The 243,793-nt window shown below is 46.0% G+C and overlaps 2 protein-coding genes across 3 annotated transcripts; one reads left to right on the top strand and one right to left on the bottom strand.

Moving 5' to 3' along the window:
* Window positions 1-66,585: 66,585 nt before the first annotated feature.
* Window positions 66,586-82,015, bottom strand: LOC115089409 (melanin-concentrating hormone receptor 1-like). The gene is made up of 2 exons (XM_029597501.1): window positions 81,943-82,015; window positions 66,586-67,619 (listed from the first exon to the last, which is right to left on the bottom strand). Exons 1-2 carry the CDS (start codon window positions 82,013-82,015, stop codon window positions 66,586-66,588), a joined length of 1,107 nt encoding a protein of 368 aa, XP_029453361.1.
* Window positions 82,016-116,628: 34,613 nt separating this feature from the next.
* CASKIN2 (CASK interacting protein 2) lies at window positions 116,629-243,589 on the top strand. 2 transcript variants are annotated; one of them, XM_029600522.1, is made up of 21 exons: window positions 116,629-116,844; window positions 120,602-121,442; window positions 172,378-172,429; window positions 177,311-177,408; window positions 178,497-178,642; window positions 179,585-179,680; window positions 181,019-181,149; window positions 182,295-182,403; window positions 182,978-183,086; window positions 183,481-183,575; window positions 183,762-183,879; window positions 187,399-187,584; window positions 195,752-195,873; window positions 196,744-196,825; window positions 198,630-198,721; window positions 199,409-199,519; window positions 200,061-200,162; window positions 205,661-205,799; window positions 223,583-225,847; window positions 237,737-238,085; window positions 239,965-243,589. In XM_029600522.1, the coding sequence occupies exons 2-21, from the start codon at window positions 121,349-121,351 to the stop codon at window positions 240,056-240,058; spliced, it is 4,590 nt and encodes a 1,529-aa protein (XP_029456382.1). In that variant the 5' UTR covers window positions 116,629-116,844; window positions 120,602-121,348; the 3' UTR covers window positions 240,059-243,589. The 2 variants fall into 2 exon arrangements, with proteins under 2 accessions (XP_029456382.1, XP_029456381.1); XM_029600521.1 differs by having other exon boundaries at window positions 116,630-116,844; window positions 237,734-238,085.
* Window positions 243,590-243,793: the final 204 nt, after the last annotated feature.

Here is a 243,793-nt window from a genome sequence, read left to right on the forward strand (position 1 = left end):
CTTAAGGAAGTTCTGTTTTCAATGGCCTGGTTGAGTGACTCAGGCTCTTAATACCTGAATGAGAAGGATCTGGGGATAGGGATGCTGCAACTGCTGCTGGGCTGTTTTTTTTGCCAAAGCCCTATTCATTCCTTAATTGGAGCTCTTTTTTTTTTTAACTTTTTTTGATCCGATTTTTAATAAAACGGACTATGGGAAATGTTTTACTTTCCCAGTCCCCCTACTCACAACAGAATTTCAATTTCACCAGGCATAGGAGAGACTGCTGCTTTAAATTAGATCTAAACCTCCATAACACCAGCCCCCCCTCCCTCCCCTGCACATCAGAAAAATAACAGCCCCTTAATACCCTCACTTTCTCTTATAAACTCCAAATTAATTACAAGCCAGCAGTGCGATTTACCTAAAGTAAATTGGGCATTCAGTCTGATCTGACACAGGCAACTCGGGTTTTCGCTACAGCTAACACTGGAAAGAAGCGATGGGATATGAAAGGTAGGAGTTTCTCCCCAACATGCAGGGAAAATAATTTCATTCTGATTAAAAGAAACAGTGCAATGAGAGGCACTGCTGGCAAAACCTTTCATCATCAATTGCAAGTGTCTTTTTTTTTTTTTTTTTAAATCTCAGGAAAGCAATGGTGCTGAACCAGAAATACGGACATGGACATTTAAGTTAACAGGAAGCAGGATGGCACAGAGCCCTACCAGATACCGCGCTGCAGCTGTGCCAGCACATATCACAGAGGACCACACACACACACACCACATATCCTGTTACCCACATGAAGGGATCACATTCATGCTCTTCTATTAATGCGGTGCCTATCATCCAATGCAGAACACGTGAATGTTATGGTTTGTGGGTATGTGGACCCTTGGCCCGGGGTGCGAGTTGTTACAGCCTGTGGGGAGGAGCCCCACAGGTCCGCACCGTCAGGAGGCGAGGGACCAGCACAGCGGGGAGCTCTGGGCACAGTGGTGGAGAGGCCCCCAGGGACCAGGAGGTAACCCCCGCAGGGTGGTAGGCAGTAGGTGGTTCTTGGAGTGAGACCCTGGAGAGAGAGGTGCCAGGCGAACGCGGTAGGCGCAGGAATAGTCGTGCAGAAGGTTCTCCGGGAGGACAGCCCTGAGGGGGCGGAGCTGCAGTGTAGTGGGCGTAGATAGGAGACACAGGCCACCCACGGTGTAGGAGAGCCCGGTCCCGATCCCGGCTGCTGAAGTAGGCAGGAACCCGGAGAGCGGAGGAATGCTAGCAGTGTAGCAGAGGAGCTGGCCCGAGGAGCGGGACAGCTGACAGTAGATGAATAAGCTGGAGAACAGCCCCATGGAGCAAGGCGGCTCTAGGTAGTCTCTTGAATAGAAGCGCGGCCCGAGGAGAGAGTGAGCGCAGACAGTCTTTGCAAGAAGACAGGCGCAACCCCAAGGAGCGGGGGAGGCCCGGCAAGGAACTCACAGGTTGTCGCAGTGTTCCAACACTGAACCCCGAGGAGTGGGTGCCAGACAGGGTCCAGGAGCAAGGCACGTAGCGACGTCTCAGGAACACAAGGCAGGAGTTCAGAAATCTAATGGAACTTGTTGCCAAGTCGGCTAGCTGGGGGCGAAAGTGGAGCTTAAATATGGGAGTCCGATGACACCATCAAACAGGGACGCCCCTGAGGTTCCTACCAAAGAGGCTTCAAAGGCGGGGCCTGTGATGCACACGCATGGCTAGGAAGGCCCGACGTCAGAGTAGGAAGTAGCGGCGTCCATGCCGCCGAGAGGAATCTCGAGGAACGCGGCGATGTAGGCAGGCCCGTGCAGCAACGAGCAGCCCCGGGGAGGGCAGGAGAGCGGTGCAAGAAGTGAGTACTCACGGTCGCAGCCGTCTGCGACCGACAGGCATAACAGTGAAGAGGGATGAGACATCATACCTGAAAAAAAAATGCTGTAAACCACCCTGGGCTACAAATGGAAAGGCAGTCTAGAATTACAAAATAAATATTATGATTGCGTCGGTAAAATGGGTCAGAAGGTGAAGACCACAATAAACCTTCACAGGAACAAGTTAGCGTATCACAGAGAGAACAGCAAGGTAAGACTCCTGTGTGGGAATAGTTTTTCCAGGCAGACCATTGCATTAATGACCTTACAGTCAGGAATGGAAAATGGAGCCTCAAAACTACTCAAGATCATAAAGAATCTGAAATTAAAATGATCAATCAGCTTGAATCAAACACAAAGAGACTTACTGGGTTCATTGGTTTCTTTTCCTATTGCCAGACGTAGTCCTGCAGCTATAAATGTTGCTGTTTGTCTTCCTCACCCTTCTGCAAAAATATCAAGAATCCCCCAGCACACACCTAGACAACTTTAATGGTACAATTCTTTGTTATTGTTTTTCCTATCCTCTTTGAACCCATTTCTGGGTGCCAAGGCTTAAACCAATGCATTTCAATATATTTATAAATAGTCTGGAAAGGAGAATAATGAGTGGGGTGATCACATTTGCAGATGACACAAAATTATTCAGAGTAGTTAAATCACAAGCAGATTGTGATAAATTGCAGGAGGACCTTGCAAGACTGGAAGATTGGGCATCCAAATGGCAGATGAAATTTAATGTGGACAAGTGCAAGCTGATGCATGTAGAGAAAAATAACCCTTGTTGTAGCTACATAATATTAGGTTCCATTTTAGGAGTTACCACCCAGGAAAAAGATCTACCGTATTTTCGCGTGTATAGGCCGCACACGAGTATAAGCCGCACCCATGTATACGCCGCGGAAATCCGGTGTCTATGTCAGCAAGTTGTTGTATAGGCCGCACCCATACATTGGCCGCACCCTTGTATACCGTACTATGCCTAAGCGTCATTCATACACGGCAGATTTTAAACTGGCAGCAATAGAATACGCAAAAACACACGGAAATCGAGAAGCGGGTCATCAATTTTCTGTGGACGAAAAGTGTATTCGAAGGTGGAGAAAAGAAGAAGCCGAACTGGAAAAGATGAATCCAAAGAAGTGTGCCCGTCGAGGTATGCCTGCCAAATGGCCAGTTCTTGAAGCCAATATAAGAGAATGGGTGCTTGCACAGAGGGATAGCAACAGGGTAGTTTCTACCATTAGCATTAAACATAAGGCTGCTGAACTGAAAATTGGTGATTTCTCTGGAGGAGTGAATTGGGTGTACAAATTAATGTGTAGGAACGAGTTGTCAGTAAGGTCTAGGACCACTGTAGGTCAAAAGCTGTCCGAGAACTGGCAAGAACTAAGTACAAGTTTTCGTGATTTTGTGCGGAAAGAGTGTATTGAGGGTAATTTAGGGCCCAGTAATATAGTAAACATGGATGAGATACCGATGTGGTTTGATATTCCTGCTACTCGAACGGTTGCTCCACGTGGCACTAAAACAGTACCCATTACAACGACAGGACATGAACACACCAGTTTCACTGTGGTTTTGGCGTGCACTGCCGATGGCAAGAAATTAAAGCCAATGGTTATTTTTAAGCGCATAACTATGCCGTGGGAAAAATTTGCTAAGGGTCTAAGCGTCATATGCAATAAAAAGGGCTGGATGAATGAAGACGTTATGATGCAGTGGACAGAGCAGTGCTTTCGCGCACGGCCTGGCGCATTCTTTTCACCCAAATCTCTTTTGATCTTTGACGCAATGGCTGCCCATAAGCAGGAATCTGTTCAGAAAGCACTAAATAAAGCAGGCGCTCATAATGCAGTAATTCCGGGAGGTTTAACTTGCAAATTACAACCTTTGGATATTGCGGTTAATTACCCTTTTAAGTGCCTGGTGCGGAAGGAATGGGAGAAGTGGATGTCAGATGGGGTGCACTCATTCCTCCTTCGGGGAAGCAGCGGCGAGCTACCTATTCAGAAGTGTGCTTATGGGTTCTGAGGTCTTGGGAGGGTGTAAAGTCAACGACAATAATTAATCGCTTCAAGAAGGCAGGCTTACTGGAGAGCACAGATGGTGCTAATTCATCGGCTTCGGAATCAGCTTCAGATGATGACTACGAATTTAATGACGACGAAGCAGAAGCCTTTGCAGCTGAACACTTTGCTGATTCTGATTGCTTGACAGACTTTGAGGGATTTTCATCATATGACGAGGTATGGTGTAAATATCATAAAACATTAAAATCTTATACATCTTCCGTACTTTAATTTTGGACTCTCTTCCGGAAAATATTTTTTCCTTGTTAATAAATAAATGTTTTTCTTCTTTCTAGGGACCAAATGAGCAAAACTGCTCTACAACTGTAAATACCGGTACTCCGGAATCGCCAAACTGGATATGACAAAATATTTGGCAACGAATCATTGTCTGGCAGTACCGTATATTGACTTATTGTTTTGGCTAACTGAGATTACACTGCTGCCTATAACAAACTGAGATTCTTATTTCCTCATTAATATATAGATTGAAGTTTACATGTTTTTGCCAAATTCTTTATGTGTTTTATGTGTAACTGGTTCCAAATGGAAATACAGTACTTGGAAATATTTGTATGCTTTTGTGCTCTAAATTTTCATATGTGACAATTCGAAATTACTGGTAAATTAAAGGTACTGTACCGATATATACACTTAATTAAAATAACATCTCAATCTGGTTTTGAATTGTCTGCAGTGCATTCTTCTTTAATAACAATACTGTTATATACGGTAATTTGAAGTGTGCTCGTTATTGCTCCTACTTTCAGTGGTAAACATTCCGGTATTACTTTCCACATGCAAACTAAAAAAATATATAAAGAATACCGGTAGGTATTATATAGATTATCCTAGTCTATCCTATGTAAATACAGATTTAGATAAGCCGCACCCTTGTATAGGCCGCACCCCTCTCTTCAAAAATGTAAATCCGTGTATAAGCCGCGGCCTATACACGCGAAAATACGGTAGTTGTCATAGTGGATACATTGAAATCATTTGCTCAGCAGCAGTCAAAAAAGCAAACAGAATCTTAGGAATTAGGAAGGGAAAAGCAAATAAAATGAAGGATTTCATAATGCCTCTGTATCACTCAATGGTTAGACCGCACCTTGAGTACTGTGTGGAATTCTGGTCACCGCATCTCAAAAAAGATATAGATGCACTGGAGAAGGTACAAAGAAGAGAGACCAAAATGATATGAGGAAAAGCTAAAGAGATTAGCTTGAAGAGACGGCTGAGAGGAGATATGATGGAGGATATGAGAGGATTAGAATGGATAACTGTGAATCAGTTGTTTACTGTTTCAGATAACAAAAGGACTAGTGGGCACTCCATGAAGTTAGCAAGTAGCACATTTAAAACAAATTGGAGAAAAGTCTTTTTCACTCAATGCATAATTAAGCTCTGGAGTTTATTGCCAGAGGATGTGGTTGAGGCAGTTAGATTAGCTGGACTTAAAAAAGGTTTGGACAAGTTCTTGAAGGAGAAGTCCATAAAAGGCTATTAGCCAACATGACTTAAGAAATAGCCACTGCTTATTACCAGAATTAGTAGCATGCAATCTGTTTAAAGTATCCTGGATTAGCCGCACAGTATGACCAAGTATGGCAAATTCTTATGTTCTTATGGCCCCCACCATGGTTCCTGTTACCCTTTCTTAGCAGAGTACTGTAGAGGATTGCCATTTGTTAAGTTCCATATTAGGAGCTACCATCCAGGAAAGAAATCTAGGCATCATAGTGGATAATACATTGAAATCTCAGCTCAGTGTGTTGCAGCAGTCAAAAAAGCAAATATAATGTTAGGAATTATTAAGAAAGAATGGTGAATAAAATGGAAAATATCATAATGCCTCTGTATCGCTCCATGGTGAGACCGCACCTTGAATACTGTGTACAATTCTGGTCGCCACATCTCAAAAAAGATATAGTTGCGATGGAGAAGGTACAGAGAAGGACGACCAAAATGATAAAGGGGATGGAACAGCTCCCCTATGAGGAAAGACTAAAGAGGTTAGGACTTTTCAGCTTGGAGAAGAGACGGCTGAGGGGGGATATGATAGAGGTGTTTAAAATCATGAACAATAGAAGGACTAGGAGTCACTCCATGAAGTCAGCATGTAACACATTTAAAACTAATCAGAGAAAATTCGTTTTCACTCAACGCACAATTAAACTCTGGAATTTGTTGCCAGGGATATGGTTAGTGTAGTTAGTGAGCTGGGTTTAAAAAAGGTTTGGATAAGTTCTTGGAGAAGTCCATTACCTGCTATTAATCAAGTTGATTTAGAAAATAGCCACTGCTATTACTAGCATCACTAATATGGGATATACTTAGTTTTTGGGTACTTGCCAGGTACTTGTAGCCTGGATTGGCCACTGTTGGAAACAGGATGCTGGGCTTGATGGACCCTTGGTCTGACCCAGTATGGCATGTTCTTATGTTCTTATGCTTCTGCACCCCACGGCACCCAGTCTGCACTGCTGGTTCCTTATTAGGTTTGCATATATTAAATGAGAGAGATAACATGATCACACAATACAAATATAATATAAATAATAATAAATATATTTTATTACAAAAAACATATAATGGTACCAAAAAGTATACAATATTCAAAATCTGAAAAATACTTGTATCATAGACAGATATCCAACCAACAAATATTATTCATAACAATTCTTGTCACATTTAAAGACACACAATATACCAATATACAACCACTCTTAAAATATTCACTCATAGATGCATCCACTCTTAAAATAGTAACTCATACCCACACATCCAACAACGCATCCGCTATAACCCACCAAACTTAATAAAAATTACAAAATAGTAATTTTAGTAACTTTATTAGTATGCCTGATTTTATAACTTGCACTTGCAAGTTATAAAATCAGGGGTCAGCGTGTGCAAGGGGATGCACAATTGTGCACCTTGCGCGCGCTGAGCCACGCAGCCTTCCCCCATTCCCTTCCCCCTAACCTGGCCTTCCCACCCCTTCCCCTAACCTTTCCCTCCCCTAGCCCTACTCTAACCCCCCAAAATTTTTATCTTACCTTTTGCGCCTGCCTCCAGGCAGGCGCAAGTTGCGCGCGCCAGCAGCCTGCCAGCATGCGATCCTTCAACACAGTGGCAATGACCACTGTGTTGGAGGCCCTGGCCCCGCCCACAGACTGCCCTGCCCCACCCCCGCCCCACCCCCATCCTACCCCTTTAGTAAAGCCCTGGGACTTACACGCGTCCCGGGGCTTTACGCCCGTCGCCGGGCCTTTTTAAAATAGGCCCGGCGTGCGTAAGGCCATTTACGTGAGTAACCTTTTGAAAATCCGGCCCTTATTGTTTGTGCGCTTTTTCTGCTAAAAGTATTCATTTGTGATCTTTGTGATTTGAACACTGTTGAGTAAGACAACGTTTTCTATACTATAAATAATTCTATTTGATAACGTACAATCCCATTTGATCACATTCTGGGTATATTTTATTTCATAATTTTTATTTATTAAGTTTGGTGGGTTGTAGCGGATGTGTTGATGGCTGTGTGGATATGAGTGACTATTTTAAGAGTGGATGCATCTATGAGTGAATATTTTAAGAGTGGTCGTATACTGGTATATTGTTTGTCTTTAAATGTGACAAGTGTTAGGAATAATACTTGTTGGTTGGATATCTATCTATGATACAAGTATTTTTCAGATTTCGAATATTTAATAACCTTCTCTACATCAGCTTACCCCAAAGCTTTATGTCTCTCATATTAAATATATGCGCCCAATAATAAAATATGCGTTTTCTCCCCTTATTATGCTCCAAGTTTTTTCCCCATGTATTCTGATCCAAGTTTTTTGCCATGTTCTATGTAATTTGCATTCTCACATGCCTATTTTTCAGTTACAATGTAAACCGAGATGATATGTAAAATTTTACATGAATCCCAGTATTAAAAAAAATGTTAAATAAATAAATAAATATTGTATACTTTTTAACACCATTATATGTTTTTTGTAATAAAATATATTTGATATTATTTGTATTATATTTCTATTGTGTTAACATATTCTCTCTCTCATTTAGTATGTGTATATTGATGTAATGAGATATCTGTTTTCACCACTACATCAGTTGTTATTCTCTATCAGATTTGCCATCTTGCTCCATTTCTCTGGTCACGTTGAGCCAGTTTTGGTCTTACCCCACCACATACATGGACTTGTGGTTCATGCAGCAGTCAGGACTACTCGCAGTGATCTATGGCCAGTTATGGATCAATATTGGTCAATAGAAATGGAGTCAGTAGGCCAACATACCCACCATCGAGCTACTAACCAGGCCTGACCTTGCTTAGATTCTAACCTCTAACAAATTCAGGCTCTCCAGGCCAGCATTGCTGGATTTTGCAAATCATTACAGCTTTGAAAGCCAGCACCACCATAGCACCATTCTAAAATCAGCCTGTGGTTTACAGTACATGGAGCAAAGTTTAATATTTAAAGATATGGGGATGGCTTTCAATGCGTACATTGTGGGTACTTTGCACCAGGTCTCAAAGGGGGAAGCACAACCATACTTTCCCTTTGAACCGTGCCTAATTTGAAAAATCCCTTTTGCCTGGTTCAATCAGTATTTACATATTAATGGCTTTCAAAAATGAGCCTGTCCAGTTCTGTGGTTTTATATGCTCTGGGAGAGGTGGTGGTACTCTCATCATGATTGTTGCATTGAAGAATCAAAATCTCAGGGTGGTGGTGGGGGGGGGGGGGGGGGGTTGTAAGCTTGAACATTAATTGGGGGAGGAGAAGGTAAAGTTGAAGGTTTGCTCAAGTCCCTAATACCCTTGCACCGGCCTGGATAACCCCAATTGTTGGATAGGCATAGGCAGAAATGCTTTGACATGATTGTCACCATTTTATCTTCTTTGGGGTCCCGCTACTGTTAGTAATTGTTGAGTGATGCTTGTTGAGGGCTGTAGGTTTCCTTACATTACAGTGGATCATAATTGTTGTAAGCAGGATCACTTTATGTATGTAGAGCTATGCGACAGGACTCACGGATGATGCATAGGTTATCAGGATACGTGACCCTGGATTTAGTGGTGTTGCAGCTCATTCTCTAGTAAGTCGCAGTGCCTCTTCTTGGAGGAACACAAGGGTCAGATGGCAATGTCTTCTCCCATAAAAAGGCCTTGTTCTAAAAAGGCTTTAACCCAATCTGTGCCCATGGACAAAATCATTATTGAATAAGGCAGGGTACATTCTATCCTGCCTTACCAAGTTGGATAGATATTTGTAATTCGGCAAAAGGTAAATTTCCTTATCATTGCTTCAGTACAAGAAACTGAATGACTTTCTGGTAGATGCCTCCAGGGAAATTCTGTTCCATTCCTGCTGCTCTAGGCTCTCGAAAGCAACCCTTTTCATGTGGAATGTTAAGAAGGAATGCAGATCCAGAAGCTAAAGGACATTGATGGGGCATCTTTAACACAATGCGCTTGAGTGTGGAATAACCAAATGTGAGATTTGTGAGGCAAGATATGATAATCAGTGGGGAAATTGTCCGCCCTGCTCTCAAGAAGTGGGTCAAGTCACCTTTTGTGCCCGTGCTGAGCATTAGTCCACAGAAAGAGAACAAGAAAACTGTCGAGACAGGTTTAATATCTTATTTTAATGTTGTCATGAGAAAGCACGCAAAGATGTGAAGAAAACAGTACACAGCAAACCAAAATAACAGTAAACCAGATGTCAGCATGAAAGCACGGTAGGCATGGCTGAGGGACGGCAGGTATTGAAGTGCCCTGTTATTGCCGTCGTCACTATGTCTGGCAGTATTGACTTCAGTGGATCAAGGCTCAGTGGTAAAACTATAAAAATAACCAATGGGGGAGAGAGAGAGAGGGAACAATATCAAACTGCAACAATCACCGCGGCCCTAGCCTGGCTCTGTGGCATGATGTCTGCAATAGTGCCAGCAGGTATAGGAAGGTTTTAGGCCGGATGATAGCAGGCGTGAGTAAGAAATAGTCATCAGCAGAGAAGTCTTGAGTGTCGCCCAGGCTCCCTGAGCAATGAACGAGAAGCCACTTTCCCTCCTCTTTCCTCCTATAGCTCTTGGGCGGGACAATGGAAGGTGCTTTATCATGGTTTCTGAGATTTGTCTTCCAGCCTAGACTGATGGCAGTTTGGATTCTCCTTTTACTAGACAGAACATTTCAAATTCTACCGGGGAGAAGCGCAGTTTGTTTTTTTTCAAAATGTTTTTGTGAGCAAGACATGCAGAGCCTCTGTGTGTGTGTATGTGAACAAGTGTAAGATTTTGTTTTCTTGTGTGTGAGAGAAAGAGGTTGATTTGGTGAGCGTGTATGTGTGTGACAGAGATGCAAGAGTTGAGGGTGGTTCCTTGTGCCAGAGGGAGGCTTTGTGCATTTGAGAAAGAGGGACGTTTGTGTGTGTGTGTGTGTGTGTGTGTGTGAGAGAGAGAAATTGAAACCTTGTGTGGGTGCATTTGAGATGGCTTGAATGTGTTTGCGGATATGTGCGTTTATGTGTGCTGACCGACAGGCTGTCGTTCTTTGTGTGGGTATTCTTGTGTGTGTCTGAATTAGAAGATGTGTGTGTGTGCTTGTGTGTGTGTGCACTGTGGCACCCAGTATATATGAATGAGCCAAGGAAGTTTGAGAAATGGAATATGTACCATGCTTGTTGATTTCCGCCCAGACGGATAGACTCCTACCCCATTGTGCGATATATAAAAACTTTAAATAAATAAATAAATAAATGCTCTCTTTTTTTTAACTTATATACATGTAGCTTTATGGTGCTGGCCAATTTATTTGCAGAATTTCTGTGACATTGTAAAAATGGACAATTATGTGAACTTGAGAAAATGGATACCATTGTGTTGCATCTGATATAGCTGGCATGCACATCCTTTTATTTTTTTCTGACGCCATGTAAATTATACATGTAATTTCACTGTTAATGGAAAGCTACACATGTAAGTTGAAAAAAAAAGTATGGATGAAAATTAGCATAGACCACTAAGGTTTTCTCCAGAATTTCCTATAAGGGACACCTAAAAACTGTGTAATAAAAGGTATGTGTCCAGAATTCAAAGCAGTTCTGCAGGTGAGTATTGCAGTGTCTGTCCTAGGCTTTAGACCACTGCTTTCCAAACCAGTCCTGGAAGCACACCAAAACAGTCTGCTTTTCAGGATAACAAGATTATGAATCTGGTATTGCTGTTGATAAATAATTAAAAAAAAAAAAAGAAAAAGAAATTTGAGCACACTGGGTCTCCATGTATCTCATACATATTCATTACAAATATCCTGAAAACTAGACAGGAATACCTCCAGGACAGGGATGGAAACCACAGCCTTAGACTGCCTGTTGCTGTTTCCATAGGGAGATATCCCATGTTTAACCACTGAAAGCACCCAATATGAGACATAATAACCAAGAAGAATGCTGACCAGTATACTGACAGGCCAAAACACTGTTACAGCTAAAGAAAAGAAACTTTGCCTAGATGGGAACTTTAAACCAGAACTGAAGGATACTTATCAAGTTCTGACTGTTTGTAAGCTCCTGTATAAATAAAACCAAGGCAGAGGGACAATGTAGCAACTTAAGCTCACAAGCAGAAGTCACGGATTGGCAAAGGGAAGTCTAGAGGTCAGAGGGACCCCCACTCTTGGATGAAGGGGGAGCATTCTGAAAAGGAGAAAATGCTGATGCTGGTATACAGCTTGGCATAAAGGCTTGATCCAGATGTGGCAGGAACCCCCCCTGAAGAAAAGGGGAGGGGGAAAAGACCTGCAATGTGGCAAACACTCTCCACCCACTACATGATTATGCACAAGCTTATGCATATTTATCTGCTGGAAAGATTAAGACGGGGGGGGGGGCAAATAAGGTGAGGGAGTAGACCCAAAGCAACCCTGCTCCCCTTGCTATTGAGGGGGGAGAAGACTACGTATAGCCAGGAGACCGGAGAGAGGGGATGCCTTGCCTGTTATGCTCGCCGCCCGTGGCAGCCCCGTAGCGTGGCCCTCTCACCTATCTGCGAAGTCTCCGGGCTCCAGTTCTCCTTCGCTGGTGGCAGTGGGCCGCCAGCCCCGACCTCGGACCTCCACCAGTACCTCTGGCTCTGTGCCGCATCGTGGGACCTCAAGCCGGATGCCTCTGTTCTCCGGGCCTCTCAGGATGGGTCGCAGAGAGACACCATCAGCAGCGCTGCGCCTTTCCCTAGGTACACACGAACACCACCAAGAGTCATTTAAAGGGCTTGTGGTGGGAAATTGGCCATGGACCTGGATGTTGACATCAGTTCCCTCAACATATAAAAACCCAGGCAGCACGCCTCAGCATTGCCTTTGCAACAGGTCTCCTTGGTCTCCTGTTCTGGTTTCCGAGTTCTAGTTGCCTTGCGCTTGTCTTGTTCCTGTGATTCCTGTTTCCTGTTTCCTGTGTTCGTCTCGTCTGTCTACTGGATCGACTACCTGATTCTGACCTCTGCTACGCCTGACCTCGCCTGCCTTCTCCAAGCCCGACCTCTTCTACACCTGACCTCGCTTGCCTTCTCCAAGCCTGACTATTGCTACGCCTGACCTTGCCTGCCTTCTCCATGCCTTGACCATTGCTATGTCTGACTATGCCTGCCTTCTTCGTGCCTTGACCATGGCTACGTCTGACCACACCTACCTTCTCCATGCCTTGACCATTGCCACGTCTGACCATGCCTGCCTTCTCCGTGCCTTGACCATTGCTACATCTGACCATGCCTGCCTTCTCCGTGCCTTGCCATTGCTACGAATGACTACCCTACAGACTCATTAAATTCCAGAGATCCACATTGCTCGCTACACCTTTTAAGTGCCGCCAGCCTCCAGTCAAACTTCACAGTGACGTCTCGGTTGCTACCCTCTGGACATGGACTATTAAGGCTTCAGCCTTCCTTTGCTCAGGCACCTCTAGTCTCTCATTGTTCCTTGGTGCTTGAGTTCCTGATCTGCAACCTGTCCAGGGTAGTTCTACGCCACCTGCTGGCTGATGTCTCTGGGCTGAACCATCTATGACCAGTACCTAACCTTGAGGCCCGGCTAAGTCCTGCCGGCCCAGGCACCCAAAGGCTCAAACTGAGGAACGTGGGCTGGTACAGGTGAAGCTCCAGTGGCCTCTAGCTTCAGCCCATTCCGCCTGCTGACAGTGGGGATCCATAGGCCCTTGCCTACGGGTTGTGTCAACCCCACCTCAACCCAAGAATCCACCTCCAGCGCAACAGATTGCAAAGGCCATGGATTCAGTGGAGCCATGTGCCCTCCAGGCCATTCCAGGCCTGGTTTCCAAGGTGCATGAACAGCAGCAATTCCTTAAGGCACTGGCCTCTTCCATGGACCATCTTCACGCCTGGGTCGATGACTTCCTTAGCGATCCAGCTCCTCCTCCTCCACAGCCGCCTCCATCATTGCCATGAGCCTTGTTGGCTCTTCTAGCGCCTCCACGCTTCAACGGTGACTCCAAGCTCTGCAGAGGGTTTATAAACCAGTGCTATATGCAATTCACTCTGCAACCCTCCATCTTCCAGGATGATTTAACAAAAGTCATGTTTATCCTATCTTGCCTTGAAGGGAAAGCCCTGGCCTGGGCTTCACCCCTATGGGAATGCTCAGACTCCCTGTTGAGGGAGCTGGTTCAATTTGTGGCTGTCTTCAAATGGACCTTTGACAATCCAGGGCGGCATGTTGTAGCAAGCACCAGTCTACTCCACCTTCGTCAGGGACAACAAAGTCTCTTTGATTATACCATAGAGTTTCAGACTTTGGCTTCTGAGCTCGCTTGGCAAGAGGATTGCCTTTGAGCCATTTACCTTGATGGTCTCTCCTCACAGTTAAAAGACAAGTTGGCTGCTCGGGAGCTCCCTTCCTCTTTGGAGGACCTTATAGACTTGATGGGCCGAATAGATCACCATCTTCAAGAGCATCTCCGGTAGAATTGGATGCCTAATAGACCCTCGTAGATTCGTTCCCGCTCACCACCCATCACGAACACCACATCCAATGACACTAGAGTGGTCAAGGCGAAGGAACCCATGCACTTAGGTCATGGGCGACTGACACTGGAAGAACGCCTCTGGCGAAGACAAAACGGCTTGTGTCTGTATTGCGGAGCACCAGGCCACCATCTACAGAACTGTCCTATCCATCCGGGAAACTCCAGGGACTGAGTTCAGTAGGGGCCCTGAACTTGGGTGCAACTTCTCCGGCCCCCCGACTCTCAGTTCCAGTTACCTTAATTTGGGATTCTCGATCTTTGCCGGTCCTTGCTCTGGTAGATTCCGGAGCAGGAGGTAATTTTATTCTCAAAGATCTTGTGCAACTTTTGGGTATAAAAACCCATTTGCTTGACCCTTCCTTGTGTATCGCCTCTTTCTACGGAGAGCCTCTTCCTGGCCGTATCTCCTTGACAATGGAACCAGTCCAGTTACGTACAGGGGTCTTACATCTTGAGAAACTCGAGTTGCTAGTATTGGATAAATCAATCCATCCCATAGTGCTTGGACTCCCCTAGTTACAAAAACACTCTCCTCAGGTGAAGCTCCAGTGGCCTCTAGCTTCAGCCCACTCCGCCTTCTGATGGTAGGGACCCATAGGCCCTAGCCTACGGGTTGCGTCAACCCCACCTCAGCCCAAGAATCCACCTCCTACGCAACATTGCCTGGTGTCGGACAGTGATGCAGAGTCAGAGGCGGTGAAGCTGACAGCTCTTCCAGTACCAGACCCAGAAGCAAGACCCCAGACAGCCTGGCAATTCTACCAGTACCAGACCCGGAAGCAAGCCTCCTTCCCAGATGGTTCTCCAAACCTCCAGCCAGAGCCTGCTTCAGAGGTAAACGGAGGGAAATCACCTGAAGTTGGGACCAGTGGTAAGTAAGTTAGCCAAAAGTATTAATATATTGGGCAGGCTAAGGTTTATGGCATGTTTGAAACCACCCATGGTATAGAACTTTCTTTAGTGTAAAGTGGTGCTTAGTGTCAGGATGTTAGAGACAGAAATTGTTGTTATCTTCTAAATGTTAAATCCTGACAAATCTGATAAATAAAAGTTTAATTCTGAGGAGAACACATTGTTTTTTCCTGAACTTAGGATTGGGACGTGAAGTGGGAGGGGAACTAAAAGTGTCCTGTAGAAGACAGGTACCTGCATTCCTAAACTTACTTACAATTCCTTTTCATGCAATTTGAAATCCTCTTGGTGGGAGACAGGGTTGCCACTATTCAGGTTGAGCCAGCTTTTGTCCCGTTGCATGTATGGAGTTGTAGTTTTGCTTTCCCTTATGCAATGGAGCAAAACCAGATTAGCCTGTTCAGGTTTAACTGGGTAAAGTGGCAAGCCTAGTGGGAGAAGTTAGGAGGTGGAGGAGATATGGAGAATTAAGAGTGTATTCTGGTCACTACATCTCAAAAAAGATATAGTTGCACTGGAGAAAGTACAGAGAAGGGCGATCAAAATGATAAAGGGCTTGGAACGGCTCCCCTATGAGGAAAGGCTAAAGAGGTTAGGGCTGTTCAGCTTGGAGAAGAGACGGCTGAGGAGGGATATGATAGAGATCTACAAAATCATAAAAGGACGTAAACAGGTAAATGTGAATCGGTTATTTCCTCTTTCAGATAATACAGTACAAGGACTAGTGGACATTCATTGCCAGAGGTTGTGGTTAGGGCAGCTAATGTAGCTGGGTTTAAAAAAAGGTGTGGATAAGTTCTTGGAGAAAAAGTCCATAAACTGTTATCAATCAATAGGGAATAGTCAAGGCTTGTTGACAGCATTAGTAGCATGAGATCTAGTTAACATTTGGATACATTCTTAATACTGGTACCCCACTGCGTGATCACATTTCCCTGATTCTAGCGAGTTTGCGTTGGCTACCTATTAGCTGGCATGTGAAGCTTAAACACTGATGTGGTTATTCAAGGCCCTTCATGAGTGAACTCCTTTTTTGCTTGGCCACGACCAATATCAGAAATATGGGCCGGCTTTTTGTCTTTGCTCTTCCTTGCGACACCTTGTAGAGATTTCATCTTTAAGTCAGGTACAACTTACAGAATCTAGAAAATGGATTTTCTGTAGAGCAGGCCCCACTCTATGGAACAATCTTCCAGAGAAGCTAAGATCTGAATCAGATTTGCTATGCTTTAGAAAGCTCCTCAAACAGTATTTATTCACCTTAGCTTTTGGAGAAGATCCAGCCTAGTCGGCTAGTCCAGAGGTTATCTCTCTGTTTTTCCTTTCCCCCTCTCCTGGATTGTCATTATGTAAAGTGTAGAGAAATTTTGTAGTTATGTCGTTAGTGGACTGTGTTTTAATAGGTGTGTTTGTTGTGATCTGCTGAGACCAGAGGATCAGCAGATTATTTAAAATAAATAAATAAATAAATACTTGCCAGATACTTGTGACCTGGATTGGCCACTGTTGGAGACAAGATACTGAGCTTGATGGACCATTGGTCTGACCCAGTTTTGTTTTTATGTTCCCCATGAACGTCTTCCAAGTTAAAATAAACTCTCTGCTTTTTTTATTTTGCTCTCTTTTCTTTGAAATAAGATCCATGTACAGTCAGGTCACCATCAACACTTTCACACTTCCACCTCAACAGAAATCTTTAATGCTGCCTTCCTGCAGAACTCATCAATACCAGGTGAATGAAGAGTAGCAAGGGATGAGCTTCACCCAGAGAATGCCTACACAGATCAGCAAAACTTCAAATGCCTGCCTTCTCGATATACATTCCCTAATGAAATGTATGATATAATGTGCCTGAAGGACTGACAGGAAGGAACAGGCTAGCTTCACAGGCAGGGTGTTTAATGCATTCAACAGCCTTTCACGGAAGGAAGTGGAGGCAAAAACAATAGAACTGAAAAAAAAAACAAAACTTGGGACAGGCACAGAGGATCTTTACTTGTGAAAAAGTGATGGGAAAATAGAGGTCAACTGGGAGCTATGGCTATGCACCAGGAAGGAAATTGGGCGGGCCTAATGATCCTTATCTGCCATCATATGCTATGTTTCCACAATTCTTTAAGTGTCGTAGTAGTATCTAGATTCCTGGAATTGTCTCTTCAGCTATTTGTGAGGTATTCATGTTTTGCCTTCATTGATGCCATGCTTACGTGGGTTTCGGATAACAACCAATGAAGCAGCATGGAAATAGAGAATATGAGGGCAGATAAGGACCATGAGTCCCAATTGGTCTGGCCAGTTTCATTCTTGGTGCAGCGTCATAGACCCAAGTTGATATTCTCCTCACTTCTTTGCAACTAGGGATCCTCTGTGCTTATCCCAGGTTTTCCTGATTTCTATTACTGTTTCTGTCCCCACCACCTCCCCTAGGAGGCCATTCCAGGCATCCATCACTCTTTCTATGAAGAAATATTTCCTGATGTTGCTCCTAAGCCTCATACCATGACCTAGAGCATTCGTTCCTCAGAAAAAAGGGGTGCCTCTTTTGCTTTATTTATACCTTTGAGGTATTTGAACGTCTCTGTAATATCTCCCTTTCTCTTTTCCCCCTCTAGGTTATACATATTTAGGTCCGTAAGCCATTGATGGGAGTGGTTCAACAGGAGGAGCTTCCAGAAATATTGAAAAGTAATATTTCATCAATAATAAATTCAAAATCAGAACAGGAATAAAACAAAAACTGAGTTGGCTAAGAAGTGAGGTCTTACAAGAGGTCAAGCTTCTACAACCAGCAGCTAGGATATAACCTTGCAGTGTGGGCAGGGATAACTGGGAAGACTGGATAGGCCAAGTGGACATTTTCTGCCATCATCTGCTATGTTACCATGTTACTATAGAGGAATCTTGATGGTTTTGTTTTTATTAAACTGATAATAGTGTTTTCTAGCTAACATTGCATGAGTGACTGCACTCACTGCCAAAATAATCAGGCACCACAGGTTTGGTTCAGGAGCTGTTTGTTGAATGTTGCAGGGGAGGACAGTTTTAGATTAAGTTATGGGGGCACCTAAGAAGGGACCCTCCATGGGTGGTTTAGGACATTTGGGACCCTGATGTAAGAGGCTACAAGATTTGGCAAACACATGCCCTCCAAGAGCTTTCCTAGCCCTGCTGGTGAATTTTGAGTAGTTTTGCTGAAAACCTGCTGATCTTTCCGGAGGCTCAGATATGTTTCAGGTGCTCATAATTCTGCAGATCACAGATTCTAGCAAAACACAAAACTATTCACAAATGGGATTTCCTATGCTGGATCCCAGTGCTTCATTTGTTGCAGATTCTGATTTGACTGTAAGCTGTTCTATCGCCTCTGTTCATTTAAATTTATTGTAATCCATCTTGAGACCAACTTTGGGGAATATCAAATGTCAGAAAGAAATACATATAGCAGGAGAAAAATATCAGAGGTGCCAGCAAAGTGCTGGACCCTGGGTGTAAGGGTAAAAAGGATCTATTGGGTCTTGAACCAGAAAGCTGTTGATTAAAAAAAATAGCATCTCTGCCTCCTGAGTCTCTGAACTGTGCTGGTAAAAATCAGATTAAGCAAGAAAAGAGACCGGTCATGAAGCTTGATGCAAGCACCAGGAGCTCCGCCCCTGAGGAACCAGGCTGGATCCTGGTGTCTAAAAAGGGATTTCTGGGAGCACCTCCTTCTTCCTGGCAACTTAAGAGCTGCTTGCCTCTGGTATACAAAACCTGGCTAAAAAGATCTGTGACCCCTGGAATGAGGCTGAAGTGAAGTAATAATTGGTGTGTGAACCTGCATGTGTATGTACATATGGAAATGAACCTGGATATCTTGACCTTAGGCTGGACCTGCTATGAGCACTGTGAACTGACTCTGTCTTGAAGTATTTGGACTTCTTACTCGGTTCTGTGGAGTCTCCTTGTCAAGTGAAGGTAATCTGTGTAGTGCTTCTGTTAACCCTGCCATTTAAAAAAAACAACAACTCTGCATTAAACTGAGGAGCGTTTTGGTTTAAGTAGCACAAGTTAGGAACCTGATATAGGGAGGGTAACTGTCAAAGAACTCCACGTAGCCCCATATATACGCGTAAATGACCATGTGAAGATCTACTACAGTATTTTATAACCTGCGCATATCCTTTCCTTGCAAAAATACGTGCTTGTCTACCCTTCAATATATGCACATATGTTTGATTATGCGCAAATATCAGCAATGCATTGAAAGCACTGACTTTTCCTACCTTTTTTATAAAAATATATATGTATATTTTATGTATGAAAAAAAAATATAACATACTCACATAAAACCCTGATTTATTCTCAGAAGTCAGCATATTTTAAAACATGCATGTAAATGAAATCACCAGTTTGCCGATACTTCCACCAGTCCAGTTCATCTCCAGTTCACTGAGACCCTCCCAGTACTTCACCCTGAACTCCTCCCCAATTCATCCAGACTTCCCATCCAACCAATAGCAGACAACAGACGAGTCTGATATCAATTGCGCCACCCTTCTCAGTCCCCTGCTGCTCCCCCTGCCCTGGCAAAATGGAACTCTTCCTCCGCCCCAGCTTAAAATGCTGATAACCTTGGTGGAACGTGGCAGGAGAGCTGGAATCAGCGGCACCAGCAGGGTCTCTTCTTCCTGCCCCCTGTGGCCCGGAAGAGGAAGTGGTATACAGCGGCCACGGGGGCAGGAAGAACAGACCATGCTATTTATTTTATTTATTTATAGAGTTTTATGTACCATCGTTTGGGGGTACCATCACAACGGTTTACATAATTAATAGAAATAAAATAAGATAACAATAATAAAAATATAAAATAGAGTTCGATCAGACAGTACAAGATTAAACAAAAAATTAAATAATAAATATACAATGAAAATAAAGTAAAAATCAAATTGATATCACATAAAAATTCTATTAAAAATAGGAAATAGAAGAAGAAAAACAATAAAAGAAAAGAATTGCTGGATCTTATATCAATCACGGTCTTGATAAGCTTTGCCAAATAGCCAGGTCTTTAGGTCTTTTAAAAATGTTTTTATATTTGGTTGCAGTCTTAATTTCATTGGTAAAGAATTCCAGAGTTTAGGACCTGCGAGTGAAATCTCTCTCTCTCTAACTTGACTTAAATGTGCTGAGTGCACCGAAGAGATGGTTAGTAAGCCTTTATATGCAGATCTTAAATTTCTTTGTGGTGTATGAAGGCGAATGGCAGCATTCAGCCAATCTATTTGTTCCCCATTAATGATTTTGTGTAAGATGCACATCGCTTTGTATTCAATATGATACTTAATTGGGAACCAGTGCAAAGATACCAATGTTGGAGGTTACATGATCACATTTCTTGGTTCCTGTCAGTATCCTAGTTGCTGCATTTTGTAAAACTTGCACTGGGCAAATTGTGGATAATGGGAGACCGAGCAGGAGAGAATTACAGTAGTCTGTACTTGAAAATATTAATGACTGTAATACTGTTCTAAAATCATATTGTGTTAATAGTGGTTTTAATTGTCTGAGGGTTAGAAGTTTGTTGTACTCTTAATTTATTTGAGATGTGTTTTTTTAAATTAAGTTCACAGTCGATGATGATTCCTAGGTCTCGGGCATTGTGTGCAGCATAGGCGTTGCGTGCAGCATAGGCCTGAAGAAGAGAGGCATAGCCTGAAGAAAATCGGTGTGACAAGGATTAAAAGAGGAGCGATGTCAGCCCCCGCGGCAGATGGGAGTCTTTTCTCGAGGCCGTGAGGGCTGGAAGTGGGGGGAGGCTGTTGCTGCCACTAAGGCAGGAATTGGAGGAAGCTGCTGCTGTCGCTAGTTCGGTGGGGGGAGTGAGTGAGCAAGCATATTTGTTTGAGATCGTGTGTGTGTGTGTGTATGTGTGTGTGTGTGTGTGAGAGAGAGAGACAGCGTGTATGTAAGTGAGTGACTGAAAACCTATTTGTGTGAGAGTATGTGTGTGTGATTGAGATCCTTTGTGTGTGAGATAGCATGAATGTAAGTGTATGATTCAGAACCTGTATGCGTGAGGGAGATCTTGTGTTTGTATGATTAAGAGCCAGTGTGTATAAGTAAGAAAGCATGTGTGTCTATGTGTGATTGAGAGCCGGTGTAGATGAGAGAGCATGTGAGTATATGATTGAGAGTGTATGTGTGAGAGAAAGAGAGAGCATGTGTGTAAGTGTGTGAATGCGAGTCTATGTGTGTGTGAGCGACAGCATGAATGTAAGTGTGTGATTGAATGCCTGTGTGTGTGTGAAAAGACAGAGAGTATATATATAAATGTGTGATTAAGTCTATATAAGTGAGAGAGAAAAAGCATGTGTTTATGTGCGTGATTGAGAGCCTATGTAAGTGAGAGAGAGAGAGATCATGTGTATATGTATGTGATTGAGAGCCAGTGAGAGAGAGCTTGTGTGTGACAGAGAGAGGAGAAAGTTGCAAGCAAGCCATCCCTCCGTCTGCAAATTCAAAACAATCTCAGGGCACCGGGATATCAAACATTCCCAGGTATGCAGAGCAAAGCATTTTTTTATCCTTATTTTTCATTATTGGGTCTTTGTGTCTACTATTTTGAAATATTTTATTGGTATCTAGAAATTTTTGATATGAGTTTTTAATTATTGGATATTCTGTTCATCAGCTGTTTTGAAAAAATCTGTTCTTTTTGTTAATATGGTTTTACTGCTATTGATTTTATATTTCTTGATTTGTTTTATGATGACTGGCGATGCTTCTCTTTTTCCTTTGTTAAACTGTATACAGTCTCTCTGGCTTGTTGTGGTTTCCAGTTCAGTTTTTGTCTGCATGTTTCTAGTTATGCTTTATGGTCTCTTTATTCTTTGTTAGGTGAGGGTCTGCACATGTGACTGAGGTGAGGTATTCTGCTGGCCTGTAGTTTCTGTGTAGGGCTCTATAGCAGTCTGGCTTGGTCCGTTTTCCTAATAGGAGGTGTATTGGTTTCTTAAGGCCTGATGTAGTATTTTCAGTGTTGCCTTTTCTTGGGTAAGGTGGTTACTGTTTGAGTGCTGGAAATTGGTGTTTTGGTATGGGATGTTTACTAATTATGCAATTTCTGTTCAGAGTACTTATCTTTCCCTTGTGTCATTTCTAACTAAAAATAAAACTGGACCTTTATTTTTTATTTCCGCCATGAATTGTAATGAGCAATGTGTCACACATGTGAGCGTGGTCTTTCAGGTGTGTCACGATGGGAAAAAGGTTGAGAACCACTGCGCTAGATAACCAGCAGGGGTATAACTGTGCAAATAAGTTGCCTAATGTATGTGCGCAACTTCTCTTATACAAAAGCAACTTACATGCATAGCTTTTGGCCCTGCCCAGGAATGGCCCGTTTTTCTGCGGATACATGTGCACATAAAACTGAAAATATGCATGTAGTTTTTTATGTTTAAAATAGCAGGTATACGAATGTGGCTCCCACTTTCAGGAATGTGGAGAGAAATAAAGTCATCCATGTCATGGACTGATGTGGTATCTTGAGTCATCTTGATTTTGTACAGTATCGGCTAATGATTCTTGAAGCTTGCCATAAGCTCCAGGATGTGAGGGGCAGCCTGTGCCAAATATTGCCTCTGTGGACTTGGATCTCTGAGAAAGACAGAACTGGAAGTCCACAGAAACAATGGGCCGGATTTTAAAAGCCCTGTGCGCGTAAATCCGGCTGGATTTACGCGCGCAGGGCACTCGCACGCCGGCGCACCTATTTTGCATAGGCCGCCGGCACGCGCACAGCCCCAGGATGCGCGCAAGTCCCGGGGCTTCGTAAAAGGGGCGGGAGGGGGTGTGTCCAGGGTCAGGGGGGCGGTTCGGGGCAGGACCGGGGGCATGGCGCCGGCCCAGGGGCGTGGTCGAGGCCTCTGGACCAGCCCCCGGGTCGGGTGATGGCGCGCCAGCAGCCCGCTGGTGCGCGCAGATTTACGCCTGCTTTCAGGCGTAAATCTGCCAACAAAGGTAGGGGGGGTTTAGATAGGGCCGAAGGGGTGGGTTAGGTAGGGGAAGGAAGGGGAAAGAAGGGGGGGGTGGAAAGAAAGTTCCCTCCGAGGCTGCTCCGATTTCGGAGCGGCCTTGGAGGGAATAGGCAGCGCGCGCCGGGCTCCGCGTGCGCAAGTTGCACAAATGTGCACCCCCTTGCTCGCGCCGACCCCAGATTTTATAAGATACGCGCGGCTATGCGCGTATCTTATAAAATCCAGTGTACTTTTGTTCGCACCTGGTGCGCGAACAAAAGTATGCGCTCACGCAAATTTATAAAATCTACCCCAATGTGGTTAAAAGCCAGGACTGGATCAGCCTGTCTCTTTTCACCTGGAGATTATTGGAAACCCTTGGTGAGATTTTTCTCACAACAGGAAAAGCTGAGAACCCCAGAGCTGGGCCAGCTTACTCGTGTGCTGTATACAAAGCATGTTCCTTCTCCTAACTTTCCCTCCCATCTCTCCCTCCCTCCCCCCACCCCCTCCCCTGCTGCCCTCTTGACAGGAAAATCAAAGGATTATTAAGTAGCCTGTAAAGACATAATTAATGCCACACTGAACTCACAGGGCCAGTGCCATGCCATGCATGAAGACATTCTAATTACCCACGATTAGAGAACTGAGAAGATGGTGCTAATTAAGATACTTTGCTTTCAATTTTATATTTTAAATAAGTAGATTAAAAGAAGCCATCTGCAGAAGGCCTCATGAGCCTTGTTTTCAATAAGAAGAAGAGAGGGGGGTTTTGGTACAGTAAAAGATGACAGAAGCCCCCTTCCCCTTCCTCCATGATGGATTTAGGAATTTGACTCCCCAGGCACTGTTCTTGCTGTCACTCCTCTCCACCCCTCCTTCCACAGGTTGGACAGCAGGGAGCAGGAGCTGTAGTTTCCTGTGGCAGCTCAGGGGTAGATTCTGTTGGAAATATTTAAACATTTCTGAAGCAAATTGGCCAACATGTCCATCTTTTATATTATAGCATTATAAAAATAAAGTAGTTTTACATTCTAATTATTAGTATCATTTTTTTTTTTTTTGCTTGGGTGAAGAAAAGTGGTCTCCGATATGAATACAGGGAGGAAACAGGGATGGAGAGAGTACGGGAGGAGAAAGGGGGAGGAGTGGGAGAAGGAAAGGGAGAGGGAGAGGGAGTTTTTTTGATTGAAGAAGGGGAGGTGGAGCTAGGAAAGGATCTGGGAAGAAGGGAGAGGTAGGAAGGGAGGTCGGGGGGGGGGGACGGGGACGACAGAATTAAAGATCACGGGAGGGAAGATGAGTGAGTGGGAAGGAGAGGAGGGAAATGTCCCTACCATGCTCTCGTCTTGCTCCTTCTTGCACCCCCTCTCTAACATCCCACCCAATAGGACACACAGACACACCAAACCCTTCTTTCTCACACTCATGAATACTGCCCCCTACCCTTGTTCCCCCGCTCTCACACACAGACATACACCCCCCTGCCGATCCCTCTTTCATCCCCCACCTTCTCTTCCCACCTTCCGGTGATCTCTGCTGAGCCCCTCCTAATCTCCCCAAACGGTTCCCCCTGAGCTCTGTCTGCTGCAGGCTTCTCCTGTTCCCTGAAGCTGCCTGGAGGGGAGGCGCAGGATCAGGAAGCAGAGGGCTGTTCTCTGCCGAGTGAGGTTCAGCACAGCTGAAAGGCAGCAAATCTTCAGCCAGCCCTGCTACCCCCCAGATTTCTGCTGCCCTAGGCACAGGCCTAGTGTGCCCCCCTCCCCCAAAGTATCATAATTAAATGATGACCAGAAAGAGGGGAGGGAAGGGGGTCATGAAGGCGATAGCAAGGAAAAGGAGAGAGCCAGAAGGGAACGGAAAAGAGAAGAGGAGATTGGAAAGCACCGATAGGACGGTTCTGATTAAAATTCTATAAGAACAATTCGCCAGTTATTTGTGACAGAACAATATGTGTTGACTACAGGTGCTGCAGAATAATTGCTGAATTTTAAGTAGATAGATATCTCATACACCATTAATTCAGCATTAGTGTCTCTTATTTCTTCACTTTGTTGTTTAACCCTTGGGTTCATGGAAGGAAACTTTCTAAGTGCAGAGACGCAGGCTGCGATGGCCAGTACTGGATTCAACACCCGGGAATCATCGAATAGTCTTATTCCCACTACAGGCAACTTGTCACAAGGGGGCTAGCACAGGGGTAGGTAGCTCTGGTCTTGGAGTGCAGCAAACAGGTCTGTTTTTCAGATTATCCACAATGAATATGTAAGAGGAATGTTTGCATGCACTGCCTCCATTGTATGCAAATATCACTCATGCATATTCATTGTGGATGTCCTGAAAACCAGGCCTGTGGTGACAATCCAGGATCGGAGTTGCCCACCCCTGGACTTGCAGAATGGCCAGTGGAAAATGAAGAAACTCTTCAACAGGAGTGGCCAACTCCAGTCCTTGAGAGCCACAAATAGGCCAGGTTTTCAGGATCTCCACAATGAACACGCATGAGATAGATTTGCATACAATGGAGGCAATGGGGCAGATTTTAAAAGCCCTTCGCACATAAATCCAGCTGGATTTACGCGTGTAGGAGGGTTATGTACACCGAGCCTATTTTGCAGGGGTCCCGGGACGCGCGTATGTCCCGGGGCTTGAAAAAAGGGGCGGGGCATGGGCGGTCTGGGGCGGGGCATGGCGTGGCCAGAGGCCTCCATAGGGCCTCTAGGCCGGGGGATCGCGCGACGGCACTCGGCCGTCATGCGCAACCTACACCTGCCCAGAGGCAGGAGCAACTTGCAAAACAAAGATATGGGGGGGGGAGTTCAGGTAGGGCTGGGGGGTGAGTTGGGTAGGGGAAGTGGAAGGAAAGTTCCCTCCGAGGCCGCTCCTAGGGCTCGGCGCATGCAAGGTGCACAAGTGTGCACCCCCTTGCACGCGCCGACCCCGGATTTTATAACATGCACGCAGCTGCGCACGCATGTTATAAAATCGGGTGTAGATTTGTGCGCGCCGGGTTGCGCGCACAAATCTACGCCCGCGCGGCGGTATTAAAATCTGCCTCAATGTGTGCAAATCTATCTCACGCATATTCATTGTGGTTATCCTGAAAACCAGGCCTGTTTGTGGCTCTCAAGGGCCGGAGTTGGCCACCCCGGTCTTAGAAGCAATGTCTTGTTAATCATGGATAAAATATTGACTCTTTTCAGTCTGTAATGTTTTTTAATTGGAATGGCATAAAAATTATCCAAAACATGTTATTGCAGATGAGTTTTCAAGACCACTGAGCTCTGAAGAAAGGACCTGTGCAGTCTCAGATGCTGGTATATGATAACTGTTGGGAGCAGGGATTCTCTTCACCCTGGGGGTCCACGCAGGCCTAGCCATGCCTTCACATTGGATGTTTGCAGCCACCTCTGTTTCTGCGGTGATGTGTTGTTTCATATTCCATGTTGTGGATTGTCTCACACATATCTCTATGCCAGGGATGGCCAACTCTGACCCTCAAGAGCCACAAACAGGCCAGGTTTTCAGGATATCTACAAGGAATATGCATGAGATAGATCTGCATGCCCTGTCACCACTGTATGCAAATCTATCTCATACATATTCATTGTGGATAAACTGAAAACCAGGCCGGTTTGTGGCTCTCCGGGACCAAAGTTGGCCATCCCTTCTCTATGCCAGTGTCGGGTTTTTCCCTACCTCTGATTGTTGATCCTCAACCTGTTCTAAACTATGTCAATGTTTAACAAGATAATGGAAAGAAACAGAGATAATGGCGACAAAGGGCAATCACACAGTAAAGATTACGCAAAAAAAAGAAATCATATTAAAATAATCTTTATAAAGACAGAATCAAGGGGTCACGTTTTCTCAATAGCGGAGTCAAGTTATCAGCTGAGAGTCCCAAATTAGCAGCCACCCCGATGCACCTTTTCAGTAACTAACTGGGTGCATTTGAAATTTTGCCCAGAGCAGGCATAGGAACCACAACCCTCGAAAGCTAAAGCCATAAACGTAATCAGCCATCACCTGCAACCTGTTTACTAACGTCAGGTTCTATGCACGCGAGTGGTAAGCACAGCGATCACATTACTTCGTTCCCGCGGTCCGCGGAACACCGAGAGGTGGCCCGGAGGTATTACTTGCGTCTTTCCCCTTTCCCATTTCCATTTGATTCTTGGCAGGGTGTGTGATGATGCCTTTCACTGGATCGACATCGGAATCCTCCAGAGAGGCACGTGAGCTTTCCACGCCATATGGATTCCCTGCCGCAGAGGCGGGGGATCAAGGATCGAGGGGGCTCTTTCAGCCTGACGCATCGTTTCTGCAGTGAGCCGGGGCGCCCAGGCCCTAGCCGGCTGCTTCCTGCCTTAGGCCTTAGCAGCCCATGAGGCCCCCTGGACGTGGCTTACGTGTTTACCGTAGTGCTGCCCCTCTTACGCATTTGGCGCAGCGGCGGCGGCGCGCTCTAAACCAGACACATTCCAAGCAGGAAGTCCTGCCCTTGGTGCCGGAGGAAAACTGCAGCAGCAGTACAAGCAAAGAGGGAGAGGTAAAGAGTGAGCAGAGAGCTCCAGGGAAATGTGGGACCAGTTATTGCTCGGATTTCACACACACACTGGCAAAATTATTTCCCTTTTTACCTTTCAGCTTTAATATTAAAGGTCATTTCATAAACCAGGAGCCCTTGATACTTCTGATTACTGTTATCACTTTGTAGTAAATCCAATATGCGCTTCAATATAGTTTTCTTTTCTTAGTGCCAAGGCTAACTCCGGCGAAATGCCAGACTGCCGGACGTGCAAAATGCAAATATTCACTATTACATCTGCCCTGAAACGCTTTCCCCAGAACAATTTACAGTCCATATCCATCAGTGAAGTATACATCTAGGAAGGCTTCCTCTGATTTCTGTTTCATTATTCTGATGAAAAGTATTTGAAAAGCCCCTGCAACCTAGTTCACTAGTTTTAATGAAAAGTAAGGTGCTGCTGTCCTGTTCAGCAGCCTAAACATGGGTCAGCGACATCCTAGACCTAGCCGAAGTTTGAACGCAGCGCGAACAGTAACTGAATAAGCTCAAAGATGGACATGGGGGCAATAATGATGAGCCCTTATTGTAAACAGGACCGGTAAAAGCTGTTTAATAAAATACTGCGCACACGGCAATTTCTGCTTAAGGCGGAGATTTCTGAGAGCTCGGGCGTTAAGGGTGCGGGCTGTTCCCTGGGCAAATATGCTTCTTCTATTCTGCCCCTTCCACTTCAAGGTGCTCTTCATGGGTGCCCATTGTTGACAGCCGAAGTTATACGTGTGCAGCTGATGAATCCCTGGTGCTGGGCTGTGTGGTGAAGTGGGCTGTCGTATTCTGCTTTGCTGTGCCACCGTGGTGGGGAAAAACAGTCGGCAGGGATGGTGTGCTGGGTTTCCTGTGCGGTGTCACTGTCCACCAGTGACACCGCACAGGAATCCCAGCGGGGCAGATAAGAGGACCGCTGTGCCGGGTTGAGCTTTGTTGTGCCTGGCAAAGAGGGGCAGGTCTGAGGGGCTGTTGCGTGGGTAACTGTGGCGGCCAGCAGGGATGCTGTACTGTGCTGAAATTCGCATTTTGCGTTCAGGTCTGGCAGCCTGCCTACTGCCGTACACTTTATCGCCTGTCATGTCTCATTCAGGGGGTAGATACGGGGTAGATTAGCTGTTCTAGCAAACACCAGACGTGAACCTACAGCAGATTTGCCGTTTACTCGCTGCATAATTACGGCAAATGATCAGGTTGCCTGCTGTCTCTCCATTTCTGCTCAATTATTCCATCAGCCCCCGGTCCCCAGGGGGTGCGCCTGATGCTGAGACATGGAAAGAGATTGAAGCAGCAGTTTTTAGCATTTTAGCATTTAGCAGATGTTGAAACAGCGACAATCCTGCATGCCACGGAGTCTCCCGCGATGTCTCCCTTGTTATTGAGTCCCCTAAGATGTCTCTCTGGTTATTGAATCCCCTGAGGTATCTCGCATTTTATTTAGTCTCTTGGGATGTCTCCCCGGTTATTGAATCACCTAAGATGTCTTGCTGGTTATTGAATCTGGGATCTGCCAAGATATCTCCCTGGTTATTGAGTCTCCCGGGATGTCTCCCTGGTTAAGAACATAAGAATTTGCCATACGTGATCAGACTATGGATCCATCGAGCCAGTATCTTGCTTTCAGCAGTGGCCATTGGTCTGAAGCAACTGACAAGATCCCAAACAGTAAATAGATCCCATGCTGTCACGCAGTAATATTAAGTACTGCTATTTCTCAAGTGTACTTGGTTAATAGCAGTTTGTTGACATCTCCAGGAACTTGTCCACATGTTTTTTAAACCCAGCTACATTAACTGCCTTAACCACATCCTCTGGTAATGAATTCCAGAGTTTAATTGTGAGTGACATTTTTTTTTCTCTGATTTGTTTTAATGTGCTATACTTACTAACTTCATGGAGTGGCTCCTAGTCTTTGTATTTTTTGAAAGAGTAAATAACTGAGTTTCTATTCCACTCATGATTTTATAGACTTCTATCATATCCCCCCTCAGCCGTCTCTTCTCCAAGCTGAACAGCCCCAATCTCTTTAGCCTTTCCTCACAGGGGAGCCGTTCCATCCCTTTTATCATTTTGGCAATCCTTCTCTGTACCTTTTCCAATGCAATTATATCTTTTCTGAGATGTGGTGACCAGAGCTATTCACAGTATTCTATTGACAGCCACCACACAAACTATTGCCCACTATGATGCCTAAGTCCTTTTCCTGGACAGTAACTCATAAACTATAATGTAGGTTACTTTTCCCTATGTGCATCACTTTTAACTTGTTCACATTAAATTTCATCTGCCACTTCAATGCCCAGTCTTCCAGTTTCACAAGGTCATCCTGCAATTTTTCACAATCCACTTGTGATTTAACAACTCTGAATAATTTTGTGTCATCTGCAAATTTGATCACTTCACTCATGTTTCCTCTTTCAAGATGATTTATAAATGTAGTAAAAAGCAGCTGTCCCAGTACAGTTCCCTGAGGCACTCCACTGTTTATCCTTCTCCAGTGAGAAAACTGACCATTTAGTCCTACTCTCTGTTTCCTATCTTTTAGCCAGTTTGCAGTTAACAATAGGACATTGCCTCCTATCACATGACTTTTTAATTTTCTCAAGAGCGTCTCATGGGGCACTTTATCAAATGTCTTCTGAAAATACAAATACACTATATCCACCAACTCACCATTATCCACATGTTTATTGGCCCCTTCAAAAAAATTGGTTGGTGAGACAAGATTTCCCTTATGTATATCCATGCTGGCTGTGTGCCATTAAACCATGTCTTTCTATTTGTTCTGTGATTTTGTTCATTAGAATAGTTTCCATGATTTTTCCAGCACTGAAATCACTCACTGGAGCCCTTTTTAAAGATCAAGGTTACATTGGCCACCCTCCAGTCTTCAGATACAATGGACAATCCCAACAATAGATTACAAATTACCAATAACATATCTGCAATTTCATTTTTTAGTTTTTTTAGAACTCTGGGGGTGCATAACACCTGGTCCAAGTGATTTGTTACTCTTTAGTTTGTCAATCTGCCTTATTACATCTTCCAGCTTCACAGCGATTTGTATCAAGTCTTCTGAATCATCACTATTGAATGCAGTTTCTGGCACAGGTAGTTATCCAACATCCTCTTTAGTAAACACCAAAGCATTGAATTCATTTAGTCTTTCTGCGATGGCCTTATCTTCCCTCTTTAACCCCTTTAACTCTTTAATGACTCCCTCACAGATTTCCTGCTTTGGATATATTTTTAAAACATTTTTATTATGAGTTTTTGCCTCTAAGGCCAGCTTCTTTTTAAATTCTCTTTTAGCCCACCTTATCAATCTTTTACGTCTAACTTGCCAGTATGGCTTTTCCTAGTTTCCTCAGATGGATCCTTTTACCAATTTTTGAAAGAAATTTTCTGTGGCTAAAATAGCCTCTTTCACCTCACTTTTTAACCATGCCGGCAGTATTTTGGTCTTTCTTCCACTTTTTTTTAATGTGTGGAATACATCTGGACTGGGTACTTCTAAGATGGTATTTTTAAACAATGTCACTTAAAGATAACTGGAGTAGGACTTAATCTTCTTTTTAGAAAAGTGTTGGGAGCAAACAATACACGTACTATAACCCAAAGCTTCTCACCCAATGTGAAACTCTTGCGACGCTGCACCAACAAAATACTTAAATAATGACCTTCATAATAGGCTTCCTCGTTTGGGCTTTCGCCTATACAACTCGGCCTTATATATAATCATCGGTCATGATGTTGACAATATTTTTCAGGAATTTTTCTTTTGCAAATTAAAATGATAAAGTCAATTACTATTTCCACTGCTGACTGACATTATTTCATGTATATAAAGCGTCATTCAAATGATTGAACTTATCTGACGGTGTTCACAGTGCTGACCCATTGAAAACCATGACAGAGTTCACGGTGCTGACCCGACACGAAAACGTGTTTCGGACTGCTTTCACCATCTCCCAGTCCTTCATCAAGGGTAATGGTTCTGCGTCGAAAACATTCATTAATCAACTATACTGACCAATCTCGCACATTCAGCCAAAATTTTCAGTGGACTTACAGTTATATCAGAGCGGACCGTATCCTGGAAAAGTACTTACATGGTTGTCAAACAAATCAAACATGGCGCTTCGGCGTTTTTTACCCATTTCCGGGGAAACCTCCCAAAGCCCTCGGATATGATGGAGAAATGACGTAATGTTGCTCCTCCCACCTATCAAACTTGCTGCGGGTTTACCGTATACCACATTATATCAGAGTATACCATTCTATAGAGGCATTAAGCCCTGCTGGAATCACAGTATTTAATCTAAATATCCACTGCTGTTCTTTCTTATTTAGAACTTTATTGATATCTCCTCCACGAGGATGATTCATAATTTTTTCTAAAATTCTCCAACGCAAGGAATCAAAAGAATGTTGAAACTCTTTACAATGCTGCACTATGGGAGCAGTCAATTTTTCCGTGGTGATGCAACTCCGATGTTCAACCAGACGTGTACGAATCATCCTTTTAGTTCTACCAACATAACAAAGTCTGCACGTTGGTTATGTTGGTAGAACTAAAAGGATGATTCGTACACGTCTGGTTGAACATCGGAGTTGCATCACCACGGAAAAATTGACTGCTCCCATAGTGCAGCATTGTAAAGAGTTTCAACATTCTTTTGATTCCTTGCGTTGGAGAATTTTAGAAAAAATTATGAATCATCCTCGTGGAGGAGATATCAATAAAGTTCTAAATAAGAAAGAACAGCAGTGGATATTTAGATTAAATACTGTGATTCCAGCAGGGCTTAATGCCTCTATAGAATGGTATACTCTGATATAATGTGGTATACGGTAAACCCGCAGCAAGTTTGATAGGTGGGAGGAGCAACATTACGTCATTTCTCCATCATATCCGAGGGCTTTGGGAGGTTTCCCCGGAAATGGGTAAAAAACGCCGAAGCGCCATGTTTGATTTGTTTGACAACCATGTAAGTACTTTTCCAGGATACGGTCCGCTCTGATATAACTGTAAGTCCACTGAAAATTTTGGCTGAATGTGCGAGATTGGTCAGTATAGTTGATTAATGAATGTTTTCGATGCAGAACCATTACCCTTGATGAAGGACTGGGAGATGGTGAAAGCAGTCCGAAACACGTTTTCGTGTCGGGTCAGCACCGTGAACTCTGTCATGGTTTTCAATGGGTCAGCACTGTGAACACCGTCAGATAAGTTCAATCATTTGAATGACGCTTTATATACATGAAATAATGTCAGTCAGCAGTGGAAATAGTAATTGACTTTATCATTTTAATTTGCAAAAGAAAAATTCCTGAAAAATATTGTCAACATCATGACCGATGATTATATATAAGGCCGAGTTGTATAGGCGAAAGCCCAAACGAGGAAGCCTATTATGAAGGTCATTATTTAAGTATTTTGTTGGTGCAGCGTCGCAAGAGTTTCACATTGGGTGAGAAGCTTTGGGTTATAGTACGTGTATTGTTTGCTCCCAACACTTTTCTAAAAAGAAGATTAAGTCCTACTCCAGTTATCTTTAAGTGACTTTGATAAAGTTTGGGGGGGCAGCAAAGGAACATACATTCAAGATGTGGACCAATGTGTACAGTTATTCGGAGCAGCAAATTGCTGCAGCGCTTGAGGGCACCTTGCTCCTTGATGAAAATACTGATGCTATAGAAACACACACTTGGGAACAACTTGTGGAATTAAAAAAACGAGTGATTAGATCAGAGTTGCATTCTGCTACATTGTTGCAATATATTAAGACCGAGAGAATTCCCCGAGGCCTGCGGATTAATTTAGAACCCTCAATATATCCAGACAATGAAGAGTTCGTACAGAGGTGGATTGCCATTTTAAATAAATGTGCATTAGATTTAATGTTACTCTTGATCGAATCGACTAATAAACTTGCTGATACGATACGACCTGAATGTGAAGTCGCACAAACTTATTTGCAACAACATTCGTCTTTGGAAGAGTATGATTCAAAGTTACACGAGTTCAATGCTTCTATCGATAAATTTAGAATAGAATTAAAAAACAGCAAAATCAGCAAGTTTAAACGAGACGAAAAAGATTACGCCACCGGGGGTATTTACCCCTGGCAACGACGCACTCCTACTAATCAACCGAGAAAAGTAGCTTTTGCCGGCTCTTCGGAAGACTCGTCTGGCTCCGAGGAGGAGGTTTCTCAAGGGGCTAGTACTGCACAGAATATGCGGGGTAGAGGCAATTACCGATCTTTTCGTCCTCAACAAAGACGGTTTTTTCGGTACACTCGTCAACCGACAGCCCCAGATTTAGAACAGAGACCAGTTACCAGATCGCAGAATCGGACTACAACATCATAAATTTGTCAGATACCCATTTGACAAGCGACCAATTGGCAGTTTTGCAAAAAGGTCTATCCTTTATCCCCTATCATCGGCATGATGCGTTCTATACTAGATTAGCATTATATAGATTTTTTCGTAAACTCCAACTTATGGTATTTTTTTCGCTTAATCCCCCTAAAGTAGATTGTTCTATTGTGCATCCACGTTCCAACTGGATGCCAGCTGGTCCAGTGGATCCATTCATCAAAACCTATATGGAATTAGTTTTGTTTGATGTTGCTCAAATTGAAGAAATCAACATTGCTCCTAAATTCAACCTTACAAAAGGGGAATTTCAAGCTATGAAATCTTTGACAGCTAATCAATCAATTATAATAAAAAAGGCCGATAAGGGGGGTTCAGTGGTAGTCCTTAGCAAAACTGCTTATGTTGCAAAAATATTACAGCATATACAAGATTCTACTAAGTATGAAATTCTGAGGGAAAATCCAACCTGTGAACTATATGCGCAGATTACGGCAATAGTTAATGAATATCTCAATCTGGGTTGTCTTACTCCGCGTGAAGCAAGATTTCTAGTTGTTGAACACCCTATGGCTCCCACAATTTATATGGTCCCTAAAGTGCATAAGGATATAGTGGACCCTCCTGGACGTCCAATTGTGACTACCATTGGTTCCCTCCTGGAGCCCTTATCTTCATTTGTTGACGTGGTGTTACAACCCTTTGTGTCAAAATCTAAATCCTTTTGTAAGGATACAAAACATATGCTTGTGAAGTTAGATGAGATGGACGATGTACAAAACACATTATTGGTTACGATGGATATCCAAGCATTATATACTAGTATTCCCCAGCGGGCAGCATTGAACATCATTGAGACTACCTTGAATAAACGTGTTCGGCCACATCGCATTCCTACCACGTTTTTGATGTCTTTAACAGAGATGGCGCTCTGTAATAATTTTTTTATGTTCCAACATACGTGGTACAAACAGATACACGGCACAGCGATGGGGGCCACTATGGCCCCCAGTCTGGCAAATCTTTATGTGGCAGAATTCGAGGAGTCATTTTTATATGATGCCATTGAATTTCAAAATGTTGGGCATTGGACCCGATATATCGATGATGTGTTCTTTCTGTGGCACGGTGATCAAGATATGCTAGCAGAGTTTCACAGTTGGATAAATACGTTAGATAGGAATTTACAATTTACAATGACATTTCATTCAGAGCAAATAGATTTTTTAGATTTACATATTTCAAAAAATGGAAATAAGTTAACTACTACTCTCTATCGAAAATCCTGTGAACGTAATACCTTGCTGCATTTTTCAAGTTTTCACCCCCATCATCTGTTAAAAAATCTACCTATTGGCCAGTTCCTGCGGTTGAAGCGTATCTGCAGTACTACAGGGCAGTTTCAGCTGCAAGCAGATCTTTTGGCTAAAAGACTCTTACAACGTGGTTACCCCATACGATATATTAAGTCAGCATGGAAAAGAGCTACAAATGCCCAACGATGTTGGTTATTATTAGACAAACAGAGTGATAATCCAATCGCCTTTAGTTTGCACGATCCCTTTTTCTGACAGGGCTGGATCCATTGCACGTTCAATCAAGCAACATTGGGCTGTTTTGCGCCCCCATAACACCTTGTTTGATGATTATCCCATTATTGCATATAGTAGAGGACGCAATATTGGAGACTTGGTGATGCATTCATTTCTGCAGGAACCTATTGAAGATGTGTTGCCACATGGTACTTGGCCGTGCACTGGTTGTTCAGTTTGCAAACAAATTATTACTGGTGAAACTTGGACTAATGCTAGAGGGTATAAACATACAGCATATCATTATACTGATTGCCGTTCCACACATGTCGTCTATCTCATCGAATGTCCGTGCAGACTTTGTTATGTTGGTAGAACTAAAAGGATGATTCGTACACGTCTGGTTGAACATCGGAGTTGCATCACCACGGAAAAATTGACTGCTCCCATAGTGCAGCATTGTAAAGAGTTTCAACATTCTTTTGATTCCTTGCGTTGGAGAATTTTAGAAAAAATTATGAATCATCCTCGTGGAGGAGATATCAATAAAGTTCTAAATAAGAAAGAACAGCAGTGGATATTTAGATTAAATACTGTGATTCCAGCAGGGCTTAATGCCTCTATAGAATGGTATACTCTGATATAATGTGGTATACGGTAAACCCGCAGCAAGTTTGATAGGTGGGAGGAGCAACATTACGTCATTTCTCCATCATATCCGAGGGCTTTGGGAGGTTTCCCCGGAAATGGGTAAAAAACGCCGAAGCGCCATGTTTGATTTGTTTGACAACCATGTAAGTACTTTTCCAGGATACGGTCCGCTCTGATATAACTGTAAGTCCACTGAAAATTTTGGCTGAATGTGCGAGATTGGTCAGTATAGTTGATTAATGAATGTTTTCGACGCAGAACCATTACCCTTGATGAAGGACTGGGAGATGGTGAAAGCAGTCCGAAACACGTTTTCGTGTCGGGTCAGCACCGTGAACTCTGTCATGGTTTTCAATGGGTCAGCACTGTGAACACCGTCAGATAAGTTCAATCATTTGAATGACGCTTTATATACATGAAATAATGTCAGTCAGCAGTGGAAATAGTAATTGACTTTATCATTTTAATTTGCAAAAGAAAAATTCCTGAAAAATATTGTCAACATCATGACCGATGATTATATATAAGGCCGAGTTGTATAGGCGAAAGCCCAAACGAGGAAGCCTATTATGAAGGTCATTATTTAAGTATTTTGTTGGTGCAGCATCGCAAGAGTTTCACATTGGGTGAGAAGCTTTGGGTTATAGTACGTGTATTTTTAAACAATGGCCATGCTGATGTAAACATTTAACCTTCGTAGCTGCACCTTTCAGTTTTTTTCTAACAATTTTCCTTATTTTTATCAGTTTCCCTTTTGAAAGTTTAATGCTAGAGCTGTAGATTTACTTAATGTCCTTCCAGTCATTAAGTCAAATTTGATCTACTATGATCATTGTTGCCGGGCAGTCCACCACTATTACCCCTCACATCAAATCCTGCGTTCCACTAAGAATTAGGTCTAAAAATGGCTCCCCCTCTTGTCAGTTCCCAGACCAACTGCTCCATGTAGCAGTCATTTGTTTAATCTAGAAACTTTACCTCTCTAGCATGTCCTGATATTACAGTATTGGGGTAATTGAAATTTCACATTATTACTGTGCTGCCAAATTTATTAGCTTCCCTATTTTCTGATAGCATTTCATCTTCCATCTGTTCATTTTGACCAGGTGGACAGTACTATACCCTCACTGCTATACTCTTCCCCATCACACATGGAATTTCCACTCATTAGGATTCAACTGTACACTTAGTCTCCTACAGGATCTTTATCCTGTTGGATTCTGTGCCATCCCAAACATAAAGCACCACCAACCCTCCACCAAGTTGATCCACCCTATCATTGTGATATAACTTGTTCCCTGATATAGTAGTGTCCCATTGGTTATCCTCCTTCTACCAGATCTCTGAGATGCCAATTGTGTCTATCTTTTCATTCAGTGATATCCATTCTAACTCTTCCATCTTAGGGGGTTATTTTCTAAACCTTATTGTGTGTGTTAGGGCCCTAACACACGTGATAAGGCCATATCACATGCGAAAAGGGCCTTTTCACCTGCGATATGATGCAAATTAGGGGGAGGTGAGAAGTCGGGGCGGGGAGGGGCGGAGTCAGCAGTGTTTTCGCTGCCGGCGATAATGTTTCTAACATTATTGTCGGCAGTAGCACGCCGAATAGCGCCACCTTTCATGGTGGCGCTATTCGGTGCAAAAGCCGGCAGCCAGCACACTGCAGTGGTGCGAAGGCTGCGGGCTTTCGCAGGATTCATCATTCTGCGTTGAATGATGAATCCTGGCCTTAATTTGTAAACTTCTGGCATTAGCATACATACATTTCAAAGTATGATTTTGTTGGTATTAACAATCTGCTCATCACAGGACAGAGGTATTTCAGAATCATTTAACTCAGGTGGTTCTTTACTTATATGCACATGGGCTACTATTGCTTTTATTAAAACCTCTCTATCAGAGCACCCTAACTCCACTATTATTTTAATATCCTTTGAAAATACTTCCCTCTGAACCATGTACTGTTGAGCATCTGTCAGCTGCTCTCTCTTTTTTGAAGGCTAGTGCCAGCAGTCTGGTTCTACCCTGTTTAAGGTGGAGCCCATCCCTTCAGAATAGAGTCCCCCTTCCCCAAAATATTGCCCAATTCTTAATAAAACTAAAGCCTTCTTCCCTGCACCATTGTCTCATCCACGCATTGAGACTCCAGAGCTCTGCCTGCCTCTGGATCCTGCGCATGGAACAGGGAGCATTTCAGAGAATGCTACCCTGGAGGTTCTGGATTTAAGCTTTCTACCTAAGAACCTAAATTTGGCTTCCAGAACCTCCCTCCCACACTGCCCTTTGTCATTAGCGCCCACATGTACCACCACAGCTTTCTCCTCCCCAGCACTGTCTAAAATCTTATTTATTTATTTATTTATTTATTTAGGGTTTTTATATACCGACATTCTCGATATACATATCAAATCAAGTCGGTTTCCATATAACAAAACTGTCGCCGGTAAGGCGTTACATTGAACAAAAGACAAAGTATTGAACAGAGAACGTGCAGCGTTACATTAAACGATCAACAGCTTATTTGAACAAAAGAACGTAAATCAATAAATATTAAGTGTAAAAAAGATATATAAAATAGACGACAAAAATTCGTCAAATAACATGAATAAATGATACGATAACTGCAAATAATTGGTGGTAAGGTTGGATTGTGCAGGTAGGGGTATACAGGTGCCAGTGTTCAATGTTGAAGGACATAAATATGGGAAGAAAGGTCCTGAGGGTATAAGGTCAGTAGTGTACTTTATATTGCACTATTTTGCTCTTTGACCTGTGTCGAAGTGTTCCTGCGATTCCGGAAAGGCTTGCCGGAAGAGCCATGTTTTAAGGTTTTTTTTGAAGGTTAGATGGCAGGTTTCAAGTCTAAGATCTGGCGGTAATGAGTTCCAAAGGGTGGGCCCGGCTGTGGAGAGTGCTCGTTTAGCTAGCGAAGTTTTAATCGGGGGCGTATATAAAGAACCTTTATAATTATATCTGATTGGTCTTTTTGATGTGTGAAGGCGGAGTGGCGAGGTAAGATTTAGGTGAGCGCTTCCCATAATATCCTTGTGGATCATAGATAATGTCTTGAAGGTGATTCTAGCTTTTATGGGAAGCCAGTGGAGGTATCGCAGAATTGGAGTGATGTGGGCTCTTTTGTTGGTGTTGGTGAGTAGCCTCGCCGCAGCGTTTTGTACCATCTGTAAGGGTTTTATGGATGATAGCGGAAGACCAAGCAGAAGAGAATTGCAGTAGTCTAACTTGGACAGAATTATAGACTGAACTACTAAACGGAAGTCACTGAAGTGAAGGAGTGGTTTCAGATTTTTTAGCACTTGGAGTTTGAAGTAACATTCTTTGGTTGTGTTGTGAATGAAAGATTTAAGGTTGAATTGATTGTCGATGCGCACCCCTAAGTCTCTGACTGAAGGTGCGTGGTTGATGGGTAGTATTGTGGATTGTGTTGAGCTTTGGACGTTGAAGAGTGTGTGGTTTTCGTCAGGCGAGATGATGAGGATTTCTGTTTTATTTGTGTTGAGTATAAGGTTGAGGCTGGATAACAAGGAATTGATGGATAGTAAGCAGTTGTTCCAATGAGCCCAGGTTTTATGGAGTGATTCTGTGATGGGAAGAAGTATCTGAATGTCATCAGCGAAAATATAGTGCTTTAGCTTAAGGCTGGAGAGTAGGTGGCAGAGCGGAAGCAGATAAATGTTAAAAAGGGTAGGGGAGAGCGATGAACCTTGAGGTACTCCTCTGATTGATTTGATAGGAGTTGATTCTACGTTATTTATCTTGACTTTGTAAGATCTATTTTCTAGGAATGATTGAAACCAACTATGAGCTTCTCCTTGGATTCCTATATCCGATAGCCGCTCGAGGAGGATGTCATGATTTACCATGTCGAATGCGGCGGATAAGTCGAGAAGAGCGAGGAGGTACGGTTGTTTTCTTTCGAGGTTGAGGAGGATGGTGTCGGATAGAGATGTTAGTAGAGCTTCTGTGTTTTGTGATTTCCTGAATCCAAACTGAAAGGGGGAGAGTATATTGTTCTCCTCCAGGTATTCGGACAGTTGCTTATTGACAAATCTCTCCATTACTCTTGCGATTAGGGGTAGGTTGGCTATCGGGCAGAAGTTGGCAGGGTCTGTTGTTGGCAAGTTAGGTTTTTTTAGTAGTGGTTTCAGAATGGCTATTTTCAGTTGTTCTGGGACCTTTCCTTGAGTTAAAGAGCAATTTATGATGTTTGCTAATGCTTTGGAGATGGTGTTGGGCGTAGATAGTAAAAGATTGGAGGGAATGGTGTCCAGTGGGTGAGAGGATGGTTTAAGTTTATTGAGGATGATTTCAATTTCCAGGGATGATGGGGTCTCGAATGATGATAAGCTGCATTTTTTTGTGTGTGTCGGAGTGCTGAGGGGTGTTGCTGTCAGAGGTTGAGTGGAGATAGAGATAGAGGTGCTATGGGGTGTTGTTGCTGTCAGCTGTTGGGTGGAGATTGGCTTGAGGAGGTTGGTGATCTTGTTATCGAAGTAAATTGCTAGTTCCAAAGCTTTGTCGGCTGCTTGTTCGTCCGGGATGATTGGTGGAGAGGGTTTTGTAAGGGATGATACAAATGAGAATAGGGCTTTGGAGTCGAATGCGAAGTTATGGATTTTTTTTGCAAAAAAGTCTTTTTTGGCCTTGAGGATAGCTAGTCTGTATGTGTTGAGGTGGGATTTGTAGATTAGAATCGTGGTGGTAGATGGGGATTTGCGCCAGATGTTTTCCTTTTTCCTAAGTTCTTGTGTAGGTGATGCGTGAGATCCGCCACCTTCACACTAGGCAGGCAGGTTTCAAAGCAATCCTCATGTCCAACAGCCACCCAGCTATCTACATTCCTAATAATCGAATCACCAACTATGATGACCGACCTAACCCTTCCCACCTGGGCACTAGCCCCTGGAGAGCCATTCGTTCTGAATGTGAGAGGTTAATGCATCACCTGGAGGGCAGGTCCTTCCTACAGGTTCACTTCCTGCTACACCAGGGTAGACTATCTGACCAGGTGACCTTGTTCCTCCAAAGCAGCACAGGGGGCTGCTGGACTGGAGTTGGAACTTAGCTACTATATCCCTGAAGGTCTCCTCTATATTCCTCTCCATTTGCCTCAGCTCCTCCAGCTTTGCCACTCCAGCCTTTAGAGATTGGACTCACTCGTTCTCTGACAGCCAGGAGCTATTTGAATCAGGCACAAACATACAACCTCTCACCAACTGGTAGGTAATCATACACTCGGTACAAAAGACTGGAAGGCTCCCATCATGCTACTGGACTGCAGTTTGCATCTTCATATTTTTTAGTTCCTAGTCAGTTTAGGTTGCTATGGGACTGGGCATGTATAAATCAGAGTCATTTAAATGTATCTGATATATTTAATGTTAATTTGGCAACGACCTGCAAAGGGACAATTAATCTAATTGATAAAGGCTAGATCTTGTTCTAGATAAATCCCGGATTGATTTGTGATGTGGAAATGATTCTTGTCCTCTTATATAGGATAAGAGTTTATAAATCAGAGAATGAGCTTAGGGATGAGTGGGAGGGAAGGAAAGAAACTAAAAGATTACTTAGCTCCCTAATTTTTATTTTTTTTTTAATTTCAAAAATAAATTACCTAGCTCCCTAGTCTTTTTTATAATTCAGGCACACATACAAAAACACACTGAAAAAAATATTTACCTTTCCTAGACATGAATGTGAATGTTGTGATGTTTTATTATTTTATGGATGTTAATTTTGTAACCCGCACTGAACTTATGTTAGGAAGTTGTGGGCTAGAAAATATTTTAAATAAATAAATAAATAAATAAATAAATAAATGTACCCCACAACTTCACCTTTCCCCAAACTTCTAAGTCCCAATATTACTCAGCAAGTAATACTTATCAATCCTGTTCAAAATCTCCTTCTCCTCTCAATACTCCCTCAGCAGTCCCCTGGTTATTGAGTCCCCTGAGATATTTCACTTGTTATTGAATCACTTGGGATGTCTCTCTGGTAAATGAATCTCCTGTGATATCTCACTGGTTATTGAGTCCCTTGAGATATCACATTTGTTGTTGCATCTCCTAAGTTGCCTGGCTGATTAGTGTCCCTGTGGACATGTTGTAAGCTGCAGTTTTAAATGTCTGAGGTTTTGTTATATTTTTTTCCCAGCACTTCTCTTTTCTCCTCCTTTAGGCTTCCAGCTCAATTGGAACCAGGCTCCCCCTTTTAACCTCCTTCCTCCTACCTCCTGTCTAGCCCTGCCATAGTAACACAGTCCTCAGCCAAGGACCATAGATCAGTGGTTCTCAAAACGGTTGTTGTGTTCCGCGGCCGTGGTAGGCCACGATCGCGGTCCCCTACCTTGCCCGCGATGGCGAACCGCCGCGGGAGTCCCAGGGGAAGGCCCTGACTCGAGGCCCGTCGCTCCGGCATGGGTCCCTGTGCTGTTCGCCGCAGGGGGAGCCGTCCCTGCTCCCCCCTTGCGGCGTCCCTTTAACTCGCGTCAGCTGTTCTCTATCAGCCAGAGCAGGGGAAGTATAAAGGGCGGCTTCCTCTGCTCATTCCTTGACTTGGCAACTTCCTTGGTTAGTCAGGTCTGCTTGCTTCGGTGAGTTCTTGTGCTTTGGATCCTTGTTCCTGTTTCGTCTGGTGTTCCTGGTTCCTGACTTCGGATCGGCTAGCGGTGATTCCTGGTTTTGACTTCGGAGTGGCAAGTGGTGATTCTCTGGTGTGTGACCTCGGACTGGCAAGTGGTGATCCATCCGTGTGTGACCTCGGACTGGTAAGCGACGATCCTCTGGCACTTGACTTTGGACTCCTCCTTGACTATCGTCTCCAAGGGCCCGCCTAAGTCCCAGCGGCCCGGGTCCCTACGGGCTCCTCCCGGGGGGACCGTGGGCTTCCAGGGGTGAAGCTCCAGTCAGCCCTTGCACCAAACCTCTTGACCTCTCAAAGGTCCACCTAAGTCCCAATGGTCCGGGTCCCTACGGGCTCCTCCTGGGGGGACTGCGGGCTTCCAGTGGCAAAGACACATTCTTCTATTCAATCGTCTTGACTCCTCGTCTGCCTCCACAGTCGCCTCTGTCTTCAGTGCCGAGGGTCAGCTGGTCACATCTTCTGCTCCTGCCTCGCCACCTGACGGGAGAACCTTCGGATCTTCCTCCTAAGGTATTCCATCCTCCCGTCGGCCCAAGGGTTCACAAGCCTGAGCATAACAACGATCCTGCAGAATCCCCAGCCAGTCCTGTTTTCTGAATATCAACAATGCATATGCATGAGATAAATTTGCATGCAGTGGAGGCAGTGCATGCAAATGTATTTCATGCATATGCATTATGGACTTCCTGAAAACCCTACTTGCTGGGGGTCCCTCAGTACAGGTTTGAGAACTACTACAATAGACCATGTCTCCCTCAAGAACTTGGTACTTGTGTATGCTATACCTGACCACTAGGTGGCACCATTGTGCAATGGCTAATATTTCTCCATCTCAGGCTGAGACACGGGGAAGCTAGGGTTTAAATTCTGCTAATACTCTATGTAAATTTGGGCAAGCCACTTTCGGGCCGATACAGTAAAATTCACGGGAGAGCCGGCACTCCGAGGCGAGTGCCTACTCTCCCAACACGCGCCCAGGCCACTCTCCTGGACGCGCGATCGAGTATGCAAATGAGGGCCCGCGGTAAAAGGAGCAGCGGCGCAGCGGGTTTGACAGCCGATGCTCAATTTTATCAGTGTCGGTTCTCAAACCTGCTGACAGCCACGGGTTCGGAAAACGGATGCCGGCATAATTGAGTGTCCATCTTCCGACCCGCGGGCCACCGGCCGATTTAAATTTTTTTTAAATTTTGGGGCTTCCGACTTAATATTGCTATGATATTAAGTCGGAGGGTGTACAGAAAAGCAGTGTACTGTATCGGCCTGTTTGCTCTCTATTGGTACTTTGAAACCTCAAGTTTTCTTAGCACTGGAAATTGTACTCCTAATCAGAGGTGAAGTAGTTTCCAGCGCTAGTGTTAATCTATGAGCAGAAGCAGGAGTTCAGGTGCTGGTTCCTGTAGACAGGATTCATGTGCAGAAAACACACTGTGCACACGCAAAACATGTTTTCTGCACATAAATATGATTTTTGTGTACAGAAATAATTTCTGCGCTGAAAGCATTTTTGTGTGCACATATTTTTATGTGCACAAAACAAGCATATTTTGGATGCATAAATCCTGTTCGAGAGAACCCCCCCCCCCCCTCCCTTCACCTGAGTTAAAATGAGCAATCAGCCCGTGCTGAGCACACATTTTAACTCAGGTTTGTGTGCACTTTGCACACATTTTTAACTACAGATGCATTAGCATGCCATTTGCTTACTGCAATGGGAGTTATTATTGTTATTATTTTTTTAATGTCTGCAGTAAGAATCTGCCTGCTGAATTTCAGTGCACAGGCTTAATGCAGGAGTTATTACATCCTCCTCGTAGATTGTAAGCCCTCTTAGTCAAGAACCCAACAACCGTACCTGGAGTTGCAGTTTTGCCTTGAGCTCAGATTTGGAAAGGCCGGTAATTAAATCCAAATCCACTGCAATCAGGCCAGCCCTGTAGCCTTGCTTTTTTTTTTTTTCTTGACTGCTGATGTTTTGCTTTGCAAGAACCTTGTGGAGAAAGGGAACATGCATCCAGACTGGGGATCTGTCAGCCTCAGTCAGGAGAGACCCTCAAGACCCAGGGAAGTGGTGCGTCACTTACTGACTTTGACCAATGAGCATTTCTCAAGCCTCAGGTGACCAGGTGTCAAATGAAACACACTGAGGAGGCCTCTCCATAGGTCAGAGCCTTCTTCACAATCTATATTCTTCTGCTTCAGTCGCCAGAGCCCCGAGATTCATTAGCCCCCCGAGGAACCTAAAACAACAACAACCCCCGCCCCTCCTCTCCCCACGCTCCCTGCAGTTTTTAAGTGAGAAAAGGCCAGGGAGGAAATCTAAGCCGCCAAGTCCGTGGTAGGACAGGGGTTCTCTTTCATGCAGGCCCCTTATTGGCTGTTGGGTTAATGGTTCTCAGCACACAAATCGTCATTTAGCGAGTGCCAGACAACAAGAAGAAACAGAGGAGCTGAAATACTGCTACCGTGAGCCCATTGGGCACTGCAAAAGGCATCTCCAACTCCTCTCTGCCCTTTATCTTCCGACATTTTATTATTTAAATCATACACTTTCGCTCCTTTTTAACTTCATTTCAGTAGAGGAGAGATCGTATTGAATGTCTGTACGTGTTGCGGTTTGTGTGGCTCCTCTCCTCCCTCCCCCTTATAACTTTGGAGGGGGAAGGTAGATGCAGGAGAAGGGCAAATCGGCACTTTTTTCTTTTCATTAGAAATGCAGTGGGGGAGAGTTTTGAACCAAGGCTTTCCAAAATGTCACATTTTCTACTGGTTTGCTCCACCTTAATCTATCGCCGTGTCTCTGTCAAGATATCCTGTGAGCCCCACGCACCTTGAAATCCGAATGCCAAACAAGAAGTCCTAGGTGCTTGCTTCTTGCCTCTTTTCTACTCTGTTTTGATCGGTTTTCCTTTTTATCTTCTTTTATTCTCTTTTATTATTATTTTTTATATTTTATGCTTTATTTTAAAAAGAAATATTTCAAAGTCAAATCTGTAACTGTATAGTATTTATATTGTTATAGTTAAATAGAGTTCTCATGATGATCAGCACGGCAGCACCTCAATTATAGTTAGGTAGAGTTCTCATGATGGCTCTGCAACACCTCAGTTATAGTTAGAGTTCTCATGATGATCAGCATGGCAGCACCTCAGTTACAGTTAGGAAGCGTTCTCATGATGATCAGCATGGCAGCACCTCAGTTATAGTTAGGAAGCGTTCTCATGATGATCAGCATGGCAGCACCTCAGTTACAGTTAGGAAGCGTTCTCATGATGATCAGCATGGCAGCACCTCAGTTACAGTTAGGAAGCGTTCTCATGATGATCAGCACGGCAGCACCTCAGTTATAGTTAGGAAGCGTTCTCATGATGATCAGCATGGCAGCACCTCAGTTATAGTTAGAGTTCTCATGATGATCAGCATGGCAGCACCTCAGTTACAGTTAGGAAGCGTTCTCATGATGATCAGCACGGCAGCACCTCAGTTATAGTTAGAGTTCTCATGATGATCAGCATGGCAGCACCTCAGTTATAGTTAGGAAGCGTTCTCATGATGATCAGCACGGCAGCACCTCAGTTATAGTTAGGAAGCGTTCTCATGATGATCAGCATGGCAGCACCTCAGTTACAGTTAGGAAGCGTTCTCATGATGATCAGCATGGCAGCACCTCAGTTATAGTTAGGAAGCGTTCTCATGATGATCAGCATGGCAGCACCTCAGTTACAGTTAGGAAGCGTTCTCATGATGATCAGCATGGCAGCACCTCAGTTATAGTTAGGAAGCGTTCTCATGATGATCAGCATGGCAGCACCTCAGTTACAGTTAGGAAGCGTTCTCATGATGATCAGCACGGCAGCACCTCAGTTACAGTTAGGAAGCGTTCTCATGATGATCAGCACGGCAGCACCTCAGTTACAGTTAGGAAGCGTTCTCATGATGATCAGCACGGCAGCACCTCAGTTATAGTTAGGAAGCGTTCTCATGATGATCAGCACGGCAGCACCTCAGTTACAGTTAGGAAGCGTTCTCATGATGATCAGCATGGCAGCACCTCAGTTACAGTTAGGAAGCGTTCTCATGATGATCAGCACGGCAGCACCTCAGTTATAGTTAGGTAGAGTTCTCATGATGGCTCCTCAGCAGCGGCGGATTCCTGATGAAGACCGGCCGGGGGATTCGCCGCCCAGGCCAGCCGAGGAGATACCACGTGGTCTCCCGAGTGCGGCTCTGTCACGGCCATGCTCGGCAGACCACGTGACAAGCGCGACCGGCCCACCGGGGGATGCCCGATCGCCTGATAGGCCAATCCGCCCCTGCTCCTCAGCACCTCAGTTATAGTTAGGTAGAGTTCTCAGGATGATCCGCATGGCAACCAGTTTCCTTCATTTCATAATGGTGCAAGTGGCCAAGTGAAAAAGGCTTTCAAAAACTTTAACCACTAGTATTTTCTCAGGAATGAACACCCAACGGGGAATCATTATGAGGTTTTGTTGGTTTTCCTTAAATTATTGTAGCGCTCCCTAGCTGCAATTGGTGGAAATGGCGACTCTCTCTCTCCTGCTATGGTGGCTCAAGGTTCTGAGTGGTACTGGAGTAGGTGGATGGTACTGGAGTCGAGTTGCAACTAAAGGGGCTCTCCACAGTGCCCTCTTCCCGACTGGGTAATTTAAAATAAATGGGAAATCCCATCCAGCCAGTAGTGCTCCTGGAGATGGAAGGGGAAGCAGGGAGTAAGAAAAGATTTTATGTAAGAAAAAATTGGTTGAAAATAAGAAAATCTTTATTTTTTGGAACAATTATTTTAAAAATTTATCCAGCTGGCAATGATGTTAAAAACCAGGTTCGGCAGTTATTGTTTATCAAGAGTAAATACAATTCACTTTAAATCTTTTGCAATTGAGATGGTAGAACAATTATTAGAACAACCTTTACAAACTTAGGGCCAGATTCATTAAGGCTTTTCTCCCATTTTGTTCTGTATATTTTTGTTCTGTATATACCTGTATATTGTTAATACAGCTAATTATTCTTGTTCTTCATATGTTATGTTCCTTAGCAATTTAATTTGGTTACTCTTTTCTTTCCCTTCCTACTCTCGCTCTTTCTCTCTCCCATATCCTTGTTCCGATCCCTTCCCCTCATCCTCGTTCATTGTAATTTCCTTTCTTCTAGTTAATTGTAAACCGGCTTGATGTGTCCTACGAATGCCAGTATATAAAAGTTCATAAATAAATAAATACATTTTGTGTCTATGGGAAAACCCCTTAGGGGTAGATTTTCAAAACTTACGCGCGAGCGTCCATGTGCGCGCGCTCCCCGGTGCGCACACATGGACACGCGATTTTATAACATGTGTGCGCTGGCGTGCACATATGTTATAAAATTTCATGTCGGCGCGTGCAAAAGGGGATATAGTTTAGCAAATATGCGCGGCGACGCATTGGGCCCTTCCCCAGTTCCCTCCCAGTCCACTCCAATTAAGGAGCGGACTGGGAGGGAACTTCCCAATCCCCTAGTCTAACCTCCCTTCCCCTATCCTGCCCTCCCCCTATCCTAACTAGCCCTAATTTTTCTATTTTACCTTTTGCTCAAACCAAGGAGCAGAAGCAAGCAGGCGCCCGATCCCCCGGCACAGCGGCAAATGGCCGCTGTGCCAGGCGCCTCTAGCCCCGCCCCTCGGACCACCCCACCCCCTCGGACCGCCCCTTTTTAAAGACCCGGGACTTACACACGGCCCGGGGTTTACATGCATGGCCAGGCCCATTTGAAAATGGGCCCGGCGCATGTAAGGCCTGGCCACACGCGTAAACCCTGGGATTCACGCGCACCGGGGTTTGAAAATCTACTCCTTAGTGAATAAGGTACTTACTGCCTGATTCACTAAGGCTTTTCTCCCATTCTGTGTTTATGGGAAAATACCTTGATGAATCAGGCCTTTAGTTATTATGGAATTAGCATTTTCTTCTAGGTCTCTCTCATAAAGAAGCAAGATGCATTAAAGACAGTTATTCAGGCAAGTAACAATATTGTCCACTCTTACTCTGTAGACTGTATTTTACTTAACACCAATGTATTCTCTGGAATTTATGCTTGTGGTGTTCTCTCTTTACAGTGCATTGATTGTCTTTACTTAGGTATCTCTGTTTATGTATTTCTCCTTTATATGAATGTCACTAGTGTCTGGCCAGACCTAGGCTGTTGTCTGGATGAAAACTTAGCTGTATGATGCGGAGTGCGTTGTCTCTGTTATGAATCAGCTCCCTTGGTGGGAGGAGTTCGCAATCTGTTATAATCTGCTATGCTGCTGGGAGGAGCAAGCAGATGGGAGTTAGCAATCTGTTGGGCTCAGCTCCTGAAGTGGGAGGAATGAGCAATCTGTTGTAAATCTGCTGCTGTTGGGGAAGGAGTCAGCAATCTGTTTTGAGTCACCGTGCAGCGTTAGCAATCAGTTAGGGACTGGCTCCCGTGGAAGGAGGAGTTTAGCAATCTGATATGCTCCGTAGGCGGAACTAGCAATCTTGTTATGATATAGACTGCTGAGTTGGCAATCTGTACCAGCGGAGTGCTAGAGAGGGTACTCAGCTGGAAAGGAATGTAAATAGGTGAATCCTTGGGCCAATGGCAGATTACAGCGCCCCCAGGAGGATATCCTGAGAAGGACCACCGGCTAGGCTTGGGTATGGAGACAGACACAGATAGTTCTTTTATTAGACAGGTTAGTAGAACCACCAGAGGTGGCAGTAGTGAGCTGATATGCCTGGCAGGGCTGAAGTCCCTCAGATACTGGAACTGCGATCCCAGGGTTGTTGAGCTGTAGAGAGAGACTATAGGTAGTGAGTAGACAGGGTATGCTGTATACATAGCCAGTAGTAGATGATAATCTCACATAGATTCTTAAAGAGTTAGGCCCTCGAGGAGCGAGTACCTGGTTCCAGGGAAAGCTCTGAGAGAGCGGTGGTAACTCACAAATGTCTGTATCTGTGATAGCTTCCAGGCAGTAGAGAATCTTCAGAGTCTTCAGGAACATAGGCCCTCGAGGAGCAAGTACCGATTCCTATCTGCAATCTGAAATAGAGAAAAGAGAGCGAGGCCCCCGAGGAGCGGGTACCTCTGGTAAGTCTGAGGAGGCAGAGTAGCTTGGAACGAATCCCATGCTAACTCAAATCGTAAGCGAAAGTGAAGACCTTTTATGTTGGAAGCGGATGACGTCAATACAGGGGGACGCCCCTGAGGTTTGCGCCCTTGCTGGTACATACTTCAGAGCCGCGCACATCCTACGTCATTAGGAACATGGCGGATCCGCAGCGTTGAGCCAGTCCGGGTACGCCGGGGAGAAGCGGCATGGAGACGCCACGGCAGCAAGCTGTCCATCAGACCCAGAAGGAGTCTCCACAGAGGTAGAGAGGGTAGAGTGAGGGCAAAGAGCAGCCACGAACGCAACAGTCTCTGATGCTCAAATAAGTGCTTGTAGCGATCTTTAGAAGCGCTGATTGAGAGCAATGCACTCCTGGCTTGGTTCCTCTGACCCTCTTCTCTTTGGTTCTTTCCAGGAACTACAGGAACAACCTAATGACCTGACTTTAATAAATCAAAAAGAGAAGCTCTGCCCCTCAACATATATCTTCCAAAAATCTACAATATAACCCTAGTATCAGGCCAATAAGTGTGCTCAGCTGAGAGCACTGTTTAACCCGCTGTTGGACACGTGTTTTTGACGCGTGTCCACTACCCCTTATACTGTAAGGGGACTAGCGGGTCGAAAATGCGCATCCAACCCCCGCCGAAACTAATAGTGCTCATCACATGCAAATGCATGTTAATGAAGCTATAAGTCATTTGCCTGGGATACCGAAAAAAAAATGTGCGGCCAATCCACACATTTTACTCTCTGAAATTAACGCCTGCCCAAGGGCAGGCGTTAATTTCTGAGCAGCTGGAAAAAGTGTACAGAAAAGCATAAAATACTGCTTTTCTGCACATCCTCCAACTTACAATCGTAGCGATATTAAGTTGGAGTAACCAAAAGGTAAAAAAAAAGATTTTAAAAAAATTGTAAAAAAGTTCCTGCGGGTCAGGTTAGGAAAACGGATACTCAATTTTACGAGCGTCCATTTTTCTAACTCGTGGCTGTCAGCGTGTTCGGAAAACAGACGCTCGTAAAAATTGAGCGTCGGTTTTCTGAATCCGACAGCCACCTATCCAGGATTTCCGCTCCTAAGGAGATGCTAGGGGCGTGCTATTGTTCCTAGCTCCTCCTTTTTAGTGTGACCCCTCATTTAACTACAGGATCGCGTGCCCAGGAGAGGTGGCTGGATGCGCGTTGGGACAGCGGGCGCTCAACACTGAGCACCCGGTTTCCCGTGCACTTTACAGAATTGGCTTGTATGTGTGCAGCAAGAACCTACCATGTACTGATATTCTAACTAATGAAATAAAAGAATAAGCAATTGTCCTTAACTACTGTTGCCTAATGCCTTTTCTCTTGTGTGAACATAAGATTTTTTTTGTTTTCTTCAGTCACTCTTTCAAAATGCCCCACTCCTTCCTGGGACAGGGAGGAGTTTGCCTAAATTTGGAATCTCCTTTAGAATTTTGGCTGTTTGCTAGGCTTGGTCAAAATATCAGTTAAATAGTCCAGTTTTAATGCCTTTGACTGTTCACCAAACAGTAGCACTGGCTCAAAACACTGTCTCTCAAATTTTTTCTTCAGTGGAATTGCATCACAGTTTACAGAAGGAAAACTGGGGTAAAGCCACTTCTCCACTGATTCAGTTCAGCTTTCCCCCTTTGTCCTACCTGGCAAGAAGTTTCACACGGTGTTGTAACTGATTTCAGAGCTGTGCCTCACTTATGAGACTGAATTCTCCCCTTCTACTTGAAACCTTGTCTTTACAGTTTTTCAGACACACTTTAAATTGTAAATCACTCCGGACTAGAACAGGTACATTCTGTGTCCCTGTTCAGTGAATTATCTTTAACTCTGTGTTCACTTCTTCCTTACCTTGGCAGTGTATTTTCGTATATTCAAAGTCTATGCAAATTGGCCTGTCGCAGGGGGGCCTATCGACATGCGGAACCTTGTGCTGCCAGATGCTTGTTTTCAGCTCCTTGACCTCCATAGACTTGTATTGGCTTAAATTGCTTCCTGTGAAATACCATCCAACTTTAGCTTCTAAAACTTTAAAAAAAAACACTTCATTTTGAAATAAAAATTATATGAGGGGATTTCTCAATGCTTCCTCTCATCTAGGCTGACATTGGTTTCAATAATTTTGTTCTGGCTTTCTCAGAATGATTAACATTACCGGAGATCTGTGCTGATGTCACTTCCTTTCTCCTTTCCCTGCAAGACCCGGCTGATTCAAAAGGGACATTAACAGTTCAGTTACAGCTTCAAACTTTTCCAGTGCTCTCTCTTGAGTTTTGGGTTTTTTTTGTTTTGTTTTTGTTTTTTTCTGGAGTCCTGTTTCCTCTTTAATAAAAGTTGCTGTATCCCCTCTACCCTAGCTTCTGATAAAGGCTGCAGCCTCTTTGGCTGTCTTTCAGAACCACAGGAGCTAATCAGGCAGAGGTGAGATAAGAAGAACAAGGGCTGCCTCTCTCAGCCTGTCTGGTTTTTTTTTTTTTTGTTTGTTTGTTTGTTTTTTAACCACTGCAGGCAGCATTTCTGAGTTTCCTTTAACCAGACATTCAGAATGTAATTATTTTCACTTATTTACATTATCTACAGACTTTTTCAGTTAGTATTGCTTCTTTTGCCAAGTGCTACTACCCTGGGAGAGCCCAAGTGCATCATATCATGGAAGCTAAACAGAGCCAGGCTTCACTTCTACGGGAGAACACCAGGGAAGACCAGATGCTGTTGGCAGTGGAAAGCAGTGATAAATTACTGAAGAATCCTCCTGTTACTTAACATTTCAAAAGAGGTAAATAGTGGAGTGCCTCAGGGATCCGAACTGTGACAGTTGCTGTTTAACTCAGTCGTTAATGATCTGGAACAGGAACAATGAATGAGATGATCAAAGCTGAAGATGACACAATAATATTCACGGTAGTTAAAACACAAGCAGACATTGAGGAACTGCAGAAGGGCCTTGCCAGGATCAGGAACTAGGCCTCTAAGTGGCAGGTGAAATTTAGTGTGGACAAGTGCAAAGTGGTTACAGTTAGGGAAAATTAATCCAAACTAAAGGCACAAGTTTCTGGGTTCCATTTTAGGAGTCATCACCCAGGACAATGATCCTGCTGTCATTGTGGACAATTAAAGAAAAGAGTGATCACAGCCTGCATTGTCCAAACCTTCAGTGGTTCAAACACAAGTTTTATTCAGTCTCAAAGATGGTCACAACATAGCATTTTATAATTGACATAAACGGTCCCCTGACAAGGATCGTGATTCAATTTAATTGTGTCGGGAGGGACCTCAGATCTGCATAATAAAAATATACAGAGCAAGACTTGAATTTGAGGTCAATAAAGGGCATCACAACACAAAACCATCATAATGGAAAACCTTTTACATACAAAATAGCTTACCAAGGTTTTGATGCCTACAGACAGATTTGAATGGCATATCAAAAGGAACTTCCGGTGAACAGGGTTAAATAGCTTTCAACAAAACCACGCCAAACAGAGAGTCATGTGATCAAGGTTGTCAATCAATGTAGATATCAAATATAGATTCTGTTTCCTAAACATTCAAGTAATAAACAGTTGTAATCATGAGGCTTACCAAAAGTACATATAGATATATAAATTACTAATACAGTCAGAAGAATAGCAAAACAGAAAACTAGGTCATCATAAGAATACAGACCAGTCAATGTTCACATTGAGACCATGGGGAACAATCGTATCAAGGGTGTAAAGCCATCTTTGTTGGTGTTGAATCAAAATACGGGAAAAATCACCACCACAAAGGGATGGAAAGCATGCCTCAGCGATACAGAAAGGGAGTTGTGATAAAGTAGGTTGTGCATCCCGCCAGTATTTCACTAAGGGGACATTATTAGGTCAAGCCGGATACAAAAGCATTGTTCATAAATGGCAGGTGCAAATACAACAAGAGGTTTTTCCCGCATACATGTGAGGACACGGACAGTGAATAATATAAATCACTGCCTTCCTGGAACAATCAGCGGTAAAGTATTATGGGAAGATTTGTGAAAACTGAAAGGGTGAAAGAGATCTCACAGGCTTTACATCGGCCACAGGGCAAGTGGTCATGGTAAATAGGTGGGGAAATAGAAGCCGTGTGAAATTCAGAGGATACTAAGAGATCACGTAGATTTCAACCACAGCAAAATGCAAATCAGAGGTGTTTGCGAAAAATAAGATGTGGAGTTAAAGCAGGCCAATGGTGCTGGATGATGGAACAAATATAGTGACTGGGTGGAGAGAAAGGCAAAACATGGATAATACCATCATCATCATCCGGAGGTGTCCTAAAAAAAACAATAAGACACGATTAATGTATAGTGCACATTTGAAGGTCCGTTTGATGACCTTGGGAAGGGGGGGGGGGGGGGGGAGGATAGCCACATTGGAGAAAATTGTTGAACATGTTGTGGGCCTGCATCAAAAAGTCATCACAGTTTGAAAAACTAACCAATGGGGATATTGTCATGAAAAGGGTGCGGATAACAGCTTGTGTACGACAACGTGTTCCTCCTATCTATAGGCTTTCTGAAAATCATAGTGAAGAAGAAGCCAACATGCACAGAGCTTGAGATATCCAGAAAGGATATTTGAAAGGGATGGATCACCGCTGAAAAACTGAGGTGCATGTTACATTAATTCAGACAAGCAAGAAACATGTAGAATTGAATCTCAGTTCCGTTCCATATGAGGAACACATTGTCAATGTAATGTAGCCATGTTATGAAAAATGACCAAAACCGTGATTTGTAGAGAAAATGAATCTCAAAATTGAACATATAAAGGCAGGCAATGTTAGGATCCATAATGGCCCCCATCGCCGTTCCTTTGATTTGTTGGTAGAAAGTGTCATTAAATAAGAAAAAAATCTGGGTAAGGGCAATACGGGTAAATTCAACTAAAAAAGGTACAAGGGCTTGCGGGATATCAGGGCAGTTCATTAAAGTGGTATGGACAATCTCAATAGCTTCTTGTAGGGGAATGTTGGAATATAGAGATTCTATATCCAAAGTAGCTAAGAGACAACCAGAAAAGGGTACCACTAGTTGGTTGATTATTGTAATAAAGTGACCGGAGTCATGCACATAAGAAGGAGCCAGAGGAATCGGAGGCTTCAGAAAATAATCCATGAAAAGAGAGAGGGGTTCGAGAAAGGATCCTTTGCTCAAAACAATAGGCCTGCCAGGTGGATTAGACAAGGATTTATGAACTTTTGGAAGGTTAGAAAAAACAGGTATATGAGGATGCACAACCTACTTTATAACACCTCCCTTTCTGTATCATTAAGGTATGCTCTCCGTCCCCTCATGGCAGTGATTTTGCCCATATTTGGATTTAACAAGAATAAAGATGGTTTTTCACCCTTGATAAGATTGTTCCTCATGGTCTCAATGTGAAAATTGACTGGTCTGTGTTCTTATGATGATCTAGTTTTCTATTTTGCTATTCTTCTGACTGTATCAGTAATTTACATATTTATATAGCTATATGTACTTTTGTAAGCCTCATTATTATAATTATTTATTACTTGAATGTTTAGGAAACAGTATCTGTATTTGATATCTACATTGATTGACAGCCTTGATCACATGACTCCGTTTGGCGCAGTTTTGTTGAACGTTCTTGAACTATGAACACCAGAAGTTCCTTTTGATGTGCCATTCAAATCTGTCTGTAGACATCAAAGCCTTGCTAAGTTATTTTGTATCAAGACGATTTTGTATTATATTGGTTTTGTGTTGTGATGTCCTTCATTGTCCTCAAATTCCAGTCTTGTTCTATATGTTTTTACAGATCTGAGGGCCCTCCTGACGAAGTTAAACTGAAACACGGTCCGTGTTGGGGGACCTTTCATGTGAATTATAAAATGCTGTGTTGTGGCACATCTTTGAGTTTTATTAAAACTTGTGTTTAAACCCTTGAAAGTTTGGACAGTACAACCTGTGACCATTCCTGTCTTTAACTGATGATGTTTTGATGGTCTGGTCTTCCACCGATTCTGTGTATTTCATTGTGGACAATACATTGAAATCTTCAGCTCCGTGTGCATCGGTGGTCAAAAAAGCAAATAGAATGTTAGGGATTATTCAAAAAGGAATGGAGAACAAAACTGAGACTATAATGCCTTAATGCTTTTGTATACATCTATGGTGTGACTGCAGCTTGAGTGTTGTGTTTAATTCTGGTTGCCTCATCTCAAAATGGAACAGCTCCCTTAGGAAGAAAGGCTAAACAAGTTAGGGCTCTTCATCTTGGAGTTGGGGTATGATAGAAGTTTATAAAATCATGAATGGAGTACAACTGATAATTAAGGAATGGTTAAGTAGTCTTTCAGATAATACAGGGATCAGTGGACACTCCATGAAACTAGCAGATAGATTTAAAACTAATTGGAGAAATTTTTTCACTTAGTGCACAGTTAAGCTATGGAATGTGTTGCCAGAGGATGTGGTGAAGGCATCTAAATATATGTAAATAAATAAATAAATCGGGCATAGCTGAGTTTGAAAAGGATTTATACAAATTCCTGGAGGAAAAGCCCATAAACAATTGTTAGCCAGGTAGACTTGGGAAAAGCCACCGCTTATCCCTGGGAGTGAGAATTTATCATTATGTGGTTAGTTCATGTATTCTGGATATTATTTATTGTTATTTTGTTTATTATATGTATAGGTTTATTGTACACCACCACAATGTCTTGACAAATGGCAGTATATTAAGTATTAAATTAAACTAACTAAGGAATGGATCTACTGTTTGGGATCTGCTGGGTACTTTCTAATGACCCGGATTGGCCACTGTCAGACATGAACCCTTGGCATGACCCAGCATGGCACCTTCATATGTTATTATTTCTATGGCACTACTAGGAGTATGCAATGTTGTGCAGAGACAGTCCCTGCTCCCTGGAGCTTACGTTCCAGTTGAGGCACACAAAAAGACAAATAATTCTCTGGTAATCACTTAACTAGTACAGCAAAAAAAAATAAAAATTGAATATAACAGGCCTAAATCAGGAAGAGTCAGGGTTTTAGGATTTAAAAGCAATCTGAGAGAGGTGAATTAGAGAACATCAGTACCACCATGGCTGGGGGCCATGATCACCTGTAGTGTGACAGGGTACTCACCACCACCACTGCTCTTTTAACACAATGTGCTGTGATGAGGATCTTGGGCTAAACTTTTATTCAATGACCCCACAAGAACATCCTGAAGTGTAAGATCCAGTGTACACAACAATTATAAGCTGCACATTACCAGAGGCTCTTTTCATTAGGGAAAGAACATGAAAGAGGAGTGATTGTTGGTGTGGCAGCCTGAGGGTTTGCTAAATGTTTTCCCTTTCATCATCTTTTGCTGCCTTTTCATCCAGTCATTCAAGTGCTCATTCATTCCTTGAACAAGCCTGCTAATGGCTTTATGCAATAAGCAGATGTTTATAAAAGGACCATGACAGTGAGAGCCTGGCTAGGTGTGCATGCACGCAGGTGTGCAGGGCATGAATGTGTGTCAGTGCACCTTTTGTTGCAGGGTCATCCCGGCAGAGGCACAGATGATATCCGCAGTTGCTTCTGTTTGAATGCCAGGTGTTCAAGACACAAAGGGAAAAGTGGGATAGAACACAGTCTTGTTTATCAGTGAGAACTGAGAGAAGGACACACGATGCCCTGGGGTTCAGCTAAAGCAGAAGAAGTTATAAGACAGAGAAACAACAGAGAATGTAAAACAGGAGGACCAGTGAAGAGAAAATGAGAGAAGAGGAGAAAAATGGGGGATAAGGAAGGCAGAGAGGCAGGAAGGAGGAGGAGAGCGAGAAAAATGAAAACAAGGGAAAGAGGTCAGGCTGACCCTAGAACGGTATAGAGCCTGGGGGCATTCGATCTATGTAGGGTGCCCGCTTTCACCTCCTTTCTGCTCCCCTTCCCCATTCATGCGTTCTTCAACCACCACCACATGCATGCACACACACACACACACACACACACACACACACACACGTGCATTCCTCTCTCCCCTCCACTCTGACACACATGAATGGGTTTCTTTCCTCCCTTCTCTCTGCCCCAGGCATGATTCACCTTCCCCGCCAGCCAGCAGGAGAAGTGCAGCACTTCTTACCTGCATCTGCCTCCTCCTCCTCCTCCTCCAGCTTCAGTCTGAAGTTCTGAGTAGGCAGAGCCGGTGAGTCCCGTGAGACCAGGGTGCTCAGCAAGGTTCAGACTCCAGAATGAAGCTGGTAGATGCAGGTAAGAAGTGCCGTTCTTATCCTCCTGGTGGGAGGAAGGTGGATTGTTTGGGGCAGGAATAATTGCCTAGGGCAATTATTGCAATGTGACCTCCTCTAGGGATGGCTCTGGAAGTCGTATAGCTTATTAGATTACCGAAGGCGGTACGTGTGTGTGTGTGTGGAATCAGGGTCACTACCCTAAGACCCAAACCTTGGGGGGGCACAACCATGGTAGCCCGATCCCCTCCTTTCAATGTGGCCCAGGTCCAAATAAAAACTGATGGCTGCTGCCTCTTCTCCTCTAGGGCAGCCCAGGCATGGCTGAAGACCCGCTGATCCTCGTGGCCCACTGGAATCGCAGAGGCAAGAGGCAGCGCTGCCCGCAGTCGATGGCCTGGCCTGCAAGGGAGCGGGGCCAGGGGTCAGGTGCTTCTCTCCTGCTTCTCCTGCCGCAGGCTCCTCTCCCTCCCACACCAGCTGAGGAAGGGGAGCTGATGGCAGCAACAAGGGCTAGGGACGGCCGATTGCTGGCCTTACATGCCTGCTCCCCGGCCTGTGTGGGGAGAGGGGACCTTGTGAGGTCGGCAGAGCAGATCTTCAAGCTGGGGGCTCAGGGATGTGAGGGAGAGTAGGAAGTGGGAAGATGAGGTGGGTGTGGCAGAGAGAGAGAGTGCAGACTAAGGGATGAGGCTGGAAAACAGGACTTGCTTTGGCAGTGGAGGGGAAGGTGTGAATCAGTGTGACCACCCTGACATCACATCTGGTGGGCTGGAAGCTGCCACAGACTTCATGTATGGAAAGGACCCCCCCCCCCCCCCCCCCCCAGTCTTCAGAGAGGATCCCCTGCTCCCCAATCCCTCTCTTTAACCTCACCTCAGGGGAAGGGTTCCGCTCTGCCCAATTTGCCCTGGTCCTTGACCCTCCTTAGGGTCAGTCTTGAAACTTTCCCGGGATAGGGTAAAGTAAGGGCAGAGTGAGAAGTAAATGGAAGGAATAATAAAAAGCATAAAAAGAAAGAGGAAATGCAAGAATTTGAAAGATGAAGAGACAGAGGAGGAATGAGACATGCGAGGAGGAGCTTGAGGAAAACTAGGAAAAAAGGAAGAAAGCCTCAGCCCGAGATAAGATGCACGGGAATAAGAGGTGGAGAAGAAGCGCAATGGTTTGAGACATGGACAGGAAGGAGAGGAGAATGAAAGGTGAGGACCCCTTCAAGATAGAGATAGGGACATGGGAGAGGGGGCACAACTGAATTTGTGAAAGAAGGATGGGGGGTGAGGTGGGTAAGGGAGGGATGGTGACAGTTTGCTACAAATGATTAATCTGGATTTCCAAATCATGCTCAGGACGGCTTTACAACATGTCCCTTCCCACATGAGCTGACCATTTAAGTGGGCTCCTGAGGGAAGGGGAGATAAAGTGCCTTGCCCAAGGTTACAGGGAGTGTCAATGAGGGAAATGGGATTTGAATCCATGTTTTTCCGGTACTCCACCCATTGCGGAAGAGGACAATAATGCAAAGGAAGGCTAGAGTTGAGGAAAAAAAGAGTGCAAATATTCAATAGGAGGATGAGGGATGAAAGTGTAAGAGTTTCCGATTCATTGCGGTGGATGGAAGCTGGACTGACTGAACAGTGAGGCAGGGCTCACAGGTCTTCAAGAGCCCGGCCCATGTAAGAGACACACAGACAGACACACCGGAAGCGGAAACACTAGGGTTGGCCCGGAAGGACGGGGTTTAACTTTTGTTTTATTTAGGCACAGAACAACATCATCAATACAACAGCCTGACGAAGCCCCAAGAGCAGTAACACAGGTCAACAGCGTGGAAAGAGATGCACAGAAGGGTCACAGACAGCGAGATCCGGGGGACAGTGTGGAATGCGCGCATCCTCTGCCCCTGCTCAGGATCGGAGGCTGCTGACAAGCATCCAGTACATGCTAAGCTAAGGGTTACTTAAACTGACCACGAGAGGGTGATAGCATTGCCTTGGAAACAAATTTTGTATGAAATAAAAACAAACAAACACAGACACATACTTTGAATCGGAACACACTTTGGCTACTTTTTTCTCATGCTCTTTCTGTCCCCCGTGCGGGGCACCTGTAGTTCTGATTTTTCTTGGGGAAATACAATGGGGGGGGGGGGGGGGGGGGGCGGGAATTCAGAAATACAAGTCCATATATGCGAGGAGGCACAACCAGTGGTGGATGCGCCTCTTTGGGTTCACCTGGCCTCCCTCACCACGGTAAACCCATAGTCCAGTCCGCCAACTCCATGTCTGGCATCGTTTGTTTTACTGATTTCAAAGGGACATCACCTCCCCCTTCCCGTAAAGCCCCTGAGTGAAATGCCCTGAACAGGATGAGAAGGAGCTCTCCCTACTGAGGCCAGGCGCGCGATCATCATGAAACCTCCGGGAACCGCGGGGCAATAAGACCTCCCGCGATCTGCCCGCCGGGAGAAAGCAGATTAGCACGGAGTGACACAGCTTCATTAACAGATTACATGAAAAGCATGTCATTGCTCATTCTGCCGGAGTCCTTCTAATGATAATGCTGCTAGTTATCCGGTTAAGCCTGTTCTCTGGGAGTAAAGCTTATCCTCTGCCGAGGCATGGATTGGCCACAGAGCCCGAGCCTGTCAGCTCTGCACCCGTCTCCCCGATTTACAGGTCGATACAGTAACGTGCAGTTAAAGATTGCCCGTCTGTAACGTGCTGGGAGCGCACAATACAGACGAGTAAGGCGATCCAGCGATACAGTCTCCAGCGTCCTTAGCGCTTCTTAAAATAGACTCATAACCCTTTCCGCACCCAGCATGTAAATGAACGAAAAAGCTGTATAATGAAGGAATTAGCTATTCCCCTCCGATACTGTAACGGGCGCTGATACTATCTCCTCAGTAACCCGCTGTTCTGCCGCGGCCTTAACCTGCTAGTTTACCGCCTCCCACTAGTAGGAGTTAGTGTAGTGTAGTGTAGTGTAAAAAACATTGCTTACCCGCCCTGGTCCCATCCGGTCTCCGGTCCAGCCCGTCCGGTCTCCGGTGTAGCCCCAGTCCGGTCTCCTGCAGCCCGTCCGGTCCCCTCCTCCCGAAGCAACAAAAAACGAAAAAGTAGCAAGGCTCGGGCCTGCTACGGCAGTCCCTTCTCCCTTCCTCCCGATTTCGCACGGCCATTCATCCAGGCAGAGGGAACCGGTGGCGAAAAGGCCCACCGGTTCCCTCTGCCTGGATGATATGCACGGGCCACCGGCAGTGAAGAATGGCCGTGCGATTTCAGCGCTGAAGGCAGTCACGGCATGTGACTGCCTTCAGCACTGAAATCGCACGGCCATTCATCCAGGCAGAGGGAACCGGTGGCGAAAACGGCCCACGGTTCCCTCTACCTGGATGAATGCATGACCACCTGGCTCCCTCCGCCTGAATTAATGCGCGCCTGTGCGACCCAGCCTCGTTTGAACACGCGCCCACCCGCCCCCCGGATCCCGCTTGCCGCGCCCCGCCCAATCGACACTCACGCGCCTACCCGCCCGTGGCATCGATCGAACACCCGGCTCCCGCCGCGGCCCGCCGGTCAGCCTGGACCCACGCCGATGCCTGGATGACCGCCTGAAAGTGACGGTATTTAAAAAAAATTTTTTTAACACTCAGGTTTTACATATTTTTGGGTTTTTTTTTTTTTTTTACACTTCCTGGTGCCTGTCATTTCAAATGTCATTTGAAATGACAGGTACCAGCGCACCCAGGTTACTGTATAGGCACTGTATTAAGCGCCTATACAGTAAAATGGGTTACGCGGACATAACCCTTCCCTAACGCTTTAAAGCTGCGGCATGCATTTGCATGCGATTAGAGGAGAGTATCGGGGAGTTAGTGAAGAGAACTGTGCGTGCGGGGAGGAAGGGTGCGCCTGACACTGCCGCACTGTTTCTACCGCGGCCTTACTGTATCGACCTGTTAGGGAGGCTCTAGCCCGGAGCCCCTCCACAATCCCGCTGCTTAATTTGTAATCTGACTTCCAGCCCCTTTCTGGCACATTTATCCTACTTATATCCCGTTTCTGGGGCACTGGGCGGATGTTAGGATTGGAGGGGGTGAGGGATATTAGAGAGATGCCCCCCCGTCTCCTGAGATAGCTCGGGGGGAGAGATCCTATGGCATGGCAAGGGTGGGAGAATTAGATGGCACATTCAGTGGCATGTTGGCGTTCGTTTGCATGTAGTTGTAGATACAGAAAAGCAAATTATCCTTGCAGGTCTATTCAGTTTTACAAACGTTTCTTTGAGATGAAACATTTCACCAACCCGATGTGTGTACGTTCGACTCCACTGTGTTTTCTTCATCTCTCTCGCTTTTCAGATTTTTAATTACATTTCATTCCGTCTTCTTTCTGCCATTTCTTTTCCTCTCTGCTTTCTCTCTGTACCCATTCACTCTCTCTCTCTCTCTCTCCAACCTATTTCTCTCCCTGTCAAAAGTGCCTGCGTGTCTCCTTCCCAGCCGCCTCTGTTCTCCAAGTCTCTCCTTTCAATCTCTTCTCGTGTTTGTCTCCACCACCTTCCGGGGCAGTGGTGGAGGCAGAAACAGGAACAGAATTCAGGAAAACCTGGGACAGGCACACAAAGGATCCCAAGATGCTAAGAAGCAGAGGGAAGCCAAATCAGCTGAGGACTGGGGCATTGCAGCAGTAACTACATTGGGAAGAGCAGGTGGCCCTTCCAGCCTTATCTGTCATCATATCCGGTGTCTCTATGTTTCCATTTCTCTTTTCTCTCTCCTTCCTCACCTTTCCCCTTCCTTATCTCCGCCCTTTAGTCTCTCCTTTTTTCCACCCCTCTCTGCCCCCTATATTCACCCAGCTGTCCCTTTCTTCTTCCCCACAGTCACCAGTCCATTCATTCCCTCTTTCCCGCTGTTACCCCCTTCCAACTCTCACCTCCCCATCCCTTCCCAATTCCCCATCCATTCCCCCTTCTCCACTCTTTGCACTATCACGTCCTTTCCCCCCCCCCCCCCCCCCACACACACACACATTTTCTCTTGCATTATTTCCCTCAGATGCCGCCTACTGATCTTTACCCTTTTGCTGTCTCCTGCCATTGTCCTTCCCATCTCCCTCCCCTTTGCTTTTCCCCAGAGCTGCCTCCTGAGTAGTCCCTTTGCCCAGTACCGATTCTGCATGTTTCCCTCCCCTCCCCCCCCCCCGTGCTGCCTTCCATGCTGCCCCTCTTAACCTGCACCCTTCAACCGCAGCCACTCCAACCCTGCCGTACCTGCAGGATGGGTTTGGTGGCTGGCAAGCCTTGCAGAGAGTTTGGTAGCTGGAGACAAACACAAGGACCGAGGTCGCCAAAGGCAGCAGAGAGGGCAGTGGATTGGCCACTGTTGGAAACAGGATGCTGGGCTTGATGGACCCTTGGTCTGACCCAGTATGGCAATTTCTTGTGTTCTTATGTTCTTATGCTTGGGCCAGTGGGGATGGAGTAGGAGTGGAGAGGTGAACTGGAGTATGGTGCAGCCAGGGGAGGAGATAAAGGGGAGTGCACGGGATGATGCTCTCAGCAAAGTGATAGGAGGGGCAAAGAGAGAGAATCAGTGACCTGGCTGGGTGGGGGTGGTGCTACCCAGGAGGTGTGGGAGGCAGAACGGTGCAGCCCAGCATGAAAAGGGTGTCTCAGCCTGGCCAGTGGAAGCGGTTAGCAGCTGGGGGAGCACCTTAGAGATGGCAAGAGGTAGTGGAGGGTCATGGACAGCAATGACTGCAGCAGAAGGGCCCTTAATGTCCCACGATTCCAAGGGGAAACAGTTTTCGTGGTGGTGGCTATGGAATCTTGGCCTGATTACAGAAGCTCTCTAGAGTGAGGCCTTGTAAGCCGCCCCAGCCCCGCAGAGGAAAGCATCTCATTGCCAAATAGTCTCGTCGAGAAAGTGAAGAGTTCTAGAATTAGTTCTGTCCTCTGAAGAAGGGGGCCTAAAGGAACTAAGATCTTCAGCTTTGGGTACTTCTTACACCGGGTCCACAAAAGGTGTCACAACCTACAGAGAATCCTGGTAACTCTAATTCACAAAGGAGCTCTGTGCCAGCTTTTTTTTTTTTTTCAGTAGAGAATAAATTGGAGCTGTCACTGGCCATCTCCAGTGATCTCTGCTGGCTTTCTGGTAAAATTAGCACCGTGATTCCTCGCCTGTGGTTTTTGCTAAGAATGGGTCTGTAAACACTTAGAGTGGAGCTTTCACCGCCGCCCACAGACAGAGCAGTCGGGATAGAACAGACTGACAAACAGCAGGAGGCATTTCTCTTCTTTGTTGGTTAGATGCTGTGTTTCCGTAGCAGTGGCTGGAGCCATCGGCCTCTCTGTCAGGTCGATCCAGTAAAGTGTGCTCCGTCGGAGCGCACTGTCAGCCTGCTCTGGACGCGTGTTTTCCCTTACCCCTTATTCAGTAAGGGGAGGAAAACACGCGGCCCACCCGCGGCACCTAATAGCGCCCTCAACATGCAAATGCATGTTGATGGCCCTATTAGGTATTCCCGAGCGATCCAGTAAGTAAAATGTGCAGCCAAGCCGCACATTTTACTCTAAGAAATTAGCGCCGCCCAAAGGTCGGCGCTAATTTCTTCCGGCGCCAGGGAAGTGCACAGAAAAGCAGTAAAAACTGCTTTTCTGTGCACCCTCCGACTTAATATCATAGCGATATTAAGTCGGAGGTCCCCAAAAGTAAAAAAAAGTAAAAAAAAAAAAAAAAAAAAATTTTGAATTCGGCCCGCGGCTGTCGGGCCGAAAACCGGACGCTCAATTTTGCCGGCGTCCGGTTTCCGAGCCCGTGGCTGTCAGCGGGCTCGAGAACCGACGCCGGCAAAATTGAGTGGCGGCTGTCAAACCCGCTGACAGCCGCCGCTCCAGGCCAAAAGGAGGCGCTAGGGACGCGCTAGAGGGCCACTTGGTCCACCCTGGCTGCCCAGGTGTCACTGGTCTTACTTGACCCTGTGTGTGTAATTTAATTCTGCACGTCCCTGTTTGCAATGCGGTTGTGGGTTGGTTGTGCTATATGGGTCTATATGTTTGTGCTGGGTGTGCCATGTGATTATTTGTGTTTGATTGTGCTGTTGTAGATCAGATCTGTTGCTCACAAAAATCATTAATTTCTCATCAAGTTATTTAACAAATCTGAAGGCTTTATGGCTTCTCTGCTTCCTGGGGCCTATTCACGAGCTTCCTGTGTCATCCATTATTACCCACCTCATTTCACCTTTTGTCCTGTTCCTAGCCTGTACAAACCTTGAGAAATGCTGCAAGATATTTTATCTCCCCCTCCCCTATCAATGCTGGGGAGTCATTCTCGGAGCCTTTGAGCAGATATCAAGGGGTAAAGGTGGTATCTGATCACTGTGATAGGGGGGGTAAGGAAATGTACAGACCCCTGAAGCATCACAGTTACACACAGCTAGCAGGCTCAAAACTCCTACCTAGGCCTCTGGAGTCTTTCCTCATTTGGTCTTACAGTTTATCATCTTGCCAGCATCAGTAATAACACTGCTGATAGTCTGCCAGGACCTAACTAGGCCTACAGCTTCCTGACAATACTTGTCTGCCAAGAACTTAACAAACCGGAGAAGCTGAGGGTGGATTAGGCTAGCACAGCTTGCCTTTCCTCAGGGGAGACTCACTTCAGCGGCTTCTGTAAGCCACTTGCCACTTTCTGCTTGTTCATGCTAGAAACCATGATGCTTCACTTCTTTATGTTAATGTGTTAAAATACTTAAGGGTCTCTGTACAAAACAAGGGCCCAGGAGTCAAGTACTTGTGGCGTTTATTGTTAAGTGAAAGTCTGCGCTTCCTTCACACTAGAGGGCCCTCTTAAGAGTACAGAAGTGCAAACCAGGAGCCCTCGACTCCATCACCCTGTACAAATCTACATCACTCACTATGGCAACCTTCAGCAAGTTACTTAACCTCCCTGTGCTGAAATGTAAATTGCAAGCTCTTCAGAAGAGAGACATTGTGACCGTGTCAATGATCTTGTATAGTGTCATGCACATTTCGAGCATTATATAAATACTATGCTATAATTATCATCCTCTTTCTATAAAGCTGGTCATGGAAACTGGCAAGTGTCAAGGGTCTTAGATATGTACAGTTGTGTCTTGAAATTCCTGGAACTTTACAGCAGAAAGGGCATTTTCACAGAAGCATTAATGGAGAGGACGTGTGCCCTGAAGTTTTCCCACTGTGTGAGACCTTTGGTCATTGAGCGCCAGTTAAGTCTTCTGGGGCCTTCACCAGCCTTTTCCCCAGTACATGCATGGAAGCCTTTAGTGACCAAACAGGTCTTGTTGTGAGCTCACACCAGGAGGCTTCCTTTTAGTCGATCCGTTGAGTTGTTTGCTTCTGGAAGTAACCAGAATTCACTTTCTCAAGGAGCTCTTGGTCCGGACCACAGCTCCACATGCACGAATTGCCATTCACCCCACCACCTTCTCCTTAATGAACTGCAACAGTCACAGGCAAAGAGCTGGGGGAAAAGTCTTCCAAAAAATGGGTCTGCTGGGTGGATTCAGGGGCGAGCTTCAGGCACACACTCGCCTCCGTGGTGCTGTTGTTGATCCGGAACTGTTCCTTGGCTGGGCGAATGGCCACCATGAACTGACGCTTGAATGTCTCACTCAGGGCAATGTAAAGAAAGGGGTTGATACAGCTGTTGGCATAGCCCAAGCTGATGGCAACATTGTAGGCATAGAAGAAGGTCACTGAAGGCTCATCAACACCCAGGTGAACCAGCTGAAGGATGTAATAAGGTGCCCAGCAGATGAAAAACGCAGAGCAGATAGCAACTGCCATACGGGTGACCTTCTTTGTTCTTACCCTGAGACTCCGCTGGGGTAAAGGTACCACCGTGGTTGCCATGTGCTGCAGGATCTTGAAATACACCACACAGATGATGATGAGCGGAACAGCAAAAGCCAGCAGGAACTGGTAAAGCGTGAACCAGTAAATATCAGTCTCTGGATTAGGAAGCAGTAGGGCACAGCGAACTGTGCCATCATCCAAAGGCATTAACCCTGCGTACATCCAGACAGGGATGATGGTCAAGAAGGAGAGAAGCCAGACCAAGCAGATGACAGAGGCAGCTACACAAGGTGTTCGGACATAGGTGGACTTGAGTGGATAGACAGTGGCTAGGTAACGATCCAATGTCATAACAGTCAAAATGTTGGTGCTGGTGATCTGGCTGTTGGTGTCAAGGGCAGTGATGAGGGTACACAGAGTGGCTCCAAAATGCCAGGAACCGTTTCCCAGGAGCTGGTGAATGAGGAACGGCATACCCAGGAGGAAAATGAGGTCCACAATGGACAGGTTGAAGATAAAGATGTCTGGCACAGTTTGCTTGCTGCGGAGTTTTTTCTTCTTCACAATAGTGTAGATGACGATGCAGTTCCCGATGATGCCCAAGAAACAGATGATGCCAAACAGGCTGGGCATGATGACGTTGGTGTAGGGGGTGGGTCTTTCAGCAGCTACCAGAACAAAGAAAGAAAGAAATCATCACAATCTACCATCTACATTACCTGCACATTCTAGGATTCAGTCAAAACATCCATGCATCTGAATCTGAGTGTGTAATCTTTCCCTGAGGTTTGTACTTCTAATATGTTAGCCTGAAGGCTATAAACAACTTTTTAGTGTTTACCATCTGCATGTTCATTATTTGTGTACAATCATAAGGTCTAATTGGAAAACAAGGAGATGTGTGTGAACATTTCATGGTCTCGTTTCCTTCTTCGGGTCCTGGCACGTGGTCAGGACTGGGCAGGGCTCTACCCAGATCATGGGGTGAATTTCAAAGAGCTGCGACTGAGCAACAGTCAGGGCAGAACAGAGTTGCAAGGAACAGCTAATCAGTAAGGCCCTTCTTAAATCGCCATTTTGCGGAAATTGTGGATCCCGTAATTTCAGGCCTTTACTGCAATTGAAGTAGGACCTTGGCTCCAACAAAGTTCATTATGTGAATTTTTGTGCAATAAGTGCATCATTAAACATTAGAGATTAATTTTCCCTGTAGAAAATAGGCAAGAAATGGAATCAGCGGGTGACTACAAGTACCATCCAATTTTAAGGTATCTGTACAAATATTCAGTGTCAACCAACAGCATGGCAGATTTAAAAATGCCTGATAGCATCACAGTGACCTCTCTGACATTTCAACTGAGCTGAACTGACTTGTTGCACCCATAGGAAATATAAAGGAGGTATCAGGGGCACATGAGAAGTGTGAGCCGGGGTCACTGAGCACTTGGCAGTCATTGACTTGAATGAAATTGGGTGAATGATTCAAAAATTATTAGCCAGATTCATGGGGGGGGGGGCAGACACAATGATCATATAAGGCCTATTCCCTGTAACAATGATATCACAGGATCCAGAGTGGGGAGGAGGGAGAGAGAGGGGTTTGGTTTCCATTAATCAAGCCATGAGGCCGTCAGTCATGTGATGCTGTGTTGCTGCCAGGCGGACGGGGTCAGGAAGCATAACCGCTGCCTTCAAAATTAAATGATGCCTTCTCTTCCTGTGTGGAGCGTATGCAGGCATCAGTGCATTAAGAGGAGAAAAAGGTGTCCTCCTGGAAAGACAGACTGTGCAGCTGCAGAGACGGAGTGTGCAAAGAAAAAAATATCTCAGCTCCACTTTGCTCCCTTTCATCTTTTATTTAGTTGCCTTTAGCAGGACTGTGAATTATTTGCATTTTTCATGGAAATGTACGAGTAATGAATCTCCAGAGACACCTCTCTTCCACCAAGCACAGTTCCTGCAATTATTGGTAACCCAGATGAGTTTTTTTTTTTGTTTTTTTTTTAAATCAGCTTCCCTTTAAACAATCCATTCTGTGCCTGATATCAACCCGTGGCTGGACGCTCTTTGATTTTCTGTAAGAAGCTGTTGCAGACAGGGTACTCAGTCTGTGACATACTTGTAATGATAAAGATTTAACATTTGACAGTTCCTCTTCTCTTCCTGACCATACACCATTTGGGTGCAAAAGTCAAACCCCTCTTTTTTTTTTTCTGACCTGGCAGTATCATCCTGCCTCTTTGAGCTACCAGCTCAATGGGAGCCAGGGTTGGGAGTCGGATACTACGAGCCTTCATTTGCAAATTAGCCAGGGATAGGTTTCCCCCCACTATTTTCTTTCACCTCCTAATATACCTTAGCCCAGTCATTGCAGAAACAGCTCTCGGCCAGGGGCAGTACGCCAGGGCTCCTTCCAGAACCCTGCAGTCAAGGGCCACTAGGTGTCGCCATTGCACAATAAGGTATCATATCTCATCCACTGGAAACTGTTGCAGACACTCGCATCACTGGATCAGATAAACACTGTGATCATGAATTGTAGAGAATGAAGAAAACGAGATCAACGGGGAGATTCCCATTCTCACTGATAAAACCTTGATGCCAGAAATTGGATGCAATAGTAAATAAGGCTATTTATTCTGCTGGTACTTGGTGGTACTTAGTGCTGGCACCATTTTTTCCCCTCTCTTTCAGGCCGATTCAGTACGGTGTGCTCAGGCTGAGCGCACTGTTAGCCCCCATTTGGATGCACGTTTTCGACGCACTATTATTACCCCTTATACAGGCACACATTTTACTCTCAGAAATGAACGCCTGCCCAAAGGCAGGCGTTCATTTCGACCAGCACCAGGAAAGTGTACAGAAAAGCAGAAAAAACTGCTTTTCTGTACACCCTCCGAATTAATATCATAGTGATATTAAGTCGGAGGCCCCAAAAATAGAAAAAAAAAAAAAATTCTGCCCGCAGCCCGCGGGTTGGAAAACAGACGCTCAATATTGCCGGCGTCCGTTTTCTGAACCCGTGGCTGTCAGCGGGTTCGACAACCGACACCGGTAAAATTGAGCGTCAGCTGTCAAACCCGCTGACAGCCGACGCTCTCATTTGCATACAGAATCGCACACCCAGGAGAGAGGCCTGGGCGCTCGTTGGGAGAGCGGGCACTCACCTCGGAGCGCCGGCTCTCCGGCACATTTTACTGAATCGGCCCGTTTATTAGCACCTGAGAAATGGCAGGAGGGAAGGGGCTGGATTAGGGAGCAGAGCAGCTCTTCTCTGCTTCACTCTTATTCCTCTGCTTCTGATCTCTGCAGGGTGCTGCCTGGTAGGGAAGGTGCTGGATGGAGCAGGCATGAGAAGGCTATTCTCTGCAGGATGCTGAACAATAGAGTTGGGGCACTAACTCTTTATGCGGTGACTAAGAACAATACAGAACAGCCCCAGAGCCTGGTAATTGTCTGTACTATTAACCATTCTGAGCCCTGTAATTTGAATGATTGTTATTAGAACTATTTTATGTATTTTTTCTTCTTTTTTCTCCTTTTAACCACTGTGGGCCTAATATTTAAAGCTGTACGAGTATGTAACTTAGCCGGATATAACTTATCCGGCTAAGTTACAAGGGATATTCAGCAACACGGCCATGACACTGAATATCCGTGTAAAAGTCGATACTTAGCAGGATAAGTTATATCCAGCTAAGTTAGGCCAGCTCTAACTTATCCTATTAACTAGATAAAAGTGAATATTGCTAAGTTAAGTGATCCGCCCACTGCCTGCCCTCATCTTAGCTGGATAGGTGACTTAACTGGCTAAGTGGCAGCCACTGAGCATAGCCGGATATTCAGCAACTGCCACTTATCCGGCCAAGAAGCGCTAAATGCGCTTTGAACATTGGCCTCAACATGTGTTACTATGGCATGGCAACACAGGTACAAATTTTGTCATGCCAATAAAGTTTTCTAAATCTAAATCTGAGCAAAGCAGCCCTGTTGGGGGGGGGGGGGGGAGAGAGAGAGGAAAGCACACCTGTTTCCTTTCCCTCTTACAACCTTTTTTCCCTAGTGCTGCTTTTCTCATGCCATGACAGTGGCAGAGGAGGCTCCAGCATGTAAAAGCGCTGCTCTTGGGAGGGGAGAGGATGGGAAGGGGGAAGGGTCATACTGTGATCGAAGTCTGCAGCCAGTTGCAGGGAGTAGAGCGGTTGCCCTGACTTCCCTCCAGGATGGCCCTGCATCTAAAAGTACCAGCACCTTTCCTTCTAGGAAAAAAAAAAAAAGCACTGGTGGTAAAGAAGAAAAAGATAAGAACAGGATTGCTAATAGAAGTGCCGGGGCCAAGCAATGCACGGAGAGGGAGAAGATCCTCAAGTACGTAGAACTGCAATCAGAGACCATGAAAATGTGGCAGAAAGATACAGAGATAGTCCCAGTCGCATGGGGTACCATTTGCTTGATTGAAAAGAGCTTCGAAGCACACTCTGATCTGATATCTGCACATATTACACTCTATGAGCTGCAGGAGGAAGCTCCCCGGCACAATGCAAGTACTGAGAAGAGCACTAGCAGTAGAGATTATTAAACCCAAATTCCCCTGGCTGCTGAGTGAGGTTCATTCTTCTCATGGTAGCGGAAAACTACATCCATTTGAAGACTAAGAGCCTTTTTTTTTCCCAGGCTGAGGGGGGAAAAGTTTAGCAAATCAGGACCTAAGAGGGATAAAGATGTACTCAGAAGAAATAATGAAAAGGGGAGATGGGATATAAACATTTAAATATCTGGCAGCCTTCAATAAAGGACCAGAAGGAAGCATTTCCCATAGAATGAAAAGCTCCAAAGGAATGTGAGAAGATACTTTCACTGAGTGGGTGGTGGTAGATGCCTGGAAAAGATGTTGTCTACGGGAGGTTGAAGGAGCCAAAACAGTGGCGGAATTCAAGCATGCATGGGATGGACACACAGGGACCTTAGTGGTGAGAGTGCTTCCAGGAAATGTGCTTTTTGTTTTCTCAAACACAGGTATATATATGTACACACACATGCCCACACACCTTTAGTTGAGCAACTATTTTAAATACATTTCCAGGAAAGCTTATATCAATGTCTTTATCAGTTTTCAGAGCTGTAAGCATTGTACTGGGGACGACGCCAGAGGACATGGGTTAAATTCCCAGCTCATGCCTTCCATTCCCTGGCCGGCTGGGGACGCAGAGGCAGCATTCACAGCCCCTGAGGGGAGGGCATCCCAATCATTGCACAACCATGACCCCTGGTGGTGGATGGAGTCAGGGCCCATAATTGCAGGGTTCTGGAAGCAGCCCTGGAGCATGGTTCTTCCCTCCCCCCCCCCCCCCCCCCCAGTTAAGGATTGTTGCTGCAATGCCTGAGCTAGGTAAGTTGGGAGGGGATAGAAAATAGGGAAAAATCCCTGGCTAGCTTGCAAATGAAGGCTTACCCTGCTGGATCCCTGCCCTGGTTCCCATTGAGCTAGAAGTGCAAAGGAGCAGAGGGAAACAGTGGGAGAGAAGAACTTTAATCATTTTGCTGGAAGCCGAATATGTAAGGGAATGATGACAGAGTCATCAGTGTCCATCCACCCACCCACCCCCCCCCCCCACCCCATGGTTGATAGCATCAGAAAGGGGAGGGGGCAAGAGGAGAATTAGGACAACAGGAGAGTGTGGAGGCAGGGAGGATCAGCAGAAGATGCTGCAGCTCCGCCAGTCGTCTCGTTTCCCAGACCTCACCATTCCTGTCTTCTCCCCCCCCCCCCCCCCCCGAATGATTATTTTTATTCCATTTCTTTCCAGCCGAGAGGCCAGCAACACCCGAGACTTCACTTTTGTTTCATTTTGGAAAAACTCAAACAAAGCCTGATATTATGATAAACCTCTCCTGGCTCTTCAGGTTCATTTGTTCTCCCTGTCTGGCAGGCACACTTAGAGTTGCGTAATTGAAATGAAAAGGCTGTTAATAATGAATATCTGCCTGGCGGTATAAATAAAAGATAGGTGTTTTTGCTGTAAGAGGCTGGTAGAGTGTTTAACATACAGATTACAGCTTAGTGGTTTGTAGTGGCTGGGCTGATCAAGCCCCACCGTTTTGTTGGCAGCATTACCTGGAAAGCAAATCAGGTGTTAATGTCTAACATCCCCCATCCGCTCCTCAATGAAAGTTTAATTCCATTGTGTCTTGTAGCAGGTAACTGTTTTCAGAAAGCAATGAGCAAGGCCTCCCAAGGGAAGCCAGAATCAGTCCCTTACATGGGACAATTACAGCAGAGACGATTTTCTCTGACTCTTGCATATCCCCCAAAGAAATCCAGCAGGAGTCATAGCCACAGATCCATGGCTGGCTGTAGACTAGCTGGCACACTGAGCAAAAAATGAAATTGGAGCCACCACCATCCCTCCCGCCAACTTTGCAGCAGATCCGGCAGAGCACTCTCTTCTTTGGCAGTGGCTCATAAGAACATAAGAAGTTGCCATACTGGGTCAGACCAAAGGTCCATCAAGCCCAGTATCCTGGTTCCAGCAGTGGCCAATCCAGGTCACAAGCCATTGGCAGGATCCCAAACAGTAAATAGATCCCACTCTGCTATTGAGCACCCTTCACCCTTTTCCTGTAAGAGAGAGTCTTTAATTAACAAATAAATTGTATACTTTCGTAGCTTTATGCATTCTGAAGACCAGGATGGCCAGGCAAATTGCAGGCCTCTCGCCTCCCAACACCGCAACATAGCGGATGAAGTACAGACTGAGATTTCTGGATTATTGTGCAAAAAGGACAAAGGGATAGAATTTTTTTTGCCCAGTTCTCATTGTGGCGGCTTGTACTGCTTGCCAGATGTGCAAAGTATGAGACATAACCAGACTATTTTCTATAAATGCGACCCATTCCATGCAAAGAAGCTTCGTAAGAGAAAAGACTGGCAATTTCCAGAGCTGCCACAAAGACCATGCCAATAGACTTCCAAAAGGATTGAAGTCTTGCTTGGGTTGAGCCAATATGTTATGCAAACCACTCTTCCAGTCTAATAATACCCTTGAAAATTAGGTAATGCCATGCTCCCATGGTCCTTCAATAGTCACAAACAACTAGCTTCAATGCATAAGAGTTTATTATTCTAAATGAAACTAGGTATAATTCTATTAATGTTCACAAAACTGCATTGGATATATTGCATACTAAGTACTGAAACAAATATGTTAACCATGGTAAAAAAAAAGTTCATTGTAATGATAATGACCCTTCCAGGCCAGGGAATAAAAAGACCTCACCGAGAGAGAGAGAGAGAGAGAGAGAGAGAGAGAGAGAGAGAGAGAGAGAGAGAGAGAGAGAGAGAGAGAGAGAGAGAGCAAGCCTTACTATAGTACTTATGCCCTACATAGGTATTTGAATCCCTATGGGAGGGCCACCTACTAACTCGGGGTGGGGATTAGGTATGAGCGTCGGGGGTTGGGGGCCACTTTCGCATTCCACATGAGACCTACGGACAGAACAGTGGTCTCTAGTGCAGATTTGCTGGCTGTCGGAGTGAGGATGCTCACTCCAAGAAGTGGTTTGGGCAACGTTCTCTCTACCTAGCTTGATGGACACTCTACCTGGGCAACAACATGCTAGGTGGAGAGAATGTTGCCCAAATCTCCTCTTGGAGTGAGCGTCCTCACTCCGACGGCCAGCAAATCTGCACTAGAGACCACTGTTCTGTCCGTAGGTCTCATGTGGAATGCGAAAGTGGCCCCCAACCCCCGACGCTCATACCTAATCCCCACCCCGAGTTAGTAGGTGGCCCTCCCATAGGGATTCAAATACCTATGTAGGGCATAGGCACTATAGTAAGGCTCTCTCCAAATTACTAATTTGCATTTGCAAATCACGTTAACAGCTGTTAACACAATTTGCAAATTTATCATGTAAAGTGCTTGGAAAATGAGGCCCAAAGCAAGCTAAGTACTTTATTTATTCATATTTGATATATGCTGAGTTGTATTTTGTATATGCTGTGTTTACATGTTTAAAAAAATCATTAGATATTTCAATGGAAGCTGAGTTACATAGGGATATGGGATTTCATCTATACTAATATTGTTTTTGGATTTAATGTTATCAAAAAGAATAAGCTTCTCTTAGGAGCATCTTTCTGGGCAATGATTAAAATCTTGTAGCTTGCACCTTAACAAGTGGTGTGTAGTCTTTGGTGATTCCAATCTGCACTTTGTGAATGCCCATTACTTTCTATATTGATTAATTCAGCAAGAGTTTGGAGGGTCCACGTATTTCCGTTTCCCTTTGTTCTAGATTTACAGATATTGTATTTTTACAATAGATTTGCAGGTTTTGTATTTTTACTAAATGGACATTTTGGGGTTTGCTTTTTTTTTTTTTAAATCTGATTTCGATTTGCATACACCGTTACAACATATCTCGTGCTGATGGAACTCATCTTGCAATGACTCACAGTTCACTGCACAAATTAGCGATGTGCATTCATTCAAAACAAAATGGGAAACTTTAACAAGATGTTCCTTTTAGTTAAAACTTGTTTTCAAAATGGAATGCAAGAAAAAATGAATGGAAATTTCATTCATTTTCATTTGTGTCTTTATAAAATTTCACACCTAAGGCAAAATAAAATCCTGCCCGGGCCTCCCCATATTTTTCCTTTCCTTCACAGGGCAGGCGCAATCTCCAGTCACTCCTCCCTCCCCAGAGGTATGTGTAGCAATGGCGCTGGCAGATCAAGGCTGGTGCCATTGTTAACCTCTTCCATACAAAAAGGCACTGGCCAGGTCTGGGCATCCCTCCTGCCCTGTGAAGAAAGAAAAATATGGCATGAGGGTTAGAGGGGTGGGGAGGATCATATTGGAGGCCAGGGAGGGGTTTTTGTTTTCACTGATGTAATCTGAAAGTTTGTTTTGTTTTCTTTTTCCTTTTGTTTTTTTCTTCAATTTATTTTGTTTGTTGTTTGTTGGGGGTTTTTTTTCCAGAAACAAAACAACAAACAAATGAAAAAAAAAAAATATATATATATAACAAGGAAACAAAAAAAAAACCAAACCACAATGTCAAAAATGCCTGTGCACGCCCCGGCACAACTCTAAGCATCAATAGCTTTGAAGTCCCTGCATTGTAAAGCTTGCTGTAGCTTCAGGCAATGCAGTGGCATACTAAGGGGGTGGGGGGTGCAGTCCGCCCCGGGTGACAGCCGGGAGGTTGGCGGCTGTGAGCAGAGCCCATCCCGCTCGCGGTAGAAGAAGAAGGAGGCCTCCGGGCTATGAGCAGTAGAAGCACTGGGCAGCCGCTTACAGCTCCACTAGTCTGCAGCCGGCGAATGCATGGCCTTTTCTTCTTCTTCCCGTCCCCCGCGGCTCGGAAGAGGAAGTGGTGGGTCCACGTGAGCGGGAAGAAGGAATGGCCATGCAGTCGCGGCCCGAAGCAGGAGGAAGAGCAACAGCGCTGCATCCCACCCTCCCCACTGCAGGTGCAAGACGTAGAGCCGCACCAGCCCCCCGTGCTGCCTCAAGAAAAATGAAGAGCCCCCCCATCTGTCACGGGGGCTAAAGGAGGAAACTGCTGCTGTGCTTCTGATGGGGAGCAGGGTAGGAAGTGAGAGAGAGTGTGTTTGTGTTGGTGTGTGTGTTAGAGTATGTCTGTGTGTGAGGGGGGGAGTGAGGGTGCATGTTTGCGTGTGAGTGAGGGAGCAGTGTGAAGGGTTTTGTATGTATGAGAGAAAGAAATGGAGGGATCCTGGGTGCAGGGGTGTGTGAAAGCGTGTGCAAGAGAGAGAGAGAGAGAGCATTTGTGCAGGAGAGGAGATCACTGGGCAGGGGGAGGAGGGATGGAGAAGTGAATGGGGGAGGAGGAACAGAGAAGTGAATGGGGGGGGTAGCAAAGGAAGTATCCAACCCAGGTGCCAAATTCTTTAGGTACACCACTAAGGCAATGTTTCATAATTTGCTTTTTTGTTCAATTTTGGTAACTGCGAATATTAAAGAGGAAGCCAAACATAGAACTAATTTGATGCATCTGTGTGCATCTGTCTTAAACTGTCTGTATTGCTGTGTTAAAGACTGCAAAATAAAAGTTCCTTTGAATTTTTCCTTGGAGAGCTCAGTGGGTTCATCATCTGCTTTATATGTGTGCTGCCTACTCCTTCTCTTAATATGACATGAATGTTATATTTGCATGCTCTACTGTGGTGCCAGTGAGAACAATTACTGAAAACTCTGGGAAAAAAAAACACTCTCAGAGCCTATATAGTAAATCTGCCATACCAAAACAGCACTAACTCTCAAGACTCAAACAGCAACAACCACACCTAGAAAAGGCCAGCATTGCAAATATTACAATGGACCTTAGAACACCATACTCCTCCAACTGGAAAAACAGAACAAGCTGGACTGCTATGTGTTGCGTCGGAGGTGGGGTTGATGCAACCCGTAGGTAAGGACCAATGGTCCTCACCATCGGCAGGTAGAGTGGGCTGATAAGCAGAGGCTGCTGGAGCTTCACCTATACCTATACCAGCCCTTGTTCCCATGGGTTGAGCCTTTGGGTGCTGGGGCCAGCAGGACTTAGGTGGGCCTCTGTATATAGTTGCTGTAGGAGATGGTTCAGCCCAGAGAAAGCAGATAAGAGATGGTACTGTCTTACTCCGGACTGGGTAATGTCCTGGAAACTCAAGCGCCAATGGAACAAAGGCAGACAAGGGGCGCTCAAGCAAAAGTAGGCCGAAGCCTGAAGAAACCATGCCCAGGGAGTAAGCAGAAGGGGCGTCCAATGGTAGGCTTGAGTCAGGGTTGGCAGTGATCCGAAGGCAGTGGCAAGCAAGGCTGAGGTCTGATCATGGAGATAGTCAAGAGAGTAGTCAAGCAAAGCTGAGGTCTGATCACGGAGATAGTCAAGAGCGAGGTCAAGCAAAACTGAGGTCTGATCACAGAGATAGTCAATAGCGTAGTCAGGCAAGGCAAAGTTCTGGGTCTGGAGATAAGTAGTAGCATAGTCAGGTGAAGCAGAGGTCTGGGTCTGGAGATAGACAGTAGCATGGTCAGGCGAAGCAGAGGTCTGGGTCTGGAGATAGGCAGTAACATAATCAGGCGAAGCGGAGGTCCGGGCTTGGAGATAGGCAGTAACGTAATCAGGCGAAGCAGAGGTCTGGGTCTGGAGATAGGCAGTAGCATAGTCAGGCGAAGCGGAGGTCTGGGTCTGGAGATAGGCAATGGCAACATCAGGCAAAGCAAAGTCAAAGTCCATGTAGTCAATCTGAAGCATAAGCAAGGTAGGAACGAAGAGACAGGAACCAGGAACAATGAGGAACAGGAACGCAGGGATGAGACAAATCTCTAGGAAGCAACGAGTACTCGACCAGCGAGGGGACCTGTTGCAAAGGCAACACTAGGGAGCGGAGCCTGAGCTTAAATACTATGGTTAAGTTGACATCATCATCCGGGGCCGCGGCTAGGTTCCCATTGCGGTCCCTACTTAAGAGTCAATGATGCAAGCATGCATGCCTGGGGAGGGGCGTGGCGCGAGTAGCAGCGTCTCTCTGCAGGCCACACAGAGAGGCCCGACGAGAAGTGGAAGCAGGACCGGGGACTGTGGCAGAGCTAGAGGCACCGGGGGAGGCCCTAGGGCGAAGGTGACAGCCTACCGCCGCCAGTGAGGAAGAACCAGAGGCTGGAGTCACTGTAGAAAGGTGAGGGGGCTGTGCCACGGGTCTGCCACGGACGGCACGCATAACACTATGGATACTTACACAGAAACAACACATTAGCAAAGTATTTCACCTCAGTGTCCTACACAGATCACACACATACCCTCATCAAATACAGAATAAGGACTTACAAATTAGAAATAGAAATGTACAGAAAAAACTGAACTGGAAACCCCAAGAAACTTGATCCTGTATGCAGTTCAACACAAGAGAAATAGAAATAGAAATGAACAGGCAAATGAACTTCAACACACAGTACAAAAGTCACCAGATACATATTTGCATATTTTATTATTTTCTCCTACTTAACTACTAAGATTAAAGAAATTCAGTATAAAGTACAATAATTGTATGGTTACCCTAGTAACCATATAAATGGACAAGATCCATGTCACTTACCATTTAACTTATATTATTATAAACATGTAAACGAAATGCTATTGGCACTTTGTTAGATATTTTTACTCAAACATGAATGTATGTGCCTCTCTGTAAACCGTTGTGATGGTACACGACTAAACGACAGTATAGAAAAGTTTTTAAATAAATAAATAAATAAAATTACTGCCCAACGCTGCTGCTTTTCCCTACCCTACCCTCTAGATACTAGGCCCAGATGAGAATCCAAGATGCTTCCGTCTCCCATACTGAAAGACACCCCAGCTATGCCCCCCCCTTCCTCCAAAGTCCCAACCAGTGCAAAGCCAACACTGCAGCTACCTTCTCCCTTTCGTCACTTCCCAGAATCCACCGCCTATCTTCAAACTATGGCCAAAGAAGAAGCCAGATGGCAAGCATCACTACGGCCATGTCCTCCTCCTGCCCCAGTTGTCACTCCCGGGCTAGTCCTGATTGGGTGGAAGAGGCTGTGGGATAAGGGGAGTTGATGCAGAAGGCATCGGGCCATCAGAAGGCTAGAAAAGAAGGAATACATGGCCCGCCTCATCTGACCAGCTGCTGTGTACTGCTGTGTTGCACTGCCCCTGCCTGGTCTGAGTTATGCTTCTAGGCGAGAATGGTGAGAACTGCTCCAAGGCACATTAAGCAATGCCAAGACCAGCTGTTTCTGTACCAGTTACAATTTTGGGGCCCTGTGCAAGCAATAGGATTGGGGGAGGACAAGACAGCTCAAAATCACCAGCACAAAACTACAGAGACCCTTCACCTTAAGGTTCCAGCACTCGTTCCAACTGAGCAGGAAGAAAACTGAGGAAGAGAAAAAATACAGGGGGAAAAAAAAGGAAGAAGAGGTTAGGAAGAAAGAATCTCAGCCAGGGCCATTTTGATATCAAAGGAAGGTGTGTTTTCTTTTTGGACAGCAGGACAACAAAAGGGCTGGGGTGCTGCAATTGGCTGATAATAAATGTGTGGTTCGCTGTGAAGCCTTTAAACAAGAACTTTCATCCAGAACTAATGGGACTTATTTTCCAGAACATGTGCACATCTGTGCTTTCAAGTGTATCGAGAACAAAAAAGCACGTACCAGGATCCTTTTGGACTCGCTGAGGTACTGAAAATTTGATGAGGATAGAACAACAAACACAAAACTTACACACACACACATGATCTCAGAAGCCTTTTTCCCTTAGGAAAGTAAACTAAAAATGAACAGAAAATGTGCAAAAATATTGCCTATATACAGGCACTTCATTGAATAAAAATTGTGCAATAATCTCATTAAACCTTTGCATGTGAAAATGTTAGCCACCACATCATCATATATTTTTTTTTATGGTGGTGGGAGTGGGGGAGGGGGGCACAGGTTAAATATTTGTAGACTCCACAATCCCCAATCCCCAAGGGTTCTGTGCATTTTTGCAACTGCTATCTGTTGCCATCTATTTACCTTGCAGTTCTCCTCTTGAAAATGTTAGCGCTGTAGTGTGCCACGCTGCACTATCAGACTTCTGTTTACAGCTGGAACAGCTAGGTTCCGACAGAAGGGAGAGCTCTACACATGCCCTGTTCCTCATACACCTCCTTGAAGCCCAGGCTCCCTGCTGCTGTCATAGACAGGAGACTGGGCTAGGTGAACCTTTCCTTTGTGATGTGTGGACTTCAGTCATTGTGGCAGATTGTCTCAGTTTAATGGGTTTTGGTAGATCACTAGATGAACCTTTGACAATTCTGCTACGATATTCAAATTGACACTACAGAGACTTTAGACCGTTGAGGTTTTTCAGAATATTTGGATGACTCAGTCCCGTTCAACCTGCTTACTTTGGCTGTTGCAAAAATTCCAAGTAGAGGGCAGCAATTTTCAATCCCACCCCCAGACCCTCCGCTCCCCTCCCCCGTCAGACTGTATCACTTTAACATTGGGAATTAACGCAAGATAATATTTGATAGTGGCTCTATGAGATTTGTTCCCCTGTAAACATGACTCTTTGGAAATAAATAAATAAATAAATAATCAATCCAGATACAGAACCAATGCTTGTGAAAGCTTCATTGCTTAGTAAAAGTGGTGATGGCTTGGGAAGCAGGCGGGGAAGGGATGCAGGGAGCCCTATTGTGGCCCGGGGAGTGTAGCGCGGGAGCTGTCCACCTCTTCTGGTGCTGAACGGGCACTGCTGACGTTCCTAACAAATAGTAATTATTAATAAATGACAGGAGATAAAAGACCAAGGAACCCATCCGGTCTGCCCGCTCTGGGTAGTTAAGTATATCATTTCCCATACCGAAACCAACACCATCTTCTCCGTCTGCAACCCCCCTGCCTTTTTTCCAACCTCTCAACCCTGCTCCTAATATTGCTCTGTGTATCTGTCCAAAGCATGTTTTAAATTCGTAACACTGCATCACCTCCAGTCGAAGGCTGCTCCAAGACTTGACTACTTCTTCTTTGGATCTTAGCAGACCCATACTTACTCCAACACCCGGGACCTCTCCCTTGGTTGGTACTTGCTGAGTTGTTAGGGGCACAGATCTTCAAAGTTTTGGGGTGTATATTTTACAAGTTTAGTATGTTTTAATAAATAACGTTTAGAACGGTATCACATCTAAATATTATTTTATTGCAATGAGAATATTTTGTTCAGTCAAATTAATATTTTCCTTTCAGATCAAGCTGCTTGATTTCCTTTTTCTACCGTATCAATTAAGACAAGATTCCTATCAGTATTACTCCTTCAGCAGAGAGTGATGAGTGAGCAAAAGTGGGATAAATGTCTTGAAACAAAATGCATTCTAAAATCAAAGCATTCTTATAAGCGCTTATAGCTAGGTTTATCCTGAGTATCTAATTGAATCAACTTTAAAAGGCTGACAAGACTCACCTGATCCATTTTTAGAAATCAACGTAGACGAATTTCTGGGGAAATAAGTAAAAGACGTGTTTTCTGAAGCCATATCTCTTATTTAGTTCGAGACGAGAAATAATTGAAAAAAAAAGACCAAAACAAAAAACACGTCGTTTTCAGTGTCCCCAGTTTCCGTGCTTTTTATCTTTATCTACTCTTTCTACTCGGAAAAAAAAAAAACCATCTCGTTAGGATCCATGAACCCTACTTCATCTGAAAAGTTTGACTTTATAAAGTTTAAAACAGCTTTGAAAAAGATCGGTTTCCCTTTGCAAAGTCTTTTTGATCAGAAGTTCTGGTTCAATGTTTAAAAAAAAAAAAATCGGCTGTTCTCAAGCCTTCCTCACTCGTTTACAGTTTCAGTTTGCTTTAAAGCAATATGAAATCCAGTATGAGGTGAAATAAAACTTTTTTCTGCTTTCCAGCCCCAGTCACCACTACTCAGAAGTCTTGGATGCTTCTGTCTCTCGCCGCTCTCAGGCCGTGGGGTTTGAGTCTGATTCGGTGTCCCGGGAAAGTGAAAGAAATCACAGCAGAGTCCTCCACCTCCTCTTTTCTCAGCCTGGCGTTGCTAGGCAGGTTCTGGGACTTCAGCTTTCTCAGTCAGATGGTTCTTCGAGCTCTGCTCTGTCCTGGAAAGGTCTCTTCCCATTTATTTTATTTTTTTTAAAGACGAGTCATGGTTTGGTTACCAGCAGGCAAAGTAGTCTGCAAGATGCAGAGAAACAGAGGCCGGGGGAGACTTTCAGAAGTTCTCCGAGGCAGGGAATGTAAATCTTGGCTCTGCTATGCCACCCAATGCCCGGACTGAAAAATGCACTGTAAACGCGAGTCTGAAAGCGGGCTGCTCAGAGCTGAGCAGTTTCCAAAGCAAAAGAGCCTTCTAAACGAAAGCTGTGCAGGCAAGGCAATTGGTCAGAGAAGGAGCCAAGCCTCACTCACCTTCTCCTCTTTGCTGAGAGCGAATTTGAACGATCCCCCCTTCCCCTTCTTTCGGTGACGTCACAGCCTGTTGCCATGGAGAAGACAATTCATGACATCAGCATGGTCAGGGAATTTTACTCCATTGGATGAGAAGCTCGGAGGAAAGGGACAGAACAGAACAATCACGCATACATAAAACCTTTTATGTTTCTCCTTCATAAAATCTCTAATCGCACCCAACTTTCCAAAGTCTGGAAGTCAGAAGGAGGCTGAAAGATGCACCGCCCAGTGCTCCTTGTCATCTTCCTTCTGACTTTCTATGGCTTTGTTGTAAACTCTTTCCGGATATTTATACCTCTTCTTGGGTTGGGTGTGACATGAAAAGCTGTCATCCATAATGAATTCGACATGCAGAAAAAGAAATTAAGTTGGAACATGAAAAGCATTTTTCTTTTTGAATTGAACATGCCATACAAATATAGTATTGAATGCAAATGTTCTAGCTCACCCCAAGGGGACTTGGAATTAATTAGTTCTGTAGTTTGAAAGGTAAATGTAGGAAAGTTTGCCAGGAGGCAATCCGTTTGATTTAAGACGGAATTCAATGCCTTTGTAGAAATATTGTCATGATCAGTTCGACATGAATGCAGTTGATTGTTTGTCTTAAAATTGATATAGCTCAATTTGAAATGGGGAAATTGGGTGAATATATTATACAGGCATAAAACTGGACACATATACAAACACAGATCATGCCCATATGTACAAAGGCAAACATGCACATGTACATAGAGGTACACTGAGCCTGTACACAGAGCCTTATATCTAGATACATATTATTATCATCATCATCATCATCATCATCATGTATCTAGTGCTACCAGGCATATGCAGCACTTTACAGGGAAGCATAATAGAGTCCCTGCTCCTTGGAGCTTACAATCTAGTGGAGACAGAGTCAAGACACACAGACAAAAATAAATAAGAAGCTTTACATATGCAGAACTCCATGCATTAATGTGCAAATATGCATAGATGTATACCAATATACAGGTACGGACATATAAATACATTCATACAACAACAAAAAAGGCATGCAGACATGCAAATATACCCGATAAATCAACACAGAGAAGCAGAAAAATGCAAGCGTGTAAATGCACAGACAGACATGTAATAGCAGGCACCAGATGAAGTAGAAACTCTCCGGGAGTCACGGCTGACATTGCTGTCATATCTTGAATTTCCAGATATTTCAGGCAGGACATGTGGAAGAAAATAGTCTAATTCCATTTCCTACCCAACTCTAAAGACACTGTCATCTCATTATTCATCCTATTCAGAAACTGTCTTTGCTCTGATTCAGCAGCTCACATCCCCAGCCCAGAATTCCCCCTTTCAGAAAATTTGTACTGCAGGACTTTCCATTTTCTATATTCTTATTATTTTCTTTTTGCTCCTAAATAAATATTCAGAATGCAAATCCCTAATGCCTGCAGTAATTAGGGAATGAAAATGGTTAAGGGGAAGCTTGTGATTTATAAATCACAGCCCCTAGTTTTCTGTGGCAGCTCAAGTGTTGATTCTGTGGCAAATCTGAAAACTTCTGCAGCAAAACATCTAAAATTCTGTGGCATATTGCATACATTTGCATATATTTTCATGTTAAATAATGTAAAATTGTACCCTACCTTATAAAATAGTTTATTTCTGATATTTCTTGTGTGTCCAGGTAGTTTGCCTCACCTAGTCCTGCCTCCTGACAAGCTCAATGCCAGAACCTGCTGGGACTACACCTCCCAAGAGCCTCTGCCTTTATCTTCACTGCCCCCTCTACTGGCTGACATGTCTGCACACCCCCTTTTTCTAATTCAAAGGTGAGCAAACAGGGGTACAGGCCCCCTGGGGAAGGGGGCAACGATCAATCCTGAAGGGGGCACGCTGACTGCCCTATCGGGGAAGAAAATAATGGCTACTCTTTTGAGTGTCGGTGCCATGGAGGCACTGCAAGCTCAGAAGGGAGGCATCATTGTAAGCATGCCACAGCTTAGCCATCTTTCAGGGGTCAGGGAGAGCAGCTGCTTCCACTGTGGTAGGTCTGGGCAGGGAGCTGTTCGCTCTGCCTCAGACGTAGACATGGGAGAAGCCAGAGCCACTATGTTATTCCACCACCCAGGAAAAGCTGCCACCCTCAGCCCCAGTCCAGGAGGATTGCCACTGGGTCTCCACCCAGGAAGAGAGATCACAGCTGTTGCCTGCCCAGGGGAAAAAAGAAGTGGTGAAGTAGGGGAGGAAATGGATAAAGAGGCCATAGAGAGTAAGGAGGTGGAGAGGAAAGAGGGAGAAGGTGGGGAAGAGAGAATAAAGGCAAAAAGTATAAAAAAGATAAATATAGCAAAACATGAGAAAATTTTAAAAAAAGATAACTAAGAAAATACAAAAACAGAGAGAAAAAAATGAGAAATTATTGAAAACTGTAAAAAAACAAAAACAAAAAAGTTGGGCATAGTGGGATGGAGTTTTTTTGCAGCTGCTAAAAAAATTTGGTTGGCATTTAAGTTTTTTGAAACATTTTTCATCGCTTACCATTTGTCTGTGATGTGTGTCTAGGTGTGGTGTGTCTCTCTTTCTGGGCCTGGCTCTGTATGGGCATGGAGTGCGTGCCTCTGGTGTGCTGTGCTCTGTGTGGCCTCTGCTATCTGAGTATGATGTGGTCTGCCTGCGTCTCTCTTTGTATCTGGGTGTGATGTGTTTATGCCCCTCTCTGTGTTTTTCTATCAAGGTCTGATATGTCTGTATCTCTGTGCCTGCCTGAATCTGGGTCTGTTTGTTTGGCTCTGTGTCTGGCTGGCTGTCTGGGTGTGGGGTGGCTGTGTCTGTCTGGGAATAAGGTATCTGTTTCTCTATATGTCTGTCTGGGTGTAAGGTGTCTGCCTCTCTATGCCCATATGTGTGTCAGTGAGTGAACTTAACTCCTTTCAGCAACTTGAAGAGAAACAAAATGAAGACTTTAGCCACTAGCTAGCAGTGTGGCTACCTGGTGGATACCATTCCAATATATACAGTGCACACACACACACACACATATATATATATATATATATATATATATATATATATATATAACTCAGGTCAGATGGAGCTGGGGATGCTGCAGAAAAGAGAAGGAATCATAGACATTGCACAATGGCGACACCTAGTGGTTTTATTTAGAGGCTATAATTGCATGGCCCAAGGCCAAGGTCTGTCGCTGCAATGATTGGACTCAGATGAGTTGGGAAGATGCATAAAATGGAGGGTGGGGGTAGGGATTCCCTGGCTAGTTGTGAAAGAAGGCTCACAGCACTAGATCTCGGCACTAGATCTCAGCACTAGATCTCAGCCCTGGCTCCAACTGAGCTGGAAACCCAAAGGGGCAGGAGGAAGCCAGATGGTCCACAAAAAAACGGACTTCTGGTTTTTACTGAACTTGCAGCCTGCCAGACAAACCCGGCTGCAGGCCCAGATTTGGGTGCAGGCAACACAGACCACTGCCCAGGGATCCGGATTGTGACGGCGCCAAATAGCCCAAAGAAGAGCTGCTCCCGCTTGCTTCAGGGCTGCTTCAAAGGGGCACCTTCCTGCCCCTCCCCCTTCCCCACCCCAACTCTCTGATCTCTGGGGCCCCCTTCCCTTTTCCAGTCCTGCCTACGGGTGCCAGAATCTTAAATCTGGCCCTGCTTTCTCTCTGTGTCTGTGACTCTCTCTCTCTCCCTTTCTGGGTCTCTCTTTTCTCTCTCTCTCCTGTTTCCCTTTCCCCTCTTTCTCTTTTTTTCTTCTCTCTCTCCCCTTTCTGTCTCTTCCTCTCTCCTTTTCTGTGCTTCCCTCCTCTCCCCCTCCATTTCTGTGTTTTTCTTCTCCCTCACCATCTCTCGCTTCCCTCTCTCTCACTTCCTACGACTCTTCCCCTCCCCCTCCCCCCTTTTCCCTCTCTCTGTCTCTGCTTTGTTCTTCCTGCCTCTCTCTGTCTCCTACCCTCTCTTTCTGGACCAGTATCTCCTCTTTCCCCTGGCAGGCACAGCTCTTCTGGCGATGTTATCCCAGCATAAGCACTGCAGAGTCTTTCTTTCATTTAATCTTCTTTTCTTTTCATTGTACTTACAACATGTTAATTTGGGAGTGCTTTAATGTTCATGGAAATAAGAAAACGATTTTTAAAAATGATGACTGCAGTCAAATGGAGAGTGTGCGGGGGGGGGGGGAGGGGGAAGGTGGCAATGGGATATCGCACCTCAGAGCTCTGACAGTGCACCTCGTTCCTGACCCTGTGGCACCACTACCTGCTAATTCCCGTGCTGAGGCTCAGCTCTGCCAATTACTTCCTCCCCCCCCCCCCCCCTCCACCTTGTTTTTCTTCTTTCTGTCTGGCTTTCAAGCCTGTCTTCTTCATAGCTGCGAGGTGGACTTTGCCGCCTGGGAAAGCAATTGGGCAGTAGGCTGTTACGCGTGCCGCCCGCTGCAGCCCCGCGGCGCGGCCCTCTCACCTTTTCAGACGGACTCCAGCTCCTGGCTCCGACCTCAGGTTCCCTCCTGTGCCTCCGGCCCTGCCACGTTACCCAGTGTTGCCAGCCAAGATGTCCCTGTTCGTGGCCCGCGGAGAGACGCCGCCATCAGCGCCCCGCCCCTTCCTAGGCGCGCGCACGCGCATCATTGATTCTTTTAAAGGGCCCGCGGCGGGAACCTGGCCGCAGACCCAGATGCTGATATCAGACTCTTCAGCGTATAAAAGCTCAGGCCTCGCTCCATAGCGTTGCCTTTCCAACAGGTCTCCTCGTATTCCGAGTACTCATTGCTGATCCTAGAATCGTCTTTGTGGTGTTCCTGTTTTCCTGTGGTTCCCAGTTCCTGTGCTCCTTGTTCCTGTTTCGTCTATATGTTGGACTGACTCTTTGGATTTGACCACCGCTACGCCTGACTACTCTCCAGCTTCTCTCCAGCCCCGGACCTCCACTACGCCTGACTACTCTTCAGCTACTCTCCAGCCCCGGACCTCCACTACGCCTGACTACTCTCCAGCTTCTCTCCAGCCCCGGACCTCCACTACGCCTGACTACTCTTCAGCTACTCTCCAGCCCCGGTCCTCAGCCACGCCTGACCAAGCCTGCCTTCTCTGTGTCCTGACCACTGCCTTGACTGACTATGCCTGCCTTCTCCGTGCCCTGACCACTGCCTTGTTTGACTACGCCAGCCTTCTCCGTGCCCTGACTACTGCCTTGATTAACTATGCCTGCCTTCTCTGTGCCTTGACCCTTGCTTTGAACGACTACGCTACAGACTCTCCTGTGTCCAGACTTCTATGTTGCTTGCTACCACTTGCACTCGCCGCTGGCTCTGATCTCAGCCTGTCAGTGACGCCTCCTCTCTCCTATCCACTGGACGTGGACTTACAAGGCTTAGGCCTTCCTTTGCTTAAGCGCCTCCAGTTACTCATTGTTCCTTTGGCGCCTGAGTTCCAGTACCGAATCCAGTCCAGGATAGGACTACGCCATCTACCGGCTGCTGTCTCTGGGCTGAATCACCTTTCATCTCTAGCTAACCTCGAGGCCCAGCTAAGTCCTGCCGGGCACCCAAAGGCTCAACCCAAGGGGAGCGAGGGCTGGTATAGGTGAAGCTCCAGCGGCCTCTAGCTTCAGCCCACTCCACCTGCTGACCCGTAGGTCCCTACCTATGGGTTGCGTCAACCCCAACTCAGCCCAAGGGTCCACCTTCGATGCAACATAGGCACCATCTGCAAAAATCTGCCTCCTCTCTCCTCATTCACTCGGCTCCCACTCAGCACTCAGGGAGCGCAGAGTATCCTCAGACAGGCTTGGGGAGAGTCATTGAAAACTATCCCAGGTCAACAAGAAAAGCAGGAGTGCCACATACATAAAAGCAGGTTGTAAAAGCAAATGGTGCATTCAGGGCATATCTAATACATGCTGCAAAAGCATATGGTATTCGGAAGATGTAGTTTTTCATGGTTTTTCTTCAGGGGATCACCTTCTGCAGTGGAGAAGTCATTGACCTCTCTCACAGGAGATATGAGAAGAGAGCACTGCATTCTGGGGAGGAGAGTAGGTAGAAAAGCTGCTCGTTATGGGATGATGTATGACCACCCCCAGGGATGTATCCCAGGCCCTACATCCCTTGGGGCCTGTGGGGCTTCCTATAACAAGTTAACAGGGTTGTCTTCCCCAGGCCCTTCCATTAGGAGTGATCATTTTTTTTCTGACTCATGAGGCTAAGCTGCTAGAAGCCTCCATATTGGAAGCAGTAGGGGAGAGCAGAGATATCTGGAGATGGAAGCGGGTGGGGAGGGAGAGTAGTGCTGACCATACAGACTGCTTTTGCTGCCGGGCATGAGACAGATCCTCCCAGAAGCTGAGCAGAATAATGTAGACGCTGGGGGCTGACTAGGAAACCGCTTTTCGTTCTAATTTAGCATCAGGTCAGGAAGCCATATAGAAACAGAGGTGTTGGCAGATAAGAATCACTTGGTCTTCCCAGTTTGCCCCCTTGCCTACTGTGTTGTCACAGGTCTTACTCAATCGGTGGTCTTCTTCCCTCTGCTGCTAAGGTCCCTTTTCTTCTATCCCAGGCATGCTTGAGTCACTGTTTCTAGAAGTCCTTTCTGGGTGTCCACCACCCTCTCGCATTCCCTTTGAGCTTCCCTCCTTTCAGCAATGTATGATGACCCCCTTGTCCTTGAACTTTTCACGCCACGGAAAATAGTCCATTAGCTGTTTGACCATTACATATTTTTCCCTTTGGTCTTCTAAAGGTACATCTTTAGCTCCCTCACTTTCTTTGTGGATGGCTTGTAGCGCAGGCCATGCATTGTTCTGGTGGCCCTCCTCTACCTTGTCCTTTTGTAGATGGGGATACCCAGAACTGCAGATAGTACTCAAAGAGAGGGGCCTCATCACTTTATTACTGACCAGTATGGATTGGATACCATAATTCGAGGGTTTGATGGAGGCTCTGAGTATGATATGAATTTTTTTTTTTGACATCTCAGCTGCCTTTGACACCATCAATCACAATATTCTCATCACTCGGTTAGAATCTCTTGGTATTTCTGGCACTTTCCTTCATTGGTTTATTTCTTTTTGACAAGAGCAGAATATATTACATATGTCTAGGAAATGCATGCTCCTCAACGAAATCAGTTACAGCAGGGGTACCCCAAGGCTCCGTACTATCTGCCACTTTATTTAATATTCACATTGCTCCCATTTGTTACGTTTTTAGCACACTCGGCATTACTTATAGAATCTATGCTGATGACATTCAGTTTTTCATTCCATTTTCCTCCTCATGGTCAGATACTTTCAAACATGTCTCCCCTGTCCCCTATTTCCTATTTAGAGTATGTGGAAAAGACTGAGATATCGGTCTTGTCCAAATTTCCTTGGTCCAATTTTCCCTCCCACTTTTCTTTTAACAATTTCAACATTCCCATTTGGAGTTAAGTGCATAACCTTGATGTGCTCCTGGATTCCTATCTTTCATTTAATTCTCACATTAATTCTGTTGCCAAACGTTCCTTTTACAAATTACAGCTTGGATGGAAACTTTGTCCTTTGCTTGCTCCCAATTATTTTCGTACAGTATTTCAGGCGCTTGTTTTTAGTAATTTCTACTACTGTAGTGCTTTATATGCCAGTCTCCCAAATATTGTTCTGAAACCATTACAGTGAGCTCAGAATGCCGCTGCCCTTGTATTGTCTGGTGCCAAGTTTTGTGACCACATATGTCCTATCAGGGCTGATGTGCTTTGGCTTCCCATCAGGTGGAGAATTATGTATAAGATGGCTGACATTATTTACAAGCTTCTCAATTCTGATTATCTCAGCCGGGTGAATTAAAAAATATATAGGCCACCACATGCCTTAAGATCTGCTCAGAAGAATCTATTCAAGGTTCCAACAGTAAAGTTTGCTTATTTTAACATCACACTTGATAGGGCCTCCTCTGTTGTAGACCCCGATTTTGTGAAATTCCCTCCTGGACGAGGTTAGGTTGGAGCCTTGCATTAAGGCCTTTAAGCGGGCTTTAAAAATGTTCCTATTTAAGAAAGTGTATATTGATTTATAGTGGATTTATCACTTTGCGTTTATTTTGTTGATTTGTTTTGAATGACTTTTTTATGTGTTTTCATATGATTATGTACACTTTATTGTAAACCATTACACAATGTATGATGTCATGGTATATAAATTTTAGGAAACCTTAAACTATCAGAGACCTAGGCAAAGGAAATAGTTTTCTTTAGCAAAGTCTCTTTTTCTACTAGTGATACCTCTCTTTACATAGCCAGATAGGAATGTGCATTTGTTTTACCCAAATGGGTAAAATTCAACAAATGAATCCATTTTCAGATTATTCTGAATGGAAAGAACCAAAAATGGACTCGGTCCAAAAAATACAAAAATTATTTGGATTTTTCAGTTTGGCAGATACTGCACACTAGCAAACAACACTCACCATTAACCAACACATGCCGGCCCCCACCCCCGTGGCCTCCCTGCAGCCTCCTCACAGCAACTCCCCCAGCTTCTACTTAACGCATCAGGGGGAGAAGTGAGCCCAGTCGCTCCTGCCCTGCCAGTTCTAATTTAAAAATGGCCCTGGGTTGAGGGATGGCTGGTGCCAGTTTGTTTTACGGATGCAAAATGGGCTCTTTTTACAACTGTCATGTTTTATTGTTTTATGGCTATAAAACAACTTGATGCTGGCCAGCCCTCAGACCAGGACCATTTTTAGATCGGCGCCAGTGGGGCAAGCGTAACTGGGACTAGCTCCTGCCCCTTTCTCTCTTGAATCCCCCAATTGGGATAAGTAGGGGACAGGGGAGAGGCAGGTGGGGGGAGGGGGAGCTTGCAAAGGAGTGGATGGGGATCATTTTTGGGGGGGGGGGGTTGTTTGTAGTTTTTAAAAAATATGGGGTAGATTTTATAATTTTGCGCGAGCGCGTACGTTTGTTCACGCACCAGGTGCAAACAAAAGTACGCTGGATTTTATAAGATATGCGCGTAGCAGCACGTATCTTATAAAATCCGGGGTCGGCGCGTGCAAGGGGGTGTACATTTGTGAAACTTGCCTGGTCCCTCCGAGGCCGCTCCGAAATCGGAGCGGCCTCGGAGGGAACTTTCTTTCCACCCCCCCGCACCTTCCCCTCCCTTCCCCTACCTAACCCACTCCCCGGCCCTATCTAACCCCCCCCCCCCTACCTTTGTTGGCAGATTTACGCCTGCTGAAAGCAGGCGTAAATCTGCGCGCACCAGTGGGCTGCTGGCGCACCATCACCCAACCCGGGGGCTGGTCCGGAGGCCTCGACCACGCCCCCGGTCCCGCCCCGAACCACCCCCCCCCCCAACCCCGGACACGCCCCCTTCCCGCCCCTTTTACGAAGCCCCGGGACTTACGCGCGTCCCGGGGCTGTGCGCGCGCCGGATGCATATGCAAAATAGGCACGCTGGCGCACGAGTGCCCTGCGCGCGTAAATCCAGCCGGATTTACGCGAGCAGGGCCTTTAAAATCCGGCCCTCTATGTTTATTTAAGTTTGGCAAGTGAACAAAACTGAATAAACATTAAGCAAAATGAACCCCAAACTCCCCCTTTCCATTCCTGAAATAAAAAAATACGAACTGAAACAAAATGTATTCCTCCTGTGCATCCCTACACCCAAGTGAACTATTAGCTTTTACACTGCTTTGTCACACTGAACAGTTACTTTGAGATCGTCGCACATCTTACCTGTTTGTTCTTGCCCTCTAGAATGGTATTTGATCCTTGGATCTTTGGATTTCTGCAGACAAATGCATGATTTTGCAGTTTCTGGCTGGCATCCTACAGAGAAACAGACTTTATAAGATGTTCATGGCCGTCCCTCCCACGCCTGTTTGCCGGTCTTCCACCCCCCCCCCCCCCCCAATACTTTTTTGAACAATTTGCCCACCTTCATTTGAATTTGTGCCACAGATAGTAGGACACTCCATGACCGCTGGCTCACAGATATCATGTGCACCTGATACCCCCACACACCAGTTTTCAGGTTATCCACAATCGATATGCATGAGTTATCTTGACATGCACTGCCTCCATTATATGTTAATATATCTCCTGCATACTCATTGTGGATGTCATGAAAACCAGACCTGGTTTGTGGCGTTGCAAGACTGGAGCTGCCTATTCCTGATCTAATCTAAACCCCTGCTCGTCTACTGCCTTACAGATTTTTGTTATCTACTTTCTTTTTTGAATCCCTTTCTAAAAAATGTTTCTAGAGGGAAGTGCACCAGTTCGGTTCAGCGGAACTATTGGGAGGGTTCCATGCACTTTGTCATGTCACAGAGCATATTCAGAGCTGCCCTGCCCCTGGTTAATGCTGCAGTCACCAGCTGACTCCATTTCTTGATCCCTTCCTATAGGAAAAAAACTCTCTCTGCTTTTTAATGTTATACTTATTGCACAATCTGGTAAATATTAAGCCGGCTAAAATTAGCCCAGAACCACAATTATTTTACAAGAACAAAAAAAATCAAGGAGAGTGCACTTACAAACTTTTCTCATCAGTTTACATAAAAATAAAATAGATATTTTATTTGAAAAAATGTTCTTATCATCTGTCCAAAACACTATTTTAACATTCAAAAAATGTAATGTACAAATATTGTATTATAATACATCAATATCCATTCAAAATTAAACAAAAACTGTACCAGCTCATATAATAACAAAAATATAAACCCCCACCTCCCACAGAACATACATATAACCTACCCCTCCCCACCAATACCCCACATTAAACATTACCAAAAAATAGGAATTCCGACTAACCCACCTTCATCCTAAAAAGAACCCAACTAACCATTAAAATTAAACAAAAAATGTTGAATTGAACTTATTGCACAGAAATTCACAGAATGAACAATGTCATAACCATGTACACATTTCTGTACCAAAAGGAGAACACTGAGCATCATGAAATGTTCACACATCTTTTTGTATTTGAATTTAAGTGTAGTTGCTTAAGTCCTTTTTCATCTAAACCAGGGGTAGGCACTGTCGGTCCTGGAATGCAACAACCAGGTCTAGTTTTCGGGATATCCACAATCGATATGCATGAGGTATCTTGACATGCACTGCCTCCATTATATGTTAATATATCTCCTGTATACTCATTGTGGATGTCATGAAAACCAGACCTGGTTTGTGGCATTGCAAGACTGGAGTTGCTTATTCCTGATCTAATCTAAACCCCTGCTCATCTACTGTCTTGCAGATTTTTGTTATCTACAAACAGGTACGTATTTCCTTGTAGCCCTTCCTCAATGTTTTGTTTTTTTTTAATAAAGATTTTGAAGAGTGCTCATCCCTGTGGCAGTCCACTGGACACTGTGTCTGCACCATAGGGGAACCCATTGACTATCAGTCTCTGAGTCCTGTTGGCCAACCAGTTTGTCGCACAGTTTATAATTCTTCTTCCAGTTCCCAGACTGGTGAGCTTGCTCAGCAGTCATCTGTGTAGAACTGTCATAGACGTCACTGAAATCCAGATAGGGCACACTTAACTCTACCTCCCTGATCTACTATTCTGGCGATCTCATCAAAGAATTCAATCATTTGTTTCTGTAAAGGTGAGGTAACGTGGAAACATCCAGAAAGAAGAAGGAGGCAGACTCTGGCTGTTTACTTTTGTGCAATTTATTTACAGTGAATAACACGAAGTGCAAAGCAAAACAAAGAAATGATGCATCTCATCTTAAAGTTTGGATCGTATATGCATTAAACATAGCAAGTTTTATCATAGGCTGGCTTCCTGCCTGCTCCCTGGGGCCTGCCTAACCCTTCTAGGCCCTGAGTTCTTGTACTCTGATGAAGGGCTCCTCCCTTCACCCAGGATTCCTTGTGGGTCTGGATCTTAAGGAAGCCTGGGCGAGACAGCTGCGCCTGGACCCTTAAGGTACTCTGAAGGAGTTCTGTTATGAGTGTGTCCTGCAGGTCCCCACCATCGGCTGGCAGAGTGGCTATGGCAGAGGCCCAGCTGGAGCTTCACCTATACCAGCCCAGGTTCCCCTTAGGTTGAGCCCTCAGATGCCAGTGTTAGCAGGTCCTAGGTGCGGGCCTCTGCTGGTGAGGTGAAGATCCGTCAAGTAGACAGAGTTGCAGGCCAGGATCTAGCGCAGAAGGAATATGAGCAAAGCAGAGTCTAGCAGCGGTCGGGGCAGGTGGCGTACTATCAGAGATGGTGTCCAGGCAGTGGTCAGAGGCAGGCAGAGTACTATCAGGGATGGTGCTCAGGCAGTGGTTAGTGGCAGGTGTAGTGAGTCAGAGTCGGTGTCCAAGCCAAGGTCAAACCAGAAATCAGTCCGAGGGGTAATGAGGGACGGAGAGAAGGTCGGGAAATGAGGAACAGCACAAGCAGGAGCGGAGACACTGCAGACCAAAGCAAAAGAAATGAAGACTAACCACGAATCAGATGAGAACTCAAGAACAGGACCAGACTACCAACACAGGAAACAGGAACAGAAAACAGGAATTCAGGAACATAAGAACATAAAAAATTACCATGCTGGGTCAGACCAAGGGTCCATCAAGCCCAGCAACCTGTTTCCAACAGAGGCCAAACCAGGCCACAAGAACCTGATCCCATGCTACTGATGCAATTAATAGCAGTGGCTATTCCCTAAGTAAACTTGATTAATAACCATTAATGGACTTCTCCTCCAAGAACTTATCCAAACCTTTTTTGAACCCAGCTACACTAACTGCACTAACCACATCCTCTGGCAACAAATTCCAGAGCTTTATTGTGCATTGAGTGAAAAATAATTTTCTCCAATTAGTCTTAAATGTGCTACTTGCTAACTTCATGGACCAGGAACATGAGGCCAGGAACAGGAACACACTGAGGCAATGCACTACTTCAAAGAAGTCGACCTATTGCCAAGGCAAAGAGAAACAGCTGAAGTGGCCTTTTAAGGGCCCAGACTGTGACCTTATCAAGAGGAGCCACAGGGCACCTCCCACCATGGTCCCTTTAAATTTAGCTAAGGGGCGCCCGTGCGCACCTAAGGAGGATGTGCCATGGCAGGACTTGATTACGCCACTGGCAGGGACTTCATGTTCCTTAGCAGTACTCCCTCTGGATATCTTGTGGCATAGTCTACAATGACGAGGATGTACTTATTTCCTTGAGTAGATGTCTCTAATGGCCCCACAAGGTCCATGCCTACCCTTTCGGAAGGGGTCTCGATTATGGACATTGGTATGAGAGGTGCTGCTCATACACTGGCAGGCTTTGTGAGTAGGCAGATAGGGCAGGACCAGCAATACGACTGGACCTGTTGTTGTAGGCCTGGCCAATAGAACTGTGCCAATATTTTCTCTTGGGTCTTTTCCTCCTCTAGGTGACCCCCCTAGAAGGTGGCTGTGAGCTAGTTGCATAACCTTTACTAACTGTCTTCGGGTGAGCATTTTCACAGTCCCAGAGTCCACCAAAGTCTGGGTTGAGACTCTTATCTAGTTCCACTGCAATCACAAAAGTAGAGATTCCCTGGCTAGCTACATTCACGAAATTACAGAAGTGTGGGGCAACGGCACTAATGTCCATTGCTTCCTCTTCCCTGTGGGGACAGTCTCATGCAAAATGGCCCCTCTCACCACAATTAAAAATTAGCAGTTCTGCAGGTATTTGTGATTAAGGTGAAAAGTCCAATCTGTCTGATTCCACCTGCTGTCAAGATCTCCTGTCCTTAGGACTCGAATGTCTTCTACCCAGGTTGGAAGGCCTCCCCTGAGACCATAGTGATTCAGGGATGGATTGAGCTTGGTAATAGGCCTCCTCCATCTTCAATGGTCTCTCTAGCATAAGGTTTGGGTGCCTGCACACCCACTGCCACATAAGGTGTTCTAGGCCATCTAGGAACTGTTCCAGCAAAACCGCATTGGCTACTACTACCCTGGTTTTCTGTTCCAGGCGCAGCCACTTCCACGCCACATCCTTAAGTCAGTGGAAAAGTCTGTGGGTTTTCCTCTGGTTGAAGAGCTCCTAGCCGAAAGCGCTGTCTGTAGGCTTCTGGGGTAAAGTCCCACCCTCTTTAGGATGGCTGTTTTGACTTTGGCATATGGAGCCCTTCCCTCCAGGCTGGTTCTTTGGAAAGCAGCTTGAATGATCCCTGTAAGGCGGTTCCCTAGATAGGGAATCCATCTATCTGCTGGTCATCCTGCCAAGCGAGCAGTCCGTTCAAAGTTCTTCAGGAAAAGCTTGGTCTTCTCTGGGGCCATCTTAAGTATGATTGGCGGAAAGAGAGGTGGCCTGGCCATGGCAGTCTGTAGGGCCTGTGCTACCCGTGTTAACACTGTGTTTTGCTGCATAACTTGTTCTCGTAGCGCCTGCTGCTGGTCAGTTTGCGTTTGTAATACATTCTGCAATTGCTGCTGCCTTGTAGCCAGGACTTGGGCCACTTGCTCCATGTTTCCTGCTTTTCCAAGCTGCCTCCAAACTGGGGATCTCTCCGGGGAAAGGAGTGGGAAAAAAAACCCCAAAAAAACAAAAACTGCTGGCCTGTCCGGTTCTGACTCGCTGCTTGCACCCTGACTGAACAGACGGGCTATCCCCTTCGGCCTGTTGCAGTTTCAACTAGGTGAGTGGAACTGGTCGGCCCCCAGGAAAAAGAAAAAAACCTCTGCAGGGCTATTTTTTCTGCTGCTCCAGCTGTGGGCTCCTGCCGGTGCTTCCCACTTAGGCAGGAAATTCTTCTGCTGCCACCATATGTGGTACCCTGGGCAACAGTGGCTTGGTAACAGCCTGTGTCAGTGCTAGCGGTTTTGCTTCCCTGTGTGAACAATTACTGTGCTGCCCCCCCCCCCCTCGTTGTTTTTTTTAAACACAGAATACCCCACCTCAATTAAACATGCAGAACACAGGCTCACTCTCATCAAATTCAGAATAAAGAGACTATAAACTATGAACAGAAACTGAACCAGAAACCAGAAACCTCAACAAGCCAGACTCTTACACAATGCAGCAATGGAGAAACAGAAACATCACCGGTCCTCATAAATCATTTACCAAACAATAAAATCAAGGAATATAAATTAATCATATTAGAAAAACCATACTTGGAAATATTCTTTTTATAATGATCTAAGGAATAGAATAATATCCAATAATTAAGAGCTCATACAAGACTTTAAAAATTTCCCAAACAATAAATTATTTCAAAATGGCAGACACAGGCATTTAATAAGTAAAGCTAATAAGGATGGAAAATTCACCACTCTCCATACCTGAAAACATTTTATTTCCAGTCATCCTGAGTAAGGCATGGATTAGTGAGGCAGCACAAAATTTCTTCACACACACACACACACACAACACACACACACAGGCAGGCTTCCATTTATACACACACAACTCAGACAGGTTCCCATAAACACACACACACAACACACACACACACACAGGCAGGCTTCCATTTATACACACACAACTCAGACAGGTTCCCATACACACACACACACACACACACTCACACACACAGGCAGGCTTCCATTTATACACACACAACTCAGACAGGTTCCCATACACACACACACACACACACACACAACACACACACACACACAGGCAGGCTTCCATTTATACACACACAACTCAGACAGGTTCCCATACACACACACACACACAGGATCCCAGACAGGTTCCTATTCACATACATGCAACCCTCCAGTTAGACTCCCATTCACATACCCCCCCCCCCCAGTCAGGCTTCTATTCACACACACCACACCCCCAGGTCAGGCTCTCAGTCACACACACCACATCCCCACACCCCAATAAGACTCTCATTCATTCGTTCATTCACACACACAAACACACATACACACACACACAAACACACATAGCACCAAGAACCATTCTGCTGCTCCTCCTCATGTGCCGCCCCACTCAAGCTTAGCACCTCCTCTATGCTGATCTTGTGCATGTGTTTTGGAAAGCAAATGCCAGCACCGAGAAGGAGTAGGAGAACGGGCTCCTTCTTCTTTCTTTGGTCCACCGGCGGCCTCACGGGCCTCTTCCTCTTCCCGGCTGCCAGTGAGATGGGGTCCACTGGCGGCCTCATGGGCCTCTTCCGGGCCGCCGGTGAGATGGGGTCTACCAGCAGCCTCATGGGCTGATTCCTCTTCTGGGCTGCCGGTTAGATAGAGTCATCCGGCGGCCTCGCGAGCCTTTTCCTGCTCCCAAGGCTGCCCCCCACCCCCCGGTTTGCACACCCAGTGGTGCTGGGCCTGGTAACAGCCAGAAGGAAGAAGGAGGCAGACTCTGGCTGTTTCCTTTTGTGCAATTTATATACAATGAAAAATACAAAGTTCAAAGCAAAACAAAGAAATGATGCAGCTCACCTTAAAGTTCAGGTCTTATACACATTAAACATAGCAGGTTTTAGCCTAGGCTGGCTTTCTGCCTGTTCCCTGGGGCCTGTCTAACCCTTCTAGGCCCTGAGTTCTTGTACTCTGGTGAAAGGCTCCTTCCTTCACCCAGGATTCCTTGTATGTCTGGATCTTAAGGAAGACCGGGCGAGACAGATGTACCTGGTCCCTTAAGGTAGTCTGAAGGAGTGTCCTATAGACTCTGTCACAGAAGGGTAGCGGGTGTGTGAGCCCTTTGTACCGTGGCATAGTCGATGCAGTGTGGAGGATGGACCCACGTGGCCTATGCTGGCAGCTGGCGAATGCGCCCTGTAGCGGGATGGTCTGGAGCTTTACCTTTACCAGCCACCTCGTCCGCGGGTTGAGCCTTTGGGTTCTGGCAGCCGGCAGGTCATATGCAGGTCCCTAGGGCAGTGAAGATAACTAGAGTCCAAAAGCGCACCAGGATCAGGGCAGGCAGAAGACTAACAGAGTCAGGGACAGGCCAAGGTCGGAACAGACAGCTAGCAAGAGTGGTCAAGTCCAGGCAAGGGGTCAGATCCAGAGAGTCAGGCCAAGGATGGATGAAGACACACTGAAGACACTGGATAAGAGAAGGTGAGGCTGGACCAGGTAGGCTGGATGAGGAGAGCTGGAGAAGTCAAGGCTGGACGAGACTAGGCTGAAGGCACAGCGGGATGAGGCAAGGTTGGAAGTCAAGGCAGGACGAGGTAAGGCCGGAGGGTAAGGCAGAATGAGCTACAGGAACACTGGAATCAAGAACGTTAGGCAACTACCACTGCAAGGTAGAACACCCGTTGCTGAGGCAAGAAGAGCAGAGTGGCTGGGCCTTAAATAGGGCGCTGGGTGAGGTCATCAGTAGGCGCCGTGAAGTGGCTTTCCCACCATGGGGCCTTTAAGGTGCGCACGTGTGCCTAGGGCTGGCGCCGAGAGGAAGGGAAGCAGCGTCCTGTCGGCGCCCTTGCCGTGCGGCACTCTTGGGTGGCATCCAGTTCCTTGGCGTGCACGGGGTAAGTGCGGCCGGCCAAATGTAACAGCTTGGCAAGGTCTCCTTCTTTTGAAACCACGTTACCTAAGGTCCTGTAGCCCAGTGTTTCTCAAGCTTTTTTTTTTACTCCAAGGACCAGCTATCTACCTTGGGAAATTATATGGACCAGCTGACCCATGAGACTGATGAGCAGTAAGGGCAACTTCCCTACCCACCCCATTTCTCCTCCCCTCCATCAGTCTTATTGCAGTACAGTACTGTGCAAATTAACAAAGGGCTTTTAGTGTGTAAAAAAAAAAAATCCAATGCTTTCCACTGAATTTGATTTTGCAGTTCTTTGATATTAATAATATCTGGAGGCAGCAGTGTGTTGGCAAGGCCTCTTCCAAGCCCTCCAGCAGCGCGGCCATCAATCAGCATTTGGAGGAAAAAGCCCTTCTTTTTTCATTGAAAGACAGACAATGGTTTTACTGTGTCCTGCAAAAAATACCAAAAAAAAAAGTATCCGGCCCAATGACTGCACACTACAGTCAAGAAAGGAAGAAAAAAAGGTAGCCAGGCAAGATGAGAAGCCTGAAATTCCCACACAAGGGAGAAGTGCGTTAATGACCTGAGTGATTTTATCATTTATTCCCAATGCAGTCCTTCAGAGAAGAATGTGCAGACTTTCTAATTTAGGAAATATTGGAACACGGAAGAAACATCTGCTCCCATCATATTAAAAACGAGACGTTCATAGGAAGCACTCCGCGTACAATTAAGTCCTGGAGACAAAATTATTAAGAATCAGTGCACCACCACAAAGCGTGGAACAGAAAATAGCTTTTCCTGTTTTTGGTATATTACACCTCTCCCACCCCCTCCCTTTACGTTCTTTCCCTAAGTAGCTTAGGTGAACCCTTGCCAGATTGAGGGCTGGAGGACGCCTCCCTCTGTGCACATCACCAGACATCAGGAGGTCATTGCAGCGACAGTCACTACCCTACCCCCCCCCCCCCCCCCCCCCACTTCCCCCTGGGCCTGACTTAGGCTCACAACCCAGATCCTCCATGCTGATGGAGACACGCTACGCCATTTCTGTCTGGATCTAGAGGTGATTGAGGGCCAGGGGCCAAAACTACCAACTAGCAGAGCTTCCTGCAGGAGGGGGTTGAGGAGGATCCCAGTCAGAGCCAGGCAGGGTCCAGGCCATGTTCTTTCTGTCTCCCAGTCAGGGCCAGTGCAAAGGTATTAGGCGTCCTAGGCAAACCTTCTGCCTTGCAACTGCTACCCCCTCTCCCCCCCCCCCCCCCCCCCCCCCCCCCCCCCCCGTCCAGGCCCCTCCTCTGGCCCCCCCGACCTCATTCACTCAGACAGGCTTACACACCCTTAGGTTCCTTGTCTCATTCACACAGGCACACAAGCTCCCTCCCTCTCTCTCTCACTAAAACCATTGCTTTCTGGTACACACACAATCCTTCTCTCACACACACACACACACACACACACACACACACAAATGCGGCAGGACGCAAGCAGGATGGGCGCTGTTCAGGGCCTGCCGAGTCTCTGCTTCTCTCAGCTGCGAGCAGGATGGGCACTGCTCGCAGCCACGTGCCGTGTCTGCATTTCTTGGCCGTGAGCAGAAGGCTTGATGAGTTCCTGCAATCCACTAAATGTCAGGTTCAGGCAGCATGAAACTCCCTGGTCCGCGGGTGCGATCCACGGATGGATCCTGCTCTGCCCCTCCTAGAAGGAAGTCAGCCACAAGGACTAGCCTCCGCTTTCTCTTCTTTGGGGCCCCTGGAGTGCTCTGTCTCCCTCTAGTGTATGGGGTGTGGCCTTCCTTCCGTGGGTCCAGGATTGGGCACTGACTCCATAACTTAACTGATGGGGACTCGGTGGTGTACTGTTTGCCTCTTAGAGGGGGCTGTCTTCAAGTTTCCGTGCACTTGACTGGGAAGCAGGGCAGCTCTTCAGGTGGGAATAAAAGTTATCTTCCAACAGGAGCAGATAGACCAGCCGTGCTCAGACGGTATCAGACTCTCTAGGGCAGAACGGCGTCAGCAGCTAAAGCATCTCCATGAGCAGTCTGTACGCGCAGCCTGCCTGCCATAACAAAATGTGAGTTACTTTTATGTGTTGAGAGTGATCTGGGAGGGATGGAGCTGCTGCCATTTGCACCGTCACAGATTTTAGGGCTTTTGACGCTTCCATTATCGGCTGCTCTTGTAAAGGTCTGACTGAACACAGAGAGCTTGATTAACCAGAAAGTGCATTTTACTTCTAGCGTCAAGTCCAACTGACATCAGAGTAACTGCATTTAATCCAGTCCTGCACCAGCCAGAGAACACGCAGGGAATGTTAAACAGCAAACTCTGCAAGAGAGAAAAAAAAAAAAGAGTAAGGATGATGTCTAATTTCCTGGGGTGGGGTAGAAGAGAGCAGAAAAAGGAGAAGCAGGATGAGAAATGAGTGACAGTGAAAAATAAGCAAATGGAGAAATCAGAGGAAGAGAGACAAAAACAGGTCTGTCAGATGATCAAGGACAAACAGACAGACAGACAGACATAGCTATAGCTCCTGAGCGAGGGAGAGAGACAGAGTGACTAGTGTAAGGGAGGGAAGGACAAGCTTTTCAGGGAAACCGGGAGAGACGGAGCTGTACAAAGGTTACACTAGAGAATGGAAAGAGAGCTGTTACAGAAAGGGACCGAGTCACAGACAGACACAGCAGGGCACTGAAAGAGGAAATTCAGGTTTGTCAGATAACAGAGGAAAAGGGAGAAGAGGGAAGATAGGGGAGGAAGGCATCAAGGAGATGCCTAGAGAGGAAAGGTAAATGAACAGATAATCCAGAGTCAACAAGAGGACAGGTAAGTGCTGACGACTGGTGGTTACTGTCTATTCGGAACAACATCTGGAACCAGATCAAATCAACTTCCAATGAATGCTAGCAGAGATTCCTGGGGGTTTGGTGGAGATGTTTTGATGAAAGTTTAACTTATTTAGCAGTGGTTTAGTTCACATTTACAAGCGGTCACTCCTAGGCTGTAATGTTTTGGTTTTTTTAGAGGTCCTTGTGATGCTGGAAAGGAGGAACTTTCTCCCCAGTGACAGAGGGAGACTTTGCAGATTGATAACATGTGTCTCAGTGGAAGAGGGAGAGAGTGTGTGTGTGTGTGTGTGTGTGTGTCAGGGCTGGGCAGTCTGGACCCTTAGTTGGTCTTCTTTTAGCCCCAGAAGAGTGAGCAGTACTTCCTGGTGGCTCATTGTCAGCACTGTGAGCTGCCATGTAGAGCACATGGGTTTGATTTCTGGGTCAGATCTTCTGTTCCCCACCTCAGCAGGGGCTGGGGGGTGCTGCCAAGGGGAGGGGGAGGGCGCTTCAGCTGTGGCTCAGTGATGACACCTTCGGGCCAGATTTAGGGCACCCACATACCATGGCTCAGATGGGAGCTGCGATCTGTGGCCCCTGACCACGGATTATCACTGGAATGGCTGGGCCGGATGAGAGAGTTATAAAAATAGGAGGTAGTTGCAAATAAAGGTTCATGGCTCCTTAACCCAGTACAGGCTAAATTTAATTGAACTGAAAGTCCAAAGGAGGAGGAAGAAACTGCCAGAGCAAAAAAAAAAAAAAAAAAAATATATATATATATATATATATATATATAATATTTAAAAAAAATAGTTCTTCACAAGTTGTCTCTGCTTCCCATGGCCAATGGAAGCACTAGGCAGACCAGGCAGCTGTCTAGAGCACCAGAGGCTGGGATGGCAGCCTAGTGCTTCCCAGTGGCCCTGCCTAGATGTGGTTTTTAGGCAGCAGTAGAGTAAGTCTCCTGAATCTTCCCGGAGTCCCCTTTCAGCACGCAACACAGGTGGCCCTCCCAAGCATGCAAGCGCTCTCATTCTCTGCTCCCAAACACACACTGCTCCAGATCTTTTCATCCCTGCATGCCAGGTCTGGGAGAGAGGGATCTGATTCCAGAGGCCCAGCGGGGATGCGGAGGTTTTCAGCAGTAGGCAGCAGAGCTGAGCTGCTTCGTTTCGTCTACATGGCAGCGCTTACTGCCGCAGCAGAGGAAAAGATATCAGCAGTGCCTTTGAAACAGCCAGCAGGCAAGCTTCTAACTAGAATTAAAGCCAAATTAAATAAGTGAGATAGCAGCCAATTTCATGCTTGCCAATGTTGCTCTGCCTCCTGAAGCCTGCTTCTTTCTTCCGACCCCACGGGGCCAATCGCTCACTCTGCTCTGCCTCCTGAAGCCTACTCCTTCTGGCCTCGCGGGGCCAGTTGTCACTACCGAAAGGAGCAGGAGGTATCTGCAATTGGCCCCGCAGGGCCAGAAGAAAGAAGCACGTGTCATCAGGCACATGCAGCCTGAAGGAGAAGAAGCAGAAGCAGTATTGCCCAGGCCCACACAGCTGAAGAGAGCAGGACCAGTACCGTCTGCCCTACAAACTGGAGAGAGAGAGAAAGGACTAATTAGAAGGCCACTGTGCTGCTGCTGCTGCTGCTGCTGCTGCTGCTGCTGCTGAAAGAGAGAGAGAGACCATTGCATTATGTACAGTATGTGTGAGAGAGAGCATGTGTGAAAGAGCATTTGTGTGTGTGTGGGCATATGTAAGAGAGGGCATATGTGAGCAAGAATGTGTGAGAGAAAAAGTGTGTATGGGAGAGAGAGTATGTGTATATGTACATAATCCACCATGATCTTTTGGCGCGTTGATAAATCATTTAAAATAAATTTGTAGGAGAGAAAGTGTGCATGTGTGTGTGTGAAAATAGGAAAGAGAGCACAGGTATGTGTGTGCATATGAGGGGAAAAGAGAGACAGTAGGCATGTATGTGTATATGGGGAGATAGAGCATGGGCATTTGTTTGTATATATGGGAGAGAGAGAGAGTGTTGCGTTCGTGCTGTTCTTCGCCCTCACTCCACCCTCTCTACCTGTGTGGCGACTCCCTCCGGGTCTGATGGACGGCTTGCTGCCGCGGCGTCTCCTTGCCGTCTCTTTCCGGCGTACCCGGACCAGCTCGACGCTGCAGATCCGCCATGTTCCTGATGACGTAGGGTGCGCGCGCTGAAAGTATGTACCAGCAAGGGCGCGAACCTCAGGGGCGCCCCCTGAATTGACGTCACCCACTTCCAGTATAAAAGGTCTCAGTAAATGCTAACAGATTGAGTTAGCAAGGACACGAATACGGACACGAATACGGACTCGCTATGAATTCGTCTAAGGTAATCTGCCTCCTCGGACTTACCAGGGGTAGCCGCTCCTCGGGGGGCCTCGCTCTCTTTTCTCTATTTCAGATTGCAGATGGGAACCGGTACTCGCTCCTCAAGGGCCCATGTTCCTGAACACCCAGAAGACTCTCTACTGTCTGGAAGCTATTGCAGATACAGGCATTGTGAGTTACTATTTCAGATTGCAGATAGGAACCGGTACTCGCTCCTCGAGGGCCCATGTTCCTGAAGACTCTGAAGATTCTCTACTGCCTGGAAGCTATCACAGATACAGACATTTGTGAGTTACCATCGCACTCTCAGAGCTTTCCCTGGAACCAGGTACTTGCTCCTCGAGGGCCTAAACCTTTCCAGCTCCTGAGCTTCTTTAAGACCTTATGTGAGATTGGTTATCTAGTTCTGGCTATGTACATTGCATACCCTGTCTATTCACTATCTATAGTCTCTCTACAGCTCAGCCACCCTGGAATCGCAGTTCCAGTACCTGAGGGACTTCAGCCCTGCCTGGCATATCAGCTCACTATTGCCACCTCTGGTGGTTCTACTAACCTGTCTAATAAAAGAACTATCTGTGTCTGTCTCCATACCCAAGCCTAGCTGGTGGTCCCTCTCAGGATATCCTCCTGGGGGTGCTATCATCTGCCATCGGCCCAAGGATTCACCTATTTACATTCCTTTCCAGCTGAGTACCCTCTCAAGCACTCCGCTGGTATAGGTTGCCAACTCAGTAGTCTATATCATAGCAAGATTGCTAGTTCCGCCTACGGAGCATATCAGATTGCTAAGCTCCTCCTTCCACGGGAGCCAGTTCCTAACAGATTGCTATCGCCACACGGTGACTCATAACAGATTGCTAACTCCTCCCACTACAGGAGTATCCAGCAGCAGATTATATCAGATTGCTAACTCCTCCCCACTGGAGGAGCAAAACCTAACAGAACCTAACAGAGAGCAGATATGTGTGTATGTGGTAGTGTGTGTGTAAGTGACAGCATATGGGAGAGACAGAGAAACTGTATGTGTGTAAGTGGGAGAGAACATAGGCATGAGTGTGTATATGTGGGAGAGAGAAACAGTGTGTATGTGTGTGTGTGAGTGAGAGAGAGACCATCTGGGGAGGAGAGAGAGAGAGAGTGGGAGAGAAAGAGTGTGTTTGTGTATGTGTGGGAGAGAGAGAGCATGTGTTCGTGCATATGTGTTCGAGTGTGTAAGTGAGAGAGAGTGGAGAAAATTTTTGTGCCTCTCCCCCTCAGCCCACTAATCCATGATAACTCAGGATGACTGGAAATCAAATGTAACCTCTGGCCGATGGTAGGATGGCCCCGTGGCTGGCCTCATTCACTCCCAAGGCCCAGGAGGTCCCCCTGTATGGCATGGCTGCCGCTACTCTCATGCACGCCCTTAGGTGTGGGCACGTGCACAAACCACACCTATGCAGGCCATGTGGCATGAACTTCTGCACGGTGCACCGAGATGATGTCAGGCCCACCAGACCATTTAAACACCAGCTGTACACCAGGACGGTGCCTCAGGAACAGGTTCCTTGCTTTTGCCTACAGCGCTAGTTGCTCTGCTCCTTGCTTCTGCCTTGTCATGCCGGCTCCAGCCCTTGCCTTGCCAGTTTCTGTCTGTGCCTCTTCAGTTCCAGCCCTTGCCTGTCTCTGTCCATGTCTTCCTTGTTCCGGTCCTTGTTCCTCATCTCTTATTCCAGTCCTGATCCTGCTTTGCCTTCTCCACTTCTTCCATTCCTGTCTTGCTTCTGCCTTCTCCTGGTCTTTGCTTCCTCCTCTGCTCTCTGACTGACTTTTAGTACCTTGACTTCTTCTCGGATACTGTCTCTGCCTGATTGCCACCTGCCCAGAGCTCTGCCCCAATATGGACCTTCCTGATTGCTCTCTGCCCAGGCCATTGCACGGATATGGACCCTGCCAGATAGCTACCTGCCCTGCCCTCCCCTATGTTCCGACTCTGCTTGACCGCTCTCTTGCGGGGATCTCCCCTAAGTCCTGCCAGCCTCGGAACCCAAAGGCTCAGCTTGCGGGGGAAGAGGCTGGTACAGGTAAAGCCCAGTTCTAGTCCCAGTTTGAGCGTGATGCCTGCTGTTGGCGCGGGCCCAGCTGGTACACCAATCACGCCACATTCTAAGGGCTCACATCCGGTGACATCAAAATTTCCCAGGTACAGCGAGCAAGGGATATATTTTAAAATCTTTATTGGAGGTATAATTATTGTGTGTTTGACTTGTCTGCTGTTTTGAAATATTTTACTGGAGTTTGGGAAATTTTAAAAAATTTGTATGTGAGTTTTTAACTATTGGAGATTATTCTGTGCCTCAGCTGTTTTGAAATATGTATTCCTTTTTTTAGTATGGTTTTACTAATATGATTAATGATTTATATTTTTTTATCTTATTGTTTTTTTTATGAGGCACGTGATGATTCTGTTTTTCCATTGCTGCACTTCATACATACTTGCTGCAGTTTTCAGTTCAGTTTTTGTCTGCAAGTTGCTATTTATACGTTCTGGTCTCTTTATTTTGTATTTGGCGAGGATCTGTCTGAGTTCTGATATGGGACTGAGGTGAAAGTTTCTTCTACTGTGTATTTATTTATTTTATTCTACTTATTTGATTTATATTCTGCTTTTTCAGGCATTTGTATAGTTTCTCTGAGGGATTTATAGCAGCTTGGCTTGTTCTGTTTTCCTAATAGGAAGCATATTTGTGTTTTTGGGCCTGATGTAATATTTGCAGTGATGCCTTTTCATAGATAAGGTTGTTACTGTTTTGAGTGTTGGAAGTTAGTGCTGTTTTGGAATGGGAGGTTTACTATGTTATAATTGTGATTCAGTTTACTCATGGCTTTCTTTCTGAGGGCCAGTTTACTCATGGCCCTTTCTGAGGGCCAAGTCCACTCCAAACAGACCTTACAATAGGCCTAATAACATATAGGTTCCAAGTGATTTTTTTGCAGGATTTTCTGCTTGGCACCACAGTAATGCATGTAAATATAATATACATGTTGTTGTAAGGAATTTTTTTTAACCCTCAGAATGTTCTTTCATGTAAAATGTGTTATAAATGCATCATTTTTAATTCTGTGTGGTGAGGCCCTGGGCAGGGGAAAGGGTCAAGGTTCACCTAGGGTGCTTAATACCTGCTTCCTCTGAATTTAATGTTATTTTTGTAATGTTGATTTCAAAAGCATGTAAAGAATGGATAAAACTAAACATAACATAATTTGTCCCATGGATGCCCCACAAATTGGTCCGTAAAATCAGGTAACATTCACAGTTTCACTAGGGACAAGAGCTTTGTGTGTGGCCTGAGTTATGGTGTCTTGTAATTCTGAAAACCTGCATAACTGGAGATTGTTATATCATCATCATGCGGAGTGTCACCCAAAGAGGCCGCTCCTGTCCTGGTTTTACCCTATTCCATGCATGGAGTTCTGATTTCCCTAAGAAACCTAGGATGGCATGTGATGGGGGAAACACCAGGCCTGAGCCAGCCTTCTGGGCTCGACCTCAGTGAGCTGGCAGTCCTAATTACCATTACTGGGAAAGCTTTGGTCACATCTCACAAAGGAGGCTGAAGCAGTCTTGAAAGTTCCTTGGCGGCCACGTTGTTGGACAGTGGCATACATAAATAAATAGCAGGTAAGGATCGAATGGCCCCCATTCATTTTGCCCAAACGAATTCCCCTCTGATTCTCTGCCATTTTGGAGATAAAACAAATAAAATCCCCATCCTTAAACCAACACCAGCTGCAGTGGCCTTGCCACCCCCCCCCCCCCCCCCCCCCCCCCCCAATCTCTTTCCCAAGTCTTTGATCTCTCTATCCTGTTCCCACCACTGACGCGAGCATGTCTAAATTCAGTTGCAGAACCCCATTTCCTTTTGTAGGCTATTCCAGCTTTTGTTCTCATCCTCTTTGGTTCTTAATTCTTAATGCAGCACCCAGTCCCCGTTCCCATGTTTTACCAGCAAGCTTTGCAGTGATCTGCACAGCCACCAAAGCCTGCCAGGTTGCAGGGCCAGATTTAAGATTATGGTGCCCAGAGCAGAGGACCGATGGGGCTCAGAATTCGGACCCCAAGGGATTCCAGTCCTAGACCGGGGATGGCGAACTCCAGTCCTCAAGTGCCACAAACAGGCCAGGTTTTCAGGATATCGACAATGAATATGCATGAAAAAGATTTGCATGCAGTGCCTGCATTGTATTCAAATCTGTTCCAGACAGTGAGTGCCTGCAGAATTTGATGCTCTAGGCATGTAACTGTTGCCTCTGCCTACATCCAGCCCTATCAAGCTGTTGTCCAAATATTGGGCTGCCCCATGCCCATGGATGTTAGAGTTATAGCAAGAGCTGCTCTGTGCACCCCTGGTATTTCTTATGTTGGTCCAATGAAAGGTATCATCCCAACTTGCAAAGAATTAAATTTTCCGCAGTATCAAGGCAGCCGTTAGAATTCTGCCCTGCATTACAAAAAAATCAAGGCATTGGTCTGTTATATTGCAGTTTTCCTCTAAGTGGCAGCATTGCTCTACCAGGACATTTTATCTCAAGCATAAAGTGCTGTCCAGTGGAGTCAGTGACACACTTCTCTTATTCAGAAATGCAGACACAAGGCATGTGTTAACTGACAGTAATGTTAGTTGTTCCTATTTTTTAAACCTACTCTCTGCTGGAATTTCTCTTCTTCTGTCGAAGTAAATGTTGAAAGGAATTAAATTAGAAAACAAATCAGGACTGGCTCAGAATATCACTCCTCAACTGGAGTTAGTTGGCAGCACTGGAAGATCTTCCTATATCAGGGATAGGATAGGGGTAGGCAACACCGGTCCTGGAGTGCCACAAGCAGTTCTGGTTTACAGGATATCCACAACCAATATGCACGAGGGATATTTGCATGCACTGCCTTCATTGTCTTCAAACATATCTCATGCATATTCTTTGTTGATGTCTTGAAAACCAGACCTGTGTGTGGCATTCCAGGACCGACGTTGCCTACCCCTATCCAATTCGGGGTATATTTAAAGCCAGATAAGGGGATGGAGAGGACAGAAAGAGAATTGGGACACAAAGTATCCCCACTGACCAGGCTGGCCCAGCCCAGCTGGAAAGCATTCTTTGAACTGGCAGACCGGATGCCCCCTCTACCTGTCAGATACTAGTGCAGGTTGAGGAAGTCCCTTGGAACCTTCTGGTGTGTGTGGGGGGGAGGGGGGGTTCCACCAGCAGAAGGTTTCAAACGTGATAACTGGAAGGATCCTTCCTTTCCAGGGAAGCAACAACTGGAATGACAACTTTTGAGTTGCAGGGACTAGCAGTGTGCTCAAAGGAGTGGTAGGTGGTTCTCTCTTCCTGTCAGAGTGGTGTCTCCCTGAATAATAATAATAACATTAGAGTGGAGACCGGTGACAATTCAGCAGAATCAAGGCTGGAGAAATTATGTTAGGCAGAACCCTGAAAGCAGATGACAGCACCTACTCATGTCACACACAGAAGGTTGGGGGCAAGTCCCTACTGAGCTAAAAGCTCAGATAAGAGTTGAATCTTTTTTTTTTTTGGTCCGCCTAGCCAAGCGATGCTCAAGGTGGCTTACAGTATTCTTAGAATTCAGGTACGATAATTCCCTGCTTCAAAGACCTTACAGTCTAAACAGGTACCTGAGGTGTCAAGGGATAAAGTGACTTGTACAGGACCTGGGATTTGAACTCATCAGCCCATCACTTCAACCACTGGATCACTCCTCCACAGCTGTGGAAAAATATAATCCAGGGCCAGGCAAGAAATGTGTGTGTGTGTGTATATATATATAAAGAGAGAGAGAGAGAGATCATTCGTAAAGGATGAAAAAAGCAATTCAGAATTCACTGCTCCTTCTAGCAGGATTGGGACTTGCTGTTGCATATACCACATGGCTTTACAAGAGCTTTTTAATCATCAGGGGCATAAAAAAAAATCCTTGAAATTGACAATAAAATGGATTTCTTTGCAATTAGCAGGAGAGTACTGGGGACAAGCCAGGTATGGCAGTCCATTGATAGCTGCATGGTTTAAAACCCGAAGTGAAGGCTAAAAGGTAAGTTGATACTATTCTTCAATAATGTACCAAGAGAGCCATTAATTTGTGCAAAACGAAGGTCTTTAGCTGGGATATTTTACATTCACATTTGAACCTAAAATTGCTAACAAATGTGAAGAATGTTAGTGTCACTTTGTCAACCTGCGATCATGACAGTTATTTTGTAGTTATATTGAGTTATTGTTAATAAGAAGTGATTAACACACCACACTTGAGAAATCCACTTTATTGTCAATTTTAAGGATTTATTTTATGCAAGTGATGATTAAAATGTTCTTGTAAAGCCATATATGACAGCAAGCTTCAATCCTGCTGGAAAGAGCAGTGAGTTATGAGCTGGCTTTTTCATCCTTTATAAAAGATCCATGCTTCTTTCACTTATAGGGGTCTATTAGTGTGTAAGAGACAGTCTTGTGGATGGATCATGCGAAGGGTAATTTGCTGAATTTTACCATGTTTTATAGTATTTAGTAAACCAAGTGTTTGCTTTTATAAACCAGTGTGTTGTGTGTTCTATGATGTAATATGCCTTTTCCATACTTTCACATAAGCTGTAATCAGTGTCCGTGTGATTTTTATGATCCAGTCTACAAGACAAAACCCATCATTTTCATAATCCACTACAGGGGGATATAAATATTTTGTTAAAGTATCTGTCAGTGTTGATTATCATTGGCAGTCTTTGAGAAAATTTGGGAACACTGTTCCTAGGCATTTTGTTATTGTCACATTTTTGTATACGATAGTATTTAAGAAATACAGTGAGATAAGATAGGGTTGAATGCAAGGCAACCAAAATGATAAAGGGGATGGAACAGCTCCCCTATGAGGAAAGGCTGAAGAGGTTAGGGCTGTTCAGCTTGGAGAAGAGACGGCTGAGGGGGGATATCATAGAGGTCTTTAAGATCATGAGAGGTCTTGAACGAGTAGATGTGACTCGGTTATTTACACTTTCGAATAATAGAAGGACTAGGGGGCATTCCATGAAGTTAGCAAGTAGCACATTTAAGACTAATCGGAGAAAATTCTTTTTCACTCAACGCACAATAAATCTCTGGAATTTGTTGCCAGAGGATGTGGTTAGTGCAGTTAGTGTAGCTGGGTTCAAAAAAGGTTTGGATAAGTTCTTGGAAGAGAAGTCCATTAACTGCTATTAATCAAGTTTACTTAGGGAATAGTCACTGCTATTAATTGCATCAGTAGCATGGGATCTTCTAGGTGTTTGGGTAATTGCCAGGTTCTTGTGGCCTGGTTTGGCCTCTGTTGGAAACAGGATGCTGGGCTTGATGGACCCTTGGTCTGACCCAGCATGGCAATTTCTTATGTTCTTATGTTCTTAAATTCTTGTTTAATGAAACCAAATAACAAAGATCTAGCAGCACACAAAGCAATGTGGGTAAGACAGGTGGATTGGACAATGCACAATATAGTGCTATAATAGACAGACTAAAATAGCCTTCTATTATTAGTCTTTTTAATGTGCTAGAATTCCTCTCAGGTGGACAAATCTGACTGTTGGGATACTTTTAACATTGTGCTTTTTGTTTTGCTTTTTTTATTTTAATTTTTTGTTTTACAAATTACACATTTTATTTGTCCTTTTTGTTTTATTATATCAGTGTGTATTGTACAGATTCCTCATCTGACTGGGCTAGCATTGCTTTGTATGAATTAAAAAATCTTATGTATACAAATGGTAATAGTAAAGTCAGGGTGGGAGGTTGAATAAATGCAATATGCAATGGTCTCTTTTCTGATTTGTTAGGCTTACCAAATTCAGCTATACACATGGCCGGCGCGTCCATTAGGCGAACTTCGGCAGTCGCCTAGGGCGCCGAGCCATAGGGGGCGCCGAAGAGCAGCCACGTGGTGCCGCAAGCGGGGCTTATCCCGCTCGCAGCAAAGAGAAAGAGACTGTATGCTTCTCAGGGCCATGAAAAGCACACAGTCTCTATTTCTCTTTGCCGCGAGCGGGATAGGCCCCGTTTGCGGCTCCACATGGCTGCTCTTCGGCGCCCTCTACGGATCGGCACCAAAACAGGTAGGGGGGCGTGACCGGGGGGGGGGGTGCACGACTGGGGAGCAGCAGCACAAGGGTTGCCTAGGGCGCCCAATACCCATGCCAGGTGACTGGGCCCCTGACGAGGTCCAGAGGAGCAGATCAAAAGGTGCACATTTTCCTGGAAGCCAGTTAAAGGTTGAGCCTGATGCCTGAGCTTGGCAAGTCAGAATCTAAATGAGGGAAAGAGGAAAGATGCTCTAGAGATGATGGAGTAAGAGGTTGAAAGAGTTCTTTTTGAGCAATAAATTCTATAGTTTATATCAGGAAAGGTTGTGGTATCCAAGCATAGGATATTCTCTGAATGGGAGTGTGTGTCTGAACATGTGTGAGTGAAAAAGAGGATGTGTGTGTGTCTGAGCATGTATGTGTGAGAGGGAGCATGTGTGAGAGCATGTGAATGTGTCTGAGTATGTGTATGTGAGAGAGAGAGAGACCATGTGGGTATATGTGTATATGAAAGAGAAAGCATGTGTGAATGTGTGTCTGAGCAAGTGTGTGAGAATGGAGAGTGTGTGTGTATGTGCATGTGTATAACAGGGAGCATGTGTGTATATATGAGAGAGTATGTATGTGTATGAGAGAGAACATATGTGTATGTTGGAATAGATATATATCTATGAGAGAGGGAGGAGAAATTTTGTACATCCCTCTCCCACTAATCTACGACAATCTCAAGGTGACTGTAAATCAAAAGTTCCCAGGTATGGAGAGCATGAATCCTTAATTTATTAGTTTTAATTTTGGGTGTTATTTGATCTGCCTGCTGCTTTGAAATATTTTTTTGGTATATAGGCAATTGAAAATAAATTGTATATGCTTTTAATTATTGTATTTTCCATGTATCAGCTGTTTTGAAAAATTATTTTTATTTGTATGTTTATACTACTCTGATTTATGTATTTATTCTCTTTCTTGATTTTATTGTTTAATGGTTGAGGATTGGTGATGGTTCTGTTTTTCTATTGTTGCACTGCATAGAGAATCTGACTTGTGATTTCCAATTCAGTTTTTGCCTGCATGTTTCTATTTATACTTTATGGTTTCTTTTATCTGTATTTGGTGAGGGTCGGCCTGTGATTCTGTATGTGTGAGCAAGGAGAGGTATTCTGCTAGCATTTAGGATCTATAGCAGCTTGGTTTGTTCTGTTTTCCTAACAGGAAGTGAATTGGTGTTTTAGGGACTAGTGTAATATTTGCAGTACTGCCTTCTCATTGATAGGGTTCTTATTTATAGTGCTGTTTTGGTGTGGGAGGTTTATTATATTTTAATTGTAATTTACTCATGGCTTTCTGAGGGTCAAGCCCACACCCAACACACGTTACAGTAATCCTAATACCATATCGGCTCCAAGTGTCTTTTCTTGTAGGATTTACTGGATAGTACCATAGCACTGCAAGTAAATATAACATACATGTTGAAATATATGTTACCTCAGAAGACCATATTTAGAATATTCTTTTTCATGTAAAATCTGTTATAAATGCATAATTCTTAACTGTGTGCATGGAGAGGGTGGAGGGGGGTATAAGGTTAGCCAAGGGCGCCAAATACTCTTGCACTGACCCTTATTTATTTATTTATTTATTTATTTATTAACTTTTATTTACCGACATTCGTGAAGCACATCATGCCGGTTTACAATGAACTCAGGCGGGAAATACAATAAAACAATATAACATTAATAACAATAATACAATGAACCAAAGGAGCAATAAAATAAGGGAGGATAGGGGAAGGAGAGGTGGAGGAGGATAGGCAGGGGAGGCGGGACAAGGGGAGGGAGGGAGGGTAGGGGGGTAGGAGGGGTGTGGGAGGGAGGGGATGAGGAGGGGAAGGGGAAAAAGGCAGACAGATAGATGAAGTAAAAAACAAAATAAAATAAAATAGAATAGAGGAACTATGTTGACCCTTGGTTCCAGGGAAGGACTTGAAGACCCGGAGATGGAGAGTGACAATTTTTTAAGTTTAGGTCGCTGGAAGAAACTGGGCTTTTTTGTTGGGCCCGAGACATAGACCGTCTCGGGCCCAACAAATCGGAGAAAATTATTTTTCACTCAACGCACAATAAAGCTCTGGAATTTGTTGCCAGAGGAGGTGGTTAGTGCAGTTAGTGTAGCTGTGTTCAAAAAAGGTTTGGATAAGTTCTTGGAGGAGTCCATTAACTGCTATTAATCAATTATACTTAGGGAATAGCCACTGCTATTAATTGCATCAGTAGCATGGGTTCTTCTTAGTGTTTGGGTAATTGCCAGGTTCTTGTGGCCTTGGCCTCTGTTGGAAGCAGGATGCTGGGCTTGATGGACCCTTGGTCTAACTCAGCATGGCGATTTCTTATGTTCTTATGAAAAAGGGGCGCAGGGCAGCAAAAATGCTAGCACCGGCCCTGAGCACAGCAGGGCCAGCTGAAGAGAGGACTCGGGGAAGGAGCTTACAAGAAACAGGGCGGTTAAATTAAACAGTGTAGCCTTTTAATTCTAATGTAATACAAAAATATAAGAAAACAGACTGACAAATGAAATCCCAAGAGGAAACAGAGCACAGAAACCTATATGGAGACACTCTGGACACTATTCCAGGGCTATACCGCAGCTTTTCTAAATGTTGCAAACTTCCCAAATCCCCCCCCCTATAAACTGGATGTTACTGCATATGAACTTTTCAGGCCTCCGCAAGTCGACCTGCACGAAACATCTCGTTGGCCTCTTTGCTGTCAAAAAGTTTTCCGGAGACCTGTTCGCAGGGAGCGAGTGGAAGGGTTAAGGCCGAGAGAGGAGGAGACGGGAGCTCCGGGTGCTATTGGCTTCCTCTCCCTTACTAGTTTTTCCAGGTACCAATCGGGGCCCCGCCTCGCTCTCCCCGCCCCCTCCTCTCCTCTCCCGCATGAATCACGGAGAGCGAGTGGCGTGGGGCCCCGCCCTCCACTCCCCGATCGGGGCATGGGGGAGGGATTTCCTGCCCCGCGGAGGGAGCTGCGGCGGCTGCGGCTTTGCAAACTTCAGCCTCCCTCTGGCGGGGGAGCAGGCGGCGCAGTCGCGGTCCCACGAGCGGGGACGCTCTTGCTTGGATCCGATCGGGGCTCACCCGCCCCCTCCTCCCCAGTCCCGCTCGTATTGTCGAGGTGAGTCCGGTGGGAGGGGAGGCGATCGGGTACAATTCAGAGGCTTCGACTGAACTTTTTTTTTCTGTCTCGGACTCTGCACCGAAAGAGTTTTGTATTTCTTGGAAGCCAGAAGTATTGCATGGATCTGTTTACTTCTTTCTCCTCTTGGCGGGGTGGATCCCTGCTCTTTTGTGTTTGCCTTGCAAGGCTTCTTCCCTTCTGCAGCCAAGGAATGATGCAAATCTCTTCTGAAGCCTCTGACCTTTCAGCCCCTCTATTTGTTGTTCCGTTTTGGCTCTCTTTCTCCTCCTGGTCTCCAGCTTCTCTGTGTTTCTGTAGCTCTTAGAGGGATTTTTTTTCTGCCTGTTGAACGGATGCTTTGAATGCCAAACATTTCTCCATGAGGATTTCTATGTTCCAAAACCGAGATCAGCAAATTCGGAGAAGTGAGTCGTTTAAATCCGTTTCGTTGGTATAAACAACAACATCACAAAATTGACACTTGGTAGGAAAACTGGGAAAGCAAAGTATTTCCTCCCGCCCCCCCCCCCCCCCCCCCCCCCCCCCCCCCGATTCCCTCCCTGGACATCTGATCCCCCTCTTCCCCTCCTCCCTACAGCCTTTGTATCTTCAGAGGCAGAGCCTGTTTTGAAAAGTAAAAGGAAACCTTTGAGAAATACCCTCACTCGGCATCTCCTAGCCTGATCTGAGAGGAGGACCTGCCAATCTGTTTCCCAGACACTAATTCATTTATTGTAGGTGCTGTTGGGAGGGAGTGATTTTAGAGCCCGGGAGATCCCTGCTGTGACCGGTTACTTTATGTCCGGGTGCCTTACTATACCCTGCTGTGTCACGGCCTTGCTGTTTAACCGCTGCGAAATCAATTACACAATCTTTGAACTACTAAAGTCTCTCTCCCCTGTGTCTGTTAAATGCCTTGGTCTGAAGGATCAAGAGGCCAGAAGGGCTAGCAGGTGCAGTGCCACTTCACAGTACGAGGTCTGGGATTGTAGAGTAGAAATTAGATTGTGTCCTACTCCGTACTGCCAGGGAGAGAGAGTCCAAATCGTGAAACATGGCAAAATCCCAAATGTTTCATGGCAGGTAAAAGCAAACCCAAGAAAATACACTGACATACTGGGGATACGAGCTGTGCATATATTGGCAAGTATTTTGAAAAGCTTCTCTCTGACGTTAACCCCCCATCCATCACCCTGTGATGCCAGCACTGAGTTCCATAGTAATCCTAGTGCTATTTCCCTCCCCGCTCCAAACCACCACTAGCATGGACTGTGGTCCTAGGACTTAGGTCCTACAGTTGTTTTGTTTGTGGGGGGGTTCTCCTGTATGTTTTCCTTCTCAAATATTTTACTTAATCTCAAGGGGAAATAAACATGTGCTGCAGAGCTCTGGGGAGACTGGACCCTGAACTGCAAAGAGCTGTGTGTGTGTGCTGCATTTCAATTGGGAGGAACTATACAGCCTAAGAGAAGCTCTTGGCTAGTTTATGTGCAGAGGGTAAGACCCCCTTCATAGTCGGCATAGCGATGTGCTCTCCATATTTGTTTCGCTTTTGTAGACACAGTAGTCAGAGAAGAGTACTGTGAATAGCACCAGACCCGCTTTATTCCAAATATTAATTCAGTGGCACACCAAAAAAAAAAAATAATAAAATATATATATATATATATATATATATGCCTAGAAGTAAATCTGCCTGGGACAGAGCTGAACATCCTCCGCGCCCAGGGCTGGTGCAAGCATATTTGGCATCCTATGCGAACCTTTGATCATTTTTTGTCCCCCCCACCTCCTCCCAAATTAATTGCTGGCGACAGTGGCTCTAGCACAGTACTCCCTTCTGTGATGGTATTGACGGAGCCGGCGCGTCCTATTAGGCGAACTAGGCGGTTGCTTCGGGTGCCGACCATTAGGGGGCACCGAAGAGCAGCCATGGGGGGCTGCGAGCGGAGCCTATCCCGCTGGCGGCAAAGAAGAGTAGAGATTCGGCAGGCCGCCAGCTGTGCCCGTCCTGTTCGCAGCCCAGAGAAGCACACACTCGGCGAGCGCATATGAGGAGAGAAGGGGGGGGGGGGGGGTTTGAGTGCGACCAGGAGGGGGATGGCATGGAAGGTTTGCCTAGGGTGCCTAATAACCTTGCACCAGGCGTGAGTATTGGCTGTGGTGCAGTACCTCTAGACTTCACGCTGGCAGGATTTTGCTGCCCCCCCCCCCCCCAAAAAAATCTTGTAGCTCTAGGCAACTGCCTGTTTTGCCTAATGGAAGCACTGGCCCTGTCTGCCCTTCCCTCCAGGCCAAGTCAGCCTGAATATCTGTTCTACTAGCCAGGATCGGAGCTTTCCGGATGTGTGGCTACTAGTGTGGCTTAGAAATTTTGCAGACCAGTTGCTAGGGGAAGGGGGTGAGGTGTTTGGCCTAGCAGTTCTCTTGCTGTGAGGCACCTGTGCCCTACTCCAGCTTTTTTGCAGAGCCGGTGGTACGTCTTCAGGAGCAACCAGTTGGTGCAAGGCACAGCTGGGGCCCTCTGGGCACAGGAGAAAAACTTTTGCTTTCCTTCTGGCACTGCAGGAGATGAGTATGCGGAGGCACATGCCTGGAAGACAGCAGCACGTCCCTTTTTATTTTGTTTCAAAGGTAGCGGGGACAAAAGTGCTGGATGACATATTTGGACAGGGTTGGTAACAAAAATCCCTCTTCTGGGATCAGTGTCTCCAAACGGGTTGGTTTTGACAGGAATGAACCTCACTGCTAAGCCAGGGGATGCTGGATATGCCCTCAGATTTACTGCTAGGGCTCTTCTCGGTGCTTGAGATGCCACCTCCTGCAGCCCAAAGGGTGTAATATGTACAGGAAATGCATGCACAGGTACATTACTGCCTCATTAAACATCAGATGTTGCACATGTGAACAGAGACGGGATAATACACTTTCTTTTGGGAGCTTGTGTAAGTTGGCTATTCTGCGACTTTGGACCATGCTGTGTATATTACAAATTTCTGTTTTCCTGGATTGCTCCAGCACACACTTCACTGCCTCAGGCCCATTCCTCCTGGGGGCTGTAAACTGTGCAGCTGTTTATAAAAGAGAACAGAAAACCAGAAGCTCTTTTAACCTGCTAATTTTAACCCACCAAGAATGCGGGATTGTGCGGGTTAGAAATTTGTTAGAATAAATAAATACAGGTGCAGGTTTCCACAGCACGTGCACTCACAAGGATAAAAGAGGGGCTCCCTTGGGTGTGTTTAGTTTGGGGAGTAAAGCCGCACACCGGCATTTGGCTTCTGGATTCAAGCAAGCTGTTTTGCGCCTCCTGACTGCCCGCACAGATAGCGGGGCCCACTTTTCAGCAGGACGACTATGTGGCCGCCGCTTTCTCAGCGGGAACCGACGCGGACGGTCTCCGTTTCCGAAACCGGCGGCAACGCATGCGGGCTGAAAGTGCTCCGGAGCATCGCGAGCAGCACGGGCCATGACGAACTGCTCCCCTTTGCTCTCACATTGGGTTCATGTGTTTTTTTCGTTGGAATCCTCTGGCGTGTCCACGATCTCCGCGTCGAACGGTGACATCTCCAGCTTGTGATTTAGAGCCGAGGGCTCTGGGTTTCGCGTTTTTCCTTCAGGCCCTTCCTATGTGAGGCCTGTGAGCAGGGCCTGACTCATGATTATGCCTCCCGTCTCCGGGGCTGGATACATTGATGGGGGAGAAATCCAGTAGCTTTGGAAATGTAACCCAGCTCTTGATGTGTGCTTGCAGGTACTGGGATCCTCCAATGTACTGAGTGACTCCTTTCCATCCTCTGCCCGTCATCCCCGCGTGCCTTCCCCCCGCCCCCCTCCGTCATGATTTGGCTCGTGGGATTCTGAGCCGCTGGAACTGGATGGCAAGGACCTTTTTTTGGGGGGGAAGACCAACGAACGCTTGCATCGGATACAACTTTTCTAACCCTAAGGTGAAGATGGAGGGAAGATGGAAGCTCGTCTGGGGACAGGTTTGCTAATCCAATCCGAGAGAGACCACAGAAAGACGGGCAAGTCAACATGGGAAATTGGCGGATTTCTTCGCATCCCAAGCAAGCAGCATACAAATTCCTGGAAAGAATGAGCTTATTTTAACGCTAACTGTTTTCTTTCTTTTCTTTTTTTTTTGAAAGGAGGGGACCAGTTTGAGCTTAACTTTGTTCCTCTCCTTGGCACTTGACTCTGAAACCTCTGTAAGTTAAAGCCCTCAAGCACTTAGCTCTTTTTTCACCTTAATTTATTAAATATTATTTAACAGAAATCTTTATGAGTAAATAGACAAGTGTAATATTTTAAAGTCTAACTTTATTTTTGTAAGCAGACTCTTAGGGATTGTCGTCTGCTACTGTGTTTTTCCTCCACCGTCCAGAGGTGTTTTTTTTTTTTCCTCTGGAGCTGTTCAGACAGATTATGGTCTTGTAAGAGTCCCAGCGAGTCGGTTATCCCTTTTCCGACCTAAGGCATTGGGACATATCCTCGCACGATGGGGCGGGAGCAAGAGCTGATCCGGGCTGTCAAGAACAGGGATCTACCCACTGTCCAGAAACTGGTGGCCAAGATTAAAGCATCCAAAAACAGTGAGTATATCTTGGATATTAACAATTAATTGGAAGGTGCTTGGTGTTAAGGTGCTGGTGGGTATCTGTCAAAATGCTGGCAATCCTGGTGTGCAGTTGTAGGAGTCTTGCTATGCAAATCCTGGGGCTTCCACATACTGTACTGGTAAATTCCTAGCACTTCCTGCCAGTGGGGCTGGAAAGCAGGGACTCTCAGTGCTGGTAATACAGTACAGGGGTATGGGAGTGTGGCAGTACTCTGGGTGGGAATAGGGACTGTGGCTCTAGTGCACCGGTGTGGGTCTGCTAACTTGCAGGCGGAGCGCACTGTTAACCCGCAATTGGACGCGCATTTTCGACGCGCTAGCTTTACCCCTTAATCAGGGTAATAGCACGTCGAAAGCACGCGTCCAATTGCGGGTTAACAATGCGCTCCGCCTGCAAGTTAGCAGACCCACACCGGTGCACTAGAGCCTTTGGGTAGGCGCTAATTTCTTAAAGTAAAATGTGCGGCTTGGCTGCACATTTACTTACTGTATCGCGCGGGAGTACCTAATAGGGCCATCAACATGCGTTTGCATGTTGATGGCCCTATTAGGTTTGGGGGGGTTGGACGCGCGTTTTCGACGCGCTATTAATAATAAAGCTAGTGCGTCGAAAACATGCGTCCATCCTATTAGGTATTCACATGCAATACAGTAAGTAAAATGTGCAGCCAAGCCACACATTTTACTTTAAGAAATTAGCGCCTACCCAAAGGTAGGCGTTAATTTCTGCCGGTGCCAGGGAAGTGCACAGAAAAGCAGTAAAAACTGCTTTTCTGTGCACCCTCCGACTTAATATCATGGCGATATTAAGTTGGAGGCCCCGAAAGTTAAAAAAAACAAAAGTAAAAAATTTTAAATGGGCCCGCGGCTTGAAAACCGGATGCTCAATTTTGACGGCGTCCAGTCAAACCTGCTGACAGCCGCCACTCCTGTCCAAAAAGAAGCGCTAGGGACGCGCTAGTGTCCCTAGCGCCTCTTTTTGCTGTGGACCCTAATTTAAATAAATTAATTTACTGTATCGTGCGCACAGGAGAGTGTCCTGTGCGTGCGCCGGGAGAGCAATTTTACTGTATCGGCCTGTTGCTGAACCAGGAAGCAGTGGGTCTAACGCGTGGCTCTTGCAGGTCAGGGTGGGCTAAGAAACTCTGATGCTAGTGTGCTGGCCTATGGATACCGCTGCAGATAGAAGTTGGAGGTGCAGACTGGAGAGCAGGCAAGTCTGTAGGGGGTTCACATGAGAACCTTTTTTTCTTGGCTGCTGTCTGTGAGGCCGGAGTAACAGCAGGTTTCCCCCCCCCCCCCCCCCGAGTGTAAGAGGAAAACTGAGCGAAGAGGGAGAAGCTGTGTCTGAGCTCCACGCCTCTGGCAAAGGACCGGGACAGGGCCATTAGTCACTGTCGGTTTGGCAATATGCACACAGAGACAGATGGCCACCCCGGCACCTTCCAAAGGCTCAGAAGTTGAGCTCCATGACCTGGGAGGGAGGAGTGTTTCTCAATGCTCTCAGATGCTGAATCCACACCAGGGTTGGATTTGGCGCCAAAGGTTGATGTTGTTGTGCTATCATATTCATGTCTAGAAATCTCGCCCAGGATGCTCGGTGAGCTGTGTAGCTCTGGTGGTGCATTTCCCACGTGAGGGGTAGAAGGGCCTGAGGTGTCACCACCATTAATCATCAGGTGCTAGGCAGTCTCCCCTCCTCTTCCACCATAGAGAGCAATACTTAACAGGCTTTCTTTTTTATTAATTGGATATGGTGTCTAGCATCTTATTTCAGTCTGTCTTTTCCTCTGTCTCTGTAAATTCTTTTATTTGATCCTGAAAAAATTGAATTCCATGCAGGCTCTAACAGCTTTTTTTTTTTTTTTTTTAGTTCAACATGAGAATTATCCATAAGTGTTGCTTTACAGAAGCTTTCCTGACCATATGTCCTTTTCTTTAAATGTGGCCAAGGGACCTCGGTGGTCTTAATCTATGTGAATGTCTCTGGATAATTCTTTCTGGGGTCAGGCTTTTCACAGGATCTGTTGCTCAAAACTTGTTTTGGTTTTATGAGACTGGGAGAGGTGGGTTTTTAATTTTTTTTTAATTTTTTTTTTTTTTGGTACTTGAAGATCCTGCCTGGAATTTCATGTGTACTGATTTATGCACTGTGATAGTATCAGACCGAGTTCTTAAGATCTGAAATTCCAGGTCATTTAAAACTATAAATGACTTTCAGCCATTTAATTTTGGCTGTTGATTGCCACAGGCTAGATACAAAAAGCAAAAACCCCTGTGCAGTTTGGCTGGATAGTTTCAGGTAAACATTCTTCTTGCTCCCTAAAGAAAGAGTTACAAATAATAACAGTTTACGTTTGAAACCTAAGCAGGTTCCCTGCAATGCCTCAGAGCCTCTGGGAGCAGCCATGTTGGCAGCTTACTTTGCACATGTTGGATTTGATTGGTTCATACTGACTATGATGTCACAAGTGCTCCACATACAGTACTTGAACCAGTTAGAGAGTCTGTTCCATACAAGCCAATGTGTGACTCTCTCTTGCCCATGCAGCTACTGCTCAGGTGTTCAAAGGAATTGTAGAAGAGAGAATTTTAATAATTTCCAAAATAACAAGGAATATGTTACATTTGTAGTTAATAAGGGTGAGTATTGCTACTTGTCAAGCATACTGAGCACAACTCAAAACATCACAACTCTCCTTAAGGCAAAAATCAGTCAATAAATACTGTGGTGATATCCCTGCAATTCATTGTCTGTATAGCACAGAACTTGTCACCAGCAAAAGCTAAGATGGACAGATGGACAGTTGTAAGCTGTGGTGAACAGTCTAATGACTGGAATTTGTGGGTTATAAGCCTAACAAAATTAATGATCATTATTAAAAATCTTAATAAACTGTAGCATAGTTTAATACGTATTGACTGGAAATACCCAAGTTAAGTTCCGTGTGTGTATAAATAGTATTTTTCAAGTGGGTGTGTGTTGGGTTGAGGAAGCAGTGTTTAGAACGGGTGTAGAGAGAGGTTTGTTTTTTTTTAATTTATTGCTTGGAAAGCCCAGATGGGTGTGAGCTGATGTAGCTACTGTAAAAAGCTGAGACAAGGACCATGCCCGTGGGCTAGTTCCAGATGCCCCCTCCCACAGCCAACCCTGGCCTCTGCCCACAGTTAACTTTGGGCTTGTACTCGAGGCACCCCCACTCAGTCTTACATTTTTAGAAAAGGGCCATCTGATTCCAGCTAGCCTAAATGATTGCCTTCCAGGCAGGCCCAGAGAGCTGTTGGTCTCTCTTGAGATGCTGAGGCTTCAGCAGCAGTTGATGGTTCTGTCTTTCTGCTTCTCCTGGGTCCTTCCTCTTCTCTTGTCTGAATGCTGCCAAGTTTAATTAATTGAAATTGTGAGCTGACCCATCCCAGTGCTGTCCTCTCTTCCCCAGTGATCATCAGCTCTTGACTGGATATGTGTTTGTTTGTTTTTTTTCAATATGGCAGCTGGTGGGATGTGGTCTGGGTTTTTAGCATCCGGTAAAGAAATTTAGAAATTGAAATCTCTGGGGTACAGGGCAAAGCTTTGAAAGCTGATGGATGCCTCTTCCAGCTCCAGGAGGTTTTCTCCTCACTGGTCTGTCTGTAGCTCCTATAAGGCTCTGCTTAGCTGCTCAGTACTCCTCGTTAACTTTCTCTGGCGTTGCTGCCTTTTTATCTAACCTCGCAGTGCGCATACATACACTCACACACACTCACACACACTCCAGTCATCTCCCTGACCAGTCTCTCTTTCTCACACACACACACTCTCCAGTCATCTCTCTGACAAGTCTCTCTTTCTCACACACACACACACACTCTCCAGTCATCTCTCTGACCAGTCTCTCTTTCTCACACACACACACACACACACACACTCTCCAGTCATCTCTCTGACCAGTCTCTCTTTCTCACACACACACACACACTCTCCAGTCATCTCTCTGACCAGTCTCTCTTTCACACACACACACACTCTCTTCAGTCATCTCTCTGACCAGTCTCTCTTTCACACACACACACACACACACACACACACACACACACTCTTCAGTCATCTCTCTGACCAGTCTCTCTTTCTCACACACACACACACACACTCTCCAGTCATCTCTCTGACCAGTCTCTCTTTCACACACACACACACACACACACACACACACACACACACACACACACACACTCTTCAGTCATCTCTCTGACCAGTCTCTCTTTCTCACACACAAACACTCACTCCAGTCATCTCCCTGACTGGCCTAGGTATGGTATAGCTTCCCTCCTCCTGTCTCACCAGCATAACCTTGAAGTGATAGCCTGGAACATTTCAGAGCAATCTGATAACACTGGTAAGAATCGGATGCAGAGCAGTCGTCCCACTGAGCAAGGGCCGCTGTCTTTATAGTGTCCCCCATCGTCCCTGAGCGGAGGAGGCGCGCATCTCTGCCTTAACCTGCCACTCCTTGGGATCTGTCGGGTACTTGCAACCCGCACTGGCTACTGTCGGAGGCAGCATGCCGGGCTTGATAGACCTAGGACTTATCCAACATGGCATTTCTTACACTCTTAGTATTTATCCAATGGGGCTATTTTAATGTTATGCCTGAGTGGAAGAATAGAGTTGATATGCTTAACTAGTGATGCTGTGGACATCCCTGGGAGTTGGGAATGGATAACTAATACCTGTAGCATACATTCTTTCTTTCTCTGTCTCTACATCCCTTCTCCCCTTCCCACTGCTTTCTGTATGGTTAGAACAGGGATTCTCAACCTTTTTTCTGTTGGGACACACCTGACATGGTTCTCACGTGTGTGGCACCCTGAACACTTGACCATCATGGACCATCAGTTTGCATCCACAGGAACCCTCCTGACCCACAATAATGAATGTAAAACAGAATTATGACATTCCCCGTACAAGTCACCCTACAAAAAAAAAATATTCTGGTTCTAGTATCATCTCAGTATCAGCAAAACAAACTCCTTCTTCTACCAGGCTCAGTAGCCCTACTTATGAAAAGACAGCAGTTTATCACCAGTGCATGTCCTCTTGAGAAAACACAACAAATAAGACTGATACAAATGTTTACAAGCTAGTAAAATACCTCATCTCAGTCACCCACACAAAACCAACCTAACATACTCCCAGGATCTGCAGTAATACACATAAACTAATCCGCACACAGTTACACCTGTATTATGGAATGCGCTCAAACAGTAACAAACCTACCAATGAAAAGGCAACACTACACATATTAAATCGGGCCCTAAACACCAATACACCTCCTATTAGGAAATCAGAACTAGCTAAGCAGCTATAGATCCCCACACAGAAATAATTGTAAAACTATACTAATAATCAGAATAAATGTTTCAAAACAGCTATGAACAAAATAACATCCAATAATTAAAAACTCATAAAAATTATTAAAAAGTCTTAAACATCAATAAAATATTTCAAAACAGCAGACATCACATAATATTCAATAATTAAAATGGCAGTCAATCAAGAAAAATAAATTTTAAAAGCCACCTTTACTTACCCCCTCCAGCAGCTCTCCTACTCCTCTTCCATGCAGGCCAGTAGCACCCACCAGAAGCAGCAGTAGTGGCTGAAGCTCTGTACTCATAGTCCTCTTCCTTAAGGCCCACGACCAGTTTCTCTCTCACACACACACTCATACCAGTCACATCCCCATGACCAGTTTCAATCTCTCACACACCAATCATCTCCCGACCAGTCTTTCTCTTACCCACATACACCAGTCACCTTCCTGAACAGTCTCTCTCTCTCATGCATACACACACAGGCTTCCCACTCCCATGTTCTATCTTACATATACTGGCTTCTCACTCCCATGCTGTGTCACACGCACCCAGGTTTCTCACTCCCATGCTCGCTCTCTCCACATGCAGAGGCTTCTCATTTCCATAATCACATTCTCTCTCTCTCTCACACACACACTCACACCATTCTCTCTCTCTCACACACACCAGTCCCCTCACCAACCAGTCTCTCTCTCATGCATACACACACAGGCTTCCCACTCCCATGTGCTCTTTCACACACCCCCCACACACACCAGGATTCTTACTTCCATGCTCTCTTACATACACAGGTTTCTCATTTCCATGCTTTCTCTCTCTCTCACACACACACATACCAGGATTCTTACTTCCATTCTCTTTCTCTCTCTTTCTCTCACACACACACTCTCTAGTCATCTCCTTGACCAGTCTCTCTCTCTCACTCTCTGTCACTCACACACACACTCCCACTCCAGTCATCTCCCTGACCAGTCTCTCTCTCTTTCTCTCACACACACACACTCCAGTCATCTCCCTGACCAGTCTCTCTCTCTCTCACACACCCAGTCATCTCCCTGACCAGTCTCTCTCTTTCTCACACACTCACACTCTAGTCATCTCCCTGACCAGTCTCTCTCTCTCTTTCTTTCACACACACACACACTCACACTCCAGTCATCTCTCTGACCAGTCTCTCTCTCTCTCACACACCCAGTCATCTCCCTGACCAGTCTCTCTCTTTCTCACACACTCACACTCTAGTCATCTCCCTGACCAGTCTCTCTCTCTCTTTCTCTCACACACACACACACTCCAGTCATCTCCCTGACCAGTCTCTCTCTCTCACACACACACTCGCACTCCAGTCACCTCCCTGACCAGTCTCTCTCTCTTTCTCACACACACACACACACACACACACACACTCGCACTCCAGTCACCTCCCTGACCAGTCTCTCTCTCTCTCACACACACATACACACACACACACACACACTCGCACTCCAGTCACCTCCCTGACCAGTCTCTCTCTCTTTCTCACACACACATACACGCACACACACACACACTCGCACTCCAGTCATCTCCCTGACCAGTCTCTCTCTCTTTCTCACACACACACACACTCGCACTCCAGTCATCTCCCTGACCAGTCTCTCTCTTTCTCACACACACACACACTCGCACTCTAGTCATCTCCCTGACCAGTCTCTTTCTCTCTATCACATACCCACGCACACTTCAGTCATCTCTCTAACCAGTCACTTTCATTGTCTGTCACATATACACACGTCACCTCTCTGACCAGTTTCTCTCAATCACAAACATGCTCTCTCGCATATTTACATACATGCTGTCAATCACACACACATTCTCTCACTTATACACAAGCTGGCTGACCTCTCTCTCTCTCACACACTGCAGTCATCTCCCTGACCAGTCACTTTCATTGTCTGTCACATATACACATGTCACCTCTCTGACCAGTTTCTCTCTATCACATACATGCTCTCTCACACACACATTCTTTCAGTTATACACTGGCTGGCTGGCTGCCTCTCTATCTCTCACTTCTTGACAGCCCCCCCAAGAGTACAAATGGTAGCTGTAGTAGCCCCTTCCTCCAGCCCCTGCAGGCCAAGAAAGAAGAATCCCATCGGCTGCCGAGACTAATGCTGCTGTCTCCTTTGCTGATCGCTGGCTGCTTTGGATTTTGCTCCGGGCCCACGCTACTGCTCGGGGCCGATGTTGCCGCCTTTACTTTTCCATGCAGCATGGCTCTTCCTTCTTCCCGCGCACCCCCATTGCACATCACTTCCTGTTCTGGGCCACGAGGGCAGGTGCAGGAAGAAGAAAAGGCCCAGCCGCAGTTGCCAGCCGCCACTAACAACTTCTGCCGTTCCCATCCAGGCTTGAACGTGCTGATAGCCCGGGCGGCAATGGTAGGCAGTGGAAGATCGTCTTGTCTCTCCCTCGGTGAAGGAAGAGGCGGGAAGAGCAGTGGGAGACTGGTAGCATGACACACTTGCTGGTGCTTGACAACACACTGGTATGTCGCGACATACCAGTTGAGAATTACTGGGTTAGAATATTCATTCCGTTGGATACAATGCAACTTTACCTGGGCTTCTAACTGCCCAAATCTTTATGATGATTACCTTTATGGCAAAACCTTGTCTCCTTTTGGGCTCCTAAGGGGAGGTGCCGTCACCTTAGGAGCAAGCAGTAAACTCTAAGGAGGTGAGAGCTGGAACGATAGGGAGAAGGTTTGCCTAAGGCTGTATATTACTCTGGTGGGGGGACTGTTTTTCTCTGATCCTGGTGAACTAAAACCTTCATTTACTGGGTTTTTCCCTGCCTCACATCTGGTGGCATGAGATGCACAAATGCACATTGTCTGAATACGTCGACATCAAAGTGGCCTCATAGGGTGGCAGCACATTACCAAGTACCAGCACGACAAACCCACCCACGCAATGTTAATGGTTCCAGTGACACAGGACCTCATCGCCACACCTGCTGTTCGGCCTTAAAAGTCACCGATATGTCAGAATGGCTGGTTGATGGACACCACGTTCTCAGCAGGGCTATAGTGATTTTCATTCCCCTGTGCTGGCCGTGTAGGGGGAGGGGAGACCTGTGCACACCTGGGTACTCTGTCAATGCCAAAAGGGGTCAAAATGAAAGTCAAAATAGGCGCCTATGTGATTAACGAAAGCAAGAAGATCAGCCCGATGGCTGGAAGGGTGCAGAGCCTGGCACAGGAAACCTGGTTCCCTGGCACAGAATTATTCAGAACTCAGCAGGCGCTGTGTTGGGTGCACTTCCCCCTAGGACCTGGGGAGTGTTTTTTTTTTTGTAATGAATTAAAGGGTTTCCCCTTTTCATGGACTTTGGGAAGCTTTTGTTGGCAACAAAAATCCTGAAAAAGAAATAAAGGCCTAACTATTTCTACGCTGATTCTGCATAATAGGTCTACTTTTCGAACGGGGACAATTTGCGTCCACTGTATGTGCGATAATCCTGTCACACTTAGATTTTTGTAATTATTTATTATTATAAGTATTACTTATTTAGATTCAGCTCATGGCTTCTTCATCGGTAGCTCCAGGTGACTTGCTTTCAGGTACCTTAGGTGTTATTCTTGGGGCTGTCAAAAAAAAAAAAAAAAAAAAGAAAGTAAAACTGCTGAGGAAAAACGCCAAGTAATACAAATTTCAGCAGCATGGCTGCTTACAGGGTGTGTATGTGCAAGGGCCAGCTGCACTAGCATCCAGTTTGGGCCTGGATTTGGTTTAAAAAAACTTCAGCAATTAGCTCTTAAACCTAATAGGGCTGGTGGGGTGAGGGGTGGTGCTAGAGCGCCCAGTGTATTTGACAGAAATGCTGATGAAATACCCTCCCAGACCACTCCTTAGGCATCTGAGTGTGTGGGATTGTCGTATGTGGCATCGTTCAAACCTCCTAAGTTAGTTCTGACACGTGAGCGAGTTTTTTCGGGCAAGGCCCCACAGCTGGAGAAGGTGGATCAGCTTGGCATAGGAACTGCTGGGGTTGAGGTGTGACCCATACACCTGGCTATTTTCAAATGTTAACTGCGCTGGGCAGTAAGAATAGAGGCCTGTTGACAGGTTTTGCAACGTGCCGTGATAGGGTGCTGTCATAGTCGTGTGTTTTTTTTGGGCAAGCGCCCTTGTGGTATTTTGTCTTGATGTTCCCGTTTGGCGAACATTTTACCTTTTGTATGCAGTTTGATAATTTTCATCTGGGTTTTGTGGATTCTATGTTTTAAGATTATTTAATGTGGAGGTTTTTGTTGTGAGCAAGTTCCGTTTTGGAAAAAAACGAATAAGAAAACTGAGCACATGAATATTTTGGGAAATTTCTTAAGATACCAGTGCCCTCACTTTGTATGATGGTCCCTTAAGATGTTTTTGGCTGTAAGAAAGTAACAATGCCAGTTTCTGTAAGCTTCTATTAAGAGTTTGTTTATATGCGTTTGTTAGTGTTTTGTACTTTCCCCATGCTACATAATACTCATGTTGTACACACTTTGTGTACACAAGGTCAATGGTACCGTGACTCATTCTGTTGTGCAGCAAGGTTGCCCTTGCACGCAAGTTTCCCTGTGGGTGGTGTCTGGGCGGGTGGGGGTGGGGGATGTTTTGCCAGCGTGTGTCTGAAGTGCATGGTGTGTTGTTTTTTTTTAATGCCGCCGTAGTCATATAATTTGTCTTGGCACTGAGCTGTCAGATATACCCGCCTTCCTCCTATGAAAACACTGTCTGATGTTAATAGCAGACAGGGGAGGTACAGAAAGGGGAGATGGGATGGGACATTGAAAGGAAGGGGACAAGAGTTCCATGTCTAATCCTGAAGACTTTTTTTTTTTTTTTTTTTTAATCCTTTCTTTGATTAGTCCAACTAGGATTGAATCATAAGCTCCACCAGCCCTCAGTAGTTATATTGTTATGACATCAGAAGCCTCCTCACATTTTTTACTTCGGTATGGCTGATAGAACCAAAATGTATATATATACCTTGTTACCGTGATACAAAATGATTGTAATTGTGTTTTCTATTATTTATTTATTTTTTTTAGAGCACTGTTTTTATCATGTTTTCCCAGCCCTGCAGATCACTATTGAATTTGTCACTCACTTGGCGCTTAGCGCTGCCTCAGGCCCAAGAGGGCCTGTTGCTGGCAGCCCAGATCCCGTCCTGAATGGAACCCCTGCCGGGTTTTGTGGAGGAGCTGGAGCCACGACCCGGGGTAGTCACCTATCCACTAGCCTGCATTGAGGAGGAGAGGCTGGCGAGGGAGGAGGCAACCAGGAAGTGGAGGGAGAGGATAGGAAAAAGCTGGAGGGAGGAAAGAGAATAGAAAAGCAAAAAAAAAAAAAAAAGAGAAAACTAAGCAAAAAGACATAAATAAAAAAAAAAAATAGACAAAGTGGTAAAGAATAAAAAAAAAGAAATAATGGGGAATAAGTTATTTTTTTTTTTCCTGATTTCTACAAATTTTAGCTGGCCTCTGTTTTCTTACTGTAGGTGGAATATAAATATTTTAGATAGATAAATGTTTCCGGCCCTGGTGATATGGTACTTCTGGGAGTAATAGAGCTATCATTGCACTCCAGTGGTGATTCAAGCTGTAATCTGGTGGCTTATGGCCCACTTTGATGTGGGACTGTACATACCTTGTCATGCCTCCTTGTGGTTTAAAACAAAAAAAAAAGAAAAAAAAAGTCTGTGGCAGGTAGACACCTATGCCTGCCACCCCACTGGTGACGGGCCCTGCCATGGATTCTCAGGGGCACTCAAACCCTGGTGAGAGGAGGGGGGAGCCATCTGCGGACCAAGTGTCCCAAGATTTCATTGGATTTGCAAACTGAATTCCTCCTCCATCCCTCGGCAGGGAGCCTGCACCGCCACGGGCTATGTTTTGCCTTCAGTGCCATTCGTTTGACAGCGCTCATTGGCACTATGGCCCTTAACGTTTCTAAAGAACACAATAAAAAGATAAAGGATCTTCTCCCGAAAACTCAGAAAGTGGTTTGGAGGGTTAGGAAGAGGAGAAAGGGGATGTGTGTGTGTGTGCATGGGGAGAGCTTTTATTTCAGTGCAGACTGTGAAGCAGGACTCCAGTTTGGATGTCACCTCAGAAGAGACTGTAGCACAGGGTTTCCAGCTGCCATACTGGTTCTGGAGTTAACAGGCTGTGAAACCTTCTATTGGACCATCCTAAAACTCTTCCATGGAGCTTTTGGGATCTCGTAGGTTCAGAGCACTCAACTTTTCTCATTGTCCCGGCCTGCTGTCATTGGTGGCCTGGCTAGGATCTCAGTAGCTCCGGTAAGGGGACAGGACACTGCAGGCCGCCAAGTCTGTTTGTGCTGGACTGGTTCTTCCCTGGCAGGCTGGGTATCTGTCGTTTATTTTTTAGCTCTGAGAAATGAGATTCTTTGCCTTTAGTGGAGGAGAATTGGGTTAATCATTCATCCAGCACAAGCAGACCTGGATTTATCTGCTGCCTCGTGTCAGGGTGCACGTCCTCAACCACAAGGCTGCCAGCTCTCCTTCCTTTAGACTGAAACAAACAAAAAAAAAAAGTACAATTTTCACACTGCATCGTTCAAAGGAAGACTCTGGTCTGGTGCGATCCAGGGCGAAAGTTAATGCGTGGCCCTCGTCGTCCTTGGAAATCGGCCCTCGACGGAGCTCTCTAATGTTGGCAGTTCTGCAGCTGTTCCAGGGGCAGAGTTTGCTATTGCTTTTGAGGAGCTGTGTCTGCAGGAAGGCAGGGCCTGCTGGCCTGGTGCTGGCTGCCAGGGGCCTCACTTCGCATTCTGCCTTGCCAGATGGGGCTCGCTAGGAGCGTGCCTGTCACTTTTTTGTAACCTTGGTTGAATCTCATGCGGGCGCCGCACAGGTTAACCAGGAAGCTGAAGGTTTCACCTATTTTCTCTCCTCTCCAACTGGGCCGGGGACTTGCTGTACCTGTGTGGAGTCTGTTGCAAAATGCCTTACTTAGGTTACTCGTGTATAAATACAATCATGAATAGCCATTGATTTGTATTATCGCAGGCTTTTTTTTTGTGCTAATGAAGCCATTTTGTGCAGGTAAGATCCGGCATTCTATATCTGTGGTAGAGGCGAGATTATGTGAGGTAAATGGTTTAGATTTGCTTTATGTGATGCGTGTTTTTTTTTTGAACCCCTCCACCTAGTAAGTTAAGATTAGCAAGGGATATTGTTGTTGTTTTTTTTTTTTTTTTTTAATAAAATGTGAAAAAAAAACCCTACACAAATAAAACAGAATTGGCCTTAAAATGGAGTGTGACCTCCTATGTGACCTCCTCTCTCCATTAGATGAAAGTGTTTTTCGGCTGGTAAGAATCACTCCGTGAAATTGCCTGCTCTTAAACAATGCCAGGCCCTACAACGGTCGTTCTTTCGACACCTGCCGTTTGTTGTGTACCGTGAAGATGTCTTGCTAGGGTCAGGAGGTGGTTTTCTCCCTTACCAAAGTCTGCAGCTGTTGTGAAGATTGATTAGCTCATGGCCGTGCAGAAAGGGCAGAGCTGAGCTGGCAAATAGCAGACCTGGCCAGACAGCATCCGCATGCTGGCAGCTCAGAGCTTTTAATTTCTCTGAGGTGTTGCTTTCTTTTTTTTTTTTTTTCATTACTATATTCGGACTGGTAAGAAAGCAAGAACATGTTTTGGATGCGTGCCACGCACACAGGTAGAGGGGCAGAGTCTCTCTGCGTTGAACCAGGAAATTAACTAATATAACAACAGAACCAGTCTTCGGATTCTGGTCACGTAGTAATGACAGAGCACCAATCCGTGGACTTCCTCCTGTAATAAACGGAGACCCGTTCTCAAGATCCTCCAGCCTCCCTCTCTCCGTCCTATAATAATAACGGAGCCAGTCCGCAGACTCCTTCGAGGAGTAAGGAACGAGACCGTGGTCCTCACGCCACCCCCTCCATCGTGTAAAAGGGAGTCCATTCTCGGAGCTTCTCCCCCCGTCTCTCACCCTTGAGAAACAATAGAGAACAAGTCTCCCCACCCCACCCAAGTGGTTAAAAGCAGTGGTGATTTTCTGCATAAAGAAAGTTGCCAGCGGCAGCCTTCGGCGTCCACGGTTTCCCAGTGGGGTAAACGAAGCAAGCTCAAAAAAAAGGTTCCGGGTCTGTGACCTTGGCAGGAAATTGCCACTGCAGCCCCCCCCCCCCCCCCCCCCCCCGGCCGCAGCCGGTCCAAGGTGTGGATGCTGGGCCCTGGAATCCAACTCTGGCCTCCTCCACGTGGGCACACGTGGCACTGCGTGTGGAGGCATCGGGCAAACCCGCATTTCCCCAGCCGTAAGCCGTGGCTCACACGCAGGACTCCTGGAGCGTTATTCCCACCTGCTCCTCTTTCAGGGACGTCGGGTTACACAGTTTGCCGAGGTACCCGGTTTTGAAGAGGGGGAGGGGGAGGGGAGAAACCGAAGTCGAGGCCTGACGTTTTTTGTTGCCTCTCATGCTGGTTTCAAATGGGAGAAAGATGCCTACAGAGACCACAGTGCCATGGGAGGAGATTTCTAAACCCAGGGATGGGTGAAAGTCTGGCCACCCTTTTGCTTATGCCAGCCCAGCTATTAAGTCAGGCTACAAGTGGCACATCAGGGTGGGAAACGTGAAGCAAGAATCTGTTACGCGCCCAGTCATTTTTTTTTTTTTTTCCTTAAAATGGATTAGCGTTTGCTGAAAAGCGAATGGGAAAATAACTTAGCACAACAGACATGAACGGAGAGTTGGTGTCTCCTCCTGAATTTTCATCCGTTCTCATCTGGGCACTTCCTCTGGTTGAGGGGTGCTCTGACCTGGCGTGAAGCTGTCCAGCTTGTGACCCCTGTGAGGGGGCACTCGAGATTCACTGGGGGGGAGGGGGGGGTGCTGAAGGTCATAGAAGCGGAAGAGTTTGCCGACATTCCCTCAAATCAGAAGCTGCTCTGAAGCTGGGGAGACCGCGTGGCTGGCGACTGCCACAGTCTGCACCCGCGGAAACGGGGCGCGGGACTTTAGCAGTGATGGGGGGTATGTATGTATGTATTTAGAAAGTGTATGGAATGTAGTCATAGAAAGGGATGGGGGTTCAAATGGGGAAGGGAAGCAGAGGTGACTGTAGCACAGACCAAGGAAACATTTGCTGTAATGGTTGCAAAGCTGAGAAATGCATTTCGCCCTCCGTCTGCCTCTACCACTCTGAGGAGACGGAAGAGAGTGAGGAACGAAGGTGCAGTAGATAGAGAGCGGCTAAAACGTTAACCCAAGGCACTCATTCTGCCCTGTGCGGGAGAAAAAAAAATCACGGCCTGCGCCAAACCTAGACCACAAAATACGGGGCCCACCAGCAAACTTCCCGAGGTTCTGAGGAGAGCTCTGGGCCTCCTGGTTTCCTATTCATGTGTGAATAAACACAAACATCTCCCCCCCCCCAAGTGCCACACACACCAAAGCTAAGCTATTTATACAGCTAGGTATCAGCAGCATGAATCAAACAGAACCGGAGCAGGAAGAGAGGCCCTCTCTTACCCATCCGCTATGAACCTGTCCTGTCGTCATCCCTATCACCACCGCTCACACCAGTGGGTTCCGGCCTCTTGGTAAGCTCAGGGCTCAGCTGGGAGGAAGGGCAGAGCTGGGTTTTAAAAAGCTCTTGAGAAGTGTAGAGAGCTTTTTGGCTCACCCGAGGTTAGCCCTCATGCTCTGCTTTGCCAACGCCGATTATCGTAGATGTACAGGATTTAAAAAAAAAAATTTTTTTTTAATGTTTTGGGGTTTGTTTTATTTTTTTTTATATTTTTAAGCTGGAGATATACTGTAGATAAGTTACCTTTTGGAATACAAATCATAAAAAGATTACAATAAACCAAAGTACTACATAGTTTCAAGAGCATAATGATTTCCCTCTCAGCTAATTTTGAACAAGAAAACCAAGCATGACAAACCTTCCTAAACATATACACAAGACATCCACGCACAGCACACACATTCAACCCCAGTCATGTTTGTTGTTTTAATATTTATTGAAAAATTTTGCTTGCAGCATCAGGTGCGATTTTTCTTTAGTGCAAGATGCCATCGCAACAGTAGATAAATGTAAAAAGCATTAAAGAATCCACTGATGGGTACCTGATAGAAACATAGCAACATAGAAAGTGATGGCAGGAAAGGACCAAACGGTCCATCCAGTCTGCCCAGCAAGCTTATGGTAATATAGAAAAAAGCCTTAACAGGCAATACGATTTCACAATCAAATTACAAGAAAGACGTATTTGCCAAAAAAATAGTAGTGCACTTTTTAAATACTTAAAAATTTTTTTTGTGAAAATGTTTCAAAAAAATTGTTAAAAATTTGGACCAATGATTAAAAGAATACCCTTTGATTTATCGATTGAGCATAACGTAAGGCTCTAAAAGATATCAAAGTGAGGGGTTTGTATGAAGGTCCCTTAAGATTATTCATTTTTTTGGCAAATACATCTTTTTGTAATCAGTAAGCTTATGGTAGCATCTGCTGCGCCATAGAGGTCACCCCCATACTTAGTTTCTCAAACCATCAGAGTCAGGACCCTTGTTGGTTGCTGTTTGAGTTCAGTTCCCTGTTACCTCTTGCCTTGAAGCAGAGAACAATGTTGGAGTAGCATCAACAGTACGAAGGCTTATTGGTTAAGGGGAGTAACCATCACACTAGCAAGTTACCCCCATGCGCGCTTTGCTTCCTTTCCATCCTCTAGCCTTTAGGGATCCACAGGGTTTATCCCATGCCTCTCTGAAATCTTTCACCATTTTTGTCTTCACCATCTCCTCCGGAAGGGCATTCCAGGCATCCGCCACCCTCTCCGTGAAGAAATATTTCCTGACGTTGGTTTTGAGTCGCTCTCCCTGGAGTTTCATTACATGACGCCTAGTTCTACTGATTTCTTTCCAAATCTTGACTGGGAAGATGCCTCCAGGGCCAGTCCTCTAGCGGTGGAGATCACGGTTATCCTCCAGGACGTGGTTCCTGCAAGCCTGCTCTTGCTCTGCAGCGACACCTGCTGGGTAAGGAAAAGCATATTCGGTAAGGTCCTGGATAAGGGAGCTGCAGTCCCTGTGTCCCCCTGGATTAGAGGATTGCCGTTGCAGTGATTTTGCTAGGGAGGGCAGAAACCAGGCACCGGAGGACGTGAGGAAGACCTGTGTGGTCATACAGGACACCTAAGCACTAGGAGCTGCCAGCGTCTCCTCCGGATGTGGCCTTCTGGGCTACAGAAGAAACTCTGTCCCTCTCAGGGCAAAGGAGGTTTGCCCGCAAGTGTCTTCCCCTGTGTCTGAAGTGCTGCTCCTGCCGACAAGAGGCCGGTGTTCGGGGCCCCGTTGCTTTCCAAGTGCTGCTTCCTGTCACCGACACCGCTCTCTCCTGGCAGTCCGTGGTTTGAACCGCCTAGGACAGAGAGAGAGAGAGAGATGCCAGCGACAGGGAAGTACGTTTGGAAGTGCCAGGCCCCTAGCCCAGTTCTGCTGTCCTGTCAGCAGGGCTGGGCTGAGGCAGGAATGAAAGTTTTAAGAGCGAGTGGGGAGAAGGGATGGAAGGCGAGGGTTAGGAATGGGGGGGATAGAAGTAGAGGTGAAGCCAGGATGGGAAGGCATGGGGGAGGGGGAAGGAGGAGAGATGAAAAGTGGGGGCGATCGGGGATGGATGTTAAGAGCGAGGAGGGGAGGATGGGAAGGTAAGAGCGAGGCTACAGGCTGGTATGTTTTTTCCTCAGGGGTGCCAGTGTCTGTTTGGTGCAGGGTACCAGTTAGCCTAGGGTCAGCCCTGACGATAGGTGATAAAAGTTGAGATGCAAGATCTCTTCATTTCCAAATTTTTTTAGATCTTCATTTCCATTTTTCTTACTCGCTCAAGGCGGGGGCACAAAGAATTGCTCTCGTTTAAAACGTAAGGAGCTCTCCGGTGCTCGGGGTGCATCCAGCGCGGCTCGGTGACGCGGTCTGTGGTAGTTCCCGCATTGAGGAACCACTGCCCCCTCTCTTGCAGAGAAAGGGAAGGGCGTGAAAGGGGCCGGGAATCGTAACGCGGGGCAGCTTGCTGTGCTGCTCTGGGGATTCTGGGCCATTTCGTCCCGCTCCTGCCACTGTTGGAGCCCTTGGTGTTTCCGGGATTGCGTCCTGCCTCCTGCCCTGCTGTTAGTGCTTCAGCCATACCTTTGCCCTCCTTGACCCTGATTCTCTGTGGGTCCTGGACCTTTCCTCTCTTTTGCTGTATTATGAATTTTTATCTCGGCTGATTGCTTGTTAATGGGGGAGGCTATGACAGCATTAAACCTCTCTCTTTTTGTTGTGTGTGCGGGTTTTTTTTTTGTTTGTTTGTTTAACTCCTTATTTTAAATAAAAAGTTCCTGGCAGAAGGCCATCTGTCTGTCCTCTGCGGCAGGCATGCAGTGCCGCATGGTGTGGGGAGACGGGCCTCTCGTTACTGCTGAGGTCACTTTGCATTCGGGGGAAGGAGGAGGTGTATGTAAGAGATGAGGGGGGCAGGCAGCAGAGGCCAGCCATGAGATAAATCATCCCAGGATGTGTGGAAATGTAAGCATCCTCATGCCACATCGAGAGGGAGATGGATAGGTGAAAGGCGATTTCATTTTGTACATAATCGGTTCCTTTACCTTCTTGCATCTCTCTCTCTCTCTCTTCTGTACCGTGGGTGGCACAGGAGGCCGGTGGCACTCCCTCAGAGGCAGCGCCAAACTCCTGCCGAGTCCTGTAGGCGATCCAGCACATCTTACCTGCCTTGGGGGAGCCCTGCAGTGTCCGGGGGGGGGGGGGGGGGGGGGGGGGGGGGGGGGTTGGCAAAGGTTTGAGGAATAAGACGTGAGTGGAGCCTCCTGGCATTCTGGCGCCTCAGTTTGTACAATGCCATTCTGTGTTTTGGAAGCCGAGTGCTACAGTCTGGCGGTCACGCGATGCTTTCACTTCAAGGCTTGTGCTGTGTGCTCACTGGGGCTGCGGGCCCCGTGAGCACACAGGTACTCTGCAGCAGCAGGCCCTCCCCTCACCAGGTGTGCTCCGCTGAAGGCCGTGGCAGTTTTAGAGTGGGGGACACAGAACAAATATTGACGTAGGCCTTGAAGCCAGAAGGGACGGGATTGCTTCACTCTAGCTACAGATAAGGACCTGGGCCCAGGCAAAAGTGCCAGCTCCGGGTGTGAGAAGGGGCACCGTAACTGCAGCCATTTCTGGCAAAGAGCCGACTGTGGTCTTTCAACCACCCTAGTGTGTTGAAAGGTGAGCCAGAGCAGATTCAGCCTGCTTTTCTTCCCGGCTTGTTTTACTCTCCTTGTGTTTTTTTGCGGCACTGTTATGTCTCTGGAATAACAGCCTTGCCTCCTGAAGCGTGCGTCAGAAAGTCAAGTAAAAAGGGACACCGTGAACTGAAAGGTGATACGGTCGCCCAGCAAGTGCAGTTGCTCATTTTTATTGGATTGTGAGCTTTCTCTGTGGCATGGCCTTGTGTTTTCTGTGCGGCACATGCCTGTTGGGCAGACTGGTAACTCCGGTACCGTGTTTTTTGCAGTGGGCTGGTGCTTCGGCGGCACCGTACCATGGAGGCAATCTCATGCATGTGTATGCTCGTCAACTTCCAGTTTACATGAAGGACTGGGGGATGGGGGGTCGCCATCGGTGCCTGAGCGTGCAGGAGATGCCTTTCTCTACTGTAGATTGAGCTCGTGTGCTGTTTCTTGCTGGTAATCTGGTAGCTGGTGTCGCTGCTCTGGGTCCTGTTTATATATTTGAAAACATTATGTCATGCATTGTGGATGGAGGATATTCATAGGGTTGGCTTGGTGCTTAAATATTCCCTCTCTCTCTCTCTCTTTTTCTCTCTAGCAGTTGATTTAGGGTTTCAGAATTAATTAGCGTTCTTGGACTGTTGCAGTGGTAGGAATAGCCATGCTATACTTGCAGCTTCTAGATATTAATCATCATTAATTGAAAAAATGAGCAGGAAATGTCCTCCGCCCTCTTGGAGTAAACCTGGCCATTCCCGCTTTAGCATCTTACTCATTCCTCCTTTTTCCTCATCTCTGATACCTGCAGAAGCTGTCCCCCCTATATAAACATTTTTTTTTGTTTTTGGGGGGTAGATTTTCAATAAATGCAAAGGTACCCGAGTGCATGGAAGCCTGCACACATCGAGGTGAGCTTCTAACACAAGGTACCCATGCCGGTCGACATGGAAAATCAGTTGTGTGTCTGATGATGACTACGTTTCTGCCTGTATGTATTTTATACCCCGTTTCACTTTTCTAAAGTTAGGCAGTTTGGCAGCTTGCTGTCTGTGCCTGTACCGTCTGCAAATGTCCGTATGTGCCTATGTTTTATTTAACTGCACTTAATTGCTCACTGTATCGGACAGCCATCATGGCGCGATATGATAAAACACACTGCACATATGATGCATGCCTGTGGACACCATTGTTGGGCTGCTTTTTTTTTTCATGTGGCCAAGTTTGCGTGTGTTCATGAAAGTGCATGCATATTTCAAGCAGCTGAAAACCACTTACCTGTGATTGGTGGGTTAACTGCTTTTACCCGTGAAATAAGTTTTGGAAGTTTATCCCCTTATATCTGTTATAAGTGTGGGTTTCTGTTGCTTCTGTCTTCTAAACTCTCAGAAGCCTGGAGAGCCTTGTAATTTCTGAAGCCTCTGAGGTGGATGAACCAGCAGCACATTTCTGGGGCGCAGACTAACGAGGTGAACGAAAGCTTTGGGAAATATGAGATGCATAGGAATAATGTTGTTGTGCCGTTACAGTTGGGTGAAGCGATCTGTGGCCAGGGTCATGCAGGGAGTCTGGGGGGGGGAGTGTGGATTTGAACTCGTGTCCTAGGATTTCTCTTGATTTATAAGCTACCCGTGCATCTCATTTGTTCCAGCAATGTCCTAAGTTATTACAGTTTGACTCCTCCCAGTTAGTTTTTGAAATCCATCCTGGAAAATCCTATCCTTTTTTGAACTGTTCATTGTGAGCAGAAACCAGCTTGGTCCTTGTTAATAGCAATTTCTATTCTGTCAGAACTTTTTAATCTTAAAAGGAACCTTTTACGTCTTGCACACGACTCTCCTGCGGCTCTTCTTCTCCTCCAGCAGCCCTTCTTCTGAGATTTGGATTCGTACTGCAAGCCCAAGGGCAGAGAACCCAAAGGGTTGATCTTCCACTCTTTGCTTTCCCCTCTCATTGTGCCCTCTCTTCCTCTGCTCTATCACCTCCATTAGTAAGGCCCAGTTATTCTCTAGTATTTAGGAGTCTGGGGAACATGGAGTGCTGTATGGTGGACAAGGAGGAGGAGGAGATGTGTGCTTTACTGCCTAGGGAAGGGTGTTTTCTTAGTAGCCCAGTGGAGGGATGAACTCTACTCCCCAGGGAAGGGTGTTTGCTCTATGTTCCAGTGCAAGGATGTGTGCTGTTAGGGGCCTGTGAAATCCCTTCATTCTCTTTCTAATGATTTAGACTTGAGACCCAGTCTGTGCTGGGGTTGCTGGACTTTTTTTTTTTTTTTTTTTTAAATCTCCGAGTTCCAGAAACGGTTGCCTTCACAAGGACCCATTTTAAAAAAAAATAAATCCTTAGGTCCCACCTCTGATTTTTTTTTTTTTTTTTCCCCCACCCAGAAACAGCTCTGTGTGTACTGGGCCGTTCTGTGCAGGCACGCACGCTTATTATCGCAAAAGAATGTCAACAGATCATATTTCTGGCATGGAGCGGAGAGCACCGAGTCGGGCATGTCTCAGCTTGAGACTGTGCCGAGGGAAGACGCTACGTGAGCTTAGCAGACATGAGGCTCGGCAAAAGCATCTCGCAATCCCCTGTTGTTCCGAGACTGAGCACCCCCCCCAACCCCCCAAATATGTTCTGCCAACGCACCTCATTTGGAGCAACAGTCAATGGTTCCAACTGTGGGCTCCCCTACAGATCTGATGATACTTCTCCATCCTGGAACGGAGAAGTGCTGCTGTTATTGGAGCAGTTTTCATATAGTTTTTTTTTTTGCCCATGAATTTGTAAGAATGGCAGTTAGTGTTCCAGCCCTGGACTCTTAACACAGCTTTGTCACTGTGTCTCACTTCTGACCTCGGCGCCTTTATTAACAGGCCTGAATTTCTATGCCTCGCTCCTGCTGTAATGGACTATTTATTACAGTGTCCCCTGCTTGTCCAACCTTGGACCATTCTAATGTTGTCAGAGAATGTGGTTTAACCAAGCTATGCAATAGCTGGTCACTAGGAACTAGGCCAGGTCAGTCGGTCCATCCTGTTAAGAGACAGAATGCAGGTCTCCTACAGCCCCTTGTACTGCTTAACTCCCATCTACCTTGATTCCACTCTGTCTTATACACAGCTGCCTCCCATTCCCAGTTTCTAGGCCTTCCTATGGGCAGACATACCGTGGCCGATGTAATAAGGTGCGTTGAAGCTGCTGCGGATTTGTGCGCGCCTATGCACGTGTTTGTGTATGAGTGTTTTCCCACGCAAAGCCCTGTACGGATACGCAATAAGGGTTTTGTGCGTGGGAGGGGAAAAGCGCGTACAAGCTCGCTTACGGACCCGCGGTTCTTCTGAGCGAGAGCATGCTAATGGCATGCAAAGGAAGCGATTATCTATTCATGGGCAATGCAGGAAGCTGCGCTAGCAGGGAGATCGGGTTAGTGTGGGTTTTTTTAGCGTCTGGGTCAGGGCAGGAGGTAAGTGAAAGTGCCGGTGTGGAGACCTGTTTTTTTTTTTAATGCTTTTTTGGGTCAGCCAAACAGCGGACCGAACAGGTGGAGAGAAGGCAGCTTCTCAATGAGGCAGAATGACCGATCTGCATTTCATGCTGTCACCAGCGGTCAGAGCCCGATCGTGAAGGGGTTAGATATTGCTCTACCCACCTTCACATCAACTTCTGGACCACTGATTTATTCATTTTATGGGAAAAGGCTTTTGCCCCGAGAATCAGTCGCGGGTGTTCACACGCTGATGGATGTCTGCACGTGTTTCTGCGCGGTTGTCTGCGCGTTTTACTACATAGGGCCATTAACGTGCGTTACTGCGCACATTATGGTGCTTATGTTTGGTGTGCACGGATTTTATATGCATATCTAATTTGCATACACGGCCATTATTACACTCCGCGCTTCAGCTGGTTTTTGCCATGCTCATCAAAATTATCCACGCAGAAAAATCAGCACGGATCTTACTGCATCAGCCTCACTGTGCCTTCCTGCTCTTTCAGCGCATCCCACAGGACCAGGCCTGGCCCCAGTGCCTGAGGCATGCACATCACCAGATAGTGATCACATTTCTCTGCCATTGTCCGCCTATGTGACAGGAGCTTCAGACCTTTCACTGATTTATAGGAGCTGAAGATTTTCACTGGTTTGTTTTGTTCCAGTGCTTTGGATTTGTCTGTAAATCAACCATTGTCTTTTTCTGTGGTGCTCCTGGGGGGGTTTTATCGCTCCCTCCCTTCATATTCAGGCAGCTGGCAGACCCTCAGAATTGCGATGTCAGCAGCTCTCCACAGATGGTCAATTTAGGAGGGACCATATGGGATAGAACAGTTGGGAGGGACAATGAGATAGGACTCATGAAAGAGAGATCCTCATCCTCTCCCTTATCAAGAGTGACTATTTATTGATTGGGAAAACAGGAGGGAGCCAGAGAAGGGAGAAGAATGGGAGGGGAATTGGGTGAAAGTAGGACTTGAGGACTGGGACCTGAATTTTGAAACAAAGGTTCATTAAAAGTAGGCAGGATAAAGAGTGGAGCTGGTTTATTCTCTCTATGGGAGCTGGGTGTAAGTGACATTCTGGTTAGCCTTCAAGGTCAGACCTAGGCATACCCATCCCTACTCAAGAATACCTATTATCCCTTCAGATACTGACATGTCAGAAACCACTTTTATTTCCTGAGGAGCTGAGTAACAGTTTAGAACCTTGATTCCCAAGATTTTTCGCGGCCATCCAATGAAAGTTTCTGTGACTTTCTATTCTTCTGTATCAGCTCCCAACCTGAAAACTTAAAAACCTGCTGAAAGCAAAACATATGCTATGAATTTCCCTCAGAGACTTTGAAATGGGAGAAACCCCCTATTCAATAACATCCATTAGGTCTTTGGTGGTTTGGAGTATGCTCAGAATCTGAAGATGACGCTCCAGGAGTGATAATGATTCAAGGCAAACTCACCTGAGATCCCCATCCTACTTCCTGCGGTTTGCTCTTCCATTCTTATGAAACCATTACCTCCTCTTCCTCCTTCTCCATCCCAGACCTGGGCAGAGAGCCCTGTAGCACTTGCTTTCCTCCTGGGAGAATCCCAAGCAGCATTCCTGAACCTCAATGGCTACTGGAGCCAACTGTTGGCCAAGGGTCAAAAGAGTTGTGCAAGATTATGTTTAAGCACATTCACAGCTACAGTTTCAAACATCAGCAGAAGAAATGGCTGTTGGAATAAATGGTGCTGCCGAGCCGTGCCATAGCACTGTACTCACCGGTTACAGAAACCTCCCTCCCTCCATCTTGCCTTAGTGCTTTCTTGGCTCATCTCCAACATGAAACCTTTGATGCATCCAACGATCATTCCTCACTCTCTCTCATGTGTGACCCCTGGAGTGGGAGGAGGAAGAGGACTGGAGCCAGGATGGGATATTTCTGTTGTAGTCAATTTTTTTCCCCCCTCTTGTTACTGAAGTCTCTGCCCAGTATAAACATTATAAACTGGCAGTGAGAGGATTAGCAGAGTTCCAGTCTGGGCTTGGAACGAGGATTTTCTAGATGTGCCAAAGCAGTGCAAGGTCTGGAAATTGCACCTACATGGACAGGGACCCTTCATGGACTCCTCTTACTATCCCACCCCGCCATGGCTGAGGTGACAGGGGGTATCCAAGTTGGTTTTTGTATCCTGGTTGCACACTTTTTTCTTTAGCAATATAATGTCAGCCGAATATAACAGAATCTAAATGCAGTCAGTGAATGCTAGAGGATCTTCCCTTTGATTGCATGTTTCCCTTATTCTGCCTTTACAAAGCCTGGTTAGAAGCAAAATGCCATCTGCGCTTCTCTCTTTCATGAAAGGGCTTGATAAGAAGAACATGTCTCACCTATCCAGGATGAACCACTGGAAGCAGCTGGAACTCATAGGCTGCAGTTTCCTGTATCCCGGGCCCGCGGCAGCTTCTACCGAAGGCGGCATTCCAGAGTCTGGATCTGGCACCTTCTCTGTAACAACAGCTGACCAGAGTTTCTCGGGCCTCCGATTGAAATGGCCTGTAGCGAAATGACAAAGTGATGAAGCTTGCCTGTGACACTTCAGCATATTTAAGGATAAACAAAATCTTTTATTTGTTTTTCAGTCCAGAAATTCTCTGGTTATTTATTATTATTATTATTATTATTATTATTATTATTAATAATAATTTATTTTTTTTACAAAGTTATTTCCTCTTGTTTTTCAGAGACACTTTTAAGAGCAGAAGAAAAAAATAATGAACTTGTGTTTTAACAGTTTCGCCCACTATTGTCACATGCATGTTCTGTATTATTATTTATTTGAAGTGGAAGTATCCTCTATGAGCTCCCGCTACCCCCTCACACCCCCAATAGAGATTTGCAATAAAGTTAATGTCCATGTCGAGTATTTATCTCAGAACCACCGGTCTGACTAGATTATCTTGACATGTTCTTGCTGCAAACTGGATGCTTTTCCCAGAACTGTACAGAAGGTGATGGCTTTCTCTGGTCTTCTGTTTTGAAAGGTGCGACCCCTCTCCCCCCGGGGAGGTGATAAATGCGCAGGAGTTGCACAGCCTGCACTTCTGCATGTGCGCACGAGTTCATTTCTTTATTTCCAAACATTTGATATTCCGCTTTGATCCGGACCGGACTCGGAGCAGATTACAATAAATTAAAAATAGTTTTAACGGGTTAGAATCGGAGCAGATGCTTGAGCATATGACCAACAGTACAGAATAATGGATTTTTTTAACTTGACACAAAGTATAAGTTTGAGCTTTGACAGACAGAACCAGAATTAAAGTGACTTAACACAAGGTAGAGGTTAAAAACGGAAACGGACCCAACAGTAGCACTATAGGCCTCCAGCCGAGTGGCAAGGACGGCGGCATATAGTTAAGTAGCAAAGCAGATTGATTGCAGTATCTACGAGAGGCCCAGAACTTACGGTTCTGTGTCAGAGTCTAGCATCTATAGTTGCCCTCCATGGTAAGTTCATGGTGGCACGGTTGGGTCAGTTTATCTACCAAACTGGGAGAAGGCCTGGTCAAATAGCCATGCCTTGGCTTTCTTTCTGAAAGTAACACGGTTCAAGTCGGATAGGAAGCGGAACCATGTTCTGGAGTTTGGGTGGGGTGGCAGAACAGCCGAAGGCCTTCTTTTTCATTCAGGTTAGTTTTGCGGACGTCGGAGGAGGGGTGGCAAGAAGGGCCATTTGTGAGGACCGGAGCCCTCTTGCTGGGATATAGGGAGTGAGGCGAGGCGAGAGTTACGCTAGGGTCTGTTTGTACATGCATTTGTGGGTGAAATGGGGGGGGGTGGGATTTTGGAGAGGGCCCTTTTGACCGTTTAGTCGTGGACATGCCAGTTGACGCATGCAGGCGGATTATGCAAAAACATGATTGGACGTATGGTCGCCAGCTACTTGTTTTATTCACAGTTTTCCAGTCAAAAAAAATGAAGATGAAATTTTCTTCTTTTTAAAGAATTTGACTTTTGGAAGTGGTGTTCCTGAAGTCCATAAATGTGGGATGGAGAGGAAGCTGAGTTTAGCCATGACATGAAAACATCGGCACAGGGAACTGATGTTTGCTGTCATGATCTTCAAACAACAATTCGTTTCAAGAACGGAATAAAAACTGGAAGCAGCTAGGAGTGCCGCGGATGTTATAGCTGCTAACTGAATGATCGTACAAAGAAAAGTATGCAGGACTGGTGTGGTTTTTTTTTCACCGTCATTAGCTGCTACCTACAACTTGGCAGCTGAGAATTGGATGGCAGCTCTCCAAGGAAGGGCAGTCAAGTCATCAATCTCAGGATCTGACTCGTCCTCCTCCTCCACACCTGTCATCTTCTGCTCCTCCTCCAAGCACCTGTCATCCCCCTCCTGCTTCTCCTCCTCCCTCTCAGGCCTGGACAGAGAGCCCCAGTGGAGCCTGCCTCCCTCCTGGGAGAATCCCAAGCAGCATTCCTGAGCCTCACTGGCTACCCGAGCCATCTGTTGGCCAAGGGTCAGCAGTAAAAGTTGCCCGAGGTATTTGGAAGCACTTCCACAGCAGAAGAAACGGATGTTGGAACAATTCAACCAGCTGTGAGTCCTGAATAGTTTGATGCTGGGACGGTGTTCTTAAGGAGCAGAGGGAAAGCAAGTATCAAGGAGGTTTGCAGTTTTGTCAGTCCCTGACACTGGAAGAGCCGGTTTCAGAAAGATTCCAGCTTGTCCTTAACGCTAATTCTTTTGCCTCATGTGACTGAAGTGTCGCCAACGGGCACCCGTTCTTCCCCCCTCCCCTTTTCCCTCTCTCTCTCCCTCATATCTGCATCCTTTACATTTTCACACCAAAAGATTTGCACCAGGAGGTAAATTAGGCAGACTAGATGGTCGGCAGGGTCTCTCTCTCTACTGTCACAGTTAGTTTCTTTGTAAAGAAAGTTTCGGTTGTGATTTTAAGGGATCATTTTGTAAAAGCCCACAAAAATTAGATGGCAAATATATGCATAAGAGGCGCCACATTTTAAAGAGAAAGTAATCACATGCTCCTACACATGTGCTTTCCTTTTTGAAAAGTATTCCTCTGAAACTACCTGCACACAGTTGCACCGTTTTTATCCACAGAGGGCCCTGTTTGAAAATGGCCCTTTTAATGCCGTCTATTCTTATGGACAGTTTCTCTAAATACTTGGAGAGGTTCCTTTGTGCAACTCTTTTTAAAGTGAGAGACCTTGATGAAAGGATGTCACCATTGGATGAATGGAGAAATTCAGTCATTGGATCTTTAAGAGCAGGTTGGACAGGCATGTGCTTGATGGGATATAGGTACAGTGAATCCTCCCTGGCAGGAAGGGCATGTGGTTTTCAGCCTGGTCCAGGAGTATCTCCTATCCAGTCTGGTTTTCAGGATATCTGCAGTAAATATGCATGAGTGCGGTAATCAAATTTGCAGACGATTACAAAATTGTTCAGAGTGTTTAAATCACAAGCAGATTGTGATAAATTGCAGGAAGACCTTCTGAGACTGGATATTTGGGCATCCAAATGGCAGATGAAATTTAATGTGGATAAGTGCAAGGTGATGCATATAGGGGAAAAAAAACCCCATGCTATAGTTACACAATGTTAGGTTCCATATTAGGAGCTACCACCCAAGAAAGAGATCTAGGCGTCATAGTGGATAACACATTGATATAATCGGTTCAGTGTGCTGCGGCAGTCAAAAAAGCAAACAGAATGTTAGGAATTATTAGGAAGGGCATGGTGAATAAAACGGAAAATGTCATAATGCCTCTGTATCACTCCATGGTGAGGCCGCACCTTGAATATTGTGTACAATTCTGGTCGCCGCATCTTAAAAAAGATATAGTTGCAATGGAGAAGGTACAGAGAAGGGCGACCAAAATGATAAAGGGAATGGAACAGCTCCCCTTTGAGGAAAGACTAAAGAGGTTAGGACTTTTCAGCTTGGAGAAGAGACGGCTGAGGGGGGGATATGATAGAGGTGTTTAAAATCATGAGAGGTCTAGAACAGGTTGATGTGAATCGGTTATTTACTCTTTCAGATAATAGAAAGACTACGGGGTACTCCATGAAGTTAGTATGTGGCACATTTAAAACTAATTGGAGAAAGTTCTTTTTCACTCAATGCACAATTAAACTCTGGAATTTGTTGCCAGAGGATGTGGTTAGTGCAGTTAGTATAGCTGTGTTTAAAAAAGGATTGGATAAGTTCTTGGAGGAGAAGTCAATTACCTGCTATTAATTAAGTTGTCTTAGAAAATAGCCACTGCTATTACTAGCAACAGTAGCATGGAACAGACTTAGTTTTTGGGTACTTGCTAGGTTCTTATGGCTTGGATTGGCCACTGTTGGAAACAGGATGCTGGGCTTGATGGATGCTTGGTCTGACCTAGTATGGCATGTTCTTATGAGATATATGTGCCAGATTGTATGCAAATATACCTCCTATCTGTTCATTATAGATATCCTGAACACCAGAGTGGCGTGATGATCGCTGAGAGCACCAGGCTGAGAATAAAGGGGCCAACGCAATAAAGCTTAGTGTTCATTTTAGCATGCATTTTCCAATGAAAAATCAACCCTGGTATTTAACGGGATTTTTTTTTTGTGGGAAAACCCATATGCAAAAAAGTGGATTAAAACCTGCGCTAAGGTCAGCGCACCTCCATGCACATGCTGGGCATTACCCTGCAATGCAGGGAAGTGCACTAAGGGTCAGATAGATTTGTGCCCAAAAGTTAACTCCTTGGTCAGAGGTGGCATAAAACTGCCTGAGCTGCAGAGAGCCCCCCTGAGTCCTGCAGCTGGAGGACCAGCACTCTGATCACTCCCTACCAGATGTGAAAACTCATGGCATTTACCATGGGCAGCGCTTAACAAAAAAAATCCCAGAATACATTTAGGGTTTTTATGGTTTACCGTTCTGTTAGATATGGAAAGGACTGGAGAGAGCAGCTGGGCTCGCGGTATAGGGTCTAATGGCTTTAGTAATCTGGGTCCAGTTGTCATCCAATGGGCCAGTTTCACCTTCCCCTCTGCTTGCGTTTTCCATCTTTGATGCCTCAATAAGCCTTTGATTCTGTTCCTCATTTTTCTGGATGCTTCTCAGTCTTGTTACCTCAGAGAGGTGTTTCCTGCGGGAGTCGATTTGTAGACATCTTTCACACTGTGGATCAGGACACCTGTCTGGACAGCAGCAATAGTAACAGTGGAAACAGCTTTGGAAATGCGATGATTCTCGGCCATCCTTCAACTGTTGGGAGCTTCTGGTACCCGTTTGAAAGAGAATGAGAGAGTCCATACCTGTTCCTCAGCTGCCCTGCAAGTAAAAATTTCTTGGCCCTTGGAATCTAACCTCCACCTGCAAACTCAGAATCCCTGTTTGTAGTCTTGCTTGCTTGTTGTTTGGAAAGCATGTAGTATCTCATCTATCAGACTATGATATGTAAATAAGTGAATGTATAAATCTATGAGGTGTGTAGTTTTGGTGTAGCGTCCTTTGTGCACTCTTGCTTCTTAGGGTATAAACGTAAACCAAAACAGCTAGAAATAAAAATGACCACAGAGATCTAATGTGAAGCTTCTCCGGGAATTTTATTTAATTTTTTTTCTATTTGCATATGACAAAATTTGACCTAAATCAATTGCTATCCCTCCCCTTCCTGGAACAAAGCAATACTTACTCCAACCGATGACTAGTAACTTATCCTAATCTATGATCTTAAACTGTGTATCTATGATTTCTAATAGACCTATTTCTTTTAATTTTGGTCAGTTAATTTTGCACTTATTTGTCTATAGACACCAATAGATATTATACACAATTATTCTCCCAAACCCCCTTTTAGTTTAGAAAATGTCTTTTTGTATCTATCTAGTGTGTACTCTCTAAAGCCATGCCAGCCGCTGCTGCACTCCCTCTCTCATTCCACAAGGCCCTTCCCTATCATTGCTCTCCCTTTCCCAGCTCGGAGCTCTGCCCTGGACTGCTCTACCCAGAACCACTGATCGCAAAAACAAGGGTCGGCCTGTCATCTGTACTTGCTGCTAGATGTCTTTTGCAAGAAGCCTATGATAAAGTATACTCCCTAGCAAGAGCAATTCAACACCAGAGAAAGACTGCGGATTTGAAAGCAAATGGCATGCAAACAGTCCGTGAGTTGAGAAAAATAAAATAAAAACCATGCCTTTTCTGTTTACTCATTTGCATGCCTTTAGCGTACTGCATCCTGCAGAATAAAGTAAAACTCGCACTAAAATTTTGCTCTGATTTTTAACATGGGTTTTATTATATTGGCCCAGAGTAAGATAAAATATTAGATGATGGCAAAAAAGACCACCAACTTACCCAGTCTGCCCAGTTATTCTGTCCATACTTCCAAGGTTACGTCCCACCTAAGAGATACCTTTCCTTATCCGGGACAGTCTTTTTTTGTTTTCCACCCTTGATACTGCCCCATTTTGGGTAGAAGGTCATACAAGATCCCCATTTAGTTCCCTCTAGCACCCACCTTTTCCACATCATACCACAAAGCTCTGCATTGTAGGTCCCTTGTGTAGCTTGCCAGTCAGACCCAGCTATGAACATACCTTTGTTGCTTTCATGTCATCATCTAGATGACCCCTTGGTTAGCTCTGTATTTTTAGGATTCTGGAGTAAAACGTGGAGCTCTTCCTGGGCTTGGCTGCGTGCCAGCACTACGGTTTGGAATGCAGGAGATTATCTGGAGCTTGTTGTAAGAGAAATCTCTGTTTACACTTGGGTAATTATTTCACACCTGCATCGTTTAAGAAGGCTACCTCTGAATCCTTAATTTTTTAAATGCCACCCTACCGACCTGAAATTTTGTCTTTATCCATGGCAAAGAATTCCAGGCCTTCAGGGCAGGTTGACCGTGTCCTGGTTTTCTCCTTTTCCATCTATGGACTTGCAGCTGTAATTTTATTAGGTACCAGAAAAAAAAAAGAGTCAAGTTAGCACTAAAGTAATACTAGTGCCAATTGTCCAGACTACTGCGGTACTGCTCGCACCTGTGCCATTTCATTCATTTTTTTCTTTGTATATTACTAACGTACACACATGCGCTCCTGTTTAACTGTACTAGGGAAATCATTACTACATGTGTCAGCTTGCAAAGAAGCAACGCTGGTGCTTGTTGATCTGGAGCCATCTGCCAACAGTTGGGCAGCACACGTGTTAGGAGGGCTCAGAATGACCTTGCACACCTTGGGGGGGGGTCTGATTCTTGCAGTGTTAAGTGATGTCAAGCACGTCGGCACCCCAAATAGGTATCAATCGGGCGTAGCACATGCGAGGTGATCTGTGACTCCCCTTCTAAAGATGTCGATTGACCAGGGTACAAGCCTGAAGAATTTACAAACTCAAGACGTAGCAGTAACATTTTTGGCTGATCGTGTGGGTGGGTCCACCTGCCACACGCACTTCCGAATTCTTACACAGCACATGGGGGTAGGTGCTTCTCTTAATAACAGCCTCATTGTTGACTTTGTTGCTAGCTAAATAGTGGGCAGTGGCTGTGATATCCCATCATCTTCTTTCTAAACTGGCTGCAGGCACTGACTGGTGCTTTAATGCTAAGGAGCAGTTCACCAGAGGGCTTCCCCTGGAGTGTGGGGAGAGGACGTCAGAGCCCAGACTGCTGATGGCTGAAACGGCATATGCTGCCCAGTCTGCAGGCAATAGTGTACTCTTCACGTTTTTGGTTTAATCGTTTGCAAAGGCTTCAGAGATGCGTAGGAGGCACTGGCTGTGGGGGTGGAGGGGAGCTTTAATTTTTATATGCAAAGTTCTTGGGCCTTGACTCTTATTTTCCGCCCAGGGGTGTTTTGCTGTTTTCGGAAATGGAAAAGGCCCCACCACTTCCCTGAGTAAATACAAGTCGGATGCGTTCACATCCTGGAGAGCTGACTTGATTGTTCCAGCAAAAGAAGCTGAGCTCATAAAACAGGGATGAGGCCCCCCAGCCCACCCTCCTCCCCCAGCCCTCATCTCTCACGCTCCTCGCTGGCTCTCCCATCATGCATCTTCTCCTTCTCACCTCAACTTCCATTGTCCTCACGCCCTCCCCCTCCTGAACCTCTCACACACTACATAACTCCCGTCTCTCCACCTCCCATATGTCTCAAGTCCCCTCTAGCCATTTCGTATACCCTTTATTTCCTCCCTCTCTCCCCCCCCCACCCATATCTTTCTCTCCACCTTCCATAGCCCTCCCTCTCGCTACCCATCCTTCCTCCCTCTCTTCACCTCCCATACCCCCCCCCATTCTCTCTCTCTCCTTTTCCAGTCCTGCACCCTTTCTCATCTTGCATCTTCTCTTCTTCCTCCTCCCTTTTACACCTCCCTACAACTTCCCCCCTTCTTTTGTCTCCCTCATCTTTCCTCTCTGGCACAAAAATGCGTTGAGTCCGAGAGCAGAGCAGGTTAAAAGTCCATGGGAACGGAGGTTAGCCCGCTGGCTCCGTGGCAATGCCCGGCCAGGCAGAGGAAACCCGGCGTTGGTCCCCAGGGTTGGGGCTTCTGCTCGCTGGGCCAGCTCGGGATGCTGCGGAGGCCTGTGCTCGTAGATCCTGGGGGGGGGGGGGGGCCAAAGGGAGTCACAGTCCTGGCTTAATAATGGCACCTGGTGGCCAGACTTGGGGAGAGAGCGCTATGGATTAAGGTGCATGGGCACAAGGCTGGAGTCCGTGAGAGCAGGGGGGCAGAGAGAGACACGGGGAGGTCATCAGAACTAACCCACACTCTCTGAAACTGGGCCTGACGTAGTTTGCTTTATTATTGAAGGGCGACTTTGCGTATAGCGAGGGGAACGGCCGAGAAGGGAGATGGCATAGAGAGTCATTTTCAGATTCCTTTGAAAATTCGACCTGCAGCGTCCAAGGGGGGAGGGGGGGGTGGTGTCTGTGTGAGTTCAGCCTGTCCGTACATTCAACCCCGACCTCTGGGAATGAACGCACTTCCCCCCCCCCCCCCCCCCCCCCCCCACCCGGAGTGTTGTTCTCCCACACAGAGGATGGATGGTTTTACCCGGGCAGACGTGTTTAACTGCATAAAACACTTCGAAAATTGTTCTCATAGTGATGCTTGTTTTTTGTTTTGTTTTTTTTGCTTTTATCGGTGCTACTACCTAGCGGTAAATGTTCCCATGGCTGCTGTGTGCCAGGCATTATTCAGTCAACTTTCCTTATCAGGCATGAAATCTTGTTTCCAGAATTAAGCTAAAAGTGCTTCCGGCAGCCGCTAACGGCCTCAAAACCCTTTTTTTTTTTTTTTTTGCAAGGGGGGGGGGGACTGTAAACATTTTCCAGCTTCCCACCAGACACAGTCTTTTTGTACTTTTATACGTAATTTTCAAACAGAAACTGCCTGCATGCTTCCTGCTTTTCGTGCGTGTAACATTTCTGTGGAAAGGTAATGTGCGTGGATTACGGCCTGCACGCGGGTGCCCCCCCCCCCCCCAACACCATTTTCCAATCCTGCCCCAAACACCTTCGGACCTCCACCACTGAAATAGGTTAATGGGCTGATCACCTTGGAAGCCCGCGGGCCCTTCCTAGCTGCTCTGACCAGGGCCGTTCCCAGACCCGGGTAAGTGGCGTCAGACGTTGGCATGTGGCTCTCTTTCCTCTGTCCGCCAGGCCATCGATTTAATGGAGAGATTTGGGGATTCTCACAAGGGGAAGTCTTTTTTTTTTTTTTTTTTTAACCATTCCATCCCAAATACACAACTAAAAAGAGCTGGACGCCCATAGTTCTGGCTCCAGAATGCTTTTTGTAATGTGGATTCTTTCTCCCGTGGCAGGCCGGCCAGCTTGAGGGGCTGCCTTCCTGTGGCTTCTCCGGCAGCTCCCCAGCATTTAACGCCTTGGAGGGGGAGGGCTTCTTAGCCAGGACCTTTAAACGGTGTTTCAGGATACCCACAATGACTACTTATCTGCCTTGCTTGCAGGCAGATGGTCTAGCCCAGGGCTTCCCAAACCTGGTCCTGGGGACCCCCACAGGCTGTCAGGTTTTTAGGATAATTCACAATGAACATGCATGAGACACATTTGCATACCATGGAGACTCAGTATATGCAAACTTATCTCATGCTTGTTCATTGTGGATCTCCTGCAAACATGACAGCCTTGTAGGGGCCCCAGGACAGGTGTGGGAAGCCCTGCCCTAGCCACAAGACTGTTCTGTGGAATTTGGGCCTTGGGAGGGAGGGTCCATGGTGCACCAGAGTTGAAAAATCTCCACCCTAGAGACTGAGGGGGGACAATTGCCAGTCAGCCCAACTTATGCAGCAGCAGCAATTGCAAAGTCCAGGTGTTAAAAGCATGGACATACTCTGCAGTTGCAATTTGTGCAGGAGGTGGCACATGCAGACATTTTGATATTGAATGTGTGTGCACTATGTTACTTCCTCCATGTTCCCTTCCCCAATCTAAACATGTCCACATGAATACCTCCTTTTAACATGGCTGAAAGCACCCGTGCTCTGGCTGCTGTAAGCACCTTTAACTGCACTGGAGGAGAGAGACCTTTCTTGAAAACTGCCATCTTGAGGGTCTAGCTTTCCATTTGCTACTGAAAGATCGGACTATACCTCCCAGAATGCCCTGGGATGTGCATACACACAACACTTTCTTAAGAGCAGGCTCATGTGGAGCCATCTTGCCCAAGGTCCCCAGTAGGGGTGTGCAGCCAAAATTTTTTTTTTTTGTTTGTTTTTATTTGTTATTTTTTGTTTGTTATTTTTCCAACCAAAACAAAAAATAAACAAACGCTGTACCTGTCTAGACCCCAGTTCCTCGGCAAACTTCACAGGTAAAATCTGACTCAGCAGTGTGGTCCCTTCCCAAACACCTGCATCTGCCATATCCCCACCCTGCTGGGAAGAAGTCTTAAGGCAGCCGCGATAACTTTGTGTGTGTGTGTATTTGAAATCGAACTCAGCCGGCAGCAAAACAAAATAACTATGATCCCATTTTTAGTTTGCTGGTTTTATATATCATTACTTATAAGGTGTTGGTATTAAAAGGTTTTAACAACTCCTTTTTTTCTATGATTATGAATCTGGAAGGAAGCCTGTAATCAGATCCAAAGAGAAAGTCAGGAGCCCTTGTAGGTTGTGGTACAATATAAAAGATACTGCAGATACACGGGCTGTTGAGGCTGCATGGGTTCCTTCCTGCAGATGTGACATTTTCTTCTTCTCCACAGCAGGAGCAAAGGATCCTTGGTCCAATAAGAGCCACTATAAGCTACAAAGACTCCGGTTTTCTCCAGAACTTGTACACATTCTGGAACTCTACTATAAGAGAGCCACAGACCCATGAAACAAGGAGAACTGGTAATCTGAGGGATTTTCTAGCTGCTGTTGCTGCTTTAAAAACTTGCAACACGAAAGCCAAAATCAGGAATGAGTGGGAGGGAGCAACCAACCAGAGAATGGAAACAATAATACTATGAGAGACCCAGAAAGAACATCCTCGCTACCTGTATTCAGAAGGGTTAATGGTGAATAGGTGAGCGAGAAGCGTGACTCAGATAGCTGAGCGTGCCTGTGCAACCCTAGCTGACATGCCTGTCACGCCCACGCCACGAGTGTTGTGCGAGGACACGCCTGTCTCTATGTGGTTTGGACTACCGTAGGCGGGCGTGGTGCCAGCCTGGGGGGAGGGGAGAGGCAGAGTGATGGAGGGAGGTAAGACAGAGTTCACGCTGAGAGCTCTGCCCCGACCTGTGCGTACGCGCCCGCAGCAGTCCCTCCAGCGAAGGCGCCAAGCTGAGCCTGGCACTGATTTGTAATACCTTCGCCCCCAAGCTGCATTATCGCAGCAAGAGGAAAATCTGCGGTCTTTCTAAGGAGATCAGTTTGGAGTCCGTTCCTCTAAGGAAGAGGAACCAGTAGAGGTCCCTGTTGGCAATTTATGGGTGCCCCTGTTCTAGCAAAGAGATATAAGAAAAGACCCTTCCAGCAGTTGCCCCTAACTTGCACGATAGTCCACCCTCCCCTAGGGCTAGGCCCACGGCCTCCATGACCCACCCACTCCTCAGTGACCCTGACAGACAGAAAGTCTGACCCCTGTAAGCCGGGTTCCTTCCAGCCTGAGAAGAACCAAGAGCAACACATGAACAAACAGATGGGCTGCATTGGGTCCCTTTTCAGTTTCCTGGATGTCTGTTGGTCGCTCCCTCTGCTAACCAAACTTAGATTTAAGTGGGTCAGAAGAAATGGACTCTGAGGCAGGGAGTGGGTGACCCCTGCCTAGACTTCATGTGTTCGGCGGCACGGCAGCAGCAGCAGAGAGCCTCGGCTCATGGCATGCAAAAAAAAACCAAAACAGAAACAGCCTTGCATGGCATTAATACTTTTGACTTTGGAGAGGGAGAAGGGGAGGGGAATCTGCACTTATCCAAGTGAAGGAACAGCTGCTAAGGCCATTAATTTTCCAGGAGTTGTACATTTATAATCCGTTCCTCTGGATTGGGGCTCCAAGCACCGAGCCAGTGTCTGATGCTAGGCCTGTTGCAGCTTCACCCGAGTCAATCCCTTTGCTACAGATCTGTTGAGAAGGGCTGGGAGCTCTGTGCCTGTCTGTTCAGCACCTCTTCGTCCTTACAGGAGGCTTTCAGGTCTTGGGGGGGCAGAGCCACACATAAGACAGGAGAGGATGTGTCCTTGCATATACAACCCCACACTCGTCCACGTACACTTCTATGTGAAAACAAACTCGTATGTGTGGGTGCATACAGCACAGTCTTGAAAATGAATTCACTTTTCTCTTTGGATTTAGCTATGAGCGTCTCCTGTAACTTTTTTTTTTCAGCTATTGTATTTTGTTGTTCCTCCTCTGCTTTCTGTCATTGCTGTGGTGGCGTTACGGAGTGGAAGCCGTGTGTGCTCTCAAGCAGAGAAGAATTCCCCAGGCCCTGCAGCTGGGAGAGGTCCTATATGTATATGTCTTGAGCCTTGACCGGGGTTTTCCTACAGACTTCCCCACTAGCATTTCCTTGACCGCTGTCTCCTATGGAGAGATGGGGTTTGGTTCCACAGCCCTTAAAGCAACATTGCTATTTGGTTGCTTTGTTGTTTTTTTTTGTTTGTTTTTTTTAAGGGGGGGGGGGGATAAGTGGGGAGAGCTCTGTGCCTCTGTCTCCTTTTTTTTTTTGTGTCCTAATATTTTATTCTTTATATTTTATTTTTATTTATGAAGAATAAAAAGTGTGCACACTTTTTTTTTCTTTTTCCATTTCATTATTATGGTGTGTGAACTTGGCAATAGTAGCTTGGAAACAGCCAGAAAGAATAAGGAGGCAGACTCTGGCTGTTTCCCTGTTTGTGCAATTGATTTGCAGTGGATAATGAAGAACAAAGCAAAATCAACAAATGATACAGCTACCCCTTAACTTCAGGTATCACACAGACCTCAAACATAGGTTTTCTCATAAACATGTTGATGCAAGTGCGTCCAAACCCCCAATGCTAAAGAGGAGTTAGCGCATCCAAAATGTGTGTCCAATTGAGTGCATAGCTAATAGCGCTCATCACATGTAAATTCATATTGATGAGGCTATTGGCTATTCCCCCCCCCCATCCGTGCAAAAAAAAAAAAAAAGTGTGCCCGATATGCACATTTTTACCCTCAAAAATTAACATCTGCCCCAGAGCAGGTGTTAATTCTTAAGAAGCCCAAAAAGTTTACAAAAAAGCAAAAAATACTGCTTTGTTGTAGTTCCTCTGACTTAATATTGTGGCAATATTAAGTCAGAGGAACTGAAAAAGGAGAACTTTTTTTTTTTTTAAAGAGTGTGCCGGCAGTCAGGTTAGGAAAAAAGACGCTCAATTAATAAGCATCCATTTTCCTAACCTGTGGCTGAGCACAGGTTGGGGAAAATGGACACTTGTAAAGGTCTCGGGATGCAAAATTTTTCCCTAGCGCCTCCTTTTTACTGCAGAAACTGATTTTAAATATTTTTAAATATTAAATATTAAATCGGGCGCATGGGAGAGGTGGATCGGCACGCATTGAGAGCAGGCGCTCAATGGCGAGCGCCCGTTTAACGCGCACCAGATATTGCATTGGCCTGATAGTGGCTTCTTGCCTGCTCCCCAGGGCCTCTCTAAACCTTCCAGGCCCTGAGTCCTTAAACTCTGGTGAGAGGCTCCTTCCTTCACCCAGGATTCCCTCTTGGTTTGTATTTTAAGGAGGACCGGGCGGGACAGCTGTGCCTGGGACTTTAAGGTAGTCTGAGAAATCTCTGTCTCGGAGCCCCCTTTTCAGCTGTCCATGCGCTATTCATGCTTTACATGTATCAGTGCGATGCCTTAAGTGAGGCTGTAATAATTCATAATGCTGAGCGTGAATAAGCATTACCTCACCGTCAAAGCAGCAGTGGTATCCCAACTCACATTTACATCCTCCTGAATTCCTCCTGTCTGCATATGTAGGGCCCTTAGCTGACCTTGTGCTCTGTGGCATGTGATTATTTTCCCCGTGCTCTTCTACATTTGTTCTACCTTCGTGCCCTCCTTAGGAGTTGCAGCTGGTGACTGCCCCTGTTATGGCAGGGCAGAGAGGGAGGATCCCAGTCCGTCAGATACAACATCTGTGCGCAGAGCTGGGGGTCATAGGGGTAGGGAGCGGGAACCACAGGACTGCCATGGTCACTCCAGCCAGCCCCCCCCCCCCCCCCCCCCTGCTTCCCCAAGGGATCTGGCTCTGTTTCTGAGCTGGCAGCTTTCTCGGCCTGTGCCCTGCGATTTTGGCTTCCAAAGTCCCAGCTTCCTGAATGCTTCAGAGAGTTAGTTAGAAAGGGCCTTAAAACCACAGCGCAGCATTAAAGGGTTTTGCCACACTCAAAAAAAACTTGCTTGGGAATGTCTTGTAGCAGTGCTCCCAAGAGTCATGTCCCAGAGACGCAGAGACAGGGGCAAGTAGCCAGAAATAGACAAAGTACTGATGAGTGTTATAGACAGACTAAAGGACAATCGCATCGTAGGGTCAAATGTTACACAGTCCTATGAAAACAGTCACTCTTCCTGATCTGCAGTATCTTAATCTTACTGTCCTGCTTTTCTCTTCCCAAACTTTCTAATATACCTTATTCCTTCTCCGAGGCACTGTTGAAAGTCCTATACTTCCTCTTTCTCCATGCAGTGCTTCTAATGTACTTCGTTCATGACCTTCAGCACTGCTGATGTTCTTGTACCCCTCCCTTTATTTGCACCTCATTCCTGACTGGCAGCACTGCTGGTATTCCTATATTTCCTCCCTCCCTCCCCCACCATAGCTATTCTGACGCATCCTGTCCCAGTATTCTCCGGCCTCTAAGGAAAGGGATGCCCACAGCCACCAGAATGCACTGGTGCTCTGCCACTGCACCCTAGACCTGGCTAGGGGAAAGGAATGAGGTGAGGAGAGCTGACTTAGAGGGGTTGAGAGAGGAATAGAGTAAGAACGCCTGTAGGAAGCGGAGAGAGTCTGAAGGGCCGGCTTGTGCACTCTGTGGCAGAAAAATAAGGTGGAGGGTGGGAGGCAAGGGAAGGGAAGCACGTTTTTTCCTTTTCAGCTCCCGGGGCTATTGTTTAAGACGATGACCTCATTGCTATTCGAGTCAGTTTGGTGACATTTCCAGCACACTGAGATCAAAGGAGGAGGGAGGGAGGAAAGAGCGCCAAAAGGGGGGGGAGGAGGGGAGCAAAGAGAGGGAGCGGGGGAGACGGTGGGGGAAGCTCTTGGTCCCAGCTTTGTGCTGGACACTTGATATCAGGGTGTGGTGCAGGTACTCTTCCATCAGGGAGCTCTCGTTTGAAGAAACGAGGAGAGGGGCTGGAACTGCTCTCTGGTAGAAGGACCATCGAGGGGAGCAGGAAGGGGATGGGCATGGACCCGGGGCAGCGAGGATTTAGTTTGGATTGCGGTCCGGAGGGAACTTTTATTTATTTCTCCAATCTGCTAAATCTGTGGTTACAGTGCAACCTTATTTTTTTGCGTGCTGTGCTGCGATGAATAACTTTTTTTGTTTAAGAGGAAGCCGTGCCATCGCTTTCTCTGCCCCTCCCCTGCCCGTGACGGGGAGCTGCCCCCTTGTCTCTTTGGCAGCTCTTCCCTGAGGCCTTGAATTCCTGCAGCCTCTCGTGCTAATGATCTGCTGGAAAGGAGAGCAGGAGGAGGATCCAGTGACTCTGGGTTACACACACACACAGGCCCTTCCACTCTTCCTATTCACTTAAGCCGCCTCCTGTGCTTCAGGGGAAGCTCTCGCCCTTATATTAGAGAGGTTTTTTTTTTTGGTTTTTTTTAATTTTACCCTGCAACAACTTACACACAAATGGGACCAGAGGCACAGAGAGAACGTGACGCATGCCCACCTTGCTGCTGGGAAGGCCAATCTGCCTCCCGCAGGATCCTGGGTATGACTGAGATGAAGGCTGCTTTTTATCCCACAGTTGCTGGGGTCCAGCAGCTTTCAGAAGCTGTCAGCGGTGGGCAGTGTGTGGGACATTTGTGTGTTGCAGGGGGTACTCAAAGGTTGTCACTTCTGGGAGCCTCTGTGGCAGCAAGATGTGACTGGGAGAGTTTAGTGAGCCTTTTTAGCCTCAGTCTGTTTAAACCATTCCGTGCCCTTTTTTCTTTGACTGCTCTCTCCCTGCCTCATTTTTTTCCTGGGTGCGTGAAAGCTCATGCAGGAAACTTGCATTTACACTGGGTTCTGTCTTGTGCTCTCTTTAGCATTTCTGTGTGTGTGGGGGGGGGGGGGGGGGTCTCTTGCACTCTCTTCAACTCACAGTCGGGATGTTTTTGGCATGACATATTACACCAACATTGCTAAATTTAGCCTATCAAATATTTAAAGCCAACATAATCGCTTGCATAGTAACACATAGTATGCTCATTCATAGTAAGGCACAGTATGTTCCCTTAATAGTAACGCATGATTTGCTTTCTTCTTAGCCATGTGCGGTATGCTCCATTCATAGTAACACATGGGGTGCTCTCTTCTTAGTAACACACGGTCTGTCCTTTTTAGTAGATTCTGTGTTTAATGCACTGACAAGATAGAACATATTTTGCAGCTGTAAACCTTGTAGTTGCTACCAAAAAAGGACCAGTTGTTCCCATCTGCCTTGTTCAAGCTAAGGATGTCTTCCAGCTGTCTGCTGGACGAAGCTGACTGCCTGCAGGATATCTCTCCTTATCCAAGTCAGGTTTGTTGTCTTACCTCCGTGGTCCTCTTCCATTCCGGATAGATCGCGCGGTGAAGTTTCCCACAGTCAAACCAGACCCTAGCCCTCCAAACCCTCATCTTTCACCATGCATTTTACCCATCCTCTCAACTCTCTTCTTACTACGGCCCCCTACATCGGTCCCATGCGTGTTTAAATACACTCACAGTATTTGCCTCCACCACCACATCCACTGATAGGCAGGGCTGGATTTAAGATTATGGCACCCGTAGCAGAGGATCGGGGCTGGGGACGGATTTCGTCTCTGGAAATCCGAGAGCAGGCATGGAAATCCTAGGTTTTTGGGTGCTTTCAGAACTTGGCTCCCTAGGCACGTGCCTGTGTTGCCTCTGCCTAAATATGGCCCATCTGATGGGGCCGTTCCAGCCATCCATCACCCTCTGGGTAAAGATGTCTGGGTTTTGTGAGCGTACAAAGTGCGTGTGAGTGCGTGCGTGCTTTGTCATTGTTTTCTTTTAGTTCTCACTCTGAGGTAATTCCATTTTCCTGCTTCCCTTTTTTTTTTTTTTCCCATTAGAGATAAAGGTCTTCAAGTGCGTTGTAGACGGTTTCCTTTTCATTGCACCAGCTTGAATACATTCCCACCTAGCTTTCAAGAGCTGCGCTTCCTTCATGAGGCCAAAACAAAGCGAGCAGAGTGATACAAAAGATGACGTCGTCCAAATGTACAAGAGAATCAGCGGTTGTGTGCAGTGGTGATGTAACGTGAAAGGGTTGGAGGGGGGGGAGTAGGAGGGAGAAAGATGGGGTGATGCGTTAGCGGAGACTATGTTTGATCTCATGAGAGAGAGGGTGGTGGACCAGGGAACGGCCTGCCAGCAGAGGTGGTGGAGACAAATACAGTGTCTGAATTCAAGAAAGCATGGGATAAATACAGGAGATCTCTAAGGAAGTGATGGGAATTATAATGCTAAATCAATTGGATGGGCAGGCTGGATGGGCCATACCGTCTTTTTCTGCCATCACTTTTCTATGACTGAGGTAACTCATCTCCCTATTAAGTCCTTCTGAATGCAGTTTTGAAAGATATTTCCACGGGTGAAAAGCATGTTCCTGGTGGATATCGGCTGCCTGAAGAAGTGGCCAGCCTGTGTGTGGGTTAAGATCGCGGGCATCGTTCCATTAGACGCGGGCCTTTTTTTTTTTTTACATGCATTGTAGCGAAGACGTTCCCGAGGTGGGGTTAGGTCAGGGGAGAAAACTTAACGCGCAATAGCGCAAATCTCCGCCGGTGCGTTTCCCTCTGGCAATTTTCCGAGTAAAAGCGCGCACAGATTTTTTTGCTTTTGAAAATGAGTGCCACTGCGGCAGGTAAAAAAAAATGTTCACGTGGACTTGGCTGCAATGCTGGCAGGTTGAATATTGCAACCCCCAGCAGTCTGATGGTTCTAATTTGGAATGACTTAATGTGGGTTTGTTTTTTTTAATAGTTCAAAAGTTCCTTTTGAACATCTTGATCCTAAGGTCATTGGTGGTAGCGGTCTGCTGGCCCGGAGAAGTGTTACCTTGTTCTCCTTCCTGATGTGCTACGGTGTGCCTGGACGGGTTCATTCACCTTCCGGAAAGCCCTTTCCTTTATCCTTCAGCGATGGTAGGAGCGCTGGATCCTGCGGCCTACGCGATGCGACACGACTGGTCAGACCTGTGGGCATGTAATCGGTGTTTTGCGTGGAAGTCCCGCTTGCCTTTTTTATTTTTTATTTTGCCTGATGATGTTGCTCAAACTGGGCAGCCGATCCTCTTGGGAACCGCTGAGTACGGTCCTCTTGCCGCAGATTCCAGTTTGGATGCAAGAATTTGGCTTCGGGCTGTCCCTCCCGTTGTAGACGGCTGTAATTTAATTCCTGACCGCATCTCCTTGAGGGGGTAAGGGCTTTCAGCAGGGCTTCCTGTGCTTTGCCCTGTATTTAGGCATGTGCTTTCCTAGGATTATGTTGCGGGGGGGGGGGGGGGGCGTCTTTGGCTTCCCTGTATAATTCTAGGGTGCGTTCGGTGTCTTCATGGCTGTTTCTAGTCACGGTGACTCTTTTTTGACTTTTTGAGCAAGGTTTTCCCCGTTGGCTGCTGTTGGGAAAACCTCAGGCTGCACTTGTCCTCTCTGAGTCCTTCGGGCAGGTTACTTCACACCGGATGTGTTTTATACTGCGCTGACTAGAGGACGGTAAAGGAATCCTCTCTAGCTCTTGCCATGAAAGGTTTTTGATGTATCCCGAGCTTCTACACTAACTTCATGTTGGTGTTAACAACTCTTGTGCTTTTCTACCTCTTGGCGTGTTCTTGGAGCGAACAGGAGACTCTCTCTCCATTGGCCCTCGGCAGGGCTCTGAGCTGAGGGAACCGGGGTTGGGGGAGCAGGGCCGGTTCTTGATCGTGTGTATGTCTGGAGTTTGTGCCCTCCTGCCCCCATTCCAGCAGAACGGGGAAGGCTCTGCGGCTCCAGAACGAAGGACTAATTTTAGGAATTCTCCTGTAAAGGCGGTGGCAGGAGGGGGGGAAAGTTGATCCTCAGGAATTCTGCTTCACAGATGTTGACAGCTGTGGTTGCAGAGAGAGAGGGAGAGCAAGGAAGGAAAGAGGGAAAGTTGTGCTACTGTACCTTTCCATTCTGAGACAGGCGGGAAGAGGGGAGGGCTGATAGAGAGGGGAGAGCGGGATGGGAAAGCAGCAAGAAGGAATGGAAGGGTTGTCGTAGGGTTTGGGGGGAGAGACAGGGGGAAGAAAGAGAAGGTTTGGGGAATAGGAGGGAAAGTTTCTGAAAGAGCACGACGTCGTGGCAGGACGCTCAGGGACCGAGTAATGGATGTGGAATGTGTGTAGTCGCGTCCAGCTCAGCCACAGCTTTGTGCCTGGTGCAAAGGGACAGGGTTCTGCTTGTGCTCTTCTCCAAATCTTAAGGCGTCTCCGTTTTTGATCCAATGGTAGTGCATGTATTGAGAGAGAGAGACACTTCTGCATTTCAGTTTAATTAAAAAAAATAAATAAATCATCCAGTGAATATTCACCCTCCAGGGGCGGGTGGGGGGGGGGGGGGATACGGATGCTGACTCAGTAGCATCCCCCAGGCTCCAGCTAGGCTGAAAATCAGGAGGCCTGTTCTGAAAATCAAACCTAGATCTCCTGCGTAGCCACCTCACCCAGGTCAACCTGGACAGGCTGATCCAGTCCTGGTTTTGCCCCCTTGCGTGCTTCAAATTGTATTTCTGATGTGCCTAAGAAAAGAACTACATTTCTATGCATGCAGTGGGGAAAACCAAGCGTGCATCAGCCTGTTTTGGTTCATTTGAGTTAGGTGGTGACCCTGTTCAGCCAGCCAGCCAGTCACTCAAACGCTAGTTTGAGGAACATTTTTGGACAAATGGTGAAAAAGACACTTGTTTTGTGTGTGTGTGTAACACAAATGGCCTGTCACTATGTTGCAACACCTGCTAGCCTGTACAAAGCATACGTAGCTAAGCTCTAAAAGGAGCTGTGATCCATGCTTCTCACTGAAGGATCTTCACAGCAGCAGCTGGGCATAGGAAGATAGGGAGGAGGGAAGTAATGGAGAAATAACTCCAGTGGCTTGTGAATAAAGGCTACTGATGCCTAAGGGGCCACCAGAGCTGGATGACCAAAACTGAGGCGCAGGAGACTTGCATATAAATGCTCATGTACAGTCCAACACCCGTCTCCTCCCACCCCCGTCAATCATGTCTTTTACCTGACTTCTCAGCCTTTTACCCACCATCTGCCTTCCATATCGGCCCCAAGCATGCCCAAAATCTGTTAAAAGTGCCGACCTCCTCCCTCTCTCCTGGAAGGCCATTTCAGGCCTTGTTCTGTTCCACTTTCATTCTTACAAGGCCGATACTTAACCCGATACCCAAGCCCCTCTTCCCTGGAACTTTATCCCACTGCGAGAGGATCCCATTTAAAGCCGGAGACCTTGCCGTCCTGTTAGAAGATGCAAACTCGCTCTCAAGAGATGAAGCCTCCAGCACAAAGGGAGCACTGGAAAAAACGCACAGGGCGCAGAGCAGCTTCACAGGGAGCAGTTGGAGGATTGGCCAGCACCAGCCTTGTGTGGTCCTTTAGTAACTTTATTGATGTGATAAGAGTGACACATGAAGGACCCTCCCCCAGGCCTACATTCTCCCTCTCTCCAAGAATTCCATTGCCTTTTTTTTCCAGCTTGCTGTCAACAGGCTAATGAGGCAGATTTTAAGAATAAACATAGAATGCACTCTGGGTTTCAGACACTATACACTCTCCCCTAGTAGTTTGCTTTAAATTGGCTCTGTGGGTGAACATTGCACTTACCCTAAGGATGAGAACACAAGAGAGAGTGTCTTGTGTTGGGGTGGGGGCTGGGGGGCCTAGGGCAAATTTCTCAGAAAACAATTTGGGCATTCAAGCCCCGATGTGAGAGCCTGACTGTCTGAACAGGAATAATGCAGATAATTTGGTCCGTAGGACTTTTCCTGGCAGCTGAGCGAGGGGAGCAGAGATGGAGGCGGAAATTCCCCGGCTCGGCACTTTTTCCAGAAGTGTGGAAGGGAGCGTCACCAGGGGAGATAAATCCGCCGAGCTGGAATCTTCATTGGCACAGGCTGCCAGAGCAGTGGGAGCTGCCGTGCACCTTAATGGTGCCGGTGTCAACTGCCAAGATGTAGGGGAGACTGATCTCCCTCTGAGCCTGCGGGGTTTCAGTGGGAAGAAGAGAAGCAAAGGAGGAAGAAAGCCTGCAGAAGTCAAGGGAGAGGAAGCGAAAGGGGGAGAGACCGGAGGAAAATGGGTGAGGTGCTGTCCTGTTCATCATCAGGTCAGTGCTGCCAGAGACTGGGGGTGTAAGAGGGATAAGGTCACTCCGAGGAGGGCAGGAGGGTACAGTACAGATGTAGGGGAGACGGATCTCCCTCTGAGCCTGCGGGGTTTCAGTGGGAAGAAGAGAAGCAAAGGAGGAAGAAAGCCTGCAGAAGTCAAGGGGGAGAGACCGGAGGAAAATGGGTGAGGTGCTGTCCTGTTCAACATCAGGTCAGTGCTGCCAGAGACTGGGTTGTAAGAGGGATAAGGTCATTCTGAGGAGGGCAGGAGGGTACAGTACAGATGTAGGGGAGACTGATCTCCCTCTGAGCCTGCGGGGTTTCAGTGGGAAGAAGAGAAGCAAAGGAGGAAGAAAGCCTGCAGAAGTCAAGGGGGAGAGACCGGAGGAAAATGGGTGAGGTGCTGTCCTGTTCATCATCAGGTCAGTGCTGCCAGAGACTGGGGGTGTAAGAGGGATAAGGTCACTCCGAGGAGGGCAGGCGGGTGGCAGTACCACGAGGTAAAGGTAAGAAGGCAGCAGGAGGATGCTGTGGTTTCCAGGGCCGTGAAATGGGTCGGCAGTGGGACTTTGGAGGACGAGGTGGGTGAGGTAAGGTAAATATTGGGGGAACTGGAATAAGAAGGCAGCAGAAACGGGTCTGTGCTGGGAGCGTTGGGATGTAAAAAGTGAAATTTTTGGTAGGGGGCTGCGGGGTCAGAGGGTGATGTGATAGCTTAAGCACTGGAAGAGCTAGAGGTTAAGAAGGCAGTGGGATGAGCAGGAATTTGAAGACGTTATAGGTTACTGGGGTGAGCTGGGTCCTTGGAGGGGGTGGGGGAGGAAGAAGCGGCATTAATTCAGAGCCTTGTGTTGGAACGCTGGTCTGCTAACCCCAGGGTCTGCAGTCTGTACTGAATTTGTTTTGAAGTGCGGCAATGGGGCTTTTTTTTTTTTCCTGTTTTTCATCATGGTTTCTCGTATTTTGGTCTTTTCCAGTCTGTACTAATTTATTTTGAAGTGCAGCAGTGGGGCTTTTTTTTTTTTTTTTTTTCCCTGTTTTTCAAGGTTTCTCGTATTTTGGTCTTTTGAACATTTGCTGCTTTCTGAAGGCTGCATTTGGAGTTTTTCATGCCTAGTTCTTCTCTTGCTGTGATGGTTGAAGGCATCCATTGCATTTTCCCCCCCCCCAGTAAAAAGCAGCTCTGTTTGGTGTGGGTGGGCCGTACTTTCCGGTGTCTCCGAGTAAATCAGTGACGGGCAGAAACGGTTCAAACACGGTGGCGTGACTGAACAGGGTCATAAGCAGCATGCTGCCGGCTTCCGTTTGACTGAGCTCTCTGGATGTCCCCTTGCTGGTAGTCACTGTGGATTCGGTGTTCATGAGGTGGTTTTTGTTTTGTTTTTTACCTTTTCACACAGAGATATAGTAACATATTGTGTAGTAACAGATGACAGCAGATAAAGACTAAATTGGGTCAGTCCAGTCTGCCCAGTTCTGAATCTTCCACTTTTGGGAAGATGAGCCATATAAATTCCCATCATATGCAACCCAACACCTTCCCCACCCATCCCCCATCTTGTCTTTTTTTTATCTAACCTTTCAAATCTTTGCTCGCCACCACCCTCCATAGCTGTCCTGGAGCGTGCCAAAATCTGTTAAAAAGGCTGGCTTCCACCACGTCCTCTGGAAACCTGTACTTCTATGTATCAGGGAGACCGACATGGCAACTGCCCTATCCTACCCCTTCAGTAAAGGGGGGGTTGGGGGGGGAGATTTGGCAGGAACTCATCCACAGCCCTCCTACCCTTTGCCTTCTTTATTTTATGCACCATACACACCCACCACTTAGTATTTATGATGAAACTATGTTACCGTAACCTGATGGCACCTGTTTAGTGGATAAAAATCAAGACATCTACCAACATTAATATTTGTGCCTTGTTGTAAACCGTTGTGATGGTACCTAGCTTAACGACGGTACAGAAAAGATTGTAAATAAATAAATAAAACATACAGCATTCGCTGCACGCACACGTTTCCCAAAATACCCAGACGCCCACCCATGCCCGGAACGAGTTGCCTGGATGGAAGGCTCTCCCTTGGACAGTGGCTAAGCGCGGGGCTCATGCCTGCACCCGTTGATCCAAAAGCTAGGTGCTTTGCAGGCCTCCGCTGAGAAAGGTTGGGGGGTGGGGGATACAGAATGATTTATTATGACTGGAAGCAGAGGCAGGGACAGAGACCAGGGGCTCGTCTCCCAAGATAGCTGGCCGACAGTGAAGTGCTCATTAAGTGGGGAGTTGGAATAGTGCTGGAGACAGAAGTAGTCTTGGACAAAATTGGGAATCTTGGTAGGCCGTTAACCTTTTAAAAGGCCCAGCCACAAAAAGATGTAATGCATGAGCTTTTGAGATCTCGGAGGCCTCTTCATGTGTGACTGCAGAGCTAGAACGGAGATGTTCAAACTGGCCCTCAGCCCCCCACAGCCTGTCAGATTTTCAGGATACCCCCTACTGAAGGTCCATTTGCATGCTTTGGATGCACTGTATGCAAATCGATATCTCCTGCATATTCATTAGGGATATACTGAAAACCTGACTGGATAGGAGGGGGGAGATGGGAGTCAAGGACTGGTTTGACTGAGCTAGAGAAGCCACACCTGAAGATGCCTGTGAGCTCTCAATAACTCATGTACTACTCCCATCTAGTTTTTTGGTCCTTTTAAAGCTATCACAGCCCACAGAGGGTCCAGTGTAATAAGATGTGAGACATGCTGGAAAAAGTGAACTCCTAATGCTGTAGACTAATAGTATGCAAATGCATTGGGAATTAAAAACAAAACAAAAACACACGCACAAAAATGTGTCTTCAGCCTAGTATACACTTTTCTGTACTATTCACAGTTAAAGATAATCTGCAACCATACCACCAGCTTGGGTTCTGGTCCTGTGGAGCTCAGAAGGGGTGAGCAGGGTTAGGCCTGGCCAGTACTTGGATTGGAAATTCCAGTGATCTCAGAGGAAGCTGTGGTCAGGGCCTCGGTAGGGCAGTCTTCCCTCTAAGCCAATGGCCTATCAAGGGACCCTTTGCACTTTCACAAAGAAGCTAAACTTTGCGGTTCCCTCTGCTCTCTGGACATTATTTCACTGCAGCTCCAAAGCAGGCTGGGGAGTTCAGAGTAGTTAAATCAAGAGCAGATTGTGATAAATTGCAGGAAGACCTTGTGAGACTGGAAAATTGGGCATCAAAATGGCAGATGAAATTTAATGTGGATAAGTGCAAGGTGATGCATATAGGGAAAAATAACCCAAGCTATAGTTACACAATGTTAGGTTCCATATTAGGTGCTACAACCCAAGAAAGAGATCTAGGCGTCATAGTGGATAACACATTGAAATCATCGGTTCAGTGTGCTGCGGCAGCCAAAAAAGCAAACAGAATGTTGGGAATTATTAGAAAGGGAATGGTGAATAAAACGGAAAATGTCATAATGCCTCTGTATCGCTCCATGGTGAGACCACACCTTGAATACTGTGTACAATTCTGGTCGCCGCATCTAAAAATAGATATAATTGCGATGAAGAAGGTACAGAGAAGGGCTACCAAAATGATAAGGGGAATGGAACAGCTCCTCTATGAGGAAAGACTAAAGAGGTTAAGACTTTTCAGCTTGGAGAAGAGACGGCTGAGAGGGGGATATGATAGAGGTGTTTAAAATCATGAGAGGTCTAGAACGGGTAGATGTGAATCGGTTATTTACTCTTTCAGATAGTAGAAAGACTAGGGGGCACTCCATGAAGTTAGGATGGGGCACATTTAAAACTAATCGGAGAAAGTTCTTCTTCACTCAACGCACATTAAACTCTGGAATTTGTTGCTAGAGGATGTGGTTAGTGCAGTTAGTATAGCTGTGTTTAAGAAAGGATTGGATAAGTTCTTGGAGGAGAAGTCCATTACCTGCTATTAATTAAGTTGACTTAGATAATAACCACCGATATTACCAGCAACTGTAACATGGGATAGACTTAGTTTTTGGGTACTTGCCAGGTTCTTATGGCCTGGATTGGCCACTGTTGGAAACAAGATGCTGGGCTTGATGGACCCTTGGTCTGACCCAGTATGGTTTAATTAATTAATTAATTAAAGGAGGAGGAGGGATTCAGTGGTTGGGTCATTCGGACGATTCTCCTGGAACATGAGTTCAGGTCACCCTCTCTGCCCATAAACACCTTGGTGTAACCTTGAGCGAATCCCCGGGTCGCCTTGTGCTGGCGACCCCCCCCTGAAGACCTCCCCCCTGAAGACGAGGCATGCGGCTTAAATCTGTCCTCCCCGTCAACAGAGATGCGAGGCACGTTCCAGAACAGGGCAAATGCTGTCTTCTGTAACTCATTAGGGTTCTTTCCGCAGAGGGAATTCCCCCAGTTCAGAACTGTACAACCTGTGCAGGAAAAGGGCTGAAACATTTTTGTTGGAGAATTTTATTAACTCTCCACAGTTCCTTGGGCAGAGTTGCTGTGGAACTGAAATGAGGTTGGAGAGTCCCTGTGTTGTAACTGGCTCTGTTGGCGTCCCCCGCCCCGTAAGCTTTAACTACGTTCCGTACTTCAGGGATACCCTCAGCCTGTGGGTCACAGGGTAGGGTGCCTTGACTGGAAGTTCCTGTATTTGCCTTAATTTTCTCTTCCTCTTTCTTTCCCTTTAGAGCTGTTGGGATCCACTAAGCGGCTGAACGTGAATCACCAGGACTGTGACGGGTGAGTGCGCCCTGTGCCCCCCCCCCCCCCCCCCCGCCTGCCCCTCTAATCACGGCGGTTGGGGAAGGGGTGGGGGAAGATATGTGGGGGGTCTGGAATACATTGTCATATTTTAGCAGTGTGGGAGGGTTACATGGTTTTTCATCGGCCACACAAACCTCCTATTCAGTTGCAGGGGGACAGAGGGAGCATGGTAACATCTTTTTTTGTTTCTCCTTTCTCACTTCAGTCTTTTTTTTTTTTTTATCTTTTCTCTTTCATCTCCTTTCCTCTTTCCCTCTCTCCTGCCCTGCTCTGGTGATACTTTTTGGGAGATTTCCAGTAGTACTAGTTACAGATAATGAAGGGATTGAGTCTGCCCCCCTCCCCTCCGCCCCCCGTCCCGACCCTGGGCTTCCCGCGTCAGGGACAGCTCCTAACATGACCAAATAAATAGAAAAAGCAAGGGGGGGGGGGGTGGGAGGCGGGGAGAGCAGGAGAGCATCAGATAAACAGTGCTGGTTCTCAGCCTTGGAACAGAGAGCCTATTCATGCTGGCTAGCCCTGCGTGCAATGCCCACGGCTCCTAGCAGGGGAAGCCGCGCTGGTACCCGGAGTTGAGGGGGGTGCATTAACCTGCCCGCACCGTGGCCTCTCGTTTTGAAGGGAGACTTCCCTCTTTTCGTTACCAGAACGGAGACCTTTTCTCCATCTTCTTTCCTTCTGCAGCTTCCCTTTGTCCAGTACATTGCAAAAAAAAAAAAAAAGGATTTTAAGGGATTCTCCCTCTTAAGAGTTTTTAGATATCTGCACCTGGGGGAGAGCTATTTTCACAAGCACTTACCTGGGTAAACTGTTCTTGAAAACTTGCTCAGCCTTCCCCCCCCCTCCGGGTAAAAGCACGGGCAGGGTTCAATGATGCGTGCATTTTTGTATGGATAATGAAGAGGCATTCCTCTGGGACCATGCTTAGGGCAGGGGAAGGAAATAACGTGCATGGTTAATATTTTCAAAACTGGTCGCGTTATTTCCCCCTTTGAGAATTGGCGCAAAGCCCGGAGGTTCAAAGTTCCCACCGGCTTTGTACCTTTGTGGGTAGATATGAAGATTGGTCCCATAATAAACCCACCCTAGAGCCAAAATCTCCTCAACGATTGAAACCTTATCACTGTCATTAAAGGGGAGTCTTTATTTCGTTTCTTTATGAAGCTTCCACAATCCTCGCGCATCTTAGATATCATGAGCCGGGGGTGGGGGGTGGGGGTGGGATTGGGTAAAATGAAAGGATGGTTATTTACCAGAGCCGCAGCCAGGCAATTTGGCACCCATGCCGAGTGAGAGAGTGCACCCGTACCGAGCCAGCGGAAGAAGAGGCGCTGGCGGCAGGGGTTAGTGACTCTGATTGACCTTGCCGCCTTCGGGCCACGGAGCAGGAGGCCACGCAGGCAGGATGCTGCACAGACGTGGGACTCTGGGCGTGAGCCGTCTAGGCCCCGGCCCTCTCTAGCCATGCACGCCACCTTCTGCTTCCACTCTTCCCCCAAACTCTGCCCATACTGCGCCCCGGGACAGCCACAGGCGCGTGCTCCTTCAGCATTGCTGGCCCTGTGGATAACCGCTTACCATGGTGGACCAGCGGCACAGTCCTGCTGTGCCCTTCAGGGCGAGGCCTCTGGGGCCGAGGCCACGTCCGCCATCGGTGCATAATCAAGCTGTGGAATCTGTTGCCAGATGCCGTGGTAAGGGAACTAGCATAGTGGGGTTTAAAAGAGGATTGGGCTAGTTCCTGGAAGTAAAGTCCATAACACATTATTAGCCAGTTAGACTAAAGAAAGCTATTGCTGACCCTGGGTATGTGTAATAGGAAACAAGTCTGCTTCTTGGGATCCTCCAGATACTTGTGACCCAGACAGGATGCTGACCTCGATGGACCTTTGTCTGACCCAACATGGCACTTCTTATGTTATGTTCCTGCATTCCTGCATTCTCTGGCACAGCTGCGAGGGTCTTACCAGTCTGCTCTGTGGGGAAAAAAGCATTATGTCCCAGGCCTAGGAAGTATGCAGGCCTAGTGGTTCCATATTAGGAGTTACCACCCAGGAAAAAGATCTTGGCGTCATAGCTAATATTACATCAAAATCGTCAGCTCAGTGTGCTGTGGTGGTCAAAAAAGCAAACAATGTTAGGAATTATTAGGAAGGGAATGGCAAATAAAATGTTAAATGTCATAATGCCTCTGTATCGCTCCATGGTGAGACCGCACCTTGAATACTGTGTACAATTCTGGTCGCCGCATCTCAAAAAAGATATAATTGCGATGGAGAAGGTACAGAGAAGGGCTACCAAAATGATAAGGGGAATGGAACAGCTCCCCTATGAGGAAAGACTAAAGAGGTTAGGACTTTTCAGCTTGGAGAAGAGACGACTGAGTGGGGATATGATAGAGGTGTTTAAAATCATGAGAGGTCTAGAACGGGTTGATGTGAATCGGTTATTTACTCTTTCAGATAATAGAAAGACTAGGGGGCACTCCATGAAGTTAGCATGTGGCACATTTAAAACTAATCGGAGAAAGTTCTTTTTCACTCAACGCACAATTAAACTCTGGAATTTGTTGCCAGAGAATGTGGTTAGTGCAGTTAGTATAGCTGTGTTTAAAAAAGGATTGGATAAGTTCTTTCAGGAGAAGTCCATTACCTTATTAATTAAGTTGTCTTAGAAAATAGCCACTGCTATTACTAGCAACAGTAACATGGAATAGACTTAGTTTTTGGGTACTTGCCAGGTTCTTATGGCCTGGATTGGCCACTGTTGGAAACAGGATGCTGGGCTTGATGGACCCTTGGTCTGACCCAGTATGGCATGTTCTTATGTGCTTATGATAAAGGGCATTGAACGGCTCCCGTATGAGAAAAGGCTAAAGAGGTTAGAATTGTTCAGGCTGGAGAACAGACTGCTAAGGGGGGGATATGACAGAGGTCTACAAAATCATGAAAGGACTTGAATTGGTAAATGTGAATCGATTATTTACTCTTTTAGGTAATACATGGACTAGGGGGCACCCCATGAAGTTAGGAAGTAGCACATTTAAAACAAATTGGAGAAAATTATTTTTCACTCAATGCACAATTAAGCTCTGGAATTCATTGCCAGAAGATGTGGTTAAGGTGGCTAGTATAGCTGGGTTTAAAAAAGGTTTGGATAAGTTGCTGGAGAAGTCCACAAACTGCTATTAATCAGTGGGGAATAGCCACTGCTTGTTGCCAGCATAAGTAGCATGGGATCTATTTAATGTTTGGGTACTTGCCAGGTACTTGTGATGTGGATTGGTCACTGTTGGAGACAGGATGCTGGGCTTGATGGATCCTTGGTCTGACCCAGTATGGCATATCCTATGTTGGCATCAAAGTCTAATGCCATTGCACTGAGCAGTGGGGACTTCAGTTTCCATTGGATGTCATTGTTTAATTCTGTCCATAGCTTGCGTTTTATTGATGCTTGTTTAGACTTTGTGGCTTTCTGAGCTTACTCTGGAAGCTTTGTAAATGCAGTGGAAAAGTGAAACATTATACATTCACCAAGAGGTAGGGGGAGGTGAAGGGATTGCTCAGGCAACACGGTCAGTTAAAGGGAAGGGCAGGAGCAGCAGTGTTCTCTTATACACAGACTCACAGTATTCATGTCTGAGTTTAAGAATGTTTACTGGCACTTTAATATTGTTGCATTATTGATGCCATTTTTTTTTTTTTCATTGCTTTCAATATAAATTTGAAGGCGGTGAGAGCCTCACTGTGCCACTCTGCAGGGGCTGACGTTTGTCTGGTTACAGAGGGTTCTGCAGGCCTCAGCAGGATTGGCACGACCCGTTACTTTGGTTTGCGTACGTAGGACGATAAAATAATGAAGGCCTAAGGTCCACCCGGCCTGCCCGATTTCATTTCTAGCATAGTGCCGCAGGCACCGGTTTGATTTTTGGCTTCCCCCACCCCCCTTTCACTTCTTTGGAACCAGGAATTCCTTGGGCATATTCCACGCTTTTGAATTCTGTCAAGGTTTCTCTCCCCACCACCTTCTGTGGGGGGGCCGTTCTGTGCATCCACGTTCTCTGCTTAAGCTCCTGAGTGTAACCCTTCTTGAACCTCGTACTTATCATCCCCTTTGTTCTAGAGCAGCCTTTCTTCTGAGAGAGGTTTGTTTCTTGTGCCTTATTTATACTTTGGAGGTATTTAAATGTTTCTGTTATTAATCTCCCACCTGCCTCGTCTCTCCTCCAGGCATGTTTAGGACTGTGCCAGATCAAAGGGGGAAAATATAATTCAGTCACAGTAAAAATGTTGGCTTACGATGAACTGTGGTTACACCGCGGTGCCATCCCCCGTTATACCAACCCGAAACGGTGTCCCGTTAAGTGGAACGAGTTTGATAGTTTTAGCTAACTCTCTTGTGGCTATGAGCCCTCGGCGCTAAAACGCAACACGTTCCCTAAAATGAGTCCGAGGACTTGGCTAGACTGGCACGTGCACACCAGCGATTCCCCAAACCTGTACCATTAGCCTCACAGCCCAACTGAGTTTTCAGGATATCCACAACGAATGTGCATGAGGTAAATTCGTATATACTGGATCTGTCTTCAGTGCTCTCTCTCTCATTTATGCTTATTTGTAGATATCCTGAAAACCTGACTGGAGAGGTTTGGGAACCACCGGTCTGCGCTCTTCAGATCAGGACTGAAATTGCAATGGGAGTGTGGCAGTTAGGCAAGGCAGGCTGGCACTACAGAATTTGGTGGTTGGGGGGAGGGGAGGGGAAGGAGGGCAGTTCCACGTTGTTAGGAAAGGATTATATTGGGCCTGGATTCCGAGCTCTTCCTTTTTTAACGTAGTTGGGGGGGTTTCTTTTCAGGTTCTCGGCGCTGCACCATGCTGCCCTCAGCGGGAGCCCCGAGCTCATTTCACTGCTGCTTGAAACGCAGGCCGCCATTGACATCAAGGATAGCAACGGTAGGTGGTTTTACGCATTCATGCCTTCACTCCTCTCTCTAGATTAACGCCCGGCCAAGGCTGTTGCCTTTACAACAGAGAAGACTGGGGTGGGTTGGGTCTCCATGCTTCCTTTCATTGTTGTATTTGTTTTATTTATTTATTTTTGGTGGAGGGGGGGGGGGGGGAGGGAGGGAGTTTGAAGCATTAGAGCCAAGAGGTTGTCCAGGGCAACTCAAGCCGTCAACTAGTTTCTGGGCTTATGGGTTAGGGAGGGGGGGGGGGGGAGAGCTGTACACTGCATAGAGAGAGGGCAGGTCAGTGGCCTGCGTTGGAGGGACTGCCCCTTTTGTCTCAGTTTTTTGCTATGGCCTGCAAAACAGGCATCTATTTCCCTTCATTTTAATGGAGGCTTCTTGGCACGACTTATATCCCAAGCACTCTAGCCAGGTGCCTTCCACCACACCCCCCCCTCTCCCTGACCCCAACGTGCTCAGCTCAAGAGGGACCGCGTTATTTCGGTAAAAGTGTGAGCCAGGTGAGACTGCCCCCACAGAAAGACGGGCAAGATCAGACTAAGTACACAGGGAATTTTCTCCTGAGATTTTGCATTTCTAAGGAGACCTTTTTATATTAGTTTTAGGATTAGTTTTTTTTTTCTTTTTTTTAAATAGCAAACAGGCCAATGTTTTCTTTGCTCTTGCAGCGAGGGCCCAGAAAAACAATTGCTTTTTCTATAACATGCAGGATGAAAAACTGGCAGTGAAAGAATACATTACGCTGAGATTGGGAGGTGTATGAATGGTCTTCATGAATCAAACAGCACATTTTGTGCTAGAACAAAAGGTCCCTCAGAATAACATTGGAAAATCAACTCCCCTCTGTGCAGGAAAGAGAAAATCGAATGTTAGACTGAGCTGATTCCCTTGTAGATTGCTTTTTGTGGGGTGTGGGCACCACTTTCCTCTCTTCCTTCCCTCTATGTCCCACTAGGAGGCCCCTGATAGTTTAAGTGCCTGCCCTTCTGAGAATGCATTTCTCTGCCCAGCCACCGGTATTTGGCAAATGCTGGACTCTCATTCTGAAAGTTGGTTTAAAATTTGCTCCAGGAATGCGTCCACTGCACTATGCAGCCTGGCAAGGGAAGCCGGAGCCCGTCCACTTGCTCCTGCGTGCAGCCGCCTCCGTCAACATGGCATCCACAGACGGGCAGATACCCCTGCACCTCGCGGCACAATATGGGCACTATGAGGTGGTGAGTACTGAAAGGGGAATCTGGCTCTGTACCCGGGGGACTGGGAGGACGAAACCCTACACCGACTTGACAATGAGTGCAGGGGCTGGGTAAGAGCACAAGCTCTATTTGTCGCTGCTCTGGTAACAGTCCACAAAAATGGTGGTGGTCCCATGGCTTCACATTAGCCATTGAGCTGCTAGTACCGCATGCCCTATCGTCAGATAAGACCGGGGAAGCCAGCTGCATTGAACTGGAGAGGTGCTTAGAGCCCCTGGAAAGGAAGATAGAGGGTATTGCTTTAGAATAACTGTTGTCTGAGGTTTGCTGTTAGCAGGTGGGGGTGGGAAGGAAAGGGGGAAGCCGCAAGAGAAATGTTAGATACTAGATACTGAAAATAACTGGTTTCTGGGACTTTTGTTCATCATAAGACAGCTGTGTGAGGTTAAAGAAAATCTAGAAAAAGAGACAAGGCTGTGGAGGAAAAAAAAAAAACCAACGAACAAATATGATTAACGAAACATGATTCATTTCCTTTTTGTTACTAGCGCATTCTCCACACAAACACGTGTAGGGATATAGACAGACATTAATGTGTACAGATACAAACTTACCTAGAGAAGCAGTACCCTGACACATGTAGGGAAGAAGACACATGCTAATTTTTTTTTATTTTTGAAATTGTGTCTTTCTCTGTTTGTGATTAGTTTGATGTTGAATGTATTTTATGTGATTTTTGTTATATTTAATGCTACGTGTCCACTTTGAGCATGAATAATATGAAGGCAGTTGGTAAACGTAGATAAAGTGAAGTAAAGCTATGCCCGTATAACCGTCTTATCGAGAGAGGCAGGCACACATGGAGGTATTCCAGCCAAAACCTGGGAGGGTGATTTTTTTGTTTTTTATAGGTTTTGAAATGTCAGCTTGTTCTCTCCCTGCTCAGCTCTCTTCTTCTTGCAGTCTGAGATGCTGCTGCAGCACCAGTCCAACCCATGCCACATCAACAAGGCCAAGAAAACCCCCTTGGACCTGTCGTGTGAGTTTGGCCGGCTGAAGGTACGTCTCACTTATTCACGTGTCATACGGCGTGATGTGGGGATATCGTGCCCCACTCGCTGTGGAGGTGATTGTTTGAAATGGATGTAAAGGAAGCCTCCCTTCCCCCCCACTCGCACCTTAATACCAGAAAATAACTTCATTAGGGCTAATGTGATTTGTGAGGGGAGATGGGGAGGAGGGTGGAGCACAGCAGCAGAAAGGAGACGGGCGAGGTTAGTTGGAAATGAAGAGCTGGCACAGCTGTGCATCAGGCGGAGGGGGGGGGGGAGGGGGTTGCCTCTTGTCCCAAAATGCGCGTTGTCCTCCCCTAACAAATAATGGACAGACTACTTTGCATTCTCGGAATCCTTGCCCCACTTCCTCCCCTTCCCAAAATCCAGATGAGCTCCAGTCAGTCTGCAGATTTGTACAGCGTAGAGTTGTTTGTTTTTTTTTTAAAGGTTTAACACATGGTTGCAACCTGCCATGAGCACCCATTTTATGACCCATCAAGTGTGCCAGCTGCTGCCCCTGGCACCTTGTCTGGCGCTTCCAGAGTTCAGTGTTTTGTGAAAAGTGTCAAGACGTGACAGCGGTGGAAACTGAACGCCTCCAGTTAGCCACAGAGCAGGTGGTGCAAGCTGCTGAAGCCTTCTCTGGAGGTAGCATCCCTACGTGTGAGAGGGTCATTCAGTACCCATGCCTGTGCAGTCCCGGGCCTCTCTGCTAGGATCGCCAACAGTGGTGCCAATTAACGCCTAAATCTGACGGTGGTTTTGGTGATAGGGACCTGACCTGAAACCACCAACTCCATACCAACCTGAGCTGGACATAAACCACTAATCTAGGAGTGAAAGGGTGTGTAACACTGCACCCATTCCCTTCGGCCATCCATCCTGTGCCCTTTTGAGCTCTAGTCTAATTCAGCTTTTGATATATAAGAACACAAAAAAAAAAACCAAACCCCGTCGTACTGGGTCAAACCAAGTATCCTGTCTGGCCAGTGGCCAGTCTGGGTCACAAGAACCCATCAGATCCCAAAAGGGTAGATTTGCTTTTTGTTATTCCCAAGCATAGCAATGGCTTTCCCTCGTCTGCCTGGCTAATAATGGTTTATGGACTTTACTTCCAGGAACTTGTTCAAACCTCTTTCACATCGCGCTGGGCTAGACAGCCGCTTGATTGTGTTGAATGAAAAAAATCTCTTCTTGTTTTTAATTTTTTTTTTCTCTTTGCTCTGTTTTGTGTCTGTCCTTCCTTTGCCTCTAAATGGCTAGTTTCCTGTCACACTCTTTTTTTTTTTTTCCCCATCTCTCCATCTTAAAGTGTGGTTCTTTTTTTTCCCCTTCTCCCTAGGTTGTCCAGCTGCTGCTGAACAGTCATCTGTGCGTGGCGCTGTTGGAAGGACAGGCCAAGGATGCGAGTGACCCCAACTACACTACCCCTCTTCACTTGGCATCCAAGAACGGACACAAGGAGATCATTCGGTGGGCTTGCCTTTGCTCTCTTTGCGCCGAGTGGGCCAGGGGACACAAATTGTTTGCAAGAGGCAAAGCACTTGGCATGTGCCCTTTAGACAAAATTTCTTTGGGACGTAGTTGCAAATATGTTCCAAACGTAATTTCTTTCCACCGTATTCTGCCATGCTAGGACATTTCTGCTGGAACCAAAGAAATACCATGGTACAAAATAATCACAACAGTAGGAAACTAAGATTAAATAAGTGATAGGTAACGCGCCTTAAATGAGAGCTTCATACCATAGAGCTATATACGTTCGCTTAACAACTGTTCCTTGTTTATTTCCTTTAAGGAACACTATGTATCAGATATGCTCACTGTCTGCAATCGTTGGTCTCATGACTTTTTTTTTAGTCTTTTTATCTCAAAAAAGATGATCTTGTGAGATGTGCACTTCATAGTGAAATATAAAAAGTGAAGGACTATAGCACTTAATTGAACCTTTATCCAAATGGTGGAATCAAGCCTTTGTTACTATTGATGATCGCTTTTCACAGTCCCACTCAGATTTTAAAATCCAAGTCCTTTCATAAGTCAGTAAAGTTATTGCATACTCTTAGCCTAGTCTTTTTTTTTTTTTCATCTTTTTTTTTAGATAAAAGCACTAAAAAATCAAATGAGACCAATGATTATAGATGGTGAGCATATCTAATTCTGCATTCCTTAAAGAAAATATACATGGAACAGCTGTTAAGCGAACATACATAGCTTTATGGTATGAGGGTCTTCATTTAAGATGCATTATCTATAACTTATATAACCTTGGTTTCCTGTTGTTGAGGACATTCTGCTTAACATGGGATGGCACCAGGTCCTGCCTGTGCAATGTGGCACATTTTCTGCAGTGACAGGTTGTCATTTCATCTTCTGAGAATACAGTGGCAGTTTGCGCGGCCCTGCATGGTGTGATGGCAAGTCCTAGTTCATATCCCATGAGACGTTTGTTTTTTTTCTATCATACTGTGGAAAGGCCCAGTTGGGGACATGGTGTGTCGCCTAGCATGCTGTGCTGTCATGTTTGCCACTTCCTCCACGCTCTTTTCAGAGTGGTACCATGGTATCCGTATCCCGTAACCTCCAAACTGAGACAGTTGACTTCCGTTCTCCTGTAGGCAGCTTCTGAAGGCCGGGATAGAGATCAACAGACAGACAAAAACGGGGACAGCGCTGCATGAGGCCGCCCTGTATGGGAAGACAGAAGTTGTACGCCTGCTGCTGGAGGTGAGTGGAAAAGCGCTCGATGGGGGAAACCCTGCCCAGAGTTGGAAATAACATTTAGGGAAACAGTCTCCTGGTTAAGCAAATATAGCAAAAGAGAGTCAAAATATCCCTTCCCCCACAACAGCTCTTCAGGCCTCACCTCTTATGCATTCCACACACTGCTCACTATAAATCTACACAGATGGAGAGATTTAACACAGGCAGGACAGTGACGTCAAAGGCTCTTCTCCCTCTGTGGTGAATAAACATAGCCTTGAAAGCAGAGGGATAGTCTGAGTAATAGGGTAAAGTGAGCTGGTCATGGTGGAGTGGGTATAGGGTGGTTAACTTCAGGTATTCTACACCAGACTGAGTAGCTCAAAAAGCAAAAGACAAACCCTGGCCTACTTGTACTTTAAAACACTAAATCCGAAATTATTATTACTCTTCACCTCCTTGTTTAACAAACACGGAACAAGTTGGTGCTTAGAGGCAGTTTGTACTTGGCTTGTGAGGGCCAAGGAATATATTTGGGATACAGATGATGCATGCAGAGGGTGTCCACACACTGATTGGCATTTGTGCCCTTGGACAGAGTGGCATCGACGTGAACGTTCGAAATACCTACAACCAGACGGCACTAGATATTGTGAACCAGTTCACCACTTCACATGCCAGCAAAGAGATCAAGCAACTTCTGCGAGGTGAGCGACGAGTGGGGCCCGAGGGCAGTAGGACTGGATCTCGTCATTACCAGATAATGCCAGCATGAAGCCCTGGGACCCGTGCAGGGTGTTAGAATAACTGCAGACGCCGCACCCGTGGCTGGCGCCGGCCGGAGGAAGCTCCTCGGGCCGTGCCCATGGCCGGTGCTGGTTAAAGCCAGCTGACCCCAGCAGATCTGTGCCTGGAAGAGCTATTTAAGTTCAGTTCTCTGATTTTAACCGCATTATCCGTCTCCTTCCCATCTTTGAAACCCCCCCCTTTTTTTTTTTCCTTTTCTTTCTGCTTTAATCTTTTTGCATTTTTCCTTCTATCTTTCTCTCTCGTTCTGTCGACGCCTTTCTCCTTTTATCACTCTTGTTCTTTTGTCTTCAGAGGCATCAGGGATTCTGCAAGTCCGAGCTCTAAAGGACTTTTGGAACGTCCACGATCCAACAGCTCTGAACATCCGAGCAGGAGACGTCATCACGGTAAGAAATTTGGCTTCACTTTCCTTTCCCCCTAGCTGGGATGAGAAGCACCGGGGGGAGGGAGCATTCCTTGCTTACTTTTTTTTTTTTTTTCTGCCTGAACCACAGCAGTTGCGGAAGGAGAAGGGTTTGTCCTGCCAGAGGCCTTCTTTGCCACAAACTGTCTTTTGTTGGTTTCCTCTGCAGGTCCTGGAACAGCACACAGACGGCCGTTGGAAGGGCCACATCCATGACACCCAGAGGGGCACCGATCGAGTTGGCTACTTCCCTCCCTCCATCGTGGAGGTCATTAGCAAACGCCTGGGTCAGTTCCCGTGAAGGAGATACCCCCCCCCCCCCCCCCGGGAAAGCAAGGGGAGGCGGAAGCTTATCCATTGCCAGAGAGTTTCCTCTTTACCAGTAAAGTTTTTAGGCCTGGAGTGCCGTCATTAGCACATAGGAACAAATACAAAGAGAGAGAACCCCCAATACAATCTTAATATATTTTATATATATATATATATTTTAAATTGTATTCTAATTATACAAAATTTAAAAAAAAAAAATTGCAATACACATAAATATCCAATACATTCATGTCTATGCTAGATTCGATAGAAATATTTACTCTTAAATCAAACGACCTTTATCGCTGAACCAGGGACCATAAAATACCCTAAAAACCAATACCATTCATACCCGTTCTTCCCAATATCACACAATCCACACCCCTAAAAACCTTTCCACTAAAGGCTGTTTAACCGAAAGCTGAAGATAACTAATAGGGTATTTTTCTTTATTCTCGCTAAACAAAACAGTGTTCCTTATGTACCCCAGTATTCCGTCAGTCTGCTGCTCCTTTGCTAGGAATTACTTCTTTTTCCTTAAAAACTGATTATATTTCACATGCACTGTGCATGTGATTCTTCTCCTTGCCTACCAAACATATTATTTAAAGCCCCAACAAAGAATTCTTCTAGCAAAGGAGCAGCAGACTGACAGTATACTGGGGTACATAAGGAACACTGTTTTGTTTAGCGAGAATTAAGAAAAACACCATATTAGTTATCTTCAGTTTTTGGTTAGACAGCCTTTAGTGGAAAGGTTTTTAGGGGTGTGGATTGTGTGATATTGGTATGAATGGTGTGTATTTATTTATTTATTTATTTAGATTCTTTTATATTCCACTTTTTTCGGCACTTCAGAGTGGATTACATTCAGGTACTGTAGGTATTTCCCTATCCCCACAGTGCCCACAATCTAAAAGTTAGTACCTGAGGCAGCGGAGGGTCTCCTGGTTCATAGCCCGCTGCTCTAACCACTAGGCTACAGTGTTCAGAAGCAGCCAGTCATCTGACTTTTCAAGAAAGAGGTTATGGGAACCATGTATTATTTCCAGAGACAGCGAGGAGGCTGTTTGTGAACCTTGCATTATTTTTTTGTGACAGCAAGGAATTTGGTTTGTTTAAGAGAGAGAACTTGCAGTTTGGTTTTAGGAAGAATTTTAATACAGAAACTCTTTTACTATCATTAACTGAAACTATCATTAACAGAAACTCATTTACTATCATTAACTGATACTGTTTTAAAAGGTTTTGATATAGGCAAAAGGTATTTTTTTAAATTCTTTTAGATTTATCTGCAGCCTTCGATACCGTCCAACATGATATTTTAATTACTTGTTTGCAAGAAATTGGAATCTCAGATATTGTTTTAAAATGGTTCACCTCTTTTTTAAATAATCGTTCTTTTCAAGTAAAAATAAAAAATTCCTTATCCACAAAAATTCCACTCCAAACAGGTGTACCTCAGGGATCAACGCTGTCTGCGACTCTTTTTAATATCTATCTGCTACCGATTTGTCATCTTCTTACAGGATTGGGTTTGAAATTTTATGTATATGCAGATGATATCCAGTTTTTAGTCCCCATAGAAAATGATTTTGATTTTACCTATAAATTAATAACTATTTATTTGAACGCTATAAAAAATTATTATCACAAATGAAATTAATTTTGAATACAGAAAAAACAGAAATAATACTCTTGGAAAGAAAATTTTCAAAATCGAATATACCAGCATTCAAATTTGAAAACATCAATCTAATTCCTACTCCATTTGCAAGAGATCTTGGAGTAATAATCGATTCTGAATTAAGTATGAAAAAGCATATTTCGATCAAATTAAGAGATGGTTATTTTAAATTGTTAATGTTAAGATTGAAACCACTACTGGAACCCTCTGATTTTAGATCTGTTCTTCAAGCTTTATTGTTTGCCAAGCTAGATTATTGTAACGTCCTGTTGCTTGGCCTACCTCAATCAACTATTAGACCTTTACAGGTATTTCACAATACAGCCGCTCAAATATTAACAGGAAAAAATAGGTTCGATCACATCACTCCCACTTTGATTGTATTACACTGGCTTCCTATTAGTTTTAGAATATTTTTCAAAGCTGTGTCTATAATACACAATATAATTTATGGAGAAAGGACAGAATGGCTAAATGCAGAATTGCGATTACATGTACCACAGAGAGACTTGAGATCGGCCAACAAAGGACTTCTGTCAATCCCGACAATTAGATCAGCACACCTTAGTCAGGTTAGAGAGAGAGCACTGTCAATAGCGGGAGCAAAACTATGGAATGCACTACCAGTTCAATTAAGGATGCAACAAGAAAAAAGCAAATTTAAGGCAGAATTAAAAACATGGCTCTTTAAAACGGCCTATACAGAAAATGAGAGACAGATAAGCGCTTAAATTTCAACAACCACAGGTGGCTTCGTTATTAAACCTTTAATCTATATGTATAATTATGGTTTTAGTATTTATTGGTTTAATATTAATGTATATATTTTATATTTTTAATAAGCTAATAGATTTTAGTTATCTCTTCTTTTAACTTTTGTTGTTTTATTTTTATAAATGATTGTAATTTCTCCATTGCATATGTGTCAAAATGTAAACCGCTTTGAAGGCCATGCTGAGACAACGGTATATAAATAATAATAAACCTTAAACCTTAAACTCAGCTCAACCTCAGGCAAGCACTTAAGAACAGTGTATAACCTTTAAAGACTGCGCTGTTTGAATGTGGTCATCTATATATTTGCGATTTATAGGAAAATTAAGTAGAGCTGCTGCTTTGTAATTTTAACAAAATAAGAAAATTATAGTGTGGATTTTATGGTGAGTGTGGACTGATGTATGTAGATTAGGAATGAGTGAAAGGGGAGTGTAAGGTGCAGCCTTGTAGCAATTTATGTTTTCATGTTTACAATGGTATTTTGATTTAATAAAGGTTGAATTTGCATGAGATTTAGAGAACAGGGTAAATTTATTTATTTTTTTGATAGCTTTAGAACAATAGAAAAACTGGCAAAAACTTTTTTTTTTAACAGGGAAGTCTCTAGTATATATATGGGTTTTTAAGGTATTTTATGGTCTCTAGTTCAGCGATAATGGTCATTTGATTTAAGAGTACATTTTTGTATCGAATCTAGTATAGACATGAATGCTTTGGATATTTATGTGTATTGAAATGTTTTTTGACATTTTGTATAATTAAAAAATATGTAACATATTAGATTGTATTGGGGTTCTCTCTTTGTATTTGTTTATATTAACTGTATGTGAGAGATATCTCTGGTAAGTAAAAAATCAAAAAGGAATACTATCAGGTCATTAGCACATACCCATTTGAGGCCAAGTCATATATTGTGGGAGCCATGGAGGACAATTTCCTCCATTTTGTATTCAGCTAAATGATTTTTTTAATGAAGTCCTTAACATTTCTTTGAGCTTTCTCTGTTGTTTTTTTTTTTTCTCTCTTTCAATAGGCACAACTCTTTCCCGCAGTGCCACCGTGCCAGCTCATCAGAGGCAGGGCCTGACAAAAACGCAGCTAGTTGGTAGCGTTGTCACTCAGGGTGCACTGGTGTCACCTGCAGACGGTCCTCACCAGCCAGGACAGACAAATGGCCAACCCAGTACAGACAGGGCAAATGATGGGCCTGAAAACATAGGTAAGGCTTTTGATGGTGAATACAAGTGACTGAAATCCACACGCTTCCTATCTGAGACCGTGACCACTGCCAGCCAGTAACCTGGACCTAGCTCTTCAGGCAGCCTAACGTTCAGATCTTGCTTTTTAGATCATTTTCATTGCTTATTCTAGCTTCTCATTTTTTTTATGTCCCTACATTTGTCTGTCCTGATCCTTTCACTGCTCATTCTCATTGTTCATCTTGTATACACTGATTAGGATAATTTTCCTATAATGTGCATAACTCGGCACGTACACACATCAGCAGGTGTGAAGGGGGAGTAGAACAAGTTTATAAAATACTGTGTATCTCCACCCTGAAAATACGCGCATACATTGCAGTATGCGCGCATTTTCTTTTTAATGCAGGGATTTTCACATTTCGAACAGCTATTTTATAAAAGTATGTGCATATAATTTAGGTGCAAAATAATTGTGACGTGCACATAGTGACCCTCCGTTTATGCGCAGCGGCAGATATTTTCTAAAGGTGGCTGATGTGTATGCGCATATCTCCCTTGTGAAAACCCTTACCTGTGTGGAATCTTCTAAGCACCAGTTCGCCAAGACCATAACCAGTTGACCCAGACCCTCCCACCAGTTGCCCTAGACCACCCCACTCCACCCCACAATTGCAGACAAAAGAGAAGTCCGATTTAATCTTTGCGACTTGATTAGCAGGCGTAAAAGTGGCATGCGTGAGTATTTGAAGACATATGCGCGTCACTCTGCTTATAAAATACACCCTTGTGCATCAGTTTTCTGACCACGTCCCGGAACGCCCTCGTTCTCCTCGCGACAGCACGGGTGCATTTGAGGCCTTCTGAAAATTTGCCTGGCCAAAGGCTGATTTTACGCATCTTTGAAAATGCACCCCCTAATGTCTGTATAAGAGTGATATTCTCATTCTTTCTTATGGGTTTTTAAATCTTCTGTATGTGCACTATTTACTGATTTTAATGTCTAATTATGTGTGTTAATTGTATTTACTTATACTGGTTTTAATCGCTATTTAGGCGTACCAGCTTTTATTTATCCATATGCCGCCTTTCATGACACTTCAAAGCAGATTAAAACAGGCCCTGTAGGTATTTCCCTGTCGCCAGAGGGCTCACAATCTAAGGGTGTGATTTACTAAGCATTTTTCCCATAGACACAGAATGGTAGAAAAATCTGAGGCCTTAAGTTTGTACCTGAGGAAATGGAGGGTGAAATGATTTGCCCAGGGTCTCAAGGCATGTCGCCAGGATTTGAACCCTGCCTTCCCTGGTTGGCAGCCTGCTGCTCTAACCACTAGGTTACTCCCCCTCCTCTCCATGCCGAGCGGTCAAAGGTGCTGTGTTCAGGTCACAGTCTCTACTGGAGGCGTGGGTTCGAATCCCACTTCCCCGTACGTACCCGGATCAGTCCAGACTGTGGGTTATGCCTCCCTTCCAGCAGATGGAGACAGAGGAAAACTTGGAGGGCACCCTCTCTTAACCTGGTGTTGCCACCTGCATCCCCTCAGTAGTTCTCTATCTCCAGCAGATGGAGGTGGTGCAAATCCTGCAGTCTTGACCTTTTCCTGGGTTTAAGGCAATTCCCCTTTAAAAAAAAAAAAAAAAAAAAGGAGAGGTTTTCTCTAATAGGAATCAAGCAAAGGAAAAAAAAAAAAAAGCAATTACAACTTTAAATCCTCCCAGGGGGGGGTCGGTAGATCTTGCGGGGCCGTCCCCCCTGGTAGCAGGTGAAGGAGCTGGGGTTGGCTATCCTGCGCGGCTCCAGGCAGGTAAGACGCCGGAGTTAGACACTGGTGGTCCGGCCCCTCTTCTCCCGCGGTTCAGCCCGACAAAAAAAAAAAGTTTTAACATTTCGCCGAAAGCAGCCTGTCACTTTCTTTTTTCACCGGCTGCTTGCTGCTTCGCTCCGGGCGCAGCTCAGGCGCGTTTTAGAGTTTTGAAGCTCCCTGCCATTTCCCTCTCTACCGCATGGCATTTTGTCTCTTCTCTCACGTTTGCAGATATGCCGCGGCCATCTTCCTGCACTGCCTGCGGGGAGTCTTTGTCTAGACTCTCCCGGGCAGGCCTTTGCTTGCGGTGCATTTCAGGTGGGGAGGGCAGTTCTCTTTTGCAGCCGGGAAGCGTTTCTAAATCCCGAGGCGCAGCAAAAAGGCCAGCACCTCGGGAAGCTCGGGCCGATCCGTTCCCCCTCAGCGCGGGAATGGCCATTTTGAATACTCTGGCGGAGACTCAGTCCAGAGCCATGGGGACAGGAGAGCTTCCGCCTGATCTTTCCCCGGTTTCTGTCTCTCCTGGGGATCAATCAGATCCAGACCAGGATGATTTTGATGATGTGGGAAGGGGCAGGCTCTCATACTTTTTCATTGGATTTTGTGCTGCTTATGCACAAAGCCTTTTTGGCTTCTCAGCCCTCACAGAGTACGGTTTCCACTTTGAGCTGTCCCTCTGGACCACCCTGCAAAGTAGCCAAACGTCTGGACGCTCCGGCTTCCCTGCGGGTCACTAAATTGCGGGGTACTTCTATGGCTGCTGACTCTGTCATTCCAGATGCTACAGACACTGCAGCTCCTGATCCTGATCCGGGCGGCGCAGGCTCAGAGGAAGACCTGGGAAAACAGGTTCCCTTAGATGGGGATGATCCGAAGGTGGTCCAACTATTTCATAGAGAGGTGTTGGAGCCTCTGATCCCCTCCGTGCTGTTGGAGCTTGGGGTGGACCTCCCTCAGCATCCTCTTCCAAAGGATTCTGTGGACCCGGTCCTGGCCGGACTAAGGGCTCCCACCAAGGCTTTTCCTCTTCATCCCATGCTCCAGCAGCTAATGACCCGGGAGTGGATGTTCCAGATGCCGGCTTGAGAGTAGGTCGGGCTATGGATAAGCTGTACCCTTTGGTGGAAGAGTCGCTGGATCTGCTGTCATCTCCAAAAGCAGACACATCAGTTTCGGCTGTCACCAAGCGGATCACAATCCTTGTTGCTGGTGCTGCGGCACTCAAGGATCTTCAAGATAGAAAACTGGAAGTACTCCTCAAGCGTATCTTTGAGGTGTCCGCCCTGGGCGTTCGAGCAGCAGTGTGCAGTAGCTGTATGCTCCGGGTGAGTCTCTACTGGGTCCAGCAATTGTTAACGTCCAGAGATCTCCCTCTGGGCGAATCAGAGCAGGCAGAATGTTTGGAAGCAGCGATAGCATATGGGGCGGATGTTCTATATGATCTTCTTTGTACTTCTTCTATGTCGTCCGCAGTTTCGGCACGGAGGCTCCTTTGGCTGTGTAACTGGTCAGCAGATGTATCATCTAAGGCTCAGTTGGGTGCGTTGCCATTTAGGGATAAATTTCTCTTCGGTGATGACTTGGAGCAGTTAATTAAATCCTTAGATGAGAACAGAGTCCATAAACTCCTGGAAGACAGACCAAAACCTTCTAGAGGTTTTCCTTCCACCCGATCATGTTTCCGTGGACAGCGTAGATTTCATCAGGGCAGACCTCAGCTGGTAGGTCAAAGGCAACCATCGACTAGGCCACAATCCTGGTCTTCTTCCTTTCAAGGGCGTAGAACCACTCATGACGGAGGCAATGCTCCGGCCGTTGGCTTCAAGACTTCTCAATGAGATACAGCTGGCCCATACCTCGATTCCTCGAGTGGGGGGGGGGGGGGGGGTGGTTATCCCACTTCTACGCGGAATGGGCCAGAATAACCTCCGACCAGTGGGTTCTAAGCATCATAGAACACGGCTACGCTTTGGAATTTGCACAGCTTTGTGGTACACACGCAAAGGTCCAGATCGTCTGACAGACCCTAGACCGTCTGCTGTCCCTCGCCACCATAAAACCTATCCCCCAGGTCGAATGGAAGACAGGTCGGTACTCCATCTATTTTGTGGTCCCAAAAAAGGAGGGTTCCTTCCGCCCTAGACCTGAAGAAGGTAAACAAGGCTCTCAAGATACCGCACTTCCGAATGGAAACTCTACGTGCCGTTATCGCAGCGGAGCGCAAAGGCGAGTTCTTGGCATCCCTGGATCTGATGGAAGCCTACTTACATATACCTATCCGTGAAGACCATCACAAAGTTCTTCGCTTCATGATCCTAGGCAGGCATTTCCAGTTTTGCGCTCTACCGTTTGGTCTGGCCATGGCTCCTCGCACATTCACCAAAGTGATGGTTGTGTTGGCAGCAGCTCTGCGAAGACAAGGTCTCCTCATTCATCCCTACTTGGACGACTGGTTCATCAGGGCGAAGTCGAGGGACCTCTGCATGGAAGCAATCAGGAAGGTGGTCGGTCTCCTGGAGTGTCTTGGTTGGGTGGTCAATCAATCCAAAAGCAACCTTATCCCATCTCAGTCGATGGACTTCCTAGGAACCCGGTTCGATATCAAAGTAGGCAAGGTATTTCTTCCACCAGACTGGATAACCAAATTGACGGGACAGATTCGACGCTTGTCACTCCCACTCCCCAAATCCTGGGACTATCTACAGGTCCTTGGAACCATGGCATCCACCTTAGAGTTGGTTCCCTGGACTTTTGCTCATATGAAATTGTTACAACGAGCATTGCTTTTCCGTTGGGACCCCCAAGTCGAAGGAATTCCAGTTCCCTCTACCGCTTACCGATCCCGCAAGATCCAGTCTTGGATGGTGGCTTTGCCCGCACAATCTGATGCGCAGCACAGATCTTGAAGTCCCGGCTTGGACAGTCGTGACCACAGATGCCAGTCTCTCCGACTAAGGGGCGGTCTGTCAGTCCCACTCAGTCCAAGGCTGATGGTCTGCGGAGGAATCGAGCTAGTTGATCAATCGCCTGGAGACCAGGGCAGTTCGGTTAGCTCTGAAGCACTTCCTTCCCGTGTTACGCAATCAGGCAGTTCGGGTTCTGTCCGACAATGCGACAACTGTAGCTTACATCAACCGTCAAAGCGGCACCAAGAGCCAAGCCGTAGCCGAAGAAGCAGAGCAGCTCATGGTTTGGATGGAAAAACATCTTGCTCTTCTTGCAGTGTCTCACATCGCCAGGACAGACAACATCCAGGCGGATTTCCTGAGTCGACAGTGCATAGATCCAGGGGAGTGGGAACTTTCCGACAAAGCGATGTGTCTTACTTCTCGCCAGTGGTGATGGCGACGCAAGGCAATGCCAAAGCTCCTTGCTTTTTCAGCTGCAGAAGGGATCACTGAGCAGAGGGAGTCGATGCGCTAGTGCTTTCTTGGCCGACCATGGTACTCCTGTATGTGTTTCTTCCTTGGCCTCTGGTGGGCAAAGTTCTCCGCAGGATAGAGGTTCATCCAGGGAGCGTGATATTAGTCGCTCCGGAATGGCCACGGCGCCCGTGGTTTGCGGATCTAGTCAATTTGGCGGTGGATGGGCCCCTGAGGTTCGGCCGTCTTCCAAATCTGCTACGTCAGGGTCCTATATTTTTCGACCAGGCAGATCGCTTTTGTCTAGCGGCTTGGCTTTTGAGAGGAGACGGTTAAGGAAGAAAGGCTATTCGGAAGAAGTAATTACCACCCTACTACAAGCCCGGAAAACATCTACCTCTCTGTCCTATGTTAGGGTCTGGAGAGTCTTCGAACCTGGTGTAGAGATCTAGGCATCTTCCCCAGACAAGCTTCCATGCCTCAGAGTTTGGCGTTTTTGCAAAGCGGCTTTTCTAAAGGCTTCCTTTAATTCCCTCCGCGTGCAGGTGGCGGCGTTGGGTTCTCTTCTCGGCAGTTTGGTAGCGTCCCATCCGGATGTGGTGCATTTTCTCAAAGGGGTGAGGCATTTGAATCCGCACGTCTGTCCGGTATGTCCATCCTGGACCCTTAATTTGGTGCTTAGAGTGTTGTGTGATTTGCCTTTTGAGCCCTTAAAACAGGCCATGTTAAAGGACCTCATGTTGAAAACGGTCTTTTTGGTGGCTATCTGTTCAGCACGCAGGATCTCGGAGCTGCAGGCTCTCTCTTGAGGGAATCTTTTTTGAGAATTTCTGATTCGGGAGTCTCTCTTCGTACAGTGCCTTCCTTTTTGCCAAAGGTGGTCTCCGCTTTTCATTTAAGCCAATCAGTTGAATTCCCGCTTTTCCTACTTTATCATCCAATGCCCCGCATGCTAGAGAAGTTCGTCGGTTGGATGCCCGGCAGTCTCTGTTGCGTTACTTGGAGATCACAAATTCTTTCAGACTTTCCGATCATTTGTTTGTCTTGTGGAGCGGTCCCAAGAAGGGTCAAAAAGCTTCTAAACCGATTGCGCACTGCTTGAAAGAGTCTATTTCGTCCACTTACATTTGTAAAGGGCAACCCATTCCCAAGGGTTTGAAAGCCCATTCAATTCGTTCACAGGCGGCGTCTTGGGCTGAATGTCAGCTCGTTTCGCCACAAGAAATCTGTAGGACAGCTACATGAAAAACACGTCATACATTTGCACGTCACTACCGCTTGGACGTTCAGGCTCCAGATGTCTCTAATTTTGGCAGTGGAGTTCTTTGCGCGGGACTCTCAGCGTCCCACCTTGTATAGGCAAGCTTTGGTACATCCCACAGTCTGGACTGATCCGGGTACGTACAGGAAAAAGAAAATTGGTTCTTACCTGCTAATTTTCGTTCCTGGAGTACCAAGGATCAGTCCAGACCCCCGCACAAGATATGGGTTCTTTGAAGCGTCCGCGCTCATATTCCAGTTTTATTTCAGACAGCTAAAGAAGAAGAAGATTACAGGTTGCTTTCCTGTTATATGTTCTACTGTGTTAACTTTGCTTGATTCGTTAATTCGTAGTGTTTATTGCTTGGATAATCTTTATACTGAGGGGATGCAGGTGGCACATCAGGTTAAGAGAGGGTGCCCTTCACGTTTTTCTCTGTCTCCGTCTGCTGGAAGGGAGGCATAACCCACAGTCTGGACTGATCCGTGGTACTACAGGAATGAAAATTAGCAGGTAAGAACCAATTTTCTTTTCTGACATTCTGTGTTGCTTTGCCCTTATCCCATATGTTCTAGTGGTGAGGATTCCTGGCTTTCATCCAAGCTGCCTGGGTTCGACTCCTGGTATGGGAATGGCTCCGGTTAGGATCAGTGTTTTCAGACAACAACCAACAAGGACTGAACTGCACAGTCTGGGTAAACAAATAAGCGTTGGGGTAGTTTACTTATTGCGGCAGTTACTACCCTAAACCAATTAAGCCTGAATCATCACTTTGAATGCATATAAAGCGTTGCTCTCTGCTTCAACGGCAGGGGGAAATGTGGAAAAGTGGATTTGCATTCAGACAACAACCAACAAAGACTGAACTGCACAGTCTGGGTAAACAAATAAGCATGGAGGAAGCTTGCTTATTGCGGCGGTTACTACCCTAAACCAATTAAGCCTGATACTTCACTTTGAATGCATATACAGCTCTCTGCTTCAACGGCAGGGAGAAATGTGGAAAAGAGGATTTACATTCAGACAACATCCAACAAGGCATTGATCTGTGCAGTCTGGGTAAACAAGCATCGGGGCAACTTGCTTGATGCGGCGGTTACTATCCGTAACCATTAAGCCTTATGTTCACCTTTGATGCAACTCCAACATTACTCCCTGCATCAATGGCAGGGGGTGGCAGGAAATTTGAATCAAACAGTTACCAACAAGGGCCCTGAACTTGGTGGTCGGTGAAACAGATAAGTATGGGAAAATAAGTGATGGAGCTTGCTGGGCAGATGGGATGGGCCTATTGGTCTTTTTCTGCCATCATTTCTATGTTTCTATGTTTCTATATGTTCGTGCCAATTTTATCTCTGGTTGTGTGTGTGCTAAGTGCACTATTTGCCAGTGCGATATGTTAGTAAGATCTGTCATGATTGTTCTCTCCTTCCTTTTATTCAATTTTGTTGTACACTGTCTTGGGTGAGTTTTTTTCAAAATGGCAGTTAATAAATCGTAATAAATTAAATTAAATTGGAAAGGGTGTCGAGACAGAGAAAACCAGCACAGTGGAGACTGAAATCTATTTTTTTTCCTCCAGGAAGTGGTAATCTCTCCAGGAAAGGGGAGATGGATGGTTTGTGTGATTGTAGAGAATGAAGCCTCTTTCACCATCTTTAGTGTTGTCCGCACCTTTCCTTCAGCAAACCTAATTCTAGCTATGAGCTTCAGTATAATTGGGACTTTTTTTTTTTATTCTTTTCTCCTACAATAGCAGGGGACAGGAACAGCGTGGGCAGCGATGGGAGTGTGGGCAGCACTCGGAGCGCTGGCAGTGGGCAGAGCACAGAGGGCATGAATGGACAGACCACCACGATCCTCATTGAGAATGCCAAGGTACTCAAAACCTGGAGAAAGCACATTCTTGGCTGCTCTTCTGCTGGAGAGTTAAAGCAGAAGGGGAAAACTGGAACAAGAATACCAGGACAGAGCCATTAACTACTAGGTTACTTTGCTGAATATCCATCTGTAGCCTTTTTTTTGTTCAAATCATGGGATTGGCATATTATGGATATTTTAAACATCTATTTACTAAAGAAAAGAAAAAAGACCTAAGACTGACAGATGTTTATTCCAGCAGGACATTTTCTGTTTTGGCAGTTAAAAATATGATTATTTCTCAGTTCTTTATCTCTCAAAGTGCTGTGTAGCCCTATAAGACCCTATTCTCTTAAATCAGATCCTGTTACTATTTTGTTTTCCATAGTGCTGTCAATGTACACAGCACTGTACAAAAGAAACATGGACATGTATATCCAAGGAACTGTACAATAGGTAAGGGACCTTCCTGTCCTAAAGAGCCTACAACTAACTAGGAGGAAAATGAGATGCGAGCATCTAGTATCACTTGTAGTAATGATAAGGAGTAGTAGTAAGAGGTTTTCCTTTCTATCTGCATGTAGAATGGATAGAGTACTTTTTCATAAATCTACTGGTTGCATCTGTAGCATCATTCAACAGAATCCATCAAAAAGGTCATTCATGCTTGACATGTGTTGCAGATTCATTTCTATGGTGCTTCAAAAAGTTGGAGATATTCATATGCAACCAGTTTGCATTCTCTGTGAGGGTTCTTTACCTTCTGCTGATTATTATTACTTTTTTAAATCCTGGTGCTGCAGTCTTTATCTGGAGAGTGCTCTGAAAGGATAAGCGTGGATTGGGTAATAGTGCAGAATACTTATAGCCTGTTGCTTTTCAATGCAGCTGCTGCCCCCTGGTGGTGAGGACCTGCAACTGCACAGCTTGGGACCCAATTCTTGCACTCAACAGATGGACCCTGTAACAGGTAGGTAAAGCTATGCCAGGGTAAAAAAGGAGAGCTAGGAAAAGGGAAGTTTTGAATATATTTTGGAAAGATAGTCTTTCAGTCCCTAACGTTCTGCTGATTTACTGTATTATTTTTTCACATCAAGGGTAGGCAACTCCGGTCCTCGAATGCCACAAACAGATCAGGATGTCCACAATGAATATGCATGAGAGAGATTTGCATACATTGGAGGCAGTGCATGCAAACCTATGAATATTCATTTGAGATTTCTTTGGAAACCAGACCAGTTTGTGGCAAGTGAGGACCGGAGTTGCCTCTCCTTGTTTTAGATTATAACTACATTTTCCATTATAGTTCCACCTCCTCTCTGACTCAGCAATATTGTACAAAATACTCTCCCTTTGTGTCTGCAATAGGATAAATATAGCATGAGCCATGAGTGCACAAAAAAATATATAGGTTACAGTGCTCCCAGAAGGCTATATAGTGCCTGCTGGATAGAGTCATGCAACTAGGGTATGTCTTCTGTGTGCTAGCTAATGCCACCCCATGCTGCCTGGGCTGCTTTACATTTCCAGGTTATGGAGTTCCAGAAGCTGATGTGCCTAGTTTCTGGTCCTTGTTTGAAGGGACCACAGTGTTCGGTATTGTTGCTGTGCATGCAGTGCACATTGATGCTAATATGATTACAATACGTGATCACGCGAGGGCCTTAAGAAAAGGTCCTCCTATAGTCCTAATCAGGTAATAGTGGCTAAGTTCCCATAGACAGAGTGGTAAAACTGGATCATCCCCTCGCAGCTCTCAGGATGTCCAACTTGCTGGTTCATAACTGGGAATTTTTGTGTTTTATACAGAAAGTTGAAATTTCTTGAGTTCTTGAATTTAGATATTGTGGTAATAAGACTGTTGAATTTTCATGATGTTTTTATCCTGTTGTCTACTTTGATTAGCATTCAGGTTCTACATATTGAAAGTGGTTACCATCATTTAGTGATGTTCCAAGCTAGCTGAATTTTATATATTTTCTTGTATGTTTGTGGTTGTTGGTAACTCTCTCTCTGTTGTTGATTACACTATTAGCCACCCTGTTTTAATTAGGAAAGAAAAGTTATATACTTTTAAACAAAATTGGACGAAGAGGGGTGACTGCAATAAGAAGTGTCTTAGATATGAAATAGTAACATAGTACATGTCAGTAGAAAGACTGGTTTGCCCATCTCATCTCCCTTATTATTCCTGCCCACAGTGCTACGGCTACACTATATTCCAGCAGTCGGCCCTACAAACTTGGCCACTTGTAAGATGTTGCTCCTTAACCAAGTTAGGTTTTGTTTGCTCTAGTATCCACTTTGTTTGCTCTATTATCCGCTTTGAAGTGCTTAAAAAAAAAAGTGCGAAAAAGTGGAATATAAAAAATCCAAATAAATAAATAAAATAAATAGATGAGCATGCAGGATATTCTTTTACATTTCGACTGCATTATTTATTGTGCCTTATCAATCCCAAAGGATTGCCCAAAGCAGTTTACAAAGGATAAAAATACAATTCATAAAACAGAATACATCATTCAAAATTGAGTACAAATTACAAAACAATTCCATACAATAAACCTATGCCAATAATAATTATCCCATCCATAATACAAACTCTAGGTCCCCCTTTCCCCCCCACACACACAATTTACCACCAGTGTTTCTCTCTGGTTTTTGAGCAGGATGCAGCCCCAGGTTCCAGTGGGATGGGGAGCAAAGCGTGTCGCCCATATCCCTGGGTACAATTGCTACTAATCAATTTTTTCCCCCCTCCTTTCTTGCTCCAGGAACTCTCTGTCATCAAACTCCATTTAGCTGCAAGCTTGGTGAGACGATCTCTCAACAACAAAACTGCCCAGAGCAGCTCCTGGAGGGAAAGGTACCCAGACCAGATGATCTGCTAGATTATGGCAATGCATACCCTATCGATGCTTCTTTCAGTGTCCCCTTCTCTTTCTGTGTCAGAAATACTAACGCAGGCTGTGTTGCACACTAGAATCATTAGTATTTGAAACAATGGCAGAGCTCAGTATATTAACACTTGAGGAAGATGGTAACCTATGAAAACAAAGCACACGCCGGGTTTGTTAATTAGCCTGCAGATAGGATGGGTAGAATTGTGGCAGGAGAAATAACACAGAAAATTATTTATTTATTTATTTATTTATTTATTTATTTAGTGATTTTTTTTTTTATATATACCGCGGCACGTTAAAAACATCACCTCGGTTTACAATAAACAATAATTCAGCAGCAGGCTTTACAGACAAATTGAAATAAAGTGGACATGATATTTATCAAAATAAAAACAAATACAATAAACCAATGGTGATCATATTCCCTAGTTAATGGAAAGTCTAATAATAAATGGTAGTTCAGAGACCAATAAAGTCAAAATTGGCAGTGAGAAGGATAAAATCGGCGTGTAGCAATGATTCAGGGAGAACAGGAATCATTGCTAGAATCTCCTAGAAGCTTCCTTTCTCTTTCTTTCACATTCTAGACCCCCTTCGGTTCTCTCCTGCTCTACCCACCTTACGTCTTGTCATTGTCCTTCTGTTTCCAGGATGCTAAGGCTATTTACAGCTGGCTGAGTGAGTTCCAGCTGCAGATGTATACTGCTAACTTTGTCAATGCAGGCTATGATGTTCCCACCATCAGTCGCATGACCCCAGAGGTAAGTGCCTCTTGATTACGTGATTGTACCTGTAAGAGGGGTAGAATGGCACCGGCAGCAGGGAGAGATCCGTCATAATATTACTTCCCACCAGGAAAAATGCAGGAATGAAAATGGAGGCTTTGGCATCAGATTTAGGGAGTTTTGGCGCTGCTGATCCCTTGGGAGATCCAGGAAATACCAATGCAAGATGTAACTTAGTGCACAATCTGCTTCATGTCATCAGAGTAGCTGGTTACTTTCTTAGACCTAGGTAGGGGGTGCATAGAAAGGAGGGTATTTGTTAATGCTTTAAAATTTACTCGATTCATCTTCCACTGGTGTCACTTTTCTCCAGGTACTTCTAATTACGTTCAGTAGCCAAAAGGAGGAGGGGGGATAGATGAGGGGGGAGGGGCTTGTGACCCTGATAAGTGGTGACATTTGGGGCAGCTGTATCACCCTTTGGAGTAGAAGGATGAGGGTCTCTCTGATGAGCTTCTGTAGAGTAGGCATTAACCAAAGAAAGCACCCTCCACTCCCCTACTGTGTTTTTCTTTAGGATCTGACTGCTGTGGGTGTAACAAAACCAGGCCACAGAAAGAAAATCTCCACTGAGATCAGCAAGCTGAGCATCGCTGAATGGCTCCCAAACTACACCCCAGTGAGTATTTTCCAAGCTGACATCAATGGGATAGGAAAGGCCACCGGAGGGGGGGAGGGGGGATGTTGGGTTTGAGGTGAATCCACTTCCTGTCTTGGTAATGTGCAAATGTTAGTACTGGGTTTACTGTGAAATGTTGCATTGATTGATTCTGTAAAACCAGTATGGTTAGTCCCTTTTCCTTCCTTTATAAATTGACTGGGTGATGGAACATGAGGCGAGCAGGCATGCTCTCTCTCCTTTTTTTTATTTTTATTTTTTTTTGAAAAGGAGAAAAACAAAATAGTTATCAAACCATCAGCTACTTTAAGGTACTGATCTCCTTCCTGTTCATACCCAAGATCAGTCCAGACAAGGGGGTTTTGCATCCCTACCAGCAGACAGAGGCAGAGAACAAACAGCATTTGAGGCACTGCTACATAACCGAGAGTGCCACATGCAGTCCCTCAGTATTTCTCTGTCTCCAGCAAATGGTAGAAATGCAAACCTGTAGTCTGGAAGATACAGTAAAAAAAAAAAAAAAAGAGTAAAGAGAAATTTGTAGAGGATATGCTCCCTGAGGTGCTAGGTTCCTTCGTGGGCCATCCCTCAGGTAGATCTGGGCAACCGGGGGGGTTGGTGATCCTTGTTTTGGTTTGTCCCGTAACATCTGGAGGAGCTGAAAGCCAGGGGTCCTGATTCCCTCTGTCCCCTCTCTCATCCTAATCACCACGTTCAATGGCCAGCAGCAGGGAAGTATTTTCTTTTCCTGTTCTTTCTTTGAGAGTACTGTTCTTAAAAAAAAACCCCCAAAAACCAAAAAAAACCTAGGAGAAGCATTGAGCAGGGTGAGAAGAATCGCCAGTGTCTTCTCGAGTGCTTCGGGGGTCCAAGGCAGGTCCGAGGGCATGACTTGTGCTGGCAGCGGGGCTTTTCGTTCGGTGGAGTGAGCAGAAGTTGGCGTGCACATGCGGGACTAATCATGGTGCTAGCAAAAGAGCGTGGGAGAGTCTACAAGGCCTGCAGCAAGAGATGCACACGTCTCAGTTCTGTTGCAGTGTGCTCCAATTGTGCCTGCAGGGGCCGCTGGCACCAGAAAAATCATCCGGTTGGCAGGGCCGATCCTTGAAGCTCCTGGGGGGGGTGGTTAAGGCAGCGGCGGCCATTTTAGATCTGCATGACAGAAAGCAGGCAGCAGGAAGGGTGTTCAAAGATTTCTCTCCCTCGCTGTCTTTCAATTTTCCAAACCTCTGAGGAGGATCAGGAGGGTGGGGGAGAGTCTGAGGATGTGGTGGAGGAAAGGTCAGATGACTTTGAGAACTTCTTCATGGATTTTGTGCTGCTCCTCCACAAGGCCACTTAGAATAGCCACTGCCATTAGCAATGGTAGCATGGAATAGACTTAGCTTTTGGATACTTGCCAGGTTCTTATGGCCTGGATTGGCCACTGTTGGAAACAGGATGCTGGGCTTGATGGACCCTTGGTCTGACCCAGTATGGCATGTTCTTATGTTCTTAGGCCTACTTGGCTAAGAAGGAAGCAGGACGAAAGTGGCCTTTGGTCCAGGAGTCTCAGCACCCCTTGAAGAGTGCTTAGGTGGCTCTATACGTAAGGTCAGGGGGTCTTCTCTGCTGGCTGGGGCTTGGCCACCATTCCAAGAATAATGATTCAAATGGTTCAGATGAGCCTCAGGAGTATCTTGGGGAACATCCTGGTGATGATCCCAGGGATGACCCAGTGAATGCTGATCTGGATCTGAACAAGGATGTGTCTGAGCCGGAAGAGGTTCTGGTCATGGAGGGAGATGACATTAGGGTTGTCCGCTTATTCCAGAAGGAGGAGTTTAATCCCCAGCTCTTGCAAAACCTGGGGAATAAGAGGACTCAAGTCACTCAGGAGGAGTTGGATAATGAAGGAGTAGACCCAGTCCTGGATGGGCTGCGGGAAACTCCAAAAGCCTTTCCTTTGCTTAAAAAGGTGAAAAAGCTGGTGAGCAGGGAATGGGATACTCCTGAGGTGGGCCTCAAGATAGGCAGGGCAATGGTGAAGTTTTATCCCTTGATTGAAGAGACCTTGGAGCTTTTGATATTACCTAAGGTGGATGCTGCGATGTCAGCGATGACCATTCCTGTCGCTGGGTCGGCTGCATTGAGAGATGCCCAGGACCAAAAACTTGAGATTCAGTTAAAAAGAATGTTTGAGTTCTCAGCTCAGAGCCTGTGGGCAGCAATCTGTGCTAGCCTTATGCAAAGGGCCTGTTTGTGCTTGGTACAAAAAGCACAGGGAAAGGAGCCTGTCCTGTCAACCAATTCCAAGCAGGCGGCCCGGTTGGAAGCCGGGGTGGTCTATGTGGTGGACACGTGGTATGATTTGGTGTGGACATCTGCCAGGAACCTGGTCTTAACGGTTGCAGCATGGAGGCTTCTATGGTTACGTAATTGGTCTGCGGATGTGTGGTCCAAGTCTCAACTGTGCAATCTTCCTTTTAGTATCAAACGGTTTTTATTATTATTATACAAAACCAAAGAATTGGTCTGAAGAGGTGGTACACTATCCTCCACAGACCATGCAATAACAACTGCTCTACAATGATCAACCAACAGCATCCCTTCCATCCCTCCCTCCCCCCAAACCCCTCCCACCCTCCCCCCAATGCAGGTGAAATGTCCACAAGCAGAGTCCATGCACGCAGATTCCTGTGGTATGTCCAGAGACCACGTTGAATCTTCAAGAGGTGGAGTCCACTACAACCTCAGCAATCGTTGATAACCAAGCTTCGTGACTGGGGAGACAGTGATTGCAAATATGGGTCCCAAATCAGCAAAAATCGCCGGCGGGAGCGAGGATCCACCCGGGAGCCCAATTCCTCCATTCTCAACAAATGATGCAAATGATTGCGCCAAGTCCAAAATGATGGGGGGCTCGGATCCCGCCAGTACAATAAAATGACCTTCTTTCCCACCAAGCATGCTTTGTGTATGAAATAACGGGGGCCCTACAATCTTCCTTTTAAAGGGTAACTGTTGTTCAGGGAAGATTTGGAGCAGCTGATGAAGCATCTTGGGGAGTCGAAGGGGGATAAGCTACCAGAGGATAAGAATGGCGAAGACTTTTCCTTCCCGTTCCCGGGACATGAGGAGATTTCGCTCCAGAAAGGGTACTGTGATTTTGCTGCAGAAGCAGGGCCTAGTAAGGCAGCAGTCCTTGCGTGGCACCAGTAAACCCTCCCGAACTAATTCCCGTCAGGGGGCTGGAGGAGGAAAGTCCTCGCATTGAGGTCAGGCTGGTTCACTCTTCCTTAGAAGCTATCAAGGAAAGTCTGTCCCTCTTTTATGAGGAGTGGCTCAAGATCACATCGGATGAATGGGTCCTAGAGTTGAGGTGATAAGAGACAGCTATGCTTTAGAATTTTCTCGACCGATCAGAGAAGCGTTCTTAGTGTCCCATTGCGTGAGCCGCAAAAAACAAGAAGCGGTTCGAGATATGTTGCAGCATCTGAGATACCTAGAAGCCATTGTTCCTGTACCGTTGAAGAAATAGAGTCAAGGGAGGTACTTGATTTACTTCGTGGTTCCCAAGAAAGAGGGCACCTTTTGCTCCATTCTGGATCTTCAGAAGGTCAGTGCAAAACTGCAGGTTTTATATTTTCATATGGAGATGTTGCGGACAGTGATAGCAGCTGTCCGCAAAGAGGAGTTTCTGGCATCTTGGATCTAACGGAAGTCTATCTGCATATCCCCATATGTTCAGAGCATGAGTGGTTTCTGTGGTTCATGCTGCTAGGTCAACATTTTCAGTTTCAAGCCCTTCTGTTTGGGTTAGCAAAGGTGCCATGGACATTCACGAAGTTGGTGGCCATGGCACTGAGAAGGGAAGGGATTCTAGATCACCCTTTCTTGGACGACTAGCTCATGCATGCCAAGTCGGAGGTGGAGTGTCGTGGGTCAGTTCAGCAAGTGTCAGATGGGTAGTTAACCTAGCCAAAAGTCACTTGGTATTGTCTGTTGTTGGAGTATCTGGGGCTGCAATTTGATACCTGCATTGGCAAGGTGTTCCTTACTGCAGAGAGGGTGGCGGTATCCATTGTGCCAAATCCCACCCTGGTTCCAAATGAGCACAAAGGCACAGGAGGAAACTGCTATGTCCAAAAAAAAAAAATTAACAAAAAACAAAGGGCTTTTGCACAGGTGAGCTGCAAGGCCAGTCCAAAAGCTTGAATCTTAAGATTCACCAGTCTTAGAAGGATATCATATCTACCTTTTTTTTTTTTTAACAAATATTATTTTCCCTTTGTTGACATCATATTCCTGTTTTATATGTTGCCACCTTTCTTGCTTTTGTCCTAAGCATTTTCTCATTCTTGCACAGTAGGAAATCTCTAATATTAATAAAAGCAGGGGTCATAAGTCCATTTACAAGATGTATATAATGAGCAAGAGGCCATCGAGCCAGTGGTTTGACTCGTGCTATCTATCTGTGGTATGAGCAGGTAAGGTGCCCTAGGAGAGAAGAAGAAAACTAGGAGGGCATTTATTTTATAGTATATATTTTGCTTTTTGGCACTTCAAAGCAGATTACATTCAGGTACTGTAGGTATTTCCCTATCACCAGAGGGCTTCAATGTAAGAGGTTTTCATCGAGGTCTTTTCCCGTAGAGACAGAATATGAGGAAAGCTTTAGTGAATCAAGAGCTAAGTTTGTACCTGAGGTATCAGAGAATATAGTGACTGTCTCAAGGTCACAAGGAGCAGCATTGGGATTTGAACCCTGGATTGTAGCTCGCAGATCTGACCACTAGGCTTTAAAGCCTATTTCAGCATTTCATTTGCTGGAATATTCTTAGAAACATAGAAATGACGGCAGAAGAAGACCAAACGGCCCATCCAGTCTGCCCAGCAAGCTACGCAGTTTATCCATTTTTTTTTTTTAATCTTCCCCCCCCCCTTTTTTTCTCCCTCCCACCCGTCACTATTGGCTTCCAATACATTCTTAACATGTCTTTTCACCCCCTTCTCTTCACGATAGGGGGTGCTAATAAACACTGAATATAAACAGCCAGTAAGAGAAACATTTTTATTATAAGATATCTAATAAGGAGCAGTGTTTACCAAGCAATGTAGAGTGAACACCAGCTTTGCTCTTCTGAGACTTAAATATGTCTCCACCCTTAAACTTACACACCAGTGAGTTAGTTTTTATTTGCATAACATTTTTCAACTGGTTGGCATTATAATTTTATTTCATGTATGCTAATAAGACTGCATTCTTGTAAGTTGAGCCCAAAAGGCAGAAACAAAACTTAATGCTAACTTTTAACATACTGGTTAACCTTTAGCATACATTTTAGCATTTCAACAGCCTTGGATATATCTACAAGTCTGATCAGTTCTTTTTATGCTGCTGTTATCTTTTTGCTTCTTCACTACTACCAGCTGGTCTGTCTCCACAGAAAACCCTTTCAATGCTCCCTTACATCACATTTCTACGTGTTAACGAGTTCCCCATCTGTTATATTTAGGATGACCTAATGGAGTGGCTGAGTGCCATTGGCCTTCCCCAGTATCATAAAAAGCTTGTGGAGAATGGCTATGATTCCATTACCATTGTGACAGATCTCACCTGGGAAGACCTGCAGGAAATTGGCATCAACCAGTTGGGTGAGTAAGGATAATTGAGATATCACTGGCTGAAGTGTAGCAAATGTGAGTAGAACAAATTGTGATATAGTTAACTAATTTCTGCACTTACCTAGGGACCTTTATGAAATATAGAAATGTGATGGCATAAAAAGATCATAGGGCCTATCTTTTATGCCTATCTAAAACTACTACTCATCCCTACAACCTCTACCATGCCCTCAGCGATCTCCTGTGCTTTTCTCATGTTTTCTTGAATTCAGATATTGTTCTCTTCTCCATCACCTCTGAGGGGAGGCTGTTTCATGCATTTCTGTAAAGAAATATGGCCTTAAGATTACTTCTGAGTCCACCAGCCTTTACCCTTCCCCTCTTCAAGTTTTTTTCACCCCTTGTTTTATTGTAATTTTTCCAGTTCTCTAAGTTTTAATGTAAACCGATGTGATATGACCTGTCATGAATGTCAGTATAGAAAAGTTTCTAAATAAATAAATTACCACCCCACTCCCCTTTTCAGCCTCATCCCGTGATCCCTTTTTCCACAGTATCCTTTCTTTTGGAAGAGGCTTGCCTCCCTGTACATTGATACCATGGAGATATTTAAAGTTTTCTATCATACCTGTCCTCTAGGATATATACATGTTTAAATCTTTACATCTATCCCCAAGTGCTTTATAAGGAAGAACACTGACCATTTTATTTATTTATTTAAAACTTTTCTATATCGACATTCATATGCACATCACATCGGTTTACATAGAACAGGTATAAAATAACTTTGGAAAAGAAAAGAAAAGTTACATGGAACAGGGAGTTAAAGGAACCTTGGTTGTATAAGGGAGAAAGTAAAGCGAAGTCAAGAAGACTAAACAGTTTAAAGATAAACTTAAGGCATAAATAAACTTGGTGGTTAAAAGCCATAAGGGCAAGGGGAAGGGGCTGAGGAAAGGAGGGGGGAGCGGGGGAGGATGAACGGTGAAAGAGTTGACTGAGGGGAGGAAAATAGTACTGAGGAGAGTACAATTGGGTGGAAAGAAGGGATCTGTACAATGGGGGGGAGGGAGGGAATTATGTAAAGGCGTGTTTGAATAGCCAAGTTTTTAGTTTTTTCTTAAAAGTCTGGGTGCAGTGTTCTTGGCGAAGGTCGGGGGGCATAGAGTTCCATATTGAAGGTCCAGCTATGGATAATGCACGTTCTTTCATAGAAATGTGATGGGTAAGTTTGGGAGAGGGAGTGTAAAGGGATCCTTTGTAAGCAGATCTGGTGGGTCTATTCAAGGTATGGTAGTGTAGGGAGTCATTTAGCCAGTGAAAATTCTAGTTGTGAAGTGTCTTGTGTATGATTGTGAGACTCTTATGGAGAATTCTGAAGTGGATTGGGAGCCAGTGGAGGTCTTTAAGGATAGGCGTAATATGATCTTTTCTATGGGTATTAGTGAGGATTCTGGCCGCAGCATTTTGTAGCATTTGGAGAGGTTTGATGGTCATTGTGGGGAGGCCTAGGAGTAGGGTGTTGCAGTAGTCGATTTTAGAGAATAATGAGGCTTGAAGGACCGTACGAAAGTCATTGAAATGGAGGAAGTGTCTTAGTTTTTTTTAGAATATGAAGTTTGTAACAGCAATCCTTCATAGCGGTGTTGACAAATTTTTTTAGGTTCAGTTGGCTATCTAAAATGACGCCTAGGTCTCTCACATGTTGGGAGATAGTAACGGAAAGGTCTGAAGGGGTAGGGTTGTAATGGTCAGGTGAGATAAGGAGCTCCGTTTTTTATGTGTTAAGGGGCGAGATTGAGGTTTGTGAGGAGGTGGTTAATCGATGTGAGGCAGTTGTCCCAGGTCTTGAGAGACTTGGGGATGGATTCTGTAATGGGAATAAGGATTTGGACGTCGTCCGCATAGATAAAGTGGGTAAGACCTAGGTCGGCAAGGAGTTGAAAAAGGGGCAGGAGGTAAATATTGAAAAGGGTCGGGGAGAGGGATGAGTCTTGGGGAACACCACGAGTTAAGTTAATGGGGCTAGATTCATTATTACCTATTCTGACCTTTTAGTATCTATTATTGAGGTAGGATTCAAACCAGCGAAGGGCGGTGCCTGTGATGCCAATTTCAGTGAGACGATTTAGTAGAATGTTGTGACTGATGGTGTCAAATGCGGATGAGATATCTAGCATTGCAAGAATGTAAGATTGGCCCTTATCTAATCCTTTGAGGAGAGTATCTGTGAGGAATATTAGGAGGATTTCAGTGTTGAAGAATTTACGGAAGCCAAATTGGGTCGGGAATAGAATATTATATTTTTCTAGATGATCAGAGAGTTGGAGGTTGACTACCCTTTCCATGAGTTTTGCTAAAAATGGGAGGTTTGAGATTGGCCGAAAGTTTGCAGGATCTGAGGGGTCCAGGTTAGGTTTCTTCAGTATGGGTTGAGGATGGCTTGTTTCAGTGAAGCAGGAACATGTCCGAGGGAGAGGGAGCAGTTGATAATTTCCGCTAGGGGTTTAGCTATTATGTTTGGGATGGTCAGTAGTAATTTTGAAGGGATGGTGTCGGATGGGTTTTATTTTCTTTAGGAGAGATTCTATTTCAGAGGTGGAAGTGGTTTCAAAGGAGTCAAGAGTAGTGCTAGGAGTTTTAGGGGTGGCATTGAAGTGAGGGGTGGAAAGTGCAAATCGTAACATAAGCTTGGAGATTTTGTCATGGAAAAAGCCGGCAAGTTCGACACATTTGCTGTTGGCATCATTATCAGAAATGGGGGGTGGAGCAGTTTTAGTGAGATCTGAGACATACGAGAAGAGGGCTTTGGCATTATATTGAAAATTGTGGATTTTGAGGGCGTAGAAGTCTCTTTTATTTATTTATTTATTTGTTTATTTATTTATTTATACATACATACATACCGGTGTTTGATTTTACACATCACATCGGTTTACATTCCAACAAAAAATGCAGGAAATCAAGCGTTTCCTTTGTCCATACATTGAACAATAATAAACATGGAAATTGTTAACAAGGGAGATAAAAACATGGGAAAGGTTAACATTAAGGGTTGCACGAAGGGGTGCACAAAGGGGAGTGCCCCTTTGTCGCGCCCCTTCGCCGTGCAGCGCCTGCTGGCATGGTGCCTTTCAACAGTCCAGCTCCATTTGTGATGACGTAAGGATAGTAGTTCTGTAGGTGTGAAGTGCAGATTTGTAAGCGGCCAGCAAGGTAGTGGAGGAATCTTTGTGCCATTTCTTTTCTTTAATTCTTAGTTCGTGATTAAGAACATAAGAACATAAGAAAATGCCATACTGGGTCAGACCAAGGGTCCATCAAGCCCAGCATCCTGTTTCCAACAGTGGCCAATCCAGGCCATAAGAACCTGGCAAGTACCCAAAAACTAAGTCTATTCCATGTAACCATTGCTAATGGCAGTGGCCATTCTCTAAGTGAACTTAATAGCAGGTAATGGACTTCTCCTCCAAGAACTTATCCAATCCTTTTTTAAACACAGCTATACTAACTGCACGAACCACATTCTCTGGCAACAAATTCCAGAGTTTAATTGTGCGTTGAGTAAAAAAGAACTTTCTCCGATTAGTTTTAAATGTGCCCCATGCTAACTTCATGGAGTGTCCCCTAGTCTTTCTACTATCCGAAAGAGTAAATAACCGATTCACATCTACCCGTTCTAGACCTCTCATGATTTTAAACACCTCTATCATATCCCCCCTCAGTCGTCTCTTCTCCAAGCTAAAAAGTCCTAACCTCTTTAGTCTTTCCTCATAGGGGAGTTGTTCCATTCCCCTTATCATTTTGGTAGCCCTTCTCTGTACCTTCTCCATCGCAATTATATCTTTTTTGAGATGCGGCGACCAGAATTGTACTCAAGGTGCGGTCTCACCATGGAGCGATACAGAGGCATTATGACATTTTCCGTTTTATTCATCATTCCTTTTCTAATAATTCCCAACATTCTGTTTGCTTTTTTGACTGCCGCAGCACACTGAACCGACGATTTCAATGTGTTATCCACTATGACACCTAGATCTCTTTCTTGGGTTGTAGCACCTAATATGGAACCCAACATCGTGTAATTATAGTTCCGATGAGTACCAAGGTTTTTTAGTATTGCGAGCAGGGTTTAGTTCTTTAGACATTAAAGGGCAGATTTTGTCGGCAATGTTGTTGGTAATATTGTTCCAAGAGGAGAGGGCAGAGTCTGCATTTGAAAGGTCTAGTTTATCAAGGGTGTTAGTGAGGGAGAATATTAGGTCATCCTTGGTGCAGGGTTTTCTGAAATGTATAGTATTGTTGTGTGTGGGTTGGGGGCTAGTTGTTTTTTTTCAGGCAAGGTTGGTTTTTATGAGTGAGTGGTCAGACCAGGGGATAGCAGTGCAGGCAGAGTGTCCGCAGAGAGGATGTGTGAATTTATGAAGATCAAATCAAGGGTGTGACCTGCTTTGTGGGTGGGGCTGGTTATAATTTGTTTAAAGCCCAAGGCATTTATGGATGATAAAAAGGCTTCGCAGGTGGGGGGTAGGGGGATAGTGTCTACGTGGAGGTTAAAGTCCCCGAGAATAATGGCAGGAGTGTCAATATCTATGTTGTCGGCTATAAATTCATTGAGGGGGGAGGTGTTCTTATCAAGGAGACCTGGGGGGGTATAGACTAGGCAAACTTGTAATTGAGATGATTTGAAATGCCAATTTCGAATTTAGGGGAGGTATTGACTGTCTGGGAGATTAGTCTGAGTTCTTTCTTAGCAGCCAGTAGGAGGCCTCCTCTTTTTTTGTGCCTAGGTAGGGAGATGATGTCATAAAGTTGGGTAGGGAATTGGTTTAGGAGGACTAAATCTGTTTGTTTGAGCCCTGTTTCAGTAATGGCACAGATGTCGGACAGGTTGTCAAGCAGGAGGTCATTGAGGATGGGTGTCTTTTTGACTAGGGATTAGGAATTGAAGCGTATGAGAGAGAGAGAGTGCAGTGAGGCCGAGAAACTGAGTGAGGGGGGGATATCATGAGGGTAGGAATAGGGTAAGTTAGCATGTCTGGTTGGTGGGAGATGTGTGTGGAATAAGAAAAGAGTGATGGTGGTGTGCTTCCAATGAGTGGGTGAATGTATGGTAGGGAGTGGCTGGGGTACTGATATAGGTGGGTTTAAGTGGTATGGAGAGGGGGAGGGGGTAGAAGAACAGATATATGGTGAGTGAGAAGGCAGGGTTCTTGTTGTGTGCGAAGTTTGGGCAGATACTAGAAGGTGAGGGTGGCAGAGGCCTAGTAGGTAAGGCAGGGAAGAATATATATAGTTTTTGGTCCTGTGTCCTGTGTTACTGGAAGGAGCTGAGTGAAGAAAGATACAAGGGTTGGCTTCCTGGATGCTCCGTCAGGTTGAGAGATAGGTGGCTGCAGCACAAAGGGGCGCACCAAGGGGAAGGCCCCTTGGGCGCGTGACGCCTGGTGCGTGGCACCTGCGCTTTGGAGGCCTCGTCGCTCTCAGCTCTTTGCCTGACGTCAGCTGGGGCAGGCCTATCGGTGAAGGGGAGGGCAGCGCGGGTCGCGGGCCGTCGGTGACGGAGCCGTGCACTGTGGATCGCTGGCTCAGGACCCCGGCAGGTCAGCGCCGGCCATGCAGAGCCTGGAGAATGGCGGCGTCGGCGAGGCAATGATGGTGAGGTGAGCCAGCGCCTGCGCTTTTGGAGGCCTCGTCACTCTCGGTGTGTTGACTGACAGTTGGGGCGGGCCTGTCGGTCGAGGGGAGGGCAGTGCGGGTCGCAGCTTGGCGGGCCCTCAGTGAAGGGGCCGCGCGCTGTGGTTCACTGGCTCGGGACCCCAGCCACGCAGAGCCTGGAGAATGGCGGCGTTGGCGAGGCAGTGATCACCTTCCTGACAATCTAGTTTATATATTTTGCAGCTCATTCTCCAGAACTGTAACGGTATTCCATTGAGGTCTCACCAGGGTATTGTACAGGGACAATATCACCTCCTCCTTTTTCTGCTGATTATTCCTTTTCCTGTGCACCCAAGTATCTTTCTGACTTTTTCTGTCACCTAATCCACTTCTTTGGCTACCTTAATATTATTGGATACAATTGTAACCGTCTCTTTTTAGTCAGTAAGGAGGCCCAGACAACTGATCCGTAAAGATAGACTTTTATTGCCAGCAAGATGCAGCTAAGACAAAGGCTCAGTACAACTGCATGCCCCTCCCCTCCAGGAGCAGACTCTTATGCACTTTACAGTTCTTATCTTTTACACATGCGTTCTAAGCATTGCTGAGCAAGCATATTCCGGCTGAAGGGGCTACTGACCCCCTCCCTAGACACCCTGGAACTTTCGTGAAACTTCTCCCATGTTCTGCAGGAGAGGCTGCTGGGACTTGCAGTTCTGGAAAGGAATTCGCGAGTCTGCAGTAATACAGCCCATCACATAATACATCCATTGTTCTAATCTAGGTTACAGCAGTGAAAGCTTATCAGAGAATAAGAACAGCGAAGCCAAAAAATGAAAATGTGCAATGTGCTGACAGAGAGTTTCTCAATGTCCTAATTACAGCTGTATTGCAGACTGTAAGTAAACCCGTCATGAAGCAGGGAATTCTGGTACATGAAGTCCTTTGTCAGGTTGAAGCGTTCAGACCCCTTCATTCCCCCCTTTGATACTTATCATTCTTTATGAAAAGTATCACACCATCACAACGCAACTGTGGAGCTGAAAGAAACAAAAACAAGAAAAATTAGCAATTTGAGTTCTCAGGGGGCCCTAATTTCCCAAACGGTTTCTTCACGGGTTTGAGACGGATGGGCCCTATTGGCTCCACCCCCCTTTGTAGCCCGAACTTGTCATGTATGGGAAGATGGCCCAGGATAAAACATGAGGATGGTTAAACAGGTTCTATAGGCTCAGAGGAATACATGTACAGTGACAGAAGCTGCGTGGCTGTTTTGCGTTCAGCAATGTCCTTCATCACCCGACGAAGGCGGTTTGAGCAAGAAAGGAATAATTCAGGGTCCTAAAAGACAAAACAGAATTAAACTGGCTGGGATAACAAACAAGCTCTTAAATCCACCGATCATGGAAAACCAACCACGGAATCCATTGGTCCAGTCCCAAGCACTATTCCATTGCTGGACAGGGACGTGTGCCATCTTGACCATGCGATCAGTGATGTCTTGGATAACCTTGTTTTGGTCATCTACCTGTAAACAACAATTGGAGAGGTTAAATGTTCCACAAACCCTCCTTCCTGGGCCAGAGGATAATCTAAAACCAATCTATTCTGGTACACTGCAGTCATAATTTTGGTATTTTGTTTTGCCCAGAGTTTAAGAGCGAAAGCAGTCGTTGGTGATGAGCTCCAGGACTGCCTGAAGCCTGATGATTCGATGCAATTAATACTGCTTGGAAGGGTTCCCGAGTTGCCCCTTTTTGCTGCTTCATCTGCTCTCTGATTTCCTTGACAATAGGGTTTGATTTCCTGGTGTGTGCTTTGCAATGCATTACAGCCACCTTGCGAGGTAGCCAAACTGCGTCTAGTAATTCACGTACTTCTGATGCATTGTTCAATTGTTTTCCCTCTATAATGCTCCATGCACTTGGATTGTAAGGAAGGCATATTTAGAGTCTGTATAGATATTTACAGTTTTTCTTCTGCCAACTGCAGAGCTCGAGTAAGGGCAATTAGTTCAGCTTTTTGTGCAGACGTTCCTGGGGGAAGAGGTTGAGCCTCAACGATTTCATCTTCGGATACAACAGCATATCCAGCAGAACGTATCTCATGAATGATTTGGCTGCTCCCATCAGTGAATAAAGTCCAAGCTCCTTGCCAGGGTTGATCCCTCAGGTCTGGTCTACTGGAATGTATTGTAGCCATGACTTCTTCACAATCATGGGCAACTGGTTCAGGTGCCGGCATAAGAGTGGCCGGGTTCAAGTTTTTGCTGTCTTGTATTTGAATTTCAGGTGTTTCACACAGTAAGGCTTAATACTTGACGAGACGTGAATTAGTCATTCATTTTGGTCCATGGGTCTCTAGCAGTCCTTGAATGGTGTGGGGAGTTGTTACGTTCAGAGTTTGACCAAAAGTTAATTTGACTGCTTCTGGAATTAGTAAGCATGCAGCCGCAATGCTTTGAAGGCAACCAGGCCATCCTTTTGCAACATTGTCCATTCCTTTTGAGAGATATGCAACAGGTCGCTCCCATGAGCCTAGAGTTTGAGTCAATACCCCAATGGCCATTCCTTTCTTTTCATCGACGAATAGATGGAATGGTTTCATCACATCTGGCAATCCTAAGGCAGGTGGTTCAATTAAGGCTTCTTTTAGTTGACGTAAGCTTGCCAGTTCGTTTCCTTCCCATTGGAAGGGTTGAGATTCTGCCTCTTTACCCCGCAGCTTGTCGTACAGGGGTTGGGCCATAACTGCATAGTTAGCAATCCACAGTCTACAGTATCCTGCAGCTCCAAGGAACGCCCGGAGCTCTTTCTTGCAAGTGGGTACAGGTTGATCTCTTATAGAACTGGTGCGAGAAATCCCCAGACATCGGGTTCCTCCACGTATTTGGAAGCCTAAATACTCTACTTCCAATTCACAGATTTGCGCTTTCTTTTTACTTGCACGATACCCTTTTGAGTACAACGTCTTTAGCAGCTGAAGAGTGGATACCGCACATTCGAGGTACGTCTCTCGAAACAACAGAAGGTCATCCACGTATTGTATGACTGGCCCATACTTTACTTGATACATCTTTAAGTCTTTTGCCAGTTGCTCACCGAACAGCGTAGGTGAGTGCCTAAACCCTTGAGGCAACCGAGTCCATGTGTACTGCTGCTTTACTCCAGTATCTGCATCTTCCCATGTGAAAGCAAAAATCTTTTGACATTCCTCCGCCACCGGGACGGAGAAGAAGGCATCTTTGAGATCAATGACACTGTACCACTTCGATGCAGGAGAGACTTGGGCTAGGATTGAATATGGATTTGGCACAAGGGCTACTAGATCTTCTACTTGACTATTCACTTTTCTTAAGTCTTGTACTGGTCGATAGTCATTAGATCCAGGCTTCTTTACTGGCAACAAAGGGGTGTTCCAAGCAGATCGGATTCGCCGAAGAATGCCCAAATCATACAGTCTTTGCAGGTGTATCTGGATTCCTTGTCTGGCCATATATGGAATGGGGTATTGAGGTTGATTAATCACCTGTGCATTCTGTTTCATCTCTATCCATATGGGGGTACCGTCGATAGCTATTCCTCCCGGGTTCTGCTCGGACCATACTTGGGGTACACTATCCATCAGTTGTCTTCGTTTTTGTTGAGGGGGGTGTTGTTTTCATATCGATGTTCGATGGTTCGTTCGACTATGGGAAGATGTAGTCTCCATTCTTCTTGGAGGGGACAGATGAGTATCACTGGATGGTCCCCGAAGGAGGCTTTAACTTCCCCTGTTGGTTGAAATCTCAATGTGGTCTGAGGCTTACACAGCAGGTTCCATCCGATAAGGGATACCATGGTCCCGCCTACTTGTATACTTCATTCTTTCTGCAGAGGGGCAGTGAGTACCTGACCTGAGGCGCCCACTATAGAAACAGTCTCTTTCGTCGGGGGGGCCGATTGGTGCAGTCATGACAGATCGTTGGCCTCTGAGTCCAACAGGCCCCTGATTTTTGTTGTGTTACCTCGTGGATCTCCACCAGAGGGTCAGTGGGGATTCTTCCCTCCCGGTCTCTTCAGGCTGTATGCTCCTTGTCGCCTCCCCCGCCATCTGCCAGTGGGGGTTGTCCGATCTCCTTCCTCCTCGGCCCCTTTGTGTCGGTGCAGGTCCATTTTTGTCGTTAGTATTCACTGCAGGGCTCCCGTATTTCTTTTGCCATTCTTCACAGTCTCTCTTCCAATGGCCTTCATTTTTGCAGTACGCACACTGATTCTTTCCCAAAGGGGGTCTTGTTCCCCCTCCTCTTCGCGGTCTGCCATTGTCTTGGCTCCTTCCCGTCCGCGTGTCCTCGAGAGCGGCGGCTAACAGTCACTTTCTCCTTCATGTCTCTACTTGCTTCTCTCTTTTCTCTTCCACTTCTCTATTTCCACATACCTGGTCTGCTATAGCTTTTAACTGGCTGAGGCTCATGCCCTCAAAGCCTTCGGCCTTCTGCAGCTTCTTTCGGATGTCGGGTCTCTATTATTAAGTTCCTGGTTGCAGGGACGGGCCCTTTTCTTCTCTTCCTGATCCCTGTTCCCATACATCTCAAAATACGATGAGAAGATCACAATCCATCTGGAAATTGAATAGGTGACCTGCGCCTGGAGGCAAATCAGTTCTGACGAGGCTGAGAAGCTGCAAAACATTGCTTCCTTCATACTTGTAAGTTTGGCATTGGGTTAATTCAATAAAGTCAACCTGGATCTGCAGGCAAGGATCCAGGGGAGGCGCTTTAGGTGTGCAGGAGTGATGATCAAACCCTTGGAAGCCTTGTATCAATTACATTGCAAACACTAAGAACATATGGTAATAGCCAGAGCCCAGCCCCCACCAGTGGTAAAAGAACATAATTGCAATATATATATATATATATATATGTGTGTGTGTGTGTGTGGGCCACTACTTTATCATTTGGGCCGACTCATATTTGCTCTTGTTCCTAATCTTGCATAGTGGCCCCTTCTCTTGCCCACAACTTCCAATAATCCTTATCTTGCGCCTGCCACTGAATCAAAATTTTTAATATTAAGTCTTTGTTTTCTCCGTTTTTGTTTTTTTTTTTTTTTTACAAACGGCATCCTGTAATTCCCACAGTCAGCGCTGCACATGCTTGGCTGTCTTATCTTGCCAGTTCCTTAAAACAGGGAGTAGCTCTGCATATTTAACTACTGCTAGCCAAAGAAGCAACAAGAAAAACTTTAACAAAGAACCCATTCTTAATCATTTCTCTAAATTTCCCAGAGACAGCTTCAAAATAAACTGCGTCAGCAAAAGAGAGTTCATACTTTATCATGCGTTCCAATGTAACTTTTAAATAACAGATAATATATATGAGACAAGCATTGAAACGCACAGCCATATTGAATGCACTACGCACTGGCTCAACGTCTTTTTTTTTTTTTTTTTTTTCCTCTGGCTCGATTCCCTCCTCTCTCCTGTAATTATCTCTGCCGTTAACCCTTAACTGCCATCAAGTTCTAAACTTCAACACCAGTAAATGCATTCTCCAGTAATCAAATCAGTATTTTAACTTAACACTGTACATTAATTTGTTGTATAGTAGTCTTGTGCAGCATCTGTAAACCAAAATCTCTTCTTATTAGGGTTTAAAACAATTAAAAACAAAAAATCCCTGGTACATGTGCTTGCAATTCACAGATAGCAGTTACATACATTACAATCCTTAATTAATAATGGGGACTTCCAGTTCCCCATTTTGTGCGCCTGAGCCACCATTACGAGGGTGGCTCCCTCCACTAACTTCTTTGCCCACGACGGAGGATTTTCAATAACTGCAATCCAAGCAGTTATGTACGGTATATCCTCAGGGCAACCCGGATTCCCTTCTTCACTAACTATTTTCTGGACCCTCGTGGCCGTTTGGAAATTGAAAGTCCCTACCGGAGGCCAGTTTACACACAAACTGGGCCACCTATGGGTGCATCGTTGAATCATTCCGGGTTTAGTACATTTATGTCTATCGAACACTTCCCTATAGTGTTCCGTCATGACTTTTAATGGAGTCGAACCGCCCCCTCCCATCAGGATAGAATTCACAGACAAAGGAGGGAAGGGAAGACGGATAGGTAAGGGGTCCGTACCCGTCAGACACAAAAGGGTCACAATCGCCCCGACTAGGACGCGGTCAGCCCGGCCTAGAACTGCGAGGCCATTCACTCTCTTTCACACAACAAGAAACCTATTCCCACTATCGTATGCGTTACTTCTTTTTCCTCTTTTTATGCGCGTGGCTTTCGGAATGCAATTCCTACCAAACCACCGCTTGGGGTGTGATCAAAGCCCCCTCGGTCCCCTCACGGATGGACCGGTTATTTGCTACTCTTTTAGCTATTCTTCACTTTTCCCATCATTCCCATAATACTCGCCTGCAGGGTTCTTCCGAACGTCATGAAAGCCTTCTTCCCGGATCACCAGCCCAAAGGTCTCAGAGGATCTCCGTGGAATGACCCCCTCAGATACCTGATCACTGAACTCAGCGGTGGCCACTCACCAGGCAAGTCTGGGGGATCACTCCGCCACAAAATCCCCTGGACCAACTGGGGGGCTAAAATAGCGTCCCCGGTACCTCCTGGCTGGCTCGCCAAATGTAACCGTCTCTTTTTAGTCAGTAAGGAGGTCCAGACAACTGATCCGTAAAGATAGACTTTTATTGCCAGCAAGATGCAGCTAAGACAAAGGCTCAGTACAACTGCATGCCCCTCCCCTCCAGGAGCAGACTCTTATGCACTTTACAGTTCTTATCTTTTACACATGCGTTCTAAGCATTGCTGAGCAAGCATATTCCGGCTGAAGGGGCTACTGACCCCCTCCCTAGACACCCTGGAACTTTCGTGAAACTTCTCCCATGTTCTGCAGGAGAGGCTGCTGGGACTTGCAGTTCTGGAAAGGAATTCGCGAGTCTGCAGTAATACAGCCCATCACATAATACATCCATTGTTCTAATCTAGGTTACAGCAGTGAAAGCTTATCAGAGAATAAGAACAGCGAAGCCAAAAAATGAAAATGTGCAATGTGCTGACAGAGAGTTTCTCAATGTCCTAATTACAGCTGTATTGCAGACTGTAAGTAAACCCGTCATGAAGCAGGGAATTCTGGTACATGAAGTCCTTTGTCAGGTTGAAGCGTTCAGACCCCTTCACAATCACCCCCAGATCCTGCTCATGTTTTGTACTTAGAAGAATTTTACCCCCTACTGTACTGCTCCTTGGGTTTTTGCAGCCCAAATGCTTGACACTGCATTTTTATAACATTAAATCTTAGCTGCCAGACTCTAGACCAGTGGTTCTCAACCTTTCTAATGCCGTGACCCCGAAATACAGTTCCTCATGTTGCGGTGACCCCTTGCCCCGCCCTTGCCCCACCCTCGCAGGGCGAGGGCGGGGTGAGGGTGGGGCTGGATTTTAGTGCATACTTATTTATTATGACATTTATAAACAGAACCACCATTCCTCATAAAACAATAAAATTAAGAAACATAAAGCATCAGTTATAATAGTAAAACCATACTAATAAAAGAATATTTTAAAATTACTGATAAATAGAATTTCTATTAATTAAAATCATATACATTTTTATAATTTCCCACACACCAATAATATTTCAAAACAGCACATATATCAAATAACACACAATAATTAAAACTAATAAGGATTTTAAAAAGCCCCTGCTGTCCATACATGGGAGCTCTTGATTTCCAGTCACCCTGATATTGTCGAGGATTAGGAGGTTATCCTCTCTCTCTCACACATACACTCACATGTCCATTCTCTCTCACACATACACTGTCACATACTTACACATTCATGCTCTTATACCCACCATAACCTCTCACTCTCACAGACACTGATACACTCTCCCCCCCCCCCCCCCCCCCCCCAACTCACACACACTCTTACTCCCCTGGATTTTCTCATACACACTCATGCTCTCACTCTTACTGGCTCCCTCACAACCTCAGAGCCTCTCAGATAAAAGTCTATGCAGCAGAAATAATGCTGAATGTTGAGAATTGTGTTATGCAGACTAATCTGGAAAATGCACTAATTTCTACATGAGTCATAATGAATCAGTCCTCAGCTGCAGCCTTCAATTGATTATCCTGGCTCCCTTTAATAATGTTTGCCAAATACAGTTCATGTGTAACAGCAATCCTAATTCTCCACCAGATCAAGCTGATTTCACATCCCACTTCATACTTTGTCACCTCCAGCTGAGTCAAACAATTAATCTAATTACTGCCACTGCTGCCACGTGGCTATTGGGGAGGCGCTGATTGCTGCTATTGGCACCAGTGTTGCCAACCTCGCTTATTTACCGCGAGATTGGGCTTCTTTTTGTAGTCATTTGCAGTTTTTTTTTCCGATTCGCGGGTTGCTTTTAATTGGGCTATTTTTTCTGCCAGTCATGTTTTTTTGGGCTTGTTGGGCGGGACTTGTGCTCTGAATCATGTTACAGTGATTGGCTGCTGCGATGAAGCCTGTCCATAGCAGGCGCACCCTATCCCTATATTGCAGCAGTAAGCCAATCAGAGCAGGAGCTGCAAGCCTTGTTGATGCACACGTCAGGAGCACATTTTGTGGGCAGACCTAGCCAGCACTGCACAGCATCTCACGTGGGCGGAACGGGAAGAGCAGCAGGGCATTGGAGCGCAACAGCAAAGGAATCCAGAGTGTGCAGCTACAGCCAGGTAGCAGGAGGGGAGGAATTAGGATGTAGGGAGGGGGAATGAGTGTGTGGTGACCAGAGATGTGCTGGGAGGAGGGAATCAGCGTGTGGGGGGCCAGAGATGTGCTCGGAGGGGTTACGGAGAGGGGGAATGAGAGTGTGGTGACCAGAGATGTGCTGGGAGGAGGGAATCAGCGTGTGGGGGGCCAGAGATGTGCTCGGAGGGGTTAGAGAGGTGGGAATGTGTGTGAGGGGCCAGAGATGTGCTTGGAGGGGGCTGAGGAGAGAGGAATGAGTATGTGGGGGCCAGAGATGTGCTAGGAGGGGTTAGGGAGGGGGGAATCAGTGTGTGTGGAGTCATAGATGTGCTCGGAGGGGTTACAGAGGGGGGGGAATGAGAGTGTGGGGACCAGAGATGTGCTAGGAGGGGTTAGGGAGGGGGGAAAGAGTGTGGGGGCCAGAGATTTGCTTGTAGGGGGGTGGGGAGGGGGGTATGAGTATGTGAGGGCATTAACTGCTATAAAAAAATAAAATGTTTTTTTTTTTACATCTGCTTCCTTTTCTAATTTTTTGCCATTTCCTTTAATATTGCCTTTTTTTCTATTTCTTTTCTCTCCACCTGTCTTCTTCCCTCAAACACACAGTCAGGTTCTCATTCTCACATGCATTTCTCTCTCACACACACATACACAGGCTCTCACTGGCACAGGCTGTCTGAGTCTCACACACAGGCTCTCTCACACCCCCACATGCTGCCTTGCTCAAGCACAGGCTCTCACTCTTACATGCTGTCTCTTTCACACACACAGAGGCTCTCACATGCTGTCTCTGCAAACACACACAGTCTCTCAACTCATCTCATACTCGCACACACCTCTCTCTTACCTCTGGGCCTCTTCTTTACGGGTTGCCACAGGATGGGCTCTGCAGCGGCCCTAGTCTTCCCGGCCCGCTGCTCCTCTTCTGCACGCAGCTGAAGCGTCTCCTCCTTCCTGCCCGTGCGGCTCCGGCAGTGTTGCCAGGTTTTCATGAACGAACAAGAACTTTTTTCCAAAAAAACAAGCCCAAAACACATGAGATTGAAACATTTTATTTTTTTATAGCAGTTAATGCCCTCACATACTCATACCCCTCTCCCCAGCCCCCTCCAAGCAAATCTCTGGCCCCCCACACTCTCATTCCCCCCCCTCCCAGCACATCTCTGGCCCCCCACACTCTCATTCCCCCCCCTCCCAGCACATCTCTGGCCCCACACACTCTCATTCCCCCCCCCCCCCCAGCCCATCTCTGGCCCCACACACTCTCCTTCCCCCCCCCCCCCAGCACATCTCTGGCCCCACACACTCTCATTCCCCCCCCTCCCAGCACATCTCTGGCCCCACACACTCTCATTCCCCCCCCCCCCCCCAGCACATCTCTGGCCCCACACACCCTCATTCCCCCCCCCCCCAGCACATCTCTGGCCCCACACACTCTCATTCCCCCCCCCCCCCAGCACATCTCTGGCCCCACACACTCTCATCCCCCCCCCAGCACATCTCTGGCCCCACACACTCTCATTCCCCCCCCCCCCCCCCAGCACATCTCTGGCCCCACACACTCTCATTCCCCCCCCCCAGCACATCTCTGGCCCCACACACTCATTCCCACCTCCCTAACCCTCTTCGAGCACATTTCTGGCCCCCCACACTCTCATTCCCCCCCCCCCAGCACATCTCTGGCCCCACACACTCTCATCCCCCCCCCTCCCAGCACATCTCTGGCCCCACACACTCTCATTCCCCCCCCCCCCTCCCAGCACATCTCTGGCCCCACACACTCATTCCCACCTCCCTAACCCTCTCCGAGCACATTTCTGGCCCCCCACACACTCATTCCCCCCCAGTACATCCCCAGCCCCCACACACTCATTCCCCCCAGTACATCCCCGGCCCCCACACACTCATTACCCTCTCCCAACATACTAACTCCTTCCCTCCTGATACCTGGCTGTAGCTGCACACTCTGGATTCCTTTGCTGTTTTTCTCCAACGCTGTGCTGCTGGTCTTCCCGTTCCGCCCACGTGCGATGCTGTGCTGGCTGGGTCTGCCCACAAAATGTGCTCCTGACGTATGCATCAACAAGGCTTGCAGCTCCTGCTCTGATTGGCTTACTGCTGCAATATAGGGATAGGGTGCGCCTGCTATGGACAGGCTTCATCGCAGCAGCAGCAGCCAATCACTGTAACAGAGCACAAGTCCCGCCCAACTTCTGCTCTGTTACAGTCCGCCCTGATTCAGAGCACAAGTCCCGCCCAACAAGCCCAAAAAAACGCGACTGGCAGAAAAAATAGCCGCGGACCGGCAAAAAACCCCAACGGCCCGGTACCGGTGGTTGGGGACCCTGCTTTAGGCGACCCCTGTGTTGTGGTCATTCGACCCCCGCCGGGGTCGCGACCCCCAGGTTGAGAACCGCTGCTCTAGACTATTCCTCAAGTCAAGATTTGCTAGATTCTTCATACCAAGAGCACTCAGTGTATTTATAAGTTGCCTATGCAGAAGGTGTCAAAGGCCTTACTGAAATTCAAGCATTCTCTCTTGATCCAACTCTCTGGTCACCTAGTCAAAGAAATCGATCAGATTTGTCTGATAAGACCTACCTTTGGTAAACATATGCTGAACTGGATCTTGAAATCTATTGATTTTCACAGTTTCCTTTCCTCCTTGAGCCCGAACAGTGAGACTGCATAGAGGATTAGCTCGCTTCTCCACAGAACTACTTTGGGAGACACATGACTGCAGGCAAAATGTCCTCACTCCCAATATCATGTACCGATTGAGATAAATGCTGATGCTTCTTTGCTTTTGCTCAATGTCCGGCAGTGGAACTTCTTGATGCCGGAACTAAAAAGATGGAGCCAGTCATCTCTGGGTGGGAGGAAGAAGGTGCAGCCTGTCTCCCTGGTCCTTCAGAGAAATACAAATGTTTTACATTTATTGAGGAGTCTGAGCGAGTAGAGAAATGTGTTGCTTATAATCTGCATTTGGCTATTTCTAGACCCTGAGATCTGCTTGAAGTAAGTCCTCTCTTGGATACTGTATGAGAAGTAAGGTTCATCCACTAGGATGAAAGATGATTCAGCTCTGTGTTGAGTGGTTAACAGGCTGGTTATTAAGTAATAGCATTAATTGCAAACTTTTATCAAGTTAAACCTTGACATTAATGGTATTAGTGAATCTTTAGGCTTGTGGAGACCACCATTGAAAGCTACTTATCAAATCATTTCTCAGACCTGGGTAACTTGAGGATTGAACTCAAAGGACTGATGTCTTTTTTTTCTAACCAAAGTAAAAATAACAAGCTTGTTCAAGGTACTCCACATATCTAACATGTTCCAGTTGTACCCCTGCTGCTAGCACAATCTCACATTTCTCAACGTTTTTTTTTCTCATTTTTTTGTATTTAGGCCACCAGAAGAAGATCATGCTGGCGGTTAAGAAACTTGCAGATATCCGAAAGAGTCTGAACCAAGTGGATGGGAAGATACTGAGACGACGGGTCCCTGGCTCCCTGGACATTGTCACCATTGAATCCCTGGAGAACGGGGAGAGCCAGTTGCCTCAGTCACCCAAGATGTTAACATTCCAAGACAGTGAGCTAAGCTATGAGCTTCAGACCGCCATGTCCAACAGCTGCCAGGAGACACTTGATATTAAGAGCACCCAAGCAATCTCACGCAGCCAGGAGAGCATTGGGATCCGCTCACGAGGCTCAGGACATTCCCAGGAAAATGTGGTGACTCGGGCAGCACTCTCTAGCCACTCTCAGGAGAGCTTGGGCAGCGGGAGCAGCAGCAGCAGCAGTGGAGGAAGGACTTCCATTCTTCACAGGACAAAGAACAGCTTGGGGATCCCTCCCGGAAAATCAAGTCAAGAAAATTATGGGAAGCCAGTTTCTCAGTTGACTGTTCATGATGGAATCAGTGGCTACCCCAATGGACATGCTGAAAGTCCTCTGAAGGAAAGGAACCTTCCTGAAGGAATGGACCATTACCAGGGTCCCCAGGCTCAGAAACTTTGTTCTCCATCCAGACCTGTTAATGCTCAACTGCAGATGCAGCAGTCTCACAGTACCTTGCCAGCAACACCTCCATGCACACCACCCCATATCTCAAGCAAAGGGATACTGCCCCATGTATTCATGCATCCTAACGTCACCCTAAAATCCAATCCAGCCCCAGTTTTATCTCCACCAGAACAACCCAAGACACCAACACGCGTGTGCTCTCAAGATGTACAGTCTCAAAACCATGCTTTCTCTTATCTCCATTCCCACTGTGGCAGCAGCAGCAGCACCGAAGCCCCAGTTCCACCTCCCAAACCCGTACTGCCTGATGCTATCCCAGTCCTTTGGCCACCTGTGGGGGAGTGTAATGGTGAAGTCTTTAAGTTTAAGAAGCGCTCTCACAGCCTAAACCGCTACGCCATGTCTGATGGGGAAGCTGAGGAGGAGGATGTGCCACCCAGTACTCTAGAATCCTATGCTACTTTAACTCGGCGTCCTGGCAGAAGTCAGGTGGCACATACCTATGCCCAACCTGACAAGAAAGTGCTTCGCAGCCAGTCCTTTGCAATTCGGGCACGAAAGAAAGGCCCACCCCCACCACCTCCTAAACGTCTCAGCTCGGTCTCTACCACACAACCTCTGGAAATGGAAGGTGAGATAGGCACAGAGTCTGAGAGTGGGCAACCTATTTCTATAGAAGGAGATGGCCCCACTTTGCTAGCTGCCATAACTGACAATGGAGGTAAGACCAGAACTGTGAAGAGTATAACTGCTATGTTGGAGGTGTCTAGTGGTGGGAGTCCACAAAAGATCACGCATCCTGCTCAAAAGGACCCATCTTGTGGAGCAAGGACCCTAGATCTAAGTGCTGCCGAGCTTGCAGCTAAGCCAAGAGATACCATTGATGGGAATGTCACTAGGAGGAGAACCATCAGTGAGTCTGCTGTATCCAGGTCTGAGGCCTTGCCAATTATCATGGATGATGTTAAGTCTGATACAGAGGATGAACTCAAAATTGGAAGAGAGGAAGCTGGAATTTCCTCTTCCTCACAGAATAGTTCTAATGAGTGTATCCCGTTCGCAGAGGAAGGCAATCTGACTATTAAACAACGGCCAAAACCCAATGGTGCATCCAAGGTAGACACATCTACCATTAACTTAGATCATGGGATACAGAGTGCTCATACTTTAGGAAACCTGACCCAATCCTCTGAGAAGGACCATGGTATTAGCCCAGGGAAAAAATTGGAAGTACCAGATTTTAACCTAACAGAGTCAGATACAGTAAAACGGAGACCAAAGCTTAAAGAGAAGGAATCATCTATGGGGATGGGGCCAGGCTCGGATGGACAAACTTACTCTATGGCACCAACTTCCCGATATTCAGAAACCCAGGCTGCAAGCATAAGCACTTCCACACTTTCTCCAGATGTTCTGCCTGTTACCAGGGATGTTTTTGATGATGACAGCATTGAGTTCCGAATAGCTGAGATTGAGAAGAGCATCCTGTCCCTTGAGAAAGGAATGATGAAACCATCTGTCTCTTTGAAACCATCTATCTCATCTGCAGCACAGCCAAGGATAGTCACTGATGTTAGTTTACAGAAAGCAGCAATGAAGCCAGGGATACCCAACAAAGCCACTGTACAAAAGGCAATATCACTAGGTATGCAGCACACTTTGCTATGTAGGTTTATATTGGTGACCTGACAATTCTCAGTAGAAGTTTCTGTAGAGGAATGATAGAGTAGCATCTGTCCTGAGTGAGTTGGTAGCTGCTGCAGTCAGCATGCCACCTCTCTGAATTAGCATCCCTTTCTGGAATGTGGTAGCACTATATGTGATAGAGTTCCTTTTTCCATCCCTAAACAGGTGCAAAAGGCAATAATATATATATATATATATATATATATATATATATATATATATATATAAAGCAATGGCCCATACCTGTTCCATTCTAACTTGAATATTGGTGGAGACCATCTTTTTCAATTTTTATATTTTTTTTCTTAGGAATTTACAGTTGTGCTCATAAGTTTACATGCCCCTGGCAGAATTTGTAAGATGTGTAGCATTAAGAAAACATGAATGATCAGACAAAACACATCTGTTATTTTTAATGTTTCAAATTTAACTACTATGCATCACAGAATAGCAATCATTAAACAAACCATAACAATAAAGAAAATAATATTTATGTATGTATGCATGCATTCATTCATTTATTTATTTATTTATTTATTTATTTAAAGGGACTTTTATACCGATATTAGTCGAAACATCATATCGGTTTACATCGAAACTAAAGGAATGAAATTACAATAAACAGGGGAGGGGGAGGGGGGTACAACGAACCAAAAGGATAGCAAGGAAGGCGCAGGAACATATCAAACAGGTGAACTAGAGAGTCTAAATGACAAAGAAAAGTCAGTTCAAAACATTATAACATTACAATTTTAGGGGGATGTTAAGGGTTTTGGGGGAAGGCTTGTTTGAAAGGCCAAGTCTTTAGCTGGGATCTGGATTTTATAATGCATGGTTCCCTGTACGTACCAGGATCAGTCCAGGACACCTGGGTTGTGACTCCGCACCAGTAGATGGAGACAGACTAAAACTTGTGGGCGGAGCATATATGCCCCTGTGCCAGTCACAGCCCCTCAGTCTTACTCTGTCTCCAGTAGGTGGTGCAGGTCTGGTCACAGCCCTGTCGGGCCTGATTCTGGTTTTGTTGTCAGGTTCGCTTTTGGCTTTTATTTTCTATTAGGCCTATTTGGGTTTTTTTCTGCAAATTGAGGTTTGTTTAATTGTTTAGTTTAGTCCCGGTTGCCCTGCCTCCCTGGGGAGTTGAGAGGTCCTGAGGGGACTACCCTCCCCAGGTTGAGGCCGCTGCTAGGGTCGAGGACCCGGCTGGTCTAGTAGCAGCGTCAGGGGTGACACCGGGGAGCCCGGTTCACTCACCCCTGCAGGACATAGGGCTTTTCAGTACCAGGGACAGCGTTTTTTTCTGTAAAAAAAAAAAAAAAAAAAGAAGGGTTTTATTTTTATTTTCTGTCGGCTCTCTGTTTCCTGGCGTTGCGCTCCGTTCCACTCAGGAGCCCTTTTCGACACGAAACGAGGCAAGGTGATTCTCTCTCAGGAACGAATATGCAAACTGCAGTCTCAGGTACTACGTCTTCTGTCGCTACACCGGCCACGAGTCTGCGATTACCTGACGGTTCTGGGATCTATGGCATCCACGCTGGCGTTAGTCCCTTGGGCGTTCGCTCATCTACGGCCGCTGCAGTCCTCATTGCTTTCCTGCTGGAAACCAGTTTCAGAGGAGTTCTATCTACCTCTACCTCTCGAGGGGAAGGCGCGATCCAGCCTGAGCTGGTGGCTGGATTCCACACATCTCTCCTGTGGCGTGTCCCTTATGGTGCCCGACTGGACGGTGGTGTCCACGGATGCCAGTCTTTCCGGCTGGGGGGCAGTGGGCCAAGGGAAGTCGGTTCAGGGTCTGTGGTCAGAGTCGCAGACCCGGTGGTCTATCAACCGGCTGGAGACCAGAGCGGTCCTTCTGGCGCTGCATGCCTTTCTACCCCTAGTACGCGGACGGGCGGTCCGGGTATTGTCGGACAACGCTACCACCGTGGCTTACATCAATCGCCAGGGCGGGACAAGAAGTCCTCTAGTGGCGGAGGAGGCGCGGCTCTTGATGCTCTGGGCAGAGCGGCATCTCAGCCATCTCGCTGCGTCCCACATCGCAGGAGTCGACAACGTACAGGCGGATTTTCTCAGCCGTCACCGCCTGGATCCCGGAGAGTGGGAGCTGGCGGACGAGGCGTTTCTCTTCATCTGCAAGACTTGGGGAACGCCCCACATGGATCTGATGGCCACGTGGCACAACGCAAAGGCTCCGAGATTTTACAGTCGACGTCGCGAAAGGGGCGCAGAGGGAGTCCATGCGTTGGTGCTTCCCTGGCCGGCGGGAGTGCTTCTGTATGTGTTCCCACCGTGGCCCATGATCGGCAAGATTCTGCGGCGCATAGAATTGCACCCGTCCAACGTGATCATGGTGGCGCCGGAGTGGCCGCGCCGTCCCTGGTTTGCGGACTTAGTCCAGTTGTCGGTGGCTGCACCCCTTCGACTTCAGGGGTTCGCGGGGCTTCTTCGGCAGGGCCCCGTCTGTTTGGAGGATGCGGATCACTTCTGTCTCGCGGCATGGCTTTTGAGAGGTATCGCTTGAAAAGAAAAGGCTACTCTGATGCGGTCGTTGCTACGTTGCTGAGATCCAGAAAGCAGTCTACATCCCTAGCTTATGTTCGGGTCTGGGTCGTCTTTGAGGAATGGTGCGTGGAGCGGGGTCTGGATCCCACTTCCGCTTCTATTTCCGATATTTTGGCGTTTCTCCAGGCGGGGCTCGCCAAAGGCTTAGTGTGCAATTCCCTTCGGGTTCAAGTGGCGGCGCTTGGGTGTTTGCGAGGTAAGGTCCGGGGAGTCTCTCTGGCTCTTCACCCGGATATCTCCCGTTTTCTTCGGGGGGCTAAACACCTCCGTCCTCCTTTGCGCCTCCCTTGCCCGTCTTGGAACCTCAACTGGGTGCTCTCTGCCTTATGTTCCGCGCCGTTTGAGCCCCTGAAACGTTCTACGCTCAAGGATCTCACGTTAAAAACTGTATTCCTGGTGGCGATTGCGTCGGCCCGTCGTGTTTCGGAATTACAGGCATTGTCCTGTAGGGAGCCCTTCTTGCGCATCTCCGATTCCGGGGTTTCCTTGCGGACGGTTCCTTCCTTTCTTCCTAAGGTCGTGTCGGCTTTCCATTTGAATCAATCGATTGAACTCCCCGCTTTCGCGGTTGGGGAGTCTTCGGACCCGAAAACGAGAGACTTGAGAAAGCTAGATGTGCGGAGGTCCCTTCTTCGCTATCTTGAGGTTACCAACCCGTTTCGGGTGACGGATCATCTGTTTGTGTTGACTTCGGGCCCAAAGAAAGGTTCTGCGGCGTCCCGCACAACCATTGCCCGTTGGCTCAAGGAAGCCATTGGTTCCGCGTACATTCTGTGCGGAAAATCGCCGCCGGTGGGTCTTCGGGCTCATTCGACGCGGTCTCACGCTGCGTCTTGGGCGGAATCTACTCAGGTGTCGCCTCGAGATTTGCAGGGCGGCTACCTGGAAGTCGTTGCATACCTTCATTAAACATTACCGGTTGGATGTTCAAGCTCCTGAAGCTGGGGGTTTTGGAGAGAGGGTACTCCGAGCGGGACTCTCTGCTTCCCACCCTTGGTAAGTTAGCTCTGGTACATCCCAGGTGTCCTGGACTGATCCTGGTACGTACAGGGAAAGGAAAATTAGTTTCTTACCTGATAATTTTCGTTCCTGTAGTACCAAGGATCAGTCCAGGATCCCGCCCACAGTGCTGCGCTATAGTAACGGAGAGTCCGCTCATTATTGTTTTCAGTGCGCTGACCCCTTGTTTATTCGTTCTCCCGGTTGGAGAGTCTGGTTCCTGTAGGGGTGTTGGAATTTTTTTCCGTTTAAATAGCAAGTTTGTATGGTTAGCTATGGTTGCCTTATGGCTTTTCTACTTTGACATTACGTATGACTGAGGGGCTGTGACTGGCACAGGGGCATATATGCTCCGCCCACAAGTTTTAGTCTGTCTCCATCTACTGGTGCGGAGTCACAACCCAGGTGTCCTGGACTGATCCTTGGTACTACAGGAACGAAAATTATCAGGTAAGAAACTAATTTTCCTTTCTAGTCTGAGGTGGGTTGGGAGTGAGTTCCAGTGCATGGGTCCTGTTCAAAAGTTTGCACACCCTTAGTTCTTAATATTGTGTATTGCCCCTTTTGCAGCAATGACTGCTTGCAGTCTTCTGGCAACTCTACCACGTAGCCCATTTTTGTTCAAGTATCTCCTTATTGTGAGTGCTGAAACACCCACACCACTTTGTTTCAGAGAAGCCTGTATTTCAGTAGAAGTTGCTTGTGGGTTTTTCTTTGCATCCTGATAAGTTTTCCTGGCAGTTCTCTGAAATCTTTCTTGGTCTATCTGGCCTGACTTGGTATTAACAGAAACCATCATTTTCCACTTGTTGATCAGAGTTTGAAGAGTACTGATTGGCATTTTCAAATCTTTGGTTATTTTTTATATTCTTTTCCTGATTTATAAAGTTGAACTACTTTTGCTCGCAAATCTTTTGACAGTTCTTTTGCAATCCACATGCTTCAGTGATCACCAAAGTAAGTGCAGTCCTAGATGAAATGCACAAGGGTTTCTCAAGAGCTAAGAAACTCATTGACTATTTATACACAGACACTAATTACAATCAAACAAAGCACAGGTGTGGCTACCTACACTTCATTGCCATCTCAACCTGTGTGCCAACTTGAGTGTATATTATCAGCCCAGACATTCAAGGGTATGCAAACTTTTGAACAGGACCATTTTATTATTTCCTTTATTGCTATCATTTGTTTGATTGTGCTATTCTGTGATACATAGTAGTTTAATTTGAAGCACATTAAAAATAACAGACTTGTATTTTGTCTGATCATTCATGTGTTCTTAAAAATGCTATACATCTTACAAATTCTGCCAGTGGTATGTAAACTTATGGCCAGGGCTATGTAAACTTATGTATCTGTGTTTGTTATAACTAAGATCCAAGTTAGTATTGGGTCATTACTTAGGAAATATGTACTATCACATCCACTTTGGTCTCAACTTAATAGATCAATGTAGCTAATGCGTTTATGCAAGAGCTGGGAGAGTGTGTTCTCACTAGTGAGCCTGACAATCTGAAATACTCATCTGGATGAGCTGAAGGTGGAACCTTGTATTAAAGTATTCAGGAATAGAGCAAAGGCATTAATGTTCACTCAAGCATATGGGAATTGATAGGTTGACTGATTTATAAGAAAACAGTTCTTGAATAGTCATTACATGGCCTCATTGGAGGATGAAATTTATTTATTTATTTTAGTTTTAGTTTTTTTATACCGATTTTCCTGCATAAAATGCATATCAAACCGGTTTACAATGAAACAGAATAAGCAGGAAGTAAAATTCCTTAGTCTAATACATTTAAACGTCAATAATGAAATAATTTTAAACAAAGCAAAAAGCTAAATAACATTAATAAAAGTTAAATTATTAACATAAACATAAATATAATTATATTAGAAGGAGCACAAAGGTTAGCACGAAGGGGAGCACAAAGGGGAAAACCCCTTCGTTGCGCGACGCCTGGTGTAATCGTGCCGTAAAAATATTTGCAGCGTATAAGATTGGTGATGTATATATGTGTTTGTGGGATTTTTTTTAAATGGAGAAATTACTGAACTGATAATTTCATTTTCCTTGGTGTAGACAGATGGATTCAGGATTCAGGTTTATGCTCCCCTGCCAGCAGATGGAGATGGGATCAGGTTTCAAGGCTGATGTGCGGCGGCCGAAAGGAGGGCCCTGCCAAAAACTCCAACACTAGATTAAGATTCCATAAGGGAACTGGCCACCGTAGGGGTGGCCAGAGGTGCTTCACCCCTTACAGAAAACGGGCCATGTGCGTTCACCTCGCCCCTGAAACTGGAGAAAGCCGCTATCTGGACCTTCAAGGAGTTAAGGGTCAAAGCCATCCTGCAAAGATTCCAGAATTAGTGGGATTTTGACTGTCCAAGGGGAAACACCACATTCCTCGCACCAGGCCTCAAATACTCTCCAGACCAGCACATATGCTAGGGCCATAGAGAACTTCTGTGGGCGGAGTAAGCTGGCAATTACTGCCGCTGAATAACCTCGCTTCATCAGGCGAGCCCTCTCAAGGCCAGACCGTAAGACAGAATCGAGTTGGATCCTTGTGAAAGATTGGTCCCTGCTGTAATAGGTCCCTGTGCGGTGGGAAGCACAGGGGAGCTCCAGCAGGAGTCTCCGCATGTCCGCATACAAGGGACACCTGGACCAATCTGGAGCTACTAGTAGGACTAATCTCCTATGGCACTCGATTCCATAAATGATCCTGCCCAGGAGGGGCCACGGAGGGAAGAGTACAGCAGCTCCTCTTCTGGCCAGGTCTGAACGAGAGCGTCGATCCCTAGGGTCAACAGATCTCTTCTGCGACTGAAAAATCGGGGAACCTGCGCATTATGAGATTCAGCCAGCAGGTCAATGGACTGGAGACCCCAGCGATCTACTACTAGCTGAAAGGCTGTGGTTGACAATGCTCACTCTCCTGGATCAAAACTCTTCCTGCTTAGAAAATCTGCTCTGACGTTGTCTTTTCCTGTGATGTGAGAGGCTGCGATCATCTGTAGATGTATTTCTGCCCATTCCATTAGGTGATCTATCTCCTGTGACACTTGCTGGCTTTTGGTTCCACCCTGGCGGTTGATGTAGGCTACCATTGTTGTGTTGTCTGATGACATGCAGACCGCTTGACCCTGGAATAGGTGGCTGAATCATAGACATGCCAATATGACTACCCGGACTTCCAGAGGGCCTCTTCCTTGGTCCAACATCCCTGGGCCGTCAATTCCTGACAGTGAGCTCCCCAGCCTTGGAGGCTCGTGTCTGTCTTGAGGACCAGCCAGTTCGGAGGGATCAGGGATACACCCTTGCCCAGATGAGCTTCCTGCAGCCACTATTGGAGCTGAGAGCATACTTCTATTGGTAAGTGGAGGCAAATCAAATAGCTTTTAGACAGTGGGTTCTAACATGACAGCAGGGAGCTCGCACCCACGGCACTACTTCCAGGGTTGCCGCCATCAAACCAAGGACTTGAAGATAGCTCCAAACCGTTGGGCGTATTGTGTTAATCAACAGATGAACTTAGGATATCAGCTTCCTTATCTGCATGGTCAGGAGGAAGACCTTGCCCTGCTTGGTGTCATAGTAACATAGTAATGATGGCAGAAAAAGTCCAAAATGGTCCATCTAGTCTGCCCAGCAAGCTTCCCAAGGTAGTATCTGCCGCTCCATGCAGGTTACCCCCAAGCTTTTTTATTTATTCCCATCCTCTAGCCTTTAGGGATCCACAGTGTTTATCCCATGCTCCTTTGAAATCCTTCACAGTTTTAATCTTTACCACTTCCTCCGGAAGGGCATTCCAGGCATCCACCACCCTCTCAGTGAAGAAATATTTCCTGACATTGGTTCTAAGTCTTCCTTCCTGGAGTTTCAAACCGTGACCCCTAGTTCTACTAAATTGTTTCCAATGGAAAAGGTTTGTTGACAACCATGGATCATTAAAACCTTTCAAGTATCTGAAGGTCTGTATCATATCACCCCTACTCCTCCTCTCCTTCAGGGTATACATATTCAGGTTCTTCAGCCTCTCCTCATGAGTCATTCGATGGAGACCACCCACCATTTTGATCACCCTTCTCTGGACCGCCTCCATCCTGTCTCTCTCCTTTGAGATACGGTCTCCAGAACTGAACACAGTACTCCAGGTGAGGCCTCACCAAGGACCTGAACAAGGGGATTATCACTTCCCTTTTGTTACTAGATATTCCTCTCTCTATGCAGCCCAGCATTCTTCTGGCTTTGGCTATCGCCGTGTCACACTGCTTTGTCGACTTCAGGTCATTAGACACTATCACCCCAAGGTCTCTCTCCTGCTCCGTGCATATCAGCCCTTCACCCCCCCCCCCCCCCCCCCCCCCCCCAGCATAGGTTCTTTCGGATTACCACACCCCAGATGCATGACTCTGGATTTCTTGGCATTGAATCCCACCTGCCATATCTTCAACCACTCTTCCAGGTTCCTTAAATCCCATCTCATTTTCTATACTCCTTCCGATGTATCCACTCTGTTGCAGATCTTAGTATCATCCGTAAATAGACAAAGTTCACCTTCTATTCCTTCCACAGTGTCACTCACGAAGCTGATGAACAGAACCGGTCCCAACACTGATCCCTGTGGCACTCCACTTAACACCATTCTCTCTTCAGTCTCTCTTCTGTCTTCTATCCATCAACCAGTTTGTAATCCACGCCAACACCTTGGAGCTGACTCCCACGCTTCTCATTTTGTTGATGAGTCTTCTGTGTGGGACCATATCAAAAGCTTTACTAAAATCCAAGTAAATTACATCGAGCGCTCTTCCCTGATCCAGTTCTCTAGTCACCCAATCAAAGAAATCAATTAGATTCATCTGACAGGACCTTCCCCTGGTGAATCCATGCTGTTTCTGATCGAGCAACCCACCAGATTGTAGATAGTTCATTATCCTTTCCTTCAGCAGAGTCTCCATTAATTTTCCCACCACTGAGGTAATGCAAACTGGCCTATAGTTTCCAGCCTCTTCTCTCCTCCCACTCAAACCGGACTCCTAGATATTCCAAGGACTGGGAGGGTTTGAGATTGCTTTTGTCCAGGTTTACAACCCAACTGAGTTCCTGAAGCAAGGAGGTGACTCTGTTGGTCATCCAGAGACTCTCTTCCACGGACTTTGCCCAGATCAACCAGTCATCCAAGGGAGAGTGCACCACAATTCCCTATTTTCTCAACACTGCCGCTGCGAACACTATAATCTTGGAAAATGTTCTGGGGGTGGTAGCTAGGCCAAAGGGCAGTGCCCGGAACTGATAATGGTGACCCAGTACTGAAAAGCATAGGAAACGATGTACTTGCCGGATTGGAATATGCAGGAAGGCCTCTGATAGGTCCAGGGAGGTTAAGAACTCTCCTGATTGTATGGCCATTATCATGGAGCGTAGGGTTTCCATGCGGAAATGAATTACTCGAGGGTGTCTGTTGATGCTCTTGAGGTCCAGGATGGGGCAAAAGGAACTTTCCTTCTTGGGTACGATGAAATAGAAGAATAATGCCCCATATTTCCCTGGGGCGCAGGTACTGAATTATAGCCCTCATCCTGAGGAGCCTTAATAGGGTAGTCTTCACTGTCTGCTTCTTGTGCTGAGAGTGGCAAGGAGATCTCATGAATATGTCTTGAGGAGTGCTGCGAAATTCCAGTGCATATCCTTCTTGTATGACCTCCAGTACCCATTTGTCCAAAGTGGTCTCAACCCACCATTGGTAGAAGAAGGGACAGTTAACCCCCATCTCCTCATTCCAAGGGTGAGTCAGCAAAACGTCATTAGGGGGTTCAGGACGAACCTGAACCCGAGCCTGACCCTCTCTTAGGCTGCCGACTCCGAAAGGATTGAGACCTCCCAAAGGACCGAGACATCAGAAATGTTGAGTTTCTGTAGGGGCAAAAGTGTTGGGAACCCCTGTATCGACTACTCATGGGTGAGGGGCACTGAAACTGCTTTTTCTTATCTTCTGGTAGCCGGGGTACTGGAGATTTGCCCCATTTACTGGCCAGCTTTCCAATTCGCTTACAAAGAGGAGTGATCCTTTAAAGGGCATCTTTGTGAGATTTGCCTTGGAGGTTGCATCTGCTGACCAATTCCGCACCACTGAGGCCACTCTTCTGGCCGAGGTACAGGCTAGGTCTGAGCCTGTGTCAGCTAAAAAGGTGGTGGCAGGTTCCTTAACCGCTCTCGAATTCGCCTCCGAGTCATCCATCTCGAGAGAGAGGAGCAGGCACGAACAAGCTACCAGATACAACAAGAAGCAATCTGTAAGGTCATTGCTATTGCATCAAAGGCCTGTTTAAAGATGGACTCCATCCGCCTATCGTGTGCATCTTTTTAAGGCCGCTCCTCCCTCCACTGGGATAGTTGTTTGCTTAGCGCATCCGCTTTAGGGAAACGCAAATGTTTTCTTGTTGCCGGATCCAGTAGGTACAGAGTTTCTAAAGCTCGTCCACCTTTAAAACTTGCTATTCCAGGTCAGTCAACTCCTGCATGGCTTCCAGTACTGGAAAGTAGCAAGAGGCTTTCCGTAGGGAAATCTAAATGGGATTTTTCTTTGGTTCCATCATAGAGTCCGCCCCAGGAACTCCCAGCATCTTCAGAGTCTGCGAAACAAGGTCTGACAATTCATCTCTATGGGAAAAACCTTAACATGATCCGATACGGTTCTAAACCAGGGGGGATTTCCCCATCTTCCAAGGAATCTGGATCCTCTTCATCTGTGCCGTTCTGGGTCCCTGCCAGGGATACCCTTAGTGAGGTGAGGCATGCCGCGAGGTCTGCCAATAGGACTGGGAGAGGGAGGGTTTACCAGCTGAGGTTCCGTCCGGACAGGGGCAAGTGAGGTAGCAGACTGTGCCTGTACGAAGGCTTGAAGGCCTTGAAAGAATTCCACCCAAGAGAAGGCAGCCAGGCCAATGCCTAGCCCAGGAGGTACTGGGGTAGGTGCTGCTAAATTTCCCTCTCACATGGATGACCCAGTCTTGGGGTTACTTAGATCCGGGGTACTTCTGGTTAAGGCTGTGGCTGACCAATCCTTTGAATGGGAGGAGCCGGGCTTAGCGAAGTCCGGGGAGGCAAGCTCTCCCTGGGCATCCTCACAGTGCTGACATAAACAAGAATCCAGGTCAGACTGTGCAGCTCTAATATGACAAGCACCGCAGAGAGAAAGGCACTTATGTTTCTTTGCTGCTGGAGCCATTGGCGACTGTAACTGCATGTTCAGATGGCTCGCGCTTCAAATTTTATGCTCACAGATTCTGGGCGCTTATGCAGGCCACAGCAAGGCGCATATACAGCCCATGCGCCTGGCTTTACTTGTATTCTGCACCTAGTAAGTCGTGCGCACAGCTTGTGCATGGCGTTGTGTACAGAGCAGACATACACTGCACATACCGAAGCTCCGTGTTGGGCAATACAGGCACAAAAACCCACGCAAAATGGCTCCGCCGTGGCCTACCATGCGGTGTGCCGACCAAACCTAGAGTGGGGCCTAGCCCACCAGGGGGCCGCTCAACCTGCTCGGAAGCCCACTTCCCCTTACGCCAACGGAATCGGGAACAACGTTGGTACGGCGCACCAAACAAGGAGACCGGAGGAAGGCTTACCGAAACCCCTCCAACGTCTCTGAATCGGGAGGAAATCCTCTTCTCAAGGCAATACCTCTGAGGGATCTTGGAAATTTTCTCAGGAATTCTCAAGTGGCAGAGGGACCTATAAGTATCACTGCAGGAGAGCGGCGCTCAATCTTTTCTCCAATTTAAAAGTAGAATTTCTTCTTCCAAAAGGTACAGCGATCTCCATAGGGAAAGCATGTCCGCATCTGCTGGAGACGGAGAAATACTGACGGGTTGAGGTCATTCAGGGATGTATCTAGAGGGACATCAGCCTTGAAACCTGACTATCTCCATCTGCTGGCAGGGGAGCATAAACCCATTGGTCCCGAGTCCTTCTGGCTACACACTAGGAAATTTGTTTGTTCTCTGCTTAGAAGGGAAAGATAATACAGATAATACATGTTTTAAAATAAAAATATGGGGAAAATCTGTGGGGAAAAAAGTTTTTTTCACTGATTTTTCTCCAGTTTTTTTCTTTATAAACCCTAATAAATTCCCAGGAAATAAAAACGGAAACAAGTCCCCAGGTATTGGTCTTTTGCTGTATTTGCAATGTACGAAACTGGAGATAGTTAAAAGACCACAGTCTAAAGATATATTAAAAATCATTAACAATCTCCTTTTGTTTCAGAAGTTTCTGCAAAACCGTCCTCCGTGGCCTCTACAAAACTAGTGTTTTCAGGCTCACCAGCTGTTTTTCAGCATGTTATGCAGACCGTGCCAAATACCATTATACCCGAAAAAACTGTTGGGACAATGCCAGAGTTTCCTAGACCCTATGTGATGCCCACATCTTGTCCTTTGAAGTTGAATGCTGACACCCGGCTATCACAAAGTGGAGGGAGCCATGTGCCTATGAAGCCTCTGAGTCCGGCTCCTGACCCAGCTTTGGTGCAGCAGAAATTGGATCGCACCAATTCGTCCTTGGAGGCTGCACTGAAAGCTGCAGAAAAAAAGCTAGTGGCCGAGGAGTTAAAAAGCAGGTGAGTGAGGTGGTGCAGGTTCAACTGGGCATTGAAGACTGGTTCTGGCTGTAAGAGATTGTTCTCTACTAGCAGAGTACATAAGTAGGGGACTTCCCATGAATCCTAGAATTGGAAGACATTTTCTAAAAATATTCATATTTTGGGGTTTGTTTGTTTGACTTGTCATTTTCTCTTGCTCCTTTGGGCTTCAGGCTCAGTTGAAATCAGGGCTGAGATCTGGAACCATGAGCCTTCATCTGCTACTACTTGGAGTGAGGTTCCCCTGTTTTATATCACCTTCTAACTTGGTCCCAGTCACTGCAGCAATATTCCTCAGTCAGGGGCTTTGCACGAAGGCTCCTTCTGGAACTGTTGTCAGGGGCCGTAAATCTGGCTGCTAGGTGTTGCATGACGACTATGACACCCTCCCTCCACCCAGGGGCTGTGACTGCTGCCTCTGCACCTGCCCAAGTCAACTGGGGCAGCAGAACCAAGCTGGGACGTGTGCAGCTCCCTCAGCATCCATTGAGCGTTCACCAAAATATTCCTGTTTTTTTGTTTGTTTGTTTTTTTTATGTTAAGAGGGGAAGGTCAGTTTTCAGGAGTCAGTAGGGCACCAGCGGTTTAAGATCCAAAAAGGGTGACATTTTAGTGAGATTAACCCCTTTTTAAAACACAGATACTGACACCAGAGGTCTTGGTGGTTGACCAAAAAGATAGTCCTTTGAACGGTAAGCAGCATTTTTAAGTCAATCAAGTCATTGCAATCAGAATTTGTTACAATGTGATAGCTATTCAGTGGTTTATATAAAATGAATGAGTGAGTACTTTATCCTAGCTCCTAGTAAATAGGATCATTTCACAGAGATTGCTTTCACTGTCGGTACTAATTAGCACTCTGCCTGAGAGGCCATCTGCTGAAAGGGTAGGAAAATGAACTCTACTGAAGACACTGAAGGTAGATTGTGGGAGCAGCGGGGGGAGTTTGAAATGCTACCTATCAGGCTGATATAGTACGGTGCGCTTAGCCGAGCGCACCATTTAGCTCACAGTTGGCTGCAGATTTGATGCGCTTCTATTACCCCTTATACTGTAAGGGGTAATAGAAGCGCCCCCAGAAAACTAATAGCACTTATCACATGCCAATGCTTGTTGATGAGGCTATTAGTCGCCGGGGATACTGAAAGTAAAATGTGTGGCCAAGCCACACATTTTGCGCTCAGAAATTAACGCCTGAGCAACCCGGAACAGTGTACAGAAAAGCAGAAAATACTGCGTTTCTGTACACCCTCCAACTTAATATCCTAGCGATGTTAAGTCGGAGGAAACAGAAAAATTAAAAAATAAATAAAACTTAAATCTGCCTGCCGGTCAGCACGTTAGAAAAATGGACCTGTGGCTGTCAGCGGGTGCGGAAACTGACACCGGTAAATTGAGCGTCGGTTTGTCGGAACCCGCTGACAGCCAACTCAACGCTAATAAGGAGGCACTAGGGACGTGCTGCACCTCCTTATTAGCACGGCCCCTCATTTAAATAAAGAGTAGCGTGTGCAGGAGAGGTGGCTGGGCTCCTTTGGGAGAGTGGGCGCTCACCATGGAGCGCTCGCTCTCACCGCGATTCTTACTGTATTGGCCTGTATGCCTGTAGCCAGTTATGTAGTCAAATGCCATTTCTGCAGCACTGAAGTATACTTAGACAGTGCCGCTGCTAGCAAACAGGATGAATTTTAGTAAAATATCCTCAATCCCAGAGCATCTATGATTAGGAGAATGGTTGCAAGCAGAAAAGCTCAGTGGCTAAGGATTGATGATTGCTTGTTCATATTTGATATAATGAGATTGAGCACAGGACTTAGCAACAGAAGTAAATCATTATCTTTTTTTATCTTTCCATTAGCTGTGAGGCTGTGAAATCCACAAAAAACATTCTTGACGACATCAGCAATATGTTTGATGATCTGGCAGACCAGCTGGAGGCTATGTTGGACTAAGACTGACCCAGTTTAATGCACAAAATTTGCTGACTGCACAGAGGTTCCTGGAAAATATGAAAGGAATAGTCTCTGCCTTCCCATTGGCTGCTTCACCATAAAACTTTGAACTTTTGCCCTAAGACTGCTGCAACCAATGGGACACCTGCACTTTATTTCTGTGACTTGGAGAATCCAATATATCAAGACAATAGTGACAGGTCTTGTGTGTGTATATATATATATATATATATGTAGAGAGAGCGAGGCTACTGATACCCTATTCACCTATCTTTTCTATGCTCTTTATGTACTATAACAACACAGCAATACTGGTGGGACCTGTAGGACATTCTGCCACCTATTTGCCCTCTAATAGCTCTTGCATGATACACTAGAGAAAACCTTACATATAGGGCTTGTTAGTATTCCTGCTTAACCCACAGCTTTATGGCTGCAGTCCTAGACTGGTACAGTACTGCTCTTTGTTGTGGATGGCCAGGGCTAGATGTAAGGTTATGATGCTTCGAGGCAGACCACTAGAGCTAGGAGGTTTTGCCCCTGGAAATCAAAGAGCAGGAGGGGATATCACAGTTTTTGGGTGCCTTCAGAATTTGGCACCTATATTGCCTCTGCCTAAAACTGGCTCTATTGGTGTCAAGAAGTGTTTTGCGTGGTTGGGCTGAAGTTCTGGCCATTAAGTACCAGAAGTGGGGTTTTTTTTTTCCTTCTGGTAGATGGGCAGGAGGAGAGCTTATGAGTCTCGTACCAAGTGCCAATATGAGAGGTGCTCATGAATGCACCAGAGATAATCAGATTTTTGGGCATCTTACTGGTACCAGGAAACAAAACCTAATATTTTTAAACAACAAAAAGTTCCTCCAGTGCATTTAGTATTAAACAATTGTCAATCAACAGTGAGCCAAACTGTAAACATTTTATAATTTAGAAACCAAATCACTTTTGGACCCACATTTACTCATTCATTGGAATATACAAATTTACCAAAAAAATCCAGCTTTTTGTGAGAATTCTTTTGCCTGAACAGATGTTGCTCATGCACCTTGCTGCAGGTATTTTGATTAATGTAGGGACAGGCCTTTCTGATTCTTGAGTGCTGTAAACCCAGCCACACTGAATATTCATGAGATGCATTTGCATGGCAGAATTCAGTGTGGATATCCTGAAAATTCAGCCAGCTCATGGAACTCTAGGATTGACTGTGCCCTACTCCCCCAGACTCATCTTTAGGGTTTGTCCACTGTGTGAAACTCCTGATGAATGTCTCCTTTTTTTTTTTTTTATATAGGAAGTCAAAGATTTGAGTCACTTAAGGCATGCCTTGGCTGCTTTTGTGAAAGCAGTAGGTTGTGAAAAGTGAATCCCCCCCTTCTCATCCACTGTCTGCTCAGGAAGGTATAGGCAGGTCCTCACCAATACATTGTAGATTTCTTTTTTTCCACAGTGGGATGGACTTGATGAACAAAAGGAAAGCTTATGGGATTTCACTGCTGCTTTGTGACACTGTAGGGGGTGCATTCACAGGGAAAAAGCACACAGTCATTAAGAAACATAAAACTCTAGCATGATCTAGAAATCCACAGGCCCAGTTAATGTTACCAACATCTTTTGAGGACAGGCTCTTTTTGCCCCCCAACTGTAATCCTGCTGGTTTTAGGAAGGTCTCGGCACTGGAGAGGGCATGGGACTGGCGTAAAATCAAGAGTAAATCAACCTGAATGGATGTGAGCCAGTTGGTAACTGTTTTGAGCAGGAACACATTACCCAGCAGAGCCAGTCACACTGACACTTCTGCCCAATCAACCATTTTATGGAAATAGCAATAGGAAACCAGATCTATCTACAGGAAAAAAAAAAGAGAGAGAAGGGAGAACTTCACAAGGGCCTTATTTTAGATTAAATGTCTGGGGCAGGGTTCAAGCTGTCCATATAAACACTATGGTATTGTTTAATGTTCATTAGTAAACACCCTGCTGCTATCATTGATACACAGGGTCCTATCACCTCAGGCAGGGTGTATGGAACGGAGCATGAAACGTAGCAGTTCCTGCAGTGGAGCATAGGCAGCGCTGCTAGAGGCAGGAACCTGGAATTGCTTTCCTTTGTCTCTACTAGCGTTAAAGTCATACACACACTTAGATGGATCGTGGTCCAATCACATCTCTACTGCTGCAAGAGTAGCTCCCGACAGTCCACAACCCTTCAGCCCATCTTGAATGCAATGAAGCATCTTTTTTGCTGCCAGGTCACCTTGCCAAAAACCTAAGACCTGTAGATTTGCAGAAGATGCACACTGTGTCCTCCAGGTCCTGCTCTGCTTAGTTATATATTCTACACTTTTTCAACATGAGCAAAATATACAATGTTCTTTTAGTTATTTCTGTGGTCAGATTATGCATGCCTGTCAATAGACGGGAACCCTGCTACACTGAATGTGCTGCAGTAGCTTTTTCTTGAGGTGCAGACATGGATCTCAGCCCACTAGTGAAGCAAGGTCCCATAGAATCAATATTCTACGCACCTAGGTCGGCATCTGAAATTTTCAAAATCTCGGCAAGTTACTTCACTAGTGTCTTTTAAAAATGCCAGAGTACAAAGGAGCCATGCTGAGGATTTTAACACACACCAAACATGACCTCAGTCTTGGCGTCAAGTAATATATTTTACAGTATAAGGAAATAAGTTTTATGGTATAAGAATTTCAATCTTATGAGGATTTTAGTAAAAGTAAGTAATGCATAAGCATTCAGAACCAAATATTTATTACATTCTTACTAATTTTGTTTTTGTGCATTTAAAGCACAAATATTAAATTGCACCATGCATTGCATTCTGTGTCTGGTAGTAATTTTCACCTTGCCTTAATAAGAGTTCCACAGGAAACTGCATGAGACATGTTACACTGACATTTCATACTCAGCAATAAAGAATATATTTTATGGGTGACTAATAAATAAATGGGTCTTGCTAAGTCACTGGGTAAACACAGAAAACTTCTGCTGCTTCTGTAAGGGGTAGGTATATCTTCTGGGTAGGGAACTTGCTGTAGGTTATTCTGGCATCTGCTGAACATCAATAGGACAAAGTACCGCACTTTTCAAATGATCTTTGGTGTGCAAAATAGCAATATACAGAAACTCATAGCCAGCTCTTAGAGACATCTCAGGAGGGCTGGTTTGGAGTAAGTAGAATAAAGAATGGATTTTTTTTTTCTCCAGTACATCTACATGGCTACTTGTGCAAAGCTTATGGTGAATTCATTTGATCGTTTTGTTCACAAGGTTCTTTCAAGTTTAAGTGATCTGTTAAACTAAAGTTTTCTTGGAAAGTTTTTTGGCCATGTTAGTGCAACTGCAAGTATTTTCCATTATTAATTAGGCTCTGCCTTTGACATCGCCATCTTGACATCAGTCATTTTGTTAACAGATCCCAATGGCTTGCCTTGTATTTAAAAAAAAAAAACACAACTCATTAAAATGTATGCTTTGATTAGCATTCGGACAGAAAAAAGCCAGAGAACCAAGCACCTGCTGATCTCTGTGTTTGAATAATTTCAAACCACATTGACTGTGTGATCCATCTCTGGTCTCACAAGACCTGATCCTTTTATTACATTGTGAGACTGAGTAAAGGGCACTATGGTCAATGGCACTTTATAAACAGATGAAAAGAAGCTTTTTAAAAGAGCAGATAGAGGTGACTGATTTTTTTTTTTTTATTTTAGGAGCAGTAGAT

The sequence above is a fragment of the Rhinatrema bivittatum genome, chromosome 4 (genome assembly GCF_901001135.1).
Source record: "Rhinatrema bivittatum chromosome 4, aRhiBiv1.1, whole genome shotgun sequence".
NCBI lineage: Eukaryota > Metazoa > Chordata > Amphibia > Gymnophiona > Rhinatrematidae > Rhinatrema > Rhinatrema bivittatum.

Coding starts and splice junctions, on each gene's coding strand:
- CASKIN2 (XM_029600521.1), top strand. CDS start 121,349: ATGGGGCGGGAGCAAGAGCTGATCCGGGCTGTCAAGAACAGGGATCTA. Junction 183,087..183,480: donor GATCAAGCAACTTCTGCGAG/GTGAGCGACGAG, acceptor TTTTGTCTTCAG/AGGCATCAGGGATTCTGCAA. Junction 195,874..196,743: donor TCCTCATTGAGAATGCCAAG/GTACTCAAAACC, acceptor TTTTCAATGCAG/CTGCTGCCCCCTGGTGGTGA.
- LOC115089409 (XM_029597501.1), bottom strand. CDS start 82,015: ATGGCTTCAGAAAACACGTCTTTTACTTATTTCCCCAGAAATTCGTCT. Junction 67,620..81,942: donor GATTTCTAAAAATGGATCAG/GTGAGTCTTGTC, acceptor TTGTTCTGGTAG/CTGCTGAAAGACCCACCCCC.